Below are 288,358 nucleotides of genomic sequence, written 5' to 3'. Positions count from 1 at the left end.
GCCCCTGAGCTCTTAACTGGCCCAGTTCGAAACAAAAGGCTGGATAGGTAACCACAGAGATACACAATATGCTTTTTATAAAGGTTTAATGAGATCATCTGAAGATATTGCTCTCTAGTGTAATACACAAAAGTGCTGGAGAAACTCAGCAGGTCTGTGAGTATCCATAGATTTTCAGACCATTTTAATATTTTACAGTTTTTGAAGTATTTTTGGAATATTTTTGAGGTAACATTTAATTTCTAATTTTAATTTAATTTGGAGATACGGCACAGTAACAGACCCCTCTGGCCCAAGCCTGTGCTGTCCAAATACACCCATGTGACCAATCAACCTATAAACCCTGCACATCTTTAAAATGTGGGTGGAAACTGGAGAACCTGAAGAAATCCATATGGACATGGGGAGAACACAGAAAAGAGCTGATGTGAACACGATGTGATAACATGATCATGAATAATTTTTACACCAATTCGCTTCATGTCCTTCAATTCACAGGAAATTCACCACCAATGATTCCTTAGGGAACACATGTCAAACTCTGGCCCACGGGCCAAATTTGGCCCGCGATATAATTATATTTGGCCCGCAAGATCATTTCAAAAATGTATTAGAGGTGGCCCGCCCTGCTGCGAGAGCCGATGCTGTTTTTTGGTAATGTCACCCCCACCATCCTCCTCCTTCATTGCACATCCTTCCCCATTGTAACACGAGAAATTGTAACACGAGAAGTCTGTCGATGTCATCAGCCGGCAAGCCAGTTGGAAGGCTCCCCGCACAACCAGTCACTTCTCCCACCTGTCGAGCGGTGCGGCGTATGGGCGAGCGCCTGTGATTGCCTGTCGGCGTGACGGGCATGGCAGGCTGCGCACGGCCCCCGGGCTGCGCGAGCCCTGCGCGACTGGCACCGGACGGCCTTCCACAGCGTGAGCGCACTTCTCCCGGTTGCCACGGCCTTCAGTGCTTGGACCCACGCGGACCCCAGGGACGGCTGGTTCGGCCTTGCACGTGAAGAGAGAGATGGTGGCTGTCCGCAAAGGCTGATTGGCAGCGCGTTGGGCCTGAGTGGGTGGGTAAGCAGGGGTGGGCAGAGGAAGTACGTGAGGAGTAATGGGCAGCGGAAGTTATGGTGGTGCGAGGGGCAGTTAGAGGGAGGGATGAGTAGAAGGAGGGGTGGATAGGGAAGAGGTAAAAGGGGAGGGGCAGGGCGAGTAGGGGAGGGGTGATTAGAGGGTGAGAGACGGGTAGAGGGAGGAACAGGTTGAGGGGCGAGGCAGTAGAGGGGCGTGTATAGGATGGGGTGGGTAGAGGCAGAGCGAGTAGAGTGAGGGGTGAGTAGAGATTGGGTAAAGGACTGGTCAGGTAGAGGGATAGTGGGTCGAGGGTGAATAGAGGCCTAGAGCCTGAGGAGTGAGCAGGAAATGCTGAGTCCTGATGCAGGCCAAAATGGACACAGCCTGTGAATGCTGACTACATCTCCACAGGGACCAAATAGGTTTCCCTCAGGTCAAGCAAAGGGTGAACTTGAGCTACCTACTCCTGACCTGTAACATTACCTTCCTAAAGTTATATCCTAAAGTTTAACATTACATATGTTGAAAGAAGAGAAAACATGCAGATGTTGTTGAAAATTTTCAATAAGTATTTAGTTTGGCCCTCGACTTGGTCCAAGTTTTTAATTTTGGCCCTCCGTGAATTTGAGTTTGACACCCCTGCCTTAGGGGGACAACAAACTCTCTCAATGTCCATGTAGCCAGGTTACAGGCCTTTCAGCCCAGAATGTCCATCATGAAACATGGAAATCCAGAAGATTCTGGCTCCTCACTTGCCTATCATTAAACTTCTCATGAAGTCCTGCAGCAGACTCACATACTCTAGTAAATCTAACAGAACTTATGCCAGGCTAGACCTACACCAGAATGGGGCATACACCCAAATGAGAAATGGGGAATACACCCAAATGAGAAATGGGGACCTGCTCTGAAGACCAAATGAGCAGCAGATCAGTTACTTTTGTGAATTACCCAAGTTCAGTTAAACCTCATGCTATGTTTTTTTAATATTATAGATTTCAGATTTATTGTCAGAGTCCATACATGACATCACATGCAACCCTGAGATTATTTTTTCCTGTGACCGAGGCAGAATTACCACTTCCTGGTTGTGCAAATACTGTACACAACATACACATGTAAACAAGAACTGCAAACAGATAATGAAATGGAAACAAACAGATTGTGCAGTACAGTATGTAAAAAACAATAAAGTGCACAAGTAAGAGCTCTTAAATGAGTCCCTGATTGAGTTTGTCATTGAGGAGTCTGATGGTGGAGGGGGAGCAGCTGTTCTTGAACCTGGTGGTGCGAGTCTTGTGGCACCTCTAACTTTTATTCAAATTAAATTTTAAAATCAACTTTACATTATTTTATTACTGAATTAAAGTTAAAAGTCTTTAAATATAATTGAATATCAAACAGTTTTGATTTATTTAACAGATGCTTAAGCCCAGTGTCACGGATTAGTTGACTATTGACATTTTTTTCCCAGCAGTTTTGAAGGTGAGACTTGTTCTTGTTTCCCACTGTGACAGAATTTACAAGTAGAAAGCTTCTTCATGCAGGATCACAGAAGGAAATGCAAATAAGATGAGTTGTCACTTTGTTCAGAGATCAGCAGCTAATGCAAGTAGCTTTCCACTGACTGCAAAATCCAGCTCAATAAAATTTGAAAGGGTATTGGATAAATATTTGCAAGGGACAGAATTGATTATGGAGAAAGAGCAAGGGATTGAGACTAATTTGAACTGACACTAGTGTAATGGGTTGAATAGACTCTTTATGAATTGTGTTATTCTTTAAGTTTCTAAGATACTATTTTCTTTATACTTCTCAAGTCTAACTGACAGTTACCATCCTTTCTATTTTTGAGCTGCTGCCTTTGCTCTTCTACGTATAGCAGGAATCTTGGTTTCAACATTAATTCCGACCTTGAGTGGAGCTCCTATTGTCAAAGCTATGTCTTCTATTCTCCAAACATTTATTTTTCAAGGTCTCTTTACTGTAAAGGTACAAATATACAAAATGTGTTTATTTTAGTTTCTCCATAAAGGCATTCAAAAAGGCATCTTAGGCACTTTTAAGCTGCAGCCCCTGGGTTGCCTTAAGAGGACAAAGATGCTTCCAGAACCTTTTAAGCTGCTGTGGGGGGGGAATTGACCCATTAAATTGCCAACCTGGCGATTTAAGGGGGATGCCGTCCCCACAATTATACAGTAAGTGATGTGTCATGCACTCACGGGAACTATCGGTAAGCCTCTCCCACCATCTCCACTGGCTGTCAATCCCCACCCCCCTTTAGTCACTACCCACCTTCAATCACCACCCCTCCAGTCAGTCACATTTCCCCCATCAGTCACGACTCCCACCGTCAATCAACACCCACCTCATCAATCGCGCTTCCCCCCCACCACAGCAATGTCCCGCAGCCGCGAACAGAGTGGCGGCAGAGTGGCGTTCACAGCAGCAGCAGATTGTAGCCCCCCCCTCTCTCCTCCCCCCCCCCGCAGCAGCGACCCCTCTTCTCTGCCCCTCTTCCCCCCGTGGCAGCAACCGTCAATCTGCCAGACCCTATTTCCCCCATGGCAGTGACCTCACTCCCCCCAATTATGGCCCCCCATGGCAGTGACCCCTCTCTTCCTCACCCCACCCCCATCATGACAGGCACTTCAGCCAGGGGTTTCCGTATGATGCCAGCTCGTAAGTGCTGATGTCACAGGAGTAACCAGGTTGGCCATTTTCCTTTTCAAACCACCAGAGGACTTGACTTAGTTAAGTTTAACAGGGTTCCCTGACTATCTCTGAGGTAGGTCAGGGCCCCAGTTGGATTTGGACATTGCTGACTGGGTCAGACCCTTTCAAGCTGCCACATGAGTTGGGGGAGCTAACTGGGCAAATTGCCTGGTTAACCCCATTTTACTTAGCAGCTTGAAAGGGCCTATTAGTCCAGTGCTCCTATCAAGAGAAAGAGAAGTAAAAGAGAGATTTTCAGAGACAGCGAGGATCCATGGATCCAGCAATCTCTGAAGCTGCATGGCCACTATTGGAACAAACAGGTGAACCCATGCTGTAGACACAGGCAAAGCCCTCTCCACTATTGAGAACATCTACACAGAACACTGCCATCGGAGAGCAGCAGTAACCATCAAGGATCTACACTACACAGGACATGCTCTGTTCTCTCCTCTGCCATCAGGAACGAGGTATAGGTGTCACACAATTTATGCCACCAGGTTCAGAATCAGTTGCAACTCTTCAACCATCAGACTCCTCAACAACAATCTCATTCATGGTCTCATTTACAGATTGATTGATCCAAAAGTATAAATCAATATTGCCAATAATTAAGCACATAATTTATTATTGATTTTTTTCTGTATTTGCACAGTTTGTTTACATTTCTCTCTTTTGTATTTGTATTTTTCGAGTACAGTTTACATTACCGATAGGTAGAAGTTCTGCCTGACCTACAGGAAAAAGAACCTCGGGGTTATATTTGACAATAAATTTGAACTTGAACAAGACACCTTTCACTCTCCTTGGTCCCAGGTTCCAATCTTCATAAGATTAGAAAGTTGTCAGCATCCAAGATCATTCTAGAGCCTTGCTCACCATTAATCTGAAATCATAATACCATTATCTTTATGAACTTTTATGGTGTGTCATTTAGCACCAAATCCTCTCAATTGGTTGGCCAAAGTCTTACCAGATTTATCACCATGAAAATAAAATTGACTCTTAGATTTCAAAAGTTGACATTTGGCTGGGTATGTTGAGAGAAGATGAAATTTAGTTTTAAATTCAATCCATTTTTTTGTATACATCTGAGTTTTTAGTTTGAACGTATTATTGATCTGACGGTTTAATTTGTTTAATTAACTCAGATCTTTATTTATTAGTCTTCCTTTTCTTATTTACAGTATATGAAATAATTTGTCCCCTAAGAAAAGACTTCAAAAAACTATACTAGAGGACCCAAAGGAGATTAGCATAATCAAAAAAAAACTATCGGTTCTTCCATAAATTTAACAAAGTCCTTATCTGATAATAACACTGAATTAAAACGCCAGTGTCTTTTATCTTGAGGAATATTAGGAAGGTTCATGGACATTGTAACAGGGGCATGGTTAGATATTTCAATACTGTGGTATTCACAAGAATGAGTTCATGAAATTAAATGATTATCAATAAAAAAATTATCAATACATGAGTAAGCGTGAAGAACAGGGGAAAAAATATTCTCTATTGGAAGGATAAAATAAATGCCAAACATCTGGAATGCCATAATCCGATTAAAACAAAGAGAATGTATTAATAGGGCAGATTTGTTTAATGTACCGGGTTCAGAGATGAATGATTTAGGATAGGATCCAACAACTAGAGTAAACGAGTATAAGCTTAAATCCAGCAAGAAAGTTTAAAAAAAATTCAAAAACCTTGGATCATCAACATTGGGAGCGTAAACATTTGCAAAACCACCATTTTATCATGTAATTTCCCTGAAACAATAACAACAGCGTGTACTTGTAGCGCATGCAGATGAAACCACGTGATTTGAAGTGCCATTGTAATTGGATCATAATGACGGCTCTGAGCAGAGCACATTAGAAGGTTTAAAAAGTAAATTAGCCTAGAGTTTTATCCTTGTAGGTACATTGATAAGTGTAAGCTGGGCTTACAAAAAACGTTTTTAGTGTTATAACTAACTACAGGGACATTTTTATTAAAAAATATAATAGATTATACTGAAACACTGAGCAAAAATTTTGGTGTCACCACCACTATTAGTGTCATCCGGTGTGGTGCCCCCTTCCCCCCCTAGTGATGCCAATGCAAGAGCAGTCTGTTCACTGATTTGCACACACCCTTGCTTACCTTGAGAGGTCATGATATTTCTTGCAATGTCATTGCGCCTCATGGGGATTCTCACTTCGGAAGAAGGCCACTCCTGTCTTCTCCTTCCAAAGCTCTTCAAATGATGACATTGCCAGGCGTCCTCACCAATAGGAGACCCGACCTGGCACACATCTCAATAACAGGATTCTTATGTCCCACTCAGCGTGTCCATGAACTCCCTCCAGCTTCTTTCTTTTCCTGAGGGTAAAGCTGCTGCCCCTGTATTCGGGTGACTGAAATGCAGCAAAGCATCAAGATCTGCACTGAACAGGGTTTGGCCTCTTCAGGAAATGTGCAGGTCACATCTTTACCACTTCACAACCCAAACTCAATTCCAAATACCTGTCCAACTCAATTCCTCAGCATTTTGAAGATGAGCAAATTTAACATCTGTGCTAAATATTTCTTATACTCCAAAAAAACACGTGTCATCCAATTGGCATTGTTCCAAAATTCTATCTTAATGGAGCATCCAAGAATAATTTGGTATTGAAGAATTGTTCATCTGGATTAGCAGCAAATGAAAGCACAAGCAAACCCGTTTCTTTTCTTTTCAATTATTCCTTCAGCAACATTTTTTTTTCGAAACTTTATTTATTAATTTTAACATATGAAGAAAGTAAGTAATTCACGTACAGAAAAAAATACAAAATAAAGTAATACAAGTACAAAGTAACATAGTTAATACAATACCAATCTCGGCATCTCCCCCTAACAACTAAAAACTAAGACTAAAAAAAACTGTTTTTACCCCTAAACCCCCCTCCCCACCCCCACGATAAAGAGTGAAGAATTAATATTATTAGTATAATAAAAAAAATAAAAAGTATATATCTTAAAAAAAGATCGATATATATATAAAAAATTAATTAAGTATTAATTATTAATCCAAAATTTTTTTATTATATAAGAATATATATGAAAAAACAAAAACGAAAAGAACTTAAATGAAAAAAAAACAACTAATAATAAAAAAAACTAAAAAAAAGAAAAAAAAGAAAACATATATATAGAAAAAATATATAATTAAAAAAAAGTTTTTTAAAGAAAAAAAATGATTAATTCAAACTTATTTAAATTGTATATAATCAATAAATGGGGTCGACTTTAACTCATAAAAAGACATCTTATCTTGTATAGAAAAAGATATTCTTTCCATAACCAAACAAAACTTCATCTCTGAATACCACCTATCTAAAGACAATACATTTCTATTCTTCCAAGAAAAATCACTATACATTTCTTGGCCACTGCCAGCGCTAAGTAAATAAAAGAGATCTGGTAATTATCTAATTCTAAATCAATCAACGGGTGCATATTCCCTAATAAAAATATATCAGGGTCTAATACAATATGAAGATTATATAGATTATTAAATACAGATTGAATACTTTCCAAAATTGTTGTAACCGATCACACAACCAAACAGCATGTAAAAAAGTACCAGAAACCTGATCACAACGAAAACAAAGATCTGACTTACTAAAACCAAATTTTTAAAATTTTTCAGGTGTTAAATATAATTGATGTATAAAACTATAATTAATCATCGCCAATCTAGCATTAATCAATTTTCGAACACTATTACGGCAGATTTCAGACCAATCTTCTTCAGTTATTGTTTAACTTAAATCTTTTTCCCATTTCATTTTATCTTTATCCCAATCTATTTTACTTTCACTTTACAACAAAATACGATACAAACCTGATATATAACCCTTTTTTGGAAATGAGAGCACATATTTCTCAAAATCAGTTTCAGACAGTAAATTCATTTGATGACCACATACCTGTTTTACAAAAGATCTTAACTGATAATACACAAATATAGAATAACCACATATATCAAATCTCTTTTGCAATTCTACAAAAGAACAAAAATGACCTTCTAAAAAACAGTCAGATAAATTATGTATTCCTTTCTCCTCCCATTGTTTCAAAATAGTATTAGATACCGTGAAAGGAACAAGTTGATTATTATATAATGGTAATCTTCCCGACCACTTATTTTTCAATCCCATTTTATGTAATTTACTTGTCCATAAATTCATTAAATGTTTCAATATTGGTACATCATAAGTTCGTAACAAATTTTTATTCCATCGAAATAAAAATTCATTCAAAAATTTTTCAGAAATAACTGCCAATTCTATCTGTGCCCAACTAGGCATATCTTGTATGGCCATTAATGTGCTAAGAAATCTAAATTGAGCTGCTTCATAATAAAATTGAAAGTTAGGTAGCCGTAACCCTCCAAATTGAAAATCCCACATCAATTTTTTCAACGCCACCCTAGGAAATTTTCCTTTCCACAAAAAATCCATAATTCTTTATATAAATCCTTAAAAAAATCTTTTTTGTAAACAACAAGGAATTGATTGAAATAAATATTGTATACGAGGAAAAATATTCATTTTTATAGTATTAATTCTTCCTAATAAACCCAAAGGTAAATCTTTCCATTTAACTAAATCGGCCTTAATCTTCTTCATTAAAGGAAGATAATTAAGTGAATATAAATTTTGGTAGTCAGTATTAACATTAATTCCCAAATATTTAATTTGTTTCATCCACTTCAAATTTGTAATATTTCTAAACATTGAATAATCATCTTTACTAATTAATAAAATTTCACTTTTAGTCCAATTAACCTTATAACCAGATAATTGACCATAAATCTCTAAGGAATCTTGAAGTGCTGGCAGAGAAACATCAGGATCCACCAAATACAGCAAAACGTCATCCGCAAATAAATTTATTTTATAATCTTCATTCAAGACTCTTATACCTTTGATACTATCATTCTGACGTATTAATTGTGCTAGAGGTTCAATAACTAAAGCAAACAAGGCGGGTGATAATGGACATCCTTGTCTAGTAGATCTTGTTAAATTAAAGGATTCTGAAAGAAAACTTTGATAAATAGATCTAAATCTCAGAAGAATTATCCAATGGTGGTTTCATTGGATGCAGAAAAGGCATTCAATAGAGTAGAATGGAAGTTTTTATTTAAAGTACTTGAAAAGTTTTCATTTAGTCTCTCATTTATTGGTATGATTCTTCTCTTTGGCTTGGCTTCACGGACGAAGATTTATGGAGGGGGTAAAAGTCCACGTCAGCTGCAGGTTCGTTTGTGGCTGACAAGTCCGATGCGGGACAGGCAGACACGGTTGCAGTGGTTGCAGGGGAAAATTGGTTGGTTGGGGTTGGGTGTTGGGCTTTTCCTCCTTTGCCTTTTGTCAGTGAGGTGGGTTCTGCAGTCTTCTTCAAAGGAGGTTGCTGCCCGCCAAACTGTGAGGCACCAAGATGCACGGTTTGAGGCGAGATCAGCCCACTGGCGGTGGTCAATGTGGCAGGCACCAAGAAATTTCTTTAGGCAGTCCTTGTACCTTTTCTTTGGTGCACCTCTGTCACGGTGGCCAGTGGAGAGCTCGCCATATAACACGATCTTGGGAATCTTGGGATTTGGGCTCTGTATAATGGTCCGAAAGCTAGAGTTGTTACTAATGATTTGCCTTCAGCAACATCAAGCAAAATTATTTGCTTGTTATTTTATTTGGAACCCAGGAACTTGCTGTTAGCAAATTGGTTGTTGTATTTCCTTCCAAAATTAATGACGTTTCTCAAATACTTAATTCTTTTTAAAATGACTTTGAATATCTTGAGGTGATGTAGGACATCATTAAATGCAATACATTTGCTATCAAAGTGATGAACACACTTTTCCCTGCTCTTCACAATGCGACTACATTTCCTGAGAGTGACTGATCCAAAAGTATAAGTCAATATTGCCAATAAATTACTTGTTGTTTTAAATGGTCCTTAGAAAACTGAAAAATCTGTATTTGAAATTAAGAAGTTTAAATAATTATACCATGGACTGAAAAAAGTAAAGTTAAACATTACTTTATACTTAATTCCATTATTTTAAATTCTGGTTCTCATTAAATCAATATTATTACAATAAAATACCATTGGAGACAAAGCCCATTTCCTTATCCATCTGATTTAAGTTGGAAGTAAAGATCAATATTCAGGGGAAGCAATAAATTTAAGGAATGTTAGGAAAGATGGAAGGCCAGAGCTGATAGGGAAAGCACTTCAAGAATTCTTAAATGAATTAAAGAGGAGTTGGGACTGACGCATGCATGCATTCTTTGAATAATTAACAGATTAATTGATGCTAATTAAACAATGGGTATGTTCACATATAAATCCATTCAAAGACAAATAATTATGAGCTCGGTGTATTCATTTTCTGCAGAAGCTGATTGAATATCTCTACCCCCTGCCGAGGATTGCTGACATGGTCAATGAGATTGCCCGCTACCGGGTTTTCTCCACGATTGACCTGAAGTCGGCGTATCACCAAATCCCTATCCACCAAAAGGACAAGCCTAACACCGCCTTTGAGGCGGACGGGCACCTCTACCAGTTCCGCCGGGTTCCTTTTGGTGTCACGAACGGGGTCTCCGTCTTCCAGCGGGAGATGGATCGCATGGTAGACCGGCATAAGCTAAAGGTGACGTTCCCATATCTGGATAACGTCACTATCTGTGGCCGTGACCAGCAGGACCACGATGCTAACCTGGAAAAATTTCTCCAGACAGCCACAGAGCTGAACCTCACTTAAAACAAGGAGAAGTGTGTGTTCAGCACCACCCGCCTTGCCACCCTAGGGTACATCCTGGCCCATGGAGTCGTCGACCCAGATCTGGAAAGGATGCGCCCATTAATGGAGTTACCTCTCACTCCCCCCATGCAAAAGGCCCTCCGCAGGTGCCTTGGCCCTGTTCTCTTATTACTCGCAGTGGGTCCCTCATTTCTCGGACAAGGTCCGCTCACTGTCCCAAGCCACAACTTTTCCCCTCCCATCTGAGATGCAGGCAGCCTTCACCCGCATCAGGCAAGACATCGCAGACGCCACGATGCAGGCTGTGGACGAGGACTTCCCCTTCCAGGTGAAGAGCGATGCTTCCGAGATGCTACCCTCAATCAAGAGGAGCGCCCTGTCACCTTCTTTTCCAGGACCCTCCACGGCTCTTAGCTAGGGCACTCCACCATTGAAAAGGAGGCCAAGGAGATTGTGGAAGCGGTCTGCCACTGGTGCCACTACCTGGCCATCAGGAGATTCACGCTCCTCACAGACCAGCGGGCCATGGCGTTCATGTTTAACATTTCCCACAAGAGCAAGAAAAAGAATGACAAGATCCTGCACTGGAGAGTCGAGCTGGCAACCTACAGCTATGACATCCAGTACCGCCTCGGGAAGTTTAACGACTCCCCTGATGCCCTCTCTTGCACCTGTGCGTCTATGCATGATGTCAGGTTGCAGGCATTGCATGAGTCCCTCTGCCATCCGGGCGTCACCCGGTTGTACCATTTCATTAAGTCCCGAAATCTGCCGTACACCATCAGGGAAGTCAGGGACATGACCAAAGCCTGTCAGGTCCGTGCAGAGTGTAAACCCTGCTTCTTCTGACCCCCTCCCCCCCCCCCCCCCAGGCCCACGTTGTAAAGACTACTCAGCCTTTTGAGCATCTCGGTATGGACTTCAAAGGGCCCCTGCCTTCCACGAACTGAAATGTGTACTTCCTCACGGTAGTGGACGAGTACTCGTGCTTCCCTTTCGCCATCCCTTGTCCGTCACCTCCACGGCCACTATCATCAGGGCCCTGGGGCAGATCTCCACCATGTTTGGCTACCCCGCCTTCATCCACAACGACCGGGGGCCGAGTTTCATGAGCGACGAGCTGAGCCAGTACCTGATGGCGAGGGGTATCGCAACCAGTCACACGACAAGCTATAACTCAAAAGGCAACGGGCAAGTGGAACGCGAGAATGGGGTGGTCTGGAAGGCAGTCCTCCTGGCTCTCAGGTCAAAAGGATGGGCCGTTGAATTCTGACAGGACGTCCTGCCCGAGGCGCTCCATGCCATTCAGTCACTGCTGTGAACGGCTACCAATGAGACCCCTCACTAACATCTGTTCTCATTCCACAGGAGGTCAGTGACTGGAATGCCACTCCCAGCATGGCTCACATCTCCAGGACCAGTGCTTCTGCGTAAGCATGTAAGGACACACAAGGCCGAAGCCCTGGTCGAGCAGGTTTTCCTCCTTCATGCAAACCATAATTACGCTTACATTAGGTTCGGCAGTGGCTGGGAAGACACCGTCTGAACTAGAGACCTGGCACCAGTAGGAGCACCCACCACACTACACCACCCTCCAACCCAGGATGACGCTGACCGGGCATACACCCCCGTCCTTATGCAGCTATGGGGAATGCAGGGTCTCCTTGACCTCCAGGAGCACACTTCAGCCTTAGGAGATGAACCCGCCCCCCCCCCCCCCACCCATCCAATACGATCTGCATACGTCGACCCCGGGGCCCCTGGCCACCCCTCCACGCGACACCACACCAGGCACGCGCACACACACACCCCTGCCGCCAGCCCCCCCACTTCCCCTCTGACCAATGACCAGGAGCCAGTCCTACGACAGTCACAGAGATCCCAGCGGCCACCGAATCATCTCAACCTATAAATATTGTGTGTACATAGTTGCTGTGATTCCTTGTTATTTCCCCCACCCCATCTCCCCGGGACAATTTTAAAGAAGGGGGTGAATGTTGTGGTACACCACCAGCCTACTGCAGGGGGCAACCTTTGTACCTGCAGGACTGTATGGGGACAGGACAACACCTGGCCAGCTGCCAATCAGTCAGCCAGAATGGATCAAGCCCCACCCTGTCGGGTGTCAATCACCCTATGGGCGATAAGCCTGTGCCGGCCTCTCGAGGCCTCACACTGAGTTGCTGCAACCACAGCCAGCCTGGCTCTGTGGAGGTTTATTGGATTAAAGCCTGTCATTCAGTCTTTACCTTGTGTGTGTCTGATTCTGTCTAACAGATGGGGAAATGGCACTCTCTTGAGAAGTAGAGAATTTGGTCAGTTATGAACAAGCTGAATTGCAAGGCCTGTTTTTATGCCATAAAACTCAATAACTCTTATCTCTTTTAAGTGCCTCAGTGTCATTTATTATTTAAAAACACTCCGAGAAATGCTTTACGAAGTTAAAAGAATCTTAGACTCAGATTGATTTTGTGAATGATTCAAAATTAAATTCATTTAATTGTGACCCGTACATAAAACAAGTGAAATCTGAAGATGTTCTAGGGTCAATAGGCACCAGTAGCCACCTTTTAAAACCATTAATTTGATATGAAATGAATCAGGGCAATCATTTTTCTTAATTTCCGATGACTTGCAGGAAGTGATCACAGGTGAGAGGAGAGGACACCCTTACAGTCTACGATGGATACAGCCATTATCAATTGTATTCATACAAGTGACTGCAAACTTCCATTTTTTATACACATCCAGGTATACTATTTAATGGAAAGATCAAAAAAGTGTTTTTAAAATAAAATGCTCCATAACTCTACTGATTCATGAAAATATAGTTTGCACCTATGCAAACCTGTTGTAATGGTAATTAAAGCATCAACTAATCAGCCGAATGTCATGCCGACTTTGCAGTGAAATTGCACAAAAGTATATACAAAGCAAAAAATTCACTTGTCTCCCTCTTCCTCAGGCTGGGTGTGCACAAAGACAGAGTTAAACAGGAACATGTAATATGGCACAGTTATTACAGCGGCAGTGATCTGGGTTCAAATCCATTTCCCCATTTCCTCAGGGTGCTCTGGTTCAATCCCACACTCCAAGGATGTACTGGGACAGTAGGTTAAATGGTCATATGGGTGAATTTGGGCAACACGAGGTTGTGGGATGAAAGAGCATGTTATGCTGTATCTCTGAATTATTAACTCCATTTCCTTTTCCACAGATGCTGCCTGACCTCTAAAGTCTCTCCAGAATTTTCCATCTATATTTCAGATTTCCATTATGTACACCTTCTTAAGTTTCATACACAGGCACAAGCCCCAACCAAAATATTTCTCACTTTTCTTTCATGCAACCTGTAATCCCAAAATAGAACCATGTGATTAACTACTCCATCGTGTTATTTCAGAACATGAAACAAAATGAATATCTAGGGTATTGCATAAGATAAATCTACTTGGTCATTTACAATTTTAAGTGATTTTGCTCACCTGAAGCTTTAAAGAGGAGTTGGTAAATGACTTTATTCGGCACTAAGGACATGAAAGATGCTAGCAATAAGGCTTCAGTTGTAAACTGAACCTTTTTATTGTGACGGCTTATCAGTGTGTCCTTATATTGTGTTTTGAAAAATATTCACTGTCCACTACAGTGTAATGCAGTGAAATTATTATGCGAGACACAAGTAATGGATGAATATAATGTAAAATATAGATCATAAAATCAACAAGTTTTATCATGCCCAAACATAATTTTTTTCTTAAGTAAATCAGGCTAAAATCAGTCTGAGCTAAAAAAAACTACTTGGATTGAATGCCATTTTATTTTGCTTCTATGTTAAAGCAGCTGGCCACTGAGGTCATGTTTGCTTGAAGTGCACGCAGCAACTGGATGTGAAAAGGGAATTTATGAAAATGGCAGTCTTGTCCTTCAATCTTAAATGCTCAATTTTGTCAGGCAAAGCAGGGCAGTAGCTGCATCATGCAATGGCACAGAACAAATCAAAATCGTTTGACAAGGTTGGATTGCTGCTTTATCTAAAAACCTTCATATGTATTATGCTGTATTGTGACCATCTGAACTGTGCAGATGAGAATGTTTCCTAACTGCTATCAGCTACATAATTTTCGCCTGCAGCTAAATCCTAAACAGGCATAATAAACCAGACAAAAAGTCTACACTGATGAAATTGAAGCCATAATTTCCAGATGCCTGACGTTTATAGCTTGATACTATCAGGACTCAAGTGCCTATTTGTTTTGCACACTGCTTTTATCCTGCTTCAAACACTCATAATGAAAATGGAAGCATTTCACCAGGTACACCAGATGTCCCATATCAAACAGAACACCAAAATAATCAATGAGGCACTGAAATTATACCAGCAAATACCATCGAATTAAACATTCAGGGCAACATGTGCAAATTGCATACTTATAGTCCATAAATCATTCCTTAAACAAATGTTATAATAGCTACCAAATAATTATTCCAAATTAATATATGATTAATAATTGATATATGCATTACTCTGAGCATCTCCTCTTCTTTTTTTGAATAAAAAGTCAGATTTACGGTTGATGAAAGATAATTTCCTGTGAATTTCTGGCATTCTCTTTATGAGGAGCATTCTTTGGAACATTTCATTTTAAGTATTTAATCAGCTCCTCTTCATTTCAGCAGTATGGCTGCACGCCTTATAGCAGTGAAGGACTTCAAAGGATTTCCCTGGAAATAAATACACAGGGAATGGAACACAAATCAGCGTTATCTATTTTTTGGGCACCGCAAGTGCTGTTTGCAGAACTGCTTCTTCTTTGAATCAGACATGTTGGTGTTAGAACCCAGCTAATGGCTGCCGAAAATCTGCAGAGGAAATAGTTCATCACATTAATAAGCCTTCAGAGGTGTTCAGTGCCATCTCCACTATTCTGCGGCTCAAGGTTCCAGCCAACTTCACATTCATTAAATTGGGGGAAGCTGTGTGCCCGCTTGTGCATATGCAAGGGTGCTTTTAGCCGCTACTTTTCTGGCTGTGAACGACATTCAGAAAGATTTTGACTCTTTCTGCATCTGCTTCAATTTGAAAAGATCTGCGGGGACTAACGTGGCAAATATGAAATGGCATTCTGCTGAGGCAAGCATTTGCTACCAGGCATTTGCCATCACCTTCTCACCTGGCCACCCTTGCAAAACTTGAAGAGCCATGGCCTGCAGTGCTTCAAGGTGAGATGGTGAGAATGGTCCAGGTAATTCACTTTCAACCAGCGCAGAAGCAGGGTCCAAATGTTTCCACCTTCTTAGGAATTTTCCATGTTTCATTACACAAGAAACTTACCACGAGATATAGAGCAGAAGTAGGCTAATCGGCCACTTAATTATGAGCTGATCCTTATTACTCTGTTCTGCTCCCCAACCTTCTCCCTGCAACCCTTGGAGCCTTAATCAAATACCTGACAATTTCTATTTTAAATACATCCAACAACCTTCCTTCCACTGTCGCCCGTGGCAACAAGTTCCATAGACTCACGACACGCTGACTAAAGAAATTTCTATGCATTTCAGTTTTAAATTGACACCCTTTATCCTGAAATTGTGGCCTCTTGTCCTAGACTCACCTACCCTAGGAAACAACTTGGTCACATCTACAGGTAGTCCCCGACTTATGACCCTAATGGGGACCGAAGGATTGGTTGTAACTGGGGGTTGATTGTATAAATCAGGGAATGGGGTCCCCGGGCTGCCGACAGGGAATGGTCCTATGTCTACCCTTGTCTCTCTTTTGCTCTTTATATTCTTAAAAAAACCATCATGCATACCCCAAGTTTTGTCTTTCATTCCTCTTGTTAATGCTTCGATTGTGCTCCTCCAGGAGCTGTAGCTGTGGAAGTGGAAAACTCCTGATTTTTATGGCATGACACTAATAGACCTGGCATTGGCTCCTACCAGCACTGGGCCTGAAAAGCCTGGTTAATGATGAGATGATCTCTGCGTGGAGAACATCTGTGTTGGGCTGGTTGGTGGAAAAGCAACAGATGAGAGCATGACAGAGGAGGTTGATGAATGTTGTCCTTCTGAGGGCAGCAGTCACACTAATCTATTGGACTACATATCAGCAGGATGTTTTTGCATTCTGCAGGACACACTGAACATTTTCCAATAGCCTCGATTCCACTGCTGCAATCAAAGTCCGGTGAATGGGCTAGTACTGCACAGAATCTACGCCACTGTTATCTTGGTCGTCCCAGTCCACCCTGTTGTTCACTTTGGCTTTTTGTCAGTCTTATATAATCCGAATAAGCTGATGGAAAATTCATTTGCTGCATAGATGCCACAAGAGCAAACCAACAACCACAAAGAAGGCAGATCACACAGGGGTAAAGATGGACAATTACTTTATTAACAAACAATTCACCTTCACACTTTAATTCAAAATCCCCCCTTTTATAACGATGCCCACTGGTTACTATGCAAATTTCTATAACAGTGTAAAACTAATAAATTCCCCAGCCTAAATATTACATATGGAATTAAAGTCTAAGTTATATTTATAACCAGCCCACGGAAAAACAGACACAAAACTTCGATCTCAACTGAAGCAAAGATCATAACAAAATTTAGTTTGTTTGGTAAACCAGAGTGCCAGAGTGCCAGAGTGCCAGAGTGCCAGAGTGCCAGAGTCAGAGTCAGAGTCAGAGTCAGAGTCAGAGTCACCATTGGCTCGGTCTGGATCCTTCTGGCTGCCTTCAGAATGTTCATACCTTTTGGAAATCCCAACATTCTAAACGGTCTTCCAGACCATGACCATTGTTTCGGGCCTTCTTCCACTCTACACCATCCCCAGTGCTGGTTTGTCGTCCAAGTCCAGAAATTTTTAGATCATTTTCTGCACATGCCCAGTTCGTCTCCCACTCTCTCAGCAGAGCACCTTCACCTCTCTAAGGCAAACTGCCACTTTTTAACATAAAACCACACAACACATAGGCCAATACACAACACAGAACTCTGTAACAATAGGTCATCAGCATTTTATTGTATGCTGACTTATCAAAATTTTCACCTGAGCTCTCTGAAGCAGAATGCACTCACCGTCCTATGAGTTAATACCAATGGTATTCTTAAACCTACTGCCTGGTCAACAATTCAATAACATATACAGCAAAGGTCCAAAAATCTGAATGCCAGAAATCCAGTCCACCTGAGAACGCGGACCTCAGAAATTCTCAAATGTTTTAAATTTAGCGGGCTTTTGCGTGCATGTGTCAGGGCCACAACGCACAGAAGGCGTGGAAATGAATTTGTCTATTTTTCTATGCTTTGATTTTATAATTTTGATTTCATCAATAAGCTATCAAAATTTACCTGTTCATCTCTTCTTTATTCTCCTTAAATTTGAATTTTAAAAGTACTGCCCAAGAATCTGAAAAATCCAAGCAGCCCAGATTTTAGGACTTTTACTCTAGTGTCTTACTGAGCCCAGATCTATGCACATCTGGTGACTTGCTCAGTGCCTCTACATCATTATAGCCTTCTTGCTGCTCCTCTGTAACCTAACCAGCATCCCTTGATCCAGCAGGTCACGCAGACCTGTCTGTCCTCCAACAAAGACCACTTACCTCCTCCAGTAATGTGCTCTCTTCTGCTGCATGAGAGAGGGTAGCAAGTCCATGAGTGTCATTGTTGAATTGCTGACAGTGGGAGAAATCTGGTGGAAAGTGTGTCAGAGTGAAAAGTTCTGAATATTGTTGGCAAAGAAGTGCTTGGTATGCTTCAATGGTACAGTGTCAAGGATGTAGATTTTGCAGATGCACCCACTGATTTTGAACACTTGTATGAACTAATTGAACAGCCGAGGCATTTTATCCATGCCCCCGGTGTCTAGCCTGCTGGTCGACTGATCCCATTTTATTTGTGCACATTTCTGGAAGATCTTCCAACTCTTATGACATTGTAGGTTTCATCTACTGACTTCGTTGGAGCCAACCCTCCACATTGTGGTCAGCAGTCAGGTTCTTTGGCCACTTGCAACTGTGTTGGTGCTGATTGCACCAAGCCATTATTGAAATGAGTGGTGTAAGGTAAAACATCATGAGATGGGAATGTGTAGGGAGTTACCCTGTACAGGGCAGTAACAAGAAGGGGAGGTGTCCTTGTACTCCTGTTAGGTAAAACATCATGAGATGGGACCGGAGAAGGAGTCACCCAGTACTAAGGAGTAACAGAATGCATCCTTGTACTTACAAGATAAGAGAGACATTGATGGATTGAGAGGCAGGAAGCTAGCAGGGAAAGGATAGCAACAGTTTTAGTCATTGGACAAGTAATGATATGATGATGTTCTAAGCATGTATCCAAGGGTATAAAAAATCACCATTTTGCTGATAACGGCAGAATGCATTCTCCGACTAACTTTGTTAGTCGCAAGTGTTACAATCCGGTAATAAAGAACAAAGAACCCTGATTTCGACTCAGCCTGGTGTTTGTCTCACTCATTCATGAACAAAGCAGACCTAACAGTGGGCAAGATGAGATTTGGATGCTGCCTGATTTCCATTCAAGCAGTGGTTTCGTCCCACTTCATGTATTAACCCCAGCCATTCTGTTTTCAATATGGATATGAGATTTAATTAACCAAGTGGATTCTTGACACGGATGATGACAGAATATTTAGAGGTCATTTAATTTTATGCATTTTTATTGGGATCTGGGCATCACTGCCAAAGCCATTATTTATTGCCCTTCTTTAATAGTCCCTGAATTGAGATGATTGCTTCAAAGGGCATTTAAAAAAGTAAATCATGTTGGTGGCCCTGGAAACAGGTAAGAATGGCAGATTTCTGCTCTTGAAGGATCTTATCAATCTAGTAGCTTTGTCATCTATATTTCTTATGATTAGTTCTTTTTTTCAAAGTTCAGATCATGGAATTTAAATTCCATTGTTGCCATTATGATCTGAACTAGTCAAGATGTTTTATTACTTGTCCGGTAACTTCACTATTGCCCACCAGATTTAAATTTAGACATACTGCACGGTAACAGGCCCTTTCAGCCCACGAGCCCGTGCTGCCCAATTACACCCAATTGACCTACAACCCCCAGTATATTTTTGAACAGTAGGAGGAAACCAGAGCCATCAGGGAAAACCCACGCAGACGTGGAGAGAATGTACAAATTCCTTACAGACAACATGGGATTTGAACCCCAGTCTCAATTGCTGGCGCTGTAACAGTATTGCGCTATCCACGATGCTATCAGTGCTGCCCTGTATTTAAAGGTACGTACAGACGATAATTCATACTTGTTTCATTAGCTGGATAATCAAATCTGGCCACAGATAAACAACTTGAATCTTTTATCCCATGTGGCAGCATGAACAATTCTGCCAGTAATATGACTATAAAGTTCGCTCATGTGTTTGATTAAACAAGCCTATCTCAATTACTTCAAGTACAGGAACAGTTGGAGACTGTTAACTTTTAAAGTAGCACAGAGACTTCATTTATCCATTGTTTTGCAGAAATAGACAAAAAAATATTAAAGACATAAATACCAAGTAAAGAATATGTTGCACAAAGGTAAAGCCAGTTTGTCAGGGAAGGAACATTATCCTGAAAATTACCCAGCAAGAGAGGAAGAGAACATCACATCCATGGGAAGCTGAATCACTTTCCCAGCATTTATAATGGAGGAAACCCAATGGGCAGGTTGGAAGAACATTTCATTGAAGCCTTCTGCATTCACCAACCTTCTGACAACCTCCTCATATTCCTTCTCTGTCTCCAGTCAGTATATAGCAAAGAAAGTCAACTACAAGAGAATCAAAAAAGTTAAAGCTACAAGGACATTTGTTAATAATATTAACATGGTGCAGATAATTCTCAATTCAAATACAGCCCAGACACCAATTCTTAGGTTTCCTTTCATTTCAGACTAAAGATAACTAACTATTCACCTCTTCATTGTGAACTCATCCAATTTAGGATCAATAATTCAAGTTTTAAGAGATCAATCCTCAGAAAGCTCTAAAATTTAAAGCTGGTAATTGCAGTGTTATCCAAGCAAAACAAAACCACAATTGAATCAATTTGTGTTTGATGTATTAAAACAATTTTGCTGGATGTACTTTTAAAAAATATCTTCAAGTTTATTCAGCACACATATTAATAAGAATTCCAACGAAATCTTTCAGCTTTTTCCACAAACTCCAACTTCTGAATTCCCAAAATTGCACGTTGGGATTCTAAAGAGAAACACCAGAACACCACTTCAAGCAAATATGATTCTGCCTTTCTCAGACTTCCGCAACTAGCTTGCAGAACCTTAGCAAAATGTCCGCATTATAATTCAGATAACCTTATGCCACTGGAGCTTCAAGTTGAGGTTCCAGGCCCAGAGAGGATGTTGAAGGTTGGAAACCAGCTCTAGGTCTTTTGCTAGACCAAGTAATGGAACCAGCTCTAGGACTTTTGCTAGACCAAGTAATGGAATTAGATTACCAAGAAGCCAAGAAGGCAATATTACTTGAAGCAAAAAAAAAGTCGGGATGCAGGGCTTTTACCCAAAAGAGCAACCATCATTTTTGCACAGATGCCACTCGAACCAGAATTCTTTGAGTGGTTTTCTTTTTGTGTCAGTTGCCAGGACTACTGACGCCTGTTTCTCTGTTATCATTGTCTGCAATGGTCTGCCCAAAGGTGTTTGAAATTTAAACCTAAATTTAGACATTCAATTTGTTAACAGGTCATTTCTGCCCTTGAGCCAGAGCTGCCCAATTACACCCAATTGATCTACAACCCCCAGTACATTTCAAAGGATTTTTTTTTAATTAAAGGGTACCACTGTAAATATTGTCATAAAAGGAATTTTCTTGCCAGTCGGGAACATTGGCAATAATTTGAATTAACATCCAAGTCCATAAAGTTTAGTTCATTTACTAAGAAATAAATAATGCAACTTTTTAATCAATAAAATTTAACCCAAATTCAATGAATATAGTCAATGATTAATTTGATGGAAATTAGAACCATCCTCATTAAAAGGAATCAAATTGGACATGCACAAATCAGATTTTATCACATATGATTATTTTAAAATTGCTGCTCAAACCAAATGAAGAATTTAAATGGTTAGCATTTCACTTCAAGATAAAATTACTTTTCTTATGGTTTTTGTTTAGGGGGAGGGGGTTGGGGGATTGGGGTTTTATACCATCATGTACAATGGATTTAATAAATAAAGGGAATTATGATGGTATGAGACAGGAGTTGAGTAAGATTGATTGGGTGGTGTTTATGGGGGAGTTGACTGTGGATAGACAATGTAAAGCATTCACAGATCTAATGGAGAAATTGCAAAAATCGTTTATACTGGTTTGGCATAAAAATAAACCAAAAAAGGTGACTCAACCGTGGATAACAAGGGAAATTAGAGACAGCATTAGGTCCAAAGAGAGAGCATATCAATTGGCCAAAAAAAGTGCCACAACCAAAGACTGGGAGCAGTTCAAGATGCACCAAAGGAGGACAAAGGGATTAATCAAGAGAGCAAAAATAAATTACGAAAGTAAGCTTGCGGCAAATATAAAAACCGACTGCAAAAGCTTTTATAAATATGTCAAGAGGAAAAGATTGGTGAAATCCAGAGTAGGTCCTTTGCAGTCGGAATCAGGGGAATATATAATGGGGAATAAGGAAATGGCAGACCAATTAAATTCTTATTTTAGTTCTGTTTTTACAAGAGAGGATACAAATAACCTCCCAAGGATGTTGGGAAACATAGAGACTAATGCAAGGGAGGAATTGAAAGAAATCAGTATCTCTAAGGACATGGTCTTGTGGAAATTGATGGGATTGAAGGCAGATAAATCCCAAGGACCTGATAATCTACATCCTAGGGTACTTAAGAAAGTGGCCATTCAGATAGCAGATGCTTAAGAATTATTTTCCAGAACTCGATAGACTCAGGATCAGTACCCATGGATTGGAGAGTAGCTAATGTTACCCCACTATTTAAAAAGGGGGTAGAGAAAAAGCGGGGAATTATAGGCCGGTGAGCCTTACATCAGTAATGGGAAAAATGATGGAATCCATTATTAAGGATGTAATAGCGGAGCATATGACTAGCAGAGAAGGGATCGGACGGAGTCAACATGGATTTACAAAAGGTAAATCGTGCTTGACAAATCTATTGGAAATCTTTGAGATGGTGACAGGTAAAATAGATGGGGGAGAGCCAGTGGATGTGGTGTACCTGGACTTCCAAAAGGCCTTCGATAAGGTCCCGCATAAACAACTGGCTTACAAAATCAAGGCTCATGGGATTGGGGGAAAAGTATTGATGTGGATTGAGAACTGGCTGGCAGGTAGAAGACAGAGAGCTGGGATAAATGGCTCGTTTTCTGAGTGGCAGGTGGTGACCAGTGGGGTGCCACAGGGATCTGTACTGGGACCCCAGCTGTTCACAATTTACATTAATGATCTGGATGAGGGAATTGGATGTACCATTTCCAAATTTGCAGATGACACTAAGCTAGGAGGGGTTGTGTGCACGGAAGAGGGGGTCAGGAAGCTCCAGTGTAATTTGGATAAATTGAGGGACTGGGCAGATACATGGTAAATGCACTACAATGTGGATAAATGTGAGGTTATCCACTTTGGTAATACAAACCGGAGGGCAGATTACTATTTGAATGGCAATAGATTAAGAGATGGGGAAATGCAGAGAGACCTAGGGGTACTTGTACACCAGTCTCTGAAGGCGAGCATGCAGGTACCGCAGGCGGTTAAAAAGGCAAATGGTATGTTGGACTTCATATCAAGAGGGTTTGAGTATAGGAACAAGGATATCTTACTGCAGCTGTACAGGGCCTTGGTGAGACCCCACCTGGAGTATTGTGTGCAGTTTTGGTCATCTTATCTAAGGAAGGATGTTCTTGCAATGGAGGGAGTGCAGAGGTGATTCACCAGGCTGATACCTGGAATGGCAGGAATGACTTATGAGGAAAGATTGCGCAAATTGGGATTGTGCTCCCTGGAGTTTAGAAGATTGAGAGGGGATCTCATAGAGGCATATAAAATTCTGGCAGGACTGGACAGAATGGTTGCAGATGGGATGTTTCCAATGATGGGAAAATCCAGAACCCGGGGCCATGGTTTGAGGATAATAGGCAAACCATTTAGGACCGAGATGAGGAGGAATTTCTTTACCCAGAGGGTGGTGAATCTGTGGAATTCATTGCCACAGAGGGCAGTAGAGGCAGGTTCATTAAATATATTTAAGAGGGAATTAGATCTATTTCTTCAGTATAAGGGTATTAAAGGTTACGGAGAGAAGGCGGGGACGGGGTACTGAACTTTAAGATCAGCCATGATCTCGTTGAATGGCGGAGCAGGCTCGAAGGGTCGAATGACCTACTCCTGCTCCTATCTTCTATGTTTCTATGTTTCTATTTGATACTAATATTTGACTAATGTATTTTGCATTTGGCTGATTACATGTATGGAAACATTTTCAAATAAAATTTATAAAATTACTTATACACTGAATTCAATCAATTCTTCAAGCCAACAACAGAGATTATTCTCACAAATGTTTTTGATCAAATTTGAGCAACAAGAATTACAATTCTCTTAATCCTTGATGCAGTTTTTCTCATACACAATATAAGCTGAAACCACATATAAAGTCCAAGTCTATTACAATTTGATTGGGTACTTGTGGATCACACAAAGGAGCCGAAGCTGTGACATTGGAAACAGCTGTGATCAGAAGTGTTACATTCAGGTGCTTCTCAATGCAACTTGGGTTTGCTGGATTGGCAACATCTGCATCATAGGCCAAGAATATTAGGAAATCAGTTCCATTACACTCTCAATCCCATCATTGCATATTTTCTGAGCAAACCATGAAATCTAAAGGTGCACAGTTGCTGTCAGATAGTAGCTGCTTGACTGGAACAGAAGATAAATGTGCAGTAAAACCCCTGGTATCTGACACCTATGGGGATTGATACATATCGGATAACTGTGCTTTCTGGTTGCTTGAGATTGTGTGTTGAGTGATTGGTGAACTAACGGCAAGGTGTGGCAATTTTAAACTTCCATATCTTTTACCAATTTATTTTTCATGATTTTTTATTCTGCCTGTTGCTTAAGGCTGCCATTTGCTTGCATTCCCAATAAGAGGGGTTTTACATTTCTGCCATGCAAGGTCAACTGAGACTTTTTTTTTTTAAATCCCACTTTTCTCGGCCCTGAATCCTGAAAGCTTGTATGTGAGAAGCCTGCTTCACAAGATGAAGTAGTCTATAACAGCACTATGGAGTTAACGAGATCTTTTGAGAGAGGTATGGGCTGAGTATAATGGTGGTCCGATCAGACAATTAGAGAGAGGAGAGGTACCAGTCAGATTTTGAGATTTCAAATTTCTCGTCAGAGTACATGCATGATTCTTTTATTTTTGCGGGCGAGGCAGAATTACTAATTCTTGGTAGTGCAAATCAAACTGTCACAGCATACACATAAGTAGATAATGAATGAAAAAAATTGACAGTGCAATACAGAGAGAATTTTAAAATATCAATAAAGTTTATTACTTTGATATTGGAACCTATGTGATTATTTGCCATCTCCTACTGGGAGGCAAGTGGATAAGATGGTGATGGAAGTGGAGGTCCACATTTAGTTTTGGGTACACCTTAAGAAAGGCATACCACCATGGAAAGTTGCAGCACAGGTTAATCTTAACAGCACTGGGACTAAGAAGCTAAATCATGTAATTGACCAAAACTAGGCTGCTATTGACTTGAACACAGAAATTTCAGTGATCCCATTCTTAAAGAACATTTCATCAACTTCTTGTATGACCCATTTAGGTGCTACTCTCTGTTGAATTCTAAAGAATTATTTATTATACTGAATTCAACCCAAAGTTTTCCATAATGTGATATGGACCAGAATTTTTTTTGGTGGGGGGGGGGGGGTCTTGCTGTAGACACACATCTGTAGTAGAAACATAGCATTATCAGTTGTTTTGAGAAATAGCAAGTCAAATTTTGAAATGAGTAAAATGTACAACTGATAATGCACTTGCACTAAAAGTGACCGAGGCCGAACTCCCATATTGTTGCACCTTTACTCTTTTCACTTTAAAGTTTTCCAAACACATGGGTCTTTTGCCGCCCACTGCTAAGTGTTTTTGAATTTGGCAGAAAACATCTCTTGGAACCTTGATACCATCCAATTTTAGGTCTTTCCTATTCGAGAGTCAAAGGCCAACATGAAAATTCATGTTGACATGTTATAAATCCCCCTTGTCCCTCGTTAATCTAATTTCCTCTCTACAATGTTCCCACCAATGTTTGTTTGGGTTGTCTTCATCTGATTCCAATCATCAAAATAATTTTGGAATTTTAAGATACTATATTTAAAATTGAATTGGAACTTTCAGCATTTGAACATCAAATCCATTCTAGGCCTCATGAGATGATATTTTCTCTCCACTTAATCTTCACTGGCAAAATTAATTTCCAGTTTCATTTCTGCCTCTTGTAGCCATGTATCTGTTTCCAAACATATTTTGGCACTTCATACTTAAATCAGACATGGAATGACTGATATAATTTTTTAATATAAAAAGGTCATAACTGATAGATGCAAACATTATTACATACATTTCTAGACTGGAAAATAAAGCTACGAATTAAAATGCCAATGTGCAAAATCATGAAACTAACAATGTGGTAAATTGTGGATTGGCTGAGGACTGCCAAATCACTGTCCAAATCAGAACTGTGAACAAATTGGCATCATGGAAGAGAGCATGTCATTCCTCCTGGTTTTACTTGCTTATCGTTTTGGTTATGCACCACATTTAACTTTTGATGGTTTCAACACCTGATACAGTGCATTCCAGCAGAACTGTACCGAGATCCAGCTGGATTTCTTGCTCTCTCCAGTAGCAAGATGAAAGCACTGCCACAAAAGCCAAAGCTAGCACATCATCTATACAGTAGTAGTGGTGGAGGTGGTGGGGGGGGGGGGGGGTGAGATGGAGAGACACATTGACTGTGGATCCATTGGCAGAGTCCAAAGGAGAGGAACAGGAATATGAAAAGATTGGCAGACAAGTTGAGACTTTTAATGAGCAAGCAAGAAATTTTCAAGGGATACTGAGGGCTTTTAATCAAGAAAAATACCAGCCTAGACATCAACAGAAACAACTAGAAAAGAAAGGACAGCAATAATTCCAACCTTAGAATGCTCATTATCAAGCTTTATTTTTTATAATCTCAATAAACATTTTGACCTGAATGTGACTGACCATTTCTTCCCATGGATACTGCCTAACCTGTTTAATACCTTCAACTTCCCTTTGCTCACTCAGGATTTAGCATCTGAATTTTTTGTTTCACAACTCTAGAATTCACTTTCTTCTGACAAAATTTAAAATTTAAGCAGTATTCGTGCTTCAATCACAAGGTTTGAGTTACAAACACAAAATAATACTCTTGGAATGTTGAAAGTCATCAGCCCTTAAAAATGTGTAGGTTTGAAGAGAAATGGCACGTACAACAAATTCAACGCATTGGTGTTTCTAAAGTGGCATGGAACAACCAGTTACATTTTACTGCAAATGGTTCTTCACATTTTAATAATTAGCATTTAACCATTAAACTACTAATTAAGTTCAGCTTGCAATCACCATTTAACCATCTTCATTATTGGATCTTTATGCCTTTCTTTACAGCCCATTTAAATTCATTGGCTGAGAAGCAGTTTGCTGATTCCACTACCAGCCACAAAGCTGAGGAAAATATTGTATTGCGGCCACTGATTTTATTTACAATTGTGCAATCAAGGTTGAAAACTGACCAGGTTCCTGGTTTAATATATTTATTAGGTCATTTAATTAAGTTTTTTGTATTTTAAAATTAAAACTTGATGAACATTTAAAAAAATTTAGACATACAGCATGGTGACAGTCCGTTTCGGCCCACGAGCCCGTGCTGCCCCATTACACCAATTGACCTACAACCCCTCGTAAGTTTGAAGGGTAGGAGGAAAAGCAGAGCACCAGGAGGAACCCCACATGGACACAAGTAGAACTTACAAACTCCTTACAGATTCGAACCACGGTCCTGGTCGCCGGCACTGTAATAGTGTTGTGCTAACGGCTACGCTAACCATACCACCCTGTGGTGCAAAATAAATTTGTGGAATGATTGAATTTGGCCTCTTTATCCTTTAATTTACAAACATACACTAGTTATATGTTGTATATCTGTTTGCCCAACAGTCAGTGCCACCTCTATTCGTTTCTACTGAAGAACACACATCATTCCTTACTTGAACCAATTTCAGGGCATCGAGTCAGACTCTCACAAATATCATGACAAAGGATCATTCACCCTGAAATGTTAACTCTTTTATTTTCTACAAATGCTGCCTGACCTATTGAGTATTCCCAGGACTTTTGTGCTTTTATTCTAAAACGATGGAATTGTTATGTTTTATTTTAAAATGCGAATCCTGTTATTTCCCAAATTTACAGCACTTAACATTGACTCTTCATTCCTGCTTAGGAGAGGTGACTCACCATCTCCTGAGTTGGCAAATGTTCTGCTTGAGAAAAGATTAGCGGAACAGGACTGACACATACTGGATCTAAGAGGAATGAGAGGGAACCTCAATGAAATATTTGAAATGTTTTCTGGTCAGATGTGGAGTGGATCAAATATCTGATTTTTAAAAAAAAACAGTTTTGTCAGTCAAAATAGGATGGCAAATTATTAAAATTCTCTGCCCATGTGCCCATGTGGGCAGTATAATCAAGTGACAATTTTAGATATTAAGGTAATCAAGTGGCATGAAGTTAGACTTGAAAGTGGGACCAAAGTTAAAGATCAGGCAGATCACAAATCAAGCACAGGATAACTGAATGTGGCGTTTAGGGAGAGGGTCAGGCATCAAATCATGGGAATGGAGAGCAGCTGGATTGGGTTGGACCAGGGAGCCAATAGATTGGTGACATGGAGCTTTGTCAAGGGCTACCATGATCAGCAAATTTTTCACTAGAGGTTACAGTTGAGAAAGGTGTCTGGCACTGGAGTCCCAGCCCCTGCTACAATTCCTTGATTGCTGCAAATAATCCAAAGTACAGGGTGAAAAATAGCATTATTACCCTTGAAGTTCTCACCATATTGCCATGTGTCCCACCAGTTATCAGCTCTGATTAAATATCCTTGATTTATTTAGTGGTTGCATACCGTCTATACAACTGTACTCTTAAGAAGCAGAATCGAGAGTGCTCTTGGATCTAAGTGGAGGCCATTATCCATGGCATCCTTGGGTTAATCTGAAATAAATCTTATCTCTGAGAGCCCATTACAGCTTTTGGACATTGACAACCAATGAAACCAATCCAGGCAGAAAGACCCAAGGACTATTATAAGAAATCAGCTTGTGGCCATGCCCATTTTTCTCTTCTCTGTACAGGTTTAGTGGTTTCAACCAGAAAGAGGTCATGATGCAAGTTCTATAGCTAATAGGCTTAAGATTTTTCAACCTCTCATTGTGGCAGGCAAAGATTCCCACCTGCTTCAAAAGGCCATCATCATCCCACCCAAGAAGAGTAGTGTGGGCTGCCTCAATGACGATCACCCAGTAGCACTAACTTCTACTGTGATTAAATGCTTTGAGAGGCTGGTCATGGTCAGAATTAACATGTACCTCAATAAAGATCTGGGCCACTACAATTCGCCCATCATCACAATCGTTCCACAGCAGATGCAATATCACTGGCTCTCCACTCAGTTCTGGATCATCTCGAAAACAGCAATTCATACATATGGCTACTCTTCATCAACTACAGCTCAGTCTTCAATACCATTACTCCCTCAGTGCTGGTCAAGAACCAACAAATTCTAGGCCTCTGTACCCCACTCTGCCACTGTATCCTTGACTTTCTCAGCGGAAGGCCACAGTCAGTATGAATTGGAAACAACATTTCCTCCTCACTGATTATCAACACAGGCTCATGCCAAGGATGTATGCTTAGCTCACTGCGCTACTCGCTATACACCTACGACAGTGTGGCCAGGCACAATTCCAATGCCATCTACAAGTTTGCCAATGACACCACAGTGTCAGCAGAATCACAAGCGGCAATGAAGAAGTGTCCAGGAGGGAGATCGATCCGCTCGTTGAAAGGAATAACGACAACAACCCTGTGCTTAATGTCAGCAAAACCAAGGAGATGATTGTGGACTTCAGAAGGAAGTCAGAGGTGAACAACCCAGTCCTCATTGAGGACTCAGTAGTGGGAAGGGTCAAAAACTTCAAATTGCTGGGTGTCAACATCTCCAAGGATCTGATCTGGAACCTCCACATTGATGCAATCACAAAGGAGGCTCACCAGCAGCTATATTTTGTGAGTGTCTGAGGAGATTCGGTATGTCACCAAAGACCTTTTTAAACTTCTACAGGTGTACCGTGGAGGGCATTCTGGCTGGTAGCATCACTGTCTGGTATAGAGGTGCCAACGCTCAGGACAAAAATAAACTCCAGAGGGTTGTTAACTTGTTAACAGGCACGAGACTTCACTCCATTGAGGCTTGTGTCTTAAAAAAGCAGCTTATACCCTTAAAAACCCCACCATCCATGCCCTCTTCACTCTGCTACAATCGGGGAAAAAGGTACAGGAGCCTAAAAACAAGCACTCAACGACACAAGGACACCTTCTTCCCACTACCATCAGATTCCTGAATAATCAATGAACCAAAGACACAGCCTTACTTCCCGTCCACTATTATTTTTATTTATAGTAATGACGTAAGATGGTTATAATATGAACATTTGCTCTATAATGGTGCTGTAAAACACCGAATTTCATGACTTGTTCTTGACAATAGATTCTGATTCTTGAGCAATGATTAGAGACAGCATTATGTGGACAAGATGCTCGAGCAGGCTACTTGTCAAAGATACTCGAGCAATGATTCTTGAGCAATGATCAGAGATGGCATTGTGTGGACAAGATCCTTGAGCAGGCAACTTGCTTCAGTCATTCATCTGGAGAAACACAATCATTGAGTTCTTAACTCTGAATAAAGTCAGTTGCAGCAAGGGCTGACCAATTATTCGGTTAACCAACATTTGGTGTGTTTGCATAACCCCAGATTCATTGCTCAAAATATCTTGATTAAAGGTGGATGTTTTGGATGTCTGGATTTTGTACTCTAAAGAGTACATTAACACAAATGACCTTGCATAGACAAAAATGTTTGAATATCCTTAATATTCTTGAATGGATCAATAAATAAATAATTCTATAGAACTCTTAATTCACATCCTATATATTGAGGCAAACTGTGCATTTTCAGATTTATTGTCAGAATACATACATGACATCACATACAACCCTGAGATTCTTTTTCCTGTAGCCAAGGCAGAATTACAGCTTATTGGTTGTGCAAACAAAAATTGGCTCAAAGTACACATGTAAACAAATAAAGGTAAACAAATTGACTGTACAAAACAGTCAACTGGTTGAGTTGGTTGTTGAGGAGTCTGATGTGGAGGGGTAGCAGCTGTTCCTGAACCTGGTAGTGAATGCCTTGTGGGACCTACGCCTCTTTCCTGATGATAGCAACGAGAACAGAGCATGCACTGGGTGATGTGGATCCTTGATGATTGCTGCTGCTCTCCAATATTAGCGTTCCCTGTAGATGTTCTCAATGGTAGGGAGGGTTTTGCCTGTGTTTTCAGAATTGAAATTCAATTTCATCACCTATAATTATCTTTGTAGCTTAAAAAAGTGAATAAACTCAAATGTATTTTGCTTTTGGGGAGATTTGCCTGACAAGTCTCCCCTGCATGTTTGCTTGCACTAAATGAAAACCCAATAGTTCTGTGACCCACAACAATCTGAAGTGACATTAAACAAGAACTGGACTGTACGGAGAGAGTTATTCAGAATTTAGGCACAAGTTTTATAAATTCAGAAAAACTAACCGAAAGGTGAAGTGGGGTTAATAGATTACACACATGAACAGGGTATGTTTGATAGACTTTAATATCTGAAGGATTAAAGCCAGGTAAAAAAAAGTGACATCTTGCCAAGAATAGACTTCAGCAATGGGAGCCAGTACACGAGAACAAAAACCTCCAACTCACTGTCAGATGAAAGAGGTTACAAGTTTTAATGACAAGCATCCAACTGATACTTAATGCTGGAGTAATGCCAGCAATACCTCATAATATAAACTGCAGAAGTTAACCTTGCCAAGTCCATGTTTTATCCTATGAAACAGAATTGTAATCTTGTGCGTTAAAATTAACGGTGTATTATTGCAATTTTGAAAATGATACACTTTGCTGTACTTTTATTTGAAAACTTGCACTGTGTATGGCTATGTATGATATAATCTTGAGTTAACATCTTTTCCATGCTCTGCTGGAGTCTGATGAGGTATTTGACAACCCTTCATTGTTAAATTGAAAGGATGCACAGCTGGCATCTACTGTATTAAGGAAGAAGAGTTTATTTTCTAAACTTGTCAAATTTAATTATAAATCTGCTGCACCCAATCTCAGTTATCTGCAAGATAATGAAAACATAAGAACATTACTGATCTAAATTTTATTTGCCATGATAGTCAAACAAGAATGATTTAATTAGATTAATTTCATTTTTTTTGTTGAAAATCATACAACCCCCTCCCAACTCTTACAAAGACAACATCTTTCCAAGTTACATTTGGAGGAGTGGGGGTGGAGGGTGAAGAAATAGTCTTCCTTTCATTCCAAGCACCTGCAATTACTATTGGACACCAGTGTGGCTAGGATGCTAACTAACTATGCATGGATAGTGAAGTTAGGAGAACATGCCTGCAGCTGCAAGGTTCTCTAGGGTCAGAGGAAGTGTCAGGATAATATGCAACAATGAGTTCCAGGTTTTTATTTAGATCAACAGTTACAGCTAACTCTTCCAATGGTTTGCAAATCTCACGTGGTCACCTAACTTTGGGTGCTCCAGTGCAGCCCCACACCAGACCAGACAGAACTGATTAATCCAGAGCCCCAAGCCAATACTTAAATGTATTCAGGTCATTTTAAACCCCCTTCACATTTTACACTGCACCTGCTTGAACCAGCTCCATTTTATTCCCATCAACATTTACCTCATCACTTTTAAGCAGTCCACATGTTTGAGCTGAGTTTAGATTCTCCGTCCACCCCTCTACCTCTCAAAGTCAATCATTTGTAGCTGCAAAACTATTGGGATTAAATTCTCCAAGTGATTAAACGTGATATCTGTATATGCAAGTTGAATTTGCTGCAACACTGCCACGGAATCATTCCAGCAGTTATAAAACTGTCAAACTGTTGAAGGCACAATGAGAAAGTGAACTCCATAGCATAAAATGTTTTTCACACACAATTTATTTTAGTATACAATAAAATGACTGTTAAGAAACACCTCATGATCACTTAGGCATTCTACTGAATCCAATTTGCTGAGAGGGTAAGACTGTGCACCCATATGTTAACAAGCTCCACTGAAAAAATGCTACACTTAGCTATATTGGAAAGTGCGTCATCTGGGAAAGGAGCCATTTCTGGATTTGTGCGGACTATGGGCTGTGCTGACAAATTATTAGTCGGATAAAGATAGTATTGGAAATATACACAGATTCTGACAAGCCTCAAGAGACAGAAGATGACTCTCCCACCTGGGCTGTCTTGATCTCAAGAGTCCCAGTCTCAGGACGATGAACTTTATCTCAGGGAGTGGTGAACTTGTATAACTCTCAACAACAGAAACTTGTGAAGGCAGAGACAACAATTTAAGAAGGAAATAGAGAGGTTTTCAGACTCAAAATCCATGAATCTGTTAGGGAGAGGATATAAATATGCTATTGAGTGAGAGAATCAGCCGTGATTGCTTTCAATAATGTAACTTTGAAGGATATTGGAGACTTGGGACCTTGTCCATTAGAGTAGCGGAATTAAAAGTTTGTAATGGGACTTGCCTGACAGAGAACCCAGCTCTGTACAATGGTTTAGACCAACTTATGGTGGCCCAACAATGGCTACTCTGAGGAAAACTTTCTCCAGTCTTTACTGAAATCATCCAACAAGAAAGAATCCATGGGAAATAAGGTCAAGTGGAAATAGCATTAGGAGTACAAGCATAAAATCACTTCCAGTTTAAATTTGCAGAGAAACATGAAATGATAAGAAATTATTGGAATTGCATTATGCTGTTGGGATAATCAATCCTCAGTTGCTGAGGATGCAATGTGCAACCCAATCATCTCCCACAAGCTACCCAATAGGTACATCAGATGGGCACTGAAGTAAATCCAACTTGAGTCAGAATAAAATCTGCAGCTGAAGATAGAAGGAATTTTATTACAAAAAAATGTATGCCATTTGGTGATAATTCCAGGCTTTGCTCAAATGATTTACATTTTTGAATAATATAAAGCCCTGTCCTTGCTGAAAATCAATTTGGATCTCATTATTACTGCAGCACCAGTTCACCTCCTTCTGATTCTTTACTAATAAATCCAGCGATGCACATCGCAGAAAGGTTTGTTAAACTGTGGATTTGTAATTTTTGATTGTCAAAGGGCAAATCAGTGACCGACATGCACAGAATTCACAAGGTACGATTGGTCAAGAACGGACAGCGAGCAGAAGGAAGGATTATTGGCAGTGTTGGATCAAGGCACGATGGTGAGGGAATTGGGGGGGTGGAGGAGGAGGGTGGAGGTCTGTGTAGTGGTGGAGGTGGAGGATTGCTCTCGGAATCATATAAACCTAAAAAGAGTGTTACTCAGTCACTTATCCTACTGTACTCCATCACTCAAATTTGAGAAGCAGATACAAAGAGTTAAGACAAAAAAAAGGAGAAAACAAAGCACCAGAAAATTAAAGAAGATTATTTGATACAACGTGGAATCTTTGAAAAGGTTAAAAACCAAGCGGGCAGGAGAGTTCTATGGACATGAAAATGGCATTTTCTGAGGATGTGTACGGTTATCATCATCTCAAAGGGAAAGTGCATTAAATTAAAGATAACCCTGCGAAATGGGTTGATGCTCAAGAGGAAGTGAGATGGCAGAGAAGAGGTAAAGCTCGATAAATATTGAAAGACAATTAACTGAGGTCTAGATGACAGAATAAATATACAGAAGTTGTTCCACTGATCTCAGAATCCAGAACTAGATTCATAACTTAAAGTTTCAATTAGACTATCCCAGAGTTTATCCAGGAAGTTCATTTCATTGAAATATGTAAAGGCTATGTTACATCAATTGTAAATTAAGATTGAGGTGACTGCTTCTCATAATCACAGGAGAATAGGATACAAGTGGTCCTCAGACAGGATCTAACAGATTGTTGATAAAGACTCAAGGAACCGAGTAGCCTTCTGATCCGATAAACTTAAACATGTGATTGCATTGAAGATGTGATCAATTTAAACCAAGAGTCAAATAAAATATTTTCTTCTATCTTTTCTCTCTATCCTTCTGCTTTTCCAGTATGTTTTAAAAAATATCTATTATAGAGCCTTAAAGCACACATCAAATTCTCATTTGAAATCCTGGAAAGTGGATCCTCTAGGACAATGATTCAAGCATATCCATGCCCAAATAATGTCTGGTGCAGATCACTAGAGAACAAGAAGCTGAAATTTGGGCCATGATCATATTTTCAATGTCCTGCCCAAGCGTAATTCTCTGAGTCATAACTTTTCAGCATTTGGCGAAGACATGTATGAAGAAATTTTCTGCCGTGCTTTGAAGTGAAACTTTAACTGTAGAGTTCGATAACTTACAACGACCCTTAATCGAACCTTAGGGGTGGCAATTGTAGGACAGCAGCATGGAGTAACAGAGGTAGGCAGCAGCTCCTACCTACTTTTATCTTTTCCTACCCATTTTACAACCAAAGTACTTCATATTTGATGCTTTTCCTTTTTTTTATTCACACTTACTTTAAAATGGCCACAAGCAGCAGCAAATCTAGGAAGAAAGAAGAAGTATCAGCTAATCTAAATACGGAGACTATTTCTGAACTAGTGGAACAGCACACAGTCGTTATCCGATGAGTTCAAAGGTATTTTAAATCAGTTTGGTGCTAAACTTGAAGAAGTCCGGTGTTTTACCCAGGAATACTGACAAAAGGCAAAGGAGGAAAAACCCAACACCCAACCCCAACCAATCAATTTTCCCCTGCAACCGCTGCAACCGTGTCTGCCTGTCCCGCATTGGACTTCTCAGCCACAAACGAGCCTGCAGCTGACGTGGACATTTACCCCCTCCATAAATCTTCGTCCGCGAAGCCAAGCCAAAGAACAGTGAACGCTTATCACCCAATAATGTTAAGTCACACTACAGAGAAAAGATGAAAAATATCAGAAATGGTGTGAGCGTAACAACCCGAGTTTCAATGTGGACAAGATGAAAGAGGTGATCATGGGCTTCAGGAGGACCAGGAACCACCACCCTTCACTGCACATCAATATCACTGTAGTAGAGAGAATGGAGAGCATCAAGTTCCTTGGAGTTCACTTAACTAGTGGCCTATTGTGAACCCTCAACATCTCCTCACTATAGGAGTTCTATTGAGACCATCCTGGCCAGCTGCATCACAGCATGGTATCGTTGATGCAGAGGAATGGATCAGAACCAATCCACAATGGCAGAGAGGATCATTGGAGTCTCCCTTTCCCCTTCCCCCCCCCCACCCCCCCCAATCACCATCGTTGTCTGAAGAGAGCATGCACACAGCATTTTTCGGCTGCTCCTGTCAGGGAAGAGATGCAGGAGGATCAGAGCCAGCACCACCAGGCTGAGGAACAGCTTCTTCCCACGGGCAGTGGGAATGCTGACACTCACCATCCGAGAAATAATTTTTATTTATTTATGTGTATGGATGAACTAATTGTGCTGCAGATGTTTTGGCAGCACAACCGGCGAGTGCTGTTTTGATGGGTTGTACTTGTACAATCAGATGACAATAAACTTGACCTAACTTGATTTGACAATGCTGTAGAAAGGTTTTGTGTTAACCATGAAATAAGCCAGAGTTTGTTCATCAAATCAGTTCCACAGCATGTGGCAGGGAATGTGGTATGTCTCCCGACTCTTGTTTGTCTATTGCAGTGGTTCTCAACCTTTTTCTTTCCACTCACTTACCACTTCAAGTAATCCCTGTGCCATAGGTGCTCTGTGATTAGTAAGGGATTACTTAAAGTGGTATGTGAGTGGAAAGAAAAAGATTGAGAACCACTGGTCAATAGATTAGGGCCGAATTGTCAATGTGAGTTACGTAATGGCACATATGATATACCTGCTTGTTCTTTCTGCTCTTTGCTTTACAATAACCAGGGGTGTAGTTAATCAATTCCACTGAAGAACAATTCTGTCAATTATTATTCAAGTTTTGCACACGAAAATGTTTTGCAAGAGAGACTGCATCACTTGAAGTACTTTCTTGAACTAAAACACCATTATTTGGAACTGGATCTGTTCCAATCTCATTGCTAGCTTAAAAAGAATTGGCTAGCTATAGGCTAAAATCTATGCATGAATCACTGAAAGGAGAACTTGTTACAGTAAAAATGATAATGCATCATGTATTTAGCATGCAACATGTATTGATTTTCCCTCACCAGTCAAGAGTTCCCCTTCCAAACTCCAGAAGATCAAAAGGTCTTTGGGTTAAAATCACAAACAGAAAATATATCTGAATGTACTACTCCTGTAGGTCAACAATTAAGTCTCTTCCCCTTGACAGCATAACGCAACTATTGGGAATACACATTTGACTTGTAGCCCAATCCTCCTCCCTGGGTTTTCACAGTCACCAAAACACTAATGTATAGGAGGTATTATTAAGACAAAGCAAATGAACTGGAGGCTGCCTGAGCACAATGAGATTGCCTCAATGATCTACCATATCCTGTATTTGAATGAGTTACAATTGCATAAACTTTGTTTTAAGTTCATATTTCAATTCATTATTAATGCGTTGGCCTAAAACTATTGCAGCCCTCTGAGGATCCAGGAATTTCTTATTTTTATCACAGCAGGATTTGATGTTCTCTGCATTCCACCATTTTGAACTTCCCCTTGAGGCTAAACTTCTGACTGGTGCCTCAAGGATTCATGTTGTTGTTGCTGATAAGAGGAGAAAGGCAGGACAATAATGGCAATAATTATTCAATAATTGGTCTTTGAAGGGCTCGTCAGTCTGTTGCAGACCTTAACATTTGAAGGTTTTGTAAATGAAGGTAATCCAAGACGTCACTGCGCAAGACACACTATTTCCTAAGTTTGTTCCTGGCCTTCTTCATATACAGGAAATACTTAGTAATATTACATGGTATTAAATGCACGTTTTAATCCCCCCTCATAGAATTGGAGAGTCAAAGTGGTTCAGCTGAAAAATAGGCTATTTGGCCCACCATTTACTCCAAACCGACACAATTCCTATTTTCTAATGTCACTTCCACAGATAATTTACACATTCAGATACCTAAAATAACTCAGGTCTACTTATGTGTGAAATTGCAGGGGTTCCCTCTTTCTCACATTGTACTTTGGTGTGGAGTCTTCTGCATTGAACCTCAGTCAAGTCCTATTTTAATATATTATGTTACTCTGTCCCTCTGCAACTCTTCGGAATGACTCTCCAAACTGCCATAATGCAGGACTCCATATCATCTCCTTTCCCTCATGTCAAATTCCAATCTGTTTACATTCCATCATCTAATCCAGGGCTTCCCAAACTTTTTAGCTCACGGAACTCTCTTGGGGAGCACTTGGAAATCTCGGAACCCCGTAGTTAATAACCAGAAGCCGACCAGATGCAGAATGGCGTCAACTTCCGGTTCCAACATGGTTGAGTCTAATTTAAATTATTTTTCTTAAACAGTAAGCAATCTGAGACCGTGCTTGCAAAATCCCATTTCTTTAGAATTTGATTATTTTGTTTCAACTGTATATTAACCAAATTGCAAATACAAATATCACCATCCTCCCAGACCCAAAATACCCACCATCACCGACCTTCCAAAAGTGGATTTCCAACCCAGCCACTCACAGGTCAGATCTCCCAATCTCTGATGTGGGCATCCACTTCGCCCATGGCTGCCTGCAGGTGAGGCTTCTAATGCCTCCAACATGGGCTTGCATCCTGGCCTCTGCTGCCTCCAGGCCCAATCTTCCAACACCTCTATCGCTAACTCTCATCCCTGCCAACCAGGTGCTGGAACCACTATTGCCTCCGCCAGTGATCCCTGACTGCAAACATACCATAGCCACCAACGCCTCTATCAACGCAGGTCCCGGTCCCAACCAACACCATTCCAGCTCCAACGCTGACTCCGTCAGAGAGAGGGAGTGAGTGACGTGAGGGACGGGAAGGGAGCAAGCAAGTGATCGGGGGGAGTAGGCAAGCCAGCAAGGGGGAGGGAGGAGGAACACAAAAACCACAGAGAGTCAGCAAAAGCCATTTCCACTGCTCTGTACTGTGGTCACCTTCGCACCAAAGGAAATCTGAGTCTCATTGATTGAAAATGGGGTCTTGAATCCTGATGTATGCACTGCTGATAGCAGGCCTTAAGACGCCATTTTATTTTGTTAGGGTCGAGGCAACTGTTTGCAGCCATTGCAGAAACACATATAAAGACACAGATAAAAAGTAATTTAAGGAAAAAACAGTTATTGCTAGTTACCGTTATTACTGCCTATTTGTTCCGCGGAAAACCCCTATGGAACATTGCCACTGATGTGGACCCAGGAGAACAGGGAGCAAAGATACAGCGATGCTCTGCAGGGTCCTACTGCTTACGGCTCCGTATAGGCTTCAAATACATCTGCTGAAGAAGCCAATGGTGTTTTTATTAAATTCCATGACCTCAGGGTCTGGTCCCAAGATAGTGGTACTTGTGCTGGGCAGCAAACCATGAGGGGTTGCGTATTCTGGTGAAGCAGCAGACCAGTACAGAGCACCAGAAATGGGAGAACACCCCCCACCCACCACTGTTGAGAATGAGAAGGACAGGAGATGACCTTGCAGGGCAGTGGCCATGGCAGGAGACCAGCGAAGAGCTCAGTGGCTAAAGGATCCATAAAGGCTGCGGGCTGCTGGAGATTGGCTCGGGGTAACAAGGAATCAGAATTGGGATTTGAGATGGCACTGAGGGGTTCCAAGAGGCCTCAGGCATGGAAGGCCTCCTGATCCTACATATGAATAATGCGGGCTGCAAGGAAACTACTTTTGGTGATAGGAAACAAAGAATACATTAAATGTTTTCCATTGACATTATTAGAATTAAGTTGACAACTGAGATGCTGATGGTTCCTGAACTACAGAAATCCAAAAAGATGCAAGAAACGGCAGATGCTGGAACCTGGAGCAATAAAAAAAGATGAGCCACCATAGCAGCTATTCCTGAATCTGCTGATGAGCGCCTTTTGGCTCCCATACCTCATTCCTGATGAGGGAACAGGGTATGTGCTGGGTGGTGTGGATATTTTATGCACAGCAGATACAGAGTTTTGATCCAAAACATCAATTGTCCAATTTCACTCCACAGATGCTCTCTGACCCTTTCAGCAATTTGAGCAAATTTAAGTTCTTGGGAGTCACTCTCTTGGAGAATCTTTCATCGCACTAATGGCATCGTGAACAAAGTACGTCAGTGCCTCAACTTCCTCAGGAGTTTGGTATGACATCAGAAACACTGGCAAATTTCTATAAATGTGTGGTGGAAAGTGTGCTGATGGCTGCATCACAGTCTGGTATAGAGACACCAATTCCTCTGAGCAGAAAGCCCTCCAAAAGGTAATGGACACAGCCCAGGACGTCACAGTCAAAACCCTCCCCACCAGTGAGAACACCTACAGTGAACGCTGCCCTCGGAGGGCAGCATCAATCATCAAGGATTCACTCCACCCAAAGGTGACAGTAAATGGATATATATCAAACCAATTTAAATTAAGCAGGTCAACTAGGCAGGGATGTCCACTATCTCCCTCACTGTTCGCGTTAGCTGTAGAACCACTGGCAGAACTGATAAGAACAGAAAATAAAAGGAATAAAAATAAAAGAGAAGGAATATAAAATCAGTCTATTTGCAGATGACATCATAGTATAGTTAACAGAACCAGAAATATCAATAAAAGAATTACATAAGAAATTGAAGGAATATGGAGAAGTATCGAGGTACAAGATCAATGCAAATAAAAGTGAAGTGATACCAATGAATAATGCGGATTTCACAAAGTTTAAAAAAGAATCACCATTTAGATGGCAAACACAAGCAATCCGATACCTAGGTATACAACTAGATAATAATCTAGGTCATCTATACAAACTAAATTATCAACCATTAATGAAGAAATTACAAGACGACTTAGAACATTGGAATGATTTACCACCAACACTGATAGGAAGGGTAAATTGCATTAAAATGAATATCTTCCCAAGGATACAATACCTATTTCAATAGTTACCAATTCACCTAACAGAGAAATTCTTCAAGGAGCTAAAGAAAATAATAAGGAAATTCTTATGGAAAGGGGGGAAACCGAGGATAGCCTAGATAAATTAACAGAATGGTACAAACAAGGGGGTGAACAGCTACCAAACTTTAAGAATTATTATAGAGCAGCACAATTAAGATACCTACCAGATTTTTATCAAACAAGGGAAAAACCAGATTGGACTAGATTAGAGGTAGATAAAATAGGGGAGAAGGTACCTGAACATATACTATATAAGTGGGATGAAAAGCTGGTGCAACATAGGAATTCACCAGTACTGCACCATCTGCTTAACATTTGGAAGAAGATTCACGTAGAAAGGAATAAAACAAATTATCAACTTCCAAAATTAATATTGACGCAAAATCAACTAATCTCTTTCACAATAGATAACCTTTCCTTTAGAGAATGGGGAAAAAAAGGGATCAAAAGAATAGAAAATTGTTTTTCAGGAAATAAATTATTATCTTTTGAACAAATGAAGTACAAATATGGTATAACTCATGGTACAATGTTTGCATACCACCAACTGAAAACCTACTTGAAGGACAAACTGGGAAGCAGGCTGAGGTTACCAGAAGGAAGCAATTTTGAATATGTGATTACAGACACAATGATAAATAAAAGATTTATAACAAACGTGTACATCAAGCTGCAAGAGAAAGAGAATGAGGAAACAAGCTGTAAACTCAAACAAAAATGGGAACAAGATCTAAACATAAAGATAAAGAATGAAACATGGAAAAGCTATGCTCCGGAACTATGAGAAATACAATAAACACGAGGTTACGCATGATACAATATAATTGGTTACACAGGCTATACACCACGCCCCAAAAGTTAAATAAATGGGACCCAACAGTATCAGACAGATGTTTTCGTTGTAAGAAGGAAACGGGAACAACAGTACATGCAATTTGGGCTTGTGAGAAAGTGGAAAAGTTTTGGGAAGATCTTCATCAGGTATTAAATAAAATCACAAAAAGCAAAATACCAAAAAATCCAGAGATCTTTCTTCTAAGTAATATAAGAAGTAAAGAACTTGGACTCGATTTGGATGGAGCACAAAAAAGATTTATTATGATAACCTTAGCTGTAGCAAAAAAATGTATTATGTCAACCTGGAAATCAGAAGAGAGCCTGAGAATACAGCAATGGTACATAGAAATGAATAAATGTATTCCATTGGAAAAAATAACATATAATTTAAGAAATAACATCACAGTATTCGAACAAATTTGGGAACCGTACATGGAACACAACAGAGAAGTCCTACTGCGGACCTCCACCACCTAAAATGACAGAAGGAGAAGAAGATGAAATGAACTGACCCAGTATGTAAAAGTAGATGACACAAATTTCTTGTTTATTTTCATTGTGTGATGACATTGTTTAATAGGTGGAACGTTGAGTGGATGGGGAGGGGGTGAAAGAGGGAGGGAAGGGAGGGGGGAAAAGGGGAGAAAATGACACTGTGTATATTCAAGAGGGAAATGTTTGTGTGTATTTGGTCAGTATGGTTCATGGTGTGAAAATTTTTTTAAAAAATTTAAAAAAAGGATTCACTCCACCCAGCACACGCTCTATTCTCGCTGCTACCACGAGGAAAGAGGTATCGGTGCCACAAGACTCACACCACCAGGTTCAGGAACAGCTGATACCCCTCCACCATCAGACTCCTCAAAAACAAATTCAATCAGGGACTTAGTTAAGGACTCTTACTTTTGCACTTTATTGATTGTCTTATTCTCTCTGTATGGGCACAGTTTGTTTACATTGCATCATCTGTTTTACATTTCTTTACTTGATTACGTATCTACATTGTCTACAGTTTTTTTTGCACTACAAATAAATGGTAATTCTGTCTCACCGAAAGAAAAAGAATCTTGGGATTGTATGTGATTTCATGTGTATACTCTGACAATAAATATGAAAAAAACATTATTTTTGAACAGAAAAATGTTTTGCAATTACAATTTCCAATCAATATCACAATTTTCACATGGACCCCTTCTTTAATAGGATTCTTGGTCTAATACAAAGCTTTTAGTCCAGATTTTAGTGTTATTTGCTGTGGTGTTTCACAATAAAGTAGGTTTCATAAACTTGCCATTTTCACAATCCCACTGCTGGTTATCTTCCTTCAGTTGCGAATGAAATGAGATTAGGTTTTCCCTACACTGTCCCCAGAGTACTACATCTCGAATATATTTTTTGAAGAATAGATAAAGTCAGTTTTTCACAACCATAAATTGTTGACAGATGGACAGTTTTAAGTTTTAAGTGTACACCAACTATATCATTAATGTAATTCAATGTGAATAAACCATTCAATAACTTTGCTTATAACAGATGGAGCAGGTGATATCAGTGATACAATCAAGCATACAATCTAACACTTCAGTTTTTAATTTTAGCACACAAGAATCCTATTATCAAAGCTGAATTTCACAGAAGAAATTAGATAAAGCATTGTGAGCAAGTCCAAATTCTAAAGGCTATTAAAAATTGTGACTCATGTTATAGCAAGCAATCACTCATCTATTAACTGAGGTTCCCGCTTGGGAAGGATGACGAGATTTGTTGTTACCTTAGCCCTCTGCGGAGCAGAACAAAAAAAGTGCCTATTGTTTGCAGCAAAAAATCAGGCTTGTCCATACGGCAATGATCAATCCAAATACTGCAGAATAGAAATATTTCCATGCTTAATGCAAACAGTAGCTTTGTTTAGGACCTCAGGTGACACTTCAATTTTCATTACAGAATAGTACGGCATAGGAAATAAGCCTAGATGCCTGCACCAACCAGGATGCCTGCACATGATCTGTACCCCCTGCCTGTTCATGTGCTTGTCTAAAATCACTCTTAAATATTGCTATTAAATCAGTTTCTATCCATTTCCCCTAGTGTTGCATTCCAAGCACCTTCCATGTTGTGTTCAAAAAACTTGCCTTACAAACTATCTTCAAACTTTCCCGGTCACCTTAAACCTGTGACCTCCACCATGTGACACTTTCACTCTGGGTAAAAAGACCATCTATAACAACTGTTTCTCAAATAATTTTATATACTTCTGTCAGATTGCCCCTCAGCTTCCAGAAAAATTAATCTAAGTTTGACCAACCTCGCCTTATAACTAATATTCTCCAATCCTGGCAACATCTTGGTGAACATTGAGTTTTCCAATTTCAGGTAACCCTAACCTCCCTTGTCCTCATCTCTCTCCTTTCTATCCCTGCACCATTATTGTCCCCTTTTCTATACCACCCACCCCCCCAACCACCACTTTTTGAATGGCTAAAATTGTTGCCCTCTTTACTTTGGGTGACACTGTTGACATAGCGATTAACGCAACGCCTTTACAGCGCAAACGATCGGGTCCGGGTTCGAATCCCACACTATCTGTAAGGAGTTTGTACATTCTCCCCGTGTCTGCGTGGGTTTACGCTTGGGGCTCTGGTTTCCTCCCACCATTCAAAACGTACTAGGGATATAGGTTAATTGGATGGTGTGGACTCATCATCAGAAGTGACCATCGTGCTGTATGCTCAATGTATGTATGTATGTTTACTAATCCCAAAAGCATCATCAGAAATTATGTACTTCTGAGAAAACAATTTTGGTCATTTCTAATTTGTCCTTGCCTTTTGAAGTAATCATTGATCCTTTCCAATGTCTTCCCTGCCACTGTTGTTAGACTCATAGATATGCAGACACAATATGTATAAAAAGGGCCGAGGAGTGACCTGAATATACTCTATGTAAAATTATGAGATATTGACAGAAATTTTTCCCAATGATTGGGATGTCAAAACAAGAGGTTTAAGGTGAGAGCAAGGAGCTTTAAATGTTTATATATACATGCACACAAAGTATGCACATGGCGTGGTTGATATCTGGAACTCACTCTCGGAGGAAGTCATGAAGTCAGATACAATGATTTATTACTTTGAAGACTGGGAAATTGGGACTGATGGATAGGGACCATGTGTCACAGAGGTCTCAAGGATGGGACCTAATTGACAGAGCTGTTAATTATTGTCTTTTGTTCTGATATCTGAGAAACTCTTGGCAGTGTTGCTCTCTTACATGCTCATGCCATTTGAATTTGAATAAAAGCTGCATTAGTATCTCAAAACTGAGAACACCTATGGAAAGAAAGATTGAGATAAATGACAGAGGGAAATCATGCCCAACAGTGGTATCAGTAGGTCAGGTGGGCTGTCAAAAGAGGCTATAGCAGTCTTCTTCTATCTTCCGAATCCCTACTCGAACCTCACATGAGAATAAATTATGTCCTCAGGAAAAAAACACATCAGATGAGTGAAAGCTCCAGGAAGTCACCCTAACCCCCATTCTGACACTCACCCTCACCTCCAAATCTAACCCTTATAAATCAATGCAGCTGGTCCCACAAAGCTGCACACAAGGGATTATTGTCCAGCATACTTCCTGTGTTTGCTGTACTAGGTTGTTGAATGTGGACAGAGTCACTTGGTATGCTTTGGTAGCGGCAGTTTCACTGGCTTCTTGCTAGTCTCTGGCTCCTTACATCTCATGTCACCAATGGTGACATTTTCCATTCATTTGGGAACAGAGCCTTTTTGACGCTGACAATTATCTGTGCATCTCAGCAAATGCATTAACCCTTGTATGAAAACATCATGATCGACTCCGTATAACCAGTTATATTGTGGAAAGATTTTTTAAACAATCATTGAGTTCAAAGTCAGAGTTGTATCTTATGTTCCAGAAGAAACGAATGGGTACAAATCTCAGTTTCAAGAAATCCCTATTGTTGAGTTCCACGTGCTGCACTGAACATCCGATCTCTTAAATAATTTACAGGTTCTGTGAGCTTACAACTTTAATTATAATAGGTACTTACATAAATTATAAGTGCTGAAAAATATTAAATTTTCCCCAGATTATAAAAATCAAAGGAAAAGCTAAATTCAGGCTGGTAGATACCCCTGACTGTCTGAGCAATGAGATGGAAGTTAAAAGTTACCAACATCTAAAGGAAAACATACATCATGAAGGGAATGCTCACATGTAAGAAACAAGTTCACGAGTTCCAGCTGGAAGATTACAATAAGCATGACAGAGGGAACAAGCAGCAGGCTCCATTTCAACTTGTACCCATTGGAAAACAAAGCATTTCCATGGAAGTAGGAAGGTTTAACCTCTTGCTTCATGCTCTTTCTTTTCACTTGGACATGTCGGCGGACAGCAAGATAGCAAAGATCCTTTCCTACTGTCACTTTCCACTTTTGCAGTCCACCTACAAAAGGTGATCGGAGGCAAAATTTCTGGAAAGTTCCCCACTCTCAAGGGAATTCAGGCTACTTCTATGCGGAACCTCAGCAGCTGGAACAAGTTATTTGCGATTCTCTGACAATGACAATGTTTGCAATGCTTTCCTCCAGCTATACTTCCACTCAAATCAATAAAAGCTTACAGTAAATATACCATCAAATTATGTGAATATTCTCAGCTTACCCATTACAATATAATTAATAGATAGCTCCTACATGTAAAAACAATTTGCGTTTGAAAACAGATAGTTCTTTCTTCTTTGGCTTGGCTTCGCGGACGAAGATTTATGGAGGGGGTAAAAAGTCCACGTCAGCTGCAGGCTCGTTTGTGGCTGACCAGTCCGATGCGGGACAGGCAGACACGATTGCAGCGGTTGCAAGGGAAAATTGGTTGGTTGGGGTTGGGTGTTGGGTTTTTCCTCCTTTGCCTTTTGTCAGTGAGGTGGGCTCTGCGGTCTTCTTCAAAGGAGGCTGCTGCCCGCCAAACTGTGAGGCGCCAGGATGCACGGTTTGAGGCGTTATCAGCCCACTGGCGGTGGTCAATGTGGCAGGCACCAAGAGATTTCTTTAGGCAGTCCTTGTACCTTTTCTTTGGTGCACCTCTGTCACGGTGGCCAGTGGAGAGCTCGCCATATAATACGATCTTGGGAAGGCGATGGTCCTCCATTCTGGAGACGTGACCCATCCAGCGCAGCTGGATCTTCAGCAGCGTGGACTCGATGCTGTCGACCTCTGCCATCTCGAGTACCTCGACGTTAGGGGTGTGAGCGCTCCAATGGATGTTGAGGATGGAGCGGAGACAACGCTGGTGGAAGCGTTCTAGGAGCCGTAGGTGGTGCCGGTAGAGGACCCATGATTCGGAGCCGAACAGGAGTGTGGGTATGACAACGGCTCTGTATACGCTTATCTTTGTGAGGTTTTTCAGTTGGTTGTTTTTCCAGACTCTTTTGTGTAGTCTTCCAAAGGCGCTATTTGCCTTGGCGAGTCTGTTGTCTATCTCATTGTCGATCCTTGCATCTGATGAAATGGTGCAGCCGAGATAGGTAAACTGGTTGACCGTTTTGAGTTTTGTGTGCCCGATGGAGATGTGGGGGGGCTGGTAGTCATGGTGGGGAGCTGGCTGATGGAGGACCTCAGTTTTCTTCAGGCTGACTTCCAGGCCAAACATTTTGGCAGTTTCCGCAAAGCAGGACGTCAAGCGCTGAAGAGCTGGCTCTGAATGGGCAACTAAAGCGGCATCATCTGCAAAGAGTAGTTCACGGACAAGTTTCTCTTGTGTCTTGGTGTGAGCTTGCAGGCGCCTCAGATTGAAGAGACTGCCATCCGTGCGGTACCGGATGTAAACAGCGTCTTCATTGTTGGGGTCTTTCATGGCTTGGTTCAGCATCATGCTGAAGAAGATTGAAAAGAGGGTTGGTGCGAGAACACAGCCTTGCTTCACGCCATTGTTAATGGAGAAGGGTTCAGAGAGCTCATTGCTGTATCTGACCCGACCTTGTTGGTTTTCGTGCAGTTGGATAATCATGTTGAGGAACTTTGGGGGACATCCGATGCGCTCTAGTATTTGCCAAAGCCCTTTCCTGCTCACGGTGTCGAAGGCTTTGGTGAGGTCAACAAAGGTGATGTAGAGTCCTTTGTTTTGTTCTCTACACTTTTCTTGGAGCTGTCTGAGGGCAAAGACCATGTCAGTGGTTCCTCTGTTAGCGCGAAAGCCGCACTGTGATTCTGGGAGAATATTCTCAGCGACACTAGGTATTATTCTATTTAGTAGAATCCTAGCGAAGATTTTGCCTGCAATGGAGAGCAACGTGATTCCCCTGTAGTTTGAGCAGTCTGATTTCTCGCCTTTGTTTTTGTACAGGGTGATGATGGTGGCATCACGAAGATCCTGAGGCAGTTTACCTTGGTCCCAACAAAGCTTGAAAAACTCATGCAGTTTGGCATGCAGAGTTTTGCCGCCAGCCTTCCAGACTTCTGGGGGGATTCCATCCATACCTGCTGCTTTGCCACTTTTCAGTTGTTCGATTGCCTTATATGTCTCATCCAGGAAATCCAGGAGTCCAGGAAATCCAGGAGCTGCTGGCAAAGAAGCGAGCTGCCCACCAGGCTCACCTTACAAAGCCGTCCTGTCCAGAGAAGAAACAAGCCTTCCGTCGCGCATGCAGCCATCTTCAGCGCAAACTCCGGGAGATCCAAAATGAGTGGTGGACTAGCCTCGCCAAACGAACACAGCTCAGCGCGGACATTGGCGACTTCAGGGGTTTCTACGAGGCTCTAAAGGCTGTGTACGGCCCCTCACCCCAAGTCCAAAGCCCGCTGCGCAGCTCAGACGGCAAAGTCCTCCTCAGCGACAAGATCTCCATCCTCAACCGATGGTCAGAACACTTCCAATCTCTTTTCAGTACCAACCGCTCAGTCCAAGATTCCGCCCTGCTCCAGCTCCCTCAACAGCCCCTAAGGCTAGAGCTGGATGAGGTTCCCACCCTGGATGAGACAAACAGATAGTACAACCTATACAAGAACCTACGTCGTTCAGTATTGATTCACTCTTAAAAGCATTGATAAAATTACTTCTAACATGCAAGATTCCCGTTGTTGAAAACTTGATCTTCTTCCACAAGTATCTCGCGTCGACACAATTTGATCTTAGTCTTATAAAATACTTGGCAAGATCATTTTGACCTAAGAACTGCCTCAAAGGGCATTGTACATGCCTCAGCCCACTACAAGATTCTGTGTCCAAAATGAATGCCAATTTATGTAAAAATTAGGCATTGCACATTCTAATATCCACAAAGATTTTTATTTACTCCCCATTATTGTAGAAGTCAGGGATTCACAAATTTATAATGATGGATGGTCATGGCTATGCAGTTAAGAGAGATCTGGGATGCTCAAGGTGGATCCTCAGGTGACTGAAGTAGGGAAGAAAAAAATAAAATCAGAACTTCACAAATCAGGATATCCCTGGGGGTGAATGGTTGTGATCTCTTTTTGGTCAGGGCTGGAGATGTGATCATGCCAATTCACCAGCAGGAGATCGAGGAAGGAAAAAGACCCAAGCACCAGACTCCATAGTGAAGCTGCCCCAAAGCAGTCTCACCTGCCATGTGAAGGACTTCTTCAGTTCATAAAAGTAAGTTACATCAAAATTTCTAACACATACTATTTTATGCTCCTGTTATACTTGCTTAAATGCTCCTTTGTTAAATGGATGGAGTCTATGGAAAAAAAAGGTCCAGCATTCAATGAGTGCTGCTTAAACTGCAGTCAGATTTCTGATCAAATTCTTTCACTCCACATATAAAATACAAGCATGAAGCAAAAGAATTGATCAACTGTCGTAAATTCCCCCTCATCAGAGAGGTTAACTCAATTGTGAGCCCAGCAAATACTGGGAAATCAGAGCTCTTAGGTAAAACTTATCAATACTTTGAGACCATTTTCAAAAGGAGGCTAGCAGCAGTTTAGCATTTCTTTCTCAAAGATACTTCAAGATTAACCCAGCTAATGCTACCCAAATCCAAAAATGTTTCATCCATTCTAGTGCTAAAAGGCATATGTATTGGAAGGCACACCATTCAATATTGTAAAATCTTGAAACAATTATAGAAACAAATAAATGGCCAGATACTTGCAAAATTAGCAAGACAGGGAAAGCACAAGTTGCTTCTAGTTCAATGCACTGCTGCAAAAGAAAAGAGTAAAATATTTGATATCACAACAAATAAGCTAACTGTCTTCAGGGTAAAGATTTTACATAATTTACATGGGCTACCCTACCTAAAAATTCAAGTCACTTGAATGGTCTAGCTTCACATTTCTCACCTGATCACTGTAGTTTATCTCCCAGCCTAGAAGCAAGTGCCCAATAAAATAAGCAAGGGAAAGAGCATCAGCAAACAAACCTCAAAATATACTTAGTTACATTTAATAGACTTGACACGGTTTGTCTTATTAATTTGGAACAATACCCACTGTTTGTCAGCAACTATACTGGCCTGACATTGCTCCATGCTGAGAAGGCACCCAGAGAAGGAAAAGGATTCTTTTCTCATAACAAGTTTGTTAAACTTGGCAGATAGTTTCACTGCTAGAAAATATGACTGCCAAGATTTGACACTCTAGTTATGCACATAGTCAAAGATAATTATTTGGAGTCTTACTTTTAAATTAGGAAAATAATTTAAGTACCAAAATAAAACAAATGAAGGTAATAAACTTGCTAACATTTTGAAAGAACAGATTAACTGCTTGAAGTTGAATGGTTGCCTTGACTTCTACATGTTTAGAATCGCACTATTGGATTCCAGAGGGCAACCAACAGCACCAAAACTTGGGGGAACACCTGTCTCAATGGGGAAAATCATAGCCAATGGTTTGTGAAGTGAAAACCAGCAATTCCATTTATCCGAAGACCTCCCAGACTCAACTTGCTTATAATCACACCACCATCAAGATTTTATTTTGTTAGGTTAGTGTTCAGGAGTGAAGGGGTCAATTTGGGTTAGAATTTAGGAAAGAATACAGATGGGAATACAAAAAAGGATGTATTTGAGTATTTATCCAATTTCCCCCTCCCTCCGTAGACTTTATTCACAATGAATTATTTACAAAGAATAAAACCATTCAGTGTTTTCACATCCATAGCATCATATCCATGCATTCCTATTAATGTCTCTAATTACACCATTACCACCTGGGGATCCTGTTGGTCTCAGCCCCTCAAGGCCCTGTGATGGAAAGACTCTAGATAGTGGTCCCTCCCTACGCTGCCCTTGAGCTGGCTACACCAAGCTTCAGTGTGTCCCTTGGAACATACTCCCGGAGCCTGGAATGTGCCAGTTAGCAGCATTCCCTGACCGACATCTCTGTGTGTTGAAAGGCCAACAAGTTTTTAGCATTCCAAATGCCATCTTTCACTGAGTTGGTGGTCTTCCGACAGTCTGGATCTCTGGCTCTGTGTACATCCGCGGAAATAGCCCATAAATCAGAGAGTCCTCTGTCAGGCTGCTGCTGGGGATGAACTGTGAAAAGGACCCTTGCCTCATTCTTCACACACTCCAAGCAAACCACATGCTGCAGAGAGGTAGGCAACTAGCTCCACTTCACCATAGTTATCTCGGGAACAATGTGGATTGTGGGCGATATTCCTGATGCACAGGAAGTGTATGACCAAGAGTCCACCTCTCACAGTCACGCTGAACAAGTCATGGTGTTTGTTAGTGAGCACTGTTGATGAGACATTTTACCAGATGACCTGGACCGCCTGCTCAGAGATCTGTCAAGTCCTCGTCTCTCAGCATCTGCAGGATGTTACACACTGACCATTGTCCAATACATTTATCATTGATATTTGTTCTATTCCATGCCAATACAGATCACGATGCCTTTGTGCTACTCTTAATCTTCAGCAGATGCTATCTAACCCTGCAGCCTTGAAGAAATTGACAAACTTCTTAAAGGATGAAACTCAACCTCCAAATTAAGTACATTTTAAAGGATGCAGCAATTGACTCAATGGAGCCATCTTAATTCCAATGACTCTCTCAACTCTCTTCTAATTATCCTCAACTAACACCTTTCCATTCCTTTCCACCTTCTGTTTTATCTAGCTCCCCTTAAAAATATGTATGCTAGTTAAAAATATCCATTTCTTATTGATGGCAAGTTGGTAGTAAGCTCCTCAGTCAAACAATCCCTTGGAAAAGACAATTCTGAATTGCCAGTTGCATTCATAAATGACTCTCCCACACAAATGGGCCTAGTTTCTGATCTATGGAAACAAACACATATTGACCACATTAAATCTCGATCAGCCACACTCTTAGTTTAGAAATTTCGAGAGGAATGAAACTCAGTCCCCTGTCACACTACTTCATTTAGTACAACAGTGCAGTGCCAGCAATCCGAGTTCAAATCTGATGCTGTCTGTAAAGAGTTTGTATGTTCTCCCCTTGTCCTGTGTGGTTTTCCTTGGGTGCTCTGGTTTCCTCCCACCCTCCATAACGTATGGGTTAATTTGGGTGTAATTGGGCGGCATGGTTCTAAATGGCCAGAATCAGCTCCTACCATGCTGTAAATTTAAAAAGCAGACACCAGGAATTTAAAAACAAGTAACTACAAATGCTGGAATTCTGTGAGAGGAAGAGAATGTGCTGGATATGGACACTTGGTTTCCATGGAAAGAGAAATCAAGAGTTAATGATTCACAAGCAAAAAACAAACTACTGGAAAAATGGAGTATCAAGCATTAGCTGTTGAGGCATCAGCTTTTCGGGACTCAAACTGTCAATCATCTCTTTGCCTCCACAGATGCTGCTTGACCCTCCTCATTCTTCTAGCGGTTTATGTTTTGCTCCATGTTCCGGCTCCTGCAGTCTCTCACATCTCCGAAAGGTTCTCGACGGTGGCTGTTTGTCAGAGTACAGAGGTGAGAAATCGAGGAGCAGAGGGGAGGAAGAGCAGTGAGAATGAAGGGGAAGTCTGCAATAAGGAGGAGACCATGTTTTCCCAGGTAATACTTGGCTTTTCGTGTCGTCTGGTTAAATGGATGATGGAGAGTGAAATGAAGAAAGGACAAAGCTAAAACAGTGAGTGCAGAACCCAGTAGTTGCTGGAACTCAAACAAAAGAGAACACAGAAAATACCCAGCAGAAAATCTTCTACTTATTATGATGCTCATATCACAGCCGTCTCCTACCTCTCCACAGGACATTAATTCCAAAGGCATTGCTGGCTATAATAATCACCCCAACCTCACCCCATCTTCAGATTCGCCCTTCCAAAGTAAGAGTTAATGAGATTGTTACGTGAACTTCAAAAAGATGAGTCTCTAAAAATCCTAAATCAATACAGGCCTTGCAGCTTCTCCCTTTGCCATCTTGAACCACAGCCAGCAGGGCAAGACAAACAGTCCATTTATATACGCCCCATTCAGAACAAGCCCCTAATTCTGCAGACTGCAAAATGAAATTTGCATTGCAAAACCGGAAGGATAATAGAAATTTGTGTCGGGATCGCTTGATCTATTTTAGAGGGAAAAAAATAGATTTTTCCATATAAAAATACAACAGCAAAGCAATTTGCATTACATTATCAGTGGTATGCACTAGAAAGATTTATACGAAAGGTTACTCACTGTCTCTCTATTCATGCATAGATTTAAGTTGCTTTGTACACTTTATATTTTAAATGTGAATCATGGAAGGGTCATGAAGATGTGCTAAAATCTTATTTACTCAATACTAAAGCAAGTACAATTGAGCTTCAAAGTTTTGCATTAACTGCCTGCAGCTTTGTTATAGCCAGTGATTCACGAGTCTTTTGATGACCCAAAAGCGAGTTACTTGCCTTGTTCCAATTGTTTCTTGTTTGACTAGATTTGAATATGTGACGACAGTTTGGATAGGTTTGAGGCAGATGGTTTTTGACATTTTTCTTGGCATCAGTTGCACACCACACATTGGGACACTTTCATCCTTTGTTTATCCTTCAGTAAGAAAGCTGCAAAAAAGTTGATCATTAATCTGGAATTTTAAAAATACTGGTTTAGGCATGCTTCAGGGTAAATGTAATGTGGTGCAAACCTCAATTAACACTGAGCAACAAAGCTGTGTTATTTGTTTTGTATTGAAGTTAACCTCACACAAAAGTTCAAGGTCAGTGTTGTAAATTATGTAACAATATATAATGTACATAGCTGATAATTGCTCTGCAACCAGCAGAAGGCATGACCTCTTGTTTAAGAATTGTCTTGTAGTGCTGACATTTATTTTGGCAGATACCATCAGGGTTTGGTTTTCAGACACTTGGAATCAACACACAAAGATGTTGGAGGAACTCAGCCGGAGTTCCACGGGAGTTAAAGAGGTATTACCAATGTTTTGGGCACAAGGTTTAAAGGCTGGGGAAAGAGAATGGGAAGGGGAGGAGTGCAGACAAGCAGACAAAAGTTGTTAATTGGATATGATAGGAGGAAAGGTGAGAATTGAATTTGGCTCTATGAAAGGAGACAGGGAAGAGACAGGTTAACAGAAACTGGTGGTCAATGTTAATGCCATCTGGTTGGAGGGTGCCCACTTGGAAGCTGAGGTGTTGTTTCTCCTATTTGCAGGTGCTATCAACCTGGCAGTGCACAAGACCATGGACAGACATGTTAGCAAGGAATCTGAATGGCTCAAAACATTAGTAATATAACTTTATATCTTATGGATATAAAGTAATTTCAGTAATTTTAGTTTTGACTACAATCACAGCAACTGCAGACTTTTGTATCAGGCTTGAAGAAAATAAACTTTCAGGAAGTCTCCATTTTTTTTATTTCCATAAAATACATCTACTTGTACATGGATGTAATGAGGTCACCTAAATGAGCAGTACAGTTAGCTTAGCAGTTAGTGCAACACTGTAACACCGCCAGCAATTGGGACCAGGGTTTGAATCCGGTGCTGTCTCTCAGAAGTTTGTGCATTCTCCCCATATCTGCGTGGGTTTTCTCTGGATCTCCAGTTTCCTTCCACCTTTTAAAACGTACCGTGGGTGGGTTGTAGATCAATTGGATGTAAATTGGGTGGAATGGGCTTGTGGGGCAAAAGGGCCTATTTCGTACTGTATTTAGATCTTCAGTTCAAGTTTGAAAGAATAAAACTGATGCAACAGAAAAACAATTTAAAAAGATGTACCTTTTTCACAAAAATTAATTTGATAAACTGTTTATCCATAAAGTTGTTCTGACCCTATCATGTGGTAATAGATATGTGTTAATGTTAATATTTAAAGTTAAGTTGAAATATTATATTTTATTTCTTAATAGGATAGTCGTGAGGTTGGTGACAGAGTGACACACAGGTCACAGCATGCTTGCAAAGACATCAACACACTCAGAGCAAAGTGTCAGTTTCAAGTTGCAGTGTCCAGAAGAACAATGTCATCATTTTTAATTAAAACTGAAAAGCTGTTTAGAGGCATTTTTTGTTGACACAATATTCTTGGAGTGACATATGGCTAGACTTTCTAGAACCAGAACCACTTAAGTCCTCATGAACAAGAAAAATGAAACTCATAGCCATTTGAACACTTTATACCTAAGCCTAATACTAATATACTAATACCTAAGCCTCTTGAATCAGAAGTGAGGTCATATTCAGAGTTGTGATGTCTACAAGCCAGAGTTAGAAGAGAGATCATGGTTGATAAGAAACTGGGGTCGACAACTGTTTAAAATTCCAATAGCTAATCATATGTTTTCTAGGAATTAACCCAGACCTCATTGGTGATGTAATCTCATATGATCTTAAAGGTGTGTATATAGCTTCATCTCTCTTTCTCCATATCCATATCCGAAGGCAGAGGCATCTTTAGACCAAAAGATTGACAGCATTCTCTGGAGAAGGATGTGCTGTTCTAAGTGGCTTTAAAGTGAGCAAGACCACTTCTGACTATCTCTTTTTGTTCTTAGAGGACAGCCTCATCATGGAAAGAAGCCTCAGAAGAAGCTAAAGAGGGAGTGAAGAAAACCAGTGTGAGATTTTAAGAAGAAGTCTCTTCCTGGGGAAACAACTCAACAAGATTTGTGAGTTTAAACAGTCTAAGGACAGGGTCAGTGTTAACAAACACTTTATTACTGCTTTAAGCAACAATTTAAAAGAACTTGATATTTCATAATCTCTTCCGAACTACAATTTAATCGACCTTCAAGTTCAACACGACTTTAAAATACTGGGCCTTAAAACTAACTTTTTAGACTCAAGTTTAAACTGAAATAGTTTGGACTTTAAAACTAACTTTTTAGACTCAAGTTTAAACTGAAATAGTTTGGACTTTAATACTTTAATACAATTACATTCAGGCATTCAGCAGGTTTAAGCTTAAAGTTAAGTTTGGAGTTAAGTGAGAACTGTTATGTGGTTAATAGTTTAATAAAAAAATATTATTTTGAACTTACTACTGTCTAGCAAATCTTCCATTGCTGCTCCTGTATTAGTACTAACGAGGGTAATTTAGTTTGTAACAGTGTACATAAAGAGGAAAAACCCAACACCCAACCCCAACCAACCAATTTTCCCCTGCAACCGTGTCTGCCTGTCCCACATCGGACTTGTCAGCCACAAACGAGCCTGCAGCTGACGTGGACCTTTACCCCCTCCATAAATCTTCGTCCGCGAAGCCAAGCCAAAGAAAGAACATAAAGATCTAACAACGCACACAATTAACAAATTATTGACAACCGCCCGTGGGCTGATCTCGCCTCCAACCGTGCATCTTGGCGCCTCACAGTTCGGCGGGCAGCAACCTCCTTTGAAGAAGACCACCTCACTGACAAAAGACGAAGGAGGAAAAACCCAACCCCCAACCCACCAATTTTCCCCTGCAACCGTGTCTGCCTGTCCCGCATCGGACTTGTCAGCCACAATCGAGCCTGCAGCTGACGTGGACATTTACCCCCTCCATAAATCTTCGTCCGCGAAGCCAAGCCAAAGAAAGAACATAAAGATCTAACAACGCACACAATTAACAAATTATTGACCACCGCCCGTGGGCTGATCTCGCCTCCAACCGTGCATCTTGGCGCCTCACAGTTCGGCGGGCAGCAACCTCCTTTGAAGAAGACCACCTCACTGACAAAAGACAAAGGAGGAAAAACCCAACCCCCAACCCACCAATTTTCCCCTGCAACCATGTCTGCCTGTCCCGCATCGGACCTGTCAGCCACAATCGAGCCTGCAGCTGACGTGGACTTTTACCCCCTCCGTAAATCTTCGTCCGCGAAGCCAAGCCAAAGATTGTCCTCACCAATATCTCTTCAAACTCCAATTTGATTTTTGTATAAATAATAGATATTTCAGATATTTGAAGATCATCAGCAGAAAAATGTTGATCGAAGCCTGAAAAAAAAACACACAAATGCTGGAGAAACTCGGGTCAAACAGTACCTTATGTAGCAAAGATAAAGATACATCATCAATGTTTCAGGTTTGAGCCCTTCATCGAGGTGTGCTACATAAAGGCACTGTTTGACCCGAGTTTCTCCAGCATTTGTGTGTTTTTTCACTTAACCACGGTGTCAACAGAATCTTGTGTTTTACCTGCTGATGGGAGCCTACTCTAAGTATCTAAAGGAGCTCAAATTTTCCATCCATCACAATCAAACAAGTTCAAATTTATTGTCGCATTATAAATGGGAAAGTGAGAAGGATTTTTTTTGTGAGCAGTCCAGCAAGTCAACTCTAACATGCATGCAGCCGTACCAAGTAGAACACAATTACAAATGCGGCACGTTATCTCTGTGGCACGGTTCATCCACAAGACCGATGACTGCGGGGGAAGAAACAAGTCTTTGAGCCAGCTGATGTGCAATTTCACATTCTTCAACCTTCTCCCCAATGAGAGGAGGGTGAAGAGAATATGTCCAGAGTAGAATACAAGAACAGGGATGTTGAGGTTTATAAGGCACTGGTCAGACCTCAGAATTGTGAGAAGCTTTGGGTTCATTATTTACATAAAGATATGGTGACGTTGGAGATGGTTGAAGGAGGTTCAATAGAATGATTCCGGGAATGCAAGGGTCATCATCTGAGGAGTGTTTGACAGCCCAAAGCTTATACTTATTGGAATTTAGGAGAATGAGGGGTGATCTCATTGAATGTTTGAATGTTGAAAGGTAAAGGTTGTTTCTCATGGTGGGAGAGTCAAGGACAAGAGGGCACAACTTCAGAAATGAAAGGTGTCTGCTTAGAACAGCAATGCTTCAGAATTTCTTTCACCAGAGGGTGGTAAATCTGTGGAATTTGTTGCCACAGGTATTTGTGGAGGCCAGGTCATTTGGTGTATTTAAGGCAGAGATTGGTAGGTTCTTGATATTCCTAGTCATCAAAGGTTATGAGCAGAAGTGTGGGCAGTGGGGCTGAATGGGAAAATGGACTAACTCATCGTTAAATGGCAGGGTGGACTCGATGGGCTGAATGGCTTATTTATGTTCCTATGCCTTATGGTGTGGATGGGTTTGTCAGCATTTTGGCTGCTTTTCCCAGACAGCAGTAAGTGCAGTGGAGTCAAAGAAGGTTTGCATGATGCCCTGAGCTGCATTGACAACCGTCTGCAGCTTTTGGGCTGCCAGGCTGGAGAGCAGTTTCTTCCTGCAGGCTGTGAGATTGATGAGCAGTATTCTATAACTAAGCAAATCATCCAAAAAATTTTAGATACATTTATTTTAAATTATTTATTTTATGTATACATGTAATTATTATGTGTAACAGAGTTAAAAATGGGTATTAATAATTTCTATTCAATTCTGTATTTGTGAATTTTATTTCAATGAGTGACTTGTATTTACTGTCATTTTAATAATGTTTCCATTGGGAATGAGTTCAGAGGTGCACATCTCTTGTGCACCCCCTAAGCCCCTCCTTTCCTGTCTCTCAAACTACTGTAACCTTGCTAAGGGAGCAAAGGCTTAAAAAAAACAATGATGGTTGTATTATTTTGTCTTTTAAAGGGGAACAAATAAATGCTGGAAAACAATTCTGAGTCGTCTCTTCCTGTACACCCTATGCAAACTCGCTACACTATGCATTGTCCAAAGAAACACACTCATCTGTCTGTACATGCACAGAGGATAATAAACTTGAACTTCTGATCTTTGGCAGAGTAACTCCCATTTCACAGTAATGCCCCCAGCTAAGATGAGACAAGGTTAGCAGAGCCTGGACTTTTCTCTTTAGAGCAAAGAAGGATGAGAGGAGACTTGATTGAGGTCTACAAGATTCTGAATGGCATAGATAAGGTGGGCAGCCAGCACCTTTTTCCCAGGGTGGGCATAGCAAACTCCAAAGGACATATGTACAAAGTGAAGGGAGGGAAGTTTAGGGGGAGACATGAGGGATAAGATTGTTTCTTTTTAAAATAAGCACAGAGTAGTGGGTGCCAGGAATGCCTTGCCAGGGATGGTGATGGAGGCTGAAACATTAAGAGGTTCTTAGACAGGCACATGGGAGCTAGGGAGGATTTAGTACTTTTTTTTAAGGAATATGTGGGTCAGCTCCACATTGGGGTCCAAAGGGCCTGTACTGTTCTGTGATGTTTCCAATGGTGCACCTATAAAAGTTGTCACAGGTCATGGATGCATGCCAAACTTCCTTAGCCTAATGAGAAGATCAAGAATGAGTTATACAGGGGTCTGTTTAATTGATTCAAATTTGACAAAACAACCAAAAAAGTTATTGCCCTGAGAATGGAAACAAGGGAACATAGAATGAAGAACAGAAGAGTGGATATAGATGAACACACTTGATTTCATCTGATCTCTCAATGGATAAAGACCATTTAGGATGTACAATGAAGGGAAATCAGCTGCTAACATCACAAAATTTAAGGGTTTGTTAATGGTCATCTAGGTAAAGTTAATGAGGAAGTCAGGATTCAAACTTGTTAATTTTGATTGGAAACTCGTGATCAGACTGAATAGAGCAGTAGAATTTTATGATCCAAAACATGATTGTTGACCTGCTACGTACATTCTCAAAGATTTGTTTTTCGTGGCAAGAAATGTTCACAGGAAAGATAAGTTCCCACTGATGCACGGAGCTTCAGCTTCTTACAGGCAGAGTTGTTTGCCAATGCTTGTTTTCATTGTTTTTTCTACAAGTTTGGCAGACTTTATTTCCATAATTGTGTAGGATTTATCATTTAAATCAAGTTTACGTTTCCCAAATTTCCTGAGATGTCTGATGGCAGCCAGGATTATAACAAATGAGATAATTGGATGCCATTACAGGTTTTGGGAACAGCCAGATCAGAAGAGGCAAACAAAGAGGAAGAGGTTTGAGACATTTGTTGGCATCCAGCCTTGCTGCTGTTTAGATAGATTATCAAGTGTATCAAGAGTTCCCAGAGAACAGAGCTATATTCAAAATAAACCAAGTATAGCAGACACTTCAGGCTTTGTAGTCACGTAACCCCTGAATGATCATAGTAAAAAATAAATTGTTCTGTCGATTGGAGGAGAAATGTCAAAGCAACATTTGGGTCATAAAATTCTACTGTTCCATTGAGTCAGACAAAGAGTTTAGAATCAAAAATAATTCAAAAGCCAAACTGATTCATTATCTTTATTTTTAACCAAATGCCAGTCCCTGTCCATGCACATGAATTGGATCCCAATAATATCAATTAACTGCTCACGTCGTACTTTCTACGGAACAAGTTCCGTTACCTGGGTCTATCCATAAGCTGAATTTGTTCGCAAGGTGGAACAGGTACTTATGGTTCTTATTTAGCATTTGTGAGGTAACATTATGTGCACATGCCATTTGGGAAACAGACCATTTGTAAGTACGAGTTGTTCGTAGCCTGGATGTTTGTAACCCAGGGACTGCCTGTATATAGAATTATTTATTCTTCATAAAGTGTGAAGGTCTTCAGACCATGAATATATAGTAATATAAGTCATTGCTACATAAATTATTTACAGAGAGAAAAAAATTCTTAAGGTTGAAATGCAACCTCTACCTTTCTGTACTTTTAGCAATGGTAAGGAAGGGTATTTCTGAAATCGAATAGGTCTAAATCAAACCTATGCTTCAAAAAGAACAAGAGAATTTCCAACATGTAAAGCAAATAATATTGACGATGAAAATGAACAGAGGTCTATTCTAAATAAGTGCAGTAAGAGAAGGTGCAAAAGTTGAAGGAGAAATTTGCTGAGTCCCAAGATACAACACAGTCAGAACTTTGCTCAATCTGTTGGCTTTAGGTTTGATCGATGAGTTAGCAAAACAGAAGAAAATAGTAACTGATTTATGGTAAAAATGAAGTTATTTCAAGCCTGTAATTATGACAACTTGCTCTCAGAAGCGATGGGACAGGCTGGTGTTTGAAATCAATGATGGTTAAATTTAGAGGCATTGCTATCAGAGGGAAACCTGATTTGTGAGAACACATGAAAAATGTCCAAACAGGTAAATATTGACTTGTAAAAGTGAGCAGGATTCACAAATGAGACTGGCTGTTTTATAGATATGTGAAACAAGTAGTAAAAAATACAGATTATTTTGAAGTAACCAAAGCTTGTTACCAGTGAGAAAAAAAAATGTTTATTCGGGCAAGAAAGGTGGTGCAAAAGGCCACATTACTTTATACTTAATTTGGGCCAGTGGGAATTAGAGTAATTAAAAAGAGGGCACATAAAATGAGTGAAGTTTCACCATTTTCATCATTCAATTTTCCAAGAAATGAAGACAGAGGAAATTCTCACATAAAATGGGATCAAAATAATCGAAGGTGGTCTACAGATTCTTGCCACGGAAGTGAATGACAACATGAATCTGGAGGCTATTTTAAGGTGAAACACCACATTATATTGGCTCACGTTTTTTTTAAAGTAATTTTACTTTCATGACATGATTGCCTGACCAATCTATTGGAACTTTTATGAGGAAATCTCAGGTTGGGGACAAGGGAAAGGCTGTGGATGTTGTGCACTTGGATTTTCAAAAGGCCTTCGATAAGGTGTCGCATAAGAAGTTGCTTAATAAGATGAGAGCCCATGGAATTACAGGAAAGATATTAGATTGGGTGGAGTGTTGGCTGAAAGCCAAGGGTGGTTGTTTGCCGCTTACTGGTGGTGTTCTGCAGGGATCGGTGTTGGTCTTTATACGGAGCATATTGATGATTTTTATTATGTTTTGAATGGTTTTGTGGCTAAGTTTGCAGATGGCACCAAGATATGTGGGGGAGTAGGAAATGTTGAAGAAACCAAAAAGTTGCAAAAAGACTTGAACAGCTTAGGAGAGTGGGCAAAGAAATGACAGCAGAGATAGAATGTTGAGAATTATACAGTTGTACATTTTGGAAGAGAAAATAAAACAGGAAGATTACCATTTGGATGGGGAGAAAATTCAAAATTTGGAAGTGCAAGGGGACTGGGATAATAAAGATTAAACACCAGGTTGGACCGACAGTAAAGAAAGTGAATGCTATTTCAAGAGGAATAGTGTATAAGAGTAAAGAGGTGTTGATGAGGCTCTATGGGGCAATAGTGAAACCTTATTTTGAGTACAAGAGATGTAATGATGTTGGAGAGAGTACAGAGAAGATTTACCAAGATGATTCCTGGAATGCAAGGGCTAACATTTGAGGAACGTTGAATAGCTGTATTCATTGGAGTATAGAAGAATGAGAGGGGATCTCACAGAAACATTTCAAAAGCTGAAAAGATTGGACAGTATAGATGTGAATAAGATGTTTCCCCTGGTGGGTGAGTCCAGTACAAGAGGGCACAGTCTTAGAATTAGAAGGTATCCATTTAAAACAGAGATAAGGAGAAATTTCTTTAGCCAGAGGGTCGTGGATTTGTGAAATTAGTTGTCACATACAGCTGTGGAGGCCCGATCATTGGGGGGGAATTTAAGGAGGAGATTGATAGGTATCTCATTAGTCAGGGTGTCAAGGGATATGGGGGAAAAGGCCAGAATTTGGAACTAGATGTGAGAATGGTTTAGCTCAGGGTGGAGTTGCAGAGCAGACTTGATGGTCTACTTCTTTTCCTTTATCTTGTGACCTTGATGGTGATGACTTAAAAGGTGGACATCACAGTGCCTTTATGCAGAGCTGAGTCAGGAGCCGGCTTTCAGGGCTGAAGGAGGCAGGACAAGAGATGTAGGAGCGCCGCCCGCCACCATGACATCAAACTTGAGCACCAAGGGAAAGCTGTCTATACTCGAAAATGGCGACTGAAAAGCAGGTAAAAACACTAGTGGAGATCTGTGCAAACAGTATTAGGAAGATCTCCTGCACAATGTAATAACCTCTGCTAACCGTATGGGTTTTTCAAAAATTTAGGCTCCTGGGTCACAGGTTGACAGCGTCATCATCAGCCCACCCTTTTCTCCCACGTCATTACATTTGCTTTTTACCCCCTCGATAAAGGCATCTTGAGACTCACATTGGGTGCAGCAGTACACTGATTAAGCAGACTGAATATTCAGCTGGGTGACTAGAAAACATTGCACCTGAATGTGAAAAATCATGGCTAAATCTGAAAACAGTTGAAAGCATTGAAGTGATTTGAGTTAATATGATAGCAAAATACTAAAACCTTGCCGCCAGTAGTTATTGCAGGCTTCAAACCAAACCCCTTGGGAAGAAGTTAGCTCAAGAAAACTTCTTGATGAAGGAGTCATGTGATGGAGTAGTGGCCAGTAGGGGAACTCCAGCCCTCTCCAAAAAAGTTAAAAAAAGATAGAGAAAAAACAAAGGCACAAACATAAAAACCATAACAAAGTGAAAGTAAAAGTGTGGAGAAAATGGCAGCGAAGAAAGAAAAACCAAAAACAACGGGAAGAAAAGAAGAACGAAGGACGTTGGAGGAGGAAGGTGAAGGCCCGCCGTGGAGAGAGAAGCCCGCTCCCTGAGGTCAGTGGAAGCCCCGAACTCGGGACTACAAAAATGGCTCACAGAGCCAAACAAAAGTGCGCAACCGCGCAAGACAAAAATAACACTGACGGGAGGGGGGGACCAGCTGAGGAGTAAATCTCCATAGCTGAAACAGACAACTACAACACAACAGCAAGAGGAAAACATCGAAAATAACGAGAACAAGAAGGAAGAATAAAAATAAGAAATCAAAGAAACAACAGATGACCAACCCAGAGGAAGAAGACCAACACCAAGACACTTTTAATAAAAATAAGAAGACCAAAAATACCCAACAAAATAAAACAAACAACCCAACAAGAAAACCAGAAGAAACAGAGGTAAAGGACACAGAGTCTGGAGTGGACTCAGAAGAAGAGGAGGAAGAACACAGAGAAATGGAAGATGAAGAGAAGGGCAAGTACATGGATATATATTTTTTTAAAGAATATATGGAAACAGTAAAAGAATGGCAGACACAAGAATTCAGTGAAATAAAAAGAAGAATAAAAAGTACAGAAGAAAAAGTGAATAGATTAGAGATGATCATGACAAATATAGGAAAAAGAGTAGACAAGGTGGAAGAGCAAGAAACACCCATAGAAATGGAAGTAGATGACCTAAAAAAGAAATTAGAAGAATCTGATAAAAAAGTTAAAGAGACACAGGAGCTGTTAGCTCAGAAGATAGATATAATGGAAAATTATAATAGAATAAACAATATAAAGATAGTGGGCCTTAAGGAAGATGAAGAAGGCAAAAATATGAAAGAATTTATAAAAGAATGGATCCCCAGGGTCCTAGGAAGACCAGAATTACAGGAAGAAATGGAAATAGAAAGGGCACACAGAACATTAGCTTCTAAACCACAACCACAACAAAAACCAGGATCCATTCTAGTAAAAGTCCTAAGATATACAACAAATGAAAATATATTGGAGAAGGCATGAAAAAAATAAGAGAAGACAAAAAAAACCATTGGAATACCAGGGTCAAAATTTTTTTTTCTATCCAGATATAAGTTTTGAACTCCTGAAGAGGAAGGAGTTCAATGCAGCAAAAATGACCCTATGGAAAAAAGGTTATAAATTTATGTTAAAATACCCAGCAGTACTTAAAATAGTTATTCCGGGGCAGCAAAGCAAACTATTCTCGGATCCGGAAGAAGCACGAAAATTTGCAGAACAACTACAAAACAGACAGAGATGAAGATAAGTAACAAGAACAAAAATGACAACAAACTATGTGTATGTATGTATACATATATATATATATATATATATATATATATATATAAAATATATGTGTATATATAAAAAATAGAGTATAGGTAAGAACTAAGAAGGGAAAGAAAGGGAAGAAAGGAAGTAAGGAGGGAATTAAGAGAGTGGCCTTTGTTATATATGAAGATTAAAATCTTTTCTGGGGGGGGCTGGGTGGGGAAGAATAACAGTCACTGCGAAATCAGTTGACGCTTGCGAGCGGATTCGCAAATCCAAATGGAGAGGGGAGATGTGGTTGCCCGACAAGGGACAAAGGGCAACTCAGAAAGGGGAGGGACTATTGGGGTTAAAGGAATTTTAGATATGAGAATAGTGGAAATATTTTATGTTTTAGAAATGTTGTCTTATAATGTTTTCAAAAAAAAAAGCAGAAATGGATAAGAAGGGAAGATGGTGATGAGGAAATGGAAAGGAAAGATAAACAAAGTATGAAATGACTATGTTGAACTATATGACTTTAAATATTAATGGAATATATAACCAAATCAAAAGGAAGAAACTGTTAAATTTACTGAAAAAAGAAAAAAATTGATATAGCATTCGTACAAGAAACACATCTAACTGAAGTGGAACACAAGAAATTAAAGAGAGATTGGATAGGACGTGTAACAGCAGCATCATATAATTCAAAAGCCAGAGGAGTAGCTATATTAATAAACAAAAATGTACCAATCAAAATAGAAGAGGAAATAATAGATCCAGCAGGGAGATACGTAATGATAAAATGTCAGATATATTCAGAATTTTGGAATTTACTCAATGTATATTCACCTAATGAAGAAGATCAAAAATTTATGCAAGATATCTTCTTGAAGATAGCAGATACGCAAGGGAACATACTAATAGGAGGGGATTTTAACCTTAATTTGGACTCAAACATGGATAAAACTGGAAAAAAAAGTAACAGAAAGAACAAAGTAACTAAATTTATAGTTAAATCGATGCAAGAAATGCAACTTTTGGATATATGGAGGAAACAACACCTAAAGGAAAAGGAATATTCATATTATTCGGGTAGACATAAAACATACTCAAGGATAGACCTATTCCTGTTATCAGCCCACATTCAAGGGAGAGTTAGAAAAATGGAATATAAAGCTAGAATATTATCGGACCACTCACCCCTGTTATTGGCAATAGATCTAGAGGACATCCCACCAAGAATGTATAGATGGAGATTAAACTCCATGCTACTTAAAAGACAGAATTTTAGAGAATTCATTGAACGACAAATTAAAATGTACTTTGAAATAAATACGGAATCAGTGAAAGATAAGTTTATACTATGGGACGCAATGAAAGCATTCATCAGAGGGCAAAGAATAAGTTATGTAACTAAGATGAAGAAAGACTACAATCGGGAAACAGAACAGTTGGAAAGGGAAATAACAAATATAGAAAAAATTAGCAATAAAGGAAGATACAACTAAAAGAAGAGAATTGGCAGATAAAAAAATAAAATATGAAACACTACAAACATATAAGGTGGAGAAGAACATAATGAAGACAAAACAGAAATATTATGAGCTAGGAGAAAAAATGCACAAAATTCTAGTGTGGCAGCTTAAGACAGAACAAATTAAAAGAATGGTATTGGCATTAAGGAAAAAGGACAAACAAATTACATATAATCCAATGGAGATCAATTAAAACTTCAGGGAATTCTACGAGCAACTATATCAAACTGAAAACGAAGGGAAAGAAGACAAAATAGATGAATTTCTAACTAAAATTGAACTACCGAAATTACAAACAGAGGAGCAAAATAAATTAATAAAACCATTTGAAATAGAAGAATTACAGGAGATATTTAAAAAAACTACCGAACAATAAAACACCAAGAGAGGATGGATTCCCAATAGAATTCTATAAAACATTTAAAGACTTATTAATTCTTCCCCTCCTGGAAGTAATCAACCAGATTGATAAAATACAAAGCATACCAGATTCATGCAAAACAGCAATAATTACAGTAATATCAAAGACAGGGAAAGATCCACTTGCACCAGCGTCATATAGACCAATATCCCCACTTAACACAGATTTTAAGATAATAGCTAAACTATTAGCAAACATATTGGCTGACTATGTACCAAAAATAGTAAATCTAGACTAAACTGGATTTATTAAAAAAAGATGAACAACAGACAATATCTGTAAATTTATTAACTTAATTCATGCAGTAGAAGGAAATAAAACTCCAACAGTAGCGGTTGCTTTAGACGCAGAGAAGGCTTTTGACAGAGTAGAATGGAATTATTTATTCAAAGTACCTCAAAAATTCAGCCTACCAGAGAAATATATTAATTGGATTAAAGCATTATATAGGGGCCATTGGCGAAAGTGACACTAAATGGATATATATCAAAACAATTTAACTTAAGCAGATCAACAAGGCAGGGATGTCCACTATCTCCCTCACTGTTCGCGTTAGCCAGAGAACAACTAGCAGAACTGATAAGAACAGAAAATAAAATAAGAGGGATAAAAAAAAGAGAAAGAATATAAAATCAGTCTATTTGCAGATGACGTTATAATATACTTAAAAGAACCAGAAATATCAATAAAAGAATTACATAGGAAATTGAAGGAATATGGAGAAGTATCGGGTACAAGATCAATGCAAATAAAAGTGAAGCAATGCCAATGAATAATGCGGATTTCACAAAGTTTAAGAAAGAATCGCCATTTAGATGGCAAACACAAGCAATGTGATACCTAGGTATACAACTAAATAAAAACCTTGGCCATCTATATAAACTCAATTACCATCCATTAATGAAAAAAATTACAAGACGACTTAGAGCATTGGAAAGACTTACCACTAACACTGATAGGAAGGATAAACTGTATTAAAATGAATATTTTCCCAAGGATACAATACCTATTTCAGTCATAACCAATACACCTAACAGAGAAATTCTTTAAGGAGTTAAAGAAAATAATAAGTAAATTCTTATGGAAATGGGGAAACCAAGGATAGCACTAAATAAATTAACAGAATTGGTACAAACAAGGAGGCTTACAACTACCAAACTTTAAGAATTATTATAGAGCCACACAATTAAGATACCTATCAGATTTTTATCAAACAAGGGAAAAACCAGATTGGACCAGATTAGAACTAGAAAAAATAAGGGAGAAGATACCTGAACATATACTATATAAATGGGATGAAAAATTGGTGCAACGTAGGAATACACTGGTATTGCATCATCTGCTCATCATTTGGAAGAAGATTCATGTAGAAAGGAATAAAACAAATTACCAACTACCAAAACTAATATTGACACAAAATCAGCTAATCCCTTTCACAATACATAACCTTCCCTTTAGAGTACGGGAGAGAAAAGGGATCAAAAGAATAGAAAATTGTTTTTCAGGAAATAAATTATTATCCTTTGAACAAATGAAGGATAAATTTAATATAACTCACGATACAATGGTTGGATACTACCAACTGAAAACCTACTTGAAGGACAAATTGGGAAACAGTCCGAGGTTACCAGAAGGAAGCAATTTTGAATATGTGATTACAGACACAATGATAATTAAAAAATTTGTAACAAGCATGTACATCAAACTGCAAGAAAAGGAGAATGAGGAAACAAACAGTAAACCTAAACAAAAATGGGAACAAGTTCTAAACATAAAGATAAAGAATAAAACATGGGAGAAGTTATGCTCCGGAACTATGAGAAATACAATAAACACGAGGTTACGCATGATACAATATAACTGGATACACAGGCTATACATCATACCTCAAAAGTTAAATAAATGGGACCCAACAGTATCAGACAGATGTCTTCACTGTAAAAAGGAAACGGGAACAACAATTCATGCAATTTGGACATGTGAGAAAGAAGAAAAATTTTGGGAAGATCTAAACCAGATATTAAATAAAATCACAAAAAGCAATATACCAAAAAACCCAGAGATCTTCCTCCTAAGTAATATAATAAACAAAGAATTTGGACTCTATTTGGATGGAGCACAAAAAAGATTTGTTCTGATAGCCCTAGCTGTAGCAAAAAAAATGTATTATGTCAACCTGGAAATTAGAAGACAACTTGAGAATACAACAATGGTACATAGAAATGAATAAATGTGTTCCATTAGAAAAAAATAACATATAATTTAAGAAATAACATTACAATATTCGAACAAATATGGGAGCCATACATGAAACACAATAGAGAAATCCTACCATGGACTTCCACCACCTGAAATGACAGAAGGAGAAGATAATGAAAAGAACAGACTCAGTAAAATTTCTTGTTTATTTTTATTAAGTGACAACATTGTTTAACAGGTTTAATGTATCTAATAGATTGAACTTCAAATAAATGGGGAAGGGGGTGAGGAAGGGAGGGAAGGGTGGGGGGAAAAAGGGGGAAAAATGACACTATATATTTAAGAAGAAAAATGTCTGTATGTATCTTGGTCAATATGGTTTATAGTGTGAAAAATAAAAAAATTTTAAAAAAACTTCTTGATATTGGAGGAATAGGTGCAACATTAAGGAAGATAAAGCTTAAAGATTGTGAAGGAAAGAAAAACCTGCAAATCTAAAAAAGAAAAAAGAAAAAACAGAAAATGCTGGAAACAGCAGTTCAGGCAGCATCTATGGAAAGAGAAACAGTTAATATTTTTGGTCAAAGGCCTCTTGTAAAGAGAAAAAAAAAGTTAGTTTTAAGTTGTAGAAACCAAGGGATGGGTAAGAAAAAAGGATTGCATCTGATTGGTTAATGGCAGGGAACCCAGGAGATGAGCTATCAATGGAGCAGAGAGAAGGTGACACTAGGCCCTTTCAAATTGCTGTGTAAAATGGGGTTAACCAGGTAATTTGCCCTATAAGAAAGGGTCCAATCGAGTCAACCTCGTCGGAATCCAACCAGAGTCATAACCTATCTCAGAGGTAGTCAGGGAACCCAGTTAAACTTGCCTAGGTCTCATCCACAGCCAATTTGAAAATGAAAATGGCCGACCCGCTTACTCTGGTGACATCAGCACTTGCGTGCATGCCTCACCAGGAAGCCAGCATCTGAACATCTGGAAGTACTTCTGGTGAATGCGTGTCACGTCATTACAGGGCATGATCCCCCCTTAAATCACCGGGTTGGTAATTTAATGGGTCAACCACCCCCCCCCCCCCCACCGCAATATGCCCCAGTAATCACACCTGGGTCCCAGGAGAGCTACCCAGGAGCTGCAGTTTAAAAGGGGATAGTGTTTATAAATAGCGGCCAGGGTGTGCTTATGAAGAGGGAAAACTGAACTAATATCACAGAAGATTTACAGCAAAAACAAAATGAACAAATGTGATATGGACAGAGAAAGTAAATAAACACAAGAGGAAGAATTCAATCAAGTCTGGAAGGCTGTGACCATGGTCAAATGGAAAATTATCCAAAATTCCTTGTCACTAGAGTGGTGAGAGAGATACGTCAAGGATTTCACAGCTGACTAGGCACATTTACAGGTCGTCAAATTCATCTATCCTAACATTTCACCATGGCTCTTCAAACCTTTAAGCAAAATTGGAGGTATAAATTGAAAGACTGCAATGCAGCTGGGCCAGGACGTTCTAGATAGAGCTCGTATAGAAATTGGACAATTCAGACCGTTGTGTTTTAGCATGAGCAACAATCCATTTTGCACGAGTTTAAAATATGCCAGATCTTTCTGGATTTATGGAGATTGGAAGCTGACTGTTAATGAAGTCTTGTAAAAACACTGAAATGCTGGAGAAAGGCTCAGATCTGAAACATTGACAATATATCTTTATCTCCTATGGACGCTCCAAGACCAACCAAGTTCCTCCAGCATTCTGGAGTGTTTGTAGTTCAATCACAGCATCTGCAGACTTCCGTGTTTCACTCATTAATGAAGTTTTGGCCTTGGAACAGTATCCAGTTTCGAGAATAGAAGACAGATTTGCAGTTTTACCTGCAGGACCACAGATCACAATGTTGATAACAGGGATACCTATTGACAGACATGTTAGTGGAGTGCTCCAAGAGATTTTGGCTGTCGACATACCCAAAGGCACACACACACTGACTAGGCTTACATTTTAGCTTTCGCTCAAGCAAAGGGCGAGGGGCTTGTTTCAGGCATTCCCAAGTTTGCTATATTCTTTGGTGATGCCCTCCTTTGGGGAAAAGAACACATGAACAAACACAGATTTATTACAATATGAAAAGGAGCCTTTTCGACCCAAATTGTTCATCATAACAGCTCCCACCAGAACGATCCTATCAGGATATCGCCTCAAACCGTGCATCTTGGCGCCTCACAGTTCGGCGGGCAGCAACCTCCTTTGAAGAAGACCGCAGAGCCCACCTCACTGACAAAAGACAAAGGAGGAAAAACCCAACACCCAACCCCAACCAACCAATTTTTCCCTGCAACCGCGTCTACCCATCCCACATCGGAATTGTCAGCCACAAACGAGCCTGCAGCTGACGTGGACATTACCTCCCCATAAATCTTCGTCCATGAAGCCAAGCCAAAGAAGAATTCCCTCTCGTGCCCTTTAAAAAGGAATTATGCTGCACAACTACATCAACTGGCAAGTTAGAGAGTGGCCAATTGGCCCTTGCAAGGGGAGAAAACTGAAGCATCAAGAAGAAACCCATACATCCATGGGGAGGGTATGCAAATTCCACACTGATCCAACCTGGAGCTTGGATACAAGTAGTGCAAATCCATAAGAAGTGTTGAACAAACTGGAAATGGCAGGCATTTGTCTAAAAAGTAGTGCTTTTCTAGTGAAATATGGTAGGTGGGATTCTGCATGGTCTTTAAAAGATTAAACCGCAGTTCATGAGAAGGCAGAAGCCAATACTCCATCACCACAATGCCTGTGATTATTGGACAATCAATAGGCAGATCCTATACTGACCCAGGATAGTCTACGAAGAGAGAGAGAGATTTTGAAAGATGTTGTTATTAATGTGGCATTCACTTGGGTTAAGGGTGAGATACAAATGATATAAATTGAATGCATATAGTTGATCCCATCCAAGCCAGCAGATTTCAGTCCTTTTAGAGACCATCTCATGATCTTCAACAGATATTCTCTTGGTTAAAAAAAATTGCAGGTGATCTCTGCAAGAGCTGCATTTGCAAACGTGCTCTCAACAGGCTTGAAGAAAATAAACTCAATTATGCCTCCACATAATGTTCTCCCAAGTCCTCTCTTAAGCTCTTTCCTGGATAACACATACTGCTCATGATCCCTTTCTGTTTCCTGCTTCCTATATCTAATGTATGCTTCCTTCTTCCTCTTGACTTTTGCCTGACTTTTTTCGTCAGCCACAGTTCCTTTTTCCTACCATCTTTCCCTTGTCCCAGAGGGACAAATCTTTCTTGAACCCTGCACAAGTGGTCCCTAAGCCTCCTCAACATTACTTCTGTGCTTTCACCCTTAAACACATTTCCATTTGCTTGTTCCTGCCTCGCCCTTTCATAATTAGCCCTTCTCCAGTTAAGCACTTTCCCAGTTTGACCTTTTCCATAGCTACGTTGAAGCTAAGGAAGATTTGTTCTCTCTCACCAAACTGCTCCCTCAAAGAGGTCCATCACCTGACCAGGTTCATTCCCCAGAACCAGATCCAATGTGGATCTAGTCGGCCAGTCCACGTACTGTGTCAGGAATCCTTCTTGAACACACCCGACTAATTCACCCCCAACTGTCCCTCTTGCAGTCGGTAGGTGCCAGTCAATATTAGGGAAGTTGAAATCACCCATAACTACAACCCTGTATTTCCCACACCATTCCAAAATCTGCCTGCCTATCTGCTCCTCAGTGTCCCAAGAGCTATTTGGGGGCCTATAGACTTCTCCCAGTAAAGGGATAGCTCCCTTCCTATTTCTGACTTCCACCCACACTGACTCAGTGGACACTCCCTGTGCAGTGTCCTCCCTTTCTACAGCCATGATACTATCACTGACTAGTAATGTTGCTCCCTCCCACCCCCGATTTTCTACCTCTCATCCTATTCTTTTTAAAAACACCTAAACCCAGGAACCTGCATCAGCTAATCTTGCCCTTCCTCCAGCCAAGTTTCACTAACAGCCACAGCATCGTAGTTCCACCTACTGATCCACGCTCTGTTAATCCCTCTTATTCCTAATATTCCTAGCATTGAAATAGACACATTTAAAACCCTCCAACTGGCTACATTTATGTTTTGTCCCCTGCCTGTCCTTCCTCACCAGATCAGAGCACATAGCTTCATGCATTTTTCTTCTACCCTAATCTCTGTCCTCACATTCTGATTCTCACCCCTCCCCTCCAAACTAGTTTAAACCCTCCCCAACAGCTCTAGCAAACCTGCCCACCAGGATATTGGTTCCCCCTCCAGTTCAGGTGCAGCCCGTCCTTTTTAATCAGGTCAGACTTTCCCCAGAAAAGATCCCAATGATCCACAAATGTGAACCCCTGTCCCTGGCACCAACTCTTCAGCCACACATTCATCTGTCACAACTTCCTGTTCCTACCTCTCTGGTGCATGCCACAGGGAGCAATCCTGAGATTACTACCCCTGAGGTCCTGCTGTTTAACTTCTTTCCTAACTCCCTGTAATCCCCCTTCAGGACCTCATCCCTACTTCTATCTATATTTGTCCCCACATGGACCATGATATCCCTCCAGAATCCTGTGAACTTGATCAGAGACATTCCTGATCCTTGCACCTCGGAGACAACATTCTATCAGAGAGCCTCGATTTTGTCCACAGAACCTTCTATCCACTTGTCTAACCAACAAGTCTCTAATCACCATCACTCTCCTCTTCTCCCCACTTCCTTTCTGAGCCAGGGTGCCAGCTTCTGTACCCGACCTCCTTGGTAGATCATTCCTCCAACAGTATCTAAAACAGTAAACTTGTTGAGCAGGACAGCCACAGGGGTGATATGGAGATATGTCTGTTGCCCAAGCAGTGGGACCACCCCCCCACATGCTAATGACAGATCAAGAGGAATGATGAAAATCGATCCAGTTTGAGGCCAGCAGCATCACAGGAGTTGCCATGCCAATGTTCAGTACAGCAGTTCAGCTGCCTTCAGGACTCTGAATTTTTCCTCGGGGTTTACTCTCAAACCCTTTCCCATGAGCTAGTAAAGCCACAAGGCCGTGGAGGTTTGAAATCGGAGTTTCCCCTCTCCTAGAGGAGTTACCATGTGGTTAATGAGCCTCACAGGCCCAGAGCAACTGGTTTCAAGGTGCCAGTGGTTCTCCCTTGCCCCTTCTCCTGTCAGTGAGAACAGCTCCACCAGGCATAAGAAATACACCACACGTGAAGGCCAGGAGTTGGACTTGGTTGTCAGAGGCTGTTTGAGGTGCACGCCACAAAGAGCAATTGTGTAGCAGTGGGACCTTGTTCCCACTATCAACCTTCAGCTATGACAACCTTTAGAGTCATGGATGTCATAGCAGCAAAGACCAGTGAACAATGAAAGTGAATTGGCATTGATAACATAGGCATGGCATTAGACATTAAATTTGCGAAATGCCGGTCGAAGGCAGGCTGCTTTCTGATGGGTGAGAATTGAGCATTAGTATCTCATCACATTCTATTAGACATCAATTTCCCTCTCTCAACCTCTTGCACTTTTGTCTAAAACTATCAAGTGTCCAGCTAAGAATTAGAGAGCAACACAATAGAGTTTGATACATATTATCAGTGGCTGTGAGCAGGATCTGAATAAATTGTGATGTCAAGGTATTTTACCACGCCATCACGGCTGCTCAATTGTCAGTCGATGGAACAATTAGTTTTCAATTGATCAGCAAAGCTCCACTTTAAACAGGATATCTGACTTGTTGCAATTTGTCTGATACAAAGTAGTACACTTAGAAAGACCATATAAAAGCATTAAGAAAATTGAATTCACTGTGGATCAATGAGTCTGAAGCAAATTGAATATCCGAACTAAGTAGGACATCATAGTTAATTTTGTTAACAGAAGGAAAATGTAACTACAGTACAGATAGATTTTAATCAGAGGCCCAAGAGAGATCTAGCTTCACAAAGAGAAAATAAAGCCCTATTCAGTTGTACGTTTGGGATCAAGATTGGCCCCCAAGAAGCAATTATGAAACATGATGTACAATTAACCTATGCCTATAGATCACAGTGCAGGAGCCATTTAAACATTATGTTGTTTGTTCATTGTAATGACACTGAACGCAACTTAAATTAACTACACTGCTGATTGGCAGCAAACATCATAAAATATAGGAGCAGAAGTAGGCCGATCGGCCCATCGAGTCTGCTTCACCAAATTAAGCCAACTTAACAGGGACAAAAAAAAGTTGTAACTAGCCAGTTAAAGGCAAACCCTGCTGTGCCCCTGAAATTGATCGAGGCTGTTGGCTGTCATGTTGGAAGCGAATCAAAGAAACACTGAACAGCAGCAAAATACGAGATGGAGTGGATTCCTTCACCTGCATGTATCCCTTTAAGTGGGATCTCCAGGGACACGTCCAGAAATGCAAGGGCCATAGAGATCTCTTTTGAATTGGATACCCAGCCCCTGACCATCTCCCTCACCCTCTTATTTGCAATGAAAGCAATAATATTTTTCTGTTCCACAAGAATGTAAACCATGCACTTAATCTCAGCACTCTTTGCAAGATTGAACGACTAATAGCAACTTGGTTGAATTTAGTTACAAGTGGTCTCATACTTCTTGTTTCAAAATACCCATTGACAACTGGAAAGGCTTTCCTGGGCCATTCCAGAGAGTAATCAAGAGTCAATCACATTGACAAACAGGATAGCATAATAGTCCAATGTGATAGTACAGATTCTATCACCAATGTGTATATGTACATTTGTACAGATGGCAATGTAGGATGACTGTCATTGGCTGAGAGTGTAGTCACACCTACTGGCATGTCTTAAAGTATTGCTCCTAGCCAGACCAGGTCATTCTGGACTGGTCGATCTACTTGTGATATGCTCCAGTCTTTTAGTTAATAAAAGCCTTGCTTTGGATCAACAAGCCTTTGGTTCTTTCGACGCGCATTACATCCAATATCAACAGAGGTAATCCAGATATGTTCCTGGCCAAAGTTAATAAAGGGGTTAGTGATGGCCAGGCCATTGAAATCAGGGATAGACTGTTAGTTTCATTCACAATCTGGGCAAGAAAGCAAGAAGTAATAGAACATAGTACAGGCCCATTAGCCCACAATATTGTGCTGGCCTATAAAAACCTACTCATCAATCTAGACCTTCTCTATATTACAGCCATAACCCTCTATTTTTCTTCCATCCATCTGCCTGTCCATATATTTGCCTGTCTAAAAGTTTTTTCAATGTCCCTATTTATTCAGCCTTTATCCAAATTCTTCACCCAACTCTGTATCCTGTGAATATCCTGTAAGACATAGGATTAGAAATAAGCTATTCAGCCTATTGAGTCTGCCCCACCATTCAATTGTGAGCTGATCCATTTTCCCACTCAGAAAGATATTCTTCATATGAGTATTTTCATAAGTTTTCCCCCTTTCTTGTTACAGTTATAGAACTGTGAACTTCAAGAGCAAATTGGTCTTACTTACTTCAAAGCCACTTAATTTGAGTATCTCCTTTGATAAGGATAATACAAGACAGAAACCATATCCTTCTCTCTCCAGAGACTACTGTTTTACCCCTGTGCCTTCCAAAGGATGGTCAATTTCTTCAGTCTGGTTTTAAAATGTCTCTCTCTGCCTTTATTTATGTTTCTCTGAAATCATGTGACAGGACATCACTACTGTTTCACTTTCATTTCTGTCCTAAACACTACTCATAGTAGTGCCTTTCTTAAAGTTATCATTGCATGTCCATAAAAACCTTTAGCGTCATCTCTGTCCAGGACTACAGGTTTAAGAGGTCTTTGTAAAGTCTGAGCATATATCACTCTCGGAAGAACTTTCTTAATTGCACAGCTGCCATCACCCATTGTTCTGAATCAATTAAGACCCACTTCAGTTCCATTAGAGTCTTGTCCTTCCAGACTCAGTGAATCTGAAATGAACTCCCCCTCTGAGTCTCTGTAAATGAGATGTGACCTGTGTGTGACCCTGTATCCAGCACACAAACTAACTTTACTAAGAAATATATATTTTATAACTAACAATGAACACAAATCTGTTAACGCACCTAATTTAATGAATTGTATTCTTCTTTGGAACTATTACAACGGACAAGAAACATTTTGTAAATCCTCATCACTGAAATAGCTGGAATTAATACCTGCATTATTCTAATGCCTGCAACATTTTTCAATTGCATTACATTTATCTGCAGAAAATATGAAAAAAACATCAATCATATAATAACTAATGCAGCACCTAGTTTCTTTTAGACTTCTTTATTTCCTGTATGGATGAAGAATGTTTGACTAGTTTTACTTGTAGCATCCTGGAGGCATTATGGTTTCAGATCAGCCATTAACTAATATCATTATATTACATTTGTGGTTCTAATGCACAAGACAATACTGCCAATATTATCAACAATGAAACTCCAGAAGTAAGATTCTACTTGTGGCAAGAAATTGAATGATACAAAGAAATATACAATAAAAGAACGCTGCATTGTACAGCAGTGCCAGTTTTTCTACTGATATGAGGAGAACCATATTTAAATGTGCAGAAGGTGTGGTCCAGTGACCACATGCCATTTTCAGAATCTCACAAAAAGTTTGTTTACCTGTCTGATCTTCAACCATGAAAGCAGCTCAGAGTGGCATCTTGCAGCAAGTGCTGCAAAAGGTGAGAGAATTACTGCTGATGAAGATGTTTCAGGTACAAAGATATGCACACCATTTCTCTGGGGCATGAATGGATATCATAGCTGTGGAGATATATACCCAGCCACAAAAAAAAAATCAGCTGTCATCTTACCAATACTTATCTATCTGGTCTATTCATGCATCAGAGAAGATTCCATTGTCATGCCTTTTTAATACACAGGCCTTCTTCCATCCATTAAGATTTTTTTATTCCTGTTTAAGACATTGTTGCAGAGCATTATCACTGATTAATATGTCCATGAGCATTTGTGCATAGATGCATTCTGAGCAGAAGATGATGCAGCCCTTTTTAAACACCAGGGGTAAGGCACTCTGGATAGTACTACTTGCATTTTGCAATTAACTCTCCAGTTCAATTCCATATTGAATACAAAGTTGTTGATTTTCTCAGCTCAGGTATTAACCCAATTTAATTTACTTAATAAAACCAGAGGTTAAAAAAATAAACAAACATTTTAAAATGTGCTCATTACTCAAAATCATGGAATTTTTGAATCCCAAATAGAACATTCACTGTTCAGATCCATAAATAGTTCATGGCTTTGTAAACCCTAAATAAGAGAGGTTAAAGGCTTACTCCTCATACTTCTGAGTAGTGAATCATTATTTTGAGACAATAAGGTAATATTGAGGGCCTCAAAAGGTGACATTAATTTGAAATATTAAAAATAAAGGGGTTTCCTTAATTTAATGTGGAATTAAGAAATCAACATTTTTAAAAAATACGTAAAATTCCCATTATCCCGAAATCAAGCAAATGTCAGCCTCAAGCAACTGGCAAAGAAAAAGATGTGGTAAATAAATAGGTTAAAAAAAAATACAGAAGTTTAAAATTGGTTCCCATTTGTGGTCAGTTTACTAAACCATGCACCACACAATCTCAAGCAAACGGCAAGTTCACTTATTCTGCATCTAGCAATCCCCACAGATGCTGGATACCAGGGGTTTTACTGTATATAATTTGTAAAGTGGTTACTCAAAGCATCCTATGGACCAAATGAAATAAAGATTGTGTACTCTTTGAGGTCCATTATCAAGTATGGATCCATATTCTTTCAATATCAATCACAGCTCTCAATGTGTCAAAGTGCTCCAGGTTGGATCTCCTTCCAGATTTTTTTTCAGCTTGAGTGACTCCATCCAAACAAATTTTGAGAATCTAGTCTCCCAGAAGGAATCAATGCTATTTGAAATCTGAAACTATCAAGTGGCAACAATTTTTCTAATTCTCCCATTGATCTGCAACTCATTTAGTGTTCATTATTTTGACACCTTTGCATTTCACAAACAAGGCATCATTTTTTTTCACCTGTTTAAAATTACAGCAAGCATGTTGCCTTTTGGTGAATATAATGTGTCAGTGAGCTCAGTGTCACCAATTAAAGGAAGCACCATCTGATTATTGTCAACAGTGGGCTTGAGAGTATTCTTGACATCGCACTGGAAGCACAGAAAGTGAAGAAGTCAGCTTTCATCACCCAATGTTCTAGTTTGTAGAAGTCACGAAGTGACTGTGGTCTGAGTAACGACCTCTCATCTCGTTTACATTTCTTGAACTCTCTCCTTAAATATTTACCACTATATAAACAACTGAGCAAGACAGAGCCCACTGGTCATTTTTTTTCTCCCAAACTGGAAAACAAATCAACTTTGCCAGAACAAGTTCACTGAAGAATATCACATTTTTCAGTTATATTCATAATTAGTTTAAATGGCATATTGGGATTTTATTTTAACTATACTACTATAATGAGAATCATGAAATAGGTGCCCTTTAAATGTACAAGTTTTCCAACCCACTGATCAATAAATAATTGCAGGATTTGAAAACTCTTAAGCAAGAGAGCTCAGATACTTTCATGTTTATGAAAGGGATATCAATGCTTCTGGTCAATAAAGCCGGATTAATCATGGGTGGCAGGGTTAGTTTCACTATTAACCCTAATGTGCCAGTAATCCAGGTTTGAATCTTTAAGGAGTATCTACCTTCTCCCCATATCTGCATGGGTTTCCTCCAGTTTCTTCCCACCCTTCAAAAACTACGGGAGTTGTAGGTGAAGTGGGGTATTTGTGGCCAACACAGGCTCGTGGACCCAGAAGGGCCTGTTACTGTGCTGTAAAAAATTGTTGAGTGACTTAGTTTGAAACATGAGAAATTGCAGCATTTTTCTAAATTGTTTAATGAAGCTCATCAAAATGAAAAAAAATGACCAAGTAATGACTCACCATCATTCCCTAAACCAACTCTTCACAGAATAGACAGAGGCATGAACAATTATCCAGTGCGATAAGCAATTGACCTTATAGATCTTTGATCCCTCAATTTATGGCAAGCATCTTGAAGAAGCTTGCTGAAGTAATTTGGCCCCTTCATCTCATTTAGTTATGTTTTATAAATTATATTCCAGGATTTTTTTTAATCTATTTTTTTTATATTTTATATTTTTTTAAACCTATTTTTCTATAGGTTCCAATATCAACTTTGCCCTCTACATAGTTACTGAAATATTAATTAAAATGATTCTTGCTTCCTGGCCTGTTCGTTTTCAATTTTTTTTTCATGCATTTGGCTCATCAGCCAATTTGAGGACATCAACTGATACTGAACAGGGTTTCCCTGTTAAATAGATAGAACAGGAAGGAGAAAGAAAGGAATTCCATCCACAGATCTTGGAGATATGCTTTCATCAAGATCAGTGACAATTATCATCTTGCCAATGGCCACAAAACACATCGCAATAATTTCCTGAAATACGAGGCAAGCCCATTCGTTGCCTTCATTTGCCTCAAAATTAAAACACATCCAATTGCCTCTTTAACTCATCACTGGCTGTAGCCATTTCCTTCCCTGATGACTGGCTTGACAACATATCACATGGTATTCCAGATAGGATCAACTTTTCAAATGTTCATGATTTTTGCAAGCCAGTTCTTTACTTGCCATCTTTCCAGTTGATAATGTTACATTTATATTTACTCAATCATGACAAGACTCCAAAGTTTCCGACAGAAAAGGCAAACATATCACCTGCCATGTTAAAGAAGGATGAATGGGAGTTGGCCTGTTGTCCATTGTTCAAAGAGGCGCTGGCTGACTTATACGAGTAAAATGTCTGGCACATGTTTTAGGACCCAATGCTGGTTGCACTCATGAACATTAATATGACATGTTTCCTGGATATCAAGTATCCTCATAATTATTGCACATCATCATCTACTAAACTTATTTAACTCATTCAGGAGCCCAAGGCTAACATTCCACTGTTCAGATGAACTAAGAGGTAGAGGTAGAGATGTACAAAATAATAATAGCCTGTTGTATTACCATGAGCAATAATCCAACTGCACTATTAAAAGGGGAACATTTATGTAGAACCATGGAAGAAACAACAAATTGAAGAAGTTGTAAGAAACAAACCAGCTTCCATTGTTCTAGAAGTTTTAGAATCTAAAGGTGGCACATCATAAAAATTGTCCAAACAGAGGTGGATTCATGAGAGAACAATCAGAAACTATGTATGAAGAGAAGCAAAAACACAATGCTGAGAAACTCAGCAAATAGTGTCCTTTATATAGCAAAGGTAAAAATACATAATGGACGTTTTGGACTTGAGCCCTTCATTAAGGTATGGAAAATGCTGGCAGATATCCAAATAAAAGAGTGTTGGGTGGGGGGGCATGGACACAAAGGCAGGAGGAAATAGGTGGAGAAGGGAGGGAGCAGCAGGGAGGGAGGGAGGAGGGGTAGCTAGGGGAATAGAGATGGAAGGGGGGGAAAACAGGAAGGGGAATAGAGGGAAAGGGGGAAGAGAGCTGGAAGGAGAAAGTGGAGGTGGGGGAAGGGGAAAGTGGGGGGGGGTGGTGGGGGAAAGAGAGCAGTTAGTAGGAACCAAAAAAGTCAATGTTAATGCCATTTGGCTGGAGAGTGCACAGTCAGGTGTTATTCCTCCAATTTACGGGTGGCCTTGGTACACAAGGCCATGGATAGACATGTGAGTGTGACACAGAACTGAAATGGTTATCCACTGTCAATGGTGCTAAGCATCTGTGCTTCCAGACTATACTGTGGTGGTCGCACTATAGCCATAAGTATTTCAGTGTCAAATTGGCAGCAAGTGTTTGCCTTATGTTTTCGCAGTCGTTTGTCGCAGTATCTCTGGGTCATCTCACTGGAATTTATTCTTACCTCCTTCTTGAGCACTGACTCCAAGTAATAGTTCACCTCTATCTTACTTTGTAAAATTCACAGACTTATGCAAACGTGCCATGTCTCCACAGTGAGGGGATGGGCACTATTATATAACAGTCCTTTGTTGCTGCTTGGAATGGCTGTAGAAGCAACAGCAGCTTAAGGTGGTGCAATATCTGCTTCATTGAACTTTGGAAAGTAATGCATCATATTAAATTGGAGTGTTCAATTGTGCTGCAGCAAGTTGTCCCAGAGGAAATGCATGAACTGCTTTGTTATGCCAAAAAGATGTTCACAAAAGGTTGGCGTCATTTGATTCTAAATCTTGCTAGTTACAATCTGCAGTCAAAGTTGAAAGGGTTATAATTTTTCAATCTAGTGCCTTTTATGGCAAAGAGCTTTAGATCAGTCAGCCAAGTCACTCAACTTTCCCTGTCAGTTGTGACGTTTTAATTGGTCTATTGTGCAAATGTATCATCCGTGACAAACTAGAGAACACCTTGTTTCTCAAATGCTGTCTGGCCTATCCCTATGATTGTTCCCATTTACCACCTAAATGTGCCCCGTAATGTTTGGGACAAAGATTTTTCTTCCTTTATTTGCCCCTATGCTCCACAGTTTTAAATTTTTAATCAAATAATTCACATGTGATTAAAGTACACATTCCAGATTTTATTCAAGGTTATTTCTTTACATTTTAGCTTTACCATGTAGAAATTGGTCTCTCACCAACTTCATAATTATTTCTGAATATTAGTTTAAAGGTTCTGGGTTTCAACACAGGATTTCCATTTTTTTAAAAATACGAAGTTCTCCCATTTCAGGGTACCATAATCTTTGGGACCTTTGGCTTTGCAGTTGCTTGTGATTAATTGTTTCATTGGTGCAGGTATAAGAGAGCTAGGATTGCTACCAAGTTTTTGATCACCTTTGGAGTCTGTAGTTGCCACCTTTCAACATTAGGCCCACAGTTGTGCCCAATGAAAGTCAAATAAGCCATTATGAGGCTAAAATAAAACCCAATAAAACAGTAAGAGATGTCACCCAAACCTTAGGATTACCAAAATCAACTGTTTGAAACATCATCAAGAAGACTGGTAAGATCAGTAATCACAAAGAGATTGATAAGATAAGGAAAACCTCCACTGCTGACAAAAGAATTCTCATCATAATGAAGAAAAATCCTCAAACGCCTGTCCAGCAGTTCAGAAACACTCTGCAGGAGGAAAGAGTGGATGTGTCAATGAAGACTTCATGATCAGAAATACAAAAGCTACTCTGCAAGGTGCAAAATACTAATTAGCCACAGAAACAGGATGGCCAGATTACAGTTTACCAAGAAGCATTTAAAAGAGCCTGCAGAATTCTGGAAAAAGGTCTTGCGGATCGATGAGACCAAGATTAATCTGTATCAGACCGATGGAAAGAGCAAAGTGTGGAGACATTAAGGAACTGCCAAGATCCAGAGCTACCACCTCATCTGTGAAACATGGTGGTGAGGGTGTTATGGCCTGGGCATGTATGTCTGCCACAGGTACTGGCTAACTTATCTTCATGATGTAACACCTGTGGCAAAATAAATTCTGAGGTGTTCATAATAACATTTTGAAATAGACAACCTGGCACTTAAGCCAAATCCATAAAACCAGCATTATTGTTCTCAATTGAAAGACTGAAACAATAAGTGTTTACTAAGGAAGACATCTGTTCAAACTGAAGGTCATCTGCGATATGACTCAGGTTTTTGGGAAACTGAAACTGAAAAACCAATATAGATAAAGAAAGTCATGTGATTAAGACACTTGTAAAAGCAGCATTTTAGTTTATCAGAAAGTCATCTGGAGAGACAGAATTAATGTGACTTCAGGAAAGAAGATCACTTCTCCTTGTCAAGGGATAGCAGTAATACCGTGGCTATTGTAATGGTCATTTCTGATTGACCCATGTCTGAGTAAAGGAAACTGAATCAGTCCTGCATTTGGATCATGATCATTCTAATGGTCATTTTGTTTAAATCTTGTCTGGATTTGGGGAAGTCACAAGTTTCATAATGCCTACGCAAGGAAGACTGAAGTTGTAACAAATCTTTCATATGAAGGAACATTCCTTTGAAAGCAACTTGACAAGAATTCATAAGTTTTGAGATGTCTGATGACTTGGTCTCTCACCAACTTCATAATTATTTCTGAATATTAGCTTAAAGGTTCTGGGTTTCAACACAGGATTTATAAGACTGAACTTTGAATTAACTTATCAGAATTGTGCCTAAGCTATAACAGTTTGGGTATCTCACAGACACACAGACAGACACAGACACAGACACAGACACAGACACAGACACAGACACAGACACAGACACAGACACAGACACAGACACAGACACAGACACAGACACAGACACAGACACAGACACAGACACAGACACAGACACAGACACAGACACAGACACAGACACAGACACACAGACACACAGACACACAGACACACAGACACACAGACACACAGACACACAGACACACAGACACACACACACACACACACACACACACACACACACACACACACACACACACACACACACACACACACACACACACACACACACACACACACACACACACACACACACACACACACACACACACACACAGAGTTGTTTAGATTTAAGTAAGGTTATATTATTAATAATTATTAATAAAAATTGTATTAAGATACCGTTGTCTTGGTGAATTTCTATTGCTACTGGTCTATGGCACAACAAGTTGAGGGCTCATCCAGGATGTATCCAAAATTGGAGCTGATTGATTTTCAATTTGTTTGGTTAAATTCCTTTTTGAAAGCCAATTAAAATGCACACATGTGTGTGGAAAAACAGCAGCAATGGATATCAATAAGTTTTTTTTTGGGATAGCCAATCTTTGCAGATTTGCAGGGGGTTACAAAGAATGAGTTGTTGGCTATCGCACACAAGTTGGAAATTCCAGGGGTAAAACAGTCAATGAGAAAAATAGCAACTCAGAAAGTTATAGCGGACCACAATGTAAAAGAGGGGACATTTGGAGATGAGGACTTAAAACAATTTCACAATAGTAAAACCCTTGAGCAGCAGTTACAGTTGGAAAAGATTGAACTAGAAAAATACAAATGAGAGCAAGAGAGTGAATGTAGTATGAGTTAGAAAAACTTAAATTGGAGGCGAAGCATGCAGAGAAAGAAAAGGGAGTTTGAAAGAAAACAAAGGCAGTTTGAGCTACAGTTAGAAAAGTGAGAAGCAGGGGAAAAAAGGAACGAATGAGAGAAGAGAGAAGAAGCAGATTCACCTCATGGTCCTTGTGAGAGGTTCATGACTAGTCGGGAGGTGAAGTTAGTTCCTCCATTTAATGAGGCTAAGATTGATAAATAAATACTTTCAGCATTTTGAGAAAGTTGCTGATAGCTTAAAATCGCCAAGAGACCATTGGTCTCTCATGTTACAGAGTGTGATTAAAGGAAAAGCTCAGCAGGCTTACTCTGTCCTTACCATCCGACAAACTGCTAATTATGTTACTGTAAAGCAAGCTGTGCTTAATGCTTATGAATTAGTTCCAGAAGCTTATAGACAAAAATACAGCAATTTGAGAAAATCAGTGAAACAGTCTTTTACAGATTTTCCATATGACAAAGCTGTGTTTTTTGACCAAGGTGCACATCAAAAGAGATAAATGGTGACTAAAACAGACATAAATAGTTTGTCTTAGATGAGGAAATTAAAAGGTACATTCCTCAGGACATAAAAGCATTTTTAAATGAAAAGGGTGGATTCTGCTAAATTAGCTGATGAGATGTTTTAATCTACAAGGTTAAATTTGTACCAAGCAGAACTTTCCAAAAGGATAATATGAAATATCCAAGTAAGTTAGAAAAGAAATTGGGAAGTAACACTAGGGGTAAAGAAGAAGGGAAGCAAGAAAAGGAAAAAAACCTTCATGTCCACTTTTCACTATTGTAAGAAACTTGGTCATGTGATAGAAAATTATTCTGAGCTGAGGAAAAAGAAAAAGGAGGCAAGACCAGATGCCTATATTCAAAGAGATGAAACACAGAAATAAAAATGGCTCTAGACCAGCTGTTAAAATTAAGGAGGAATTCAAATATTTTCTGTCAGAGGGTAAGGTTTCGTTAGAGGAAGGGCACCACAAGTAACAGTACAAAACCTGTTGAGGTGCTGGGGCCACCCAATCCCTCATGTTTAACAGTGTTTTTGAGTTTGTTGAACAGACGGCCGTGGGTGACATAAATTTGATTTGGGGTTCGGGGGTGATTCGGAATCGATACCTCTGCACAAGATAATGTTGAAATCAGAATTAGTTAATGGACCTGTTATGATTGGGATCAGATCAAGTTTACCAGTGGTTGGGGTTTCATTGTTATTAGGAAATGATCTTACAGAGGGTAAAGTTGTCCCTGCAGTGAGGTTAACGGATAAACCAGTCAATGATGAGACCAAGATAGATTCTGATATAGATCCAGCTTGTGCAGTAATGCGGGCTATGGCTAAAAAGCTTGCCAGTGAAGACGATGCTGTACAGATTGATTTAGAAAGGACAAAGAGTCTGTGATAATGCACAAGAACACACAGGTAGTAATGACCTGCCAAAAATTTTTCATCTTTCTTTATTGGACCAGAGTGCTAGTGTTAAACATTTGTCATTATCTCAAAAGGAATTTATAGAGAGGCAGAACAGAGATCCTGATCTTTCTGAGGTGAGAGATAAGGTTCTCTCTAAGGAGGAAATTAATAAAGTGCCAGTTGGATATGATTTCAAGGAAGGAGTGATGAGGAAGTGAAGACCACTTAATATCTTTGCCAATGAAGAATGGACAGTTGTTCACAAGGTTGTAGTTCCTTAGATTTTAACCATTGCTCTGTCCTTAATATTATGATGCCCTGAGATGAGGGGACTATATATAAAAAATGCTGGAACTTCCACATGGTCAAGCCAAAATGTATACAAATACCTTTAATAAAATCTGGAATGTGCACTTTAATCACATGTGAATTGCTTAATTTGAAATTTAAAACTGTGCAGCACATGGGGCAAAAAAAAGAAAAGAAGTGTCTTTGTTCCAAACATTATGGTTCCGGCTGATGGCAGCGGGCTCTCCAGGCCATGATGCTACCGAAGCAGAACAAGTGGAATGCCGTGCTCAATTTTTAAAAAAAGATGAAGATTGGCAAGTAGCGCTGAGAAGAGCTACAAAGTAAGGTGAAGGTGTGGAAGAGGTAGCACAGCCTCACCTGGTCTGCTGTGGCCAGGCCCCTGCTCTGGGGATGGGGCTTCCGGATGTCAGGCACTGACAGTGGCCAAGGAGGAGACACTGTGGCAAAGTTGCATCAGGAGGCCCGGACAGGCGGCATATGTCCAGCTGACTGTTTTGTGGAGGAGGTGACTGGGTGCCTGGAGTAGCCGTGTCATGTGCCTGGACTGGAAATTCAGGAGGCTGTGACACTTGGAAGAATGGGCCCCTGCAGTGGATGGTGGGGTCAGAGGGGAGACCATGGGGGTCTCTCTACCATTACTGCCGAAGCCAACGGGCCTGTATGGACTTTTGAACTGTGTGGCGGTTCTTCTTTTCACGTCACTGAACTTTTATAAGATTCTGAGTGTCTGAAGTGTGATTGTCTCCACTGTGCTTATTGACTAGATTTTAATCTTTTACTGTATTGTTATCACTTTTTTTTATTCATTGTGTAGTATTGTGTAGGTGCATTTTAGTCTTGTGTTTAGTCTGGAGTAGAAATGGTGTCTTGTGTTGTCTGATGTGTAATCATGGTTATGCGGGTAGCATTGTGGTTTCTGGAGGACGTAATTTCATTTCTAACTGTGTATCATTGTACTGTGTACTGTAGATGCATACTTGATATGAAAACGTAATATGACATTTTTGGGAGCTGAAATGGGAATGGATCACAGGAGCAAAGGATGCTCAAGAAGACAGGTAAATACTGTAGTTATCAACATTCAGGAAGCAAAAGTGATTGAGAAGTAGATCAACTGTCTTGCTTTCTCTTTCCTCATCTTCCCTTCTACCATTTAACAACATCAATAGAACAGACTGCAACGGAGATAAACGCTCAATATAATTTAAACTCACTGAAAACATTTAAAATCCACAACATAAATAAAGCCAATTGTTTTAAGTATGCTCAAATTAGTTGACATAAATCAAAACAGATATGGAAACCTGAAATGAATACAGAATTTCTTTTTAATTCAGAGATACAGCAACTTCTGGCCCACAAGTTTGCACCATCCAATTATGCCCATGTGACCAATTAGCCCTATAAATCTTTAGCACACAGGAGGAAATAAGAGCACCCAGAGGAAACTCATGTGGACACTGGGAGAATATACAAACTCTTTACAGACATTGGCGGATTCGAACCCAGTTTGTTGGAGCTGCAATAATGCTTGTCACTCAACTGGAAACACTCAGTCAGCATCTATGGAAAAAGGAACCTAGTTAATATTTCAAAATGAAAACATTTTGTGAGAACATTTGACATGGTTAAACAGTGTAAATGGACTGGTAATAATTGCAGGCTTAATTTTGGGATTTGAGAAAAATTTGGATAGGTACATGGTTGGGAGGGACATGGAGTGCTGTGGTCTGGGTACAGGTCGATGGATCCAGGCAGAATAATAGTTCAGCATGGACTAAATGGCTGAAGGTCCTGTTTCTGTCCTGTAGTGTTCTATGGTTCTCAAAAGGATTGCTGAATAGCCTGCCCTCTCCATTTCATTTAAAGGTGGGCACTTCTACTTTCACCTGGATTTTTGGAAAACTGAGATACAATAAATGAGTTTCAAGGTACCAGTCTGATATTGACACAAAGGACATGATTATCTCACAGTCCTTTTGACTTCATGCCCAATTTCTTTCTGTATTTAAATCAACTTACCACTAGCCGATTGACACAGCAGCTAATTATATCCATAAATAATTCGTGAATATTTCCCTTTCAAATCCAACTGGAATATCATTTGGTAGGAAAGAAGTTCAACCATTTACATCAATCTTGGTTGCAATGAAGCAAAGGATTTTCAAATTACTTTGCTTGCAGACACAGGATGGAAAATCTGATTACAGTGGCTACTTCCATCATTCTCAGGCAGAGTCGATACGTCTGAGCATGTCTCAGCATATTTTTGGCTTTTCTAGACCGGCAGCTGGAGATTATTTTGATCCCTGCGGATACTTGACAGTCTCTTAGTTCTGCTAATTAAGAATAGTGCATAACATTTAAAAATCTGCCATTATAGAGTGATAGCTTCCAAAATACATGTATAAATAAAACGTGCAACCTCTTTTGGAGGTTCCAAAAATTTCTGAATGTGCAACTAATCTGCTATGTAAGAAATTCCAAAGATCTACTGTATTGAGAATTATTCCATCCAACATGCTTGCCAGCAATAATTTAACAATTTGAAGTAATACTGTTACATTTTAAATGTGATTGAAAGTCAATCCTGTAAAGCTGCAAAATAAGCAATTTTTTTAAAAAATGGACAGGAGTGAAGGCATAATTAAATTATAATGGCGTGCACTCCAAGGAACAACTGACAGATTCAATTTTCAATTTCTCAAACGTGAAAGCAGAAGCTAGTGGCTGCCTATTGTCTCTGATTCACGGCATAGATTGTAGACAGCACACCTGATTGTGTGTAAAAAAATACTTTTCTCTTACAAAAAGATTGCAGGTGAGACTCATTTTTGATACATGGTTTCCCATCTACTGTGATATGTTTGTTAGGATCAGATTTCATGATACCAATTATCAGTTGACTTGATGAAAGCTTCATTTTATCAGCAGATGATTGCCAAAACCAGGCTGAAGTTGACAAGAATTGTACCCATGCAATGAAGCAATTGCCTGGTCTTTGCTGTCAAAATAACAGCTAATGGTGCTTCCTATCATTTAATAGTGAACGATACTCCAAATCAAGGTAAAGGGCAAACAGATATGTGGACAGATGCCAGGTGGAGGTTCCTCAGCAAGTTTCTAACTCCTTATCAGTAGCTGTGAAAAATAACACCTCAGTGTCCGTCTCACTACAGAAACAGATCAAATTCATTATTTACAAAGTGGTCAGACCTAGAGCCAGCAGAGAAGTTTGACCTTTGACATTAAAAATGAAACACAAAAGTTTGCAGATGGATTTCAATCCAGATAAGTGTGAAGTGATGCATTTTGGAAGGACAAAACAGAAGACCGAGTACAGGGTTAATGGTCAGTTACTTTAGAATGTGGATGAACAGAGGGACCTTGGGTTCAAATCCATACATCCCTCAAGGTCGCCGCACCGGTTGATATAATACTTAAGGCAGTCTATTGGATGCCAGGCTTCATTAATAAAGGGGACTGAGTTCAGGTGTAGAGAGGTCATGTGACAACTCAACAAATCTCAGGTGAGACCACACTTAGAGTACTGTGTTCCGATCTGGTCACTTCATTATAGGAAGGATGTGGAAACTATGGAGAGGGGGTGAACAGGGATTTACCAGGATGTTGCCTTGATTGGAAAATAAGTCTTATGAGGGAAGGTTAGCACAGCTAGGACTTTTCACTTTGGAGCATAGAATGATGAGAGGAGACTTGATAGGGGTCTACAAGAGGAGAGGCATAGATAGGGTGAACAGCCAATACTTTTTTCCCAGGGCAGGAGTAGTAAACACCAGAGAACACATGTACAAAGTGGAAGGAGGGAAGTTTAGGGAAGATATTAGAGTTTTTTTTTAAATATGTAGAGAGTTGTAGATGCCTGGAATACCTTCCCAGGGATGGTGATGGAGGCTGAAACACAAGGAGTTAAGAGACTCTTAGACAGGTAAATGGATGAAAGAAAAATAGAAGGTTATAAGGGATGGAGGGTTTAGTAAATTTTTTTTTTAAATATATGGATCAGCACAAAATCGAGGGCCAAAGGGTATGTATGGTGCTGTAGTGTTCTAATGTGGTTTTTCCTCTACAGCCATCAACTTTATCTCCTCCATTACCCACACAGCTGCTCTGGACCCCACACACAAGAACAGTATTCCCCTTATCCTCACCTATCACCCCACTATCAAACACATCATCCTCTGCCATATATGCCACTTACATCATTCCTCTACCAGACACTTACTCCAATCTCTGCACCTACCCTTGTGACCTTAGGAGATATTCCACTTCCACCAACACCACCTCTCTCATCACCATCTGAGGCCCCAAATAGTCCTTCCAAGTGAAGGAATATTTTTGAATCTTTAGGGGTCATCTTCTGAATCTGGTCCTTTCATTGTAATTTCTAGTACAATAGAGAAACTGGATGCAGACTATGAGACCACTTCAATAAGCACCTCAGCTCTATCTACCACAACAGCACATATCTCCCAATGGCCACCCACTTCAATTCCCCACACTATCCCTCGTTGGCATATTTGTCCGTGGTCTCACGCAGTGCAAGACTGACTCTACCCACAAATTGGGGGAACAACACCATTCTGTCTCAGCACCTTACAACTGAATGGAAATAACATCACCTTTCCAGTTTCAATTAGAATACAAAATACCAAAATCAATTCTCACCTTACTTCCCTCCTATCCTCTTATCAAATCCAAGTAAGACCTTTTGTCTGTTGGTCTGTACTACTCCCCTATACCGTGTGGAACTCCAGTCAATAATACCATCAACCTAGACTATTGAGTTGAAGTGAATTAATACCACCCTGTGCCACAAGTTCCCTGGATCATTTGATCTCTATTGCCCAATCAGCTTCCTGCTGATCTGAGCTTTTTTTTCATATCCAACTGCCTGAGTCACCTGAATCCAATTGCCAGGTGCAGCCTTCAGATAATATCTCTATTGAAGTCTGCTATAATAACCCCCTCCAATATCACAAGAGCACAAAATGTGAGCACAAGTGACTGATAATGAGATAAAAGGTAACATTACAGATGTGTAATATTTAGAGTCCTTTCAGGTGTTGAAATATTGTGTATAACAAGCTGGCCAGTGTACTTTTCTCCCAGACCTTGTTGTTTTTACAGGTGGAGGTGTTGCAGTTGGAGATGTGTTATCCCCATCAGAGGTAGTAATTGTGCTTCTGTTTACTGGCACAACCAGTTTGCTCCTGGTCATTGATGTAGCTAGAAACTCATTCTCTAAGTGAGCAACTTTAAGATAGTCAATGCAAACAGGCTCTCTCTTGCCTTGTATATCAAAAATGAAATACTTGGGAGATCAGCATATCACCTTGTATGGTCCAGTATATGGTGTCTGGAAATAAAAAGTTTGAAAACCACTGTTTTAATTGTATCTAATTAACTTGTTATCTGCAAAGTTTCATAACCCCAAGGAAATGCACCAATGACAACTTTTCTCAAGCGAAATATTTCAGTGTCATTGGGTCTAGAGCAATGGTTCTCAACGTTCCCTTCCCATACCTCCTTAAGCAATCACAGCACTTATGGCATAGGGATTGCTTAAGGTGGAATGTGAATTTAGGGGGGCAGTTTGAAAACCACCGATTTAATGCAGGAAAGGGTAATGGTGCTGCAACTATCGAAATAAGAAAATATTCTTAGTAGATTCAATTTCTGTAGAAATCCAGCTTACAGCATTACTTATGATAAATCCAAAAAGTAATATATCTAATATTAGCTGCCCAATAATAAAATCTAAAATTAGGCGATGCCAAACACCCTTTCTTTTCAGGGTTTTGAAGAAAGGTTTTATTAAGACAGGGGTGTTTATTTTTCCAAACAAAGGAGATCATTGAATCAAGCAAATCAGAAAATGTTTTGGGAAGAAATACAGGTAGAGCTTGAAAAATATATAGGAACTTAGGTAGGATATTCATATTAATGACATTAATGCATCCAATTAAGGACATTGAGAGAGGCGACCTTTGAGCTGAAAACTTTTTGGCATGGTTCATTAAGGAGAGAAAGTTATCCTGAAACAAATTGTAGAAGTTCCTGGTAACAGTAACACCTAAATAATTAAACTGATTTTTAGCAATTTTAAAAGGAACAGTAAGGTCTAAAGAACTGGAAGAGTTCAAAACAAACATCTCATTTTTCTTGAGATTTAATTTACATCCTTAAAATTGACCAGATTGATGAAGGAGTGATAAAATAATTGGAATCAAATGATCAGGGTCAGATATATACAATAGAAGGTCATCCGCACAAAGCGAGACCTTATGAGCATTCCCAGCTTTTATAATTCCAGAAATATCATCTGATTGCTGAAAGGCCACTGCTAATGGTTCTAATGCCGGATTAAATAATAACAGGTTTAAAGGGCAACCTTGTCTAGTTCCACAGTGAAACTTGAATGGTTTGGATTTTATTGAATTGGTAAAAATTGAAGCAATAGGAGATAAATGTATTAATTTAATCCAATTAATACATTGAGGACCCAAGTTAAATTTCTTTAATACATTAAATAAGCAAGCCCATTCTACTCTGTCAAAGGCTTCTTCAGCATCCAATGAAATAATACATTCAGAAGGTGAAACAATGAGATAATAAAGGATATTTAATAGATGACTAATGTTAAATTGTGAATAATGACCTTTAAAAAAACCCAGTTTGATCTTCAGAAATAATAAGAGGCATAATATTTTCCAATCTATGGGTGAAAATTTTAGACCATATCTTAGCATTGGCATTGAAAAGAGAAATTAGTCTGTAGGAAGAACAGTCAGAAAAATCTTTATTCTTTTTAGGAATAAAAGAGATTGAAGCTTCATAAATAATAATCCAGTAATTTTGCAGCAGCCAAGGATTCAGAAATATCCAAATCCAAATGAGGTATCAATACATAGAAAAAAATCCTTAAAACTCTGCTGGGAAACCATCAGGATTAGGAACTTTGCCAAACTGCAAAGAGTTAATTGTTGCAGCAATTTCCTCTAAAGAAATGGGCTTCTCCAGTGGTAACTGCTTCTCTGAAGATAGAGAAGGAACATTTAAATTATCCAAAAATTTCACTACAGAAACCAAACCTTTAATCAATTCAGTTCTATAGAGCTTTGTTTATCTCAAAATGATCAGTAATAGTCACTCCATCATGTTTACTAATTTTTGTAATAAGCTGTTTGGCTGTATAGTTTTTAACTTGGCTGGCTAAAAGCTTCCCAATTTAGAATTTAGATTTACTTTTTAAAAAAAATGGGTCTGTATTGGGTAAGAAGCAAATTATGTCTAGTTTTGAGTTTGACCCTTTTATTTTTAAAAGCTCAGGTTTTGGCATTAAGGCATATTGTTGATTAATACATTTCAACTGGTTGGCTAGTTCATCTCTCTTTGAATTGGCACTCTTTTATTTCAGCTATAAAAGAGATTATTTGATCTCTAATGCATGCATTAAAGGAATCCCAGATTACCAAACCAGAGACCTCAGAGGAGGAATTTTTATTAAAAAGGAAATTTGATATTTCATAAATTTCAAAAATATCAGGATCAGACAATAACATTGATTCAAATGCCATTGCTTTATGGTTCTAGGATATTAATAGATAAAACCACTGAAGAATGATCTGAAATGATTATGCTCTGATATTTACAAGTGTCAACAAGTGAAATTGTTTGTCTGTGATGAAATGAGTAAATATGATGTACATTAGAGAAAAAAAATAATTCCTTATCACTAGGATGGAGAAATGTCCAAACATTTATCCACCAAGGGTGGATAAATTTCAAGGGCCTGTTAAAATATTTCCTCGGACCTTGCAGGCCCTCTGGCAGAAATATTTAAAATGTCCTTTGCCATAGGATTGGTGCCAGAGGATTGGAAGATCAAGTTTTTCCATTGTTTAAAAAAGCTCCAAAAATAACCCTGGAAATTATAGACTGGTGAGCCTGACATCAGTAGTAGGTAAATTATTCGAGGGTGTTCTTGGGGATCGGACACACAAGTATTTGGATAGCCAGGGACTAGTTGGAGATAGTCAAGATGGTTTTGTGTGTGGGTGATCATGTTTACCCATCATATAGAAATTTTCAAGGTTACCAGGAAAGTTGATGAAGAAAAGGCTGTGGATGTTGTCTTCTTTGTTTGTGTAAGGCCTTTGACAAGGTCGCACATGGAAGGTTAGTCAGAAAGGTTCAGACATTAGGTATTCATGGGGATGTAGTCAAATTGGATTGAACACTGGCTACCCAGGAGAAGCCAGAGAATGGTAGGTGATGATTGCTTCTCGGACTGGAGGCCTGTGACGAGTGTTGTGCCTCAGGGATCGGTGCTGGGACAATTGTTGTTTGACATCTTTATCAATAATATGGATTATAGTGTGGTAAGATTCAAGGTGTGAACAACAAGGAAGGTTTTCAAAACTTGCAGAGGGATCTGGACCGGCTGGAAAAATTGGCTGAAAAATGGCAGATGAAATTTAATGCAGACAAATGTGAATTATTACATTTTGGAAGCCAAATCAAGAAAGGATAATGGTAAATGGTAGGGAACTGAGGAGTGCAGTAGAACAGAGGGATTTGGGAATACAGATACATAATTCCCTGAAAGTGGTGTCACAGGTAGATAGGGTTGTAGAGAGTGTTTTTGGCATCTTGGCCTTCATAAATCAAAGCATTAAGTATAGGAGTTGGGATGTTACGGTAAAATTGCTCAAGACATTGGTGAGGCTAAATTTGGAGTATTGCGTGCAGTTTTGGGTTACTTCACTACAGGAAAGTTATCATAAGATTGAAAGAATGCAGAGAAGATTTGCGAGGATGTTGCCTGGACCTCCAGGGAAAGGTTAAACATGTTAGGACTTTATTCCCTGGAGCATAGAACATAAGGGGAGATTTGATAGAGACATTTAAAATTATGAGGGGGATAGGCTTTTTTCCAATGAGGTTAGGTGAGATACAAACTAGAGGACATGGGTTAAGGGTGAAAGGGGAAATGTTTAGAGGGAATATGTAACAATTTAGCACAGTACAGGCCCTTTGGCCCTTAATGTTTCACCGACCCATATATAATTTCCCTTAAAAAAAAGTACTAAACCCTCCCTAATCCATAACCCTCTATTTTTCTTCAATCCATGTGTCTGTTTAAGAGTTTCTTAAATGTCCCCAATGTTTCAGCTTCCACTATCATCCTTGGCAAGGTATTCCAGGCACCCACAACTGTGTTTATAAAATAAAATAAAAAAAAAACACCCCTGATGTCTCCCCTGAACTTCCCTCCCTTCACTTTGTACATATGTCTTCCGGTGTTTACTATTCCTTCCCTGGGAAACAGATGCTGGCTGTTCACCCTGTCTATGCCTCTCATGATCTTGGAGAGCTCTATTAAGTCTCTTCTCATCCTTTTATGCTCCAAAGAGAAAAGTCCCGGCTCTGATAACCTTGCCTCATAAGACTTGTTTCCCAATCCAAGCAACATCCTGGTAAATCTCTCCATAGCTTCCACATCCTGCCTATATTGAGGTGACCAGATCTGAACACAATACTCTAAGTGTGGTCTCACCAGAGATTTGTATAGTTGCAAAGTGACCTCTCTACTCCTGAACTCAATCCCCTTATGAATGAATCTCAGCATCCCATAGGCCTTCTTAACTATCCTATCAACCTGTGCAGCAAACTTGAGGGATGTATGGATTTGAACCCCAAGGTCCCACTGTTCATCCACACTCTTAAATAACCGACCATTAACCCTTTACTCCGCCTTCTGATTTGTCCTTCCAAAATGCATCACCTTACACTTATCCAGATTGAATTCCATCTGCCATTTTTCTGCCCAAATCTGCATCCTGTCTATATCCTCTTGTAACCTTCGTCAACCTTCAGCTCCATCCACAACTCCTCCAACCTTCACGTCACCTGCAAACTTACTGACCCATCCTTCGACCTCTTCACTGGGGGAACATATTCACACAGAGAGTGGTGGGAGTGTGGAACGAGATGCCAGATGAAGAGGTGAATGCAGGCTCAATTTTAACATTTAAGAAGAATTTGGACAGGTACATGGATAGGACAGATATTCAGGGCTATGGTCACAGTGCAGGTTAGTGGGACTAGGTAAAATAATAATTTGGTGCAGACTCGAAGGGCTGGAGTGTCTGTTTGCCTGGTGCATTGTTCTACGCGTATAGCATATTAGATATTTCAAATGCATAAACATGATTCGGTGTCAACAAGTAGATGTGTACTTCACCATCAACAGCACTTGATCTCAATCCTGAATATCCAGGTACTTTTTTTTATTTACATAGGGATGGCTCATTCTGAAAAAGTCAGTATGAATAATACTTTTAGTTTCCTCTTGAAATAAACCTATTGCAGGTTAGGAGGGTAACTATCCTTCATTAGTGGGAAACTAAAATCCATATCATTCACATCTGTTCATGTAGCTATTGTTTTTTATAAAATTATTCCATTCCTATCATTTCCATGAGAAAAAATATTCTAAGAGTAATTCAGCACTTTAATTTACAAGCAATTTAGGAGTTACTATGAGACATGAGATGTAGTCTGCTACATTATTACTTGAATTGCCTGCCTAAATGCTACAAGGTCTTTCTTTTTGTTTGCTTTATTTCTCTCAAGAAGAATTAACACTTGCATATGTCAATTTGGAGCTTAATCTGTGAAATCTAAATATTCTTCAAAACACTGCAGGGCACACCTATGTTCCTCCCTGGATTTTCCAACTTCCAATTATCTCTCTCCATGCAGACACTGAACATTTTCCCCTCAACATTTTGCCAAACAGTCCTATGGGATTTTCAGGATTTGGTCATAGAGAAGCCATTGCATTCACATGAAAATGTATACATACAGGCGTAAATCCTCATGAGGTTTCTGATAACTGCAGGCTATTTAGGTGAGGCAGAGTGAAACATACCAGGATTGCCAAGATATTTCTTGAAATAGACGGATATTTGAAGAAGCAAAGTGCTCACCTTCACAAATTTTCAACAATAACTTTTTAAATAATAACTTGGGTAACATTCTCCTTTCAAGCTCAGAGCCAATTAAATTTTGAGTAACTTTTAATTATAGCTTGATTTGAATTACCTTCCTCTGACCAGTGACCATAGTTCAACAAAAATAAAGACTCAGCTGATTCATACATGGCTAAAAAGTATAAAATTCATTCGTACTGCAGGTGTTTAAATTTATGCTGCTATTTCATATGAATATTTCAGTTCTTATTTTACCTTTTGTAAACTCTCGAAAATACATGTGAAAATATGCCTTATACTTTTTGATTTATTCTTTGTGAAAATAATTAGAGGTGATTGGCTACTCTGTGTACTTGGTGATATCACACTTCCTGGATGTCAGGGCTGACTGGAATACTTTCCAACCCTGGAGCAACGAAAGTCAAGAGAAATTAAAGACCGAGTTCAGCACCAAGTGTTGGCACCCTTCCATCGATTGCAAGGTACAAACCATTATTGAATCTTTTTTCCACTATCCTTTCTGCCCATGCATTCAAGAAAATAGGGCAGATCTTGAATGGCTATCATTTCAAATCTCTGGCATTTTATCCACTTTAAGGCAAGGACTTCACTTGGATTTTTACAATGTTCAAGTCCTGAATTTACAGTGTATTTGCTCCTCCACTGGATTCCTCATGATTGCTTGCATCTCGCTCAGGTAACCATGTATCCATCTGCATTCTCTGGTAGGTTAATTTCTTCTTGTAAATGACCTTAGTGCAAGTTGCAGGAGTACAAAGATAAGGAAGAGGGGAAATGGGAATACTCATTTGGGGACCTACGTAGATACAAAGGACCAAATGATCTCCTTGTTTCTCATAATATCTCAGTAATTATAAACAAATCCTTCCTGAGATTCTTCAGCATTTAACCTACTATGGGACCCACAGCATGAGAATTAGAATTTATTGTCATGAACAAGTCACAAAATTCATTGTTTTGTACCAGCATCACAGTGGAAACATTTTACATAAACCGCCTTACAAAAATAACTAAAAATGGTGCACAAAAAATAATCAAAGTGAGGCAGTGTCTTCAGTTCATTGATCATTCAGGAATCTGATGGCAGAGGGGAAGAAGTTATCCTTGTGCCGCTGAGTGCTTGTCTTCAGGCTCTTGTACCTTTTTCACGATGGTAGCAGAGCAAAGAGGGCATAGCCTGGGTGGTGGAGGTCCTTGAGGATAAAGGCTGCTTTCTTAAGACACAGCCTCTTATAGATATCCTCAGTGGAATGAAGACTGGTGCCTATGATGTCGCAGGCCAAGTTAGCAACTCTCTGGAGTTTTCTCTTGCCCTCTTGAATGATGTTCTGGTGTCGGCCTCATAGACAGATAAAATCGGGTCCTCAACCTTTGCAGGGATTCTCCTGGGCACTCTTGAGTTCTCCTTCCAAAGTGGGTATCGAAGGTGTTCAGCTCATCAGGCATGGAGGTGTGCAGCTCATGTTGTAATATGGCTCATAATCAATTGGAATTGCTGGGCCACAGATAAGCCAAAGGGAAGGTAACTTCCAAGTTTTAATTATTTTGGTTTCATTTTTAAAGTTTAAATATTTTTTCGACATTATCAATACTTAAAAATTGGATCACTCACCACTTTTTTATGCACTCCATTGCACTAGATCCTTTTTATCTGGAGTACATCACATATTAGTGATGATTTCTGGGTGAAATTGTGCCAACAACAAAATTGCACTGTGTGATTTTGGTGGTGATCTGTGTTAGTTCCCCTGTTTTTATTCAGATCAAACAATAGTAGATTCAATACTTCAAATCCCCTGTGCACTCAAATTGGTTGAGAGTGGTTCGACAAAAGATATTTAAGCTCCAAAACCTTACCCTATTGCAAAGTAACTCCAATACAGTAATCGGTGCAGTACAAATTGCATCCTTTATCATACTGTGACTGGCACACACGAAGGTCTCACATTCCACGATAAGCAGAGCTGGCGGATTGCAACACCAGGCACCATTCAATGTTCATTTGACACCAATAGTGTCAATCTTGATTTTATGTTGTACATGGGTTCCTTCCAGCAGCTGATGAGCATGCCTATCAATCTTACAATTGAAAGAGATTGTATATGCCGGCACCCCAAAACCACTGATATTTTCGTCTTATGTGCCAAGTTTAAAATATGAACCTTAGCACCAAAGTCTCAACGCTCCCTCGTGGGATCCATTCACCCAGTCTGACTGCCGTCAGTTCTGTACAAGCTTTAAAATGCCTTTTAAAGGAGCCAACAGTGGTTTATTTTAAAATATGCTAATAAAACTTACGGGGTGATTTGCCTTTAAAATACTGCAAATTGGTAGATTAAATATGCCTAGCAGCATCACTCCATTGTTCAGCAAAAAGTGCCAGACTTGGGGTAGCCTTATACAGCGAATATAGTTTAAAACCTATGTTTTAGGTGGAATTCAGGAGGTCCCCTTATAAATGCCTCATCTTAGATGCCAGAATATACTTTTGAAATTTTCCGCTGATTAGTTTGTGGAATGCTGGTTGGAGCAAGTTTTTGGGGAGGTCATTTCCCTCTGTGAGGTTATTGCTGTTGTTTCTGTAATGTGGCAGTCGTGGTTGAATAAGGGTGTAGTGAATGGAAGCTGCAGGATGCATTTGGGCCAAACTCAAAGTTGCAGTGAATGTGTGGGGGTGTGATGGTCCTTATTAAGATTCAAGATTCCTTTATGGTCATGAAATAAACAGGTAAATATTACATGAAATTTTCTTTAGTCTGTCGTAAGGCAGACAGACACACATCGAGAGAAATTGATTGGTGTCCCTTGCGGTCAGAGAAAGACAAGCAACTGATTGTACCTCCAGAGTCACTGAGTGTCCGTTAATTTATCTCCAGCATCCACAGCTACACAAACTCCAGTCCAAACCATCAACAACCCAAGCACCAGATCTGAACCTCCAACAATATCTGGATTTCTTCAGCGGCCTCAGCATCCCTCCCGCATCCTGGTACCAATATACAGTACCCTTCAGACAGTCTCCAGCAGTCCACAACCTGGTTTGTGACCACAGTCACCAGCCTCAAGTTCTTCGCCTCAAGTTGCCAACGGTCTGCAATCTGTCTGTTCTTCATCTGTGAAGCCTCACTGTGGTTACCATCCTGTGGATCATCTTCTCTGCTGCTGCCTCTCAAACAGGGGGTCGTCTCATCATTTTCTGATGCCTTGCACAGGCACCACCATCTTGAGTCCAGGCCTCTCAGTCAAAAGATTGGCTCCTTTAACAGTCCATTTATAGCCTGTACAGAGCAGGCAATATTTGACTGTGTGAATCCTGATTCACTGGTATTGTTGGTGAATGAATGAGTTAGAAAACATTTAAGGCCATGGTAAATTTGTGGATGGTGACACTTTAAAATGTATTCCCAAATCTTGAATGCCTGTGTGAGGTGTTTGGGATTTTTGCTTCATTGGTTCTTAGTTTTTTGGAATATATTCCTCACATTGGCAGGGGATAACTGTTGAGAACATCCCTCTTTAATGGATGTCAGATGGGATCCCTGACCCATGGTGAGGAGCAATGCTTTCCTCCTCTCTGCCACAAGTATCAATGCTGCATTCAAAATTCTGGCTGCTTACTCTCCTCTGGTCTGCTGTGTCTTGAAACAAGGCATCAAGGACTTTAAATTATTTTCCTAAACCCAGTGCTTCTCCACTTTAATAGGTCCAGTCTAGCTAGAACATATTTGGTGATGTGAAATCAATACCACGTAGAGCATTGGTGTGTTGCCAAACTCATTATAATCAGCAGACAGTTGGAATTTTGTGTGAGGCCTGGACCAAGTTGAACAGACACCAATTAATTGTTCATCACAATCCCAGCATATGTTTATCAGTACTAAGCATTTCAGTTCCCATTATCTTTGGAAGGAAGTACTGTACAATTTTCTCCAGCTATTCTGAGAATGTAGTTGTAGATCCATAACTATTAGATCATCTGGTGACTCCTACAATTTCAGGATCCTTGAAATGTTTTGAAGAGCCTTGAAATGTTTTGAATACCTTGGTTAAGCCAACATGCATGTAAAACTATGCAAACTGAATTTTATGCAATAATGAATGCAAAAATGGAAGCAGAGTGCAGTAAGGAAAATTGAAGTCACATGTAACCAGCAAATTCATTGCTAAACACACATCAAGGCTAAAGCAAATTCCATATAATGAGTAAACGAAGGATGAACATGAATAACAGTGTAACCTCACCACATGCAGGAAAGATAGGGATCTTTATTTCAAGCTGGTTCATAATTAAAGCATTTTTCTCATCACCAAATATATTTTAAAGCATTATTGTACAAATAAACAATACTAAATAACATGATTGACACATCGACTTTTAAACTTGCACTTCATATACACCACAATCAATGGATGGTCCCATTCTCCGAATGACCCAATGCATTCACTAGAAATAGCAGCTAATAATTTAAAACATTTTCAATTCTAATCTGCTTTCAACAGACATCTTATGCAATAAAAGTGGGATCAAAGGCTTGGTTCACCCAACTAATTATTTTCCTGATTTCAAATTGTGAAGTTCAAAATCTGAACTTAATGCAATGGTAAGAAACCCAAAATGTCATCTGAATAATGACTATTTTGTAATGCCAAGCATACAAGGAAGATAAGCAGGCAAAGACTTCAAAACACTTGGCAAGTTGTAAGCTCATAAAAGTTTATATATCAAAACATTCCATCTGACTAAAATAATAATTTAAATATCAGATCGATTCAGTCTGCCTCAGTATGAGTTCAATCTCCCTGGACTGATACTTGTATTAAATATTGAATCACTGATGAAGGGTCTGAATGTGATCAGAAACATTGCCACACTTTCACCAACTTGCGAGCTCGGACTATATGTTTGGTCCCACTATATATTTTTTTTTGTTGATTGTATCTTCCACATACATCATGGCCAACCTTCCCATGATCCCCAGAGGTTGGTTGGCCATAATTCTAGGAATCATTTTCTAGGGGACGTACGGTTAGCATAGCAGTTAGTGCAACACTGTTAAAGCACTATTGATTGGGACCTGGGTTCGAATCCTGCACTATCTGTCAAGAGTTTTCACATTTTCCCCGTGTCATCTAGAAGTCTAATTCCTTTTTCTGCATTATACCATTGAAAAGTGATCCAATAACCACTTATCGATACTTCTTAAAAATTTGACTTGGCATTTTTGGATGCGAGTCAAGCAGTATTTTTTCGATTTTGACCAGGAGGTTTCCTGGAGGGGAGAAGGGCAGTTAAAAAAGGTGACCAAACTTCACCAAACACCTACTGGTTTTAAACCTGAGCATTCTGTAGCCATCATTTCAACGCCCCAAACATTTTCTACACAAATGTATTTGTCATCAGCCTCATTCATTGGCAGAGTGAAACTAAACATGAACTTGAGGAACAACACATTATTATTCCTTCTGGACAGCCTTAAGCCTAATGTCATGAACATCGATTTTCTCTTCTTCATGGTGTCTCCCTCCACCTGTCTCTGCACCTCTCATTCCTTCTGACCTATGCACTAGGACCCTCCTTAGCTGCTTCTTTGGATATGTAATTTCAACTTTTTAATCTTAGCCTTGATAAAGGATCAAGACCTGAAACATTGACTGACCATTTCTACCCATGGATGCTGTCTGACCTGTTGAGTTCCTCCAGCAATTCTCGTTTGCTCAAAATTCCACCATCAGCTTTTGCATTTCTCATTTGGATAAAGGTCCTCTGCCAAAGGCAGTTGGTGATGGATCAAATTCAAATTCAAGTTTATTATCATCCAATTATAGAAGTACAACCCAATGAAAAAGCATTCTCCAGTCCTCGATGCAATAAAGAGGCAAACTCACATACAGACAAACAATACATATGCAGTACAATCTATTTCGGATAAATTATATTTTCAGATAATTGTTTTTTTTTAAAAACACCCCAGTAGCAACAGCAAATCACTTGTAACAGTGTTTAAACAACAACAAAGGAAAGGCTTTTTTAAGCATAAAATAATTCTCACCAAAAAAGAACCTGAACAAAATAAGATAAATCCAACACCAAATACTCAAAATTCTACTCAGAGGTATTTCCAAAATTCAAAAAAATTTTCAAGCTGTGATGTCAGTTCGGCTCCAAAAAAAATTCAAATAATTGAGGATTTCTGATCGTTTGGGATATATTCAATTAACCAAAATTTTTCGCAGGAAAAATTACATCATTTTGGCTTTGAAATTTTTTGGATAAATGAGGATTTCTGATTTTTCTGAAATCCTCAATTACCTGAAATTTTTTTTTTTGAGCGAACAGACATCACTTCCAGGTCCAAAATATTTCAGTTAACTGAGGATTTTGGATAATCAGAGTTTTACAGCACATATATAAAAATAAATAAAATATTGTTGAATAAATAGTAGCATCTTGGATGGTTTGTACAATCAGCTCATTCAGTCATTCAGTCTCATCGCCCGTGGGAAGAAAATGTTTCTCAGCCTGGTGGTTCTGGCTCTAATATTCCTGTATCTCTTTCCCAATGGGAGTAGATAAAGATGCTGTGTGTGGGGTGGTAGGGGTCCTCAACAATTATGCATGCCCTCTTCAGACAATGATCCCGGTAGATCATGTTGAGGAGAGGCGGGGGGGGCGGGGGTGGGTGTAGGGAGACCCCAGTGATCCTCTCTGGCACTCTTATTGACCTCCGATTCAAAGCACTACAGCAACCGTACCATGTGGCAAATGGATTATATATTTTTTTTATTTAATCATCCAATTTCCAAAAGTCAAATCACCCTAAAAAAAATATTAAACTCGTTTTTTGTGTGAAAAATTGAGCAACTAACAGAACATTCCAATTAATTGGCATTTCAGTTATGTTGAATTTATGTTTTAAGATGGTGACTTGTTTATATTAGTCAATGATACTCAAATTATGGTGAAGACATTAATCAGAACCCAAAGAGAGAACCCTTGTGTGTGAATAACCATAAAAATGATGATCTGAATCGAAAATTAGTATAAAATCAAGCAACAATATTACTTTGAGAAATGTCGAGTGAAAGTTGCTGAGCAATCGTCAAAATATTTGAGATCTGCCAAGAACTGAGAAATGCTGCAAAATTGCTAAACTGATTTTAAAACAGGCTTTAGCAAACACATTATTAAAATCAATTTTTCTGGGAAAAGAATGAAAAAAAAGTTGTTTCATGAAAAATTGAACAATATTATTAAACTTTAACTTGACTATTTCATTTAAGATTTTCAAAATGAATGCAACTAGATCATGCAAAGTCCATGTGAAAAATAATTTGGCCTAAGATGTTCCACATCTCTCCACTCGAATACAATCCTTCAATGAAGCTTGGTTTAATTTGCAAAGTGATACAAAATTTAAATAGACACCACTGCACTAACACAAAATTAACACACCATTAGTACACAATTCTCTCGTGTGATGCTGAAAGCTCAGTATAATGAAGAAGTCAGCTTTTAATTGCAACCACAAACAGTTTTGTCCAATTAAATGGTCCAGTTTATAGTGCAAGTACATTTGTTATTCACAGATGTCTAATCCATTTCTGTAATTGCATGGTTCTTGGCCAGACTGGCCCCCAAGAGATCTCGGAGTTACTTATTTTGATAACTAGGCAAACAACAATGCAAGAAGAGAAATGAAAAGGGAAAGAAAATCACCCTGTGCACTCTTTGAACTGTATAATGTGCATCTATACACAGGACAAGAACTTGCATCAATTTTTTTTTTATTGTTCATATGTTGCACTGGAATTTAGCTTCGGAGGAGTAGAGTGGGCAGCCTTTCCAATCACAATTATGAATATTCTGATCCTTGGTAGAAAATCTTTGCTGTGATAAGAAGATTGCAGCTTCTGATTGTTTGGAAATCAGCAAAAGAAATGAATATCATGGTGGTAGAATTAAAAATATGAGAAGGTATGAAGAAACTTTTCAATAATTATGGTTTTGCTATAAAATGGCACATTTGTCCAAATCATGTTTTACTTCTCTAATATCTCTTTTACTTAATTACCATGTGAATGACTCATCTTTAAAGCCAGTTCAGGTCATTCACACTGAACCAACGAAGTCAGGTCAGTGTGTCTTTTAGAAGGAGCTGATGAGAAACGCATCAGCTCCTGATACTACCTACCTTGGTGGGTAATACATAGGTTGAAAATGACCCCCCCCCCCCCACCAAATCTGTGTTTGCTGTGTTCACACAGGCAAGTGAAGCGGTTAAAAGGCAGTTAATTCGTCTTTTAACAGCTGTGTAAAAGGGGTTTAACTGATCAAATGCTGCACATTTATTCAGTGAAAATGAATAAAAATATTTTTTAAATGATTTTATTAAAAAAATATTAAAAGCTTTCCAATAATTGTTTTGAGAATATTGTACATTTTATCAGATGTTGGAAGGATTAAGATCAAAATAGGTTTAAATATTAGACACATTGAAGTAATGCTATTTTAATTTTATATTTGTTGGGTGCCCTCCAATTTTAAGGGTAACTTAAAACTGTTTTAAATATACTGTAATGTTAAAATGAAAATAGAAAAAAAACTGTGGGTGCTTGAAATTTGAAATAAAAACAAAAATTTCAGAAGTGCATTCCATGCACTCAGCAGGTCAGGTAGCATCGTGGAAAGGGAAGTAGGTGACATTGTCAGTTTTGAGATCCTGCTCATTTTAAAAAGGCTTCCACTCACTAGACAAGACAATTTACCTTGCTGTGATACTTTAATGATGCAAGAATAATTTTGATTTGGCAGTTGTACAAAAAAAAGACAGCCTTTGTTCAGGTTTTCATGAAGTGTTTATAAACTTCAAATGTTTGCAAATCAGTTTCTCTTTCCACAGATTCTACCCGGTTCACTGAGTCTTACACTATTTTCTGTTTAACATTATGGTTTAGATTAAAACAGAAATTAAATAGGAGAATTACTTTTATATATATTGTATATATATATTTATATATATATATATATTCCAGTGCAAAAACTGGCAACTTAATGATATATTTTATATTTAATCAGGAACCAATAAAGCCAATAGAAAAGCCTTCCTACTTGTCAATACCATTCCACCTCAACAAACATTTTCCATCTCAACCTAAATCTGGGTTTGAATATAATAGGCAGAAATGTACAGTAGTGAAATAAAATAACATACAAACCATTTGATAATAAGACTCTAAACACAATGAGACTTTTTCCAAAGAAAATGTTGAATGGCATTTCTGCTTTAATATCCTGCTCGTGCGCGTAACTTGGCTATTATCTTATTATTATGCATTATCGTTTGAAGATCTCTTCCTTATCATTGCACTATAAGCAGGAACAGATAATTGGCTTGTACCTGAACAAAAGATCTGTCAGGTTTTAAAAGTCTTGCATTCACTGTGATCGAACTGGTTGCTTTGCTGTGGATGGTAAATGAACAGCTTGGAAGTAATTTTGACTTTGCACTCGTACAAAACAAATGAGATTAATGCAGGTAACCACCACATCCCGCAACTGATTCTAATCTCCATGCAACCAGTTGAAATAACAACGCAGGATCCAGTTAAATTAATCTTGCTGTTCTTATGCTATTGCACACAGTGGAAGGGCCACCTCCCTTTCGGTGCCACCATAGCTAAAAATAAATATTTATTTGCTCACACTCTTCACCTCGGTCATAAAGAATCATTGAGCTATCAGAAATTTAGCTCTGTAGAACATTTAGTCACTGGAGCATCACACACAATGCTGGAGGAACTCAACATCTATGGAAGACAATAGACAGTTGATGTTTCAAGTCGAAAACCATCAGGACGGGGAAGAGGGCAGATACCCAAATAATGGGGTGGGGAAGGGGTAGGATCATGCACAGATACCAATCCACCAAGCTCTATCCCTCCCTCCTCCACCTACAGGTTTCTGCCCTTTTACTTGCCAGATTGTTGTTGAGAAATGGGTGGGTGCTTGTGGAACTCAAGCCATGGGAGTCCAGAAGTACTTTGGTAGGATAAGAACACACTTCCACCTTCTAATGCAAAGAAAATTGTACAAATGGAGGACAACCTACTTCCCTGAACTTCTTTGGCCCCTCAGTTAGAATGGCTTTCTCATCTTAATTATTTCATTAAATGGAGATTGTCATTTAAATTAGGACCCTGATTCTTTGGAATGGTCACCAACTTGTGCCTCATTTCCTGCTACTAAAATGCTTAGGGACAGGTTTAGATTAGAAACATGGTGGAGGCAGAATAAAGAACAATAAATATGTTTTATACATTAAGCTTTCTGTCCAATCATGTTTGTGACAAGTCTTTGCCACCAGGAAGTCCCAATTCCAAAAGCCAAAATGTGCAAGGTGTTCTTGCAATGGAAAGTTTCTGTGTTGCTGGACCTGAGCTTAAGGAGAGAAGCCAGTGGCAGATATCTAAAGATGATGGCTTTTAAGAGATCATTCTCAGCTTGCTGTCACAAAAACTGTCTGGTAATTTTTGAGGTAGTGGACGGGTCAAGGGTGGATCCTGTGCAATAGAACTGGGTGCCATCTGTAAACAGAGGAAGCTCGTGTGTTTTTGGTTGAGTTGCTCAGAAGCATGTGGGTGAGCAAGAGATCAATCCTCTAGGAAGACCAGGTAAAAACATTGTTCATGAGTATCTAGCTGCAAATAGATGGCATGAATGCAATCGCTCCCTATCTGGGTAACTACAAGGAAGTGCTGAAGGTAGGGGTGGACTAACCATGTTAAAAGGCCAGACAGATCGCTGGATCAAATTGATACTGGGACAGGTGCCAAACACAAGCTATGAATATTCAAACAAGCATTTAATTAACATTCATTTAAGATATGTACAATCACCATCTTTACCTGAGACATCCTGCCAAATAATTTGCTTAATCAAGGATATAATTTCACAGGATTTTATAGACGGTTAAATTTTGTCTCTGATCATTTTTCAGGTCTGCTGAATAATCATATTGCAGATCAAATCAACAAAACAATGATTAAAAAAATCACTGTAATGACTAAAAATCAAAGTAATGGTTCAGATCAAATATTATGAAGTGTGATAAAATCCATCAGTTTCTTCCATTTTAGAGCAAAGATAAAATGTATTGGTTAAATCTTTCTTCATCTTTATTGCTTAAAGGGTCAGGATCAAGATCCAGGAGGACATCATTTATTGACTGTTCTCTGAAATGGCACTTCCATGGGGTGGTGCTACCCAGCTGCTACTATTGAGAAATGCAAATATGCTTTTGACAGTATTGATGCAGTGGTAAGGTCTGAGCACTGGTCAATGGTAATAACAATTAGCTGGGAAAAAAAAAGCTTTGGATAAGCGGGCACATCTGCATCCTTCATGGAAATTACATGGACTGTCAATGGACTTTTCCTTGAAAAGGGACAGCACCATCAGTGGAACCACTATTCCCATGAAAAGGCGATTGTCAAAATTTGAAGGCTTCATGTAAAGATTGGCGATCATCTGCTCTAATCAGTTTGTACTGTGATAAGCACCCATTTTTAGTTCTCCCTCTTACCTCTGTGGAATAAAACAGCAGAGCTGCCACTAATCCTATATTGAACTATTTACATCATTTGGGAGTTTAAGCCCTTAAGTTATGTGAGAGCTAAAAGCATAAGAAATCTAAATCTTGATTGCACTTCATCTCACAAATAACACTCTTAACTCCAACCAGATAGGTTTAAACCTTGTATCGAGCTCATCTCTTAAACTCTCACATAAAACATATTGGAGAATGAGGCTTGATATGCATGAGAACTAATATTGTTATAGATTATAGGATAATATTATCTTTTTTGTGCTTTCAGATCATTTGAACCTTAAACCAAAGGAAACTAATTGAGAAACATCACAAGGACATAGCAACGATGTTAATATCCTTATCTCATACAATTTTTTTACCCAACTTTTGGATTTTGCAGTTTCCTCAATCAATTAAATAATTCAGTTTGATGTATTAATACTTGTAAAACACTGCGGATTAAATAGTTTATATATAAACTTTTTTTTATATTATCCACTTTGAAACTGATTAATGATCAGTTACTATTAGAAAACTGAAAAGGTATCAATGTGCCAATGCACATTAAGGATTTAGGTAATTGATGTAGTTTTTACAATTTGTTCCAATACTCAGGAGCCACCTGTGTTACTGGTGATAATAATAGATCAATAGGCTGCTCGATTAGTTTTCTCAGCATCAAGGCAAAGTGGCTACCAAGATCAGACCCCACAGATTTAGCGCCTGAAGGACTGAGAAGGGATATGGGTAGAGAGACCTTCTCAAAATCACCAAATTAAAGAGCCATAGGGGGTGGTGCAGGTTTGGGTACCAGCTCTGTGTTGTGAACTGTAGCAGTGGAAAACTCAATCTTCTCTTCATTGTTTGTTGCTTCCATTTTCAGTCAGAGCCACTGCTTCTAGGACCTCTTCTCTTGTGCTCCCATTCTCAAATAATCATTGGGTGGAAGTCCCATCAACTCCCTGCTCTATTGTCCCAAAGCTCCACTTGCTCAAGTGTCCCAATACCAGCTTCAGATAGAATTCTTCCCATGCCAGCTGTCCAACAAAGATCAACCAACACTCCCAAACCTTACAACTTTCTGACCAGCTTTGATCAAATGTAACTTGCTCTGTGAAAATATATCAAGTGCATTGATGAACACAATAATTGATTAAATAGGAACAAGAATTGGCCACCTTGTCCATCACCACCACCCAGCACGTGCTCTATTCTCGCTGCTATCATCAGGAAAGAGGTCTAGGTGACACCAGGTTCAGGAACAGCTGCTCCCCCTCCGCCATCAGACTCCTCAACAATAAACTCAATCAGGGATTCATTTAAGGGCTCTTGCATTTGCACTTTATTGGGGTTTTTCCCTTCTCTGCATTGCACAGTTATTTGGTTTACACTTTTTATTTGTTTACATGTGTACATTGTGTGCAATTTTTAAAACTAATCTAATCTATCCCCTCCCTCTAATCAAGTGACCTTATATGTTGGTAATAAAGAAAAAAAATAATAATGATGTGGAATCACTGGCAACCCCTGGAGAACAGATGAAGAATTACCAGAACATATAGTAATTATTGATTCTTGTGATAATAAAAGATTCTAAGAATAGCCCCCATAATTTCATAAATTGAAACTTTCTATCTTTAATATCATATCTGATTTTCTCTAAACTTAAATGGGATATTACATCATATAACCACTGTATATGAGTCGGGGATGAATCACCTTTCTATTTCAATAAAATTGCTCATCTGGTTATCAATGTAATAAAAGCTAAGATTATTTTTCCTGAGATGCTGATGAATGTTTATCTGAGTCATGAGGAAAAAACAATCAGAGCAATTAACAGACATGGGTCCAAGTTAATCTTGAAAATTGTTGATAGAGTCTGAAAAATCTCTTTCCAAAATCTCTTTAAGTTTGGGCTCCGAAAATTTTACATTTCTCACAAAAAAGATCAATATCTACATAAAAATAGGTTAATTTGTTTAGACATATGAATTCTGTGTCCCACCTTAATTTGTAATAATGTCTTGCCCAAAATGAGGAATCATTATCAAGCTGAGTGTAGAGGACCAATCTTCATCTGAAAAAGTTATATTCAACTCTCTTTCCTAATCTCTTTTGATCCCGTCCATTGGGACTGAATTTAAATCCAGTAAATTATTATAAATACCTGCTATTAAAGAACTCGTTTATTTTGGAATGATCTTATGTCATATTGCCATCACTCATACGAATCTTATTTATTTGCTTTTTTTGGCAATAAATCTTTTTAATTGTCCAGCTAGTAATTTGCTAGATTTTCCCCATGATGATAAGAAAAGACTTTATTTCTTAACAATTGGTGTTCAATCGGATGAGTAGAAAATAGATCAAATTTGGTTTTAAGTTCAACTCTTCTCTTATAAAACTGAGGATTTTTGTTTTGAGCTAATTGTAGATCAATTTGCTTAATCTGATTGACTAAATCTAGCATTTCCTTATTAGTCTTTTTCTTAATGTTAGCCATATATGAAATGGTTTGCCCTCTTAAGTATCCTTTCATTGTACCACGCACAATCAAGTTAGACATCATTGCAGAAGAATTAGTAGCATAAAAAAAGAGATGAATTTGTTGCTCCATGATATCTAAAAATTCTCCGGCTATAAGAGGATTGTTTTTTTAATAGGGAAATTATCTTATATATTCAAAGATATAATAATTGGGGCATGATTGGAAATAACTATTCCTTGATACATGATTTAGTCAGAGATTATTGATTATCAATAGAATATAATCATTGAATAAGAACAAAATACTTTAGATTTAAAAAAAGAATACTTTTAGGATTTAGAAAATGCCAAACATCTGTAATACCAAAATTATATAAAATAGAATGTATTATAGCAGCAGATTTTGAAAAGGAAACTATTCTAGAAGAGGAGTGATCTAAAGTTGTATTCTAGCAACAATTAAAATCTCCTCCCAAAATCAATGAATATTGATTTAAATCTGGTAATACTGAAAAAAAATTTGAAAAAGCTGGGTCATATATATATTAAGGGCATAGACATTAGCTAGACATATTTGTTTATTATATACTTTGCCAGTTAAAATAATAAAACATTCTTGTTTATCTAAAATACCTTTGATATTTTGATTTATTAATATCAAAAATTCTCTTATTTTCACCTCAAAACATGAGTGAAAATATTGTCCTCTCCATCTAAATATTGACCTATCGTTATCTGAATTCCTCATGTTTCTTGAAAAAAGCCATATCTGCTTTTAATTGTCTAAGATGTGCCATAACTGCACTTCTTAATTGTCCCATTCAGACCCTTAACATTCCATGAAACTTTGTTAATCAGACCCATCGTCTGATTACTAGAATGGTTTATACATAAAACATCCATTCCAGTCATCCCCATCCAATTTTGGGGCCACCTCCTCAGATCCACACCATAAAAGGAAATAGAAAAAAAACATGAAAGAAAGGTAACTTTGCCAAACTAAACAATTCCCCAATGGACACCACCCTCCAACCCTTGCAGTCCTCTCACATCTGACAATCACCAACCGCAGTTGCAATCAGCGCAAAAAGAAAAAAAAATAGTTGATGGTCTTAAAGCTCCTCAAAACCAACAACATAATAAAGAAAATAATGAGAAAGGATTATTTTTTAAAATGAATTACCACTTGCCACTTCAAAATGAAATCTAGTATATAAAAAAATCAGTCAAATAAAAGATCCAACCTATCTATTTTACATTATCTATTTATATAATAAAAAGTTTATCAAGAGCAAAATTATTTAAATTCTTGGTTGATTCTTAATAATCCTTATTCTCTAATACATAATCAAACATTCCATATGTAAAATAAAATTTATTAAAATCTTTGGCTTGGCTTCGCGGACGAAGATTTATGGAGGGGGTAAAAAGTCCACGTCAGCTGCAGGCTCGTTTGTGGCTGACAAGTCCGATGCGGGACAGGCAGACACGATTGCAGCGGTTGCAAGGGAAAATTGGTGGGTTGGGGCTGGGTGTTGGGTTTTTCCTCCTTTGCCTTTTGTCAGTGAGGTGGGCTCTGCGGTCTTCTTCAAAGGAGGTTGCTGCCCGCCAAACTGTGAGGCGCCAAGATGCACGGTTTGAGGTGTTATCAGCCCACTGGCGGTGGTCAATGTGGCAGGCACCAAGAGATTTCTTTAGGCAGTCCTTGTACCTTTTCTTTGGTGCACCTCTGTCACGGTGGCCAGTGGAGAGCTCGCCATATAACACGATCTTGGGAAGGCGATGGTCCTCAATTCTGGAGACGTGACCCATCCAGCGCAGCTGGATCTTCAGCAGCGTGGACTCGATGCTGTCGACCTCTGCCATCTCGAGTACTTTGACGTTAGGGGTGTAAGCGCTCCAATGGATGTTGAGGATGGAGCGGAGACAACGCTGGTGGAAGCGTTCTAGGAGCCGTAGGTGGTGCCGGTAGAGGACCCATGATTCGGAGCCGAACAGGAGTGTCGGTATGACAACGGCTCTGTATACGCTTATCTTTGTGAGGTTTTTCAGTTGGTTGTTTTTCCAGACTCTTTTGTGTAGTCTTCCAAAGGCGCTATTTGCCTTGGCGAGTCTGTTGTCTATCTCATTGTCGATCCTTGCATCTGATGAAATGGTGCAGCCGAGATAGGTAAACTGGTTGACCGTTTTGAGTTTTGTGTGCCCGATGGAGATGTGGGGGGGCTGGTAGTCATGGTGGGGAGCTGGCTGATGGAGGACCTCAGCCCTCTTCATACTCCATAAAACCATAAACAATCAATAAATGAAATGGTTGATAAGCATTGAAATAGTAGAATTCTTTTTAAAAATCCTACCTAAAATTTAAGCAAATCAGTGTAGGAAATATTTTCACTTATTAAAACTAGAATAAATCTTATTAGTAGACATGATTCAATAAAAAAATTCAGTTGTCACTCTTCATTGCATAATAATGCCCACAGTGAGGCATTCAGCACCATATTTTCTATTCCAATTCACTATTACACATGTGCAAAACAAGAGGAAAAAACCCTGTTTAAAAAATGAACTTAACACCATCTTCATTTAACGCATTCTCCCCCTCTTCAAACTCAGATAAAAAAAATGTAAAACAAAAATCAATATTTGGAATGAAAATCACTAGTAAAATAATAACTAATACCCTTATGGAAAACAAAAGAAATGGTCGAAAATATATTTTAAAAAAACGTGCACATGTGCAGTGAGATTGTGAGGCGAGAACAACCATATTTCATACTCCAATACACCACCACACATGTGCAATGAAAAAGAGAAAAATAATACCAACTCCCATAAACAGATGGAATATAATCCAAAATTAATTCCCAGAGAAAATTTGTGACGACTCCATCAACCGGACATATAAAGAATTAATAAAACTAATCTAAACATAATTAATCCATTATCACTGTAAATCATGTGAGCAGCCATTTCTACACACTTGAGCATAAAGAAAGGCATTCTCTTAAAAACAACAGCGTCAGCCATCATTATCCTGATTTATCAAAGACTACAATCTCAAACATACTTCTAAATGCCGTATTTCAAAGATTTTGGACAAAACAACCTAACAAAAATATAGCAAAATGCCATTTTATCAGATTATGTTGTACAAAAAAAAAACAGGGACATTACTTCAGATCACCATATTCCATTATTATGTCTATTTTAGCCAGCCCAAAGTAAAACATCTTTTCAAATCGCCATATTTAATTCAGTTGAGCTACTCTAAAGCTTTCTTTTTTTTAAACGTTATTTAAGATTTTATAACATGAATAAAATATAAGATTACATTTAAAAAAATTAAAAATAAGATAATGAAATTACAATACAGCATCAGTAATCTAAATAAACTATACCCCCAATAATTATTACACAACATTAATAACCCAACTCAAATTAGTCCAACCCCCCCAAAATAAAGAGTGAAGAATTAATAAAGTTAGTAATATATGTAAGAAAAAAACCCACTTACAAAAAAACCAAAAACATAACAGATTAAAATATTAACAAAAAGAAAAGTAATTAATACTAAGATTTCACACTTAAAAACATATTTAAATCAAACTTAAATGCATATATTTAACAAACGGAGTCAAGATAAAACATGTATTTAACTCAAACTTAATATAAAAAATTAGTAAAATTAGTAATATTATCTATCAAAAATTCTTAAACAATAATCAATTCTTAAAAAAGAATTGTAGCATGAAAAAAAGATGAAAAAAAACTTTCTCTATAGAAATAAACCTTCACCAAATATCAACTAACTTCACATCTATCATCATATTAGTCACATAAACCACCATCTTAAAACAAAATTCAAACCTCATTAAGCATTGTACAATTCAATTTTAGTACTCTTCCACCATTTTTCCCTTTTACACTTGAATACTTATCCAATAAAAGCTCTAATACCACGTTTAAATATCCCCAATCATTACATTAAAATTCACATATCCAAATAATAAAAACACATCTACAACAAAAACTATATCATCAACAAATGGAGCATAAACCACAAACAAAATTCAAGCCTCATTAAGAATTGTACAATTCAATTTATAACTTTCACCATTATTCCCTTCGTTCTATAACTAAAATAATATACATCAGAATTACCACTCCTTTCACCTTGAAGTTAAAGAAAGAATAAAAAGCTTATCCATCCCATTCACATTTAAATTTCAAATATTCCTTATCTACTAAATAAACTTTACAAAAAAAACCACATCCACTTTTAATTTTTTAAACAATCAAATACTTTCTTATGCTTAATAAAGTTATTAAAACTGTAAATATTAAAAAAAAACAAATTTAAATATAAACATTACTTAAAAAAAACACAAAGAAAGAAAAAAAACACCCCTCCCCTTATCCCCTCCTAGAACTACAAAAAAAAAGAAAAAAAAATTTTTTTAAATTTAAAAATAGAAAAAACCTTCACTCCTCAATCCAAAATTTAATAAGAAAAAAAACCCAGGCAGGAGGCAACTGCTACCTCCTCCTGGGTCAACCGCTCATTGCGGTAAGTCTCACAAAATATTGGGTGTGAGATAACTCACACGTAGCTGATGACTTCTGGAAAATAGTGCCCACCCAGCTCCCTCTCCCAATTCACGTTTCACTTAAACTATCATCATTATTTAAAATTTTCTCAAAGAAAAAAAAATTTCTTTTTATTATTTTTTTAATCAACTTTATCACTTCGACCACCATTATTTCCATTTCTCCTTGGAATTCGATTCCCATCTTGTGTCTCCACTCTCTTTGGGGACTGTGGAGGACTACATCTTTCCTGAAATTGTGTAATTGGTAACGATTGAGCAAAATCCATGGCATCCTTAGGATCATCAAAAAATTTTGGTTGGTAACCATCTTGAAAAATCTTCAATACCGCAGGATATCTAAATGTTGCTTTATAACCTTTTTTCCACAACATTTCTTTCACAAAATTAAATTCACATTGTTGAGACATAACTTCTTGACTCAAATCCAGATAAAAAAAACACGATTATTCTGAACCATCAAAGGAGATCTTCTTTGTTGTGCACTTCTTATGGCCACACGCAAAATTGTCTCTCTATCATAATAATTTAAACAACGAACCAAAACAGGTCGTGGCTTTTGTCCAAAAGAAGGTTTTCTTCTCACGTTCCAGTATTAAGCCTTCCGGGAACTTATCTTGTCCTAATACTTGTGGAATCCACTCAGTAAAAAATTTTCTTGGATCTGATCCTTCCATATCTTCTGGTAAACCAACAATTTTTATATTATTCCGTCTGGATTGATTCTCCAAATAATCAACCTTTTTCACTAAATTTTTATTCTGAATTTGTAAAGTTTCAATTGTTTTATTGACATCTTGTAATTGATTTTGTACCTCAACTAAACCTTGGTCACAAAAATCAGGTCTTTCACTCGTTTTAAGCTTAAAAGCTCCATTATCAGCCATCTGTTGAATATTAATATCCACCAAGGTATTAAGTTTAGTATCAAGTTGATATAAAGTTTTAGCGAATTCTTTCAATGTAACAGCTAACTTAGATTCAAGACTCTTAAGAAACTTATCCACTGAAGTAGATTCAGACACAATAGGGTCCTGTTGTTTCTGAATAGCCAAAGGGTCTTGTATTCCCTCCCTTAATTTAACTGCTTTTCTTGCAGTGTGACTTCGTGTAGAAACCCCTGCCATAGCCTCCCCAGTAATATCTGGAGGTTGATGGCGAGGGTTATCCCCAAACCATATTCTGTCAAGCATCTCCGACACATTGAAGTCTGTAGGAATCTTCATTACAGGTGGTGCACTTCGCAGCGCCACCGCTACATCAGTCAATGGACGTCCCTTTAACTGCAAGCCTTCAGCTGGCGGCTTCCCAGCTGTTTCAGCTGTCAAAGGCTCTGTAACAGCGCTCATAGTGGGTGTTGATTGAAATACACGCGCCCGGCTAGCCCTTTGTTCTAAGGGCTGCCGGGCGCCATTTTTAAAGAGCCCTACCGGCAAAGAACGGAGCTCCGCTGCTGGTTCCTGTGCTTCTCCTCCTGGATCCATTCCACGCTGAGTCCTGGCTTCTTGTAAACAAGTAGGCTCTGATATCTTCGGAAAATGTAATTTCTTAATGATCTGTTGCCGTTTTTTCTTGCTTTTTTTCAACAATTGTATCATTGGAAAATAGTTTAACAGCTCTAACTATATCTAACCTTTAAAAGGTTTTAACGGGCATTTAAAGACAAAACAATACCAAAGAGTCGGGAGAGGGCTGGAAGTCACGTCTATTCCTTACAACACCTTGCCACACCCCCTCTAAAGCTTTCTAATTTAAACTAATACAATCCATTATTAACTCATGTTTTCAATGCCAAACTATTCAAAACTATTTGCAAATTTCTTAATTCATCAAAAACGAAGCTCTGAGTTGAAACACAAAAAAACCCCATCAATTAGACAGCTCTTAACAAATGGAAAAGTGAGGAATTTTTCCCATCAATTTCAACAAAATTATTTAGGTATGATCTTAGCCCCTCAGTTAGCAATTCCATAAAATATGGGGAAAAAAATCTAATTGAGAGGAAATCTCCGCAACCATCTATTTTTGAATTGCAGATGTATATCCCCCTTGAAATTCAGATCAGCAGAGAAAAATAACCAATTCCCCTGCTTCCCTCCCCACTCGACCAAAATGGTACCAGCTCCATAAAAATAGGGGGAAAAAATGAACTCATTCCTGACAAAGGCAGACCAGAAGTGGCTGAAATCAGGTTTGGTATTGCTGCTCAGGCTTGATTAACAGCATTAAAATACATTTTTTGGCAATCATTCTGAACGATTCTGCATAACTGGTCTGAGTCCTTTTTTGAAGACAATCTCCATAACCTCATGAAACCTCTTTCTCGTCACAACCTCTTCGGAGCACGTCTTTAACCAACCTATTAGGTTAACCTAGTAATTCAAGTCCTTTCTTTTATGAGGCGCTTGAATAACCTGTTCTTTTTTGCTGGAAATAATGACCACATATGATTACCACTTTTGGCTGATCTCCAACCTGCAGTTTTGGAAAGGGAATTCAATGAGCACGATCCATCAGAAGATCTCCAGTTAAAACTTCATCACCAATACATTCAGTAAGTATCTTGGTGAAAACTTGTACTGGGGATTTTCCCTTTCTCAACATCTTCTTTAAATCCCAAAGCACACATGTTGTTTCTTCTGTTCCAACCCTCAAGGTTGACCTGATGAGACATTAATTTATTGTGGCTGACAACCTGCTCTTTACCAGCTTACTTACATTGCCTTCCAGATCATTAAACAAATTTAAAACATAGGCAAAGCTGACGTAGATCTGTCAAGTTTATCCTCTAGCTTTGGCATAGCATCTATTAATTTCTGCATAATATCTTGAAGTTGTGCCTTAATCATTCCGGTGACCACAACCAACATATTAGATCCTTCTGCTTCAAATTCGGTAGTATCCTTTCCCTTAGGAACTTTTGGTGCCATTTTCTTGATGAGATTATTAATATCTTCAATAATGAACAATTCCTCCAAACTTTGAACCCTTAGTCCAAAAAAAATTAGGTCTGGAAGTGGAAAGAGTTAAGTGAAACTAACGACCAACACTGCTTATTCCATGCAGTTGTCACCGGAAATCCTTATAAATCTGTAGGGATTTTTTTGAGCACTACTAATAAATGGTAATTCTGCCTCATCCATAGGAAAATAGAATCTTAGGGTTGTATGTGATGTCATGTACTCTGTCAACAAAACTGAAATAGGAAATCTGAAATCATCCTGCCTTTTCCACATAACCCTCAATTCCCCTCCATTTCAAAAATTCATCTGTATCATACATCTATTTAAAGAGGCAGATACTACTGCTTCCATGGGTAGATAATTCCACAGATTCACTACTCTCTGAGTAAAGCAGTTCCTCCTCATCTCTGTCGTCCAGGTACTTTGGTTTCCTTCCACCATTCGAAACGTATCTGGGATTGTAAGTTATTTGGGTTTATATGGGCAGCATAGGCTCATGAGCTGAAAGGGCCTGTTAATGGGCATTATTTATAATTTTTTAAATTAAAAAAAATACTTACTCCCCTGAATCTTGATGTCCCTTCATTCTGGTCTCACCTGCCAATGGAAACAACTTTTCTGCTTCTATCTTATCCCTTTCATAATTTTATGTTTCTATAAAATTCCTTCCCATCCTTCTGAATTATAGTAGTTCCAGGAAAATCTTCTCTCCTCATAAGATAACCCCCTTATCTCTGTAATCTTCATGGTAAACCTCCTCTGCAATGCTTCCAAAGCTAACATATCTTTTGTCAAGAAAAGGTTTCAAAACCACTATTTTAATTGACTCGTTATGTACACAATTTCATAACTCCAAAGGAAATGAGCCAATTACAATTTTTCTCAGGCAAAATATTTTAGTTACAATTCAGTCTAGGTCAGTGGTTCTCAACCTTTTTCCCCACTCACATGCCACCTTAAGTAATCCCTTACTAATCACGGATTACTTAAGGTGGTATGAAAGTGGAGAGGAAAAGTTTGAAAACTATTGACCTAAACAATTAATAGATTTTTGTCAGTTCCACTAAAATTATTAGCTGAGCTGTGTTCAGAATGTAGTTGGACTTCTAATTTTGCAGCGACTTTCTTGACCTTGGAGCCATCTAGCTATCCCACCATGTGTATTCTGGTGGGTTCAGTTTCCCTACGTTGGTTGTGATACATCAGTCGTTGTAATACCCTGATGCACCAATGTGGCAGTGATACATTCCACAATAACAAACTTATCTTTCACGTGGTTCATGACACGTTCTCCGAAGTATTTTCACATCTCTTTTTATTACAGCCAAAATAAGGAAATTAAAGATCAGTTACAATAGAGAAAGAAAACTTTTGTTTCTGAATGAAGAAACACATATTTCACTGCAAAGTCGATCATTAATACATCAGCTATTGTTTCTCAATAATTAAACCTTAAATAAGAACACATTTTATTACAAAAATTTAAATACAAACAGAAGTAAAAATATTAAACATTATCAATTTTGGTTTTATGGGCTTTTTCACTAGCCATTCCTAACTTGACTACTGCATTAAAGAGGAGCTTTTTTAAAGCATTTGGCCTTATGCACAGAACTCTTCTTTAGAGGAGCCACAGTTCAATTGAGTAGACTATGCTAAGAAATTGCTATACGAAAAGCAATTCCTACAATACAGTACATATTAAAATAATGCTTTTTGGTTGCAGAAATAGAAAATAATAATGAAAAAGATTTTACATAGATACCACGACTGCTTGATTACATGACGAACCTGGCTTCTTATGAACTTAGAAAATAATTACATCTGTGAAAAACCAATGTTCTCGAATGATCATTGTTTACAATGGGTAAAATCAAAATAATTTCTGAATGAAAACCTAATGTCCCCTTTAAGCCATTAAAAAGTAAAAGAGCTATTGTTTATAAAAAAAAGTTACCATTCCACTTAAGTATTATGCTTCACTCAGTACTTTATGTCTTGACTGGTCACAATGACACCACTGTCACAAAAGAAGTTTTTCCATCTGAGTCTTCTCACAGTCTCCAGCACTCATGCAGAGTCACGTCATTTACTAAAAAGCCATGCCCTTTAAGTTCATGTCAAACAAAATAATCATCTGAAGCTACATTACACAATGTAAAATGGCCAGCTCTCCAGGCACTGGCAGAAATGGCAGGTGGGCCTAAAGAAAGTCTGTATAGCCTGTCACTGGAAAGTCTTCTGAAGTATGTGCCCATGTAGCTACAAGGAAACAAAGCATGTCAGGCTTCCTTTCAGAACACCTTCTTGGCAGTCTGTCTGATAAATGCTGAGTTTTGGCTCAAAAATGTTGATGGCCAATCTTCACCAGTGAAGCACCATTGTTCTGATTACGAGAGGCAACCCACGCCATGAAGATATCCCTACAGAAGACACAAGATATTAGATATAATCTAAAGCAAATGTAGATACACATTTTCAGAACTGGAAGGTACCAAGTAGATCAGCAAGATCCATATTTTCTCTACCAAGGTTGACAAGAGATTAAAAATGGCAATTGAACAAGGATTGAGAATAGATTTTTAGGAACAAAACGCATCTTAGTTTTTAAATCAGATTAAAAATGCATTTTGTTTAAAAGATGCTTTTAAGCAACGTTTCAGGGAAAAAAAGCATTATTACAGATTAGTCTTCCAATCTCATTACCCATCCTAGAGTTTCAGATCTGCAAATTAAATGTTCGTAACAGGAAGAAAGAACACAAAGACATTAATTTTAGGATCACACCCTGCAGTTTCTCAATTGTGCATTCAGTTATTGATGCTTTAACTGACAGGTGGGGTTCAACCATCTCATGGTAATCGACGATCTGTGCCATAAATGCCAATAGTAATTTTTCAAAATGCATCCACACTTCAGCCACAAGTCTCCGTTCACAAAGCATGAGAGAATCATTACCAACAGCAAATAATGACATTCAACTGGGTTTTTATTCTTGCTTGTTGTTCCCACATCTCACACGTTATCACTGGCAGGAAGGGACATGGTGCTGGAAAGCCCATCGCCGGTCACATGGAAACAAGGAAACATTAGCTTTGTTGTACTTTTTAAAAATATGCATATTTTGCAGTTCCATCCCAGCCATTGAGGATATCATTCATTTGTTTTGCTAGATCAATAATTAAAAGAAAAAAAATTAAATGGCTTAATGTTTAAATAGCTGATATTAATCTTAAAACAAAGACAGAATATGAGTATTTCAGCTCCATAATTACCTACAGTGCTTACTGTATTGATAAATGAACATCTGTATAATTTTCAAGACTCCGTGCTTAACATGCCACTCAGCTCATTATTTGTGAATATTTAGAGTATTTACCATCCGTTCCAACTACCTGTTTCAAGGCTTCAATTATTACAGCAATGTTTGCTCACTATGAATGATGCTCCACATAAAGAGTCATATTTAAAATCAAAAGATTACTCTTCCAGTAATTTTGTACAATTGAAGGGTTAATCACTAATTGATTTGTGCTAACTGACAAGGAGAGATGGTTGAAATCAAGTTTTGCATAACGAAAATACTAAAGAGAGGATATGTATTGCCAAGAGTCTTTCCTCATTCTTGCTTTCAGCCAGAAATTGATTTTTACCAGATATATTCATTCCAATGTCTACCACTGCAGATACTGTTTTTTTTAGATTTTGATCCATTTTGTGTCTACTGTGTGCACAGTTTTTTTTTTAAATGTGTGTCTTGGAAAATGCATTTTCATTCAGACTGATCTGATAAAACAGGTATATGCGAAATGTTACCTGCAGTGGTTAACTACACATTCGCTGCTACAGTATTCACTATCCCACTCCACGCTCTGGATTGGTGGATTTGTACAGCCAGTCCTCATGCATCGTTTTGGAGTGGTAGCGCCCACAGGAGCTCGTGGGGGAGAGCTGATGATAGGGTGGACTTCAGGCGGAGGTGGTGAAAAGGTCTGGAAGTAGTTAAAAACTATTTAAATAGATGATTACCCACCCCCCCCCCTAATTAATCCAATGTTTAAATGGTTCTGAAGTGGAGGACAGAGCCAGTAAAATTTTCTTTCTCTAATACTCAAACAAGATGCAACAGTTGGCAGGGAATAATTATACCATTGTTCTTTGTTGTGAATAACCAGAGGTCTCCAGCATGTAGTTTTAGTCCAAATGGCTTGCCGTCATTCACTGAACGTAATGCTGTGCACTCACTCACTGTTGCCTTATGCTATGTAATGAGTGACAAAAGACAAAATTAAATAAATTCACAATCTTGCCCCTGAATTCTGTCTGAGGTCAGGCTTTAAACTTCATACATAGCAACAAAACTCGCAATCATTCATTTCAAGGGAGTGAGTGACCTGCAAATACAGGAATGAAGAAAATTCTGCCTTGGCTTCCTACAGACAAGGGCCAGCAAGGGTTGCATGCAAATTAGATAGGCAAAGACCTGCACAACAAAAGCGAGGTCATTTTAGGCACAAAAAAAAGTATTATATTCAGAGCGCTTGTCCTTGTAAAGTCTGCCCAACAATTAGTATTTACTATGCAAATTAAAAATCAGCAAAAACACCATTTTACACGCTTTAATCTTTGAAATTAATTGGAACAACAATGAGATGTCCTCAAAAGCTATTCTGCCTTTGCATATTTAGACTGGTGCCTGCAGTAGAAAACTGGGTGGAAATGCGGATTGAAGATTTGTATCTTTTGATACAGGCAACATTATTACCAGAAGATGAACAAAAGGGGAAAAAAAACATTTTCTTGCCTCCTTCCTTCCTTTATCTGATGCTGTACGACAATTCCATGTTTCCATGGAAACAAACAGATAAAACTGTATTGAAAGAAAACAATGATAGATTACATGTACATGGGGTGTCATATCCAATTAAATCAAATTGACTGTCTACTGCAAAATGCTGCTGCCCCCACAGCAGATCAATAAATATGAGCTGAATCCAACAAAGTTCTCTTATATTTTCCCGTCCAAATCTACTCAGTCCAAGACAGATCATGCTACTCTGATCCAAGTACTGCCTGCTCAGGGGGCAGGTGGTGAACAGACACCATTCAATCGTGCCCTATTCAGTCCAAACTACTCTAACACTCCATTCATGCATAGCAAAACACCATCTGGTCCTATTTTCCCTCCAGCAATCACAGCTGACCAAAAACAATGATAACAGCTGTTACAATACAAAAGCTAAACAAAGGGGCAAGAAAGGTTATACTCTAGTCCAGTACGGCAAACTACTCCATGAAGTGGGTAATAGAAAGAATCTTTTCAAATGCTTAAAGACTATTCAATAGAGCAAGGCAGAAGACACTGGTTAAACCTGAGATTTTAATCCATCTGTCTAGTAATACTGCAAATATAAATGGGTCAGGTGACTGAAATTATGGTGTATACAGTCACCAGGATTGTTGTACTGTTAATGATTAATGACCTAGTGCCAATTGTAATTAAAACTATTCTTTGTTTTCATTCAACTAATGCAAATAGAAATAATGATAAAGCTCTTTGCCAGCCAGCATGGTAAAGATCCCAGTATGCATCTTGCTGCATTAGATGAAAACAAGTAGAATTATTTAAATCTCACTGTTGAAATTATTTTTTCAACATGATGGTACATTATTGACATGTTAAGTATTTGTGCCATGAATAAGCAATGAAGGGTCAAAATTTCTGCTCATGCAAGTGAAATATCACATCATAATTTTACATCGGAGGCAGCTAATTTCCCCAGGGCAGAATGAGTCATGCAAACTTTAATGTCTGAAATTGCCAAAAATAAACGTAAATTAAAATATGATTCATGTTACTCTTTTGTTCAAAGTAAAAATGGAATTATACCTGACAAAAAAAAATATGAAAGCTGAGTTACACAGAATTATCTCTATATTGTAACGATGCCCAATTCATATTAACTTTCTGATAGCAGATGAAATGTTAATTGGAGGAGATCATTTCCCCTCACAAAGCTTTCTCTTCTTCCCATCTAATTTATTCCAAGGAATGATTTAAGAATTTAATCAGATATACACCACTGCACCATTAAATATTTGTACACAGGGATCAAAATGCTGAACCTTTCAGAGCAAAGGAGAAGCTTATCAACAAAACAGTGTAGTTCAGCTTCAACGCGATACCTGCTATTTTGTGACTGCTTTATTATTTTAATTTCTGTTTACATCTAAGAGCTGGTAGCTGTGGACACATAGCCTCGCATATACCCCAGTGTGTATTGGGATTCCAATCATCCATGACACTTGCTGGTTTTTAATTTTTATTTTATCATCAGTTTAAGGTTGTTGCCACTGCTAATTTGCAATTTTAACCAGACTTCTCCACTATAGCTTCTGACAGGACAGATGCTGTAATTAATCACTAGAGACAGCTGGGGACGACAGCCATGCTGTTCTGGATGAACATTACGATGGCCGCCTCATTTCTGAAGCACTTGGATGAGAAATGAAATAATGTGAACTGCTAATCCCATCTGTGTGCAGGCAGGATGCACAAAGGTACTCAGTACTTCTTTCTCAATGCTATTAATACAAATTACAAATTCATTTACTGGTGAACGACTAGACAACTGATAAGATATTTTATTACTGCAATCTATTTAGAACAGTCCAATTCAATGATAGTATTTCTTAAATACACGATCTTAGATTCTTGTTAGTATTCCAATAGAGTTTGCATCTGGGAAGCAAAAAGTTGGAAACAAATGTTCTGTTGATTATAATGTAGTTGATTATAATGTAGGAAGGACAATCAAAATGAAAGCTTGCATCTAATATCCACTCAGAGAATTCAAAGGAAAAAAAAGTTAGTAAAATGGGAGGCAATCAGAGACCAATTGGTGTAGAATTTAATTCATTTCCTGCTTCATCAAATCAAGCTCATTACGCATTCTTAATTCTGTTCAACGATGGTCACTGGGAGATTGCAGAACAGATGGATTTTATTTGCAAGGTAACATACCAGTACAGAGTGGAACTGCATTTTCCTGAGTGTTATCAGTCGTGGAATCAGATTATCAGTGTGTTATCTTTGGGGTTCATTTCAGAAGAATGAAAGAACCATCAATACAAATGAAGTATGAAGGCCTTCCTCAAAAGTGCACTAAATCCAAGAAGAGATCTTTAAGTGAATAGGATGGAATAAAGATCTTTTTGTTTCCCTGAAAAATTCGTGTTGGCTTCCCGCACAGAGGAGAAAAAATGTCCGCAACAGTTGATGCATCTTATGGATTCCAAATCCTTTCTTATTTTAAAGTAACATCCCTCAACCAGTGGATTTGCCATTGAGAGCTGATGCGAGTCATCTCTAGTAGGATCATTTTGACCATTTATGTGGCCTAATGAGATAATAGAAAGGTGGAAATAACATTAATTTCTGCCGAATAAAGAGATAAGTGCCAATTAATATCATCGAATTCACCATCTAATGAGAATGATTTCCTGGAAGCCACCAATTAAGCTATTTGATTAAGTGGGTCTAATCGTTCAGTATTTTGAACAATCTATTAATTTCTATATCAAATTGCAAATTTGGTTATACTGTACCAATTACCACACAGCTTTATTTACTGTTATAATTTTCATATGAAAATCTGTTTTTTTTCTCATTTTACACTTTAAAAGAAAAAATGCATAGCGCAAAACGGAGCTAAAATGCTCAGCTTCACCTTTTAATTAATAATAAACCTTGGGTGGGAAATTCATTACAAATTAATTGTGATTAGTTTAATCACAAGACAATTTTTTTTTAAACAGGGTGAAGTAATCAATACATTAGATTCATCAATTTATGAAATTCCAGTCAATTCCCATTCCAGGAACATTATTCATTAACATACACGCTGGCACATCGTCCTGATGAACTGGAATATGTATTTTTTTTCTTGTTAATTTGTTTTGTTTTTAATATTTACTGACCTGTGAAAATACTTGGGCCTGGGCCTGGGTTTGTAGCGGAGATTGCTGCTGCTGCTGGACCGGCTGCGGACTTGACCGTGTGGGAAGAGGAGAAGTGACCTGTGAGGCAACCAGCGGTTGGGAGGCAGCTGGGGAGTGCTGAGGCGGTGAGGGCTGAGGTGGATGCAGCTGCATGTGCAGTTGCTGGCGCAACTGTAGCTGCATTTGATGGTGCATTTGCTGCTCATGTATCTGCTGACGCAATTGGTGCTGCATGTGATGTTGCTGGAAGCGTTGCAATTGATGCGGTTGCATCTGCTGCATCTGGTGCTGTTGAGACTGCAGTGGAGGGCTTAACTGGGGTGAAGGTGAAGTGGGGACCATAGTGGTGCCCATCGGTGCTGTAATGTGTGACGACATGCTTGGAGTGATAGAAACCGAGGCCAGCTGATTGCCTTGCAACGGCAATCTCATTGGTTTGGGGGCAATTGCCCTTGGCAGGGTCTGGGTTGACACTGAGACAGGTGCATGCTGGGAAAGTGATGAATTCATAAGAAGGGAAGTTGAAAGACTCGTGGACGCCAAGGTCTGCTGCACAGAGCGCATGGTCTGGGCTTCCGCTGATTCTGCAGCAGCCTGTAAAAAAAATAACACGCAGGGACCTTCAGTAACACGTGCAAATTTTACAAACCACTTTATCTATGCATCGTATTGATTATATTGTTAGCAGGAAAACAATTTATACAACCAGATGGCTTTATCACATGAATTTTCCCCACTACTTTAAAGTACATCCCACATCATTGGTAGTAGTTCTGGCAAAGGCTGCCCTTCTTTCCTGGATGGTAATTTGTCACCCATCACAGCAGAAGAGACAAAGACGACATTTTTTTTGAAAAAAGTGCCCTTTTATGTCATTTTTCTGATACTAATGATGCTCCATACATGACTGAAGGAGATTTCTCCAGCTAAAATCAACCCAAAATGGAGAACTATAAATGGAAAGTTAGGCAGACAAAATGAACATGTGAACAAAAAAGGTATTTAACAACTTTTCTTTTCAATTTAGAAAATACAAATACCATATATATTCATGTAATTGCCAAATTTTTTGAACAAATTATTTGGATTAAATTTGGGGGGAGGGGGGGTCAACTTTTACACAAGTCAAACTTTTGACTGAGGTAAATACCTTCTTCGTTCAAGGCGCCGGGAGCTCGGATTGCCAGAACTGGTTGGTGATTCTGTGTTCAGGGCATCAGGAGAGTCTGTGGTCGGGGGTTCTTCGGGAGCTTGGTGGGCAGGTAGGCAGGGCGAGGGTCCACGAGGAGTGTCAGGAGCTCAGATTGGGGGGGGTGTTTGGCGGTCGGGGCGTCATGCGCTCAGATGGGTGGGCGGTCGGGAGTTCAGATGGGCGGGCGGTCAGGAGTTCAGATGGGCGGGCGGTCGGGAGTTCAGATGGGCGGGCGGTCGGGAGTTCAGATGGGCGGGCGGTCGGGAGTTCAGATGGGCGGGCGGTCGGGAGTTCAGATGGGCGGGCGGTCGGGAGTTCAGATGGGCGGGCGGTCGGGAGTTCAGATGGGCGGGCGGTCGGGAGTTCAGATGGGCGGGCGGTCGGGAGTTCAGATGGGCGGGCGGTCGGGAGTTCAGATGGGCGGGCGGTCGGGAGTTCAGATGGGCGGGCGGTCGGGAGTTCAGATGGGCGGGCGGTCGGGAGTTCAGATGGGCGGGCGGTCGGGAGTTCAGATGGGCGGGCGGTCGGGAGTTCAGATGGGCGGGAGGTCGGGAGTTCAGATGGGCGGGAGGTCGGGAGTTCAGATGGGCGGGAGGTCGGGAGTTCAGATGGGCGGGAGGTCGGGAGTTCAGATGGGCGGGAGGTCGGGAGTTCAGATGGGCGGGAGGTCGGGAGTTCAGATGGGCGGGAGGTCGGGGCGGGGATCTGTGATTGGACCATCAGAAACTTCGATGGGTGGACAGTTGTGGCCAAAATAAAAGGGGGGTGGGGGTCAACTAATACACAACATCGATAATTACATGTTATCATGTTTTCAATAAAATGCAGTGGAAATATTTTAATCAATCTAGAGCACGAGGGATTTGGGCAGTTAGCTGGTAAATTAATATGTTGATCACCACATGTCATAAATGAAGGGAAAATATCTCAACCAGCCATGTGATAACCAACAGCAATAGAAGTCAGATATCAAATGTATGCTGTGATGAATAATTATTTAGAGTAATTGTGAACTAATTGTGATAAATTGGAAGATAATCAACCCTTAGCATGCCTGTTACATGCGACTTTACAGTCAGTGGGGAAAGGAAGGCAGGCCAAACTGATCCTAAAGATCAGATTTAGTGAATTCTGTGGGGTTGTTTGACCTTGACCTTCAGTCATATGTTATCAGTGAGAGATCTGTGATACCAAGAAACACATTCATCAAGTAAAGAAATAAAACTAATTTCTTTGAAGTATCCTTTGCTGTCAGCAAACCAGAAAGTACAAAGCATTGACTATACTTCACATTTTATCCATTTTTATAATCAGAATCAAGATTTATCAACATGAAAATGTCATGAAATTCAGTGTTTTGTGGTAGCATCATATAGTGCAAAGATACATTTTATAACTATATTACAACATTATTAAAAATAAAATAATAACACCGATAATAGTGGACAAAAATTAAGGCAGTGTCTTTGGTTCATTGATTATTCAGGAATCTGATGGCAGCGGAGAAGAAGCTGTCCTTGTGCCATTGAGTGCTCGTCTTTAGGCCCCTGTACCTTTTTCCTGATGTTAGCAGAGGGAAGAGGGCATGGCCTGGGTGGTGGGGGTCTTTGAGGATAGAGACTACCTTTTTAAGACATCACCTCATGTAGAGGCCCTCAATGGAGTGAAGTCTAGTGCCTGTGATGTCGCAGGCCAAGTTAGCAACCCTCTCGAATTTATTCTTGTCTTGAGAGTTAGCGCCTCCATACCAGGCAGTGATGCAACCAGCCAGAAGGCTCTCCATGGTACACCTGCAAAAGTTTACAAGATTCTTTGGTGACATACTGAACTGCCTCAGACACTTCACAAAGTAAAGCTGCTGGCGAGCCTTCTTTATGAGGTTCCAGGACAGATCTTCAGAGATGATGGCACCCAGGAATTTGATGTTCTTGACTCTCTCAACTACTGAGCCCTCAATGAGGACTAGGTTTTGTTCTCCTGACTTCCTCGTGAAGTCCTCATTCATCTCCTTGGTTTTGCTGATGTTGAGTGCAAGGTCGTTGTCAATACATCATCCAACGAGCTGATCTATCTCCCTCCTGTACGTTTCCTCATTGCCGTTTGTGATTCTGCCGACAATTGTAGTGTCATTGGCAAACTTGTAGATGGCATTGGAATTGTGTCTGGATGTATAAGAATTAGAGCAGTGGGCTAAGCACACATCCTTTGGGTGTGCCTGTGTTGATAATCAGTGAGGAGGAGACACTGTATCCAATTCGTACTGACCATGATTTTCCAATGAGAAAGTCAAGGATCCAGTTGCAGAGTGGGGTACAGAGGCCTAGAGTTTGTAGCTTCTTGACCAGCAGTGAGGGAATAATGATACTGAAGGGCGAGCTGTAGTCGATGAAGAGCAGCTGTATGTATGAATTACAGTTTTTGAGGTGATCCAGAGTTAAGTGGAGAGCTAGCAAAATTACTCTAAAGTAGATACAATGGTGACAATAGGTGATTTGCATTGGGTCCAGATCTTTACTTAGGTACGTGTTAATTCTGGCCATGTCCAGCTTCTTGAAGCATTTCATTATAGTAGAAGTTAGTGCTACTGGGAAGTCGTCATTGAGACAGTTCACGCTACTCTTCTTGGGCACCGTCACTTAACAAACATATCACAATATTTCAAACTTAATCCAAATACATGTAGTATTTGATATATAAAAAAGAAAAAACTACCTTTAAATTCCCCATCCCACCCCCAACCCTCTACAAACTTAAAAAAGAAAAAGAACAAAAATGGACAAGAAAACAACAACAGGAGTATGTCACTTTCCAATACTTTTAAATATTTATATTTATAGAGACCAATAGGAGAAAGGGAATGTTCGAGATTCATCTAAATTTTAATACCAACAGTTTGTAAATATGGACCTCCATATTTCACAAAATGTATGATATTTATCTCCTAAATTGTAAGTAATCTTCTCAAGTGGAATATAACTCCGAACTTCTGCATGGCATTTATCCATTCCCAAATCAATATCCGACTTCCAAGTTATAGAAATACATTTTCTAGCTATTGCCAACGCAATTTGAACAAATTTTACTTGATACATATTCAATTTTAGTTTAGGTTTAATTCCTCCAACATCTCCCAGTAAAAATAACATTGAATCCTGTAGGAATCTTATTTAGTTATTCATTCTAAAAAATTACCCAAAACAAACCATAAAGGTTTAATTGTGGAACACAGTCAAGTTGAATGCAAAAAAATACCAACTTCTTGTCCACATCTAAAACATAAATCTGAATAAATATAATTCATATTATCTAACTTTTGTGGTGTTAAATATAACTGATGAATAAAATTAATTGATGCTCTTTTGAAGCTGGTGGGAACCTCTGACTGTCTCAATGAGAGGTTGAAAATGTCTGCAAACACTCTGGCTCGTTGGTTGGCACAGATTTTCAGTACCCTCCCAGGTACACCGTCAGAGCCTGATACTTTACGAGAGTTCACCCTCTTGAATGATGTTCTGACATCACCCTGAGAGACAGATAGCACAGGGTCTTCAGCCTTTTCAGGGCTTCTAGATTTCAGGGGTTCTTTTTCTCAAAGCAGGCATAGAAGGTGTTCAGCTAAGCAGGTAGAGAGGCATCACAGCTATCTATGGTGTTCGCCCTCATTTTGAAGGCTGTAATGGCCTGCACTCCCTGCCGTAGCTGGCATGCATCTGTCTCTATTTTCCTCTGGAATTGCCACTTTGCTTCGGAGATGACCTTCCGCAGGTTGTACCTGGATTTCTTGTAAAGATCCGAATCCTCGGCCTTAAGTGTACTTGTTCTTGCCCTCAGCAGGTTGTGGGTTCTCTGATTCATCCAGGGCTTCTGGTTGGGGAACATCTGGTATTTACGTGTGGGCACACACTCATCCACATAGGTCTTGAAGTCGGTGACACCTGTTGCATTTTCATTCAAGTTTGTGGATGAGTTCTTGAATATATTCCAGTTCACCGATTCAAAATAATCCTGCAGACACTCTTCTGCCTCCTTCGACCACACCTTCGCCGTCCTGACCACTGATGCTGTGGTCTTCAGTCTCTGTTTGTACGCCGGGAGTGGAAGTACAACCAGTGATCAGATTTGCCGAAATACGGTCATGGTATGGCTCAGTATGCGTTTTTCATGGTGGTGTAGCAGTGGTCATGTGTGTTGGTTCTCCAGGTCTCGCATGTGACATGTTGATGGTAGTTTGTCAGAACTTCTTCAGATTGGTCTTATTGAAGTCACCCACAATGAATGGGAAGGCATCAGGATGTTGTGCCTCATGGCTGTTTATCCCAGTGCTCAGTCCCTTCAGTGCCAACCTGACATTAGCGTAGGGCAGAATGTATACTGCGATGATGGCGGTGAACTTTCTTGGCAGGTAGAATTGACGACACTTGATCACCAAATGTTCCACGATGGGGGAGCAGGACTGGGATGTGACCGTCACATCTCTGCAGCATAATAAATTGATGATGACACAAATGCCTCCTTGCCTGATTTCCAGTTGCTGGTGTCCGATCAGCACGATGGAGGGTGTAACCCTAGGATGCAGTGCCGTGTCCGGAATGTCAGTCTCCGTTGTAAGGCACCATTTTTATCGATTCACATTTATAAATTCATGTTTTATCCATATTTAAAACAAAGCACAAGATATATACACCAGATTGCAGTAGAATTGGAAGTGTAAACTTTATGAAAGTTTTAAAAAAAATTCTGGAATTTAATCAAAGAGTAGAAAGATGCCTCACATTTATAATATTGATTTTGTAACATCTTTGGAAACATAGCTGCATATCATTCAACAAAGCTTAACTCCTCAATCTTCATCAAATTAAGGTATAAAATATTGAAGTTTACATCAATTCATTTATTCAGTGTTGTTGGCATCTGTCACAAAGTATCCCATAATGGAGCAGGCATGACTGACATCGCACATGTGCATTGCCAGAGTTTGCTGTCAATTTTACACTGAAATGATGCAGAGCTGTGAGGATTTCTCTGTAATGTGAGGCTGAGAATTGGACATTTTTAAACAACAAAACAGGTGAGGGTTAATCAACAGCTTGTTGGGGTCTTTAATCAAGAACATGTTTGGATTATGAGGAGCCAATGAAACAGTATTGAGAAAATGTCAGCAGGTACAGGAAACTAGTTATATGATTATGTTATAAAATTAATTCTTGGGAAAATCTTTTGGCTAATTTAAATGTATAAATTCAGGTTGTTCTTCACTCAAAAAGGCTAACAAATTAAACTACTGTTTTGAAATAATTCAATTTGATTTGTGATCCCTGCGCATGGCGGGGATAGTTAGGGAAGCCAACAGTATCTCTGCAAAAAGTGCATCCAACTACTGCTCGGGACAAACCGTGTTAGGGAATTGGAGCTGGAGATGGATGAACTCCGGATCATTTGGGAGGCTGAGGCAGCAATAGGAGTTACAGGGATACAATCACATGCATGAGGCCGGAGGAAGGTAGCTGGGTGACAGTCAGAAGAGGGAAAGGAAACAGGCTGTCATTGGAGAGAGCACCTGTGGCCATTCCCCTTAATAACATATAGACCATATTTGGATGTTGTTGATGACAACTTATTAAGGACAAGCCACGGCAGAAAGGACTCTGCCTCAGAGTCAGGTTCTGTGGCTAAGGAAGCAAGGAAGGGATGAGATACAATGACAGGGGATTCATTGTTCAGGGGAACAGCTTAAGAGGTTCTGTGGAAAAGATCGAGAATCCTGGATGGTATGTTGCCTCCCAGGTCTAAGACATCTCAAATCAAGTTCACAGCAATTCCCAAGAGAGAGGTTGAGCAGTTAGATGTTGTGGTCTACGACGGGACCAGTGATGTTGGAAGGAAGGGTGACAAGGTCCTGCAAAGAGAGTTCAGGGAGTTAGATGTGAAGTAGAAGGACAGGACCATTAGTGTTGTGATCTCAGGATTGTTACCCATGTCATATGCTATTACAGTTGGAAATAGGAGGATAATGCAGCTTCATTCATGGCTAAAGAGGGAAGGTGAGACGTATACCGACAGGTATGCATCTGAACTGGAGAGAGGGTAATAAGCTTGCAGGAAGATTTGCCACTGCTTCTCTGGGGGATCAGAGTGCCAGAGCAGATAGTGGAGTGGAGGAGGAAACGGATAATGATAAGACTGAATATAAAAGGGACATGCATGGTGCAAATAAGATTCTCAGGTACAGCTATCTTAATGCAGGATATGTGGTAGGAAAGGCAGATGAGCTTAGTGCATGGATTGGCACATGGAAATTATTACGTTGTGGCCATTAGTGAAACCTGGTTGCAGGAAGGGCAAGACTGGCAGCTCAATGTTCTAGGCTTCCATTGTTACCGATAAGTTAGAGTGGAAGGGATGAAAAGTGGAGGAGTGGCATTGCTTGTCAGGGAAAATATCACTGCTGTGGTCCGACAGGACAGACCAGAAGGCTCGTCACTGAGGTTATATGGGTGAAGCTGAGGAATGGGAATGGTATGACCACATTAATGGGGTCGTATTGTAGACCATCAGTGAGAAATGGAGGTGCAAATCTGCAAGGAGATCACAGACAGCTGCAGAAAAAAAAGTTGTGAGTGGAAGTGACCTTAACTTTTCACACATTGACAGGGACTCCCATAGTATAAAAGGGATGATGGCTTAAAGATTGTCACGTGTTCACTCAAGTTTTCTGAATCAATATATAAAGGAACCAAATAGAGAGAGTGCAATACTGGATCTCCTATTCAGGAACAGGATAAATGTCAGAATATGTGCAGGGAACACTTTGGGACCAGTGATCATGCCATTCGTTTCAAGGTAATTATGGATAAGGAGAGGTCTCGCCCTCAGGTTGAGATTTAATCTGGAGAAAGGTCAATGTTGAGGAAATGAGAAAGGATCTAGAAAGTGTGAATTGGGACAAGTTGTTTTCTGGCTAGGTACGTGAGGTAAGTGGAAGGCATTCAAAAATGAAATTTTGAGAGTAGAGTTTGTATGTTCCTGTAAGGATTAAGGGCAAATGTAACAGGCATAAGGAACCTTGGTTTTTCAGGTATATTGTTAAGAAGAAGAGAGATGTATAGCAGGTTTTGGCCAAACGGAGCACTTGAGTATATAGAATAAATGCAGGAAAAAACTGGAGAGAAATCAGGAGAGCTAAAAGACGTGAGGTTGCTTTGACAGACAAGATGAAGGAAATTCCTAAGGGTTTGACAAGAGCAAAAGGATAGTAAGGGCCCAAATTGGTCCTCCTGAAGATCAGGGTGGTCAGCTATGTATGGAGCTGAAAGAGATGGTGGAAATCTTAAAAGGGTATTTTGGATCTATATTTACTCAAGAAACTGGCACCTACACAGAATAGAGGAGGAGGTGCATGCTGTCTTAAAGAGAATCCCCAAGGACTGACAAGGTATTCTCTTAAACCTTGTGGGTGGGGTGGGGGTGGGGCAGGGGGGGGGGGGCTAGTGTAGAAATTGCAGGGGCCCTGGAAATGTATTTAAAATGACCTTAACCACAGGTGAGGTGCTGAAACATTGGAGGGTAGCTCATACTGTTCTGTTGTTTAAAAAAAACCTCCAAAATTAATCCAGGGAATTATCAGCTTCTGAGCCTGACATCAGTGGTAGGCAAGTGATCTCAGAGATCTGATATACAATAAAATCCCTGGTATCCAAAATTCTAGCAACTAGCAAGCAACTGGCAGAAAAAAATAAATAATTTAAAAAAAAATAAACTAGAATAAATAAAAATGTCAATAAAAGTTTAAAATTATAAAAAGTTCTCTGAAGCAACACACAACACCTTGGTGAAGATGTGACCAAACATTCAGCCAGCGGAGTGCCCCGGTCATGCAATTGTTTAAATAATGTTTCAATTTAGTTGTGCTTGAATAAAATGGCAAGGTCCAGGATGAAGAGTCAGTCGACACTACTCACCCCTGGGGTGACTCTCCCAAAGTGTTTCCCTATCTCTGCCAAGTAAGAGTCTTTATCTGTATTCACACTAAGTACATCAGTAAGGTTTTATCTGTAAACTTTGGGGGGGGGTGGGGGGAAGGGGGTTAATTATGATGGTGGCACGGTTAACAATAGCAGCTAGTGCAATTCTGATACAGCATCAGGGGTTCAAATTTAAGTTTAAATTTTATCATTTATGGGAATTGCCTGATTAAAGTGAACTTTACATAATTAAGGACTAAAATACTGATTTTTTTTCAAATGACTTTACATTTTGCACTTTCTTTTGTATTTTAAACTGTTTATTCTTAATACAGGTGCATTAGGTCGGCATTGTAAGAGTGTGTCCCCAAGTCAACCAGAAAATTCATATATCCAGCTACCGCAATTCCTGTAGGTGCTGGATACCGGGGATTTTACTGTACTGGAGAGTCGGGGATAGTCAATGTGGTTTTGTGCACATTGTATTTGAGGAGGTTACCAGGGTAGTTCAAAAAGGAAAGGGTATGGATGTTGTTTGCATGGACTTTATTAAGGCCTTTGACAAGGTCCCACATAGGAGGATGATCAAGAAGGGGAAACCAAGGAAGGACATACATAGTAAATGGTAGAACACTTGAGAAGTGTGGTAGAACAGAGGGATGTGGGAATACCAATACACAGGTGTCACAGGTAGTCAGGGATATAAAGACAGCTTTTGGTAAATCTTTCTTCATAAATCCAAGTATTGAGCACAGGTACACAATCCTTTATCTGGAACCCTTGGGGAACAGTGTGTTCCAAATTTCGGATTTTTCCGGATTTCGGAACAAAAGCCAGCTGCCCCAGAAGTAAGCCCACCCGAATTATGCTGCTGTATCCACTCCCTTCCAATCACACTGGCGCATCTCTCTTCCCCCCGCCTGCCCAAGTCGTGCTGCTGTCTCTCTCCCCCATCTCGCCCACCCGAGTCACGCTGCCGTCTCTCTCCCCCTTCGCCCACCCGAGTCACGCTGCCGCCTCTCTCCCCCTTCGCCCACCCGAGTCACGCTGCCGTCTCTCTCCCCCACCTACCCGAGTTGCGCTGCTGTCTCTCCCCCCCTCATCTGCCCAAATTACACTGCCATCTCTCTCCCCCACCCACCTAAGTCGCACTGCCGCGCATCTACCCCCTCGCCCGCCAGAGTCGTGCTGCCGTCTCCCTTCCCCGCCCGTCGCGCTGCCATCTCTCTTCCCCCCGCCCAAGTTGCGCTGCCGTCTCTCTCCCCATCACCTGCCCAAGTCACACTGCCATTTATCTCCCCCCATCGCCTGCCAGAGTCGCTCTGCCATCTCTCCCCCCCCACCTGACTGAGTCATGCTGCCGTCTCTCTCCCCCCTCGCCTGCCTGAGTCGCGCTGCTTTCTCTCTCCCCTGCCCGCCTGAGTTGCACTGCCATTTCTTCAAATCCCCTACCCCCCATCCTACTCGCACTGCTGTCCCTCTCTCTCTCTCTGCTGTACCAGCACCAGGAAAAAATGCCGGGTTTTGGAGCTTTCCAGATTTTTGATGTCAGGATAAAGGATTGTGTACCTGTATTAGAGTTGGTATGTCATGGTAAAGTTGTCGGAAACATTGGTGAGGCCACAGCTGTATTAATGTGTGCGGTGTTGGTCACTTAACAACAGGAAAGATATCAATAACATTGAAAGAGTGCAGAGAAAATTTACTAGATGTTGCCCGGGGACTTGAGGAACTGAGTTACAGGGAAAGGTTAAGCAGGTTGGGACTTTAATCCCATGAACGTTGGGGAGATTTGATGAAGGTATACAAAATTATGAGGGGTGGGATTAAATGCAAGGTAGGCTTTTTCCACGAGAATTAGTGAAAATCAAACCAGAGGACAAAGGTAAAGGGGTGAAAGTGAGAGAAATTTAGGGGGAACATTAGGAGAAATTTTCTTCACACAGAAAGAGGGGATGTATGGAATGAACTGACAACTGAAGTGGTGAATTGCCGTCTAACAATTTAATATTTAAAAATAATTTCGACATGTACCTGGATGGGAGGGGTATGGAGGATTATGGATGTAGGTCAATGGGGCAAGGCAGAATAATAGTTTGGCATATACTAGAAGGCCCAAAAGTCCAGTTTTCTGTGCTGTAATGTTCTATGGTTCAATGATCCCTTGTTTATTTCTCCAGTGCCTTGAATTTAATGCATACATACATTTCCCAACTCCTTGAACTATGACACAGAAATGCTGGAGAACTCAGTATGTTATGTAGCATGCGTAAGAAGTAAAAGATAACATTTTGGGCCTGAACCCTTCATTTGGAAACCCAACAAGGGCTCAAGCCTGAAAAATTGGGTTACCCTTTGCATCCCATGGATGCTGCACAACCTGCTGAGTTTCTCCAGCATTTTTGTATTGCATTCAACCCTAGCAGCTGCAGATTTCTTGTTTAAACTGTTTAACAATGAAAGCTTACAATTTTTTTATTTGCAGTCTCTCTCACATAACATTCTGAACTGTGTTGTAATGTCTTATGTTCTATCAGAAAATATCTAAATGAGTTAAGCCAATTCAGAATCTTTAAGACAACTGTGACATGTTAAATTTTATATTATCTATAGATATGTTTTTGGAAGATATATTGTGGGGTTTTTCGTTAGGTCACAAACACTTCAAACAGATCTCATTTTGAAATTGCTAGAGTTATGCATAAGGTGATGCCTACAAAATCTGCTAAGACAATAGATTCCTGTGCTAGAGATTTTCACACTGAGGTGCAAATGGAAGGGCCCATCTCAGGAAACTGATAAGATCTTTTGTGAATGATCTTGGGAGTCAGCAAGGTGTTTTGGTGGAGTGTGCTCATTTAGGAAGGTCATGAGGTTTTTGCAAGCAGAGAGACTCAATCACGTTTTTCTCCAAGTGTGTGTTGTGGGGGGGGGGGGGGGGGGGGGGGGGGGGAAGAGAGGAGAGAGAAGAGGAAGAGAGACTGACTGCTGGTTTTCTGCAGTAGCTTTTTGAAGCTTGTTTGAAGCCCCATTTTGAAGACGGGTTGTGAGTTCTGGCTGTTCAAAGCCCTTGTGGTCCATACAAGAGGAGATGGCTGGCTGTATAATGTTGCGCCAGATATAAGGGAAACAGAAAATGAACTCTGTGGTGACCTGAAAGAAAGAGGGTTATCATCTGGAAAACCCTGATGGGGCAAGTTTCTTTGGCAAGACATTGAAGTGGCTGATCGGAAGGAATGAGTTTGTGTGTGTCCCAAAGAGCAACAAATCTCTCTCTGAAAACCAATAGTTACCTTCTTGATTGGTAACCATTTACCTTTCAAACATCAAAGCCTGGTGAAATATTCATAAATGTTAAATTCTGTGCACAGTTCAAGAATTGCCTGATACTGTTGAACTTGGAAGAGTGAAAAGTAAGATTGGACTGTGAATCAAATAACTTTTCTGAACTTAAACACATATTACGTACACGTGTGCTTTGAATTAGAAGGGGGTTAAGTTAATAGTAATAAGTTAAAGTTTGATCCTGCTTTTAAGTTTAAAAAAAAATTAAAAGTAACTTTTGTTTATGTAACCATTTGTCTTGGTGAATTTCTATTGCTGCTGGGTTCAGGGGGTCCTCTGGGCCTGTCAAACAACTCAGAACCTTAAGACAAGATGTCTTTCAACTCTTTTAAGAAGGATGATTGGTCAGGAATTTTGAATGTTAAGATACAAAAACAAGGGACTTTGACTTCCAATCATCTCTGTAACATCACTTCTCTCTCCAATTCTTTGGAACTATGTTTAAGAGAATCGAATAGCAATGAACTCTCTCCATAATGATTCAAGATCTTCAGATTTCCTTCCCACTTATTTTAGCTCCAAAGTTTTAGTCAATCATTATAACATTTTCCAATATCTCTGGAACCCTCAAATTTCTTCCCCCAAATTGTGTAATAATTCTTCAAAGCTAAATTGGAGCCTAATCCCATCCCTCCTGCCAAATTTTCCCATTGTTTCTAGCTCATCTGGCATTTTTCAGTTGTTCGACTTTAGGATATGCATTTATTTACCACCATCATGCCAAAAGCTGGGCAACTCTCAAAGAAATAACAATGACTCTCCACTGCTGTAACACCACAGATGTATAGACTAATTTTGCTGGCCTCAAGATCCCACAAATAATGGGAAGATAATAACCAGACAATCTGTTTCAGTACAAATTATTAAAGGACAAGTATTGCCCAGAGCAGTCAGAAATATCCCCGGTCTCCATAGAAAAATATTGTTAAAATTAAGATGTAAAAATGGGCCTGGATTATTTCCTCAGATCCTTGCAGAGCTCCTGACCCACATTAAACATTTTGTTCAAAAAAATAAATTGTATCTTCTTCCACTGATGACAGAGCCAGTGAACGAAATGCGTTACCGCAGCAACTTATTCTGGCTGCGATGACAAATGATGAAATGCAGTTTCTTTCCCATAAATGCAATATGTGCCACAGACATTTTTGTCACTCATTTTTTGTCACTTGTGATATAAAACCAAGTTCTGGTTCAAGATTTATGAAGGTTTAATTCAGTTTGACTTTAGCGGTAACCCATGACCTAGCATGAACTATAAAAAGCAGCATAAGTAAACAAACCACATTCGCAATACACCTTCAGAAAATTACCTTCGAAACAAGACTGGCTCGGTAAGCAGCAAGAGCTTTCAGATATTCTTTTTTGGCAGCTTTCTGTTTTTCTCTTGTATACCTATATTAAAAAAAAAAGATATTCTCAGAGACAGAACGTTGCTTGAATATTATTAGCAATGCACAATTGTAACTTTGGCAAAAATGTCTATTTTGCAGTATATATAGATAGGTATTTTAAATAATTTAATAAATAGAAGCATGTGGTAGGCCATTTGAATCTTCTTACATGTACGCTCACTCAAAAAGAACTGGACATGGCTTTAATCCCCTAAACACTTTCTGGTACATTATTTCCCTTGACTCCATCAATTAACAAAAATTTTGCACAAAGTATTCTAAGGGACAAGCTCTCACTCACATATCTTTGGTGAAGAAATTTTTCCTGAATGGCCATTCACATATTTTGAGATGGTGCCATCTGGTTTCAGATATCACAGCCAAGGGAAACAGTGCAAGTATCTTGCCAAGCCCCATATGAATTTTGTATGTTTCAATAAGATAATCTCTCATTCTTTCAAACTCAAAACAGTACTAACTTCCTCTCACAGGACAGTTACCTTGTCCCCACGAATCAACAGAGTGAACCTTTGTTGTGGTTCGCTCATCGTCAGTTGGGATCTGCTTAAAGTGTTCCAGGAGCTGGGTCCTATATAATTTCAAATCTTTGCAATAAAGAAAAAAACATGGCATTTTACTTCGCAAATTGTTTGTTGCATTTACCCATGTCCTTCCAAAGAATTTTAATCTCTCAACATTTAAAATTTCCTCTACTTTTTTGAGCAAAAAGGATGATCTCATAATTTTTCAACCTAACATTTCGTCGGCTCCCTATTTTCAATTAGTCTCCCTATATCCCTCTGAAGCCTCTCTATATTCACCTCATAACTCATCTGCCACTCATTAGATACATTGCACTTAATTTCCTCATCCATTTCAGGATGAAGTGACCCAGTATAATACAGACTGTGAACAGTGGGGCCCTAACATTTCTCCCGCCACCATAGCTGCACCATTTATCCTGTTGAGCTTTATGCAGATCCTCAATGATACACTTATACCCAAGACGCTGTGTACAACGGCTGACTTTATTGTTAAAATGGCTCTGTAGTCTATAAATATCAAATACATTAATAAGACCCCATTGCATTTTCAAAAGATAGTACAGTATCTAAAGATCTGATGATAATTTCACCACTATCTCTGGAGAAAATCTAGAGAGTTACCTGCTTTTGTTCCTCTCCTAGACTGTCCCACATGGATGCTACAATTTTGGAAACTTCTCCAAAAGTAGCATTGGGGTTTTGCCCTTTGATGGCAGCTTGAGTGTCCCTGAAGAATAGAGCATAAGCTGACACTGGCTTCTGAGGCTCATTGGGATCCTTCTTCTTCTTCTTCTTTGGTGTCTTGGGTTTTTTTCCTGAATCAACTGCAGCTCGCTTCTCCACACTAACCTGAAACAGACCAAGAGAAAAATTGTCCGTTACATGAAGTGTTCACTTCAAGGCGGTTAAAACTGCAAGAATCTCAGTGCATTGGATTAAACTATGTTGAAAAACAGTCATTTATTTAGCACCATTATTCTCCCTAACAAGTGTAAAATTGAAAGAACAAATATTTGTACATTTAGTTTGAGATAAATCAAAAAATAACTGACAATTTATGAAATGGCTTTAGGCATTTAACTCTACAGTATACTATTGAATCAAGCAGGATTTAGCAACAACAGATCAAAGCTTTAGGCGATGAAACAGTAACAGTCATTTCTTGATCTAGATTAGCTTACTGGTTTTAAAATAACCTCGAAAGTGCTTGACAGAACAAAGGCAAATCAAAGCAGATTAGTTAATCAAAGCAAACTTAAAAATTGCAATTATCTTCTGAAAATTAACTATGACATACAATAGGACTGTTCATTTGATTTAATGTTAAAACTAGTCCAGAGATTATTGACCTTGAAATTTAGTTTCTCTACATTTTAACCAATGAACTTCTGAAAATACATCAACATAAAATTAAATATGCTGTATTGAACAATGTTAATCTGTGTCAACATAAAAGTATTAAAATCTTTCAGTAAGATAATTCCTGTGAATTGCAAGGATTTGATTCAATAAGCCTTAAGAATGCACCTTTATGATGCCAGAAGAACAACTGGAAATAAACACATCTTTGACCATGAACAAACAAACTACATACCCTATTGAATTCCTCAGGATCATCATCATTTACAGAGCTGGAAGGAGATGGAGTGGCTGATTTGCTAGCAGGGGGCGAAGGGGAATTCTGAGGCACATTGCCCCCTCCTAGATTCAACCCTAACTGGGCACTCAGCTGCGATTGGTTAATGGTAGTCAGCTGATTATGCTGCATGATCCCTGCTTGATTAACATCAGCCATGTGAACGACGGACCTCATCCCCATGTTCGGATCATGGTGGTATTGGGGAACTTGTGCCTGCCCCAGGTCCTGTATTGGAAGTAGAATAAAGCAAATTCAAAATAATGTCAATTGAACGCAGGGCTTTCTTGCAAAAGACAATGAGATGAACATGTATCTCAAATTAATTATCACTTCAAATGAATAACACTTTTTATATGTGGCTGACATTAATCCATTTGGCCAGAAGATAGAATTCTACCTCAGACACTTCTTGGAAAGAGTTATGAGAACAAGAGAATAAGGGATTGACAGGGACTTGGCAGTGCACAAATGTGGCAAAGTGGAAATATTGGCATTACTGTGCATCTCCAGTGGAAACAGAGAAAATTTTAAACAGAAAGTTCTTTGAATTCATTTCAAAATCAACAAGAACATAGAAGATTACAGCACAGGAACAGGCCCTTCAACCCATTTGTCTGTGCTGAACATGATGTCCAAACCTCTGTTGCTTGCACTCGATAGATATTCCTCCATCCCCCTCATATTCATATGTCCATCCAGAAGCCTTTTAAATGCAACAATGGGATCTGCTTCCACCACAACCTCTTGCCAGCCACCTACCATTCTCTGTGTAAAAACATTTGTCCCACACATCTCCCATAAACTTCCCTCACTCACCTGAAACATGTCCTCAACTCCACCATTTTTTGTGTCACCTGAAAACTTACTAACCCACCAACCAGGTGTGGAAATCTTTTTGCGCACTGCTACATTTGTGTTTGTCAAACAATGACTTAAATGTGTACATGTATTGTGTACTTCAGTATTTTTACTACAAATCCACTTGTGCGAACACATAGGGTGGTTAGTGCAACACCAGTGTTCAAGACCTGGGTTCGAATCCCATGCAGTCTGTAAGGAGTTTGTACATTCTCCCTATGTCTGGATGTGTTTTCCCCAGGAGCTCCGGTTTCCTCCCACTGTTCAAAATGTACAGGTTAATTGGGTGTAAATTGGGCGGCATGGGCTTGTGGGCTGAAATGGCCTGTTACTGGGCTGCATGGCTAAATTTAAATTTAAATGTAAAAAAAATTAAACCAAAGCAGGACTTAATTGGAGCATTGATGTCCACATTTTAATTTTTTTTAAATTTAGACTGTAACAGGCCCTTTCTCCCCAACGAGCCCGAGCTGCCCACTTACAAGCAATTTACCTATAATCCCAGTATGTTTTATACAGTGGGAGGAAATTGGAGCACACAGAGGAAACCCACGGGGAGTACAAACTCCTTACAGACAGCACCAGATTCGATCCTGGGTCGGTGGTGCTATAACAGCGTTGCGCCACCCACTATGCTAACTTTGTTTTGAGTTAAAAAAGACCAAGCTTAACTGGCCCATATCTACAAAGGCCGAGGCAGTGATCATTACCATTACACAGAATTACATATTTTCCTCAGTTCGTGCTTCCATCATCTAGCTCTTCATTGGTTGCATGATCAGCCATCTTCCTAACCAAATGCTCTACTATTTTCTGCTCACCAATGCCCCATGTTCTATTGTCACTTTACACCCAGTGGCCCCTTCAACCGGTGCTGCTGATACTCCTCCCCGCCCCCACTCAACCTGTGCCTCAGGTATTCCTTCCCCCACTTCAACCAGTGCCTCCAAAACTCTCCTCCCCTTCAACTGGTACCTCCGACACGCTTTCCCCCCCCATCAACCGGTGCCTCTGACACTCTTTCCCCCCCTTCAACCAGTGCCTCCGACACACTTTCTCCCCCTTCAACCGGTGCCTCCGACACTCTTTCCCCCCCTTCAACTGGTGCCTCCGACACTCTTTCCCCCCCTTCAACCGGTGCCTCCGACACTCTTTTCCCCCCCTTCAACCAGTGCCTCCGACACTCTTTCCCCCCCTTCAACCAGTGCCTCCGACACTCTATCCCCCCCCCCCCCCCCCAACCGGCGTCTTGGACACTCTCTCTCTCCCCCCTCTTCAACTGGTGCCTCGGACACTTTCTCCCCCTCTTCAACTGGTGCCTCGGACACTCTCTCCCCCCCTCTTCAACTGGTGCTTCGGACACTCACCCTCCCCCCTCCAACTGGTGCCTCAGTCACTCCTCCCCTCCCCATTTCACCTGATGTCCTGACACTCCTTCCACCCCCACCCCCCCCCCCCCCCCCCCCCCCACTCAACTGATACCTGGGAAAATCCTACTCCTGTGCTGCTTCAAGGAAAAACTGTTTGGCTTCAACTATCCAAGACCTCATCCTGGCCCATGGACATGAATTGAATTTTACTGCCAAGCTCAAGCACTGCAGAACTCTCCTCCGTAACAAGACAATGAACCTTTCTTGAATCTTACCCAAGCAAACGAGTGGGGGAAAAAAATGCAGCTGGAAGTCAGAAGTTAGAGATAATCAGGTGGTCAAGCGGCATCAGTGGAGAGGGAAATAGAGTCAATGTTCCGGGTTGTTGACCTTTAATGTTTTGACAAAAGGTCATCTAAAATATTTTTCTTGTTTCTCTCTAGACAGATGCTGCCCAGTCGGTGCGTTAAGTGTTCCCATTGTTCTTTGCATTTATTTACGTTAAAATGCAAATTCCTCACCTGAGCCAAGTAGAAAATCTGCCCGAACCCTCAGTCACAAAGCTTAAATTGGCAAAATAAAAGATAGTCCTTTATGTTCACCATCAGTACATGATAGCCAGGCAACGATTAACCAACAGGGCTCAAAAAAAAGCATCAATTTTCATCATCATCACAGCCCCAGCCTCAGTGAGCAGTAAATATAAAAGTTGCAAATGTTAATGCTATCTAAATACAAACCATATTTCCAGTTTGAAAGGCCACCAGAAAGCTACTATCCTGCTTTGACTTCCCTCTTATTTTATGCTTATAATTGACATAGAAGGAGGCCATTCAGCCCATCTTTCCAATTGCATATTTTCCTTTATCTCCTCCTATTTTCATGCATTCCTAGAACTATGTTCCTTCACATAGGGCACAGACTCTCTTTAGATTCTTGTTTGCCATTAATCTCTACTACGGGATATTTGCCAATTGACCAACTAGCGGGTCTTTCTGATGTGGAAGAGGAACAGAACGCCATGTGATCATGGGGTAAAAGGGCAAACTCCAAACAACACCAGCCACAGTTAGGATGGAGCCCGGGTCATTGTTTGCCATTAATCTCTACTACGGGGTATTTGCTAATTAACCAACTAGCGGGTCTTTCTGATGTAGAAGAAGAACAGAACGCCACTTGATCATGGGGAAAACGTGTGAACTCCAAACAAACACCAGCCACGGTTAGGATGGAGCCTGGGTCATTGCAGCTGTGACTAAATGCCCTGCTTCTGCTGAGAGATCTGTTTCTAGATAGAACAATTACAGCAGAGAAGCAGGCCACCTCAGCCCCTCTAGTCCATTTTTTTTCCCGTCCCACTGACCTGCACCTTGCCCATAGCCCTCCATTCCTCTTCCATCCATGTACTTGTTCAAATTCTTCTTAAATGTTATAGAAAATACTGATAGATTGCTTTTAATTAATGTCAATTTTGACTCCGATTAAAAAGTGAAATTAGGATCGTAGCACTTAGCACGTCTTTAAGAAAGACTTTTGCAACATTTATGATTACTATCTGCAGAAGAAGAGGATGACATTTTCATTAAAATTTTTCTTTTCATAGACAGCAAAACACCTGGTATCCGGCACCTTTGGAATCGGTCGATGTCGGAAAAGTGAATTTTTCAGTTGCTTGAGATTGTGTTGCATGATTGATGAACTAATTTTAAGCATTCATATTTTTTTGCCTATTTATTATCTGCAATTGTTTTTTTTGCCGGTTGTTTGAGGCTACCGGTTGCTCGAATTCCAGGTAGCGTGGGGTTTTACAGTAACAGATTTATCACATTTTGAGTCAAAAGGCATATTTTGTATGTGAAGTGCATGGCTTTACTCATCATAATGAACTATAAGGCAGGAACTACTATCCAGTCATCAGTGTTGAGAGTTTTCTAATGAAGCTTGCACAAAGAGAGACATGTTCCATTTTCTGACTCGAATCAGTGTTCTGCTTAAGGTTTTATAAAAGTATTTGAACGATATACTGATGCAGATCTCTGTGCATAATTTAGACATACTTCACGGTAACAAGCCCTTTCGGCCCATGGGCCAGTGCCGCTCAGTTACACTCAATTGAAATACACCCCTGGATACTTTTTTTTTGAAGGGTGGGAGGAAACCGGAGCCCCCGTGGAAAACCCAGGCAGACAAGGGGAGAATGTACAAACTCCTTACAGACAGTGCAGGATTCGAACCCCAATCCCGATTGCTGGCGCTGTAACAGTGTTGCGATAACCACTACGCCAACCGTGCCACCACAAACTTCAAAAATTAATGTTGATATAAATGTGACAATCTGGGGGATCTTCCGATGTGCCACATACTTCACAAATCAAGTTGTAGGAAGACAAATCAACAGGTACTGCAGATTATGGGTCAGCTCACAGATCAGGGCATAATTTCAGGAGTAAATATGAAATATGGCAGCTTCCATGAAAATTACTAAAATAGTTTTCTAAAAAATAATTCCAATTAGAAACACAGTCCAAGTTGCCAGTGGGTGGGATTAGTGCAATTGTTGCTGAGGAATTCAAGAGGTAAGTGGATGGTTGGAAAATCTTTAGGTCCTTAGGAAGGGTGTTTGCAGCACACAAAGCCATTATTTCTAGTTTCTTCCATCACTATCCTTCTACCTTTCGCTGACTGATGACTTCATTCTGGATAAAGGATTTTCATTTATTCAACCTTGCTAAGTTATTTAAATGTCGAATTCAGGGAAATTCTGGAATTGCATAGTTATGCAAGCCACTTTATTTCTTCGGGTCATTACGCCAAAACATTTTTTAAAATATATTTTTATATGATAGTGCAATCAACACTTTGTCCAAAAGATCAAAATGTTCCAGACAATAAAGATTGTAATGATGCATAATGTAACTCATTCACTTGCAGTTTTACATACAAGACTTTTAATTCACTAATTTGATTAAAACATGAATGAATTTAAATGTTGTGCACAATCCTTTTTTTTGTACACAAAATGGGCATCTGTATAGCTGCTTAAATATGCCACAAATCACAAAAAAAAAAATCCTTTGCTTAGAGGTAAAATAGGCAGATAAATGCTCGCACCTTGTTTGGTGTGAAAACCATTTCATTTAGCCCAAAGAGGATTTGGTATACAACTACAGCTATACTCCAGTATGTTTTTAGCCATAATGGATATTCATGAACAGGATTTGGTATTCAAGTATAACTATACTCCAATATGTTTGATACACAAAGCAGTTTTCCTATTTTAGTGTGTTATTAGCTCCATCAATTCACATTTCAATTAAAATGGGGCTGCAATATCATCTGTTGTCTTGCCTGGAAATAAGGGGGAAATTGTCATGGAATATTGGTGGGATACAAACTCTTTAATATTTAATTCACTGGGACAAATCCAGCATATCAACTGGCGTTCTGAATATTATGCAGACTTTGGTAAATTGCACTCAATATTCTAGTATATATGCTTAAGCAAAATCTCTTGCATTAACAGAACAATAAGTGAAGGCTATAAAAAAAATGCATTTCACTCTGACATTCACTGCTCCCTCTGAGGTAATATCAGAATTCATTAAAAACTAACCTTACATAACGTACAGCAGAGTCCCCTAGCACTTCTAAGTCAAAGCTGAAAAGACTGTTAACAAGTTCAATTTTCATTCAATCAGTAGTCCTGGTCTCTGAAATGTTTCATCGAAGAAGAGGAATAAAATAATCTATATGGTAATTATGAGCATGAAATCCCCCAGCAACTTTCACCAACATGAAAGGTCAGCTCTATTCAGACATTTTATCAGCTCTCTGCACATACTCCTGTTCTGGCAATTTATATACAAACTCTGTTTTACTCCCCTCTACCCATTCCCCCCCTATTCCCATTCACAACTTCCTGCAGAATTAAGGTCTTAAACCAAATGAGTAAAATTAAATTCTGAATGTGAGCAAAGCCTATAATAGCACAGAGATAAATCGCTCAGCTGTTGCCCCTCAAGCCTCTTGGGCTGAAGAATTTTTGTGATGCACTGTGGGTATTCAGAACTTGTTCAACATGATTTCATTTCATTTCTGGCACAGCCTGAGAAAAGTAAATTACAGAATCAATCATACAGAAGGTCAGAGTGAGACTTCATTACAAGTATTGCATGCTTGCATGAATATCTTTCATTTCTGACTGACCCAATATGTCACAATAGCTGTCTAGTAAAAATTCCACTTTCTGAAACTGATGTTCTACAGAAGTCATTGCTATTCAGTGGACTGGGCAGATTACAGAGAGATATTAAAAGAATGTGCTGAACCACCAGCCATAGATTCAGGCAAATGTCATGGGATAACTATACAATTATTATAAAGCAATAAACTAATGCTAAAGGAAATGATCAACGTGCTGAACTTAATTAATTTAAATGTAGTATTAAAAAAATATTAAAATGAAATCGTCTTCCAAGTGTAGACTCTAATTTATGGAGCTGTTCACATCAAAAACATTTTTTTAATCCAAATGTCAAGGAAAGGCAAATAAGCTAGTTTGTCACAAAAAAGCAAAGATCTCCTGCAATCTAATGAATGTATGTAATTGCGTTACAAAAGAAAAACGATTTGCAGAGTTCAAATTCATAACCACAGACATAGCTGTGGTTTGAGTGGTTTACATTCAAGATCAGATCTTGCAATATTGAATTACTGCCTTGACTTTATTTACCTGATACTTTTATTATTTCAAATATAATTCAATAAGTCAGATTATTTGAAGGTTATTGCTTAAAAATGTGAAGGTGCAGTAGAAGGGAGCAGCCATGAGAAGATACTAACATTTTTTCTCGTTTGTAAAATGAAGGACATTTCCAAGAAAGAGTTCAGTAGGGAGTAATGATAGCTGGGTGAGGAAAGAAAAAGGGAACATTTTGTAAAAAAAATGTGGAATTAAAACAAATAGAATTTATAATTTGACACTAGCTGATCTGGATTTTATTGCTATAAAGCTTCACTTTGGGGAAAGAAAAAAGATGTAATTGAACATTCTTGAGTGACTGAATTTTGAATCTTAAAACGTGGGAGACATCTGGTGTATATGAATTTAAAATGAGTCAACATTAATGTTATGAGCATTAATGATGAAGGAGAGAATACATTGAATTATGTTTCAATACATTGAAATATGTATCCTAATTGCAGTCACAGGATCGTGAAATCAGCTCAGCCTTCTCTATTTTGCCCATTTTCTGTTATGCTTCTTGAGGAGCATAGATTGCCAATGGCGAATACTGCACCTCTATAATGCCATGATATACTTTCCCAAGTTCCAGCTGTTCACAAGTTAAAGGAGCAGAAGCAGGCCATTAGGCCCATTGATTCTGTTCCGTGACTCTACACTAAGCTGAATTATGCTCACACCTAGTTCCAATTTCCAGCCTTTTCCCCATATCCCTTGATACCCTTATTAATGAGATACTTATCCATTTCCTGTTTAAATACTCCCAGTGATCTGGCTTTCATTGCTTTGTGCGGCAGTGAGTTCCACAAATCCATGACCCTCTGACTAAAGACGTTCTTCTTCCTCTCTGTTTTAATTGGATAACTTCTCATTTTAATACGATGACCCCTTGTCCTCGATTCACCCATCAAAGGAAACATTTTATCCACATTCACTCTATCAAAGTCTTTAAATATTCAAAATGTCTTTATGAGATTCCACCACCCCCCCCCCCCCCCCATCATTTTCATATACTCCAATAAATACAACCCAAAAGCTGTCAAATGCCCCTGGATTCCAGGAACCATCCTAGTAAATCTCTACACCCTCTCCAACAACATCACATCTTTTCTAAGATAGGGGGCCCAAAACTGTGCATAGTACTCCAAATGGGGTCTCACTAGTGCCCCATAGAATCTCATTATCAGCTCTCTACTCTTATACACACCTCCTGAAATGAATGCTAGCATGGCATTCACCTTCTTCACTACCAATCCCACCTGGGCATTAACTTTTAGATTACTCTGCACAAGGACCCCCAGGTCTCTTTGCACATCCAAGGATTGAATTTCCTCCCCATCCAAAATAGTTCTCTGCCTGTTTATTTCCACGGCCAAAGTGTAGAACCGAACATCACCAAATGAGGTCAAAACTTGGTGTCAATGAGGAATGGATTTCTTCTTTGGATGCATGACAGACTGCAACTTGGTCAAAAGTGCCATTCTCTTTACACTCGTGTCATCCACATTTGCCTAAGATCGACTGGAAACTTGAATGGAGAGGTGAAAAGCAGATCATCGATGAATACAGATTAGTTGCAAGAATTTAGGAAACTTAAGGCGAATATAATTTGAAGTCGAAGAATAATAAAACCATCAAGTAACTACCTTCCCACCAAACTGAAACTATTTTTAAAATGTTCCTGTTGAACGACATTGCCTCTTCATCCCTCCAATCAGGTGAGAATTCTGATTCTCAATGTACAAAAACTATCTCCTATTTTGGTGTATTAAAAAATGTATTCAACAGTGATCTTTGCAGAAGTGAATTTCTTCCACTGTCTGTGTTGAAAGTTAAATACTTCCTCTGAGCAGAAAATGCCAATCATGCCAAGTCCAAATACTAAAAATATCAGAAGAAGGGAAGAATGGCTTTAATGTCTGAATGGTAAATTACATGCTTTTGGTACACAATTCCTCTCTCCATAAACTAAAAATAATTTTTACTGTGCTATATAATAGATAGAAATGAATGAATAGGCCTGTCTAGTTCCCATCATTTCTATTAATTGAAGACCAGATGTAATGTTTCATCTACTTTTTATTCAACCATATGCACTGATGATGTTTGCAATATTTTGCAACTCATCAACCACCCTGGCACATCCTTTTTTAACAAGAAACCCAAAGTGTTCTGCTTCACAAAACGGTTTGCTGTCAGATTCTGGTTTATTACCAGAGGGATGCATCTGTGTTTCAAATCTGAAAGCCACCAATTAGAAGCATAACCTATTTGAACATTAATCATTGGCATCAATTACATTGTTTAACAGAAGTGAGAAACAAAGATAAGGTGTTTGCATAGATGTTACAGTTTTTTTCTTTCAACTCCTTTATTTTTTTACTCAAAATGACCCAGGTAGCTGTCACTTAACAATAATAATTGCCCAGTGTTCATAAAATTACCCTTCTGGTCATTTAAATCATCAGACAATCAGACTACAAATACGTTGGCAATGTGCATTTAGGGATCCAAATGTGAACTGGCTGGTTGAGTTCCAGATACAGTATTTCATTCCATTTTCTAATTTTCAAAAAGTAAGACATTCAGCATGGTAACATGTCCTTACAGCCCACAAGTCTATGCTGCCTGAATATCTCAATTAACCTGCAGTCCCCATATGTTTATTTTGAAGGGTGGGAGGAAACAAAACCACCCAGAAGAAAGCCATGTAGAAACAGGGAGAATATACAAACTCCTTACAGATAGTGGCAGATACGAACTTGGGTCACTGGCACTCTAATGTGTTGAACTAATCGCTATGCTCACCATGTCGTCAAGTTGTTCAATTTTTGAACAACAATGAGAAGATCCTGAGATAAATTGATTTGAGAAGTTCTACCCAGATCACGTATGTTCTGCCAGATTATTGCCTAAGAAATGAGGATGCAAATAATCCACCATGTGGCTTGTTACATATTTGAAATGATCATCAAGTTATGGCTGAGAAACTAGGTTGAATAAGTACTTAATAGTTTCACTGATCACATTTCCAAGATTCATGACAGACTACAAAGCAAGGAATTTGAAGTCACCTTCTAGGTAATAGCATCTTCTTTGTAATTGGAAATCCTCCAATTTCTCAAAGCCTAATGTAAATGATGTGCTAGTCTTAGAGCAACTGGCTTGTCACTTGTTAAAAATAGAATAGGGATCACGTATAATTTTAAACCCAGTCAAAAAAAAGCTAATATCAGGTGTATATGATTTACTATTAAAGTCTAGCGATAACTCCCAAGATAAAATAAAAAATGATGGGAACAAGATTTTCAGATCTCATTCTCAGATACTACATGGGATTCTGTCCTAAAATTGGTAAATTCTTCCTCTTTATGTGCTCATCATTCACTTCTACAATTTAAGGTAGTACATCGAACCTTCTTTTCTAAAGTTCAATTGGCTAAATTTTATCCTAATATTTATTTGAGTTGTGATAGATGTAAGACTGAAAAAGGTACTTTATTACACATGTTTTGGTCTTGTTCTTTCCTTTCTAAATTTTGGGAAGGCATCTTTCATTACTTATCTTTAGTTCTTAATGTAAATCTTATACCTAATCCTTTAATTTCCCTTTTTGGATCAACTAAGGTCATTGATTTGAAATTAACTGTGTCTCAATCCCATGTAGTTTATTTTGCTTCCCTTATTGCTAGACAATCAATATTGATGAGATGGAAACATGCTGTCCCTCCAACTCGCACTCAATGGTTGTATGACATGATGGCATGTCTAACTTTGGGAAAAAAAAATCAGGTGTTCCTCTAATGTAATGGATTTAAACTTATGAAGTTTATGGGGTCCTTTTATTAATTTTTCTTCATAATCTACAAGATCATTTAGATCTTGTCTTGTGAGTTTTAAAAATAAAAACGGTAGTGGAAATTGTATACATTTACCAAATAACTTCAGAAGGGAAAGGGGTAGAATTTGTAGAACAGTATCAATTTTTAAAAAATCTTTTTAAATTAGCCACGTTATAATTAATCAAATGATTAGTTGATTATTTCTTTTTTTGTTTGATTGTTATATCGAGTTTAATGTTACAGATTTTCTTATACAAGTCTTTATTTTGTATATTTCCTTTTTCATATTACCTCTATAAATATGGCTTCTACTTTTTGTATAATTGTGGTAAAATTTAATAAAAATACTGAAACAGAGCAACTGGCTGGTCATAATTTGAATGTGTTTGTCATGGAGAAAAACAAAATAAAAAATATCATATAGGAAAACAAATGGTTGATTCTGAATACAATCTCATTGGTGGCAATAATATTCCAAATGATTTGAAGATCTGTGTAAATTTTTCACCAACATTTAAAGACAGACAGGACTAAAACTGATAGCCTCTAAAAACAATCAGGGGATTGAAAAGGTAGAATAACCCAAATCTATTGCTTTAGAGAATAGCAGTTTCCCCAGCTCATTCAACGGGAGTGAGACTGCAAATGTCTGTACCTCCTTCCTGGAAGGTCAATCAAAGTCGAGCAATCTAATCTCACCACCAGACACATCTTCTCTTCGATTGCATTAAAGTTTATGTTCATGGTCACCTTGACAACCATTCTGCACACTATTTGGAGGTGGTCATTGTGCATGCAATAGTTAGAAAATATCAGTATTAAGTTTCATGGAGATGAAGCTCACCTCCCATCTTCCTCCTAGTCATTGTGTACCAAGAGGGAGATCCATAAATGCATCCAGGAGTGGGAGTAACAGGTCTGGACAGAATGTGTGAAAAATGTATCCTCACCTGCCACACCAGTCACTCTGGCGTTTTAACACAAAGAAGAACAAAACACTTGAATAATCATAGGAGAAATCAACCAGCAATTCGCCTAAATACAATTGATGAGCCATTTTTGATCAAGTTGATGTGGAGGGGTGGGAGAGAGGAGGTCACTGCATTGCTGAACACATGTTCAACTATGCCTTTATAAAGAGGACTAGCTATCTCATGATCCTTCTAGCAGGCATTGGCAACAGTTTGCTAATATCCTTGATACTCCATTCATTGTCTTGAACCACAATTGTTTACACAAATCAGTGCCAATTGTGGCACCCAAAGTACAGAGCTAAGGATTTGAATCTTTTTCAGGGTCTTTACATCCTTCAAACAACTGTATTCCATTTTACCTGAACGACTTCCACGTACATTACCTGCTCAAATGTAAGTATTGACTCTACATTCAGTCACTAATTCTTTGCATACTAGTTATGTTTATATTCTGCAAACATTAAACAGACACATAGTCCAGCTGGAAACCACAACGTGGTTGATAATTAAAAAAAAACAAATCTGGGCCACATTCAGAAGTAAAGCACTGATGAGATTCATTTTGAAGGTTACATTTCATACTCATGAACTCATCAAGAAAGACAAATTCACTTTTAAATGCACATTAACCCTCTATAAATGTAAAAGAATGGTGCCCAGAAATTTATCCCAGTCATTTGAGCTGGATGTGTCAGCACATCATGCTTTGTCTCTAAAATTCATTTTCAACGCAACTGAACTGAGCGCTGCTGACCTAGAATGAACCCGAGGCAGATTTATTTTTACATTGAGATGTACCATTTGAAATTGCACTTTAGCTTTAATCATTTAAAATATATTTAGAGCTCAAGTTCCACAGCAAAAGGTTTGTATGATTTATTCTACCTTTTAGCTTTAATCATTTAAAATATATTTCGAGCTCAAGTTCCGCAGCAAAAGGTTTGTATGATTTATTCTACCTTGTTCACTTCAGTTATTTACCTGTTTATTTTACAGCAGCAGGAAAAGAGATTGTGACACAGTGATGTGCAAGTAACCTATGTTGGTTGCTTTTGATGACAAGATATATAACAGCAAGAGAAATCAACACAAATACATGTGACTGATTAAAATTCAAATTAATAGCTGTAATCTTTACGTCTTGCATTGCACAGCCCACTAAAGTAATCAAGGATATTTTGTTCAATTTATTCCCAACATTTCATCAATTTAAGAGTTGTAAAGTCACTGAGGTAATTATCTGCAAGGTTTATTTGTCTTAAAACAAATAACAGTCTCTTCATTATTTAAAAGATTATTTAGCATATAGTAAATTATAGATAGATTAGGGTTCGTATAATTCACATCTTGGCATCTAATTTTGATTGTTTAAACTAAATTAATACTTGTTCATATTTCTTGGCGAGTATATTAAGGCAAGCTGTATTTGTAAATCATGAATTCTCCTGAGTATTCTTTTACATTTCCAATTTACTTTCCCCTCTTTAAGGCCTGAAATCATGGTTGGAATCTTGGTATTCATGAATGGGCTTTTATAGTCCAAGCAGTAGAGTTCTGGGCAACATTCAAATTTTGGAATCTTTCTCCTTGTCATTATCTGCCAATTTCACTACCCTTATCACTGCAAGGTTCAAGAGACTGACCATTAAAACCCATCATCCTTCTGCATTGTATTGCTCAATCCATTACTGGCTGAACTCACAAAGTTGGACTATATCAATTCATTTAAATCTTCTCCAAGTCAAGTACGACTACAATTTATTGTTTTACAATCAAGAACTCAAAATTAAAAATTATGATTAACTTTCACCAAATATTAAACTGAATAGTGCTCTTGAATTTTAAAAAAATCCAAGTCTTAATTTGCTTATCTCCAAATTGACCAATTAATTAAACAGTTAATATTATGTATTGTTCAAATCTTTGGTCCTTAAACCCAAAATAAACCATGTCTTATCCCTGCTTCAAATAAGAATGTTGTGAATTCTATCAAATAATATACAAGCTCCACGTACCACAGACAAACCATTGCTGAGCATTCCACCATCTTGGTCCATAATACTTCTGGATATAGTGATGGAAGGCAAATCCAGGCTCTGTGGGGGGAAATGAGGTGTGAATTCATTCTCTTGTGAAGGCAATGGGTCATTAAGGCCTTGGAAAGCTGACACCATGTCCGTAAGTCCCAGGGTGGGGTCTATTTCTGGCGGTGGGGTTATAGGGGGAATTTCAAACTCCTCATCCCCGAGGCTTGGGGTGTGGAATGTCTGAAAAAGAGAACAGATAGGAAACAATCAACATGCAATATGGTACACAAACAAATTTGGCTGAGTGAGAATAGATTTTCTCAGACTTCAGATTATAGTCAGAGTACATATAATGAACTTACATACAACCCAGAGTTTCTTTTTCCAGAGGGCAAGGCAGAATTATCACTTCCTGGTAGTGCAAAAAAGAAGTGCGCACAATGTACTCATGTAAACAAATTAAGACATGCAAACAAAGTGACTGTGCAACAAAGAGAGAAAAGAAATTAATAAAGTACAAAAAGTAAGAGCTCTTAAATGAGTTTTTGATTGAGTTTGTTGTTGAGGAGTCTGCTGGTGGAGGGGTATCAGCTGTTCCTGAACCTGGTGGTACGAGTCTTGTGGCACCTAGACCTCTTTCCTGATGGTAGCAGCGAAAACAGAGTGTGTGATGAGTGATGTGGATCCTTGTTGATGGCTGCTGCTCTCCAACTGTAGTGTTCCTGATGAGGGGGGGGGGAGGATTTTGCCTGTGATGTCCTGGGCTGAGTCCACTACCGTTTGCAGGGCTTTACACTCGGTGGGGGGGGGGGAAGATTGGTGTCCCCATACCAGACCGTGATGCAGTCGGTCAGCGCACCTTCCACCACACATCTGCACAAATTTCAAGGGTTTGCGGAGGATACCAAACCTGTGCAAACTCCTGAGGAAGTGGAGGTGCTGACCTGCTTTCTTCACGATGCCACTGGTGCGTTGGGTCCAGGAAAGATCTTCTGGGATAGTGACGCCCAATAACTTAAATTTGCTCACCTTCTCCACTTCTGGTCCCGCAATGATCACTGGATCAGCCACCTCTGGTTTTCCCTTCTTGAAGGCTCCTTGGTTTTGGTGACATTGAGTGCGAGGTTGTTGTTGGTGCACCTGTCTGCTAAGTTTTCAATCTTCCTCCTGTATGGTGACTCATCATCTCGTTTTATACAATCCACTACCGTGGTATCATCAAGTAAATGATTACTCTTCCACCCTAGAGGCATAGTTATATGAATGTTCTTATCACCATCAGTATGTGTATCAAACTCAGTCTGAACTGAGACTTAATACAGCTTAGAATGAAGCCTCCAAAAAAAAATTGTTTAGCAGCCAGCAAGTGATTTATTTGAACAACCAAAAATCTGAAGATTCTTTATTTTCAGATTTAAATATGTGGTATCAGTGAAAACATCGAAAATATTGAGTTATCAGGGCTTTTGAAAGATAAATAGGGAATTTCATTTCAGTGGCTCCCAAATTAGCTTATCGGTTATCCGAACCTTTTATGGTCAGTATACATTGGCAACCTTTCTCTGGCAGTTTACAAAAGAGTCTTGTAAAATGTATTTATGTTCTTGATGTCTGGTAACTCACCTTCTACCTGCAGAGATTAGCAATGCTGATAAATTTATTGCAGCTGCTCATTATGCAGCCAAATGTAACAACTCCTTTGTCATATCATACACTTACTAAGCCTGGTCACTCGAGTTCACTGCTACTGAAAGCTGTTCGCTATTGAAGAGGCACCACAGCAAACAATGGCACAATTCCATTGGATGAAACCATGGCAATGTGCACAGGAGCTCATGTTATTGTGCAGATTTGCAAGGAATAAATGGGTCTAACTGATTAAAATTTGGAAAAAGAGGGAAGGATGCACAAGGGACAAGAGGCAGAGAAACCGAAGGAGAGGTAGGAAGTTGTAGTTTTGAACAAACGTACCAGTGAAACTATGGAGAGATTTAAACACAAGGTTTCAATTCTGAGAAAAGCAGGCCAGCAATGCAGATGAAAGGGCTGAATGGAGCTTGGTTCTGGGTTTTAGCTGAACTGAAAATTTGTGGAATGTTGAGGAGGTGTTAAAGGTCCTAATGCATATGAAGGCAAACAAATCTCCTGGGCCTGATCAGATATATAAAAGGACACTGTGGGAAGTGAGATGGGGAATTGCAGCTAAGTTGGTTGAGATTTATAGGTGGTGTTCATGCAAGTGAGATGGGACTTTATTTAAAAAAGACTGCAGGGAAAAGCCTTGGACAGTGAATGTTATATCTGTGGTTGGTAAGTTACTAGAGAGCTTTCTGGGCAAGAAGATATACATGCACCAGAATGGACAAGGGCTAATTAGTGATAGCCAGCATGGTTTTCTCACTGAGAGATCATGTTTTACAAATCGAATTGTGAAGATGTGACCAAGAAGGTTAGCGAGGACAGTCCTGTTCATGTTGTATACTGTATATGGATTTCAGAAAGGCATTCGATAAAGTTCAACACATTAGGCTGCTCTGGAAGGTTAGTGTGTGGATGACAATGAAGTGTCTGATAGGTGAAGGAAGTTGCCAAAGATTGCAGCAGGATCATGATCAATTGCAGAGGAATGGTTGATGGAATGACACAGACTAACATGGGTAGAGGCTGCTACGCAGTAGGGATCTAGGGAGTATTGTTGAGCAGGGGGATCTAGTACCTTGATAGTGGCATCACAGGGAGGTAGTGGTGAAGAAAGGCTATCGGCACATTAGCCGTCATCAGTCGGACAATCGAGTATAGAAGTCATGTTACAGTTGTGCAAGACATTGGTGAAGCCCCGTTTTCAATATTATGTTCAGTTTTAATCACCGTACTGTAGGAAAGACATTGTGAAGCTGGAGAGGATGCCGAGAAGATGTACAAGGATGCTGCCAGGACTCAGGGCCTGAGCTACAGGGAGAGGTTGAGCAGGCTAGGGCTGTATTCCTTGGAGCAATGGATGATAAGGGATGATCTCATGGAGCTGTACAAAACCATGAGAGGAATAAATAAATTGAACACAGTCTTTTGCCCAGAGAAGGGAAATTGGTCACCAGAGGACATAGCTTTAAGGTGAGGGGAGGGTGGGGGGGGAGAGAGAGAAGAGATTAACAGGAACCTGGAGGGTAACTCTAAGAAAAAAAGTGTAGAGATTGATGAGTGTATAGAATGGGCTGTCAGAAGAAGTGATGAAGCAGGTACCTATTGGAATGTTTAAGAAAATGTTGGACATATATGGGCCAAATGCGGGCAGGAGGGACGAGTAAGGGTGAGGCATTTTGGTCAGTGTGACCAGGTTGAGCCGAATGGCCAGTTTCCATGATGTATGACTTTATTCAAGGTAATGGATATCAAAGTTAGCTGACTGGGATCATTGGAATAATCAAAGAGGCTAGTAGAGCCTTGAACACAAAGAGTGGAGTTTAAGAACTAGCTGTCCAAGATTGATGAAGCAGAGTACAGTACTGGAGATGCAAAATGGTTGACTTCATGATAGACAGTTATCAATTTTGGAATAATTAGATTGCTTCAAATTTATTTTTAGCCATTCTCCAACTGCTCTCAATAAGGCAGATTCTTGAACCACAGCAGTGCTCCTTATGAAAGTATTGCCAGCTCTGCTAGACTGAGAACTTGTGACATGAAGAAACTGAAGTACAGGTACGACCTATGTCCATCCACACATCCAACTGAAAATTTGTTAAAAAAACAAAGATATAAAATGTACATGGATTATGTTGTATTTGACAAACTATAACAGGGTTAGAGAGCATGTAAGAGCCAAAATGTGAGTACTTCCATTGTTAGTTGATGTCCTGGGGTCCGTAGGCTGGGTGTGGCCATCTTGATTCCTGTGCGTACGCGCGAGTCTTCGGTTGGCGCATGTGCGACAGTTAAGCGCCCCTAATGATATTGAATTCATGCCGGTAACTTCTGCGCATCCACCAACTGAACTCCAATACACGAACCGTGCATGTGCCAACCGAAGACTCGTGCATGCGCACAGGAATCAAGATGGCCACGCACAGCTTCTGGACTCTGTAACGGCAACTAACAAGGTAAATTTGACTCTTACATGTCCTATATCCATGTTAGAGCTTGTCACATACAACATAAACCGCGTAAATTTTATGCTTTTTAACAAATGTACGCAATTCTGACGTAACGTCCATTCCGAGACATAACCAATTATTCGGTCTGAATTATGGTCGGAAGTCAGGGAGTACCTGTAGTTCAAATACATAGAAGTGCTGGAGTAACTCAGCAGGTCATCTAGTACCCGTAGGAAGCAAAGATATATAACCAAAGTTTTCGGGCCTTTGTCAGGGTACCTTGACAAACAGCTCAATTTCAAAACCTTGGAGATACATCTTTGTCTCCTTGTGATGCAGCAAAACCTATTGCATTTCTCCGGCACTTTTGTGTATTCACTACAACCACAATGCTTGCAAACTTCCTTGTTTCACTCCATAGTTCAATGTCAGCATGGTAGGCAACCTGGAGTGGAACCCGTGATGATGGGGTTTCATACATGCAATTATTTAACCGTCATTCATGACTAGAACCTGTGCGTTTCCAGCTAATACATCAAGTAAAAATTTGCAATATTTTCAAGCATAGTCAATTCTCAGAATACAATTACATTTACAGCTCAATCTTTGTTCACCTCTTGTAAATACTGGGCAATCCAGTTAATGAAAATACTTAATCGCCTGCTAAACATAATCGCTGCTCCAATTGTTAATGATAATATGAAATTAATAACTCTGCAGAAAATGTTAATGTGTTGGGAATTGCAAATCCATTCAGAAGCCATCAATTTCATTACTTTCCCTAAACCAAAAAATGATGGAGGTACCAGATGATAGTCTCAATGCAAACATGCTGGAAATGTCAGTGCACGTAACATCTATTAGTGTCACTTCAGATAAAAATAACTGCTTGGGCTTGTTTAAATTTCCATTTGAAAACATTTGTTTGTGATTAAAGTTTAATTGCTCTAAATTAATAATGTAGAGGCGAGAGCATGTACCTTAAACATTTTACTCGGATAGATTCTTAAAACAACGCAGATGGGTCTTGGTGATACATGGATGGCAATTATTACGTTGCAAACGATTAGTATATTATATATTTGCCTGTACCAAAATGAGATATTGTATTTGATTTAAGATCTGCAACCCAGAATGGCCCTGCAATCAGTATTAATTTGCCACTGAATCTATTGACTGAAGATACTTGGAGGTGTAACAGAATCTTACATGGATCAGAGTACTGTTGAGGAGTAAAGTAAAATACTACAACCAATTTTGACTTGTTCAAAATTATATTACACCTGATTACAAAATTGGGTAATGCTCAAAAACCAGGTACTAGCCTTGATATGAAATAGCAACAGTTCATTAGGTATGTAAGAGGAAAGTAATGTGTAATCAAATCTATTGAGAACAAAGAATGATCATAAGGCAACTACAGACAAGAAACTCAGGTGAATGAACGCCATCATGTCACTGTTGCTATACATTGTAAAACTCCATGGAATAGCATAATCATCACCTCTTCTGCCTCACAGACAATGACATCAACATGTTCCAGATGAAAGCATCGAGTTTACACTTCTGATTTTTTTTTTTGGCTTGATTTTCCTTAGTGGGCCTTGCTCCAACATGACCCCAGACCACTCTCATCTTCAATTTCCTCACCCACCATATTCAATTTTCATTGCTACCACTCTTTTCAGGATTCACTGGTCAGTTCATCCCTCCCCACTTGTGTCTTTCTAATTCATGTCACTTCCCCCTGTAACTGAAGGACGAGCAATACCTGTCCCTTCACCCCACCTCCCCAGCCCCCACCTCAATCATCATTTCAGGATCTAAACACCTCATTCAGGTGAGACCGAGGTTCACCTGCACCTTTTCCAACCTGATCTACTACATTTAATGCCTGAAACGTGGCCCTTCTGCAATGGTGAAAGCAAGCGTAGAAGAGGTAGCCATTTTGTGAAGCATCTACACTCTGTCCTCAATGGCTTTCTTGAGCTTCAGGTTTCACACCATTTTAACTCTTCTTCTCACTCCCACACTGACGTCTCTATCATTAGCTGTCTCCATTGCTTTGTGGAGGCCAAACACAACTTGGAAGAACAAAATCTCAATTTCCACTTGGACCACTTCCAACCATGATATAAATATTGAATTTTCTAATTTCAGGTAATCCATACCGCCCTCACACACACACACACACACACACACACACACACACACACACATGCCATCCACCAAAATTTCTACTCTATTTGTCCATCCCTCCCATCCTCTCTCCCAACAGTTTCCATCTATCAAGTTCAAGTATATTATCATCTGATATCACAAGTACAACCTGACAAAACAATGTTCTCCAGACCTCTGAGCAAAACAACCAGACACAACACACAGACAGACAAATGATGCACATGTAGAACAAATATGCATAGATATAAATAAATAAATACATTTACATTGTGTAGAAAATATGAGAGTCTCGGATAGTTAATGTGAGGAGTTCATTTTGTCATTCAGCCTTCTTACTGCCTGTGGGAAGAAGCTGCTTCTTAGTTTGACGGTGCTGGCTCTGATACTCCTTTGACTGTTTGATACGACAGTAACATCATCTACAATTGGCCAACAACACCACATTAATGGGATGTATTTTTAAAAAAAAGGCACTGAGTCAGCGTACAGGAGGGAGATTGAAAACTTGGCTGAATGGTGCACCAACAACCTCTCACTCAATGTCACCAAAACAAAGAACTGATCATTGACTTTAGGAAGGGAAAACCAGAGGTATACAATCCAGTGATCACTGGGAGATCAGAGGTGGAGAGGGTAAGCAAATTTAAGTTCTTGGGAGTCAGCATCTCAAAGGATCTTTCCTCGACCTAACACACTAATAGCTTTGTGAAGAAAGCACATCAGCACCTTGACTTCCTCAGGAATTTGCAGAGGTTTGGTACGATATCGGAAACCCTAACAAATTTCTACAGATGGTTGGAAGTGTGCTGACTGGCTGCATCATGTTCTTGTATGGGGACACCATAAAGCTCTTCAAAAGGTAGAGGACACATGGCAGGCAAAACCCTTCCCACTATCAAGAACAAGTGCAGGGAACACTGCTGTTGGAGAGCACCAACAATCATTTAGGATCTACATCACCCAGCACAAGCACTGGTCTCACTGCTACCATCTGGAAAGAGCTATAGATGCCACAAGAGTCGCACCACTGGATTCAGGAGTAGCTGCTACCCCTCCACCAGACTCCTCAATAACAAATTTAATCAGGGACTCATTTGAGGACTCTTACTTGTGCACTTTGATATTTCTTAATTCTATCTGTATTACACACTCAGTCTGTTTACATTTTTTGTCTGTTTACATGTGTATATTGTGTACAATTTTTTTCCCTTACCAATAAGTGGCAATTCTGCCTCGCCCGCAAGAAAAAGAATCTCAGGGTTGTATGTAATGTCATGGTTGCACTCTGACAATAAATCTGAAATCTTTCCCCACAGGAGTAGTTGAAAGATGTTGTGTGCAGGGAAGTCTGGTTTCTCAACAATTCAGACAATGATCCAGGTAGATCACATCGCTGTGTTGCGGGGGAAGGGAGGCCCCATTGATCCTCTCTGCCACTCTTAAGGACCTGTGGATTGACATCTGATCCCATTCTCTACAGCAACCATGCATACACTGTGTTACAACCAGCCAGGATACTCTCAATAGGGCTCCTGTAGAAGGTTGACATAATTGAGGCCGGTAGCTTTGCTTGTTTAGTCTTCTCAGCCTTTCACCTTCCTGTCAAGTGAGGAGATGTGTGTCTACGATACATCACTTCCTAAATGAACTCCAAAGAACTTGGTGCTCTCCACTCTAGAGTTATTGATGAATAATGGAGGGTGGTCTTTCCTGGTCCTCCTAAACTCCATGATTATCTCCTTCATCTTGTCCACTTTGAGGCTTCACACCATACGTACAAGCAATCTTCTCAATTCCCTCCCAGTCCTGATGCAGGAACTGGTCCTAAAATGTTGACTTACACTTTTTGCCTCCAGAGAGGCGTCTTGGCCCATTGAGTCGAATGCACGGATAGGAGATGAATCTACGGACACTCAGTGTCTCTGAAAGCACTTCCTTTTGCTTTGTTCTCCTTTTGGTGGCATCTTCTGTGCCATTACAGCGCACAAAATCGGACAAATTTCGTGGATTTATGCACACGACGTAAAACAAATCCGATCTTGCATTCTTCCAACCTTCTGTTTTAGTTCCTCCTTTGTTACAGTTTACCCAGATGGTCCTGCAGTGAGATGGCAAGGGCTGAGGATTGGTACAGCCTCAAGTGGATGACATGGTGGGCCTGTTTCAGAAAGAATGCCACCCACAAAACTCCACTGGAAGTCTTGGCTGAAGCCCCACCCCAAGTTTTGACCTCCGTCAAAATTTTGAAAAAAACTAAAAATATTTCAGAAAAAGTACACTTCATTTTTTTCCTTTCTTCTCTGTGGCTTTGAATCCTGATCCAAATGCAAGTATCAACTCTAACTTAGCATGAACATATCTCCTAAATAAACACTGGGTAATCACAACTGGTTTCTGTGACTGCTGGAACTCCCTGAGGGAAATCACTGGTGAAACTTGACCGCAAGTTCAGGCCATCTACTTTTGCACAGGTGTCCACAAACTTAGCGTCACTTGCAAAGAGAAATGTTGCCAACAAAACCTAGGCCAATATAATGGAAAGGGATTCAAATTTAAAAATCAGAGGTTTAAGTTGCTCCATGATGGAAGCACAGAGCTAAATAAACCAATTTGATAAACAAATAGCACCCAAATATCAATGTGAGAACTGTCACCTGCTGGTAATTAACAGCTTCATGCTAAGCTTGGTTTAGAATTCAGTTTCTTGTAGCCAATTCCAACATTTTCTTGGAAAATCAAACCCAGCTTATAATGCTAAACATATCATACTGTCACACAGCATGTTGTCCTCTGCCTTTGCAATTGATTCCATTGATTTGAACGCAACTATTGGTTTAATTCCATCCTCAGAATACCAACTGACATTGCACAGTGAAAACACAAGATCACATGTTGTTGTGTGGATTGTGGAGGGTAATGTGGGATCTCCATCTGGAACCTACTGGGAGTGTGGATTATGAGGGTAAAGTGGCCTTTCTGTCTGGAATCTTGTGGGAATGTGGATTGCGGAGAGTCATGTGACCTTTCTGGCTGCAGCCAAGTCAGAAGGCCCCTCATCTGGCATTCAAGGGTTAGATCTGCCCATAGGTGAGGCTGATGCATGATTGATTCTCTCAGGTCATGTGGACAGGTCTTGCATTGAAAAAGCAAAGCATGTGTAGTCTCTGCTCTCTCTCTTTATTTACTACTGCTGCACGAAGACCATCACTGAACTCTGGACTACAGGCAGCTCCAGAGGGCCGAGTGCATGGGTAATGCTAGAGACCAGGTTCATTTGATATACTTGTTAGTTGCAATTAATTTACTGTTGTTAGTGTGCTGTGCCTGCTAGAGATAGAGATGATGGTACCAAGTGTTTAACCCTCATGATTCCAATCGGGAGTTGAAAATGTTTAGCAGTTATTTATTTACACGTGATGTGTAGTTATTTGTGTATTATTGCTGTATATTAGTAGTGACCATTGCTGAACTCCAGGCTGCAAGCCACAGGCAGATATGGAGGGCCAACTTCAGTGGGTCTGTTCTGGATCCTGAGCAGTGGCAACACTGGAGATCAGGTTCATTAGTTATGCGGTATACTGTGCCCGTGGGTGGTGGGTGCTGTAGAAGTTAAACCCTTGTTTCTGGGTATACCGTGCCTGTGGGTGGTGGGTGCTGAATAAGTTAAACCCTCATTTCTCTGTATACAGTGCCTATGGATGCTGGGTGCTAAAGAAGTTAAACCCTCGTTTCTCAGTATACCGTGCCTGTGTGCTGTGTATATTAGTCTGTGTGAGTGTGTGCCCTTTTGTACATAAATGAAACCCACTGTTTGTTGATTCTCTTTGAACCCATCGAACTTATTCTTGAACACAACACATATGCATATATATTGCAAGGAAAGACTGATATCTTCCTTCCTCTCTTTAAAAGCACGATAGAGGTAAACAAAAAGTCTGCAGATGCAGGTAAACTAGAACAAGATTCAATAGTGATAGAGGAACATGGCATGATGAAGGAATGAGGCATGAAATGTTGACTGCCTATTGCTTTTCATGAATGCTGCCTGACCTGTTGAGTTCCTCCATGCACTTGTGTATTGTTCAAGAGGATAAGTCTCTTCCTTTGCAGTTTTGACTCTAGACACCAATATCACCCACTAACATCCCTTCTTCCAGTCTTCTTATCACATCTAGTTTTACCTCCACAGCCTCCAACTGTCTTACTACTTCTCCAGTCTGCAGCATGTACAGTACATTCACAAGACCTAGACATCCTCACCGCTTTCCAATAGCCATCCACTAAAGCTTTCATAAGACAGAGCTGGATTGAGCAGAAAAAAAAGCATATTAAAGCAAGGTTTAAGGTTCCAAGGTTCTGATGAAATAAATGAACTGAGCATCAAATCACCAAGAGTGATGCAAAAAAGAATTGAATTGGGGCAGGAGGGGGTGGGTCTGCCAGCCTGGGAATGACCATCCAAGGTCCCTGTCAGGTTACCAGAAGCTGGAGGAGTTGGACAATTTGGGTAAGGGCACAAGTGGGCAAATGAGTACTGGATGGAAATTTAGGGCACTCGTCAGGTCAATAGGAGCTGTGTTTGTACAGTTTCGGGGAGGGGACATATGAACAATTCAGCATTGTGCTGTGTTGCTCCAGTTTTATGCTTCTGAAAGGTGCTCAACTTCACCTGTGGGTACTTACACAAATTAAATTTTGAGAAAATAACCAGGGATATCAAGTTCAGGTTTATAAATTTCAAAGTTCAGATTTATTGTCAGAGTTCATATATATCACATACAAGATTCTTATTCTTGTGATGAGGCAAAATTTACCACATATTGGTAAATGCAAAAAACTGTACTCAAGAAGATACATACAAACAAATTAAACAAATTAAACAAACTGACTGTGCAATACAGAGAGAGAGAAAAAAAAAATCAATAAAGTGCAAAAGTAAGTCTTTAACTGAATCTCTGATTGAGTTTGTTGTTGAGAGTCTGACAGTGGAGGAATAGCAGTTCTTCTTAAACCTGGTGGTGTAAATATTGTGGCATCTATACTTCTTCCCTGATGGTAGCAGTGGAGAACAGAGCATGTGCTAGGAGGTGTGGATCCTTGATGATTGCTGCTGCTCTCCAACAGCACTGTGTTCCCTGTAGATGTTCTTGATGGTGGTGATGCCTGTGATGTCCTGGGCTGTGTCTATTACCTTTTGCAAGGCTTTAAGCTCTGGGATATTAGTGTCCTCCTTCCAGGTCGTGATGCAGCCAGTCAGCACATATTCTACCAAACATCTGTAGAAATTTGCCAGGGTTTCTGATGTCATACCAAACCTCTACAAAACTCCTGAGGAAATAGAGGCACTGACGTGCTTTGAAGATCACGGGTAGCTTGTCTATTATATTTTGCTTGAAGATTAGAATCAAAATTCTGCAACAATTTCTATTGCTTTTTATGCAGACCACAGAATTCTTGTTGAATCTCTATCAGCGATGAATACAATTTTTAAAAAATTCACTTCTATTTTGTCATCAAATTTTGATCAAAGGGTGGCACAAATGTATACATTAAATAAAGTTCTTCTGCAATTTAATGACAAAAATTGGTTCTAAAGGCAGATTTTTTTATAAGCCCTAATGCAGTACATGATGACTTGCACCTTTTTCATGTGACCTTATATAAAACTTGTTTAATGCAATCAATGCACCAGGAAGTGGCCCTATTAAAATTGCCTTGAAATTATTTGTATTTAACAGGATGAAAAAGTAACAGTGCTTTCCTGAATACCATTATTTGTTTAAAAAAAAACAGATCTTATTTGCAACTTTTATGAAATTTATTAAAACTTTAGCAAAGAATAGAATTAGTGGCACTTTGAAATCTTCAAATTACTGCAAGCACTGTGGCATAAAGTTAAATATATAGAAATAATCATTTGTTGTTTAATCAAATATCTCGCGTCTTTTCAATGATTCATTTAACAGTGGATTGCTGGAGGCATCAGATATTAAATGTTTCAAAACCAGCAGTTAAAAAGATCATCTGGAAAGCAATAGTATTCCTACTATTTCATCCATGCAAGTTAAAATTTACTCACAGAAGTAATCGACACTCTTTCAATACAAGGAAGGGTATATAACACTTTTTGTGGGTATATAACATGAAGCAGGGTAAATTATAAGGATGGCAAAACCAGGAGTAGGAATCAGTTAATCCGGTTTTCCAGTGCAGACTAATTTCATCCTGCCTGGCTAATTCACACAACAGGTATGTGCAGCCAGCACTAACCATGCGTCAAAGCTGTAAGCTGCAGCCGGGAGCAGGTACTAAAAGAGGATAGAATTCAAAAGCTGCTTTGCTCTGGTGAGAGCCTTCCTGCACTTTCTTCAGGGACCAAGCATGTTGTGAATGCACCAGGTGCGAACAGGCCCTCTAGGACTTCAGCTTGGAAGACATTGTAATGCTGGATGGGAGAATAATAGACATCCTCATTTTTTTTTCCATGCTGGTTTTATTGGAGGAGGAAAAAGAGACCATCAGGAATAAACAATTTTTGACACAACCCCCAAGAACAGCCATTGTCCGCAGGGGTCATACTCCTGTGGGCCACAGCACGTTGAAGGGGGGAGGGGCATTAACTGAAATCATAAAATGTTTTTTTTGTGTAGTCAGTAGGAGAAGTGTGGAAGAAACCAACTAAACAACTTCACAGGCAAGGGTCCCAGAAACTTTGATCAGAGTCTTAAGGGGGCCTGTAGCCAAAAAAAAAAGGTTGAGAATGGCTGCCTAAAAAGATGTGCGAAACGGCAAAAGCCAAACTTACAGGATTGGGATTGAGTGCTACAAAAAGTTCAATGACCTCAACAATGTCAGTGAAGTCATCTGCATCACTGTTCAACTATTCTCAGATACTGCCTTCATACACAACAGTCCCATCATCCCTCCATTACAACTGCCATCAAACAGGACCTATAACTAACATAATAAGCACTTGAACATGATCAGCACTCATGTACATCTCAGATTTTACACACTAAGATTTTCAATCAACGCAGTAACTCACTCATCTGCTCTTGTACTCCACTTTCGCTGCCTTTTCCAGTTCAATCTTCCTTTGCTAAATGTTGACATTTTACTCATAAAAATGACTGCTTTCTTGACATGTTTTTTTCCCCCTTCAATTTGAAAGATTCCTTCACCTTGTCTTGAGAGACAAAGCTGGACAAAGTTTCCAGTGTTTTTTTTTCCTTGTTCGAAGTTCACAATCATTTTTTTTTAAGTATTTGCACAAATTTCCATCTGGTGCCTTTTATTCTGACACAACGTACTCAATCAATTTCAATCTTAACTTAAAATTCTTTTGAACCATGGACGATGGACAACTCCACGAACAAAGTTAGCCAGTGAGCCAAACTATGATGGAGAGTTCGTTGAGCTATTAACTACCACTGCAGCACATGCAGGTCCTACAGCAATAGAAGTTCAAATGGCTACTTGGAGAGTTTAACTTTTTGTCCCACAAGCTCAAAAGCTGTCATCATACATTAAACTGATTCTTGTTATGATTTACCAACCCTAAGTAACTTCACCTACTTCACAGCAACTTCCAGCTTCATGTGCACCACAAATGTGTGCACATGCACTCGGAGCCAGGGCAGGAGTGATTCAACAACGGCAGCATCAAAAAGGATGGATGTGGTAGAAAAAAATGTTCCTTCTGTGATGTTCCACGCTGCCAAATGGCTGCAGCTAAAAACTGGACTGTATTTGAACAGCTGTAGTCATTTGATGGCAAGTGTTCACCAACACAAATGATCATGAGAAACACAGGTTAATCCGTATTGTTAGCATCCTTGCTCCTTCACAGTTTAAGCTGTACTAGTCTACTATCAGCTATTTTAATTGATCATAGACTTGCAATATTATTACATTGGTTCAGTAAGTTGGAGATAAATCTCAGGATCTCCTGAACTTTGACATCAATTTTGATTAAAAGAATGGAATCAACTATTTTTCTGTTTAAAAATCAGTATGTTGCCATCTTAAATTTTACTCAGGAAAAAATGTTAAACATATGTTTGTGTCTTTTTTCTCCCAATTCTCCATCCCATCTTATCCTTTCTCCCCCCGCCCCCCCCGAAAGTTGGTAATTGTTCACCAAAATAGTGTAGCAGTTACAGTCTCAGATTTTTACCTGACTGAACACTTGCACTATACATCACACTTGGCAGTGACTCTTACCCTTTTGATTGCAGTGGACTTCAAAAGGTTGCTTCAATGCTCTCTCTCTCGAGCCACCATGCACTTGCATGTTCAGACAGGGTTGCTAGATGGTGAACCGGAGGGAAAAAGAATGACTGATCTTTTCTTGCATAACCTGAGCACAACAAGGCCACCTGTCATGCCTCAACTGTGATCCCGGTTGAAAACAGCATGGAGTTGCAAGGCTTACCTACTCAACAGAAATGTGGCAAATCCCACTACTGTTCAATTCAATGATTTCTGAAGATAAAAACAACTTAATTTGCAGATTGCATCTCTGACCAGTGTTCCTATTATTGCATTGTAATTAAAAGTAATTTACTGTAATGGCTGTTTTGTTATAGTTTTCAGATACAAGTTATTACCCAATGGAATACACATAAAACGTGAACCCACTGGCAATGAAGAACAATTAATTGCACGACAAATATAATGATATCAAGCTCTTGTTAAAGCAATCCTCCAGTTACAAATAATTGAACTTGAGCAGAAGAAGTGGGAATTCTGCAGATCCAAAGGTGTCCATATGACATTGGGTAGGCCTTCTGCTAGAACATAGAAGCATCCATAGGAAGTAAAAGGCAGTCGATGTTTCGGGCCTGAGTCCTTCTTCAGCAGTGTCAAAATTCAGGCGGATGCCCAAATGAAGAGGCAGGCCTTCTGCCACCCCTTTGGCCTGCTCCAGACTTTGTCCTCAATTCTTTGAATGGGATCAGAATGGCCCGGCTAGGCACTGTGGCGATACCCACCTGGCCTTGGAATGTGAACTCGGGGAAGCAACCTGCCACTTCAAGCAGAAACGCAGCAGATCAAAACTAGCTCAGACAAAGGGCGTCACGGTTAGCGTAGGGGTGGCAGGTTAGGAATGCGGTTAGCCCATACCGAGCGATTGGGAGTGGGGTCCAAATCCTATGCTGTCTATAAGGAGTTTGTATGTTCTCCTCACGTCTGCGTGGGTTTCTCCTGGTTTCCTCCCACCATTCGAAACATTGCTGTAAGTTAATTGGATGTAATTGGGCGGCACAGGGTCATGGGCCAAAAAAGCCTGTTACTGTGTTGTATGTCTAACTAACAAAAAATTAAAACCACAAAAGCCTGGAGAAACTTAAAACATCTCTAAGATGAGGAGAGCTGAACAGTGCTCAAAAACACTTCTGCCAGTGATAACTTTGCAGTGAAAGCAGACATCCCAGCCATGCAAGGCCACACTGCTGCCTTGTGTTGTGGGCCTTGCTAAAATAGGAAGGTACCCAGAAAGGAGAGGATATGGGAGAACTGAGAATTGGCTTGTAGTTCACGGAATTAGTTCACATTCAGCATGCACAGGAGTGAGCATCTTGGTCACATCTTCCCGTGCTCTCCCTCCTCTTGATTTGTCTCCTTCTCCTTAGCTCTCACCGCACAGCTCACGGCTGGGTAATAACTTGGATTCAGAATGTCAAGGTTGGCGCAGATCACCACAAATCCAAAACCCCAGTGTAGTGGAGGCATTATCGCAAAATGCTGATAAAGTACTTCAAACTCACTCTGTGCAGTCATGTGGTTTACACTGAATTCCTATGACTAAATGTGAATGGGTTTGGTATGAGAGTTGGTGATTAGCCCAAACTGATCAGTTACCACCCTTTGGTTGCCTGTGGTTCAAAGGCAATGTAATATCATGGAATAAAGGCATTACAACTGGAGATGGAAACACTGGGCATTAATGATTAACTGTTTCTGCTCAGTCATCATCTGAGCACCCAGAATGGGGCAGAGAGTTAAGCCAAGACACCCATAAAGGGCAGAATGCAACCTGTGCTACACTGTACCAGGGCATTGACCACTGTCCTCACAGAGTCACATGACCTCTGGCATGGTTCGTATAATCAGAGTTGGAGAATTAAAACAGGTCCTTCCAGCCCCCTTTGTCCATTCCGACTGTGTTGTACATCTCTTCTATTCCCCTTTGGCTACACTAGTCCCACATTCCCCCCTCCCTTTCCTACCCAAGATCCTGCCCAAATCCATTTTAGATATTATAATTGTTTCTCCCTTTACCATATCCTCTTACAGCTCCTTCTACATAACCACCACTTTCTATATGAAAAACCTACCCACCCCCCGATCTCCTTCGAATTATGCTCTCACCTTAAATCTGTGCCTTATAGTTCTCGACTCCACTCCCCTTTCAAAATATACCATCTATTCTACCAATGCCCCTCATGCTTTTGTGAAAGTTTACACAATCATCTCTCAGCCTCCTGTGTTCCAGTGATAATAAATCTAGCAATTCCAATCTCACCTTGGAACTAAAGTTGGAATTCCAGGAAACATCTTGGCAATTTTTTTTCTGCACTTTCAGTATTGCTACCACACCCTTCCGGTAGCATGGACACCAGAATTGTGCACAATACTCCAAGAGTAATCCAACCAATGTTTCGTTTCGCTGCAGATGACATCCCAACTCTTAGGCTCATTACCCTGATCTACAAGACAAGTATATGAAATGTATTCTTCACTACCCTGTTTAAGTGTCTCCATTCTCAGGGAGCTATCAACTTGCACCACAAAGTGTCTCAGCGCACAACAGTCCTAAGCTCACTGCTTGTCCTGTCCCTATGTCCCACCAGATATATCCTACCAGACTTTTATTTTCCAAAGTGCCTTGTAACTGTCTGGATTAATTTCCATCTGCCACTGCTTCACTCAACTTTCTCTCTGATCCATGCCCAACTGTATCCTTAGACAACCTTCTGCCCAACCTACAGTGCGCTAATTTTCAAGTTGGTCTGCAATCTTACTAATCCCAATCCAAGTTTTTTCCATGCATTATGAATAATAAGGATCCCACACCAATCTCTGTGGCACATAACCTGTTACAGAGTTTCACTCAGCAAAACTATCTACTCCCCTTTACTTCCTATAACCAAAAGCATTTTGGATCCAGTTTGCCAATATGCCTTGGATCCCTCTTCTCTTAATCCTCTACCATATGGGACCTTGTCAAAATCTTTTCAAAAGCCCATATAATCTATTTCTACTGTTCTACCACAATGTAGATAGTTCCGTTTGATAAGTGTCTCAGTGACCTCCCTTGTGTAAAACGGCATGATAAAATGTAAGATTATCACAAATAAATCCATCAACCGGGAAGGAAGCAGGTGCAGAAATGTTCATTGTCAAGCCACACCTTCAGAACAACGACAATACATTCTTATCCTGTGATTGTGGTTACAACAGGTGGTAGATAAGAAAATACAGACATCTGCTACTTTGTTCTGCACTGAGATTCAGGTAGGGTAGATAGAGTCTCCTGTTGAGAGCCTCCCCTGATCTCCTCCTCCTATTGTCACCAGCTTCTCTTCCACTAAGTGGGTTTGAAGCATTATCCCAGGGGAGGAATGCAAGGAGAATCATTACACAAAAGTATCCATGTCGGAGAGAAAATGGTTTATGTCAAGATCTGATCAGCCAAATGCATTTCAGCTTCTGCTAGACCAGCTGCTTTCATTTTCTGCTGCAGACTTCTGAAACTTGAATGGACTCGGAGACATTGAATTGCAGAGACAGCAAAGGGGAAAATCAACCAGAATCTAGCTTGTCAGTAGACGACGGACAATTTAAATAGTGCTTGGTGTGAGAAGGAAGGGATGATCCTGACATTTGACAGGTGTTCAGCCTGGTTTTGTCCTGTTCTATGAGCAATGATTAACAGGAGCATCCAACTCCAAAATGGCAGCACTAGAACTAGACCACACTGATTGATCTCAACATCTATTAACTGTATAAAAAGTTTTCAATGAACGAACTTACCAAAATAAGGTATTTTACACTGCCAATGGATGCTTTGAAACCCTTTTGGACTTCAAAGCTCTTTTAACACCCAAAATACCAAGATTAGTCTTGATAAAGAGTCAAGATCCAAAACATTAACTGACCATCTCTACCCATGGATGCCAACTGACCTGCTGTTTTCATTTTCTGCTTTAATTCCACACAGCTTTTCCACACTGACATGTCTGTCCATGGCTTCATGTTCTGCAAAGTCGAGGCCACCCACAAATTGGAGGAACAACATCTTGTACTTCATCTCAGGACTCTCCAACCAGTCGTCATCAACGTCGATCTCTAATTCCTGTCAACTCCTTCCCCTTTCCCTCACCTATTTGTCTCCCCTTCTCTAGCTCCTCATCTACTTCCCTTCATTCTGCTACCTTTTTTTAAACCGGCTGCCCTCTCCCCCCATCATCTCTCAGATTTTTTTTCTCTTCATCACTCCCATCTGTATCCCCTTATTTTCTCTTACCTGATAGTCTGTGTTCCTCTCCCTTCTCCTTCACCCCCCTCCCCCACCCCTCCTCCCACCTTTTCTATGCAGGAATCGGCCTGTTTCTCAGCACCCTGAAAAAGGGCCCGGCTCAAAACGACGACTGCCTTTTCCTTTCTAAGGAAGGTGAATGCTCGCTGAGTTTCTCCAGCACTTGTTTGTTCAAAATTCCACCATCTGCAGTCTTTGTGCTTCTCCAAAATCTCTTCTATTGTTTATTAATTGGCACAAGTCCCTGGGTTAAGAACGTCTGACTTATGGACAACTCATAGTTACGAAAGGACTACGCACAGCTTCAGCGGTTCATCGGCTCAAAGAAGGGGAACCCTGTCCGCCATTTTGAGTTGGATCATGTTAGCCTGCACTTTAAAAGCTGCATGTGCAGCAAGTTCCAACTACAAATTTGATTGAAAGGCAGACCAAGGAACGGATCTCATTCATAACCCATGGAACGCCTGTTGAGTCAGGACAATTCTCCAAACTTAATGAGGCTGTCACTTCTATTGCAACAATCATTTTCATTTTCAAGTTAACAGTTTTCTGAAACTTCATTGTGTCATTTCCTCCTTTTCCCAAATGTTAATTTTGTTGAAGCCACATCTCCAAAAAGTTTTCAGTTTATCGTGAATATTTAAACACACAAACCAAGCTCGTTATAAACTGGAAAGCAGTGCCCCATATTCTGGATAAAACACTCAAACATTGTTGTCTTCTACGGGATGACACCAGAGGGAACCTTTGGCAGCAAATGAAAAATTATGCCCAAGCAAGCTACATGGCATCACCGTGTGTGCACCATGCAGAGGACACCAAGCAGCCCCCAGCATGCCAATCACCTGTCACAAGGAGGATCAAGTATTTGGGCTGCTGAACATGGAGATATAAGGGGGAGAATTTGGGTGCAATCAGAAGCTGGGGATGGTTTATGGTGGCAGGAAGATCACTCCTGTTCCTCCTGGTTCACATTTATTTATTTTTTTTTATTGTCTCCTCCCACCAAGGAAATAACTAGCTTGTTAGGTTAAGGTTTCTGAAAACACTGCAGCATCCACAGCACATACTGGGATTGTATGCAATCTGAAACAAGATCAGAGTTAGGAGTTAGCTAGTTTCCAAAGAGCGGTCAGCATAATGCCGCTACAGCGCCAGTGATCGGGATTGGTGTTCAAATCTTGTGCTGTCTGTAAGGAGGTTTTTTTTCCCATAAAAATGCTCTCCCAGTGTCTGTGTGGGTTTTACCTGGGGTTCCAGTTTCCTCCCACCATTCGAAGCATAGGATAACTAGGTGTAAATTGGGCAGCACTTACTCATGGGCTGAAATAGCTTGTTACCATGCTGTATGTCTAAATTTTAAAAAGTGTCCTGGAGATGCCCCAGCATGGAACATGTCCTAGATGGGAAAGAAACAGCTACACAGCACGAGTAGTAGATTTAACATTTGTAAAGGACGCTTCATACATTCAAACACCACGACATAGATTAGTAATGTACCGGAAAGCAACGTGGAATTACAGACACAAGATAAATAGGATAATTAATATACTTGCCTCATGGCTGGTCAAGAAAGCATGGCTTGGATCTGCCATATTCATGTAGTTATTGTTCCCTGCAAACTGGAATAGAAAGGAAAAGCCATGAGGTTCCAAGACACTCCCATCAGAAATATTCATGGACCTAGAGGTGGCCCATGTTTTACCTGACCTGTGAAATCTCCACTGACTGCTTTGCACTTGTATCCAAATCAGAGTACTGAATTTGCTCAAAGTTCTTAGAAATGCCATTAGAATTTCATGTTGCACAAGCTCATGGGGTTTCAATTTCTTGTTGGAAATAGTTTCAGCCATTTATTCCATCGATAGAATTCTGGCTTCCCACATGAGCAAGTGTAATGTGAATAGTGAAAGTATTTGTTGTCTAAAATGTCTCAACTTGTTTGCTATTTTGTGTGAAGCAGCAACTTTTGCTGGGTTCCCCAAAACTACTCCATTCGGTTTGATTTCAAATTCATTTATCCAGTTACCACTCCAGTTGATAATGCAAAAATGAAACCAATAAACAAATTGGTCATTAAATGACATCAGGGAAAGCTATTGGCAATACTTGCAATGAAAATGGTCCAGCAATGAGATATGTAGAATTGTTTAAGCCTCAACACTTAATAGTTAATGAAGGCCCAATGATTCTAGATGTTAAATCAATAAATAATGCACTATTAAATTTAACCTTGATGAGCAAGGTTTCATTGGGTGGATACCCAAGTTGAAAACAGCTTTTAAATAACTACTTTTTAAAACTAAGAACAGTAAAAATATTTTGGTCGGCACCTGCAGTGCAGAATATACGATGTTCATGCCTACACCAACATGCAATGGCATCCTAATGCTGCGTAGAACCAACACAACTTGACATCTGTGAAATATTCAATGAGTGAAGCCATGAAATTGATGAAATTTGAAAACAATATATAATGACTTTAATGATATATGAATGGAAGAGGTCAGCAATATTATAATTAAACAACATAGGGTTTATTCGACTTGCTGTGACAAGAGAGTCACAACAGCAAGAAAAATAATGTTAAAAATATGGCTCAGTTTATATTTTCTGAAAGATCATTATTTCAAAGTGAGGCTGAAAAAGTTAGGGCAGAATCAATAAATCCATTTTCAACCAGAGATGAAAGAATAACCTGAAGAAAACCAAACTTGCATTCATCAGACTTCATCACCTTATCCAGAAGGTCACTGGGTGTTTTATGCAAATCAGAGACAAGCATATCATCAAAAAGAACCAGAGCAGTAGGTTCATGGGAATGTCATCAATTGCAACTTCTCCAATTTACACACATCCTGATTTCCTTTATCATTCCTGGATTTAAACTTGCAAGCCAGAAGACTATGGGAAGGACTGAAGTGGTTCAAGAAAGCAACTCACTGCCACTTTCATAGATTGTTAGAAACTAACAATAAATACTGAATTTAACAGTGAAACTCTTGGTAGCCAAAATTAAGATTTTTGAGAGTGTCTCCGAAACAGCAACAAACTATGTGGCATTGTGAACACAGAAAAGAAACGTTTCAGAAAATGTTAACTCCTCTTGTCTGTAGTGAAGTGAGGCAAGTCATTTTTAATAAGCTCTGAACCATAAAATGTGGGCCGAAGCTTCTCCAGGAGCTCAAAATGGCCGCAGGACAACTTCATATTCCAGGACAGATCCTTGTGAGGAGTTTAACGAGATTTGGTATGTCACTGAAGGCTCTGGAAAATTTATACAAATGTACTGTGGAGAGCATTCGAGCTGGTTGCATCACTGTCTAGCGAGGAGGTGCCAATGTGCAGGTCAAGAAAAAATATCTATAGGATTGTTAACTCAGCCTGTGACATCGCGGGCACCATCGAGGACATCTACAAAAGGTGGTGCCTTAAGAAATCAGCCTCTCTCCTCAAGGACCCCAACTACCGAGGCCATGCCATCTTCACTCCACGACCATCAGGAAAAAGGTACAGGTGCCTGAAGATGAACACTTAGTGGCACAAGGACATCTTTTTTCCCCTCAGCCATCTGATTCCTGAATGAACAATGAACCACAGACACTGCCTTACTTTGACTTTTTCGTGCACCATTTTTTATTTATTTCGTAAGGTGGTTTATCTAAATGTTTGCACTGAGATGCTGCAGCAAAATGACTAATATCGTGAGAGTAAATTCTGACCTTGAAATATTAATCTCCTTTGACCATTTAGGTCCAAAAGCCTGCAATTCCAAGCAGTTCAGATAACTGATAGAGGTGTGGCAAAACATCCTCGAAGTCCAGCAATGCAAGACCATCAGTCTTCTTGTCTGTGGGATTTGCCTACCTGCACATGTGGGCCAACAGCCACTATGTACCTGCAAGGCACAAGTGCTAATATTCAACCTGCCGGAGGTCTAGGCGGCCATTAAGTCCTGAACTACTGCAAATAAAAAGTCCAAGAGTGTAGATGGGAAATTGTTTCAACTCAAGAATTTTTTCAAAATCTTTTAAACTTTATGCAGAATTTTTCTTGTGCTGCTTATTTCAAAAGTAGGTCTACAAATCTGAGAATTGGATGCTGGTTGTGCGTAGACTGGTTTGCACCCTTCCATACCTCCTTTTCTGGTTCAAGGTCAATCGTTTGTTTGGAGTCCTGCAAAGTGCCAAGAGACATCAGAAAGGTACTAATGAATAGAGGCCACATGGGTGGAACTGAGGAACAGAAAAGGTGTGTCCACACTGATAGGCTTGTATTATAGACCGCCCAGTAGTCAGAGAGAATTGGAGGAGCTAATCTGTAGAGAGAGATTGCAGACCAATGTAAGAAACAAAGTTGTAATAGTAGCATTAACTTTCCACATATTGACTGGGAATCCCATACTATAAAAGGACTAGATGGCTTGGAGTTTGTGAAATGTGTTCAGGAAAGTTTTTAAAATCAATATATAGAGGTACCAATGAAAGACGATACAATACTTGATCTCCTATTGGGGAACCAGCCAGGTCAAGTGACAGATATATGTGGAGGCGAACATTTTGGGTCCAGTGACCATAACGTCATTAGTTTGAAGCTAATTATGGATAAGGATTGGTCTGGTCACCAAGATGAGATTCTAAATTGGAAAAAGGCCAACTTTGTGGAAATGAGAACGGATCTAGGAAGAGTGGATTGAGACAAGTTGTTTTCTGGCAAAGATGTGTCAGTAAGTGGAAGGCCTTCAAAAGGTGACATTTTGAGAGTGCAGAGTTTGCCTGTTCCTGTCAGGATTAAAGGCAAAATTAACAGATATAGAGAACCTTGGTTTTCAAGGAATATTGGCGATCTGGTTAAGAAGAGAGGTGTATAGCAGGTATAGGCAACTAGGAGTAAATGAGATACTAGAAGAGTATAGAAAATGTGAGAGAAAGAAACCAGGAAGGCAAAAAGAAAACATGAGGGTGCTTTGGCAGATAATGTGAAGGTAAACCTGAAGAGTTTCCACAAGTATGTTAAGAGTAAACAGATAATAAGTGACAAAATTGGTCCCCTTGAAAATTAGAATGGTTGTCTATGTGTGGAGCCTCATGAGATTGGGGAAATCTTAAACAGATTTTTTGCATCAGTATTTACTCAGGACACCAGGAAATTACAGACAGGAGATGCCGATGTCAGTAGTAGGTAAATTATTGGAGGGTGTTCTGATAGATCAGGTTGACAAGTATTTGGACAGCCAGGGATAGTCAGCATAGCTTTGTGCGTGGTAGGTCATGTTTAACCAATCTGATAGAGTTTTTTTGAGGAGGTTAGCAAGAAAGTAGATAAAGGAAAGGCTGTGGATGTCTACATGGATTTTAGTAAGGCCTTTGACAAAGTCCCACATGGGAGGCAAGTTCAGAAGGTTCAGACCAGACACTAGGTATCCATGGAGAAGTTGTAAACTGGATTCGAAATTGGGTGCATGGGAGAAGACAGAGAGTGAAAGTGGATGATTGCTTCGCAGACTGGAGGCCAGTAACAAGTGGTGTGTCTCAGGAACCAGTGCTGGAACCATTGTTGTTTGTTGTCTATATCAATGACCTTGATGATAATATAGGAAATTGGATCAGTATTTGCTGATAACTAAGATTGGAGGCATTGTGGACAGTGGGGAGGATTTTCAAAGCTTACAGAGGGATCTGGATCAACTGGAAAAGAGAGACAGAAAATGGTAGATGGAATTTAATGCAGACAAGTGTGAAGTGTTGCATTTTGGAAGGACAAACCATGGTAGGACAGACACAGTTAATGGAAGGCACTGAGGAGCGTGGAGGAACAAAGGGATCTGGGAATACAGATACACAATTCCCTGAAGGTAGAGAGGGTTGTAAAGAAAGCTTTTGGTATCTTGAACTTCATAAATCAAAGTATTGAGTACAGAGGTTGGGGTGTTAAGGTGAGGTTGTATAGGACATTGGTGAGGCCAAATTTCGAGTATTGTGTGCATTTCAGGTCACCAAACTACAGGAAGGATATCAGTAAGATTGAAAGAGTGCAGAGAAGATTGACTAGGATGTTAACGGGTCTTCAGGAGTTGAGTTATAGGGAAAGATTAAACAGGTTAGGACTTTATTCCTTGGAGCGCCGAAGAATGAGGGGAGATTTGATAGAGGTTTACAAAATTATGAGGGGTATAGAATGCAAGTAGGTTCTTTCCACTTAGATTAGGAAAAAGAAATACAAGAGCACATGACTATGGTGAAAGGGAAAAGGTTTAGAGGGAGCTTCTTCAAAGAGTGATGGAACGAGCGGCCACCTGACATGGTGAATGCAGGCTCACTCTTAAGTTTTAAGAATAAATTGGATAGATACATGGATGGGAGAGGACTGGAGGGTGTAGGAATGGGTGCAGGCCAGTATCTTGAGGAATGATATTTCAGTAGAGATTAGAGGGCTGAATGGCCTGTTTTCTGTGCTGTAGCATTCTATGGTTCCATGGAATAGAAATCTGGATTTATGAGTTGTCGTCCAAGGCAGGCAGCAGTCTCTTATGTATACTGGTTCAAAAGTGTTCCCTGTGCTCTTTCCTTTCAACAATCAAGATTCCTTTACTGTTATGTCATAGTACAGAACAATGTAATATTACTCCGTCACTGTCCTGTAGGGTCCTGCCGCTGCTGAGCCCCTTGCTGGTTTGATGCCCTGTGTTCACTGACCTGTAATGTCGACTCCTCTGCTTCTCCTTCGCAACAGGGGGTTCTCCCAGTTTTTGGTGCTCTGCACTAGTCCACTCTCCCTCCTCCCCTCCACCCCAGAATCTGCAACCCCCCCGTGGACGCTCCCAAGCACCAGCGCTGGAATCTCGGGCACAGCCCTCCACGTTTGCAGGATTTTGAAATAAAACACAGGCTGTTTAAAGCCTATACTAAGCAGTCGGCAAGAGGACTGGATATTGGAATCCTTCAGTGTAGCGCGGTGTCTCTGCTCTCCTGGATCTGCACCGGCAGCTCAAGTAGAACAGCAATTGTCACTCAAGCTCCTCAAATCCATGGAAAGAGAATGTAACTATATTCTGTCCCACACTGTTAGAAATTTTGAAACTTCTGTCAAGCAAGGGGGGTGGGGGAGAAGGGGGGGGTGTGGAGGAACTCTCTTTTGCTTCTCTCTCTGACTGTAAGAGGCGCTTAGGCAACTCCCGCCAGTGGCAAATTTGTCTGCCTTGCAGGAGGCAAAAGGAAATTTCATGATATATGACACTGTTTTATTATTATGATAATAAATTGAATCTCGATTCTGGAATCTTGAAACTCCTCAAATCTACTTAAATGAGCCCCGCACCTCCAATCACATGACGAAGGCAGTGCCAGATTAACTTACAGTAGTAGCAAAAGTAGCATGTGCTGCAGGCCCCGTATTAAATGCTTGCTTTATTACTAGAGAGCTGCACTGCCTTCAACTTTCATGAACAACTGGGTGTTTAAGGGTTAGCGATTAATATTATCAAATATGTTATCAATGTGGACTTGAAATAAAAATCATTGCTATTCCACACAAATGGATACTAGCAACAACAAAAAAGGAAAACACAAAGCCTTTTAAGACATTAGAAATTGGTAGAGTAGCCGGGAGTAGAGGTTTAACACAAAATTTAATTGGATGAGTTGCATTCTAATTATTTCTCTCTCTCCCCCCCTCACTTGTTGCAAAGCAGCTAAAAATTACGCAATCCCCAAGGGAAAACAATTTATCCACCTGCTGCCTGGTGAACTTAAGGTGCACACGCACCTCCTCACGCCACCATTCCGGGAAAAAAAAGCAATAGCTCGTGGTTTGTTATGCTGCCGTGTTTAGAATAGACCATGGCAGACTTTCTCTGAGTCACCAGAAAGCCAGAGGATCCATGTCCTCAAATTTGCATCCATCCATGAATGCACGAAGCTGCATTTGCAATGATTTATCGCTTTGAGTTCATCTTTCTCCTCTGAATTTGGCTTCCCCTGGCATTTGGTGTCCTACTTGACCCTTCCATTCTCTCTTTTAAACTACTAGATGTTTTAACATTTGTGTATTTTTTAAAATTTAGGGTCCCTTTGTAACATATACTACAGGCCCCGCACTAGCTTAATCCAGCCCTGAACAAAGGGCTCAGGCCTGAAATGTTGGTTATATATCTTTGCCTCTGACGGACACTGTGGAATCTGCATAGTTTCTCCAGCAAATTTTTTGCTTTACCTCCAAGCCCCCATCTATCAACACATTTCTTTATTCACTGGGATCTCATTCTAGACCATTTTCTCTCTCTCCACCCGGCGAAAGCTGAGCAGAACTGAAATATGAAATAAGAATCGTGGGAGCACAGGCCAATGTGACTGATGGGTGCTCAAATGAGTGATCTTCACTATCATGTAACAAACAAACATTCCATTTATATAACAGCTTTTAAAATAGAAAAAAATTGTTTACAGCACTTTACATGAGTGTAAACAGACATTGGCTCTGAACCACACAAAGAAAAACATAGGTCTATCGATTTAAGGATATACTTCAAAAGTATTTGCAGTTCTCTTTGCTGCTTATGCAAATCCAGTAGTAATTTTGACATTGGTTGGTTGTGGTGAAGATCGACTCAGACCAGACCTCATTGACCTGACGCAGCTCCAAAGAACTTTTGATCGTTTGCTCACTGGAATCTGCCACAATTAGCTCAATCACTAAAGTCTCTAATGTCTGAAATTGAGAATTCAGAGAATCCAAATCTGAAGGTAAGAATGCAAGAAAGAGGACCACAAGGGTCTTTGTTGACCCAAACTCTCACCTGCCGCCCCCCCCCCCACCCACCCCATTACCATTTTTCTCCACCACACCCACAAACCCTTCTTACACACCCATCTGACTGACCCAATTGCCAGTGAGCTCCTGACATAAATAGATTTTGTTCAATATAGACACCATTTGGTGAAACCTTGACTGTTAAAATCCACCAAGACCCAAAAGAATTTCTGGTTTGGGAGTGTTCTTTCTCTGAGTTCAAGAACCCAAAGATGTATTTAACAGGACTCTATCCCTTCAAATCAGATGAAAGCAAAAGCTGATCAAACTTCTAGCAAAGTAATTCATCACATGTTGAGAGGTTTCCAAGGAGACATGTAAATATCATCATTCTCTCATTTGCACGTTATGCCCTGTTGTTCACGAACCAACTTGCCTTTTTTTGGAACATTTTAATTTTTCCAAGGCTCGTATAGAAATTATTACATACATCATATAAATAGTATTTTAAAATACTATTTCCAAAATCTCACCACCTCCCATCAGCTAACATAAAATAAAAACAAACAGTTGTCCAAAAGAGAAGGGGTGCTTGAGCAGGTCTTCATTCATTAGTCCATATCTTGATCCTCAGGAATTCAATGCTATTAACCAAACCTAGCCCTCAGAAAGAGGTTCAATGTTGGAAACCTGCAGTCAGACGAAGTGAGAGGAAACTTTCAGGCAAACCTCAAAGCAAAGCTCGAGGATGCAATCCGCCTCACGGACTCGTGCCCTGAAACCCTCTGGGATCAGCTGAAGACTACCATACTGTAATCCACTGAAGAGGTACTGGGCTTCTCCTCCAGGAAAAACAAGGACTGGTTCGACGAAAACAACCAGGAAATCCAGGAGCTGCTGGCAAAGAAGCGAGCTGCCCACCAGGCTCACCTTGCAAAGCCGTCCTGGCCAGAGAAGAAACGAGACTTACATCGCGCATGCAGCCATCTTCAGCGCAAACCCCGGGAGATCCAAAATAAGTGGTGGACTAGCCTCGCCAAACGAACCCAGCTCAGCGCGGACATTGGCGACCTCAGGGGTTTTTACGAGGCTCTAAAGGCTGTGTACGGCCCCTCACCCCAAGTCCAAAGCCCGCTGCGCAGCTCAGACGGCAAAGTCCTCCTCAGCGACAAGATCTCCATCCTCAACTGATGGTCAGAACACTTCCAATCTCTTTTAAGTGCCAAATTCTCAGTCCAAGAATCCACCCTGCTCCAGCTCCCTCAACAGCCCCTAAGGTTAGAGCTGGATTCGGTCCTCACCCGGGAAGAGACATACAAGGCAATTGAACAACTGAAAAGTGGCAAAGCAGCAGGTATGGATGGAATCCCCCCCAGAGGTCTGGAAGGCTGGCGGCAAAACTCTGCATGCCAAACTGCATGAGTTTTTCAAGCTCTGCTGGGACCAAGGAAAGCTGCCTCAGGACCTTCGTGATGCCATCATCATCACCCTGTACAAAAACAAAGGCGAGAAATCAGACTGCTCAAACTACAGGGGAATCACGCTGCTCTCCATTGCAGGCAAAATCTTCGCTAGGATTCTCCTAAATAGATTAATACCTAGTCTCGCCGAGAATGTTCTCCCAGAATCACAGTGCAGCTTTTGCGCAAACAGAGGAACTACTGACATGGTCTTTGCCCTCAGACAGCTCCAAGAAAAGTGCAGAGAACAAAACAAAGGACTCTACATCATCTTTGTTGACCTCACCAAAGCCTTCGACACCGTGAGCAGGAAAGGGCTTTGGCAAATACTAGAGCGCCTCGGATGCCCCCCAAAGTTCCTCAACATGGTTATCCAACTGCACGAAAACCAACAAGGTCGGGTCAGATACAGCAATGAGCTCTCTGAACCCTTCTCCATTAACAAAGGCGTGAAGCAAGGCTGCATTCTCGCACCAACCCTCTGTTCAATCTTCTTCAGCATGATGCTGAAACAAGCCATGAAAGACCTCAACAATGAAGACGCTGTTTACATCCGGCACTGCACGGATGGCAGTCTCTACAATCTGAGGCGCCTGCAAGCTCACACCAAGACACAAGAGCAATTTGTCCGTGAACTACTCTTTGCAGACGATGCCGCTTTAGTTGTCCATTCAGAGCCAGCTCTTCAGCGCTTGACGTCCTGTTTTGCGGAAACTGCCAAAATGTTTGGCCTGGAAGTCAGCCTGAAGAAAACTGAGGTCCTCCATCAGCCAGCTCCCCAACATGACTACCAGCCCCCCCACATCTCCATCGGGCACACAAAACTCAAAACGGTCAACCAGTTTACCTATCTCGGCTGCACCATTGCATCGGATGCAAGGATCGACAACGAGAGACAACAGACTCGCCAAGGCATATAGCGCCTTTGGAAGACTACACAAAAGAGTCTGGAAAAACAACCAACTGAATAACCTCACAAAGATTAGTGAAAACAGAGCCGTTGTCATACCCACACTCCTGTTCGGCTCTGAATCATGGGTCCTCTACCGGCATCACCTACGGCTCCTAGAACGTTTCCACCAGCGTTGTCTCCGCTCCATCCTCAACATTCATTGGAGCAACTTCATCCCTAACATCGAAGTACTCGCGATGGCAGAGGCCGACAGCATCGAATCCACGCTGCTGAAGATCCAAATGCGCTGGGCAGGTCACGTCTCCAGAATGGAGGACCATCGCCTTCCCAAGATCGTGTTATATGGCGAGCTCTCCACTGGCCACCGTGACAGAGGTGCACCAAAGAAGAGGTAAAGAAATCTCTTGGTGCCTGCCACATTGACCACCGCCAGTGGGCTGATATCGCCTCTAACCGTGCATCTTGGTGCCTCACAGTTCGACGGGCAGCAACCTCCTTTGAAGAAGACCGCAGAGCCCACCTCACTGACAAAAGACAAAGGAGGAAAAACCCAACACCCAACCCCAACCAACCTATTTTCCCCTGCAACCGCTGCAACCGTGTCTGCCTGTCCCGCATCGGTCTTGTCAGCCACAAACGAGCCTGCAGCTGACGTGGACATTACCCCTCCATAAATCTTCATCCGCGAAGCCAAGCCAAAGAAAGAAAAGAAGTATTTAAACTTTATCAGTGAAATTAATTATATCCTTAAGCCAGTTGATTCAAATAAGGTTGTCATACTTTAACAAACACGTCATATTTCTTTCTAAGTTAGAAGTTATCTTTTCCAGGGGGGCACAATTTTGCATTTCCACATTCCAATGAGTAATAAGAAGGGGGTGTCGGACTTCCATGTAGCAGCCATACATTTCCTGGCTACTGCTAGTGCAATTCTGTACTTGATAGTTTTGTGCCAATAACTACAAGATTGTTCAATAAATACAGCTCCTTGTTCCAATGGAAAATCCGCTTCTATAATTTTTGTCAAACCAAAAGGGTCTTACTTTGACTCCAGGCACAACTTGACGCAAATAACCACCTTTCCATATGGAATTCCCCTGAAGAAAGCTGCAACCTGCTTCTCTTCACCTGCTCTCAAAAACCATTACCAAGTAGTCAGCAAAGCGTCAACCATATTACTTGCTTTTTATGTTGTAATATTTTACACCCCCCCCCCCATCCCCTGTGCGCCCTCCCCCCCCCCCCTCACCCCTGTAGCAATGAGGACTGTGGCAAGGTTGAGATAGCTGGCACTTTACCACAGCCAGCAGTAATTTTCACTCCTGTTGTTCTTTACTGAATCAACACCCATTCCTCAACACCCTGTTTTCATATTAAAATTAACCCCATCAAAAACAATAACTCCTGTCTAATGTGAAAAATGGTGCATCCTGTGAAGGAAGGAGTCCCATTTAAAAACAACCATGCTGAGTTTTCCCATTCCCTTTAGCAGACTGATACACCAGTCCCTATGCTTTGGCATCAGATGCAAACAATTACGGATACAAATAAAGCTGGAAAGAGACTCAATCCAAACAAATCTGGGAAAAAAAAACCGAAAGCTGGCAACTCAAGACAATAAGCAGATGTTTGAGCAAGGAAATGCTGGAGGGACTCAGTCGGCCAGGCAGCATCTTAGGAGAGAAATGGGCTGTCAACATTTCAGGACTCCTTACCAAAATGTTAACCATTCATTTCTCTCCCTGGACGATGCCTGGCCCTCTGAGTCCAACAGAGGTCACAGCAGAGACTGCAGATGCTGGGTTCTGAAGCCAAATACAATCTGCTGGAGGAACTCAGTGGCTTGAACCTGCCATCATAACCATTTGACCATTTACGGAGCGGAAACAGGCCATGTTGGCTGTGGGAGGAAAAGAAAGTGGTCAACATTGCAGGCCAAAACTCTCCGACCTGATGAAGTGTTCTGGCCCGCAGCATCGACCATTCTTCTTCTCCCCCAGATGTGGCTTGTCCTGCTGTGTTTCTCTAGCGGTCTATAAGTTTCATTTTCAGGAATGCCAACTCTGGTTGGGAGTTTTATTCCTGGAGGCTTCAACACACGACTTTCCACCTGCAGCCTATCCCTGCTGTCTTCTACTATTAACCTACTTTGGTAATATACTAGAGTAGGGTAATCTCAACTGTTTGCAGACCAGATTCTCTCTTCCATCTGATCACCAATATTATTTTCCCCAGAGAGGTATTGTTCTATTCAGTGGGTTACAGATAAACAAGCTCCTGGTTGCAAAAGCCAACTCCCTGAATCGTGCACGCTGTCGGTTTTCCAGGTTTAAAAATAGAGCGACTCGGGTCAGAAGATGTAACCATGTCCATTGCTCAATTTTTAAGATGAGATCCAATTTGCTTAAATGAAGAGTTGAAATCATTTGACACAGCAATAAGGTTGAAGGAGACAATCAGCACCTAATTTATATAAAAAAAGACATTGCATTTTCCATTTTGAACTTTCCAGGCAGCACACTCTCAAAACAAAAATCAGGTGGCAATTCTAACCAGTTTGGTTGGATAAGTAATTAAAACTAAACAATGATACTGAAATGAAAAGCAAGTTTTAAATGGTTGTTGTGTGCAAATGCAATTAGTAGGGGAATGACAGTTAATCAGTTGTGAATGGTGCCCATTAAATATAGTTTCCCTGGGAGACAAAACCAGCTCTGTGATAATGTCAACAGCTGTCTCATGCTGTTTGGCAAAAGCAGGTACCTTCATTAGTGCAAGGAATTTGTAGAAAAGCCCTCACCTGAAACTCAAGTAAAAACACGATGCTGGAGAAACTCATCAGGTCAACTGTGTACTTTATCTTCTTTTCTTTGGCTTGGCTTCGCGGACGAAGATTTATGGAGGGGGTAAATGTCCACGTCAGCTGCAGGCTCGTTTGTGGCTGACAAGTCCGATGCGGGACAGGCAGACACGGTTGCAGCGGTTGCAGGGGAAAATTGTTTGGTTGGGATTGGGTGTTGGGTTTTTCCTCCTTTGCCTTTTGTCAGTGAGGTGGGCTCTGTGGTCTTCTTCAAAGGAGGTTGCTGCCTGCCAAACTGTGAGGTGCCAAGATGCACGGTTTGAGGCGATGTCAGCCCACTGGCAGTGGTCAATGTGGCAGGCACCAAGAGATTTCTTTAGGCAGTCCTTGTACCTTTCCTTTGGTGCACCTCTGTCATGGTGGCCAGTTGAGAGCTCGCCATATAACACGATCTTGGGAAGGCGATGGTCCTCCATTCTGGAGACGTGACCCACTCAGCGCAGCTGGATCTTCAGCAGCGTGGACTCGATGCTGTCGACCTCTGCCATCTCGAGTACTTCGACGTTAGGGATGAAAGCGCTCCAATGAATGTTGAGGATGGAGCGGAGACAACGCTGGTGGAAACGTTCTAGGAGCCGTAGGTGATGCCGGTAGAGGACCCATGATTCAGAGCCGAACAAGAGTGTGGGTATGACAACGGCTCTGTATACGCTTATCTTTGTGAGGTTTTTCAGTTGGTTGTTTTTCCAGACTCTTTTGTGTAGTCTTCCAAAGGCGCTATATGCCTTGGCGAGTCTGTTGTCTATCTCATTGTCGATCCTTGCATCTGATTAAATGGTGCAGCCGAGATAGGTAAACTGGTTGACCGTTTTGAGTTTTGTGTGCCCGATGGAGATGTGGGGGGGCTGGTAGTCATGGTGGAGAGCTGGCTGATGGAGGACCTCCGTTTTCTTCAGGCTGACTTCCAGGCCAAACATTTTGGCAGTTTCCGCAAAACAGGACGTCAAGCGCTTTATATAGCAAAGATAAAGGTACATAACCCACGTTTTGGGCTTGAGCCCTTCATCAAGGAAGCAATGCCGAGTTTCTCGAGCATTGTGTCTTTGACTTCAACCATGGTGTCTGCAGACTTGTGGGTTTTACATCTGTTTTGGAAAGTCGTTATCTGCTAAAGCTCTGCAAGATGCAAATTAACTTAAACCCAGAACTCCCAAGCTGAGTTTTAAAGCTCCTTCATCCACCTTCACCACCCTCAAATCCCCCTCCCACCCATGGGTGATGAAAAAAATATACTCCCAACAGGCACAATTAGAGCCCTGCACCAATTTCTTTCCAAAAACAAAAGTAGATTTCGAAGTTAAAATGTTTCAACGAGGGAAATACAGTTGCTTAGATTCTGCTTGAATGACTGACAAATATAATTGCCAGTCCTGGCAAGGACAAAGGCTGATAGGTCCATCAATTAAGGATGAGCGACGAGTTTTGTTTTAAATATTATTTTTCCATCATGCTCACAGTCTGTTTGATTGAATGAAATGACAAATCAAATTAACAAAGATTCCTAAGGCTAGCATACTGGTGAGGAGCTAGGCAGAAACTGGGTCAGTACACCCAATAAACTGTCTATAATTAAAAGATGAGAAGACTGACGGACGCTACTTCAACCCGATTAGTGCAAACAACACAATATGCACCAAAAATCTTCTGGCAATGTCAGTGGGTTCAAAAAGCATCAGTGCGATTCAGAAACACATGCTCAGCTGTCAGGTGTACTATTGAGACTTAATGCAGTAATGAATGTCAAATGTTGCCTCATTTTATACTTGTAGATTAAATTCAGTAGTAAAACACGATGTAACATCTATCTACAATTGATCAGCTGGCTGGAAACAGTAAAAGGGATTACACAAATGTTTTAGCTCAGCATGTTGGTTGAGAACTCACATGGCACATTGCAATTTCCATTATCGAATACTAGCAAATCCTTTGTTTTGACCAACACTGAATATCAAGCATGTCAACAAAGAACGGAAGTGATTAAGTGTTTTGATTGGAAGGGAAGATTCTTTTTTATCCATTTTTCCTTGAAGATCGTCACTGTATTTAATAATTTCAAAAAGTCAAAAATAAAACCAGTGGTATATTTCTGAAAAATTATTCCTCTCAAAAGAAACAAATTAATGCATTCAAATCTCAGCAGTGCATCCGTTCCACCATTGCAGCTAGATTTTTAAAGGTAAACCTAATTATTCCACACTTGATTTTATCAGCACAGGGATGTGAATGAGGTAAGGGAAAGTAAGGGCCTTACTACCCCCAATGACCTAAGTACATCGAATGTGATGCCATGGTCATATGTGCAGATCACCCCCCCCCCCTTTCTATTAAAGATCCAAGCATGTGTCTCTCCAAAAGCCAACAAATTTCAGGACTTTAAAAAAAAAACTGGTGCTGCCAAAGGTTCGGTTAGAGCAGCACTAACGTTTGTCTGGACCCGGGAGAATAGGGAGAAGAGACACAACAGTCCTCTACAGGGTCCTAATGCCCGGTATTGATGTCCACTGTTCCATACAGGCTATAAACAGCCTGTTAAAGGAGCATGTATCTTTCTTTTTTTTAAAACTCTCCGAACACACAAGTCTGTGTTCAAGGCGGTGGTACCTGTTCTGGGCAGCATTCCAAGATGGGCTGTAGTGAACCAGTGCAGGGTAACAGAAATGGGGAGAACAACCCACCCCCCCCCAAACCTTTTCCCAAATTGTGAAAAAAGCATGGGAGTCAACCCTACTGGGAAGGTGACCAAGGCAGCTCAGCAGCTTAAGGACCTACACAGGCTGCAAGCAGTTGGTGACTTATGGTTGAAGGACCCACACAGGGTGTGGGCTGCTGGAGACTGGCTGATGGGAATCAGGTATTGGAAGCAGGATTCAAGAGGTAAGGGCTCCCAAAGAGCTTCAGTTGCCGAAGGCTTCACATTGAACCGTTTGAACCTGGAGTTGGGCTGCCAATGGTTTGAATGTGAGTCTGTGTGGCTGTAGAGGCTATGGGAGCATTGAAGGGCTTCTCTTTCTCTTATTGCTATTAAGGCACAAGACAATGCTCATGGCAACTCTTTGTTTCCTTGCACCAGGTACAAGTTGAAGTACATCATATATATTACATTTTATGTATTATTATGTGACAATATTGTGGGGGGAATGAAAGGGAGAGTGGCATTGCTCATCAGGGAAAATATCACAGCTATGCTCAGACAGAACAGACCAGAGGGTTCATCTACTGAGGCTATATAAGTGGACCTGAGGAATGGGAAAGGCATGACTACACTCATGGGGTTGTATTATAGACCGTTGAATAGTCAACAATAGTTGGAGGAGCAAACCTGGAGAGATAGCAGGCAGCTGCAGGAAACACAAATTTGTGAGAGTAAAAGATTTTAAACTTTCTACATATTGACAGACTTCTATACAGAAAAAAAAAGGGCTGGATGACCTGGGGTTTGTTGAAAGTTTTCAGGAACATTTTCTAAATTAATATTTTGAGGTACCAACTAGAGAAAGTGCAATACTGGACCTCCTATTAGGGAACAACACAGGACAGGTGACAGAAGAATGTGCAGGGGAATATTATTTCAGGTGATCATAATGCCATTAGCTTCAAGTTACTTATGGAAAACGATAGGTCTGGGCCTCGGGTTGAGATTCTAAATTGGAGAAAGGCTAATTTTGTGGAAATGAGAAAGGATCTAGAATGTGTAGATTGGGATAGGTTATTTTCAGGCAAAGATGTACAAGGTAAGTAAGTGGAGGACTTTCAAAGGTGAAATTTTGAGAGTACATAGTTCATATTAGTTCATTTATATAGCACATTTAAAACAACTCATGTTGACAAAAGTGGTGTACAGATCATAATTACATCTCAATTTAAGCAGCTATTTAAAGTGCAGTATAAAACTGGTACCCAAGCTTTTTTCTTCCCCATCAGTATTCACTCAGGAAACTGGTACAGAGTCGAAGGAAGTGAGGTAAACTAGCAGTGAGATCATGGAACCTATACAGATTAAAGTGGAGGAGGTACTTGCTGTCTGAAAGCAAATAAGGGTGGATACATCCCCAAGGCTTCACAAGATATTCTCTTGGTCCTTGAGGGAGGCCAGTGTAGAAACTGCAGGGTCTCTGGCAGAAATATTTAAAAAGTCCTTAGCCATATGGTGCTGTAGGATTGGAGGGTAGATGACATTGTTCCATTATTTAAAAAACTCTAAAAGTAACCCTGGAAATTATACCTGTGCACCTGATGTCAGTAGTAGGTAAATTATTGGAGGGTGTTCTAACAAATCAGATAGCCAAGTATTTCGATAGTCAGGAAATTATTAGTGAAAGTTAACATGGCTTTGTCCATGATAGGTCATGTTTAACCAATCTGACAGAATTTTGAGGTTACCTACATGGACTTTAGTAAGTCCTTTGACAAGATCCCACATGGGGAGGTTAGTCTAGAAGGTTCAGATGCTCGGTACACATGGTGAAGAAGTGAACTGAATTAGACAATGGCTTGACAGGAGAAGCCAGAGAGTAGTGGTGGATGATTGCTTCTCAGACTGGAGGCCTGTGACGAGTTGTGTGTCTCAGGGGATCATTCATTGTTCTTTCTCATCTATATCAACTCAAAACGGTCAACCAGTTTACCTACCTCAGCTGCACCATTTCATCTGATGCAAGGATCGACAACGAGATAGACAACAGACTCACCAAGGCAAATAGCGCCTTTGGAAGACTACACAAAAGAGTCTGGAAAAACAACCACCTGAAGAAACACACAAAGATCAGTGTGTACAGAGCCGTTGTCATACCCACGCTCCTGTTCTACTCCAAATCATGGGTCCTCTACCAGCATCACCTATGGCTCCTAGAACGCTTCCATCAGTGCTGTCTCCGCTCCATCCTCAACATTCATTGGACTGACTTCATCACCAACATCGAAGTACTCGAACTGGCAGAGTCCGCAAGCATCGAATCCACACTGCTGAAGATCCAACTGTGCTGGGTGGGTCACATCTTCAGAATGGAGGACCATCGCCTTCCCAAGATCATGTTATATGGCGAGCTCTCCACTGGCCACCGAGACAGAGGTGCACCAAAGAAGAGGTACAAGGACTGCTTAAAGAAATCTCTTGGTGCCTGCCACATTGACCACCGCCAGTGGGCTGATATCGCCTCCAACCGTGCATCTTGGTGCCTCACAGTTCGGCGGGCAGCAACCTCCTTTGAAGAAGACCGCAGAGCCCACCTCACTAACAAAAGACAAAGGAGGAAAAACCTAACATCCAACCCCAACCAACCAATTTTCCATTGCAACCGCTGCAACCGTGCCTGCTTGTCCCGCATCGGACTTGTCAGTCACCAACGAGCCTGCAGCTACCCCTCCATAAATCTTCGTCCGTGAAGCCAAGCCAAAGATATCAATGATCTGGATGATTATGTGGTAAATTGGATCAGCAAGTTTGTAGATGACACTAAATTTGGAGGTGTTGTGTCCAGCAAAGAAGATTTTGAAAGTTTGCAGAGGGTTCTGGATTAGTTGGAAAAATGGCAGATGGAATTTAATGCAGACAAGTGTGAGCTATTGCATTTTGGAAGGACAAAACCTAGAAATTACATACACAGTAAATGGCAGGACAGTGAGGACTGAGGTAGAATAGAGGGATCTGGGAAAACAGATATACAATTCCTTGAGGCCTTCATAAATCAAAGTATTGAGTATAGGAGTTGGGATGTTATGGTAAAGATGTAGAAGACATTGGTGAGTCCATATTTGGAAAACTGTGTGCAGTTCTGGTCACCTAACTACAGGAAAGATAACAATAAGATTTAAAGAGTGCAGAGAAGATTTACTAGGATGTTGCCTGGACTTCAGAAATTAAGATACAGGGAAACATTAAACAGGTTAGGAGAATGAGGTGAGATATGATAGAGGTATTTCAAATTATGAGGGGGGAAAAGAGAGTTAATATATAGCTAGTCTTTTTCCACTGAGTGCAGGTGAGATGCAAAATGGGTTAAGAGAACATGGGTTAAGGATGAAAGGGGAAACATTTAGGGGAACTACACATAGAGGGTGGTGGGAGTGTAGAACAAGCTGTCAGTTTTTTCCTTTTGTAAGGGGATTGGTGGGGGAAGGGAGGTGGTATATTGGGGGAGGAGGAAGGGTTCATCTTTCTTTTACATACCATATATTGTTCAGAATTATCTTTAATTATGTATTTTATTTTGTGGTTTTAGACTAATAAATAACATTTTTAAAAAAGACATAGGAACAGGATCAGAATTTATTGTCATGACCATATCACAAAATTCATTGCTCTGTGGCAGGATCACAGTGCAAACATTTATATAAACCATCTTACAAAATAAATGAAAATAGTGCAAGAAAAATAAAAAGACAAAATATAGCAGTGTCATTGTTCATTCAGGAATCTGATGTCAGAGCTGAAGCTTCATGTATAGATGTCCTTGATTGAGTGAAGACTGCCTGTGATGTTGCAGGCCGAGTTAACAACCCTCTGGAGTTTCTTTTTTCTCTCATTTCGAGCACTGACATCTTTGAACCAGCCCGAATGCCCTCCATGGTGCACCTGTAGATGTTTGAGTCTTCAGTTATGTACCAAATCTCCCCATGATCCTCACAAAATAATAGCTGCTGGCAAGTCCTTTGTCATTGCAGCAATGTGGAGGCTCCAGGACAGATCCTCGGAGAGGTTGACACCCAGAAATGTGAAGTTCTTGACCTTCTCCAATGCTGACCCCTTGACAAGGTCTGGTTAGTGTTCTCCAGATTTAGCAGAAATAGGCTATTCAGCCCATTGAACATGCCTTGCCAAGTAATTATGAGCTCATCCATTTTCCCACTCATCCCCAATACCCAAAATCTTCTCCCCCATAACCTTTGATGCCCAGGCTAATAAAGAACCCATCAATCTCTGCCTTAAATACACACAATGACCTGGGAGCAATGATGGAAGCTCCAGAATTAAGCACGAGTCACAATGGTGCAAAAGTGGAGACTGGTGGGAGAAGCTAGAACTGATGGATGGTGTTAAGCAGGCCTGTCAGTTTACAGATATGCTTCAATTGATAATAATGGCTATTTAGCTTCCGAGTCTATGGCTGATCCCAAGATTGCAAAATAATGTTAGCCAAGCAGGTTCGCAATTTAACAGCAAGGTTTAAGACGGAAAGACACAAAAGTGAGGTTTGTACAATTCTGAAGTTGATAATTAGCATGAAAAGCCAAGCTTAAAAAAACACAAGTACTGTTATTTGCCATGATGTAAAATACAGCTATTTTAAAACTGAAAGGAAAGTTGATGATTAGTACACCAGTATGAGCAATTGTACAGCTGCTAACCACTCAATTATGGAAAGAGATACACACATCAAGTTATTTGTAATAAAAGGTTCGCAGAATCTGAAGACTGGGACCCTAACACAGTAGTTTGTCATAACAGTCAAAATGCAACTGACCACACAAACCCACAATAAAGAAGTTGATCTCACTGCTAGAGGCTTATCTACTGATGAAACAGGTACTTTCCTGTTTGGGAAAAAAAATTCAATTTCAATTTTTAAAAATTAAATTTGAATTATATATATATTTTTTAATTTTAAATTTAGACTACTGCCCTGTAACAGGCCAGTTGGTCCGAGTCCATGCCACCCAATTTAAATCCAATTAACCTACACCACTGATATGTTTCGAATAGTGGGAGGAAACCAGAGCCCCAGGGGAAAACCCAAACAGACACAGTGAAAATGTACAAACTCCTTAAAAACAGCATGGATTCAAACCCTGGTCCCAATTGCTGGCGCTGTAAAGGCATTGTGCTAACCGTACCACTGTTTTGGCAATGGAAGTCAGGACCATCCCACTCTCAGAAGACTCGTAGGTTGTCTATGCAGATATACGTTATCAACAGTACTTTGCCATTTACTGCAGCGCTGCAGAAGCCCAGGAAAGCGGTTGTCAGAATATGGCACCTTCTATTTCAACAACTGTGACTTTTGCATTCAAAGCAGGAAAAAGTACATTGGCTAAGGTGAGGTTCCTTGCATGAGAGTCACCTTTTTTAAAAAAAAATCAGTTAACTTTCTCCAGTCTGGGTTCCTCATTTCCAATATGGTGAACCTTTTTTCCTTTTGTTCATATTTTTATTATAATTCTGACTGCTTAATTTTGAGAGGAGTAGGATCTCTGCTTGGGTCCACCTGTTTGTGCAGGTTTAGCGGCAACTTGTCCAGCACTCTGCCTTTGACTACGGTGAGATGTATCTAATCCTTTCAACATTTAGTTTGAACCTTCAGCACTATTAAATGCTGGCTCTTTCCTGAGTAAAGGGACAGTAATGATTTAGAGCAGCTTCAAAAATCTCATGAGAAATGGATTTGGGGGTGTTACGTTACCATTGCCATCATTCGGACACCCCAGAAATCATAAAAACAATGGAGCAAAATTCTTGCACTGAATATTTGACACTCACACCAAAGTACACATAACAATGAATCAACATTGATCTATTGGTCATTTTCCCTTAAACCACTTTACTTGGCTCTGGAGTAACAAGTACAGGGTACATGCACCCAGAATCCAGATTAAAGGCTCATTTCAGTTTTACACATCATTAACGATTTTCAAAGTGAATTCAGATTTAGTGTAACAGTGCAAAAGACACTTTAATGAGTTAGCACCAATTTTACAATTCTCCCAACTTAAGACAGCGAGTAAGAGGGAGATACAAACATTCCAAATCAAAATTGTTTTGTTCAAAGCCAAATTTGAAGATCAAGTACCCTGAATTTGTAATGATGAATAGTGGGTGTGGAATTCATTATTTGTAAACTAAGTGCAGGTTAGTTCTTGAAACTTTAATGTAAACTTTCATTTCTACTCAATGGCAAGCCCAATCAGCCCCAGAAAAAGTCCTCTTCTTTCTTGTCAAGGTTTTGATCTGGTAGTCAGTATCTGCACATCTGAGTACTTTGAAAAATAGTTTTGTTTTAATTTCTTTGGTGGGTTGTTCCAAGTCAAGTTCAACATTGACCAGACAAGTCCATGAAACTAAAACAAGTGTATGCTCCATTTTGTTTAGGGCAGACTGTTTTAAATCACAGTCATACAGCATGTAAATATGCATTTGGCCCACCACATTCAGGCCAACCAACAAGCACCATTTCCTAGCTTTTGGCCCTAGCTCTTCGAGGCCTCGGTGATTTAAGTGCTCCTCTTGACACTTCTTAAATGTCATGAACTCTGCTTTCACTCTTCTAGATCCTCATTATTTTTTGGGAGAAAAAAAGATCTTTTCCACCTTCACATTCTCATTTCCCAAATTCAATGGACTCTTGCTTTATTCACCTCTGATAAGGAAAAGGTTTGTTTTGTTGCAGTCCAGTTTCACTACATTTCTCAGAATTTGATATGCCTCATCCTACCCCTCTTAATCCCTTCCACTCCATGGAAAACAGGCCTAGCTCCTCCAATCTCTCCTTGTAACTCAAATGATCTATCCCAGGCAACACCTGGTGATTCTTCACTGCATTCTCCAGGACCATAGCATCTTTCTTTTAGTGCTGTGACCAGATATGCATGTAGTTCTCCGGTTGAGGATTGGTTCAATGTTTTGTGAAGTTTCAGCACATCCTCCCTGCTCTTGATCACTTGACTTCAACTAATAAATGTCAGTAAACTCTACTCCGTTCCCTCCCCCATGCCTTCTTAGCCACTTCAAGGATCTTTGCCAAGATCTCTGTTTCCCAAGACTCCCCAGTACCCTGCTTTTATTGATACATGTCTGAGCCTCAATGATACCCTAAAATGTCTGACCTCACCCTTTACCATGATTAAACTCTATCTGCCTTTTTCATCCCATTTCACCTGCATATCAATATCACCCTGTTGCTCAAGACTATTCTTCACACAGTCAACATATCTACCAATCTTACAGTTATTTGCAACTTAATGATCATGCCTCCAATAACCATATCCAAATCATTCAAGAAAATTGGAAAGGTTGCAGCATCAATCGTTGATCACAGGCATCCAATCACAAAAGGAGCCCTCACACTGCCTCCGATTGCTGGGCCAAATTTTGAATCAAGCAGGGCTTCTCAGCAAATGTAAATTGAAGTTTAAGTGTACAACCTTGGGCAAAAAAAAATTCAAACCATTTTCCCCATCTTTGCCAGCTAAAGACTCAGTAAAATGTTCCTCGTAAAGGAGCACACAAGGTAAAAGATACCTAGACCATCATCTCGGAGTAGTAGATGCAACATAGCAATGTTAGCACTCTACCTTCAGAAGTCATTCATTGACTTAATATTAACGCTACCGAAGCAGATGAAAGTGATGGAAGGTCAGTCAGTATTTGTGAGCACTTTCTGCATGTAATTTATTTGCTACATCTGTCTTAGAAAAAATAACACTTCAATGACAATGTAATTTAATTTGGCTGCTCTATAAAAGATTTCTCACTCTATAAGAAAACTTTAAACAACAATAGAATATTTAAATCTAAAAGGTTTGTTATGTTAATCCAATGGAGTTTATTCTCATTGACAATTTTAATTGAACAGATTTGTTTTGAAAGAAATAGCAAGATGATTTGTATTGGAACAAATGATAATTAACCTTTGATATTCCCAACACAGTTTATTGCACAACTAATCTTAATGAGGAACTTTATCTTTGCTCCATGTATTCTTCATGTAAACAACTTTACTGAAGCCTACATCTGTAACCCCCCCCACCACCTTCAAATACTCATTCAATTATACCCTGAATACAAACAGTAGTTCACAGCAGTTTTAAAATATTATCTTTCATCAGAAATAGCAATTAAAATCCAATATCCATTAGTTTTAATAATAATACATGTTATATTATAATGTTATATGTGTCTCTGGTTGAAAGTCAAGTAGTAATATAAAATTATATCATACATATTTCTATTCACCGCTGTTATTGAAAGGCACTTCATCAAGGTGACAGCTCGTTCATGGACTATTTTTCAAACATTTCCCCTTGAGAATATCCATTAAGCCTTTGCATGAAATTGTATAAAGTGGTTCATCCAACACCATTATATGGCCTTAACAAGCTCGTGATCCAACTCTAGATTTTCCAGAGGCTTGATCTAAAAAAAGAGTGGCAGGGGATGATGGAGACAAGAATGACATCATAGATAATGGCCCTGCTGTGATTTCCAATAACTAAAACAATCTCTGGTGTCTGAGGAATCACTGCTTACAACTGAGAGAAGAGGGAAAAGGGCAACACCTTTTAAAGCCTGTAGCACCTTAAAGAAAAGGGCATCAAGGAATGGTATATTCTTAACCGCACAAAACAAATTTCAGAGCATTGAGGCAACATTAATCACCTCACTCTCCAACTACAGCTGCTCTTACTTTAAGGATTGGAACCAGTCTCATTTTGGAATCATCAAATGGTGACCTTTTGGACAACTGCACAGGACCATGAAAGGTTAAGGAGCATAAATGCAACTCATGCAATGCCATACAATTCCTTTACTAGATCAGGCAATTTCCAAGAATTCACTGCCATAGGTTCCTGTGACCTTCTCTTCATGCTCTGTTAAAAGTGTTCACACTGTCAAATATCAATGCCCATTAGTTGCTCTTTGCCTTTGCCGGGATCTCTTTCTTCTTTCTCATCTCTGCTTGCATTTTACCATGCAAACTTGATTTTTTAAAAAAAACACCTATGTTTATTTCCTGCTGATACCTGAATCTAATATTGCATCAATGGAAGAAAATCCAATTCATCAATAGAAGAAAATGTAATTCTATCTCATCTCCAGACACCCTAAATAACCATTAGCAAAGGGAAATAAATTCCTATGGCACATCTTTTCTTGTCCTATTATACATTGAACTAATTATGACTGTTCGGTTATAAAATCACCACATTTTTACATGTCATGAATGTAATGCGATGCCACACTTACCAGAAACTTTCTACCACCTCATTAAGAGGAAAACCAGATAAGAGCATGACATTCATACTCCATACATAGGCACATATATGTGCATGGAAAAAAAAGGTAAAAATGCCATGCTGGAGAAACTTACCAAGTCAAACAGAACATTTCATGTAGCAAAGATAAAGATACACAAGCAGTGTTTCGGGCTTGAGTCCTTTATCAAGGTACGAACAATGTTGGCAGGAGCCTGAATAAAATGATAGGGGGAAGGGCAGAGGGAGGAGCACAGTCCCAAAGGCAGGAGGTGACAGGAAGGGATGGTACACCAACATGTGAATGGGGACAGAAGAGGGTGGAGAGCTAGCTGGAGGAAAGATGACAAAAAGAAGGGAAGGAGAACAGAGAGTAGGCTAGTAGAAGCCGGAGAAGTCAATGTCAATGCCAACTAGTTGGAGAATGCCCAGATAAAAAAAAAATCAAGTGTTGTTTCTCCAATTTACTGGTGGTCTTGGAGAGTACACAAGGCCATGGACAGACATGTGAGCATGCGAGTGAGGCGCAGAATTAAAGTAATTGGCCACTAGGAGATTTGAAAATATGTGCACCCCTCTTTTTGTGCTCTTACTGATACTTCAATCCCATTGGACACCTATGACACCTGGACAAGTAATCTGGCAAAGATAAACCAGCAAAAGTATGCAATTCACACAAAACTTCAAAATCTGCTGGCACGTTGTTTATAAGGAAAACTCCAACTTTCAAACACATGGTCAAGATTCAAACTGGAGATCTGGCTGAAATCCATTGTACTCCTTAAAAGCAAATTACCTCATTGAAACCTTATGATGAAATGGAACCAAAAGGACCTGCAATCTCATCCCTTCTAAAGTATCTATGGGCTATCATTTCTGCCCAATCAAAACTAGCAAATCTGGCATGAGTTGGGGAACTGGGAATGGGGTTCAGCTAATTATTTCTTCTGCAAATCTAGATTTTTTTTAATATTTAAAATTTAAAAACCATGATACATAATGTTAATAAACACAATACAAAATATAAAATATTACATGGCACATAACAGAAAAAAACCTCTATCCCCCCCTTACTCAAAAAACCTTCCATGACCTAAAACCACCCCTAAATTCTCCCCTAACTACCCCTTCTAAAAAAAGAGAGAAAGAAGAGAAGAAAGGAGATGTAAACTATAATTACATACATAAATATCGTGGATTGAAGCATTTCACCACACCAAGGCAGAAGTATTCAAAATTTTAAACCCATATAGTCCAAATAAGGACTCCAAACTTTCCGATTAAAAAAAAAATTATCTCGTAAATTATATGGGTTTTTTTTTCCCCCCAATGGTATACAAGATCTCAATTCTGTAAGCTATCAAAATAAGTTCAACTCTATATCATTTTTCCAAGTAATCGCAATACATTTTCTCGCAACTGCTAATGCTAATCTCAAAAATGCTATTTGAAATGTATTTAATCTTAATTCCAAACAAATCTTTTTGATATTACTTAACAAAAATATTGATGGATCCATAGGGAATTTAACTTTGAAAATATTTTGTAAAAGATCCTTAAACTGCATCCAAAAAACTCTCGATTTCTCATTAGGTTTGGACGTAAGAATTAGACAAAAAACATCTGCCCTCGAGTATAGGAAAGCCTGGCATTTCAGGTCCAAGTTGAACTGGTGCGCACACTCCCTGTGAAATGCTTGCGTTACTTCTGCTGGGAGCCAAAGGGAATGAAAAAATGCAGGTCTGGGAATGTGGCTTCATTCTGTATGATCATCAAGGGAATCCACCCAGACAAGACTTTCTAACTGTGGCATGCCAACTCACGTGAGAAGGAACTTGCAAGCAAACGAGAGCAGCACATGAGTTCACTTTGTGTGCCTACTCCCTGCCCACAGCTCCCTTCAGATTTATCTCCTTGTTTGGATATGCTCCATCAGCCATCTCAAATGAGGAAAACAGTGGAATGCTTTGTTTTACACTTTTGTTTGAAACTATATTCCATATAGTTTATGTCTACACCATATTACAATTACAATGAGGCAAAAAGCCACAGCCAAACCACTTCCAATATGAGTAATGAAATTGATTATATCCTTCAGAAATAATTGCACAAATACCAACTAGGTTACATCAGATTGTAATAGAAACTACACCTTGCTACCAATACATCTGGAGGTTCATTTTATCTTTTGTTTTCTGCATTGTCACATTTTACTGCTCTTCAGTTAAAATGAAGGTAATGTTCCGGAGAAGCCAAGAATGCAAATTATAGAGCTATAACATTTTTACAGCAGGGAAACTGGCTCTTTGGCCCAACTTGTGCTTGCTCAATGCCTATGTTCATACCTCTGAACCTTTCCTATCCATGTACTAGTCTAAATGTCTTTTAAACACAAGTATTGTACCCCTCTATCACTTCCTCTAGCAGCTTGTTCCAAATATCCATCTTACATTGGGTGAAAATGTTGCCCCTCAGATATCTCTTACATCTTTTCCCTCTTACTTTAAAACTCCCCTGGTGGAAAAATGTGGCCATCTCATCTCTGCCCCATCAGTTCCAAATCTAGAGATTGATAAAATGGTCAACAAGTTGAGGTGCCAGCCAATGATCTTTCTATTGTCTACCCAGAACCCTGGCATTCAGATTCAGGTAACTGTGGCCCCCATTCACGAAGGCAGCAAACCACCTCTCACCAGTCTCTGAGACAGTATGCTCACCCATGGCAGCCTCGTGTGCTCCTCCAAATGACCCCAAAACAACTGTCAGAAGCCAGTTCATCAAAGACAAGAATAAATACATTTTTTTAAAGAATCCCAGATGCATAAACACTGTTCAAGTGCATCAACATTTTGAAGAGCCCACAATCTTGACTGTGCAGAGATTAATGATGCTGATGTGTCATTGCCACAGTCTCTGCCAAGCCTCAGCTGGGAAAGAGGCAAATGAAATGTTTCACAGGTGAGAAACTCCATAACTGACAACATCAGTAGTTAAATGCTCGATAAAGATCATCGTGTGAACTTTTGAAAATTTCTAAGCAGCCTTCAGCGTCTCGCGAATCTGCCCAGTCGCATGCCCTGAAGTCAGCAAAGCATCACTTCGAAAAGCATTAAAACTAGAAAAAAAAAGCACAATGAGTTTCTGGTTCCACAGAGACTGCAACTCAAAAGATTATCGAGCAATCTCCTTTCGTAAAGGAGAAAATGGACAAGGTACAATCGAATTATGCGATGGTTGCAATTTCACCAGAAAGTAATTGCTCACAAAACTAGACAGTGAAATTAATTATGCCTTTTTCAAAAATGGATGCTAACTAATCCAACTACCAGGCTGTGTTAGTGGGATCATTTCAAGAAAACGTACATTTTAATACTAAAATTGTAAGGAGCTAGAGTTCTCAGTCAGAAAACAACTTATTCCAATTACCTATAGCCTGCGACAATTTGAACACTGGCATAGTGAACTCCCCATGAGCCCCAAAACAACTATATTTTTTTGTAAGAAAGGATAGTGTGAATGCTGAACAAGTCTGCACAGCTGTTTGCTAATAACCATCATTTTGTATCAAGCCCAGTTTTTGTTCTTTGGCAAACCGTCTGAATGAATTGCAAATTCTAACCATCAATCACAGGGCTTTGTACATATCCCCCCTTAAACAAACTTCTTTTGTCCTGAGAGTGGATAATATGGAGGGAAAAAAAATAGCAGAAAGATGCTTTCTGGAGCCAAGCCATAGGAAACATAGAACAAAATCTAAAATCATTTTAAGGCATTTTGATGACATACTTAAAAAGTTCATGTTTAAAATTAAAACAAATATTTCAACAAACAAGGTTGTTGCGGGGCTATCATTTAAGTTCTTTGCTGGGGGGTGGGGGGAATAGTAAATCTCAAAAGTTTCTTAGGGACATTTCTACAATAGACAATCCCAGATGAGTAGGAAAACTCATGGGAATTGTAAACAAAAGATAGGTTACAACATGATAGCCCTCAATTACCCCAAAACAAGAGCTACTGAAGTAAGCAATTGCAAAAATATTCTTCTGAAAAGAAATTTAAATTCATCCACTGATGTTTATTTTCTGACTATGTATAACATAATGGTTCCCAAGGTTGGAGTAGAGATTGGTAGCTGAGACCATAAAAGTGGACAGCAGAGGTACAAACACCCACACAGAACTACTGGAAGACAATCACCTCAGAGAAAGACACACTTTGGTCTGCCTGAAACTTGTTGGTCTATCAGCACACAGAGATGCTAGAGCAGCAATGCTGTCCACTGGCACATTCCAGACTGCAGGAATACATGCTGAGGTACGCACTGAGGCTTGGTGCAGCCAACACGAAGGTGCTGTGGGGAAGGACCACGGTCTAGAGTCCTTTCATTAATGAGCATTAAGGGGCTGAGACTGAGGGGAAGCTCCTCAAACAACAGAGAGGGGGGGGGAGTAATGACAAGGTGGAAATAGAAATAAATGTAACATTGTACTCTTCTTTGGCTTGGCTTCGCGGACGAAGATTTATGGAGGGGGTAAAAGTCCACGTGTATGGATATGAAATAAGAGTGGGAACAGATTTTGAAAGGTTTTTCTTTAGAAAATAATTTATTGTGAATAAAATATTTTTTTAGGTTAAAAAAATTATTCTACTGTACCCAGCAGACTGGACTCCTGTTGTGGGCTGTTCCTCATGGTTGCTGCAGGTTTGCTGCCCAACAGAGTTACATCTATATCTTCGCTACAATGCTATGCATGACTCAAAACTTTCGCACAAGGATTTAGTTTTTGCCAGGGTGATTTATGTGCGTCTGATGGTTAAAGCAGTCCTCAGTAGGTAAAGTGGATGGAGAAATGCCAGGTGTGAGGACAGAGCTGACAATGTGTATTCGTGCGTTAATGGTAATTTTGGGATGCCAATGTAGAGTTATGTTTCTCAGTTGAGATCATCCCCAATATTGTATCACATGATGGCCTGCTTAAGAGAAGGATTCTGTGCAAATCTAACATGCTGTTCATCTAATTGTACAGTACTAATCTTTTTACACTTTGAAATTAAACAGAATTTAATGCTCAGAAATAAAAATTAATCAATCGATATACCAAGACCAGAGTTTGCTGGTTTGCATGCTCATCAACCTTCCTTTATGCTCACTTTTGTGCATAGATGGAAAACATTGATAGATTATTAAAAAATAAAACTATTATGTGGTTGACTTTCAGATTTACACTGCGCTTCTATGATATGGAGCAACAGTTCAATGAGGATAACAGATGCTGCGATGATAACGTCCGGCAATGATTTTCACCTTGGGCTGGATTTTGCGAGAAAATGCCAGAAAATTCCACAGTCACTACTGCAACCACACATGTCTCCAATTCGATGGCAGCTATTCAGTGCAAACTTCTGATATTGCATCCCAGCACCCACTCAAGAGCCCGGTGGTGGCACACAAATTGTGGCAATTATCCAACACTTGTATTCTCATTTGAGCCCTTGGCAGGGAGTAATGTTCAGCAGGCTACAAGCACTTTGAAGCAGAATCTCAACGGTGCTTGCAAGAAAGACCTTCACTTGGAAGTCAGAAGTAGCCTTTCCACTGTTTTCTGTCCATTATTCTAATCTGGAAAGATGGAGGGTAACAGCATGAACTTGAGATCTTGTCCACTGCATTATCTATTGGGGGGGAAAAAAAACTTTCAGGTCTTACTACAACCATGACCTTTCAGTGTGAGGAGCCAAGAGGCAGAACGTGGAATCAACCCAATTCACTTCAGCTCAACTGGGTATAGGAATGGAAAATTAGTCTCCTATCATTAGTAAGTTGATAACTACATCCAGCAAAGCTCAGTGCTCACATTTACAAAGAGGAAAAATATTTAACATCCTTTACTCAGTAAATTTATAATTCCTTAAGGGGAGGAAAGTTCCAAATTGTGGACCACAGAATTACTTTCCATTAATGTATATCAAATTTAAATTTTGTCATATAATAGCATAAAATCTGGATAATTCAAATATTATTACATTGGTCTCAGGACCAATTATATTTTACAAGAATAATGAAAATAACTTGGAAAGCTTCCAAATACAAATAAAAAGTCGAAGCTGCTGCTCTACTTTAATAATTAAATTATTCATGCACAGCTACTCATTAGTTTTTACAGGAAATATTCCACAAATACCAATTTTTACAAATTCATTCCAATCCTATTCCTGGTGAATGTTTGCACAACTGTAACTAAGCATTACAAACCAGTTGTTCAATCTATATAAATTTGAGAAATACATATTGTCAAGCAATGACTCATACATCAGTCTATTATATGCTACAGGGCTGACTATATTAAAACAAATCACTTTGCCTGCAGCTGAAGAATAGAAAGCAATATACAGATCAGAGGTTATTGTCTAATTTAAATCTTGGCTGTTTTCCCAGTACAATACTCTACTTTGTGCTCACACTGCTTGCTTTTACTGCCCAATGATGCAACTGCCTGTGCTCAAACTGCTTTGGGTGTCTTCCAAAAGTATGCCGACAAAATGCCAATCAACAAGTTGCTAAAGATTAACAGAATGACTGTATCAAATTAATTTGAACCTTAGAAACATCTGTCCTATGTGTGTACTCTCTGGAAAAAAAACTCAATACACCTGTTCCTAAACTGCTTTGATCTGTCAGTCAGTGTTGATTCAGCTTGCTGCTTTCATGTAAATACATTTAGGTAAGTGATGGAAGTGCATTTATCCACATTGCAATATAGTTTTAACTGCATTAAGCCATTAAACAAATCTTTACAGACTCCTTGTCTCTGTTGTGTTATACGATTATAGTGACTTTAAAAGAGCCCTAAATCTCTCTAAAGGTTGCATCACTGAAAGAGTCCAGACAATATCAAAAATTGACTACATCTGGTAGGTTGTTTTAAACTGAATGGAAAATAGCTGGTTGTTAATTTTAAGATGACTGTACTTAAAAGACAATGAAAAACATTTATTAAATCCTCTGAAGGATTGAAAGCATTTAACAATCTTGAGGGCTTCTTCCCTCCCCCCCCCCCCCCCCCCACCACACCACCCCATACAACCATTGAAGAAAACAATCACCAAATAAATAAACTTGCTGTCAATCTTTTGGATTTCCTGTGCTCCTTTGTTGACAATCAGGATGCCACCTTTATAACGCTGAGGACTATGAAGTTCCATCGATCCTTGCACTAATTTTCAAGTGCCTAAACAACTAATTGATGAAGATACAAGTGTTGTTTTAAAACCAGTGTTGTACCATTCGCGGATTTTTATGGGAAGAATGGTTTGAGCACAAATTTGACAGTGATGAATGAAGCTGTGATGCTATGTCAGAGTTCCTATCACACTTTCAATAACCCGAGCTGAATGCCCACCATGCCTCTCTCATACGGAGATTTTCTTCATTCATCTTCATTAGGCAGACATTTGACCTGCCTGGTAACATCCTGATCAGGATTGGGCCAACTGGGAGCTCTTCCACCTCCTAACAATGATTTTATTCAAACTGATGAGATCAGTGTGATTTTATATTAGAACTCAAAAGTCAATCTTGCACAAGAGAGTTAACAACAAAATCTACAAGAGCAATCAAAGATTGTTTATCCTGACCCAAATCTAAAGCAATTTATACAAAAGAAAAAAAATAATGAAAATAATAAAGTATTGTGGATAACACACTGCTTAGAGATGAACAGTTTTGTTGGATTGTTTAATGCAGCATTTCCTTAAATATTCCTGTGCAAATTGCAGTGTGTGGCCTACTAAAGGGGGACATCGTCATCCAAGCAGGAAGGTTGAAAGGCAAGTAATTATAGAAAGAAATAAATAATTATTTACTGGGATTGTGGGTTGCAAATAATCCCTCAGGTCTCCAACCTGATGTCAATGAGAGCATTTGTGAATTGAAATGACCATGCCCACTTTTATGTTTCGTACTGTAAATTGTCATTTAAAGATTTCACTTCAGCTCACATCATAAAATGCCATTCATTTGTTTCAGTACAAACAGTTCGATGACAATAAATTTCCTTAAGTATACTGAAGAACAACATTGGTAGCAAACCATTATTTAAGAGTTGATACCTCACCAGATTAGGTATTAAGCCTTTAGACTTGCAGACAATGCTTATTAGAATAGATTAAAATTTGTCTCTCTTCATAGGATCATAAACAATTCATCAATTCACTAAGGACCATCATGCCCGACTTTAATTTGAAAATAAAAACATATCTAACCTCCTCCAGCCTTCCAGCATGAAATATTCTGCTATGCAGGTCAAAGCTCCACAATTGCACATCCAAGCAACGTTCAAAAAGTAATGAGAGTTTATGCCCTGACCATACCTTTAGCCAGAGATTTCCAGACCTCTGCGGTCCTCTGGGTGAATATAAAAATCCTCAGCATCACTTCAAATCCAATTATTTCAAAACAGTCCTAAGTAGCTTTTAACTTCTCTGCTAATGAGAATGGGTTCTTCCTGTTTATTTTAAAACAGCTCTTCACAACTTTATACATTTCAATTGTCTCCCCTGTTCTGAAGGAGACAACCAAACTTATCAATTCTTTCCTCGTACTGCAAAATTTCCAGCCTCAGCTATAACTTTGCAAATTTCTTCTCTGCCTCTCCAAAACGATCAATTATCAATCTCATCTGCAGAATAGAACAGCTTTTATGTTTTTTCCCCCCCACTAATTAAATTTATTTGCATGGTAAGTATAAGAATTTTAGTAAAGGTAGAAATAAATGGATTCAAATAAATCAATATTTAATGCCCACAATGTTTACCCAAATGATAATCAAACCCATACACAAAATTATTTACTCCTCTGCAGACTTCAAGAAATAATTATTCATTGAGGAATTAAAATTAAATATTAAAGTTCAAATCTTAACATTTTCAATATTTAAGTATCACGAACAACTAAATTGTAACTAAATAAAAGTGGTGACATGCTTGCACAATGCTTAACAAATGAATTAATTAAGCAAAATTATTTAATCTTATGAGATAATTAGGTTGACCAACATGCAAGTTTCTCATCTTGGTCAAAGAACAACGAATTTTGCCTTCTCAAATAAATAACAATCCAGACAAAGAAATCAAATGGATTTTTTTTTAAAACTTCAAGAGAAGAAATCTGGGCTGGTCCTAAAGTAAAATGTATGAAACTTTATTTTTCAGAACCATCAATTATTCACGCAACACGAGTGAGATTTCTCCTTTCTACATTGCATCTTTTTCTCATGGTCTATCACAAGTAGAAGTTTTGCTTAGCAAAAACACGGCAAAGGTTTACGATAGGTTTGGATTAACTTGACACATATTTGACTGAGTTAGCCATATTTTATCTGGGTTAGAAAAACAAAAAGAACTTCTTCCCATTGATCATTTTAATCTCATCAATGGTTTCCCTATGACTTGATGTTATGCTCCAAGTAAATCAATCTTGCACAGAAAAATTAATATTAATTCATTGACCACATATGTGAGATACAGACTGAAGATAAATTGGCCAACAAATAAAGCTGCTTGCTAAAATTAAATCTAAAATTATTTGTTATTAAATTAAGGGCCTTGAGGGGCTCAGGCCTTTACTTGTCTACCCTTTACTTCAGATAGATGCTGTGTGACCTGCTGATTTTCTTCAGCACTTTTGGGCATTACACCACAATCAGAGATTGTGCAGACTCTCCTGTTTAACCCTTTATAAACACAGGAAGATATTCTAAATATTAAACTGCTGTTTAGACTTCTGCAAAAGTATTCCTTCCAGTCTTGGATAAGACTATTAAAAGGAGAACTTCATGGTTTAGTGATGTTGAAATGAAGATTGACCAGGTTGGTGTCATGCACAAAGGATTTCCGCTCTGTGGGGAAAGAGAAGTGGGGTGAGTTTGATCCCCTTAGAGCAGGGGTGTCAAACTCAAATTCACGGAGGGCCAAAATTAAAAACTTGGACTAAGTCGAGGGCCGAACTAAATATTTATTGAAAACTTTCAACAATATCTGCATGTTTTCTCTTCTTTAAACATATGTAATGTTAAACTTTTTCTTATTAAAATAAATGTTTAATAATAGTTTTGGACAAACTCTTTCCAGAAGCATTAACAAATGAGAAATAAAATATTCAATAAATAATATTTCTCTATAGAGGATTTGTCAAACGTTGCTAGTGTGCTGTCAAATAGTAAAATCTGAGGGCTATTGAGAATGTGGGAGAATAACATGATTCCTGAAACAATCAAATGGGTGACTGATTGTGGGCATGAACTCTAGCAGGGTTATTGCCATGCCCTTTTTCCATTGGTACAGATATCCTTTGATTTACACACTTTTCAAGTTTTATGCCTAATGAGCTTGTATCCAGGTGCAGGACCATTTTTAACCAGGAATATATTTATCACTGTGACATGAAACTATTGGAAGATCGTTTTATCCTGAGATTAAAGTTCATAATACTTACTCAGGCCTTTGTGCGGGAGGGCGGGGTTTGCGGGCGATCGGGTTGGACAACCACAGTGCGTGGGCATCGGCTCTCGCTGCAGGGTGGCATCTTGGCGGATCAGCGGCCCCGTCACCGTGAGTCGCGGGTCGGCCTGCGGCAGGGAGGGGGAGTGGGCAACGGTCCTGGCGAGGTCAGGCCCCCCCAGAGTTTCTGCCGGACCCCCCTTGACCTGCTGAGTTTCTCCCGGACCTACCTTGTCCTGCTGAGTTTCTCCCGGACCCCCCTTGACCTGCTGAATTTCTCCCGGACCCCCTCCCCTTGACCTTCTGAGTTTCTCCCGGACCCCTCCCCTTTGACCTGCTGAGTTTCTCCCGGATCCCCCTTTGACCTGCTGAGTTTCTCCCGGACCCCCCCCTTGACCTGGTGAGTTTCTCCCGGACCTCCCTTGACCTGCTGAGTTTCTCCCGGACCTCCCTTGACCTGCTGAGTTTCTCCCGGACCCACCTTGACCTGCTGAGTTTCTCCCGGACCCCCTTTTCTTTCCGTGCCGGTGTCCCAGGACCTTTCCAGGGCAGTCTCCGCGCTCAGGACCGCGCTGGGATCCCGGTCAGCGGTGGAGGAGCAAGTGAGTGCGGCTAATCCCGATCCAGCCCACGCCACTCCCGAGATTGGCGGGGGATTCCACCCTTCCTGCCCGACCAGCCTCACTCTCCACGTGTACTCCGGGCACCCGTCGCTGGTCCGGTGGGAAGGCGCAGGGCGGCTGGCTGCCGGCGTCCCCATCGCCCGGCGGGGAGCCCCAATCTTCCCTACGGCGTCCCGACTCCATCTGCAGCTCCAAGAAACGCTGTGCCACTGGGGTTGCGGGCGCTGGGAAGCGGCCTTGGCTTCCCCTGACATCGGCCAGGCAGCGCTGTGGTGGGGGGGAAGGGTGGGGGGACACGACAGCGTGTTTATAAAACCACCCACCACTACTTTACAAGGACCAGGATTTTTCTCTCTCTCTCTCACCCTGGGACACAGCGGTTACTGTGCATGCGCTATACTGGCACGGCGGCCAGCGGGCCACCTCTAATACATTTTTGATATGATCTTTGCGGGCCAAATATAATTACTTAGCGAGCCAAATTTGGCTCGCGGGCCAGAGTTTGACATGTGTGCCTTAGAGCAAGGAACATGAAGTAGAAATTTAGAATAAGTTTTTGAAATTATCAAAAATGTTGACATATTAGGAAGAAACCCTCACTGCTCTCAGGATGGATAATAAACAGATTTCAAATAATTTGCATCAAAGAACAAGATAAACAATGGAATATTACAATCTGGAATACACTACAATTTCAAAAGTGAATTTTATAAGTTGCTGGAGAAAGGACAGTGGAGGATAGGACAGTGGGTGCAAATAACTGGATAGCTCTTTCAAAGAGGAAGCAAACTTAAAGTGGGTGCAGATACCCTCCTCTATGCTCTATCATTGCATGAAAGCTGGAACTAAGGTTATGAACTGTAACGCTTCAAATCATTGATGAGATTTATCATAGAAGATACTGTAAAAGACAGGGACGGCATGGTTAGCATCCTGTTACAGTGCCAGCGATCGAGATTGGGGTTCGAATCCTGCACTGTAAGGAGTTTGTACATTCTCCCCATGTCTGTGCAGGTTTCTTCTGTGTGCTCCAGCTTCCTACCACCATTCAAAGTGCACGGGGGGTGTAGGTCAGTTGGGTGTAATTGGGCAGTGCAGCTCATTGGTCAAAAGGGCCGATTAGAATCAGAATCTATTATTATGTAAATTCATTGTTATGTGTCTATTTTTTTCCCAAAAGTCCTGAATGATGTTTGCAGTGCCTCTTACTGTAATAGAATTATAAATAATCCCCCCAAAGAATCTGACATTTACTTGGAATGTACAGCACAGAAACGTGCCATTTGACCACTGGTCATGGTACATGTTTATGCTCTTTACAAGCCTCTACTCAAACTTTACCCATCTTCCCTATTCCGTTCATCTAGCACCTTCTTAAATCCATCCATGCTTCTGAAAATGAATGGAAGTAGTACCAAATTCTATTTCCAAACTTTAGTGTGTCACATGGCAAATAGCCCAGCGGAGAAAATCTTTGCAATACGCAGGAATGTCGGAGAAACTCAGCAGCATCTGTGGGAAGTCAACGATAAGCAATATCTCAGGCCTGAGCCCCTTGTCAAGGTTTGAGTAAGAAGCAGGTATGCACCTGAATAAAAAATGTGGGGAGAAAAAGAGGAGGAGGGAAGAAGGGGCAGAGGAAAGGAGCCAGTGCTCCTTTCCTCTGAGAAGTGATGGGGAGAGGGTAACTTTTTGAATGGAGAGGAACATTGTTTTGTTTGACTGCAGATATATTTAAAGAACTCCACCCTTTGAAAGGTAATGGATTTCAACACTGAATACACTGTTAATGATGCACTTAATAATAGAACAATTTTTCACCGAATAAGCAGTTCCATTTTTTTTCCACCAGTTCACCTTGGAGGATTACAATATTGTGTATGGTCTGGTTGGATTAGAAAGCCAATCCACATTTCAAATTTTCCGCACATTCACAAGGGATGCATTGTGCAAAACAAGAAAAGTCATTGGAATAACTATGAATACAATTAACCTTTTCATTCTTACAGTCTCTCTCAGGCCGTCCTGTTCCCAGGCACGTGCACTGGGAGTGGAGAACAACTTCAAATCAAATGCACAGGATTGGAATCATTTCAGTTTACCAAAACAAGATGAAAGAAGTTGATACATTTACAGTTTTATTTAAAGAAGTTGACAGCCAAATTTGAGAAGAATTCTCCCGAATCCCACTTGATTGATTGAAGCTCACATCTGCTCCTGATGCTTTAGAGGTACATCATGGTGAAATCCATGTCCAATGTGTACGATGGGCAAAATTCCCAGTCTTACTCTGGGCAGAAATACTTGCAGAAATCATGGTGTGACAGAGAGCTACCCTTCTACAATTATCACCAAATTGGTCTCCTTTCTTGAAAGTGGAATAAGGTGCCTCGAAGATACTGTCCATTTTGCAGATGATAAGTTGAGTGAACTAACATCAAGAGTTCTCTCCCCGGCTCTAATGACACTCATGGAGTTCCAGCAAGTGGAACACATGTTCATCTGCCTGACAACAGGCTCCCAAAATATGCCCTCCACTCAGAGTTCAATCCTGGCAAATGAAGGAAAGAAGGACAGAGGAGGATGGCAGAGCTATTCATAAAGTCTCCTTGGAAAAAGTGTAACATCCTCACCAATTCATAGGAATGTGTGAAGAACATATTGAGCACTTGACACCAATAATGGGAGCATACAGAGAGAGGCCACCGTCCAAGGAGCCGAAGATCACAATATCCCAAACAGTGCATCTTCATGCTCCATTAAGCATCTCCCATCTCAAAATCTGTGGATTTAACTTGGATTCTCAGCTACCTCAGGATCTATGGAAATGGAGTGTAAGCATTTCATTCATAACTTTAAGAGAGACCTGACAAGATCAGTTATCAACTTCAAACAAATAAGCTGAATTTTTTTCAGTTTTTTTTTTAAACTAGTGTTGAAATCATGAGTGAATTTGGTTCTGACGATCTGAAGTTAATACTGAGATAGCAGTGCTTCAAAGGCCAGCACAGATTGGATGGGGAGACTATCCAGAATGGGGACAGCCAAGTTTACATTTAATTCCCATTAAGGTGCCAGTGGCAGACATATTAGAGAACTGCAGCAGGTAAGTAAGTGTAAGTCAGTAAAAAAAAATAACTGCACCTACTGAAAACATTCAAAGGGCCAGGAACCAGCAGTGGAAAGAAATACAGAGTTATGGGTTGAAGACCCTTCATCTGAACCATTCCAACAAAGGTTCTTCACTCCAAAATGTGAAGTCTGTTTCTCGTTCCCGATTTGTTACTGACCTGCTGAGTCTTTCCAATATTTTCAGGTTTTATTGCAGGTAAAGGCCACATCAACGTGGCAACCATCATCAATTTTTCAGTAAGTTTTCAGTGAAAACATGCACCTCATGCATCAAATTACCAAGAATTTCTGTGATGAATGTTACCATTCACTCTCACTTGGTTCTTCAGTTGCTCATTTAACTAGGACCATCTTTGGTGAATATATGGAGTTATGATAATTTCCCCCTCCCCCAACCTTACCCTGCTGACCAAGTTGTCTGCCCAAGCTGCCCAAGTGTGGTCCACATCACTCTAACCCTTGCCCATCCATGCACCTTTCCAAAGGTCTTTTAAACATTGCTATTGTGTCCACCTCTTCCACTGGCAGTTCTTTCTGCATACTATCACCATCTGAATGGGAAAAAGGTGTCCCTTAGTTCCCTTTTGAATCTTTCCCTTCCCAACTCAAGTTTTAGAGTCTTCTTACCCTGGAAAAAGGGCTACCACCATTTACTTTACATCACCTATGATTTTTTTTATACCTCTGTAAAAATCTCCCATCCTTCTATGCTCCAGGCAGAAAACTCCAAACCCATTGATCCAGTCTTTATAATATACTCAGTACTGGCCATATTTGGACATGCAGCACTGTTACAAGACTTTTCGTCCCATGAGCCTGTGTCCCCTCCTCAAATATACCAACTAACCTGCAGTTCCCATACAAGGGTGGGAGGAAACCAGAGGACCCAAATGGTCTGAACATACATGAGGAGAACATACAACCTCCATAAAGACCATGCCAGATTTGAATCTGGGTCGCTGGTGCTGTAATAATGCAGAAAAGATTATTGAGACTATTTTATGATTTTTTTTCTTATGGCTGAGTGATGAAAGCCAAGATGATCAGCAATAACATTTTTTGCCAAAGAACATTGCCCCAGTATTGACCATTTCAGACAAGAGAGGTTTGATAGGATGTCAATTATGTAATTTATTGTGAATTTCGAAATGCTACAAGAAAACAAATGTGCATCAAGTGTATTAACAAACCAAATACCTACACCAAGCTTCCATATCTTTTCACCTTCTCACTTTATTTATTGTCATATTCATCTTTTGCTGTTAGAAGTTTGTAAGTTCCAATTAGATCTTCTCTCATTCTCCAAAACTTTAATGAATACCAAACTCTCCTCAGACCGGGAATCTGCATACTTTCCATAATAGGTACATGTTTTCAAAGAAGGGATTTGATCCGCACACTATAGTCTAGCTATAGCCTCACTAAGTGCCTGCATAATAGTAGCAAGACATCCTTGTCCCTGTACTCATCCTCTTGCTAGGAAATATGCTAGGGAGACTGGATGCAGACAGGGAGATATCATGCCAGACTGACATGTCTGTCCATGACTTGACATACTGTCAAATTGAGGCCATCTGGAAATTGAAGGAATAATACCTTGCCCCTCCAACAAGACAGCATCAATATTGACCAATTTATGTTCACCATCCCCTATCCCCCCCCATAGCTCCACTACCCCCTTCTTTATGCCCACCCCCTACCCCTCTTTCTCTTATTAGACCCTTCTTATCCCTGTGCCATTTTCCATCACGTCTGTTTCTTTTTCTTCTACCCTCCCACCTTTACGACCTTTTACATGTAAGCCTGTGCTCCTCGCCCCACCTTTTTTTATTTCAGCATCTGCCAACGTTCAGCATTTCTGACGAAAGGCCTGGCCCCGAAAAGTCAACTCTCTCTCTTTTTTCTTCACAGGAATGCTGTACTATCTGCTGAGTTTCTCCAGCACTTTTGTGCATCATTTGCCTTCTTCAGGTATCAGAGAGCCATCCTATCCAGAAGCAAAATTTCAGCAACCTGTGAGGAGGATGAGCAGCGGATAAAGTCCTTCGACACCATCCTTCATAAACAGCACAAGTGGAAGCTTAGAAGCCTTCAATATCACAAGCTATCCCACCTCGTATTGCTCTAGATTAGATGATGCCATCTGCAGTTCAGAAATAATTATGAAGCACTTTTAAGCATCATGTTTTACAGTTCTCTTTAAATTCATGAGTCTTTTGATGATTTCTTTCTTAACCAAGAGCAAAGCAGTCTGTCTTACTTTAAAGCCACTTAATTTGAGTATCTCCTATGATAAGGATAATACAATACAGGACAGCATCTCCTTCCCCCCCCACCCCCCTCTCCAGAGACTACTGTTTTACTCCTGTGTCTTTCACAGGATGGTCAATTTCTTCAGTCTGGTTTTCAAAATGTCTCTCTCTGCCTTCAGTTATGTTTCTCTGAAGTCATGTGACATGACATCGCCACTGTTTCAGTTTCATTTCTCCAAAATACAAGTCATGGCAGATAACCTCATCTCTAACCAAGAGGTTTAAGTGGTTATGACTCAGGGAAGTTTGAGCACATGTCACTCAAGGAAGAACTTGCTTAGCTGAACAGCTGCCAGCAGCATGCTGTGTACACACACCCATTGTCCTGGAATCACTCAAGACCTACTTCAGTTCCATTCGGGTATTGTTCTTCCAGACTCAAGGACTCCAAAATGAACCTCTCTCTGAGTGCAATGATGTCTTTGTAAATGTGATGTGACCTGGGTGTGACCCTGTCCACTCATAACCAGCTACAATGAAAATGCATGTACAGTACTTATTTCAGAACTTGAAAGGAATGCTTTTTTTAATATATGTATCATAACTAAATTGAACGTTTCTTCTATTTAAAATAGCATTGGAACTCAGCAAAACAACACATATACCTTCTATGACTGAACACACTCAGGTTATAATGCCGCTTGTCTCCAACACCATTTTCTAGCAAAGACTACAGCTCTCTGCTTCACTCCATGACGATGCTGCCTCTTCTCTTGATTCAGGAATCCCTTGTGCTAATCTCAAGAGCATTTTGGTTATTCATCAACAGTTAAGAACAAGAAAACCCTGCAGAAGGGCTCTTTCCATTTACTTTATTTTGCAAAATAACGGAAACTGGAATCAAAAGCAGTCAAAACTTAGGTCAAGAGCATATAAACTGGTGTAAACCAAGAGGTCTGCCTTAAATGAGATGAAGATTCCTTTCCATGCCCTTGTGCCAACTATCTGCTGAACTTAATCCACCAAATCAGGCAGAGTGGTTGAACAGTTAGGTTTAAAAGCAGCAGCTGCTGGCACTCAGTTCGGTCCATCAAATCTGCATTTGGGACTTTGGAAACATACGATTCAGCTGGGAGCCCCTACCCCACAACCACTGTAAGGGTCTTGCCATCCTTATTCATTCAAAAATTCTCTTGCCATTCAATATTATTGTGAATTTCACCGTCACTACGTGGGCCAACCTAAACTTTGAAGAGTGCACCTGTCAGTCCAGTAACCAACACAAATCTATTTAATATTGCACAATTGATATTACCTTGAACTAAAAATCCACACTGTCAAAGATAATTCTTGCTTTGCAAAATCTAAATTTAGAGAGTTGATGGAAATTCGGAATACATTATACATGGTTTTGAGTGAGTTTTGAGTACCAGTTGATGCAGATTCAATGTGACATATAGTCCTCATTTAGAGCAACAACCAAATGTCAAATCTTTGTTCAATTCAATTTCTTTTCATTACTATTTGTATTGCAATTGCTAAAAATCATTGTTGAATGATTTTTCCTCAAATATTACCATCTGAGAAAAAAAGCACAAATTTTCATTTATCATTGCAATAATGTTATTGCAGGAATGACAATAACATTATAAAAAATAAAATGCTGAATAGCATTTTTATGCATAATTTCTAGAATGGGCAATGGGTCGAGAGCCAACATAGTTTTTTTTGTAAATGTGTGTGTATAAATTTCACATTTTGTAATTATGGCCAGTGTGCACACACTTTTAGTAAAATTCAAATAGCTTTAGAGAGCCAACGTAGTTTTTAAAAAATATGTGTATATCTCTCTCCTCTCATCAGGTTCACAGAAATAAAATCACACATGGTCACTAAATTAATTGACCTGAAAAATATAGGTGGTCTCGAGTCAGCGATGACATGGCTGTATAAACTGGCAATAGGGAAAAATCAAATACTTCTTTCCCCAACACCAACATTTTTAAAAACTTGATAAATAAGTGGACAATTTAAAATTAAATATCACGTGAAATGTGCCTTTGCACCTGACATATGGTCAAATAAATAACACACTAGGCACTGCAAAAGTCATTAAAAACAGGAGGTATGAGAAAGTTAAAAAAGAAAGCACACGCACACATTCGAATAATCAGAATCAGGTTTATTGTCATGAAGATGTCACAGAATTTGCTTTGCAGCAGCAGTATTGTGCATTACAGGTGCAAGATTGCAATAAATGTTCTTAAATACACCATTTAAAAATAAATAATTTGTGCAAAAGAAGAGGGGAAAAATGTGAGATGGTGCCTGTGCTTCATTGTCCACTCAGAAATCTGATGACAGAGGGCAAGAAGCTATTTTTGTACTGTTGGATGTTCTCCTTCAGCCTTCTTCCAGATGGTCTGTGGGACCTTCACCACCTAGAGCACACTTGTCAAGCTCTGGCCCGCGATTTAATTATATTTGGCCCGCAAGATCATATTAAATATATATTAGAGTTGGCCCGCTGGCCGCCGCACCAGTATAGCGCATGCACACTAAAGGTGAAAATGAAGACGCCGGAGGTGTGGAGGGATCTCAGAGTCCCGAATCCCAGGGATCGGAGCGCCGCACTCAGCCCGCCCGGCTCCCGGAGACACAGACGCGGGTGGAGTTGGGGACCATCCTCGCTGGGTCTGCGCTTCAGCGGCGATGCCGGACCGAACGACTCATTGGCGGTGCCTTCCCCCTCGCTCCGTGCGCGGCAGACCCTGCCTCCCGCTCCTTTTGTTGGAGACGAGCCCAGCGCCGTGAGATCGCAGTTTAATCCCTCTCCAACCATGGGAGGGGGGTGGGAGCAACGCGCTCTTCTCAGCCAATTCCTCCACCGCCCCGGACGCCGGCGTTTCAACGGGGGGTTCGGGTGCCTTTGTCAGGCGACTGACCTGTTGGTCCAAGACAAGGGGAGAGCGTACAAACTCCACACAGACAGCACCTGAACTCGAGTGAACGTGGAGCTGCGACCCCACATTCCACATCAGGACTGTGTGTAAGATTGGGAGCAGTGAGACGGAAGCTTATTTTGTTCCTGTGATTTAAGCCTTTCTTGGGGTGGGAGGGGAGGTCCTTCTCTGACCACTTGCCTAACAATTAACCTAATCAGATGTAGAGTTACCACAATACAACAGTTCTCAACCTTTTTCTTTCCACTCGCGTCCCTGTGCCATTGGTGCTCTGTGATTAGTAAGGGATTGCTTAAGGTGGTCTGTGGGTGGAAAGAAAAAGTTTGAAGACCACTGCTTTAATCATCCCTCATTGACTCATCATGTGCACGGTTTCAGACGCTAAAGGAAATGGGCCAATGACAATGACAATGAAAGAGTTTATCCAAAACTATTATTAAACATTTGTTTTAATAAGAAAAAGTTTAACATTACATATGTTGAAAGAAGAGAAAACATGCAGATGTTGTTGAAAATTTTCAATAAATATTTAGTTCGGCCCTCGACTTAGTCCAAGTTTTTAATTTTGGCCCTCCGTGAATTTGAGTTTGACATCCCTGACCTAGAGCATGGCCTACGTGGTGAAGGTCCTTGATGATAGAGGCTGCTTTCTTGAGGCACTGGCTCCAAAAGATGACTTTAATGGAGTGAACTAATGCCCATGATGGTGTTGGCTCAGCTTACAACTCTGTAGCCTTTTCCTATCCTGTGTACTGGCAGATCCATACCAGACTGTGATGCAACCAGTCAAAGTGCTCTCCATGGAACATCTGTAGAAATTTGCAAGAGTCTTTGGTGATATTCCAAATCTTTTCAAACTCCTAAAGAAAAATAGCCTTCTTCATGATTGCATCGAAGTGATAGCCCCAGGATAGGTCTTGAGAGATATTGACACACAGGAATTGGAAGTCCACAATCAGTTCCTTAGTTTTGTTAATGTTGAGTGGAAGGTTGTTGTGGTGACATCACTCAACTTGCTGATCTACCTCACTCCTGTACACTTCTTCATTGCCCTTTTGTGATACAGCTGTCGACAGTGATGCCATCAACAAATTTGTAGACAGCATGTGAATTGTGCCTAGACACACAGTCATGGATGTAGAGAGAGTAAAGCAGTGGTCTAAGCACACGTCCTTAAGGTGCACCTATTTTGGTTGTCGGTAATGTTACCAATCCGCACTGACCGTGGTCTTCCGATGAGGAAGTCAAGGATCCAGTTACAGAGGCCCAGGTTTTGAAGCTAGCCAAACAGCACTGAGGGGATGATGGTGCTCAGGGCTGAGCTGTAATCAATGCAAAACAGCTTGATCCAGGTGTTGCTGTTGTCCAGGTGATCTAGGGCTGAGGGGCCACCCAGTGAAATTGCATCTGCTGTGTCGCGATTGTGACAGTAGACAAATTGCAGTCGATCCAGATCTTGGGTCAATGTTAATTCTGGCCTTGACCAACCTCTCAAATCATTTCATTACAGTAGATGTGAGTGCTACTGGGCAATAGCAATTGAGGCAGCTCACTCTTCTCTCCTTGGGGTACTGGTATGATGGATGCTCTTTTGAAGCAGGTGGAAACCCCCAAATGCAGCTCTGAGAGATTGAAACTGTCCAAGAACATTCTGGATAGTTGGTTAGCACAGATTTTCATGTTGCAAACTTTAATGCCAGTTCAACACCAAAAAACAAAAATGCTGGAGGAACTCAGCAGGTCACACAACATCCATAGGATGTATAGAAATATAATCAACATTTCAGCTGTTACACATTTAAGAATGTGTTGGAGATTTTGATCATGCCAAGTGTGGGTAAAACATCACTATTTTAATCGATTACAGAAATACAGAAACAATATAGTCAACATTGTTTATTTTTAATGTCACCCATGATCAGGTTATGATTCCCAACAATACTTCTGCAGAAAGTGAAGTTTTGTTCCTCTGCAAATTGGATTCCTAAATGCTACCCAGGAATATCCCTCAACTTAATGTGTTTCTATATTTCCATTGTGGACATACACTCTCATCTAATTAAAACAGAATGGATTTTTAAAATATAAACATACAGTACTCAAAATTTTTTAAAAATATATTTTTTAAATCTTCCGTACATGCCTGAAGAGGGCGCACAAAATCAGTGAACCGGTGCGGACTCGAAAGGCCAACATGGCCTGTTTCCGCTCCGTAAATGGTTATATGGTTATATGCAGTTGGCAATGAGTTAATACAATAATAAAAACACTACATGTTATTTATAAACCCTTCCGCCACTATACCCCTACCCCCCCAAAAAAAAATATTTAAAAGTACAGTAATATAGTAATGTAAAAAGAAAAAAAGAGTCTTTAAGGGTTGATCTGACATACACAGTCAAACACAGGACATTAACCAAACTTCTATATAGTCAATTTGAAGAAGTTCAATACAAGATAATTTCTAAACAAAACAAACTTTTACATCAATATTTAGATTTTCATCCCTCTTTCGAACCCTTGATTTTATTTTGCTTTGTGGGCCAAAATGCAATTTTCATTTCCCATTACATTTCATGACTGCAGTGTTTATTTTTCTTTTGCATTAAGCTTTACATTTGTTTAACTTCCTGCAAAATACATTTCTAATATGCTTTTCTCTTCATCTAGTTCGAATAACAAGCAATCTCTGTCCTATAAATATTAATGTAGTCCTGCTATTTGTGTCTGTCTTTAAGTTCAACATACACCACCAACTCAATCAACCAGTTCCTTGCAACTCAATCAATCATTTCCCAGCAACTCAATCAACCAGTTCCCAATCAAGTGAAATTTCATCAGGTTGGACAATATTTCATTGTACAAGGACATGCTTTACATAAGCATCTGAATTGCAATTCATTATTATTTTTCCTCACAGCTTCACGAACTCAAAAGAGCAATAGCTGGCCCTATTCTCAAAGAGACTTCAACTTGAAAAAAATGTGGATTTAGTAATTCAGAATTGTGCTTTAGATGTGGACTATGTGTAGGAAGATTTTTTACATTCAGTCTGGCTTTGTGATGAGGTTCAATCATTTTGGCAAAAAAAGTAGGGAATTTCTTCAAAAATTGTTTAAGATCCAATTTTTGCTAGACCCCCAAATTTTTTTTTGTTGGGTTGTACTGCCCCACTTGCTGATTTGGGGTTGGTTAAGTTTCAGACAGCTTTTCTTTGTCTAGCATTGGCTGAAGCACGTAAATGTGTCACAATTTCATGGAAAGACGAGGTTGAGGTGAATGTAATTCGTTGGTTTCATGAGTTGAGGTCCTGTATTTACATGGAGAAAATAACATACAACTTGCATAATAATTATGACTTTTTTATTAAGATGTGGTCACCTTATTTGAAATGCACGAATTTAGTAATATCTTAAATTGTTGTATTTGTTTCTTTTATAACGATTTTTAAAATGCTTCCCTTGTGGAGTTTGCTGAGGGTGGGTGGAGGGGTGTGTGTTAGTTGTATTTTTATATTATAGACTTTGTACAAGTTTTTCTCTTGGAAATTTTAAATAAAGTTTAAAAAAAAGACCAACTTGACTTCATAAAGCTTCAGGTTTTTCTTATCTCTGTCACGATTCCCAACGATACTTCTGCATCCAAGCGTAAAGAGAAGTTTTGTTCTTCTGCAAAATGGATTCCTAAATGCTATCCCTCAACCTTAATGTGTTTCTATATTTCCATTGCGGACACACTCTCATCTAATTAAAATAGAATAGAATTTGTTATATAAATGCACAATATTAAAATTAATAACACTGTGTGTTTATATGTAAAAAAATCTTATTTTTCCAATCACACACCAATCCAAAGCCAACAAATGTTAAAAATTGAATCAGTACAGCTCAATAGAGACATTGAAATTATGTATTTCCTTTCCCAACTTTGACAGATGAACTGTTGTATCTGGGACTCTTTTTCTTCAATGAGAAAGATGAATTATAATACGACCTTGAGAGTTGACCTAACAAAGCATAAAGGTAGATCATCTCTTTCCAAAGGTAATGGTCTCTAAAATACATCGCTGGCATTTTGGGGAGAGGGGAAGTCTATGAATCCAGGCATGAAGCACTTCCCTGAAAAACAGGAGATTATAAAAACCTGCAGCACAGAAACAGGCTCTTCAGCCTACAAGAGTCCTCACTGACCATCAAGTGCCCAATAATACTAGTTTCTCCACACAGCATTCACTTCCCAAAAATATCAATGTGATATAACCCTGGAGCCCTTCATAGCCTGACATTTGAACCACTCCAATGCCGCCCCCCTCCCAGGGCAAGATCCCACTCTGTCAAGACATTTCACCAAGAGTGCAGCAAAATGATCACAAATTCATTCAAGAGTGAGTAACTACATTAGGCCCTGCTGAGTCAAAAAGTAGACTTATCTTGGTTAAGAATGAGCACAGAGTCCATCAATCGCCCCACTCTCCATTTTTGAAAGTCCACAAACACATTATTCAATGAGAAATTCTAATGCAGTCTAATGGATGTGCTAGCCAGGTGCAGCAGGAGGACAACATTGTTGGAGCAATCATTAGTCCTTTGTCAAAAACTTCTGTTGCACCTCAAGATTGAAAAGGAACAATAGGAGGGAGAGGGAAGAGTTAGGTCTTTACAAATTATAAGAATAACATTATGCGGAAGTGATGAGAAAATGAGATCAGCATTTGACAGAGTGGCTGTGCTACTCAAAGGATAAGAGGGAATTAATTAATTTACCTCTCTGGTGTTACGGTGCTGGGAAGGCCAAAAGGAATGGAGTTTGATGCAGAAATTGAAAGAAGGACCAAGGGTGACTCAAACCTAGATATACCTTATCCAAGTGACAAGAAGTGACCTTAACACAGTCATGAGCATGTTTCATCCCATTTTACAAGCTACAAACAAAATGAGTTCATTCTATTGAACTTCTAGTCAATACTCCCTGGTTAGAAACATCAACCACAAACCTGAAACAAAAGAGAACATCCACAGGCCATTTTTATTCATATTTCCATATTGAAATTTAAACCAACCTGCAGTCCAATAATGAGGAAAAATGAAGCTCCCAAATAGATCCATTGAAAAGGGGAAAAGGAGGATTGCAATGTTTGTACAAAAGTAACCAGCAGCAGGTTGGACGCATACCAGTTTAAGGGGAACAGAGGACCCCACACAGCTTGCTTTTGCAATCAACAAAACTAACAAGAGATTCTCACAGTTAATTATAATACGCAATGCAGTAACTTCCACATTAGAGTGGCATAGTTAGCAGAGAGGTTAACATTAACACTGCTGCAGCACCAGCGACCTGACTTCAAATCTGGCACTGTCTGTAAGGAGTTTGTACATTCTCCCTGTGTTTGCATGGGTTTCATCTGGGCATGCCACTTTCCTTCCACCAGTCAAAACATACTGGAGTTGGTTAATTGGGCGGCTTGGGCTCGTGGGCTGGAAGGGCCTGTTATCGTGCTGTACGTCTAAATTTTAAAAATTAATACTGGGCATGCATACAATTTGAAACATCCGGCAAGCAAACCTCTTTATAAACTGGACTCCGATCTCAATATGTCCAAGAGTTGATGAGAAACAATTGCATTAATGTCTCTTTACCTTCATTAAAATTTGATTACTAACCCAAAGCAAAATGATATAGCAGTATAGTTTTAAAAGCTAATTTTTAACAGAAATATTGACCTTTACTTATAATGTACATAATTTCTCAGTTAAATCATTGGACTTTCATCTCGTATTAGAGGAGAGACACTTTACATCCATCAGACATGAGGAAATCAACTATATTATTTTCCATCCTTGGACCTACATCCTCACATTGGGTGAAAGGTAAATAATGTTCCTTCTAAATATGGTGTCTTCAGTAGCATTTGTCAAAACTTTATTAAAATATCAAAAAAGCAGTGTCATTCAGAAAATAAATGTTCTTTATCTGCAGATGAAAAATTTCCAGAAATTTCGCTAATAAAAACTATTGTCCACAAATTTGGTGCGTAATAGAAAAAGGGTAGCAAACTCATTTCTTCCATAATTCCAAATGTAATTATCCTAATTGTTTCCTCCATTATGAAGGTGCTATGATGCTATCAATAATTTTGTGGACATTTTCATAGAAAACTGAAAGGATTGGATAAAACTCTGTCTGTAAGGAGTTTGCACCTTCTCCCTGTGTTGGTTTCCTCCGGGGGCTCCAGTTTCCTTCCACCATTCAAAATGTACTAGGGCTGTAGGTTAATTGGGGTATTTGGGCACCAGAGACTCATGGGTTGGAAGGGCCTGTTACCTGGTTGAGTGTCTAAATTTAAAAAAAAAAGCACTATTTGCAAAGCTAACAGATCAACATTTTATTTATTCATATCACTTTCCTGAACTACTTTAGGGCATTTTCTGTTTTTTTTTTAAAAATAGGTTAAGTTAAATGAATGCTTCATCTTTTAATCCTCCTATTATATGCAGCGATTCCTAAACAGGACCTTTCGAGTCATCGCATATTTTAAATACTGAATGTAATTTCCGCTATAAAAAACAAAGTTACATTAAAATATTATCAAAGTTACAAGATGTAAAGAATGCATTTAGAATAATGAAGTTATACTCTTTTGAAAAATATGCTAGAGAATAATGTGTTCAGAAATGTCATTTAATATTAAACTGGTTTCCACAATGCAGCAAAGTTCTATGGAATAGTTTTAAATCTATTCTTTCAAAAAGACCTCAGGGTGGATGATGTTTGGAGCAAGTTGATCGAGCACCACTAAAGTTTCCCTTTTACTGTATCAGCCTTCAAGCATCTAATTGTGGAATAATCGTCACTCTGACATTCCTCAGCAATGTTCAGAATTGAGAAAACATAAATCTTTGTTGTCTTCAGAGTTCCTTACATCAAAATTGCACAGAAAATTAGATTTAGGCTAATGAAATCTAAGAGGGGAATGGAAGCACAAGGAAGCAGTACATAGCCACTCAATTTCTTAACCATTTGCAAAAATCAAATAGCTAAAGAAGCCAACTGTAGATACAGCAAATGGAAACATATCTGCTTATCCATTTTTCAAATATAATTGCAATAACCTCAAGTGTCATTAAACATTTAAAATTAGGATGCAGTAACCAGTACAAAAAAAAATCTTTGTCATATTTGGTCAGGCAGCCAACAAACAAGTAAAGGTGGTAATTGAGTATGTAGGCAGTGAGCCTGAATCCTTTGTCAACAGTAACCTGAGAAGATAACAGATGCAATGATTTGTAAAAGATAATGGCCGCCTCAGTAGCTGGATACCGAGACATGGTACACTGAAAAGAGAACTGGGAATACAAACTAGGACACTGTAACAAAACACTGCGTTATGAAACATGATACCTCGGCCTGGCCGTACTGTAAATACAAATCATTCACTGTACCATATGTCCAGGGCTTTAAAAGCCAATGCCAGTTACCTAAGAGGATTTGAACCACTTTCAGTCACAAAGAAACAAGCTGTTTTCCACTCTGGGTAGCAAAGCATTTACACTCATTTTCATTTATACACAGTAGTGTTTCTTTGGTTAACTGTCAACACAATATAATGTACCAGACCAATTCAAATGGACTTTAGAAATGTGCTATTTACAATGAATAATATACAGCAATAGTCAAATGGTGCCTTGACATTCCAACAAAAAACTCAGGAAGTTTCAAGACATTATTTCTTCCCCCCCCCCACCCCCCATAAACTCTTGCTACATAGAACATATAACCCATTCTTTTCTGTAGAAATACTTTAGCCTGAATACCAACAATATTTTGCTCCAATGTTCTATTTGTATTGCGATTCCCCGAAGAGAGAGCATTCTGCCTGAATCAGTATGACTTGAGTTGCCTATAAAATTCAGGATTTTATACTGGCAGACAACCAGGGTCAGTTCAAGTATCCAGGATTATTACATTATTAGAACATCAAACAGTACACTGGAGAGGAACAGGCCCTTTGGCCTACGTCTGTCCAAACATGAAGCTCAAAACAAACTAAATCTCGTTGTCTGCACTTGAAGGATATTCCTCTATCCTTTTCATTAGCCAAACACAAGCACCAAGCATAGCTTTTGCATGAAAGCATCACTCTTTGGATCTGCCAACAAGGTTAGCATGGCAGCTAGCACAATGCTTTTACAGCGGCAGAACCCAGGTTCAAAAGCAGAGCTGTCTGGAAGTACATTCTCCTTCGGGTGCTCTGGTTTCTTCCCACCCTCCACAAACGTATGGGGTTTGTAGGTTTATTTGGACAGCACGGGCTCAGCACGAGAAGGACCTGTTCGCGTGTTGTATCTCTAAATTGAAATAAATAAATAAATGGTCCTTATTTGGAATTTTAACAATTTCATCCAAATCTTTTCAAGATCAATAAGTTGGCACTTTAGTTTTAATTTTAACCCAATTGATCTGGCAGGAAATTGATGTAATCCACAGCACCCCAGGGCCATGGAAGGTATGGTTCGGGAAGGGCAAATTGGGTGAGCTGTCTAAATATTGTAGCACAGATTAGGCAAAAATTACTTCCCTTTACTCCAAATTACCATTGAAAAACTTATATTTTATTTCTATTGTCGTTTCACACATTTCAATAGTAAATCCTTGCACATTCAGGCATGCGGTTGCAGTATACATGGTGCCTCACGTTACCAAAGCAGTCGGTCTGATCATCTTGGAGCCTCCTTTTGAACCCCACGTACAGTATTTTGTCCTTAGCCTGCATTGATACTGTCTGCTATCACATTGTGTCAAAGGGTAAACTCCTTCCTGTGAACCGAGCTGGTGACAACTGCTCACACACGAACTGCCACCAAGCAAAGGGGTGACAGTTCATATGTGGGAAATTGTCACCAACTCATTTCACAGGAAGAAATTTACCCCTTGATAGATTCTAATGGGGGAAAGCATCAAGCCTGCTAATCATGACTTGAAAAGGCTTGCATAGCCTGGTTAAGAAGAATCTGTTTTCCTGAGAAGACCATAGAACACTACAGCACAGAAGCAGCATGAGGTGCAGATTTACGTTGTGGATAGAAGCAAAAGAGGGGAGTTGAGTTTTTTTTTTGGCTCATAGATTGGAGGGTCTGTGACTGCCTAATTGTACTTTAAACATGCTTGGATGAGAACATGATGTGCCACATTCTATAAGAGTGGGGTTGAAGTCTGTGTAGCGAGATATATTCAAATAGCAATTTTCAGCTAGTCTGGATGTCATGGGCCAAAGCGTCACCCTCACTGTTGTGGAATTCCATAATCCTGATGATTTTACAAAGTCTCTGGTGCACAACAATCCAGTAATTCTGTGATTAAGATGACAACATCCAAAACAATACTTCTGCTTTGTTTTCAAGGACCACTTCAGGTGCCTTGCAGTTTTTCAGCTGTACTTACAAAAATCCTTTTTTAAAAGAAAAATAGATTGCAACATCTGCCTTGTTATGGGATATTCATTTGGCCATTAATAATTTTAGTAAAAATGTGCTGCACCAATCCAGTTCCTACCTCGAAGGAGAATGAGCTTCTAGAGAGAGTTATTTATTAGTCGTATAATGCTTGTAGTCACATCCTGTTGAAAACAAATTAGTTTTTATACAGCCACACTTAGCTGTTGAAAGCATTCATGATAAAAATTAAACAAGTGTGCAATTATTGATCAAAATGCTAAGACAGCTGGCAACACCAATTGAACTTTAGAATAAAACAAATCCTAGTAATTGTCAACTACAAAAATTGGTTTGGCCACTAATACCTAAATTATGCACGGAATAATAAACATGATAATTGACAGCCAGCACTGAGGCAGATTACACCGAGGTCAGGTACTTTTATTACTGCTGTTCCTTTACAAGCTTGTAATTAAAATCATTTCAGTAGTCACAGTGGAGAAAGTGATGCAGAAAAATACCATTTTAAACCACTTATGCATATGTGGCTTCAAATACAGTACCATGCTGTGACAAATCATTCTCTTGCAAACTGTTTTGTTACCAGGGTTACCACAAGGTATGCCAAGGACCGAGACAAAGAAATCGAACAGTTATTGGCCCTTCCCCCCTCCAAATTTACAAAATGTGCACATTATCATTCAACTTTCTAAAGTGAGCTCTTCCTCCTCTGGTTAATATTTATTTCAGAATAACAAATTAAAAACCAAGGGATTTCATTATTATAAAGTCGCAGAATAAATATTCCTAAACTTATCTGATTTCACAGTCATAAATAACAGAGTAACAAAAAGTCAAAGGACATTTGGACCATACAAAGGGTACTGAAAAACTCTGGGTTTCAGAAAGTAAGAAATAAAGGCAATATCCAGAAAAAAAACAGTTTCTTCTGTTCTATGCTCTGAAATTTACAGTTACAAGTCTCCTTCCATCACAACACCTTCAAACAAAAACTGATTGTTTTGTCTATTCACACAATTTTACATTATCAAAATTGGAACCCTGTAAAAGGTGACAGGATGTGGAATCTTCAGACCTTTATTTGAATCTCAGCCTTTCCTGAGATTAAATTGGTTCTTTCCCAGCTCAGTTAGGTCACTTAATGTTTTTAACCCAAGTGAACAAATACAGATGGGGACAAACTTCTGGTTACTTAAATAGAACTTGGGGAAATCGAGTATATTTTATGATGACAGAAAAAAAATGGCAATGATTTTTATTGGATTCAAGAAATACACAGACAAAAGCCTTGGCTTATAAATATGCACACTTTTTACAAAACATTTTTTGTTGCTATTTTATAAATACTTTTGTTTCTCCACTCTATCCCCCCACCAACCCCCCGAACATTTATATTACTAATGCTGAATAAGATTGTCTGAATTAACTTTCAGAGGTTTATTAATATGGCCAGTCCATGGATCATTCTAGTTAAATCAATACACACTAAAAAGATGGTTAGCACATCTATCTCTTGTGTTTTTTCCAGCATCGAAGCTCAGACACAGCTGAGCACTTTCCTCCTTGTTTAAATATGCACACAGAAAGAGGCTGGAGAATGACGCTGATTACCACATGCTGCCTAAGTAGCAAACTGCAAAAAATAAAACATTAACATCGCCTATGATTGCACCAACCGAACTTTGATGGTATTATTTTCTGCATGTCGCATTAGGTTTGGATTACATTAATATAAAGTGGTGTTTCGTTTCAATTGTTCTTATTTACTAGTCATTTTTTCTCTATAGCTTTGTAGCATGTTTTTTTTACAATAAATGACAACTTCTAAAACAGCATATTCCTTACAAATAACAGAATGCAATATTTCACTACTGCATTGTATATCCTTCTGTCAGTTTTCTCAGCACGTGTATCAACCCCCAGCTCAATGGCTCTGGAGTTAGACTCAAGTCATGCATTATTTAAATATTCCTCACTGCAAGTTGATGTTCAGAGTTATTTAAAAACAAATCTCTCCCAAAACCAAATTTCAATGAAGATTTTAATTTACTGAAACTCACAAGGTTAAACAATTGATAACCATGCAATACAACTCCAACAATGCGTTGGAGTTATATTTTTCAACAATCAGTACACTACCAAACAGGAAAATAAACTCACAACCAAATTAAATGAATGAAGGATAAGCAGGAATGTTAAACTGTGATCAGTTCTGTCCCCATTTAAGATGAAGTATTCCCTCTGATGACAAATTAAACTTCAGTAATTAAATTAAATAGAATTATTACACCTGGTGATAAACAGAACTTTTTTCCTGAAGGTAATAGCCAGCTGGATGATTAACTTAACACAGCTGCCTAATGCTAAATTCATCTGAAGATTTTTCTGAAATAATAAGAGTTGCCTGAAATGCTCAAAAGCATAGTCTTATTTATATTATTCCAATCTAGGCCAACTACAAAACAGATAGGTTCTCAACCCATCCATCATTATTTACAGCAATGTAATTATTATTGGCATTGTTAAGAATTATAATTACACAACATGGCATCAGTCCAGAAATTATTCCTCACATTTGCCATTATCCCCACCAGCTGAATTCATACCACAATCCTAAATGTTATTAAAAAATCACCAGTTGAGAGGCAAAATGAATTTCTGATCAGAAATACAATATTCTGACCACCAAGAATATTGACCATATACTTCAATTCAATTCAATTCTCAACACATCAGATTAAGAATGGACAATTGTATGATTTTGTTCCGACTCCAGCCGTTGCTTGCTCCTAAGAACGTACAGTGTGTGAGATGGTGTGAACTTTTGAATCCAACTTCCATTCAATCATCCAATTAAATCATGGCTGGTCTATAGCTCAACAGTATACACTACCTTTGCAGGGACCAATTATTTTTCTCATAACCATCTGAGAAAAAGTCACGACTGAAAGATGATACCATCTTGAAAATCCATTTATTAGGTACAAACAGACAAAAGAAATATGAAACGAGCAGAACTAGTTGCTTAAGTGGCTAGTTTCAGAAAGACAGAACCCTTCCACCTCCAAAAAACATGATATGGGCAATAAGATCTGGCCCTAGCTCCTTCATTTTCTTATAAATATCTTGATTTTTTTTCAATCATTTCAAATGAATTATTAATCAGTAAACACTTCAAATTTCAAACGTAAACTTAATAACCAAACCACAAATGATGCAAACTACTACAACTTTTTTCAATATCCGTTGGGCATGTCTACATTGATACTGCAAAGTCTTCATCCAATACCAATTCATAAAACACACTCAAAAACTCTCCACAGTTTGAAAATTCTATTTAAACCGTATTCTGTTACTGCTTGTGATGTATTTGAGTATATAAAGGTTGGCAAACAAAGGTAAAAAAAAAATGATTGGACAGCTGAATCATATTCACTAAAACATTGCTTAGCCTGTTAATCTAAACTAATTAACTTCATGACATTTGATTTTACTTTTAGTCAAAATAAAAAGGTTAAAGTTTCAAGGTCATTAATTGTCGAATGCTTCTGAACTGTTCCAAGATCAAGTCCAATATGCTTAAAACACAAGTTACAACGCTGGAGTTCCCATAATTCTGAGAAAGCAGTGCATCTGCGTTCCTCAAATCAGACCTTGTCGATGGAAACCCAACAACCTCGATGCCTTTATGCCAAATATGTGTGCAAGAATAATGCTTCTTTAAAGAAAATTGCCCCTTTTTTTTTTACAATGACAATGCTGATCTTTTCAAGAATGAATTTAAAAAATCTATCTTTAGCCAATTCAATGTCAATAAATGTCAATGTTTTGGCAAGATACCCTGTGATATAATGATTATCATGCAGCAAAGACAGAGTAATGAGAGTGGGAGCAGTTTATGGTTGAGTAATAATCATTCCAAGTATTTCCATTTGCTAATACTCACCGCTGTGTGGAGCTAATTTTAAATGGTTTCTGACAGTTTCATTGGAGTGAAATTCCACAAGTTACATTCTAATTTATACAAATTAATTTCTAAATCATGCACTTCTAACTTCACATTGGCTTTAATTAGCTCTGCTGATATTGCATGGTGAAATCTTGACTGGTACAACTAATGTATCACCTCTGCCCAAGTTTAGGCACTTCAACAGCAAACGTCTCAAAGTACAACATTCAGAAAGTTTGAGTAACCGGTTCAACTGAAAATGATGAGTGTAATCATTATTGAAAAGGAGTAAAAACCAAGGTGGGTTTCCAACCATTTAACACCCTTCCAATGAAATATGGGAGAATGAGTAACCATTTACTCAAGCAGAATCACAAGTGTATGTGAAATAACACAAAGAATTGGATTTGCTAGATCGTAACATATCTACAGTAGGGAATAGAAATCTTCACTGTGACACAGAAAGGCATTTCAGAATTGCCAAACCCTGTGAGTAGAATCCACCAGTCTCTTTAAACTAAATGTTCAACAAGAGTGATAATGGGGCAGCTATTAAAGATCAATAGTTGAAAAAAAAAGCCTGATAATGATTAGAGCCTTGTATTTGTCATGCAAGAGTTCAGAAACAATACTTGCTTCCAAAGCACAAGAGGATTACTCTTCTACATCGCAGAACAGAAGAACGATGCTGCCACGCAAGTGATAACACTAAAGTGAAGAGTGAGGATAAACTTTCTCACAGTAATTAAGCAATAAATAGATGTGATGTCCCTCAAGGCGACAACAACAATTGCTAGAGGAGAATACTACTCAGAGAAAGTAAAACATCCAGTAAACAAGTCAATACAGTGGATGTATCTATCACACACAAGGAGTGCATTACCAAACACACTAAACAACTACATTCCACAAGACGTCAATTCATTTCAAATGGTCTCCAAAAAAGGGTTGTAAACTTTTACTTAACACTGGAGGAATCCACAGAATTCTCTGCTATTTTATTTATCCAAGGAAATTCGGCAATTCAGGTTGTAAATTCCAACTTAAGATAAAGGAGGTTGCCAGGTTTTCTCGACATAATTAATGCAGATTTACAAATCCAGTGGAGAGGTTGATTAAAACGTCTCTTCACTGCGATTGATTACAGACAAAATAGCATGGAATAAACATCCAGAACAAATTATTTACGCTTGCATCTCCAAACAAGTAATCTACTTTAAAAGTATTCTTCTACTTTGGCAGTGAATAGGCAGCAATATAAACTATTGCAATTTCAAATGACACTTTCAAAGGACTGATTGTTAGAAATCCAAGAATCTTTGTTCAGAAGATGGTTAGCAATAAGTCCCCGACTCACCGATTATGCAGGCAAACTTAAATGTTTCGACTGATTTCGGAAATCTAAAATGACAGTGACTGATTATGGCACTTGGAGTAACTTGCTTATGACTTTAAAGTGCACATTATATACTTGAAATAACAAAAGCAAAACAAAAAGCTGGGTCAATTACAACAAATAAAAGAGTAACAGTGTGTGGATACATTATATATATATATATATATATATATATCTAGAATTTAATACTAAACAATTCGATCATGTTTCTCCTTACAAACGATCACATAAAGCATGGCACAATGACGATAAAGAAATCTTTTCACCTTGTTGTAGCTGTAGTAGCCCAGGCATTGGGAAAGGTCCAGGTTGGAAGGATCTCCAGGAATAGAGTTGCCAGCAGCGACTGGATAAAAACGTACATCCATTTTTATATATATATATATTTGTTGAACCCTCAATAATGAATCACTTTGAATATTATGGGATTTACTGTCATCCACTCAAGTTTAAACTCACTTGAGGATCAATAATGCACAGATGTAACCCTGGGGGTTGTTTAAAAGTGGTTTGAATATCTTGTTTAGGGAAGATTCATGTATTTCCTGTGTTCCTTTGGTCTGTGTGTTCACTGCCCAGTGCCGGAGCCTCAGTATTTGCCCATGCATTCAACAGCTGTACACAAAGAAGCCACGCGACCAGCACTGATAAGCTGATGCTTTTCCAGCTTCCCCACTGCAGACTCTGATCTGGGCAGCAACCGAGTCCCTTTTAATAAACAGAGGCAGCTCTCTCTCTCTCTCTCTCTCTCCCCCCCTGTTAACTCTTAAACAGTACCTTCAGCCGTCCATTATCTACTCACGCAACCACAGCCAACTGGACTGGCAAGGATATTTAAAAAAAAACAAGCTGTCCTTGAAGAATTTAAAGCCAAGGAGTGCAAGTCTTTCTCCCAGCTAGTGGAAGGCGCTGAAGAGCTCTGAAGCGACTGCTGGCAGAGCTCCCTGAGAATAATGAATAACTAAAGCCCCTGGAAGGCTTCATAATGAGCCACTCCCAGCAATGCCTCACCACTCCCACAAGGAGCCAGCTGTCACCAGACACACAGGCTCAGTGCTCACCTACCAAACGCTGCCTTGTATCTCGCCCACGAGAAGCCACTCGACCTCGGGACAACTTATTCCCCACTCAAGTCCCAATTTCCCGGCTCAGACCCATCGGAACTCCCATTTCACAAGTTTTCAGATGCAATCAGGCGATGCCACAGAATTGTGAAGGCAATGCATGTCATGAATATCAGCCACAGCGTCTTTATTGGGGGCGGTGGGGGAATCATAATGAACTGCGCTCGCAAACTTGGAGACAACTCCTACCGAGCTCTCCCAATTTGGTCCGGTGCCTCCCCGAATTTTGTCCATCCCTTGATGAAGGGCTCCAGCCCGAAATGGTGATGATGTCTCTCTTTTAAAAACAACCTTTGCTATATAAAGTACACTTTCTAACCTGGCGAGTTTCTCCAGCGTTGTGTTTTTACGCTAACAATTGACCATGAAGCATTTTCATCTAGGGAATGGGTGCAAGCAAACTGCTAAAACGTGCTGAAAACTATTAAAACCAGCTCGTGACTACATCAAACTACATAGAAGTGAGAACCAGGGACCAGGCAACCCTTTCACACATACAGCAGGTTGCTTCAAACACGTTTTAAAATTCAAATGTGAAGGCAACTCTAACTGTTCATTTTAATGCATTTTCCTGGAACAACTTTCTCGTCTTTTCTTGGAATTCCAGCCACCTGCCCATTAAGAATATTTCCAAGTGAGATCCATATCATTAAGTGCAATCGAATAAAAAGAAATGGCTTTCCTCATTACCCTTTGGCAGGAAATTTTGAAAGATGTGTGCAATCTAGCTTGACCCGTGACACTTGAGAAGGACTCACCTCCTGCTTTTGAATGCAATCCCACAAAGCTGAAATATTAAACTATTATGTGTAATTTACATCCAGATTAGATCAGAAAAAATAGCCACTTAGTGCATGCAAAACCGAATATTCTCGATTAAAAACATTCTCTATTGCTGCATGGTTAAGATGAACCATTAAAGAAAACACTTGACTGATACAATTAACAGCATGAACATCACAGTAGTTCTTAATGCCACATTATAAAATGAACTGAGACTTTTTAACTTTTGTTCCAATTATTTCTTCATGGAGAGAAACGATTGATAAACGAGCCTGATCAAGAAGGGAAATTACTCCAGAGAACAGTTCTCTGATATCACAATAATGTATTATACATAGGAAAGAAGGGAATACACAGGGAGGTGAGGGGGGGGGGGGTCTGAACTGGTAAATCAAAAGGCATAGCCAGAGGGCTGGAGGAGAGGCAACAGCAGAAAGACAGGGGAATAGAATGAAGGGAATGGATTGGTCCATGAGTCAGCAAGAGAATTGGTACAAAGGGTTAGATGGGTGTGATGACCAACATTGTGATTGGAACCATATCGTGAGTGGTGAGAGTTTGGTAAGCTCTTCATAAAATAGGGAAGATGTGAATGAATTGGAGAGAGTGCAGAGAAGAATAACCAGGATGTTGTCTGGATTGGAGATCTTCAATTATGGGAAGAGAATGGATAGGCTGGGTTTGTTTGATCTTGAGTGAAGGAGGCTGAGGGATGACTTCATAGAAGTGTATAGATTATAAGAGGGAGATAGATTGGGTAAGTAATCAAACATTTTTTTGGAAATAAAAAAAACGGGTTTAAATTGAGAAGTTTTAAAGGGAATCTGAGTGATTTTTTTACTCGAACAGTGACTATGAAGTAAAAAGCATTTAAGGTGGCAATGATTATTTGAAAACAGTGGTCAATGTGGATGGGAAAGGGTGGGATCCACCTGGGCACTGCCTCACAAATATCAAATATAACCAACATAACTACACTTCCTTGAAGTGACCCCATCTGTATAATTCCAATTATCACTAAAATCTGCTGTCGCTATGCCTGAAAACATAAGAAAGAAGGCCTTTCATGAGCTCTGGATGCCCTAAAATACTACACAGCCAATAATATATTTTTCTTTTAAATGTTTAATGTCCATTCTAATGTAGGAAATTACAGAAACCAATTTATGCACCGTTTATTCCCATAAACAGTAATGTACACCTGTGAAGCATTACAGCCCAAAATCTTGACTGCCTACTGCCTTCCACAGATGCTGCCTCGTTTATTGAGATCTTCCAGCATTTTGTGTGTTGCTTTATACCTGCGTGTTGTCTCTGCCATTGCTAAATAAGCACACGTAAAGGTTTTTAAATCTGTGTGTGCCGACCCTGCAATAGTTTAAAAAAACAAAAAAATAACACATGACTCTTTTGTTGATTGCTGGGGATCATTGTAAGGATGGCTGTGGGAATATGTGGAATAATGAACGTTTTGAATGGATTTATTGGTGAATGAGGTGTTCACTAAGCGACCATTCGAGTGAGGTCTTTTTTTTTGCCCCCACAGCCCGCTGTTAGTCTTGGCATTTATTTCGCTGACAAGCTCCATTAATTGCTATTCTTGGACTCCCGTGCACACACAACATCTTACTATCACTACCACCAAGATTTGAAGCTCTGCATGCATATATGAAGTGCAAGTTTAATTATCATCCAATTGTGCTAGTCTAACCTGACAATACAGCGTTCTCTGGTCCTAGATGCAACACACTGCAAACAAACATACAGACGTGACACACATACAGACAAATGATACATATGCATAGTACATATATACAAATATTAAAATAAATAAATATTATTTGTTAAATAAATAATTGAGTCACAGAGTGTTTGTATGAGCAGGTCAGCAGTCTCATTGCCCATGGGAAGTAGCTGTGTTCTCAGCCTAGTGCATCTGGCTCTGATACTCCTGTATCTATTTCCAGATAGAATTAGCTGAAATATACTGTGCGCAGGGTAGTAGCAGTCCTCTCTGATTTTGCGACCCCTCTTTAGACAATGATCCTGGTAAATCCCATCAATGGTGGGGGGGGGGGGGTGGTGGGGGGTGGAGGGAGATTCCAGTGATCTTTTTTACTGCTCTCTTGGTCCCATGGATTGACCTCGGATCAGATGCTCTATAGCAACCGTACCTGGCCAGGATGCTCTCGATAGAGCTCCTGTAGAACCTTGACAAGATGGTGCCCAGTAGCCTTGCTGCCTCAGTCTTCTCAGGGAAGGCAGTCATTGTTGTGTCTTTCTAACAAGTGAGGAGATGTTGTGTGTCCAGGATACGACACTTCTTAAGTGGGCTTCAAGGAACTTGGTTCACTCTACTCTCTCCTCTACCGAGTTATTGATGTGTGGAGGAGGGTGGTTGTCACTGGTGCTGAACTCCATGACCATCTCCATCATTTTGTCCACCTCGAAACTCACCTTGTTATTTTCGCACCATTTCATGAGATTTTCCACCTCTTTGTAGGGCACTTCACCTTTGTTGCTGATGTAGCCAACTACTGTTGTGTCATATGCAAACTTGGTGACTCTGTTGGGAGAAGGATATGGTGTTGCAGTCGTGGATCACTAGCATGAACAAAAGCAGGTTGAGCACACAGCCCTGAGGTGTGCCAGTGCTCAGAGTGACAGTGTTGAACGTTCTACTGGTGACCTGGACAGAATGTGATCTTTCTGTTTGGAAGTCCAGGATCAGGTTACAGAGGCAGAGTCCCAGTGGGAACACCTTCTCCATGAGCCTGTGGGGTATGATTGTACTATGCACTAGACTACAATAAGCAGTAGCTGGTGTATGAAGCATCATTTTCCATGTGGTACAGGACATAGTGGAAGGACAAGGCTATAACACCATCAGTGGAATGGTTCCGACTGTAACATCAGTGGAACAATTCAATATGTTGGATACTCCTTGTTGTGTCATCATTCCCTAAGCTCCACAGTGAGTTCCAGCAGAGTTTTCAGTTTTTGACCATCTGCCCTTTAAACTGGTGCAAACATGGTTTGATTTCAGTGGTAGAGCAGGACTCTGATATTCCACTGCATTAGAATGCACATACATGAAACATTTTCCAATGGCACCATTGTATCTAAATGTCTGCACAAGGTAAGGACAAGAAAATCTTCTATGAGTGGTTGTGATGGAATTGTGCTATTAGTAGTCTTTAGTTATAAAATTACATATATATTTTAGTAAAGGGACTTTGTGGGCTGGACACAGGGACATTTTTGAAATCTTGTAAATAGCAGAGGCTATGTTACAAAACCATTTTGAGAGACAAAATATCTGTTAATTCATTGTTTAGTGGCAGCTGTATAAACAACCAGAAAAGTCAGAAGTGATTCTTCATTGTAACTAAAGATAATGGTGTTTGATGAGAGTTAGCATTTGTTCAAACAAACTCGCTTTTGCTTCATTGCTCTGTGTACACACAAAGCTATCTACTTGTGACCTGAGCAGACAAATTGAAGCCATCAAGAAATGAGACTTCAAACAGAACCAGGAGTGATGTCATGTCATGTGATTATGTCTCTAAGAAAGCATCTTTAATATTGCACCAGTTATCAACTGAAGTCAGAAATGCAGTAGCCTTCAGTGTGAAAGGTCCTTACCTTGTGTTGATTTCTCCTTGTCATGGGAGGTACACCAAATCAGTGGTTTTGAAGAGAAAGAGCCACTTCACTGTCTCTTTGTCAAAAGAGGGCGGTTCTATCAAATCAATTTTTAAATGATCACTTCATGTAAACCTTTACCTGGGTGTGAAATCACTGTATAAAACAAGTTCTGTAACCTCCATTCAAGAGAGGGAAACCATTTGTATGAAGAAACAATTCTCTGTAAACAACTCTACAAGAAGTCGTGAGTTACGAGAACAACGGTAAAGATTCTGAATTTAAACACAAAATATTTCAGAGATTAAACTTTAAAAGTTGACTTTTCACAATCATGCCTAAACTGTAATGGTTTGGGACCTGCCCCACCACCCCCACCCCCCCTCCAAACACACGCAAACATGCACATATATATATATTTTTCTTCTTCTTCTTCTTCTATCTTTGGCTTGGCTTCGCGGACGAAGATTTATGGAGGGGTAATGTCCACGTCAGCTGCAGGCTCGTTTGTGGCTGACAAGACCGATGCGGGACAGGCAGACACGGTTGCAGCGGTTGCAAGGGAAAATTGGTGGGTTGGGGTTGGGTGTTGGGTTTTTCCTCCTTTGTCTTTTGACAGTGAGGTGGGCTCTGCGGTCTTATTCAAAGGAGGTTGATGCCCGCCGAACTGTGAGGCGCCATGATGCACGGTTTGAGGCGATATCAGCCCACTGGTGGTGGTCAATGTGGCAAGCACCAAGTGATTTCTTTTGGCAGTCCTTGTACCTCTTCTTTGGTGCACCTCTGTCTTGGTGGCCAGTGGAGAGCTCGCCATATAACACGATCTTGAGAAGGCGAGGTGCATTCTGGAGACGTGACCTACCCAGCGCAGTTGGATCTTCAGCAGCGTGGATTCGATGCTGTCAGCCTCTGCCATCTCGAGTACTTCGATGTTGGTGATGAAGTCGCTCCAATGAATGTTGAGGATAGAGCGGAGACAACACTGGTGGAAGCGTTCTAGGAGCCGAAGGTGATGCTGGTAGAGGACCCATGATTTGGAGCCGAACAGGAGTGTGGATATGACAACGGCAAGGTATATGCTAATCTTTGTGAGGTTTTTCAGTTGGTTGTTTTTCCAGACTCTTTTGTGTAGTCTTCCAAAAGCGCTATTTGCCTTAGCAAGTCTGTTGTCTATCTCGTTGTCGATCCTTGCATCCGATGCAATGGTGCAGCCGAGATAGGTAAACTGGTTGACCGTTTTGAGTTTTGTGTGCCTGATGGAGATGTGGGGGGGGGGGGGGGGGCTGGTAGTCATGGTAGCGCATTCAGAGCCAGCTCTTCAGCGCTTGACGTCCTGTTTTGCGGAAACTGCGAAAATGTTTGGCCTGTAAGTCAGCCTGAAGAAAACTGAGGTCCTCCATATATGTGTGTGTATATATATATATATATATATATATATATATATATATATACATTTGCACATAGTGGGGTTAAGTTAGAGTTAAGTAAGAAGTGTTATGTTATTAATAGTTAATAATAAAAGATATTGTTTTTAAAATACCATTGTCTTGATGAATTTCTCTTGCTGCTGGTCTATGTCATAACAGTGCCTCTTCTGCAAGTTATCGTAGATCTCCATGCATCACTATTTCATGTGTGTAACATATGTACATTTGCATGCATACATTCACCTTTAACCCAAGCAATACAAAGTCTGAGGAGTTAAACAAAGGATATGTATGTGTGTGTGTGTATGTACATGCACCACATTGCTTTCCTCTTTATGAGAAGGGCCAATTATACGCATATATTTATTACAGAATTAACCAATGCAAAATTTTCTTTAAATATCTATGATCTCAAAGGAACATGCCTTTGGCATTTTATCCAATTCATGGCTTGTAGAGATGACATTTTTAAACTTTATTCTACATAAATTTGCATCAGTACAATCCCACTGGATTCAATTTCTGTAATCCACTCACAATCTCAAAGTTCTTCAATATTCACTTTCAGTTAAACACTATTACAGCACCAGTAACCCAGGTTCGAGTCTAGTACTGCCTGTGCGGAGTTTGTATGTTCTCCTTGTGACCAGTTGGGGGGGTGGGGTGCTCCGGTTACCTCTCACCCACCGAAATATATGGGGTTGATAGGTTTATTGAGTATAATTGGACTGCATGGGATTCAAGAGCTGGAATGTTCTTCTACTGTGCTGTATCATTAAAATTTAAAATTAAATTAAATCTCTTGCAGAAACTATGTGACACAGTTCATTTTGCTGTTTCCATATTTCTTTCTCTTATCTATTCCAAATGACTGTTGTTTAGTGGTGCTAAAAGTCAAACTCTGTTATGTGATTTAATTTTCTTTTCATTTCACATTTTAACTGTTTTCAGTTGTCCTAATGTCTGCCTTTGAGGAATGCTGGAATGTAGTGTTGAGAAAATAGTAGTAGAACATTTAAAAAAACATCATAATTCAAGGAAATAGAGACAACGTGGTTTAATGAAAGAAAGTCATGCTCGACAAACACGTTAGAGGTTTTCAAGGATTCAACAAGCAAGTTGGATCGCATGCAGATTCAGGAAGTGATTAGAAAGTCAAATCAAAAACAGTGCGAAAGCTATCCCAACTGTATAGGGCAGTAGTCGTCAAACATTTTTTTTCACCCACAAACCATGGGAGGGTAGTCCTTTACTTACATTGGACCATCGACATCAAACCAATAGCCATGAAGGGATGGGGGTTGGGGAAGTGATTGCAGACAAGCTTAGGCCCTCTCCCAGACCACCAATAGGATTTTTGTTTTGTCTTGAGGCTTTTTGTTCTTTCTGTGAATAAATTTACAACAAGGTTCTATGTTTTGTTTTTGACATCAAATAATATTTGATTATCCTGCACCATCATAGACCACCAAACTAACCCATGAAGTCCATGTTGAGAAATCCTGGTCTCTGATGGCAAAGGGATCCCACCTATTTATCGTTGGCGAACCAGATTTGCAATACCAAAGTTGAGATGTTACATGAAAGGTTACCGTGCAAGGGAAGAGCTCATGACATTTTGGGGTAATATAGTAACATTGGCCACATAATAGAAGACAGAACAAACAGACCCTCTTCAGACTTACAAGCTGTAACTTCAGGCCTCATTGATTTATAATCCATATTATTGATTCAGATAAATAAGTCAAATTTGGTGACCACGGAAAAGCCTGCTTTGAGAAAGACATAAATAAACTGCATAGGGGTATAGAAAACTTAAGAGTGTTTAACATTTGACACATAATGACGGGAAATATGAGGTTTCCTCTTTAGTCAGAAGAATAGCAAAGATAAATGCAGGGAGACCAGAAAAGTCTGCAGTATAGAGGGATCTGGGAGTCTCACACTAGTAATGCCTATTCTTTTGGTGTTTCTTTAATAATTCAGGTGTACATACACTCACATACCCACTTAAGTGATCCCTTACTAATCACAGAACACCTATGCCATTATTTAAGGTGATATGAGAGTGTAAAAATAAAGGTTGAGAACCACTATTTCTGTGTATTTCTGTGCCGTAACTCTCTGAGTGATCGTGGGTCAGAAATTTTCAGCAATTAGTGGAGATGTTTCACTTCTTCAAGGAAGCTTTGTGCTTATTTTTGAATCTTCTCTGTCCATCTGATAACCTCCTCCCACGAATGAACTTGGAATAGACTCTCTTTTATGGGAACATGGTGTAGGATATGGACAGAGCATAATGGACTGAGAGTGACCAGGGTCTCAATGTTGAGAATGTTAGCTTGGGAGAGGTTCATTTAACCTTGCAGTAAATTTGGAGGATTTCATGAATCATGTTTATATATGTGTTTCCGGCATTGTGTGTAAGGAGTTTGTGCGTTCTCCCCGTGCCTGCGTGGGTTTTCTCTGGGGAGGTCTGGTTTCCTCCCATCATTCGAAACATACCAGGGGTTGTAGATTAATTAGCTGTAATTGGGCGGCACAGGTTCATGGGCCGAATTGACCTGTTATCGTGCTGTATGGTTAAATTAATTTTATAAAATTAAATGTTTAAGAAAATTTTCATTGTGTGTTTTGTTAGTCATGTCCATTTTAGTGAACAGAAAATCATCAACTATTTTTGATGTGAAGCATGCCTTCATTCCCTATACCTGAATTAAGTAAGCCTGACGACATATCTGCCATTGAATTTGTTTGGAACTTCTGGATTCAATCCAGCAGAGATAACAAAAAAAATTCTGCATTCTCAAGGTTTGCGTTACTAACTTAAGATCAGGTAGATTTGCTATCTCACAGTCCCAGCTATCTGGGTTCAATCCTTTCCTCTGGAGTTTGCATGAGTTTCCCCAATAGTCTTGTTTTCTTCCATATCCCTGTTATGTGGGCTGGTAGGTTAACTGGCTGCTGTAGATTTGCTCTTAGTATGTCAGTAAATGGTAAAACCTGTGCAGAATTTTAAAACAAAATTTGGCTGGTATAGAATTGAAATCAATTGATCAGCAGTGTGGACACATAAGAAACAGAGACTGTTTCCATACTCAAAGGACCAAAGTTTGCTGGGTGGTTTCATATTGAATGATTCTTTGACTCCATAAAGGGTAATTGTGTGTGATAAGTATAATTTTTTTCACAATAGAGCCATGGAACATAGGACACTATAGCACAGAAACAGGCCTTTTGGCCCATCTAGTCCACGCCAAACTATTATTCTACCTCATTCACCCCCATCCCAAAAATCATGTACACATCCAAATTTTTCTTAAATGTCAAAAACAAGCTCATATTCAGCCGATAGCTCATTCCACACTCTAACCTCTCTCTGAGTGAAGAAGTTCCCCCAAATCTTCCCACTAAATATCTCACCTTTGACATTTAACCATGTCCTCGAGTTCTTGACCCACTGAACCTCAGTCGAAAAAGCCTGCTTGCATTTACTCTCTCTATACCCCTCATAATTTTATCAAATCTCCCCTAATTCTTCTTTGATCCAGGGAATAAAGTCTTAATCTGTTTCAACCTTCCCTGTAACTCAGTTCCTAAAGTTTTGGTGACATCCTCGTAAATCTTGTCTCCACTCTTTCAATCTTATTAAACATTACTCAGAATCAGAATCAACATTTATTGTCATGAATAAGACATGAAATTTGTTGGTTTATGGCAGCATCACAGGGCAAACATTCATATAAACCATCTTACAAAAATAAATTTTAAGAAGTGCACAAAAAGTAAGGCAGTGTCTTGGCTTCATTGATTATTTAAGAATCCGGTGGCAGTGGGGAAGAAGCTGAGTGCTCATCTTCAGGCTCTTGTACCATTTTCCAGATGGTAGCAGAGTGAAGAGGGCATGGCCTGGGTGGTGGGGGTCCTTGAGGATAGAGGCTGCTTTTTTTAAGACACTACCTTATGTAGATGTCCTCGATGGAGTGAAGTCTGGTGGCTGTGATGTCACAGGCCAAGTTAACAACCCTCTGGAGATTTTCCCTGTTCTGAACACTTGCACCTCCATACCAGACAGTGATGCAACAAGGCTGAATGATCTCCATGGTACACCTGTAGAAGTTTTTGGTGACATACCAAATCTCCTCAAACACCTCATAAAGTATAGCTCTGGTGAGCCTTCTTCATGATTGCTTTGACATGGAAGCTCCAAGTCAAATCCTTGGAGATGTTTACACCCAGGAATTTGAAGTTCTTGACCCTCTCCACTAATGAGCCCTCAATAAGGACTGGGTTAATTCCCCTGAAATCCTCCTGAAATCCATCTCCTTGGTTTTGTTGACATTGAGCTCAAGTTTGTTGGTATGACACCACTCAATTAGCTAATCTATCTCCCTCCTGTATGCTTCCTCATTGACGTATTTGATTCTGCCGACAACTGTGGCGTCATTGACAAATTTGTAGATGGCATTGCCTGGCTGCACAATCGCGAGTGCATAATGAGTAGAGCAGTGGGCTAAGTGCACATCCTTGGGGTGTGCCTGTGTTGGTAATCAGTTAGGAGACATTGTTTCCAATTCATACTGACTGATCTTCCAGTGAGAAAGTCAAGGATCCAGTTGGAGAGGGAGGTGCAGAGGCCCAGATTTTGTAGCTTCTTCACCAGCACTGAGGGAATAATGATGTTGAAGGCTGAGCTGTAGTCAATGAAGAGCAGCCATATGTATGAGTTGCTGTTTTCAAGGTGATCCAGAGCTGAGTGGAGAGCCAGCAATATTATGCCAGCTGTGGAGCGATTGTGATAATAGGATGGTCATTGAGGCAGGTCACTCTGCTCTTTCTGCACCTCATAGAGGGAGTTCAGCTCATTGACCAATGAAGTATCACAGCTATCTATAGTGTTTGCTCTTGCTTTGCAGGCTGTAATGGCTTGCACTCCCTCCCAAACTGGTGGTTACCTGTCTTTCTGTCTGTCTCCACCTTCTATGGAATTGGCACTTTGCTTCAGAGATGGCCTTGGCTGTACCTGGACTTCTTGTACAGATCTAGATCCCCCAGCCTTAAACGCCCTTGATCTCGCCCTCAGCAGGTTGAGAATCCTTTGATTCATCCAAGGATTGAGTTTTGTTTCTGGTACTCCAAATTTGGCCTCACCAGTCCCGTTTACAACTTCACCATAACATTCCAACTTCTGCACTCAATACATTGGTTTATGAGGATCAAGATCCCAAAAGCTCTCTTTCGATTTTACCTACCAGTGATGCCATTTTCAGGGAATTATGTATACGTATTTCCAGATCCCTCTGTTCTCTATTATAGTTATTATTATTTTATTTTTTTATAGTAATGTCATAAGATGGTGATAATATGTATGTTTGCTCTGTGACGCTGCCGCAAAACACCGAATTTCATGACTTGTTCATGATGATAAATCCTGATTCTGATTCTACTGCACCCTTTAGAGCTCTACCCCTGACCATTTATGTCCAACATTAATTAGTTCCCCTCAAGTGGAACACTCTCACTTGTCCGCATTAAATTTCCAGCTGGTCTGGATCCCATTGTAAGTTTTGAAAGCTTTCCTTGCTGTCCACTACACCTCCAATCTGCAAACTTGCTGATCTCATTTATCATATTATCATCCAGATCATTAATATATATGGCAAACAACAATGGACCCAGAACAAATCCCTAAGGCACACCAGTCATTTACTACCACTCTCTTACTTCTCCCACAAAGCCAAAGTTTAATCTAATTTATTACTCCATCCTGAACACTGAGCAATGGAAGATTCTTGACCAAGTTTTTCATGCAGGAACTTGTCAAAGGCATTACTAAAGTCCATGCAAGAAACCTATTCTCCTCAAAAACAACACCTTGAATGAATATTTGTTTCTCTTACCTTGCTACAAGTGATACAATTGAAATTGTTTTCCTTGACCATTATTCCCTGAATGATGACAGCTTCTACTCTGTAATTCCAAATGTCACACAGAGGTTTCAATATGTGCCTTAAGTCACAAATAACTAATAAAGCCTCACTTCCAAGATGCTTCTTAATTTAGGTATATTATTTTTGCTGTTCTTTGTCTCACTTCTATCTATTACCTTCTTTCAGCAAATGATATAATGATGTCTGTAGCGTGGCAAGAAATGGTACACGGAACGGTTGATGTAGCAGTTAGCGAAACGCCTTTACAGCACTAGCGACCAGGACTGAACTGGAGTTTAAGTCTCATGCTGTCTGTAAGGAGTTTGTACGTTTTCCCCGTATCTGTGTGTGTTTTCTCCAAAGGATCTGGATTTCTCCCATCATTCAAAATGTTGGTTAATGGGTTGTAAAATGGACAGCATGGACTCATGGGCCAAAATGGCCTGTTACTGTGCTGAACATCAAATTTAAAATTATCTTGGAATGATGTGCTTTCTGTAATATAATTCTGCTTTTTATCCCTTTACAATTGCTTTTAGCTTTTTCCTTGAGTTGTTGTAAACCACTTGCAAATAATTTAAGTCTTCTTTCTGTTCAAATTCACATTGGCTTCTTTTAAGCTTTTCGTTGTATTTGAGTGGTGTGGTGGTACACCACTGGCCGACTGCAGGGGGAAACCTGCAGAAGAGCATGGGGACAAGACAATACCTGGCCGGCTGTCAATCAGCCAACCTGAATAGACCAAGCCCCATCTGGCCAATTGTCAATCACCCTTCGGGATATAAGCCTGAGCCGGCACTTCGAAGATACCCTCAGAGTTTACAGCAGCTCTCCTCATAGCTGGCTCTGTGGAAGTTTACGTCGAATAAAGCCTGTTGTACTGTCTTTTGGTTTTGTGTGTTTGCTGCCGTCCGACAGCGCACCACAAGTGGATACCTAAAGATTTCCATTATACAAAGCTGTCCTTTTTCTCTCCTTGTGGCTACCTCTTGATCATCTTAGCACTATGCAATTGTACTTAGATAAAACTTCAATGTAGAAGTACATCATCAAATATTTCCAACTCTACTTATCACATTCAACTGATCTAGTCTGGTGAAAACTGCCAACCTCCTGTGAAGCATGTAATGAGGACTGCTTATCATCAATGGCCTGGTTCTTTGTCAATGTGTTATTACCATGTTGTCCAATTATTTTGCAGATACCTCTGGAGGAACTCAGCAGGTTGCACAGTGGCTGCGGAGGGCAAGAAATAGACAACATGTTGGGTTGAGACTGTATCAGTAAAGAGAACTTGAATTTGTCTTGATGCAACATCTCAACCCAACATGTTGATAATTCCTTCATGCCATGGATGGTGCTTTGTCCGCTGAGGTCCTCCAGCAGTTTTTTTAAACTGCATTTTATTCTAATTAATCTTACTCTTTCTCCACTTTGTTTATAAATATATGCACCATTTCATCAGATGCAAGGATCGACAATGAGATAGACAACAGACTCGCCAAGGCAAATAGCGCCTTTGGAAGACTACACAAAAGAGTCTGGAAAAACAACCAACTGAAAAACCTCACAAAGATAAGCGTATACAGAGCCGTTGTCATACCCACACTCCTGTTCGGCTCCGAATCATGGGTCCTCTACCGGCACCACCTACGGCTCCTAGAACGCTTCCACCAGCGTTGTCTCCGCTCCATCCTCAACATCCATTGGAGCGCTCACACCCCTAACGTCGAGGTACTCGAGATGGCAGAGGTCGACAGCATCGAGTCCACGCTGCTGAAGATCCAGCTGCGCTGGATGGGTCACGTCTCCAGAATGGAGGACCATCGCCTTCCCAAGATCGTATTATATGGCGAGCTCTCCACTGGCCACCGTGACAGAGGTGCACCAAAGAAAAGGTACAAGGACTGCCTAAAGAAATCTCTTGGTGCCTGCCACATTGACCACCGCCAGTGGGCTGATAACGCCTCAAACCGTGCATCTTGGCGCCTCACAGTTTGGCGGGCAGCAGCCTCCTTTGAAGAAGACCGCAGAGCCCACCTCACTGACAAAAGGCAAAGGAGGAAAAACCCAACACCCAACCCCAACCAACCAATTTTCCCTTGCAACCGCTGCAATCGTGTCTGCCTGTCCCGCATCGGACTGGTCAGCCACAAACGAGCCTGCAGCTGACGTGGACTTTTTACCCCCTCCATAAATCTTCGTCCGCGAAGCCAAGCCAAAGAAAGAAGATATATATATATACAGAGAGAGAGAAAAAAAAGAAAGAGAAATATCTATAGATAGATAGATAGATAGATATAGATAGATATTGGACAGTTCAAGGCTTATTGTTTGGTTTTTCATCTAGTTTGTAACATATAATATCTCTTTAGGTCGCCTTGAAATTTCTGCATAGTTGCCCAATAGCAGACTGGGAGATTGCTTTGTTGAGCACCTTGGCCACAATAGCACATAGATCTCGCAGTGTCCATCCATTTCAATTCCCCATCCAAGTCATGCACTGCCACACTGAAACCACTCACAAATTGGAGGGAAAACACATATTCCGCCTGTGCACCCTCCAACCAAATGACATTACCATCAACTTCTCCAATTTCCATTAGTCTCTCCACCCCCCCCCATCATCTAACATGTCTCCTGTCCTCTAGCTCTCTTTTTTTTCTCTCTCTCATCCCTTTTCCCTCTGTCTCCTTTCACAGAGCCAGTCAATTCTCACCTTTCTTCTCTCCTATCCTCTTATCATATCTAATTAACATCTTTTGTCAGTTGGTCTGCATTCCTCCCCCTCCCATTCTTCAAATAGAGAGGCACATCTCTTTTTTTACTCATACCTTGAGGAAGAGCTCAAGCTGGAAACGTTGGTAATATTGTTACAAGCCCAGAGGACCCCAAAACCCAACAGCAATAGATGTTCACCAAGGCAAATGATTACTTAAACAAAAGTTACTTTTAATTATCTTTAAACATGAAAAAGGGATCAAACTTCATCTTATCACTATTAACTTAACTAACCTAACTTAACCCCATTATAATTCTAAGTGTGTGTGTATGTAATGTGTGTGTAAATTCAGAAAAGTTCTTTGGTTCACAGTTCAATCTCACTTCTCATTACTCCAAGTTCACTGGTTGCAGGCAATTCTTATACTGTTCACAGAATTTAACATTTATCAACTTCACTGGGCTTTAGTGCTTGAAAGGTAAATGGTTACCACTCAGGAAGATTCTTGTTGGTTTCTGGAGAGAGATTTGTTGTTCCAGGTCATCCACAACTGATTTACTTCCAACAATCACTTCAGTGTCGTGCTGACAAAACTTGCCCCCTCAGGGTTCTCCAGATGATAACCTCTTTCTTTCAGGTCACCACAGAGTTCCTTTTTGTTTCTCTTATTGCAAGTGAAACATTAGGCAGCCAGTCCTCTCCTCTTGTATAGACCACAAGGGCTTTGAACAGGCTGAACTAAGCACTCAAAACCTGTCTTCCAAAATTGGGTTTTCCACAAGCTGGCCAGCTTGTCCTGTTCCAGTCTCAGCTGCTGCTGCTGACTGTGGAACTGCAGAACTGAATTCTCTCTCTCTCTCTCACAGAGAAAAGCCTGTTTGACTCTCTCTGCTTGCAGAACCACATGACTCTCTGACAGCTCCAAATTACTCCTCCAATTGCTTTTCAAAACAACAATCCATTAGTGAAATCTCTTGGACATCCCCAAAGATTTTGCAATGGTCCCCAGGACCCACCCTGTCTGGCTTGAGCAGAGCTCCAGTATTTTAAATGAGATGTGTTCTGAAGTGTTTTTATGTGACCTGCACTAAAAAAAATAACCTGCCATGCTCTATCTCCCAAAATCATATCTATAATCTGTCACAAATATATCTTTACTTCCTATGGACACTGTGAGACCTGCTGAGTTCCTCCAGCATCTCTGTGTTTTTTCCAAAGAGTATGATGTTATTCTGAAATATCCATGTTGAACACCAGTCTGACTTCAATTGTCTAAGACAATCTTTGTTCATCAATGTTGGTCAATTAATAAAATTAAATAAACATGAGTCGTTCATATTCCTGAAACAATATTTATTTATATGTGTAGATGAAATACTTGTCCTGTGTATGTCATTGTCTATATGTGAGTTATTTCTGGTTGTGTGTCTGCATGTTTTGCACCATGAACCAGAGAACTGTTTCATCAGTTTAAACTTGTACAATCAGATGACAATAAACTTGACTTGATCAGTGACAGCCACTGATAATTCTACTTGCTGACCATTATGCCCTCATGAAAATGAAGACTGTCTGATCCCTTCAATATTTTGCTCAGTTATATTTTCAATTTTGCTTCACTGAACTTAGATATGTATCCTTCCATGACATCCGGATGTTGTGTCAAAGTACTGACTATTTTATCTTATTTTGTCTTGGTTTGTGTTCTGTTATTGAAGCTGGTGATTTAATGCTCGATGCACACAAGCCTCCTTTGTTCATTGTGGCTTCAATGGGGTAGATTTCCTCTCAACAAAAAAGTTCTTCCCTCTAGAGAAGAAATCACAATTGGAATTGCTTTGATAAACTATCTTAGCTTTAGATATGAACTCTGAGGGTACTTTCTAGGGCAGTTGAACATTTTGCTATTTTGAATTGACAACATGCTTAAATCTCAGCCATGTTTTTGTTTATTCCATTTTGGAACTCAAGCCTTTGCTACTATTCTGAGTTCATAATTTTTAGGTGAGTTTGCATCTTGCATTGAACAATATTCTTTTGTGTTCCTGTATGGATTTGTGTTAATCTTTAAAGTTAAAATCTTTAGTAATAAAATATATATTTCTTAGTAAAGTATGTTATAGAGTTAAAATATTGTATATGTATTCTTGGTAAGTTAGTTGTGGGCTCGGACAAGGCCATACACATTTACAGAGAGATGCACACAGTTGCACTCAGAGAGGCAGCAGGAGGTCATTTTGAAGTTGCAGTGTCCGGAAGAAAAATAACATTATGGAGCTGAAGTGTTCTTAATTACATCTCAAGAAATGCTTAAAAGCATTTGTGTTTGCATTAAGCATTATGCTCCACAGCTGTATCAATAAGCAGTTCTTCCTTGAATGATATGTTCTAAACTTTTGGTATTGTAAACCACTTAAGGCTCTTGGAATAGAGATAAAGTCAGGGGTTGTTATGGATATGGAGTGGTTTTGAAGAAAACCAGGAGGATTTTCAGAAATGAAACTAAAACTGTGATGATATCATGTCACATGATGTCAGAGAACCATAAAATAAAGGCAGAGAGACATTTTGAAACCAGTTGGAACAAACCATACTTCCTGTGAAAAGACAGGACTGAAACAGTAGTCTCTGGAACGAGAGGGCGATGTGCTCTGCATTGCACCATCCTTATCATAGGAGATACACAATATAAGTGGCTTTTAAATAAGTAAGACCACTTCTGACTGCTCTTTTAAGAAAAGAGAGACAGCTTCATTTGTGCCAAGAAGATGGCCACTCCTGTTTGAAAAAGAAATTGTCAGGTAGATCACAGTTCTGCAACCCTAACAAAATAGGGAGAATCTTGTGAAAAAACTTTTAAGAAGAAATATATCTCTGAAAAGCAGCTCATAAAGAGAAGTGAGTGTAAAGAGATCTAAAGATATAATGTTCTAAAGTGCTTCATAATTACTTCTGTACTTCAATTTGAAAAGATCCTCAAGTTCAACAAGGTGTTTGAAACTGGACTTTAAAATTGACTTTTTTTAGAATCAAGCTTAAACTGTAATGGTTTGAATTTAATCTCACACACACACACACACACACACACACACACACACACACACACACACACACACACACACACACACACACACACACACACACACACACACCATGCACGCACACGTGCGCACACACACACATACACACACATGTGCATAGTGGGATTTAAGATAGAGTTAAGTAAGAAATGTTATATTATTAATAGTTTAATTTAAAAAAACTATTATTTTTAATTTACCATTGTCTGGTTGAAATTTCCATTGCTTTTCCCTTGTTAGTACAAATAAGGTTTATTAATCCGTAACAGTTCCTCAATGTCTTGGATCTTGTATTTTGTAAGCAAGATTAAAAATGAGATTCTGCGTGTTCAATAACTTCAATTGAATGCGCTCTTTGATTAAACCAGAGGCAAATTTTTCATGGAGTGCATGATCTCAGAAAGTGCTAAAGTTGCCGTGTTGTAACTGGTGCTTCAATGAGGTTGTACTACCAATCAACCACAATCAGGCAGAGAATCATGATTAATAGGCTTTAATCTCTTTAAAGTGTCAGCACAGCTTGCTTGTACTGAAGGAGGGGCTTGGGTGTAACAGCCTTTATGGGGATATCTGGGAGGGAGGAGTGAAAGGTTCAGGTAGCAGGCCGGCCCACACAGCACACACACACACACACACACACACACACACACACACACACACACACACACACACACACACACACACACACTGTGGAATCACCACAGAGGTAGTGTATTTGTTGACACTCTCACCCATCTTCTTAGTTTCAGATCTGTAGTCTCCACAGTTTTTGATTATTTCTGATTAAAATTAGTTTGTAACTTTTGCATTACTAAATCTATCAGTAAGATCTTAATAAGATCTATTTATCCTGTGGCATGAAAAGAATTACCAATATACTATAAATCTCAGAACTCATTTCATTTAGAAATCCTGTTCATACCATTTAGAGCAGGCACCTCCTTCCAGTTTCACTCAGTTTTTTTCTCAAAAGCACTTTCCCATGTGTCGTACCTGCATTGAAATGCTCACGTGCATTTGGATGCTCCAAGGCTTCCAACGTGGCCAACTTTTCAGTTTGAGTGGCCATTTTGTCCTCTTCCTAGACTCACAGTGATACCGTTTCTGCTTGGGGGCTATTGTAGCCTATGTTATCCTTTACTTCGTGCAGATTCTCTATGACTTGCTGAGTTTCTCTACCACTTTTACATTGAACTGAGTTTCTCTATCACTCAACCCCAGCATCTGCAGACTTTCCTGTTTAACTCAGGGTCATTCGTGAGCATTGCCCACCCAAACGAGTTATTGTGATCCCCCACATGCTCGTGGCCATCGCCCCCCCACCCTCCAAATAAGGTAATGTAATCCCTGCCCCCACCCGCAGCACTTAGCATCACTACCGTCCACACAATATAAGCAGCACGTTTGTTTTCTATGTCAGCTGGGTGGTGGCAACCGCTCAGGTAGGCACCAGCACCACTACCCCTCTCCCCCGCTGAGCAAGTTTTTGACTGTCAGATTGGGCCCCCCGCAGTTACCCTAATGCCCCCTCCTCTCTGACTTGTTCCAGCGATGACCCTAGTTTAACTCATTCTCTCCTTTGTGCTTTTTGATCTCATTACTCTTGTTTCTTGCAGTCAGAGATTACAGTAGACTTGAACTAATCCTCTTGTAGTTCAATGTAAAAGCAAACGGTTGCAAGCTTCCAGACTCATCCCATAAACTGTTGACCTACACATATCGGAAGACGTGTTTTTTTTTGTCACTGTCCCATGACTATTTACTTTATCGCCAGCCTTTATCCTTCAACTCTTTTCACCAGTTGGTAAAGCATATGTGTGTTCATGCATTCCTTCACTTCATATCAAGACAATATATGCAAGGAGAGACACAGAGAGCTGTTAAAATGTGTAACTGGTTTATTTAATTCTGTAATTGAACCGCACCTGCCATTCCTATATATTTACACACACTACAATAAATGATAGAATTTCTCGGTTGGAGTATTTTACAATGAAGAGAAACACTTTACATGTTGGTGTACCCTGTGATTTATGTGACCTTCAGATCAATGGGCAGACTTGCTCAGGGACATGTGCATGATTAGAGCTCTGCTCCTGTCAGCAGTGATTTCACTCTGGATACATTGTTCCTCACACACGGAGTAGCTGACACAGTTTGCTCCTGGAATAGAACCTTTCTCTCCCCCGCCCATCTCTTTATCTCTTGAGAACATTTGTCAAGGTAGTGTTGCACTTTCCCCTGTCCTCCTGGATGAGCTGGTAGCCCATTGCCAATGTTCCTCTTTACAACGTTGATGCATTAGTACTCAGAAAGCAATATCCATAATCATTGCAGTGCCAGAACTCAGACTAGTGAACCTCAACAACTTCCTGCCATCTAAATCCTTCACGTTACAGAATGTTGTTGTTATCCGTCCTTCGTAGTCGAAGATGACCATGGCTTCAAACTCAGATGGAAGATTGGTGTCTATGGGTCAGGAAGTGAATGGTGAGGCCAATCTGAGCCCTAAAGGCTTGCCCACATGTGGGACACAAGTGGGTGGGTGCTGTCGGGGCAGTGGATGCTGCTCGGCCCTTGTGCACAGCGTGCTTTCATTGCACCTCGATGATGTGTCTGACTTCAGCTGCACAGGCTTCTGTGGTGATCTTGCTGCATCAAGCTGGATGGTCAAGGGCAAGTGTCTCCCACGTGTTGATATCGACACCCAGGCCTTTGAAGGACGCTTTGAGGCAATCTTTGTTTCATTTCTTCTGCCCCCCCCTACTGAGCGCTTGACCTGACACAGTTCTCCATACAGCAGCTGCTTAGGCAATTGGCTGTCTGCCAATCCTACCACATGCCCAGCCCACCTGGCTTGAGCATTCAGCAGGAGGGTGTAGGTGCTGCAGAGTCCAGCACGTTCCAGGATTTCCGTGTTGTGGACTTTGTCCCGCCACCTGATGTGGAGGAGCCTGCGGAGACAGCTCAGGTGAAAGTGGTTGAGCTGTTTGGCGTGTCTGCTGTAGATAGTCCAGGTCTTGCTGGCATAAAGGAGGGTGGTAAGGACTAGTGCACAGCAGACCTTCAACTTGATGGTCAGGCTGAGTCCTCTCCATTCCCAGACATTACAGAATAATTAAGCTGTGTCTACTGTCGTTCTTGTGCTCTTAGTGTGCAGATTAACACAAGATCACAAGCGATGTATCTTGTTCATTCAAGGTTTCGACTCGGACTACAGAACACCATAAACGACGTTACACACATTTACATATTCCACAGTGACCCCTTTATACTACACAAGTGCAGGACATATTCCTGCTATTCAGACTTTATTTCCTGTATGCAGCCCACACAGTTTGTGGGTCATTGTGGCAGGATAGGGCATTAAATGTCTGTTGTGAAACGATTGGCATAACTCTGCATGCTCTGTCTGGTCTGGGCATGCGCACGTAATTCCCATGGAACCATGCAATCAAATGTTCCACTAAATCTGCCAATCATATTTCACAAGCAATTTTGCTCAGTAATTCAAGTCCACGAGGTTTCCATCCCACATCAGGGCATAGCTTGGTTAAAGTGGACTCACTACAATTTTGTTCAATAATTAAAATAAGCAAATATAAAAAAAAACAAATTGAGGATTTCAATTAACCACTGGCATTGCGCCAGAGTGAAAAGTGCAGTGATGTAATAGATGCAGAAGACTCAGATCAGTTGATTGTACAAACTTCCTGCATTTCAGATCTAATGGATTCTGTTGATCATTAACCAGTCTGCCAAGTAAAGTATTTGACAATATTCATCAATTTTGGATGAAGTATAGGGGAATAAGCAACACTCTGACATTGCCTGGCAGCCATTTCTCCTCAATTTTCTTGATTTATACAAGTGCAGTACCGGTAATTAATGTCTGTAATGCTGTTTAAACTATATTGTCCCATTTTGTAGAAGAGAAGTCTAAAGAAAGAATAAAACGTTCTGACAAACAAATAGACGTGTTTTTTTTTCCTGGCAACTGCACAGCAATATTTTTGCTTTTAATTTGCCTGGAAATAAATTGTGCAACATATGAACTCTTACTTTATAAGTTGTTGACCAATAGAAATTGAGAAAATGAATGCCTTCAGCACAGCATTTGCTTAAATGTTTCAGATTAAAAAAAACACGATTGCTTTTTTAAAGAAGATTGACTGAACATGAAGACTTTAAAAAATATATATATTTTGGTTTATATCCATTTACTTGTTGAAATTATTTTTGCAGTGACAGATATCTTCAAAAAATAAACTTTCAGACTAGCTTCTTCAGAGGCCATTTTTGAGATGTTTTCATTAGATTATTAATGTTCTCATGCAAGCAAAAATGTATTTAACTCTCTTACTATAACCACTGCTCACGTGACAACAACTGTTGCATCAAACGTGGAGCATTACAGCTCAGTTCAGGGCCTTCTGCCATGATGTTGTGCCAACCTATGTAAATCTTTTTCACAACCATCTAATTTTTCCCTACTTCACACCCATATCACTCTAATTTTTTGAAGGTCAATTTTTTTTTTGTTGTTGACCCCAACTAGCATTCATTCTGCTCAATTGCCGGGATTAATTTCAAAGCTTACCCTGATATTTTTTCAAATTTAAAATTTAGACATACAACATGGTAACAGGCCCTTTTGGCCTACGAGTCCATGCAGCCCAATTCCACCCAATTAATCTGTTTTAAAGGGTGGGAAGAAACCGGAACCCCTGGGGAAAACCCGCGGAGACATGGGGAGAACGTGGAAACTCCTTACAGTTAGCGTGGGATTCAAACCCCAGTCCTGACCTCAGGCCCTGGAACAGCATTGCGCTAACCACCACACTAACCATGCCACCCATAAAACATGGAACATTTCACAAACTTATACGTCATTCTTTGTACATCATCCTTGGTCAGTGGTGTGGCTCGTTCAGACATGCTTATCAACACTACAGTTGGCAATGTTGTTGGATCCCATCATCTTTAATAGAACCAATTGGCTCATTTGTTATTAGATATCAAATGGAGAGGAATCCAGTGGATTAAAGACTTTCTGGAATGATGCACAAAAACACAAGAGGAAGCTTTTGGCATTTCTGGGTCAAAATGTTTCAAATTTGAATTTTCCACTTGACAGGTTTCATCCTGGTGGATAATGGAGATGTCCATAGAACTTTCTGTGAGCTGTCCAGCATAATTCTTAACTGGATGTAGCAAGATCAGAAACTTTGTCACTTGTTAATTTTAAGGTTGTTTGGGTAGTGTATGTCTATTTCATACTATTCCTGACTTTTGGCTCATATACAGTAGTGTTTTGTATTTTCACCAGACAGTTACCTCTTTGAAACTTGGAGCTACACCTAGAGTGTCTCTTGCATACCCATCTTGGTCAGGGATGACAAGGGTGGTGAGAGATCTATCAAGTCGTGATTTACGCAAGCCATGTGATTGAGTCCCATTTGGTTTGCTGCTAACATGCAGATATGTTTCTCCTAGAAAACATGCACAGTTGTCACATGTTCCACAAAGGTATAACTTTCAGACTGGTTTGAACATAGAACATTACAACACAGTACAGATCTTCCAGCCGATAATGTTGTGCCATCCTATATCAATCTATTCCACAATCAATCCTTCCCTACCTCACACCCATAACCCTCTATTTTTCTTACATCCATGTGAATAACTAAGAGTGTTTTAAATGTCCCTATTGTACCAGTATCCACCACCATCCCTGCCAAAGCATTCCAGGAATCCTGTGATAAACCACTGTTATGCTATGATTGGCTGCTGCCAGCTGGTCCCGCCTCCATAGCCCTTTGCAATGCCTGCCATTTCTCTCTGCCTTGATCCGTCAATGAGGCTGACGGCTGTTCCAGTCTATAGTGAATAAAAGCTTATCAGTTTCACAACTTCAATTTTTTTTGTGATTATTGATGGTGCATCACACCCACCACTCTGTGTAAAAAAAACCTACCCCTGACATCTCCATTAAACTTTCCTCCACTCACCTTAAACATATGTTCTCTGGTACTTGCAATTGATTTGTGAATGGAGAGGTTTTTTTTTTGTGCATTAAAACCTAATTCTGCCTTGACCTTCCTATCCACAGGAACTTGCATTGCAAGTTGTTACTGTCAGACAAGTGACTCACTTAAGCAGAGGTAATGTATTGAGCTAGCCTCTTGGGAGCATTAACTGTGGCAAACATTCCACATGAGGTATCATCACACCTCAGGTTTTGATGACAAACAAGAACATCTGCAGATGCTGGGTTTTGCACAGCAAAATCATGGGAAGAGTCAATGAGATTTGGTGTAACGTGTACGCACCATTGAATGGGAGTGTCTCAAAAACCAACAAGAAATTAAAGTATGCAAGATTCGTGTGAAGAAATCTTGCACTCAGCAAATATAAAGCAGCAGAAGCAACAATCACGAAGCTCGAAAAGAGGCCTGGTTTGTTTGGTTAACATGCAGTTGTGATCATTTTATATGAATGAGGGATGTGCAATGCCATATGGAGTTGTGGAATTCAAAATGAGTCAGGCTTTTCACAAGGTTCATGCAGACCTGCGATGCAGCCTGGCTGCTTCTTCGAGAACACAATTCATAAAACCCTGACAAGGAACAGGTGCATTAGATTGAGGGTATGATCTTCTGATTTGGGCCCATCGTTTGTGAAGTGGCATGATAAGAATCTTATAATATTGACTCTCACAGACTATTTGAAGACTTGAGGAAGCTTAGTTCCCATGGCAAAAATAAATATAGTTGTTGATTTCAATCTTGCTTTTAAATTTTAAGTTTAGAAGTACAGCACGATAATAGGCCATTTTGGCCCACAAGTCCATGGCGCCCAATTTACACCAAATTAACTGACACTCCCAGTACATTTTGAACGGAGATAGGAAACCAGAGCCTCTGGGGAAAACTGATGCAGGCACAGGGAGAACGACAAGGTAAAGACAGCGCGGGATTCGAACACCGGTCCTGATCGCTGGCGCTGTAAACCACTCCGCCAACCGTGCTGCCCAAATGGAAGACCAAGTGGTATTAATTTGTCACCTGTTGACTTTCAAGGGACTTAATATTGGAACAGATGTATAACAAATGGTACTACCAATGAAGATGAATTTCTACAGTAAAATATCACTAGTTTGAGATATCATTTTTTGGTATTACCAAAGAGAAATCTAAAACAAAATACATTTTCTTGTTTTCAGAAAGGTTCCATAACGTTAAAGAAACACCAATTAAAATGTTGGTTTTCTTAGAACAACTGATAATTATAACATGGTTTAACATCATGTTTATTGGTAAACCTGCTTGATGTTTCCATTCAAATGCCAAAACATCTAAGTTGTGACATAACTAGGACAAAAGATGGCAAACTTTTAAGTGCAAACTGCAATTAATGCAATTCAATTTGGGGTAATATTTTCAGCTGAGTTAAAAAAAAAATTCACATTGGATCATGAACATATTCAGATGAGTGAGTTACTACTCCATTGCTAATCACACTTATTTGCGGCCTTTAATGAGTGTTCAGAAATTAAATTAGGCATAATTTTAGGCATAGCATATTAACGTTTTTCAAAGATTTTGAGTGAGTTTTGTCCTGATTTATCAAAGACTGATTTTATTCAAGAAGGAAGAAAGATAGACGAGGTATTTAGCAAAAGGTTGCTTGATCCATGAGGGTGGTGTAGCAGTTAGCACAATGCCTTTACTGCTCCAGTGATCAGGACCATTATGTCTGTATGGAGTTTGTATGTTCTCCCCATGTCTATGTGGGTTTTCACTAGGGGCTCTGGTTTTATTTCACCTTTAGAAACATACCGGGGGTGTAGGTTAATTGAGTGTAAATTGGGCGGCATAGACTCATGGCTGAAATGATCTGTTACCATGCTGTATGTGTAAATTTAAATAAATTTAACAGATATTAGTCTTTGAGCACACAAACTGCTCTTTTGGCCTCAGAATCCATGTTGTCCATCAAGTAACCATGCCTCCCACATTCCCATCAACTATCCCCAGATTCTGTCATTCATCTCACTCTTGGGCCAAATTACACTGCCAATTTACCCATAATCCCACATGTCAGGATCTGGGAGGAAACGGAAGTGCTTGGTGCAAACCCACCCAATCACGACGATAACATACATTCTCCACGCGGATAGCATCAAGGATAGGATTGAGGCTGGATTGCGGGATCCATGAGGCATCTAATCCAATAATTTTTCCACTGTGCTACTTGTTCATTGAGCCTACTTAAAGGCTCTTTCCGCCTCAGTGAATAATTTGTGTGATCTCTAGCCTTGAGTAAATGAATTGTCCCTATACTGCACCACCTTCTCTAGTCACATCTGCCACTTCAGAGGAGGGCAAAGTCTGCTTGCTGGATTCTATTAAGGTCATTGTGACTATGAGTTTTTGATCTTAGCTCCTTTCAAATAGTTTTACAACAGGACTATGATCTGTTCTGGAAGGAACCTCATTCCTTGTACATATCATGTAAGTCAACATCTCAACGTCTTGACAATGGTCATGGAGCTTTTGCTCTGTGCCAGTCAGCAGTATCACTTATATTTGAGTCAACTCAACAAAGGGTCATTGCTGGTCAATGATAGCTAATCTTTGGCCAGAAAGTTGGTTGCTGCATTGTGCCACTCAAACACCTGAGAATGATGTGCATGTAAAAACGGAACTTACACCCACAGTGATGAAATGTTTTGAGAGGCAGATGTTAAAGCATATCAGCTCCTGTCTAAGCAGTAACATGGATCTGCTCCATTTTGCCTTCTGAGGCAACAAGTCTACAGCAGATGCCATCTCATCGGCTCTACACAAAATCCTGGAACATCTGGAAGGCAAAGATACATGCATCAGGATATTCTTTATCATCTGGAGTTTGACATTCAACACCATCACCCCCTCTAACCAACAAACTCCAATCTTTGACCAGAAACTTGACAGAAACTTGGACCTTTTGTGGACCCAACATACTGATGTCATTAGTAAGAAAGTAAGATAGTGAGCTCCCCTGTGGAAAGATTGTCCAGTGGGAGTGACGTAGTTGGGGGAATCAGGAGTGCATGAGACTACATTCACCTTGGAGAATGACCACAAAGAGGCCACCTGGGAATACGCCTTTTGTCATCAGTGGTTAACTTGCTTCATCATGATTCAGAAATTCCACTATTCTGCAATCTGTTTAGTTTTGAGGTGAGTTTATCACAATTGTTAACAGTGCTACAACATATATTTTAGATTTGCCTCACTTCTAACTTACCACAGTGACTACCGGTACACATCTAAGGTAATATGTCAAGTTGGAGACGCTGTGAGGTTCAATGGTTGTCAGATAACTGCTACAGCAATACTCCATAGAGAGATAACATTTTGGTGGGACAAATCAGAGAAAATATCTTTCAATTCCTACATGGCAATATAACACCATGCAATAAAAATGCAAATAAGGTACTTAGCGTCCATTCAGTGGCAAAAATCAAATTCTCCCCTCATCATTTTAATATCATGATTGAACTTCAAATCCTCTTTCAACTTTGCATTCCCTTTTTGCCAATGAATCTGGATTATTCAAACAATCCATGCAGCTAATGTGAAATATGTAATTAAACATAGAAGTCGTGTAAATTTATCACCTGAAGAATTAAGCCATTTATCTTCATCAACTGAGAAAAGACTACAAGGGATAACTTGTAAATTCTGAGAACATTAAAATCAAAATAATAAATTCTTATGAACAGGCAGACAAAATTCACAGACATTTACAAAGGTAATATTTATTGCAATTAAAATGGTCAAGTGTGATTAATACCTCACTGTGTAATTGGATCATGGATTTCTTCACTTCTAGACTACAGTCAGCGAGGATTGGTAACAACATCTTCCCCACAATCTTCATCAATTCCTGAGGACCACAGAGCAGCATTCTTAGCCCTCTGCTTTACTCACTTTATACCTATGATTGTGTGGCTCAGTACGACAATAACACCATCTACAAATTTACCGATGATTCCACGGTAGTGGGTTGTATAAAGAACGGCAATGAGTAAGCATACAGGAGCGAGATTGAAACAACAACATCCTTGCACTCAATGTCACCAAAACCAAGGAGCTGATTGTTGACTTCAGGAAGGGAAATCCAGAGATATGCAATCCAGCGATCACTGGGGGATCAGAGATGGAGACGTTTTAAGTTCTTGGAAGTCACTATCTCGCAGCACCTTTCCTGGACCCAACACATCAGGAGTTTGTAGTGGTTTGGTATGACATCACAGATCCTAGCAAATTTCTACAGCTGTGTTGTGTAAGTCTGCTGACCGACTGCATCATGGTTTGGTATGGGGACAACAATAGTCTCGAGAGTAAAACCTTCCAAAAGATAGTGGACACAGCCCCAAAATAATTAAAGGCACAATCCTCCCCACCATTGAGTACATCTACAGGGAACGCTGGCGTCAGGGAGCAGCAGCCATCATCAAGGATCCACACCACCCAGCACATGCTCTGTTCTCACTGCGACCATGAGAAGAGGTGTCGGTGCCACAAGACTCGCACCACTAGGTTCAAGAACAGCTGCTCCCCCTCCACCATCAGACTCCTCAATGACAAACTCAATCGGGGATTCATTGAGAGACTCTTACTTATGGACTTAATTGATTTTTAAAATTCTCTCTGTATTGCAGTTTGTTTACATTAGTTTCTCTTTACAGTTCTTTATTTGTTTACATGTGTTGGGTTTTTTTTTTGCAATAAATGGTCATTCTTCCTGGCCCACAGAAAAAAGAATGTCAGGGTGGCATGTGATGTCATGTATGTACTCTGACAATAAATCTTAAATTGGAAATCTGAATCTGATTTAGATTTTTATTTTTGAACAGCCCACAGGACCTGCCTTAAAATCAATAAAAAAATCAAAGGGTCCTGCTTCTACAGTTTGGGGAAATTAGTTTGGTTATAATTTCTCTTACAACATGTTCTTGCTGCATGAGAATTGCACAGGGAGCAATCACTCATTTGCTGAACACGTCCAGTCCTTTAGATATAGGCCGGTGCAATTTACTTTCTTGCAACAGCGATACCTCACACCACAAAGATTGCATTAGAATTGTGCTTTAGATGTGGCATGGAGACAGGAACCTTTGTACATTCAACCTGGAGATGCACCAAGGTGAGACCCTTTTGGGTAGAACTAGGGGACATTCTGGAGAAAATTACAGGGGCAGAATATCCTATGGACCCAGCATTGTTTCTGTTGGGGGATATTATAGACACAAGTCTGAGTTTGTCCAAGTACCAAATTCAATTTGTAAAAGTTGCCTTGGCAGTGGCCAGGAAATGTATAGCAGTTATAGCTATACATATGCATAGCATGAAAGACCTCAACAATGAAGACGCTGTTTACATCCGGTACCGCACGGATGGCAGTCTCTTCAATCTGAGGCGCCTGCAAGCTCACACCAAGACACAAGAGAAACTTGTCAGTGAACTACTCTTTGCAGACGATGCCGCTTTAGTTGCCCATTCAGAGCCAGCTCTTCAGCGCTTGACGTCCTGTTTTGCGGAAACTGCCAAAATGTTTGGCCTGGAAGTCAGCCTGAAGAAAACGGAGGTCCTCCATCAGCCTGCTCCCCACCATGACTACCAGCCCCCCCCACATCTCCATCGGGCACACAAAACTCAAAACGGTCAACCAGTTTACCTATCTCGGCTGCACCATTTCATCAGATGCAAGGATCGACAACGAGATAGACAAATAGCGCCTTTGGAAGACTACACAAAAGAGTCTGGAAAAACAACCAACTGAAAAACCTCACAAAGATTAGCGTATACAGAGCCGTTGTCATACCCACACTCCTGTTCGGCTCCGAATCATGGGTCCTCTACCGGCATCACCTACGGCTCCTAGAACGCTTCCACCAGCGTTGTCTCCGCTCCATCCTCAAAATTCATTGGAGCGACTTCATCCCTAACATCGAAGTACTCGAGATGGCAGAGGCCGACAGCATCGAGTCAATGCTGCTGAAGATCCAGCTGCACTGGGTGGGTCACGTCTCCAGAATGGAGGACCATCGCCTTCCCAAGATCGTGTTATATGGCGAGCTCTCCACTGGCCACCGTGACAGAGGTGCACCAAAGAAGAGGTACAAGGACTGCCTAAAGAAATCTCTTGGTGCCTGCCACATTGACCACCGCCAGTGGGCTGATGTCGCCTCAAACCGTGCATCTTGGCGCCTCACAGTTCGGCGGGCAGCAACCTCCTTTGAAGAAGACCGCAGAGCCCCCCTCACTGACAAAAGACAAAGGAGGAAAAACCAAACACCCAACCCCAACCCACCAATTTTCCCCTGCAACCGCTGCAACCGTGTCTGCCTGTCCCGCATCGGACTTGTCAGCCACGATCGAGCCTGCAGCTGACGTGGACTTTTACCCCCTCCATAAATCTTCGTCCGCGAAGCCAAGCCAAAGAAAAGAACCTGGAAATCTGACTCCCAGCTGAGCACTGCACAATGAACACAGAGATGCAGAGTTGTATTCCCCTGGAGAAAATCACCTATAATCTAAAGGGAAAGTATGATACATTCATTGAGGTGTGGCAACTAAACTTGGGGTACATTGGAACACCGGTGTGATTAACCTTCCCTATGCCTTTCTTTAACAGGAACAGTGGATAGTCGGCTCACACCAGTCCAAGAATGCCAAGATTGATGAAATAACTTTGATGCCTGGTCAGCAACCACCCCCCGCCCCCCATCTCTTTCTTGTTTTGTTCTTTTAATGCATTTGTATTGTTATCCTCAATTATTAATGTATGTTTGTTTTCATTAATTTGGAGAAGGAGGGAGAATGGGGTATAGAGGGAGGGAAGTGGGGGAAAGAAGACTTGATACAAAGTGCTCTGTTGAGGGAAAAATTGATCTCTTATATTGTTCATAAAGCATGAATCTGTAAAATTAAAAGTAAAATTTTCAAAAAAAAATGTCCAACCCTTTCTAATGTAAACCCAAGTTTACATTAGAATGTAAAAAATCGGAGCAGCAGTCGGCCATCCAGCCCTTCGTGCCCTGCTGCTCCACCATTCAATGCGATCAAAGTTGATCTGACGATAGGCTCATCTCTACCTACTACCTTTTCCCTATATTCCTTATTTTCCCTACTATGTAAAAATCTATCCAACCTTAGAACATAGAACATCGAACACTATAGCACCTCGATGTTTGCCAAGCCATTTATTCCTTAAATAAAAATCCCGACTCTGTAATCCTCCATTTTTCTTCCATCCATGCGTCTCTCTAAGAGTCTCTTAAATGCCGCTTGTTCAGCCTCCACCACCATCCCTGGCAAGGCATTCTTGGCACCTACAACTTTCTGTATTCACAAACATATCCTTGATGTCTTCCCTAAACTTCCCTACCTATGTCCTCTGGGATTTGCTATTCCTGCCCTCAGAAAAAGGTGCTGGTTGTCCACCCTATCTATGCCTCTCATAAAATTGTAGACATCTATTAAGTCTCCTCTCATTCTTCTACACACCAAAGAGAAAAGTCCCAGCTCTGCTAACCTTGCCTCTTAAGATTGATTTTCCAATCCAGGCCACATCCTGGTAAATCTCCTTTGCCCCCTCGCCATAGTTTCCACATCTTTCCTATAATGAGGTGACCAGAACTGAACACAATACTCCAAGTGTGGTCTCACCAGAGATTTGTAGAGTTGCAACATGTCCTCTTGGCTTGTCTTAAATATATTTACAAAGTTCTCTTCCACTAGTTCAATTGGCAGAAAATTCCTCAGATTCACTACCCTCTGCAAAAAGTAGTTTCTCTTTGTTTCTGACCTAAATTTACTACCCTGAATCTTGAAGTTACATCCACTAGTTCTCGTCACTTCTACCAATGGAAACAATCTACCTACCACATTGGTAAATCCATTCTTTGCTTGACAGCCAGTCAGCAAAATGGGCCAAGCAGCAGCTCTTAGCAGATGGCAGCTGGCTCCTAGAATGATTTGACTTGGCGTCATTCGAGGACCCTGTTATTTTATTGTTGCGCGTGTGACCATTGAAATGGTCATAGCATTCACCTTGCTGTCTTCAAGGCAACAGGAAGACATGGCAAAGATTGTGACAGAAAGCTACCTTTCCACAAGCCAGTTTCCAGCATCCTGGCAAGGAGTGACTATCCGGAAGAGCTGATAACTAATAAGAAAAACAACTTGATTAATACTATTATGTCCTCAAACCAGAGGTGAATATAAGCAGGTTCAGCTCAATCCAGTGTACAGAATGTAGATGAAACCATGAATGTAATCTGATATTAGCAGTGAGAAATTAAATTATTTTTGTCCCTTCTTAAGCCTTCCAGTGTGACCTGTTGCTCCAATGCTATAATGCAACTCTGCATTCAGAAGCTGCAGAGATTGACAATAAAGGTATTTGATCAGTCAGTGCAGCAAGGGTTACTGGGAGAAAGCCAGGGAGTGAGGCTGAGTAGATGTAGGTACCTAGAATGCCTTGCCAGGGATGGTGGTGGAGGCTGAACAAGCGGCATTTAAGAGACTCTTAGAGAGACACATGGATGGAAGAAAAATGGAGGATTACAGGGTAGGGAGGGTTTAGTAGTTTTTTAAGGAATATATGGCTTGGCAAACATCATGTAAATTAAGTAAGCTGTTATAATTATTTGTGATCAAACCTTTTCAGGTAGGATTTAATTGAAGAAGAGAATCAATCAAATTAGTTTAAAAGGCAAATGGAAAATGTGGCAGAAAAGAGTGTAGAAAACTCCTAATTTGAAAATATCTAAAAAGATGTGTCTTAGGCAAATGGAAGCTTCCAGCGAATTGATCAAATGACATTCAAGCAATTTCCTTCACACATATCAAGTAAGGTTATTATTCCTTTATCTTTCTATAGGGCAAAAGCTTGGTCAGATGTTGTCTGAAAAAAAAATTGGTATAAATTTTACTGGACAGAATTATTTAAATCAAAAAAACTTTATTGAAACTGAATCCTTTATGTATGTCTGAGAATTGGATTTAAATCTTCTTCATATACTTTAGATAATGCAAAGAGGAGAGAAGTACCTAATAGAGAAGATAAAGAGTATCCTCTAACCAAATTCTTCTCCAATTCCACCCATAAAGGGCAATCGTGCATCTCGGAATAGTAATTCAAAAACGTAATGTATTGTATATTAATTGCCCAGTAATAAAAGCTGAAACTTGGTAATGCTATACCACCATCTTTTATTATTCCATATATAAGATGATATTTTAGAATTTAATTTGTCAAAGGAATGAAAGTTGGGATAGCTTGAAATGTATATCAGAACTTTGGTAAAATTATCATTTCGATAACATTTGTTTAGCATAATCCATTAAAGGGAGATCATTATATGTGTATAATTTCTTAAAGTTTTTTGTAATTTTTACTGAGATGTAAATTACCAATAGGTAATTGATCATATAAATGTAAATGATTACTAATAGGAAACAGTTCACTTTTATTTAAATATAATTTATATCCTGGAAAAAAAATACCAAATTCAGTAAGCAAAGATAACACAGAAGGAATAAATGTTTTTAGGGTCAGCGATATATACCAACAAATCATCTGCATATAAAGAAACCTATGTACTCTCTCCCCTCTCTGGATACAATAGATATTTGTAGAATTTCTTAGCAGTGGTTCTCATCCTTTTTCTTTCCACTCACCTCCCTTTTTAAGTATTCCCTATCACATAGGTGTTCTGTGATTAGTAAGGGATTGCTTAAGGTGGGATGTGGGTGGAAAGAAAAAGTTTGAAAATTACTGTTTTAATCGTGCCTCATTGACTTGTAATGTGCATGGTTTCATAACTTCAAAGGAGATGGCCCAATGACAATTTTTCTCAAACAAAATATTTCAGTAACAATTGGGTCTAGAGCAGTGATTCTCAACCTTTCCTTTGCTTCATAGAAGCTTCTTGAGTCATTGCAGGTCAGTGAAGCCTTGTAACTCCTTGGTCTTGATCAACCGCCACTAGTAGTATCAGTCTGAGCTACTTCTGGAAAGTCGATTTTGCACTCAAAAAGGCACCTTTTTTTGGAACTTGAGTTTGGGTATCTCAGAAGAACTTGGTGTGCAACTGCCTGAGTTCTTAGAAGGGCTTGCACAGATTGGTTGTTCTCATCAAACCAGTCCTGATGCTTGCGCTTTACTTTCCCCAAGTTGTCCTGGGTAGCACTGTACCTTTTCTTTGAAAGCATTCCAGTGTCTGGTGGAATCTCAACCAGCCTGTTTAGCATCATTTCCATGGAGGATTTCAGGGCATCAGCACACTCACGGTGCTGTAATTTGGTGGTGTTCAGCTTTCTGGGTGGTTTGGCACCAATCAGTCTGCGTGGAGGTTTGATCAATAAACATAGATCTGACCAGACCATTTGATGATCAGTTGAGCACTCAGCTCCACGCTTCACTCTGGTGATACGAATATTAGAGATTACAACATCTGTAATTAATGACTGAGGCTGCAGCTTACAGTTAACATATTACAACTTCCATTGAATACCAAACAATTTTCACAGAGCATCTGTTGTGTGAGGAGCAAGTTCAGCGGGTCCAACATGCAGCAGGTCATAGTCATTATTTGCCCGCAAGGGAAATTCGCCACAGGGAATCACAATCACTCACACACTCACTCAGAGTACACAAACAATTGCATCGGACACAAACTAAACAAGTAATTTCTGTAAACTGGACTAAATATAGACACAGTAGAGGAAAACACAAACAGTACCCACCAGTCCTCAACCTAATGCAGGTTCCGCACCCAAATTAAATAAAGAAAACAGTGCGGTGCGACAATAATTAATCCGTGTGCACCACAAACCCTTGCACCTATTACTGGCACACACCTTGACGCAGATTCTCCAGTGTTGGCTCTGGCTTGTGATCTAGAGTGGAGCTCAGGTTCATTCCTTGAGGAAAAAGAGGCCCGGCAGTTCCATGTGCCAGCTTTTGTACCCCCACTGCTGGGCAGTGGGACCAGCCCAGAATGCAGAGCTAGTGCTGACCTGTGTTATCTTTTGAAGAGGCTAATTGCAAGGTGAGTGCACAGCATGGGTGGTCTTAACCTTGTGGTGGCTTCTCACCGTGTTCCAGCCAGAGTGGTCATATGGCCTCTTTAAAGCAGCAATCAGCTTCCATATAAATCGATCAGCACTCATTTTTTTAATAAAACACCAATAATCTTCATAACAACATTTCAGTTTGCTAAACAGCTTCTATTAAACATTAACCATTGTTGAGAGCATATGACACAGTTTCCATCATGTAGCCAACATCCTCCATGGTGGTATACCAATTTCCTTGGAAAAGTAAACTTCATCCGAAGACCAGACAGCCACATCCACAGAAGTCAAGCAACTTCCATTTGATCAGCAACACTGCTTCCATGGGATACCGAGAGATGCCTTTGATACCATGGCTCATGATCTGCTCTTTCTCACCTTCCGGACCCTCCCTTTGTGGCTGCTGGCATCAGTCACATTGACCTTGTCATTGCCTCCCATTCCTCAGGGGAAATCCTTGCCAAGAACCTCATAAGAAAGTATTCCTTTCATTTCCTGACCCTTGGAATCAGTTTAATAGGATAATGTGTGTCTTGGGTAAACTTGTACCTCTCATTTTGTTCATTTTAGATTGGTCACAGTGTTTGAGCTACTGAAAGAAAATAGACACACACACCGAGAGCAGTTCAGTTTATACAAATGTTTATTACAAATTCAAAAGCTGATTTCACACTACAATATGCAAGCCCTTCCCAACTATACTTATCAACGCTTGGACTGGTCCCAACTGCCGAAGCGAGGCAATGACTGCACACTTGTAGTAGGTTGTCAGGGCGCCGGTAGCAGCTTCTCCACCTCCCCTGACCGGGACGATGGCTGGACTCTAGAAGTTCTTCTTCTTGATGAGAGATGTTGCCACCTCTCGGAGAGTCTCAAACTTCAGCAGCGGGACCATGGCTTATATTTCCCAAAAAATGCTTACCCAAGCACTTATTCCCAGCACAGCAAGAAAGATAAGCGAGCAAGCAAACATGTTAGGCTTCTAACAAATAACATAATTTTCAGCTTATCACTTTGAATACAATGGTTTATTTTGCATCAAGGCTATGTCTCTGACAGTCTGTGACCAAAACAAGCAGGAAGATTAAATGTTCTTGGTACACAGATGTCCTTTAGTCAGATAACTGCATCTCTGGCCCCTCAGTGGAATTTAGCTTATGTCTGCTGATTCTAAAAACAAGCAGGTTCTCAGCCTTGCAGAAGCAAGAGCTGCAAAAGTAAGAAACACGGTTAGAATCTTCCATTACAGTGTTGCACTGCAATCAGTCTCGTAGGTGAAATTTTAACAATATGATCAAAGACCCTTCCAGCCCATGAAACCTTTAGCATGCTACTCAATAACATGCAATTAACCTACCAAACCTGTACATTTTAGAGGGTGGGTGGAAACGAGAGCACCCTGAGAAAACTCATGCATGTCACAGTGAAAACATGCAAACTCTTGTCAGACAGTGCTGGATTTGACTTATGCTGTAATAGCTAACTGCTACACTAAGTGCACTTGAATTGGTGTCTGGATAACGTGTTGATGAAGCTTTGATTAAAAGATATAAATGATTCTATGTGAATTTTAAACACTCTTCAAATGAAAGTACTCCATTGGTGTCCAGCTGTGTGAACATTGAAAGGTGAACTCATTTTTAAGTAATGTCCACATCAGCAACTGTTTACTGATAGTGAGGAGGTCACCACCTAAAGCAGTTGCTTATTGAAGCATTGCCCAACAAAATGTCATGCAGAACCATGCAGCCAATTTAATTATCAGTCTTCTTTATTTCCCTCCTGGATTGACACCTGTTTCAAACAGGCTTCAATTGTACCAGTGTCCATGAAGAGTCTGGTAAACTTCCAAAATTACTATTGACCAGTGGCACTCACATCAACGGTATTTTGAAAGGCAGATGCTTATCAGCACCTGTCTGGGCAGTGACATGGATCTGTTCCAATTCATCGATCTTAGAAATAGGTCTACGATGGACACCATCTCATTGGTTCTACATAAAGTTGTGGAATACCGGGGGCACGGGGGGGCGTGGCAAGATGGCATAGAGACCGGACATGTAATCCCTGCCCTCTCTGGTCAGACTTCCTTTTTTTTGTAATATATTAATATTTTTGATTGGCTGGCTGGGGAGGAGAGGATTGCACTAACTTCTTTGTTAGTCATCAGTCACTAGTGGGTAATCCACACCCAGTTTTTTTTAGGGAGTTACTACCTTTTGGTAGTTTTTTTTTGTTGTTTTTCTTTTCTCTTATTAACAAATATTATTTTTATTTGGAGGACCTATATATTTTAATTTGAGGGTCCTATATAAAAAAAATTCTCTTTTTTTTTCTTTGTTATTATTAATTTTGTGATTATTTTTGGTATTTAGCAATTGTATTAGATATGTCGAATTTGAAATTTGCTACCTTTAATGTTCAGGGATCAAACAACCCGATCAAGTGTAAGCGAGTTTTGGCTTACATTAAAAAGATGAAGATTGATATTGCTTTTTTACAGGAGACACATTTGATTGAAAAAGAAAGCATGAAATTGAAGAGGGACTGGGTTGGACATCTTTTTTTTTCTCCAAAGCTAAGGGAGTAGCAATTTTGATACATAAAACATTATATTTTGAATTACAATCAATGGAAATGCTTCAGATAATATTCTTCGAGTGATTAGTTTGATTAATAAATATCAGCAGTGCCCTGACCATCCGATGGTGATATCTCTTGATGCAGAAAAGGCTTTTGACAGAGTTGAGTGGAACTTTTTATTTAAAGTCTTAGTGAAATTTAAGTTTGGTCCTTCTTTTATTGGTTGGATTAAAGCTTTATACAATAAACCAATAGCCAGGGTATTGACAAATGGTCAGATCTCAGAACCTTTTAAATTAACTCGTTCATCTCGACAAGGTTGTCCTTTGTCTCCAGCTTTGCTTGAATTAGTAATTGAACTTTTAACACAGTTCATACGACAAAATACACAGATACAAGGTATGAGAATTTTAGATGAGGAGTATAAATTAATCTATTTGCTGACGATGTACTGGTTTATTTAACAAACCCAGCTCAGTCACTCTTGCAAATGAAGGAATGTTTAACACAATATGGATCTTTGTCTGGATATAAAGTTAATTAGGGGAAAAGTGAAATTTTACCGATAGGTGAAGGAGATTATTCAGTTTATAAGAATTTTATTAATTTGAAGTGGACTGATCAAATTAAATATTTGGATATAAATGTGGATACTGATTATCAATCTTTATATAAATTAAATTATGTACCATTAATGAAAAAGATCAAAGCTGATTTGATTAAGTGGAAGGATCTTCCTATAAATTTAATTGGAAGAATAAATAAAATCAAAATGAATATCTTTCCACGTTTACAATATTTGTTTCAGTCAATTCCGTATTTCCTTAATAAGAATTTTTTTTGAGATTTAAATAAAACGATTAGGGAATTTTTATGGAAGGGTAAATTTCCGAGAGTAACTTTGAATAGGCTAACCTGGAAATATGCATTAGGGGGACTACGCTTACCACATTTTCAAAATTATTATGAGGCAGCTCAATTTAAATTTATTTGTTCATTAATGGATTTGGAACGGCCCCCTAGTTGGGCTAAAATTGAGATGACGAATATTTCTGAATTTGAAATACATCAATTTTTGTTTCGGTGGAATTTAAATTTATTACAACAAATAATGTGCCTATACTAAAACATTTAATGAAGTTATGGATGAGGAAAAATAGAACAATAGGTTCTAAGGGTAAATTATTGACTTTAACACCATAATATAATAACCAACTTATTCCTTTTTCAATGTATAATCAATGTTTATTACATTAGAAATCTAAAGGTATAAAAAACTTGGGGGATTGTTTTAAAGAAGGTCAATTTTTATCTTTAAATCAAATGAGGGAAGATTCTGGTATTAATGAGAATTCTTTATTCATTTATTATCAACTTCAATCCCGAGTAAAAAAAATATTTGGTAGAGATATGATTTTACCTAAATTGACTAAATTTGAATCTTTTCTTGTGATTGCACCAAAGAAGGGATATATTTCATTGATGTACCAAATATTACAGGAAAGTATGGAAAAAAAGGGGTGGGATAGATCTAAGATTAAATGGGAAAAGGATATCAACCTTACTTTTTCTGAGGATGGCTGGTTAGATATCTGTCATGATTGTGTTACTAGATTGATAAATGTTCGTTATGCAATGGTTAATTACAATTTTTTTTACATCAATTGTATTTAACACCTGAAAATATTTTAAAAAATATGGTTTTAGTGAATCAGACCCTTGTTTTAGATGTGGTAATTCGGTTGGATTTTTTTTCATGCTGTTTGGTTATGTGTACATATACAATCTTTTTGGAAAGCAATTCAATTGTTTTTGGAACATTTGTATAAGATCAAAATACCTCTGGGTCAACAATATTTTTGTTGGGTGAGTTGAATCCTTTGAAAGATTTGGGATTAGACAAATTTCAGATAGCTTTTGTATATTTAGTTTTAACTGCAGCAAAAAAAATGTATAGCAAGTACATGGAAAAATGCTAATGTGATTGATATTAATAGATGGCATAATGAGATGAAAACTTGTTTGGTAATGGAAAAAATCACGTATGTTTTACATGATAATTATTCTTTTTTTCTTAATAAGTGGTCTTTATATTCAGAATATTTTCCTTTAGATTTACTTTGATTAGATTTTAGTAAATATATTTCTATTTTTTTTTCTTTCTTTGGCTCTCCTAAAGAGAGTTGGCTGAGAGGGGGAGAGGAGGGGGGGGGGGTTCTTCTTTCTTTTTTTTTCTTCTTTTTTATATATAATTTTTTAAAATCATTCATAATATGTACTTTTTTTTGACTGTATGTAATAACCTTGTTGAATGAATAAATAAAGTTATATAAAAAAAAGTTGTGGAATACCTGGATAATAAAGATACATTCATCAGGGTGTCGTCCTCTATCAACTGCAGTTCACCATTTAACATCATCATCCCATCAAAATTGATCAGCAAATTTAAGACCTGGGACTCATCTATGCTATTTGATCCTGGATTTCCTCACCTCCAGATCACAATCACTGAAGGTTCGTAAGAACTTCTCCTCCACAATCTCCATCAGTATCAGAGGACCACAGGGCTGCGTTTTTAGCCCCCTGCTCTTTTCACTATGCACCTATGACAATGTGGCTTGGAACAACAACAACTCCATCTACAAATTTGCTGACAATACCAGTTGTAGTGGGTAGTATAAAAAGGAGCAATGAGTCAGCATTCAGGAGGGAGACTGAAAACTTGGCTGAATGGTGTGCAGACAACAACCACACACTCAATGTCACCAAAACCAAGGAGCTGATTGTTGACTTGAGGAAGGTAAAATCAGAGACCTCTCCATCTCTAATCCCCCCAGTAATCATTGGTGGATCAGAGGTGGAGAGGGTGTCACTATCTTGGAGGATTTTTACTGGACCCAACACACAATGACATTGCGAAGAAAGCATGTCAGCCCCTCTACTTCCTCCAGAGATTGCGGAGGATTTGGCATAAGATTGGAAACCCTGACAAATTTCTACCGATGTGTGGTGGAAAGAGTGCTGACTGGCTGCATCATGGACTGGTATGAGGACACTAATACCACCGAGCGTAAAGCCATGCAAAAGGTAGTGGGCACAGCCCAGGACATTACAGGCAAAACCCTCCCAACTATTGAGAACATCTGCAGTGAACGCTGCCATCGGAGAGGAGCAGCAATCATCAAAGATCCACATTACCCAGCACACGCTCTGTTCTCGCTGCTGCCATCAGGAAAGAGGCATAGGTGCCGCAAGACTCGCACCACCAGGTTCAGGACAGCTGCTACCCCTCGACCATCAGAATCCTTAAGAACAAACTCAATCAGGAACTAATTTAAGGACTCTTACTTTTGCACTTTGATATTTTTCTCTCTTTGCATTGCACGGCTTGTTTACATTTATTTATTTACATGCTATTTTATTTATTTACATGTTATTTACATTCATTTTTTTTGCACTATTTATTAGAGGCAATTCTGCTGCACCCACAACACAAAGAATTTCAGGGTTTTACGTGATGTCATGTATGGACTCTGACAACAAATCTGAAACCACACTTAATGCACTTTGCTGTTCTGTTATCTGGATGGCATCTCATTGTCAACATGGATGCTACATCTCGGTGCTCATTCACTTTGAAGGCTTCTTATCAACTGAAGTATGAAGGACAAAAAACCCACTTATTTGAATTCTAAATATATTGTTATAAATTCTGAATCAATTACCCTGGCATGTTTAAACCTGGGGTTGTGCAGATAAAGCTGAAGCTGTGTCACAACCTCATTCGTTCTATCCCTGCTGGCAAATCAGACCAGGATAAACACAGGAAGATGAAATAAAGAGATTCACAAGCAGAGCATTTGATCTAGAGAGAAAAAAAAACTGTAACCGCTACATTGCTGAAGTAAATAAAAGGAGAATGCTGAAAAGCACAAGAGGTCTTTCAGAATATAAAAGGCAAGCGATAGATTCATATTCTGGATGGATGGCTTTTGGCAGAACTGATAAAATGTTGAGAGGAAAGCCAGCTACTGCAAATTTTAGGATTTGCTGTGAGATGTACTTTCAGGTCTACCAGTTACTTTTATAAACCATCTGTGCTACTACTTTAGAGGGTGTCAGTTCAACCCAATATTAAACACGACTAGAACATGACCCCAGGATCAAACATCAGCATTTGTCAATCTTTTTAGGTGAGAGCCAGTCAAAATTTCTAGGGGAAAATATTGATTGAGTGTTGGGGAACATTTGACAAAGTATCTGCAAAATCTCCCATGTGAATCTAAACACTTGTTTTACTGAGTGTGTCAACAGTTTATCTAAGAGCTGGAAGAAGCATTTCTCTCATAGTTCAAAATACTCAGTAAAATAAGACTCAATGTAATTACAAAGCTGCTCTCATTTTGTCCTCTAAGCGTACAATCAATGCAACTGTGAGAATCAGCCGGCTTCAGTTCAATTAATGAAACTTGTCTTTACATATTGATGTTCATGTCTTGGTGGGACAGCAAAATTGCTAAATATGCAATGACGAAAGTGCTGGAGAAACTCAGCAGGTCATGCAGCATCCATAGGAAGCAAAAGGAGGCCTTCATCAGGAGTGTTGAAAGTCAGACAGATGCCGGATAAAAAGGTAGGGGGAATTGGTGGGGGGGGGGGGTGATTGGATGGGATAGGAGCACAGGCTAACAGGTAGGAGAAAATCAATGGATACAGGTGGGAGGGAAGAAGAGAATGAAACTAAGAAGTGATAAGCGGAGAAGACAGAGGGTTAAGAAAGAAATCTCTGTTAGAAGAACCCCCTGAAATTCTCCAGCACTTTTGTATTCTCCACTTGATCCAGTATCAGCAGATTTTAGATGCTGATGTAGTGTAATCTCTACCATTAAAAATCTTCTTCTCAAGTCAAGTCAAGTTTACTGCCTTCTGATTGTACAAGTACAACCCAATAAAAAAAAGCCTTCTCTGATCCTTGATGCAAAATATGCAGACACGCAGCCAGGAATAACACACACATTCAAAACATACATATGCAGGTCAAGTGTTTTATCTGTACAAACAAATAAATAAATAAGCATTGCTTTGTACAAAATGAGAGTCTCAGATGTTTAATGTGAGCAGTTCCTTTGGTCATATAGCATTCTCACTGGCCCTGGGAAGAGTCCGTTCCTCAGCCTGGTGGCACTGGCTCTGATACACCTGTATCTCTTTCCTGATGGGAGCAACTGAAAGATGCTATGTGCAGGGTGGAAGGGGTCTTCAGTGATTTTGTATACCATCTTCAGATAACGTTCTGGGTAGATCATGTTGATGGGTAGGAGGGACACTACAATGATCATCTCTGCCATTCTTATTGTCATGATCCATTTCTCTGCAGCAACCCTACCATATTGTGATGCAACTGGCCAGGACACTCTCAATAGAGCTCCTGTAGAAGGTTGAAGTAATGGTGGCCAGTAGTTATAAACAGTGAGCTGGTCAATGAACAGAAGCCTGGCATATGAGGCATCGTTCTCCATATGGGCCAGAATGGAGTGAAGTGACAAGGCTAAAGCATCATCTGTGGAGCGGTTTCTTCTGTAGGCGAATTGAAATGGATCCAGCATCTCTGGGAGGTGTGCTTTGATGTGTTCCTTCACCAGACACTTGAAGCATTTAAGGATGGAGATCAGTGCCACAGGGTGGTAGTCATTGAGGCCTGTTATTGTCGCCCTCTTGAGTACTGGGATGATGGCATCTGTCTTGAATCCTGCGGGAATGATGGACTGCTGCAGAGAGGTGTCGAAGACGTTCATGAAGACTTCCGTCAATTGATCTGTGCACTCCTTCAGTATCCGTCTAGATATGCTGTCTGGTCCCGCCACCTTGTGAGGGTTCACCTTGGATAGGGTTCTCCTCACTTCGGCTGTGGCTATGCAGGGGGCAGGATCATTAGGGGGACATGGAGCTTTCTTTGACATCATCCTGTTCTTCTCATCAAACCATGCATAGAAGGTTTTCAGTCTGACTGGAAGGGATAACTAACAGAAGAAATTAGAGATAATCCAGCACAATATGAAGGAAGTTTTATTTATACAATTTCAGATTTATGTCGGAGTACATACATGACATCATATACATCCCTGAGATTCTTTTTCCTATGGGAAAGGCAGAATTACCTTTATTGGTAGCGCAACATACACATGTAAACAAAAAACTGTAAACAGATAATGAATGTTAGCAAATTGACTGTCCAATACAGAGAGAAAAATATCAATAAAGTGCCAGAATCCTTAAATGAGTCCCTGATTGTGTTTTATGTTGAGGAGACTGATGGTGGAGAGGTAGTAGCTGTTCCTGATCCTAGTGGAGTGAGCCTTGTGACACCTGTATCTTTTTCCTGATGGCAGCAGCGAGAACAGAGCATCTGCTGGGTTGTGCAGATCTTTGATGATTGCTGCTGCTCTCTGATGGCAGCATTTCCTGTGGATGTGTTTGATGGTGGGGAGGGTTTTGCCTGTGATGTGCCGGGCTGTGTCCACTACCTTTTGCAGGGATTTACACTCAGGGGTATTGGTGCCTCACACCAGACTGTGATGCAGCCGATAAGCACCATGTCCACCAGCCATCTGTAGAAATTTGCCAGGGTCTCCAACGTCATGCCAAACCTCCGCAAACTCCTGAGGAAGTAAAAGTGCTGATGTGCTTTCTTCACTATGCCATTCGTGTGTTTGGTCCAGGAAAGATCTTCCGAGATAGTGACTCCCAACAACTCCCAAGAATGCCCAGACTGATTTGGATTGCGCATTCTATACAGTTAACAGAGCATTATGTCACTCCATATTACTTAATCTTTGATTAAAAGGGTACAATTTTTCAAAATGGTAAAAATAACATCAGACAGCAGGGCAGGCTATTACAAAATGGTGAGATAAGTAAAGATTGGATGCTGACAGGTTCTCCTCATTATGAACTACATTTCCAAATCCAGTCATCTGCAAATGTCAAATTAAATATAAAATAAAAATGAGTGTTACAATGTCCGCAATATTAATATTTAAGACAAAAGAACTGGTTGTAGAACTGCATCACTTTTAAGTAATTTGCTAAACCCAAGACAAGCATGTTCTATCTATGCAGTCCAATGGAAAATAAATTAACTAATTTACAGGGCATTTTCAGAATCACGTTGAGTATAGAAATATACTGATATCAGCTATTTCACTATGAAATCTCACTAAGCAAAGAGCACTCTCCAGCGGCATTATTGAAATTATGACAAATTACCCATTTACCTTGATAAATGTGCAGAATGAAAGTGTGTATCATTCTCAATTAAAATCTGTCTTCTGCAGCATTAGTCATTTTAATGCATATTGTTCTAGGCAATTAAGTTGAGGTTTTGCCACCTTTCACTGACATGCTGATGGTTTTCTAAAGCACAGTGAAATGTTTATCTAAAATCAGATGCATTTTTTAACGGCAGTTGCTCAAATAGTTTATGACATCGCATCCCACTCAAAATATTGAGAATAAACGTTTGAAGAAGAATCCTTCATGGCATGAACTGGAAGTAGATTCCATTTTCTGAAAATGATCTGCTGAAAAATAATTTTGACTTAGTTACAGGTACGAGATTTTTAGTTTATTTGCTGAAGAAATTTAATTACAATGAACATTGGGGAAGAATTGTTCTCAGAATCTGTATCTTACCGTCTTAATCATAAATGGCTGCACATTATATTTTGAATGCTTCTGCAAGGTTGCTCGTTATAATACAGAATCAAAGGATGAAACCATAGTCATTGTGAACAAGAACTAAGGTGCTGGCAGTAGCTAATATGGAATACCCTTCCCTTATATCTTTGGAAAATTGCTCTTCCAAGTTTTCCTGGCAGAACTGCTGACAAGTCCATGCACAATGTTTGTTCCAGGCCTAAGAGATGTGTGGCAGATACAATATTTTATTTGCGTCAGCTACAGAGAAATAACAAATTCTCCCAAAGGCAGCAAAGTATTTGATATTGTCAGCAAAATGAATTGTACAAATCCTGGAGTTGACTTAACAGCTCCTCACTTGTGAGGAAGGTGCAACAATGCACTGGACTTCCTGAGAAGACTGACGTGGGCAAGGCTACCTTCTATAGGAGCTCTGTTGAGAGGCGCCCTGGCCAATTACACCATAGTGTGGTGCGGTTGCTGCAGAGAAATGGATTGGATGCCAATCCACAGAACCATAGAGTGGCAGAGAGGATCTACTGGGATCGCTGTCTGAAGAAGGTGTGCAAAATCATTGAGGACCCCTTCATCCTGCACACAGCATCTTTCCGCTGCTCCACTGGGAAAGATAGACAGGAGTACCAGAGCCAGCATCACTAGGCAACGAGAATGCAGAACGACCAAAGGAACTGTTCACACTAAACATCCGAGACTCTCATATTCATGAAACTAATTTATTTATTTGTATAGATGAAACACTTGACCTACATCCGTTATTTGTCTGTATGTGTGTTGTATCTGGTTGTGTGTCTGTTTGTTTTGCATTGACTGGAGAACGCTGTTTCGTCAGGATGTACTTGTGCAATCAGATGACAATAGACTTGACTTGATTTGAATAACACAGGGTGCCCATCTTCAATCCTAAGGAATCTCAGAACCGCATCCAGAAGAATTCAAGATCATGAACGGAGTCAGATACACTGCAAGATTATAATTCCATATGTATCAGATATTTTAATTTCAATTGTTTATTGTCACGTGTACTGAGATACAGTGAAGAATGTTGTTTTGCGTGGCATATGGGCAGCTTGCAAAAGGTTGCCGTTCTCCAGTGACATTTTGAATTGACCAAAATAAAAGTTCACAAAAAGCCACAGCGGAGTAACAAGATTAACCATGACAACCTTAACATTACAGGCAAATCAACTTTAAAATTTAAATATAAAAACAACAGCGACTTCCTGATGGGAATTTGGCACGACAGTTTCTTTATGCAATCCTGGGGTGAGTGAGCCCTATAGCCATCATGGCTATCCTAGCTCCAGTCGCCCCTCTCTCTGATATTGCATTCAGTATTAAGACAAAGTCCCATTTCTTCTGTGCACCATACCCCAGATCATAGGCTGTAAACTATAATTCATTATTTAACTATAACTAAGTCAAAATTATTTTTCAACACTTTATCCGATGTTTAGATTCAGGCCCACATACCAATCACTACTCCCCAAACAAGGGACATGGATGTTGGGAACTTGCTGAGTTCCCCAACTCTGTTCTTTATGATGTTTATAAAATTCTGGCTTATTCAAAAGCTAGTGTGTGTCTTATTGTTACGAGGAAGAGAGCCTCAATCAAATGGTGAGGAAGATAATCAATCTATTGGGAATCAATTCTGTTTCTGTAGAGCTTTTGTTACAATGGGAGTCATTGAGTCTTAAGGCATGGAAGCAGGCCCACAGGCCCAGCTTCTCCATGCCAAACAATGTGCCCTCCTGCTATAGCCCAACTTGCCTGCTTTAGGACCATAACTCTCCGATCCCCTCCCATCCATGTTCAGTTAGACCCCTGATACCCAGCACCTATGGGGATGGATAGATGCCGGATAAGTGAATTTTTTTGTTGCTTGAGATTACATGTTGTGTGATTGGTGAACTAACAGCGAGTGCGTCATTTTTAAACCTGTATTGTTGACCTATTTATTTTTCCCCATTTTTTTGCCAGTTGCTTGAGGCTGCCAGCTTTTGGATTCCAGACCACAGGAGTTTTAATGTAATTATAAAAAGAGTTTCATGAGAAACTAGCTACCATTTTGGCAGATCGTTCATATGCCCACCACCCGCTGAGAGAAAAAAAAACTGTCCCCTCTAAATCCCATCCCTTTCACTTCTAGTTATGCCCTCTGGTCCCCTCCTTCAGGATGCAGTATTTTATTGTTCACCATACCTATGGCCCTCGTGACTTAACAGGCTCAATAAGATCCCATCACAAGGGTAATTCCCTTCAGCTGCTGGAGCAGATCGGACTGAAGCAATGATCTAGAAAGGAAGCACTGCTCTTTTATGCTTTTATGTCACTTTGTGCTCCATGATATCATCTTACCTGTCCTACCAATACCTTGAAAATGTTTCCACATCAATTCGAAACCTTCCAGCTTATTTTTCTAAGGTCAAGAAGCTTGACCTTTCTTTCTCTATGCTTTGCTGAGAATGCTGAAGAGAATTCATTGTCCTTCAGCCATTTTGTCGGAATTTTCCAGGCAACATGTTTTGTCCCGGCTAGAAATCATCGATAATGTGAAAATTGTTAAATCAGCATCATTGCTGATCCTCTTTGTTTGTCTTTTTTTGACATGCAGATTAAGGAACTGCAAAGCATGATGTTTATCCAATTAAGAATTGCATGTACTCTCTTCATCACTACCCGCAGTCCCCTTTCTTTTTTTCACTGGATTATAATTAAATATTTTAAAAGTTAAAAACTATTTTTTGTCAAGCAGTGAAGACAATCCTATCTGATATTTTTTTCACGTGCACCATTTTCATTATGTTCATAATCAAAGTCTTTCTATCTACAATGGAGGGAATTGTTAGTGACTAGGCTTACAATAAACATTAATTGAAAGCTGTCTTGACCTCTTTTATAATTGTCATTTTCTTGCAGTGTATTTAACAGAATGCCTCAGGGACATACATCTCTGTTGTCTTCAGTAGGTTACATTTTGATCTTGCACATCTACAATAATAATCAAATTTACACTTTGTAAGATAATACATATTGCTGGATTACGTTTCAATTACTTTGGGAAATATTTAGAATACCATTGGCTTGTAAATATTTGGTGGAAGAAATTTCCGTTTCAATATGTAGCAGATTGCATAATTTTAATCTATCGTTTGAAGGAAAATATTCCGTGACACCCAGAGAACATTCAGTCATCCAAAAAATATTTTCTATCTTGCTGGTCTGATTCTCAGTATCAAAATACATCCATATACTATGTATTTTCATAGATTAGACTCTGAAAAATTACACCATGCAAGAATGAATCTTGTCTGCAATCGCTAACTGAAAAGTATATATTCAATATTATATTATGGTAGTATAATACCACATGAATGAAATATCAATAACAATTGTGATCTTCTTTGACATATAAATTACATAGCCATCAATCAAACAAAAGTACATCAAGCTGTCATACAGAGCCTATTTCCAATTTTTAAATGTAATTCTGCTGAAGATTCTTTTGTTGCGTCTTGAAGCAGTTAGTGTTGTGGCCAATAAATTCAAATGTCATAAATCCATTATGCTTCATCACTCGAGATCATAAACTATAATTAATACTTTTACCCAAATAAATAATCAAAATGTGGATGTTATTCCAAGAAACGTGAAGTTATTATTGCCAGCTTTACATTAGCTTTAGTTCTTTCTATTAAAACCCCAGTTCTGGGATTGGGTTAGAGGCTATGAAACCTGCCCCGCAAGTGGATTCACCTGGATTCGGTAAGTCCATGATGTCAATCAGAAAGAGAAAAAGACTTTTCAGCACCGTCAAATCAGGGACTACATAATTTGGCTTTGTCACTTTCTCGGAAAGTGGTTGATGTCATTTCCAGAATAGCGACTAATCTGTGTGTCACACATATAACCATATAACCATTTACAGAGCGGAAACAGGCCATGTTGGCCTTTCGAGTCCACACCGGTTCACTAGAATCCACCATATAACAAAATCACTGCACAAACCATGAACGTTGTTTAAAACCGCCCCAACCCAAACAGCTGACGTTGAAGCCACCAGCAGGTCGAAAGAGCCACCAATGCCAATGAAAGGAATCATCACCATCTGCTTGCAGCACAGGTATGACTTGAGTTCCACTGGCTGCTGCTCCACAAGATTTGGAGCTGACTAGAATGATGTGCCAGGCACTGAAGGATTTTCCACGCAGTTTCCCCAAGCACTGGTAGATTCTTATTCTTAGACCAAGGTGATGGATCAGAGGACATAAATCAGCAAATAAAAGTGTGAATGTGGACAATCGGTAGGAGGCCACAACTGTCCAACGTCAACAGAGGTCAGTTTTCTTTCCTCAACTTTTTCTCTGATACCTTGGGGAATTAGCAGAGACACCCTCACTGAAATATGTCACCTAGTTAAACATAACTCTAAGATCTGAGCAGAGTGAGAAGAGTATTGCTGATAGTTATCATGAGGCTTTGTGTGTCGGGAATTTTCCAGGGAAGATCTGGAGTTGAGTGGCCTACACCTGCTTCTGTTGGTCAGGATGTCACTCAGGGTCACTCTTCAAAGAGAGCTAAGATTATTTTATGTTCTCTTGGGCCATTTCAAAGGGAAGAGAAAGCACATAGCTTTATGAGCATTAGCTCCTTTTCCACTGGCACCCCAGTTAATTGGTTGTGCAGTGTCCCGTGATAGGAATCCCTTCATGCTGTTTCCACTGGGCCACCCTTAACTGTGACACTAATTGCTTTTCCACTGAACACAACTCCTCCCCAGGGATCGGAGTGTTCCACCTTCAACTGAAACTAGATGACGTTCTGCTGTCCCTTTTCCACTGGTTTTGTCAGTAAACATTGGGGGGATATGAGTAGGAGAACAGGCAGTTAATTCCCCAGGGTGAAATGACGTCATTTGATGTTCGGACAGTATTCCTTTTCCACTGGACCTCTCCCCAGTAAATTCCCAGTTAATTCCTGGGACAGGGTGCCAGTGGAAAAAGGGGCTATTGATAGTTTTCCCCATGGCACCAATGACTGCATACACATCACTCTGCAGACTCTGTCTCAGACTGAAGCTGTACCCCACGACCAAAAGTGTTGAAGAGGTCCCACTTCCATAGCATCTGTCTCCCACCCTGTTCTCACGATAGTGGTTTTCTTCGCTTTGCACTCTCAGTTTTGATGAAGGATTCTGACCTGAAATGTTAACCATTCTTTTCTTCCAGTGATGCAATTCGACCTGTTGTGTTCCTCCAGGAGATTTTTTTTTGCTCCAGATTCGTGTGTATAAACAGAGATAATTCCTGGTTTACCCAAAAGCTTACATCAACAACATTTCATTGAATGTTCACAAGGACATGATTGTTCTTTCTTTCTCAGATAATTCTACCTATTATTTTAAGGCCACGAGTTCCTTTAGTAAAAAATGAAATCAAACTTTGAACAAAACTGAATCATGACTTCACATAGGTACATGGATTTTATGAAATTAACCATGTGGAAATATTCATTT

General features: G+C 39.8%; 1 protein-coding gene and 1 long non-coding RNA gene across 7 annotated transcripts; one reads left to right on the top strand and one right to left on the bottom strand.

Moving 5' to 3' along the window:
• The first annotated feature begins 54,254 nt into the window (after positions 1-54,254).
• LOC138744844 (uncharacterized) lies at positions 54,255-209,202 on the top strand. 6 transcript variants are annotated; one of them, XR_011345806.1, is made up of 4 exons: positions 54,255-54,333; positions 55,922-56,035; positions 155,962-156,033; positions 207,648-209,202. It is a non-coding gene; the product is annotated as an uncharacterized lncRNA (long non-coding RNA). The 6 variants fall into 6 exon arrangements; XR_011345808.1 differs by lacking the exons at positions 155,962-156,033; positions 207,648-209,202 and adding exons at positions 98,437-98,588; positions 110,002-110,052; XR_011345807.1 differs by lacking the exons at positions 155,962-156,033; positions 207,648-209,202 and adding exons at positions 98,437-98,588; positions 101,004-101,507.
• tox3 (TOX high mobility group box family member 3) lies at positions 127,741-237,345 on the bottom strand. Its single transcript, XM_069901600.1, is given in 8 exon segments — positions 127,741-128,370; positions 141,588-141,647; positions 141,649-141,669; positions 142,835-143,062; positions 143,808-144,077; positions 157,656-157,910; positions 178,040-178,105; positions 236,959-237,345. Coding segments are annotated over 8 exon segments (1,632 nt in total). The 5' UTR covers positions 237,061-237,345.
• Positions 237,346-288,358: the final 51,013 nt, after the last annotated feature.

This window comes from Narcine bancroftii, chromosome 10 (assembly GCF_036971445.1).
Source record: "Narcine bancroftii isolate sNarBan1 chromosome 10, sNarBan1.hap1, whole genome shotgun sequence".
NCBI lineage: Eukaryota > Metazoa > Chordata > Chondrichthyes > Torpediniformes > Narcinidae > Narcine > Narcine bancroftii.
The sequence above is the reverse complement of the archived record's forward strand: the minus strand, read 5'-3'. Positions and strand labels throughout refer to the sequence as shown.